This window comes from Gorilla gorilla, chromosome 21 (assembly GCF_029281585.2).
Source record: "Gorilla gorilla gorilla isolate KB3781 chromosome 21, NHGRI_mGorGor1-v2.1_pri, whole genome shotgun sequence".
NCBI lineage: Eukaryota > Metazoa > Chordata > Mammalia > Primates > Hominidae > Gorilla > Gorilla gorilla.
Genome location: NC_073245.2, coordinates 75,686,440 through 75,959,618, shown reverse-complemented (window position 1 = coordinate 75,959,618; position 273,179 = coordinate 75,686,440). Strand labels below are relative to the sequence as shown.

General features: G+C 59.5%; 11 protein-coding genes and 1 long non-coding RNA gene across 41 annotated transcripts in view; 9 read left to right on the top strand and 3 right to left on the bottom strand.

Moving 5' to 3' along the window:
- The window catches only part of RTEL1 (regulator of telomere elongation helicase 1), a 43,905-nt gene extending 43,380 nt beyond the window's left edge, over positions 1–525 (bottom strand). For 11 of the 14 annotated variants that reach the window (XR_010132348.1, XR_010132349.1, XM_055372675.2 and 8 more), the window contains exon 1: positions 1–525. This exon is cut by the window's left edge and continues 210 nt beyond it. The gene's annotated coding sequence lies outside the window, so the exon portion shown is untranslated. The other 3 variants (XR_010132350.1, XM_063702448.1, XM_055372678.2) reach the window with 2 other exon arrangements.
- A 4,218-nt stretch (positions 526–4,743) lies between these two features.
- STMN3 (stathmin 3) lies at positions 4,744–18,556 on the top strand. Its single transcript, XM_004062545.5, has 5 exons — positions 4,744–4,941; positions 14,042–14,137; positions 14,439–14,614; positions 16,074–16,265; positions 16,847–18,556. Exons 1-5 carry the CDS (start codon positions 4,923–4,925, stop codon positions 16,904–16,906), a joined length of 543 nt encoding a protein of 180 aa, XP_004062593.3. The 5' UTR covers positions 4,744–4,922; the 3' UTR covers positions 16,907–18,556.
- An 11,846-nt stretch (positions 18,557–30,402) lies between these two features.
- Positions 30,403–68,652, top strand: GMEB2 (glucocorticoid modulatory element binding protein 2). Of its 2 annotated transcripts, XM_031007438.3 has the most exons (10): positions 30,403–30,545; positions 38,163–38,350; positions 51,334–51,431; positions 53,066–53,193; positions 58,236–58,339; positions 60,327–60,484; positions 63,095–63,166; positions 63,492–63,629; positions 64,102–64,224; positions 65,530–68,652. In XM_031007438.3, the coding sequence occupies exons 2-10, from the start codon at positions 38,220–38,222 to the stop codon at positions 66,168–66,170; spliced, it is 1,593 nt and encodes a 530-aa protein (XP_030863298.3). In that variant the 5' UTR covers positions 30,403–30,545; positions 38,163–38,219; the 3' UTR covers positions 66,171–68,652. The 2 variants fall into 2 exon arrangements, with proteins under 2 accessions (XP_030863298.3, XP_018872298.3); XM_019016753.4 differs by lacking the exon at positions 30,403–30,545 and having other exon boundaries at positions 38,331–38,350; positions 53,071–53,193.
- A 14,280-nt stretch (positions 68,653–82,932) lies between these two features.
- Positions 82,933–98,180, top strand: HELZ2 (helicase with zinc finger 2). Of its 2 annotated transcripts, XM_031007472.3 has the most exons (20): positions 82,933–83,000; positions 83,960–85,071; positions 85,394–85,577; positions 85,651–85,758; positions 86,600–87,117; positions 87,359–88,000; positions 88,730–89,513; positions 89,883–89,958; positions 90,105–93,816; positions 93,954–94,048; positions 94,133–94,264; positions 94,352–94,513; positions 94,591–94,735; positions 94,870–94,986; positions 95,062–95,254; positions 95,407–95,541; positions 95,639–95,857; positions 96,009–96,165; positions 96,241–96,408; positions 96,908–98,180. In XM_031007472.3, the coding sequence occupies exons 2-20, from the start codon at positions 84,794–84,796 to the stop codon at positions 97,030–97,032; spliced, it is 7,950 nt and encodes a 2,649-aa protein (XP_030863332.3). In that variant the 5' UTR covers positions 82,933–83,000; positions 83,960–84,793; the 3' UTR covers positions 97,033–98,180. The 2 variants fall into 2 exon arrangements, with proteins under 2 accessions (XP_030863332.3, XP_063558513.1); XM_063702443.1 differs by lacking the exon at positions 82,933–83,000 and having other exon boundaries at positions 83,963–85,071; positions 93,954–94,264.
- A 1,883-nt stretch (positions 98,181–100,063) lies between these two features.
- Positions 100,064–103,076, bottom strand: FNDC11 (fibronectin type III domain containing 11). 2 transcript variants are annotated; one of them, XM_055372672.2, is made up of 2 exons: positions 102,563–103,076; positions 100,064–101,118 (listed from the first exon to the last, which is right to left on the bottom strand). In XM_055372672.2, exons 1-2 carry the CDS (start codon positions 102,721–102,723, stop codon positions 100,152–100,154), a joined length of 1,128 nt encoding a protein of 375 aa, XP_055228647.1. In that variant the 5' UTR covers positions 102,724–103,076; the 3' UTR covers positions 100,064–100,151. The 2 variants fall into 2 exon arrangements, with proteins under 2 accessions (XP_055228647.1, XP_018872296.3); XM_019016751.4 differs by having other exon boundaries at positions 102,498–102,610.
- Positions 103,077–108,843: 5,767 nt separating this feature from the next.
- Positions 108,844–116,205, top strand: SRMS (src-related kinase lacking C-terminal regulatory tyrosine and N-terminal myristylation sites). Its single transcript, XM_055372671.2, has 8 exons — positions 108,844–109,457; positions 112,670–112,791; positions 113,534–113,700; positions 114,433–114,574; positions 114,693–114,851; positions 115,394–115,575; positions 115,667–115,823; positions 116,012–116,205. Exons 1-8 carry the CDS (start codon positions 109,102–109,104, stop codon positions 116,203–116,205), a joined length of 1,479 nt encoding a protein of 492 aa, XP_055228646.2. The 5' UTR covers positions 108,844–109,101.
- A 3,099-nt stretch (positions 116,206–119,304) lies between these two features.
- PTK6 (protein tyrosine kinase 6) lies at positions 119,305–128,798 on the top strand. Its single transcript, XM_055372669.2, has 8 exons — positions 119,305–120,035; positions 121,741–121,862; positions 122,477–122,640; positions 123,087–123,240; positions 124,097–124,258; positions 125,887–126,068; positions 126,580–126,733; positions 127,088–128,798. The coding sequence occupies exons 1-8, from the start codon at positions 119,806–119,808 to the stop codon at positions 127,273–127,275; spliced, it is 1,356 nt and encodes a 451-aa protein (XP_055228644.1). The 5' UTR covers positions 119,305–119,805; the 3' UTR covers positions 127,276–128,798.
- A 4,866-nt stretch (positions 128,799–133,664) lies between these two features.
- On the bottom strand, positions 133,665–135,109 carry PPDPF (pancreatic progenitor cell differentiation and proliferation factor). The gene is made up of 4 exons (XM_055372670.2): positions 134,936–135,109; positions 134,466–134,545; positions 134,240–134,317; positions 133,665–134,161 (listed from the first exon to the last, which is right to left on the bottom strand). Exons 2-4 carry the CDS (start codon positions 134,518–134,520, stop codon positions 133,950–133,952), a joined length of 345 nt encoding a protein of 114 aa, XP_055228645.1. The 5' UTR covers positions 134,521–134,545; positions 134,936–135,109; the 3' UTR covers positions 133,665–133,949.
- A 736-nt stretch (positions 135,110–135,845) lies between these two features.
- On the top strand, positions 135,846–146,836 carry LOC129529066 (uncharacterized). Its single transcript, XR_010132347.1, has 3 exons — positions 135,846–136,139; positions 136,865–137,355; positions 137,944–146,836. It is a non-coding gene; the product is annotated as an uncharacterized lncRNA (long non-coding RNA).
- Positions 146,837–153,640: 6,804 nt separating this feature from the next.
- Positions 153,641–166,091, top strand: EEF1A2 (eukaryotic translation elongation factor 1 alpha 2). Its single transcript, XM_055372668.2, has 8 exons — positions 153,641–153,847; positions 155,090–155,304; positions 156,889–157,068; positions 157,823–158,119; positions 159,640–159,790; positions 163,351–163,607; positions 164,939–165,173; positions 165,682–166,091. Exons 2-8 carry the CDS (start codon positions 155,161–155,163, stop codon positions 165,807–165,809), a joined length of 1,392 nt encoding a protein of 463 aa, XP_055228643.1. The 5' UTR covers positions 153,641–153,847; positions 155,090–155,160; the 3' UTR covers positions 165,810–166,091.
- A 1,390-nt stretch (positions 166,092–167,481) lies between these two features.
- LOC129529063 (collagen alpha-1(I) chain-like) lies at positions 167,482–179,873 on the top strand. Of its 3 annotated transcripts, none has more exons than XR_008674440.2 (3): positions 167,482–172,897; positions 174,088–177,292; positions 179,430–179,873. XR_008674440.2 is itself a non-coding variant. In XM_055372667.2 (2 exons), exon 2 carries the CDS (start codon positions 174,093–174,095, stop codon positions 175,122–175,124), a length of 1,032 nt encoding a protein of 343 aa, XP_055228642.1. In that variant the 5' UTR covers positions 167,482–172,897; positions 174,088–174,092; the 3' UTR covers positions 175,125–177,355. The 3 variants fall into 3 exon arrangements, 1 of the variants encoding a protein (XP_055228642.1); XR_010132346.1 differs by lacking the exon at positions 179,430–179,873 and having other exon boundaries at positions 174,088–175,730; positions 177,209–177,355; XM_055372667.2 differs by lacking the exon at positions 179,430–179,873 and having other exon boundaries at positions 174,088–177,355.
- A 2,341-nt stretch (positions 179,874–182,214) lies between these two features.
- On the top strand, positions 182,215–257,765 carry KCNQ2 (potassium voltage-gated channel subfamily Q member 2). 12 transcript variants are annotated; one of them, XM_055372652.2, is made up of 18 exons: positions 182,215–182,733; positions 209,493–209,583; positions 210,877–211,003; positions 211,404–211,579; positions 213,557–213,682; positions 217,622–217,732; positions 218,563–218,658; positions 223,393–223,487; positions 225,840–225,869; positions 228,776–228,844; positions 232,988–233,017; positions 237,495–237,548; positions 242,890–243,113; positions 243,825–243,927; positions 244,434–244,565; positions 246,137–246,244; positions 249,443–249,566; positions 250,715–257,765. In XM_055372652.2, exons 1-18 carry the CDS (start codon positions 182,438–182,440, stop codon positions 251,444–251,446), a joined length of 2,724 nt encoding a protein of 907 aa, XP_055228627.1. In that variant the 5' UTR covers positions 182,215–182,437; the 3' UTR covers positions 251,447–257,765. The 12 variants fall into 12 exon arrangements, with proteins under 12 accessions (XP_055228627.1, XP_055228626.1, XP_055228628.1 ...); XM_055372651.2 differs by having other exon boundaries at positions 243,822–243,927; XM_055372662.2 differs by lacking the exon at positions 182,215–182,733 and adding an exon at positions 208,256–208,949 and having other exon boundaries at positions 243,822–243,927.
- Positions 257,766–273,179: the final 15,414 nt, after the last annotated feature.

The window sequence follows — 273,179 nt, the reverse complement described above, 5'->3', positions numbered from 1 at the left end:
AGGGGGTCCGCCTGCTCTTCGGCTCCTCCAAGCCTACGCGGCGTTTTGCGCGTTCTGTGTCCGGCTCCGCTGGCCAGTGAACCTCACTTCCATCGCCCACAGGCAGAAATCTGGGGTCCCGCCCGTCTCCTCCCTTGATGTCATTCCCCCACCAGGGTCTGCGTTCCACTACCGCCTCTCTAGGCCGAGCCACCACCATTGCCCGGAGAGCTGCACGGGCCTCCTCCCCAGAGGCATCTTTTCACTGCTCGAGTGTGAGCCGACCGCTTTCCTGAAAATTTGAAAACGGCTGCGCCTTGCCCAGGACCCGGCTCCTGAGAGCCCTGACCGCCCCCTCTCCTTCCTCTCCTGCGTTCCAGCTTCTGCTCGGCTCACTGTCCCGCAATGGTCCCGGCGGGCCTCCCTGAGTCCCCAGCACCCGGCACTGGCTGGCAGCAGGGCTGACTCCAAGAGCGAGGCCCGCACCGTTCTGTGGCGTCAGCCCAGCGTCACGGATGTTTGTCTCGGGCGGCCGCAGCTCCCATGCCCCAGAAGGCCCCAGGAGGAAGTTGGCGCTGCGTGACCGCGCACGGCCGGCAGGCAGCACTTCTTCGTGGCTTCTTCATGGCTGTGTTTAATGTCCACTGACGGCACATGCGAATGCCATGCGTGCCCATGCTCACGGGTGTGAGATAGTGCTCGGAGAAGCCCCAGCACTCACTGGCACCCAGCCCCATGTGCCTGTTCTGGTGAAGGAACTGCAGGCTGCCTATCTGAGACTCGGCAGGGAGTCGAAGATGAGGAGACCAGCCATACACACTTGTTGAATGAATGGGCACCAAGCACAAGTTTCAGTGCCCCCCATACGTGCTGATATGGTTCGGCTCTGTGTCCCCACCCAAGTCTCACCTCGAATTGTAATCCCCACGTGTGGAGGGAGGGACCTGGAGGGAGGTGGTTGGATCATGGGGTCAGTTTCCTCCAGGCTGTTCTGACAGTGAGTGCTCAGGAGACCCGATGGTTTAAAAGTGGCAGTTTCCCCTTCTCTCTCTCTTTCTCCTGCCGCCATGTGAGACCTGGGAACTGGGACTAACATAGACTTCACCTTCTGCCATGATTCTTTTTTCTTTGAGACAGAGTTTTGGCTCTTTTTGCCCAGGCTGGAGTGCAGTGGCACAATCTTGGCGCACTGCAACCTCCACCTCCTGGGTTCAAGTGATTCTCCTGCCTCAGCCTCTCAAGTAGCTGGGATTACAGGTGTGCACCACTAAGCCCGGCTAATTTTTTATATTTTTAGTAGAGATGGAGTTTGACCGTGTTGGCCAGGCAGGTCTTGAACTCCTGACCTCAGGTGATCCACCCGCCTCGGCCTCCCAAAGTGCTGGGATTACAGGCGTGAGCCACCGCGCCCAGCCAGATAAGTCCTCTCATTGTCCACACTTTCTGGGTGAGAAAGTGAGGCACAGAGCGTTGAGCAGATTGCCCAGAGCCTGCTCAGGAGCCGGGAGTTTACCTTTTGCAGCCACACATCTCATCTCCTGAGAGCAGTGGCCAGAAAAGGCTGTGCTGTGGACTGAGCTGAAGTCTGAGTCATCTGCTCCTTGCCAGCTGCTATAGGAGCATGCTGGCCTGGGGTGGTCAGGAACTCCTGTACCCCTGCCCTCCTCCTCTAATTGCTGACGTAGCCACAGCTCCAGCATACAGCAGGTGCTTGACAGATGTCTGTTGAATGACTGAGTGTCCTGCTGAGATATAGGGCTCCTTCTAGGAGCCAGAGTTAATTTCTTTCTTTCTTTTTTTTTTTTTTTTTTTTTGAGACAGAGTCTTGCTCTGTCGCCCAGGCTGGAATAGAGTGGTGCGATCTCGGCTCCCTGCAACCTCCACCTCCTGGGTTCAAGCGATTCTCCTGCCTCAGCCTCCTGAGTAGCTGGGATTACAGGCGCATGCCACCACGCCCGGCTAATTTTTGTATTTTTAGTAGAGATGGGGTTTCATCATTTTGGTCAGGCTGGTCTTGAACTCCTGACCTCGTGATCTGCCCACCTCAGCCTCCCAAAGTGTTAAGATTACAGGTGTGGGCCACCATGCCCAGCCAAGCCAGAGTTAATTTCAAGAATGCAGAGGTCTGATAAAAGTCACACTTTATGGAAAACATTTTTTTTTTTTGAGGTGGAGTCTCACTATTGTTGCCCAGGCTGGAGTGCAGTGGTGGGATCTCGGCTCACTGCAACCTCTGCCTCCTGGATTCAAGTGATTCTCCTGCTTCAGCCTCCAAAGTAGCTGAGATTACAGGCACCTGCCACCACACCTGGCTAATTTTTGTATTTTTAGGATAGATGGGGTTTTACTATGTTGGCCAGGCTGGTCTCAAACTCCTGACCTCAGGTGATCTGCCCACCTCAGCCCCCGAAAGTGTTGGGATTACAGTTGTGAGCCACTGCACCCAGTCAAAACATTTTTTTAACTAGCACTAGTGTGCATGTGAAAAACATCTTTGAAATGCTCATGCACTTTCTGCATTTGATCTTGGTGAGAAGTCAAAATCTGCTCCAAGTCCTGGCACTATATTGGGGCAAACAGTCAGTACAGCTATTGTGTGCCTGCTAGCATGCTGTCATTACTCCTATTGCGTGTGCCTGCCAGTGCACTGAGAGTCAGTACACCTATGGCATGTGCCTGCTAGTGTGCTGTCAGTACAGCTGTTGTGTATGCCTGCTAGCACGCTGACAGTCAGTATGGCTAACAGTCAGTACCCCATTGCGTGTGCCTGCTAAGGTGCTGACAGTCAGTACCCCTGTTGTGTGTTCCTGCTAGTGCACACTGTGCACATCTACTGTGTTCCTGGCACTATGCCATGGGCTTCCACACACCTGGTCCCTGTGCTCCAGATGAGGACACAGAGGCTCAGAGAGGGCCTGGCCAGAGTCACAATGAGTGTGAGGCATTGCAGTGCTCTGAGCCTGACTGGGTGGGTCCTACCCCACCCACATGAGAAGACTCTGGAGGTCCCAGAGAGGGCTACTTCTCTTGATCCCTAGCACCTGAGCTCCAGCACCTGGGGCTGGAGTCTGCCTGAAGGATGCTGACCATCCCCAACTGCTACTGTGGTGGCCAACAGGGAGGACACAGCTGCTGTGGTGGGCAGCTCTGTGTGCCTCTCTGCCCTTCTTCCTCCTTCCCAGAGCTGGCTTCCTAGGAATGGCCCAGGGGCCAACACCTCTGTGTGTATATTAGTTTGATATGGCTTCATAGCAAATCACCACAAAACCAACAGCTTAAAACAACTCCCATTCATTACCTCCTAATTCTTAGTAACCCAAGGCTGAAACCAAGTGGGCAGCTGGGCTCAGTTCTTGTGTGGAGGCCCTGGGGTCAAACCTGCCTCCAAGCCCATTCTCTTCTTGTTGGCAGAACTCACTTCCTTGCAGTTAAGGCCTTGTTGTCTTGCTGGCTGTTGGCTGGGAGCAGCTCTCAGATCCTTGCCACGTGGCCCCCTCATCTCAACAACAGAAAACCTTCTTTGGTTTGATCCCTCCGATTTCTTCAACCAGGCAAAGGAAAGTGCTTTTAAAGAGCTCCTGTGATGAGGTCACGGCCCGCCTGATGATCCTCCAGTCTTAAGGGTACCTCTGGGCCACACAATGTCACATTCCTGGGCATCACCCCCACCAGACTCACAGTCCCGGGGATGATGCCGGCTTGCACGTCAGGGGTCAGGACTCTCCAGGCCACCCTAGGATGTGACTGGCCTGGGTGCTCCCAACGCACTGCTAGAGCTGAGGCTTGCCCCTGGCTTTTGTGTTGCTGAGCCAGCCTCATGGCTCTGCAAGTCTCCTGAGGTTTTCAGGGTTTTGCTCCTGGCCCTATGACTTAGTTGCTTGTAGGGCAAAGCACTTTCTCCCTGCCTCGGTGGCTTCATCCCTGCAATGGCAAAGACGCTCCGTTTGCCTACCAGGCTTTCCCTTTGGGAGTTATGAGGAGAGGGGGAGGCAGGATAGGTTGCCCCCCACTGACTAAGTGCGCACAACCCTGGCACCCCTCCTCTCCATCGTCTGGGGGCATCATTGTATCATCTTACCCCTGAGAAACAAAGGCCCAGCGAGGTCAGATGCTTGCCTTTGGCCTGGGCCACACAGTGAGTGAAGGTCAGAGCCCAGGCGGGAAACCATCTCTTTCACCGCAAAGCCTTTGTTCTGGCCTCACTCCTCCACTTTCACTCTTCTCTGCTCAGATCCTGCCCATCCCCTGGGCTCACAGGAGATGCCCCTTGGAGGCCTCCAGGCCAGCGCCCACCCCTGTGGCTGTGGCATCCTCTCCGATGGCAGGCACAGACCTGGACCCTGTTGGCGCCAGCCCAGCCTACAGCGGCCTTGGCGGCGAAGAGCTCTGCGGCCCCACCCCATGGGTGGGACCTGCTCCTCCGGCATTGCCCCTGCCCCGCCTGCCCTGGGGAATGGGGGCTCATCTCCACCCCCACCCCACTCTCAGGCCTCACAAAGCCAAGATGGGGAAGCAGCTGTCCCGCTGTGATCGGTTGGAGGGTGGGGGTCTTGTTGCAGTTCGGGTAGCCCCCCTCCTCCGCCCTCTCCCTCTGAGAGCCGCGGCTCCTTCCGCAGCCAGGCGCTTACTCCTCTCTCTCTTCCTCCCTCCCTCCTTCCCCCGCCCCCGCAGTCTCTCTCTCTCTCTCTCTCCTTCCCCCAACCCTCCCTCCCTCCTCCCCCCGCTCCTTCCCCCAACCCTCCCTCCTCCCCCCCTCTCCTTCCCCAGCCCTCTCTCTCTGTCTCCCTCCCTCTCTCTCTCTCCCGCCGCGCCCGCCTCCCGCCCGCCCTCGCTCCCTCCACTCCTCTCCCCTCCCCTCCCCGGCACTGCAGCACTAGCCGTCTGCAGCTCCGGCCGCCACTTGCGCCTCTCCAGCCTCCGCAGGCCCAACCGCCGCCAGCACCATGGCCAGCACCATTTCCGGTAGGCTCCCGGGCCACGGGCTTTCTGGGGCGGCGGGATCTGAGCAGAGGCCTCGTCTGGCCTCGCCTGGGGCAGCGGCCGGCGGCGGACGCCGCTTTCCCTTCTCCTACCCTGCGCATTGCAAGCCTGGGCCCGACCCGCCCGAGGCTGGGGTCTGCGGCGCCGGCGGGGCTGGTGGGGCGCTGGGCTGCGAGGCGCCGCGCCGGGGAGCGCTCGGGACCGGGACGTCGGGCGGGGGCGCCTCGCCCCTGGGGGAGCAGCGTGCCACGCAGGGCGCGACTGCCGCAGGGTGGCTCCCAGACCCGGGCGTGGGCTCGTGACCGGGTGGGCGCGCTCGCGATGTGCGGGCGGAGTCCCTGGGGCGTCCGGCGACCCGAGATCTGGGTCCGCCAGAGCCTTCGTGGGGAGGCGGGGAGAGGGTGGGACCCTCTGCCAAAGCCCCAGCCGGGAACCCGGCGCTCCCCGCGCCAGTGCAGCACAGGGGCTGGAGGGGGCGCTGAAGGAGGGGGGCGGGCCAGATACGGCGGAGCCCGGAGTGAGGGGGACCGCGCCCTCCCCCCACACCGCTGCGGCCTCGGGGACCACCCTTTGCGACGCCCGGGCCACCTGCTCTGGCCAGAGAAGCCACTGCCCTTTGCGCCGCGGGGTCTGGATGGGGGAGGGGCCACTGCGATTCCCAAACCCTCCCGAGACCGGAGGGCTCCGCCCCTCCCGCCCCCTCCACCTCCCGCGGGGCGGACCCACCGCCTTCGAAGGTAGCGCCCACCCCGGCCTCCCGGCCCGTCCCGCGCGGAGCTCAGGCGGAGGGGCGGGCGCAGGCCCGGGCGGGGGGCGGATTCTGGACGCAGGGGAGCTGCCGGGCGACCTCGGGCGCGAGGACGCTGGGCCCGCCCTTCCCGAAACGCTCTGCTCCGCCGCGAGGCCGCAGAACCCGCTTCGTTTTTCGCTCGACGTTCGGGAGGACAGGACGAAGGGCCGCACCTCCTTCCCATCGCCGCCTCCGTCCACGAGCCGCACTCTCTCCCACCTTTTCTTACGCCCCCGGGACGGGTCGCCGCGGTCCCTCTCCCGAGCTGACTGGTTCTATCCCTAGTGCCTGCCTTGGCCCGGGGCGCAGAACTCCGCCCACCCACGCGTGCCCGAACTGACCCCGCCCCTCAGGCCCCACGGCCTTGGAGGCTCCAGGTGACTTCAGCACCTGCCAGGAGGGGACCGTGTGTGTCACCGACCACACCTCCCCACCGTATCTGGGAGTCCTGTCCATCTGCGCTTCCTCCCTCCGCCTCCTCCCGGACACCCCCGGGGATACTGGGGGGGGGGGGCTCTCAGCGGAGGGGACTCCCCTCCTGCCCCTGAGGGCAGCGCCGTCCTCTCCAGGGCCGCCTCCTGCCCATCCTGACAGCCTTTCCCTGACGGTCCCTCCCCATGGGCTCGGTTCCTGGGGCTGAGCTGGGAGGGCGAGGGCGTCTCGGCATCCGGGCACTGGCTCCTCGCACTTTTGTGGCCTCTGCTCACATTCTCCTTCTGCAACCCAGAGTCTGACCTCCTCCAGCTGTGTGGTGTTGTCCGAGCTGCCTAACCTCTCAGGACCTGGGTCTCCTTATCTGGGTAGAGATGACGGTGCTGGCACCTCCCCTGGGGCTTGTTCTGAGGCCTCAATATTTCAGGAAAGGTGCTTGGCCGCTTGCCTGCTAAGAGATGAGTGCTCACCGCACGTCAAGCAGCCTGACTGTGGTGGCCACATTTCTGAGTTTCCTGCCCAGGGAAAGGCAAATCGGCTGGTGGCTCCTGCCATGCTGTGCTCCTGGCACCATGAGAAGCAGCCTGGGTGACAGTGACCTCCATCTGCCCCTGGGGGGAGCCGGCAGCAGCCTCCAGGGCCCTCCAGGGGTCAGAGGCCACTGTGGTCCCCTGGCCTCTCAGTTCTGGACAGATCCCCCACCTCCGCGAGCTCCCAACAGGAGCCTGCAGTCAGGCCCAGGCTCGTGACTGGTCTCTCACCCGGCACGCTGTGTGATGCTGGGTGGAATGCTTGCCCTCTCTGAGCCTTCATTCCTCCTTTGTAGAAGTGAGGCAGATAGGGTGGCTCATGCCTGTAATCCCAGCACTTTGAGAGGCTGAGGCCGGTGGATAAACTGAGGTCAAGAGTTCGAGACTAGCCTGGCCAACATGGTGAAATCCCCCCTCTGCTAAAAGTACAAAATTAGCCAGGTGTGGTGACACACTCCTGTGATCCCAGCTATTTGGGAGACTGAGGCAGGATAATTGCTTGACCCGGGGAGAGGGAGGTTGCAGTGAGCTGAGATTGTGCCATTGCACTCCAGCCTGGGCAGCAAGAGTAGAAACTCTTTCTAAAAAAAAAAAAAAGAAGAAAGAAGAGGAGGAAGACGAAGAAGACGAAAGAGAAGGAGAAGGAGAGCTGATAAGGGCATCCACCCGGGTGGGCAGGAGGGGTGGGTGTGAGGTGTGACCCTGGGAGCGGGCACCATCCACCTGGGTGGGCAGGAGGGGCGGGTGTGAGGTGTGACCCTGGGAGCGGGCACCATCCACCCGGGTGGGCAGGAGGGGTGGGTGTGAGGTGTGACCCTGGGAGCGGGCACCATCCACCCGGGTGGGCAGGAGGGGTGGGTGTGAGGTGTGACCCTGGGAGCGGGCACCATCCACCTGGGCGGCGGGAGGGGCGGGTGTGAGGTGTGACCCTGGGAGCGGGCACCATCCACCTGGGCGGCGGGAGGGGCGGGTGTGAGGTGTGACCCTGGGAGCGGGCACCATCCACCTGGACGGCGGGAGGGGCGGTTGTGAGGTGTGACTCTGGGAGCGGGCACCATCCACCTGGGTGGGCGGGAGGGGCGGGTGTGAGGTGTGACCCTGGGAGCGGGCACCATCCACCCGGGTGGTGGGAGGGGTGGGCGTGAGGTGTGACCCTGGGAGCGGGCACCATCCACCCGGGCAACGGGAGGGGTGGGCATGAGGTGTGACCCTGGGAGCGGGCACCATCCACCTGGGCGACGGGAGGCGCAGGCGTGAGGTGTGACCCTGGGAGCGGGCACCATCCACCTGGGCGACGGGAGGCGCAGGCGTGAGGTGTGACCCTGGGAACGGGCACCATCCACCTGGGCGACGGGAGGGGCGGGTGTGAGGTGTGACCCTGGGAGCGGGCACCATCCACCCGGGTGGGCGGGAGGGGCGGGTGTGAGGTGTGACCCTGGGAGCAGGCACCATCCACCCGGGTGGTGGGAGGGGTGGGCGTGAGGTGTGACCCTGGGAGCGGGCACTACTATACCCTGCTGCTTGAGGCCGACCTCGTGCCTTTTTCTGACTCCTGCTCATGAATCATCCAAAGGCCAATCCGCATTTCCTCGGTATCTAATGTTTAGTACAAAGAGAAGCAGGGAGACAAAACAAGCCCAGCTCACGGCGAGAATTGTTTTTAACTCCCTGAAGTCAGTGAAGGGGAAGGATGGTGGGGAGGGGGCGGTGAGAAAGAAGGGAGTCAAAGAGAGGGAGGGGCCGGGCGCTGGGGCTCACGCCTGTAATCCCAGCACTGCGGGGGGCCGGGCGCGGTGGCTCACACCTGTCATCCCAGCACTTTGGGAGGCTGAGGTGGGCAGATCACCTGAGGTCAGGAGTTCAAGACCAGCCTGGCCAACATGGTGAAACCTCATCTCTACTAAAAATACAGAAAATTAGCTGGGCATGGTGGCATGTGCCTGTAATTCCAGCTACTTGGGAGGCTGAGGCAGGAGAATCACTTGAACTGGGGAGGCAGAGGTTGCAGTGAGCCGACATCGCGCCACTGCACTCCAGCCTGGGTGACAGAGTGAGACCCCGTCTTAAAAAAAAAAAAAAAAAAAAAAGTCCAGGCACGGTGGCTCACAGCTGTAATCCCAGCACTTTGGGAGGCTGAGACGGGTGGATCATAAGGTCAGGAGATCGAGACCATCCTGGCTAACACAGTGAAACCCCGTCTCTACTAAAAATACAAAAAATTAGCTGGGCGTGGTGGCGGGCGCCTGTAGTCCCAGCTATTCGGGAGGCTGAGGCAGGAGAATGGCGTGAATCCGGGAGGCGGAGCTTGCCGTGAGCCGAGATTGCACCACTGCACTCCAGCCTGGGCAACAGAGTGAGACTCGGTCTCAAGAAAAAAAAAAAAGAGAGAGAGAGAGAGGGAGCAATGCCTTGAGGCTCTGGGAGGGGCTTCCCCGGCACCAGCTGTGTCTGTGGAGAGGTGGCCTGGATGGGTCTGGGCCTCGGCATCCTCTCTCTGCAATAAGAGGCAGTAGACACGCTCTTTAAGCCTCACCAGCTCTGAAAATACTGGTCCAATGTCTTGCCTCGCCCCTGACCAGCCCTGCCCCGTGCGCAGACTTCCCCTTGCTTGCTCTCTCCAGAGTTGGCCAATTCCTGACCTGCTGTCCCGCCCCCTCCAATCTGCCCTTCCTCCCTGTAGCCAGACCACAGGGCAGGCCTCACTCCCAGGCTCTGTCCTGTGGGTACCTGGTCCCACTTGCTCCTTGAGGGACAGTCTCTTGGGATAGAAGCTCCTCATGGGCCACCAGCTGGGAGAAGCCAAGCCAGGGGGTCTCTGTGGCCATCAGATGCTGAGCCGCACCTGTGTCTGCAGCTGCAGAACCCAGTTCCTCACCTCTCAGCTGGACACGTGTCTCCTGGGCAGAGCCAAGACCTGTGAGAGGTCTGACCTGCGTCCCCACCGTGCCCCTTCTTTCCTGATGATGCAGGTGCTCACACCTGCCCCCAAATTGCTGCCAGCCGTCTGCTTGCTGAGGTGAAGCAAACTGGAAGAGAGCCTCCCTGGTGTTTGTCCTTCCTCTGTATGAGCCTACAGATCTTTTTTTCAGTGAAAATTTCAGGATTAGGGCAGACAGGGGCTTTGAGCAGCTGTTAATCACATTTTCTGGCCTTTATGGTAAACACATTCCAGTTTTTGTTTTTTGAGACAGAGTCTCGCTGTGTTGCCCAGGCTGGAGCGCAGTGGCGCAATCTCTGCTCACTACAACTTCCGCCTTCCAGGCTCAAGTGATTCTCCTGCCTCAGCCTCCTGAGTAGCTGGGACAACAGGCATGTGCCACCACACCCAGCTAATTTTTATATTTTTAGTAGAGATGGGGTTTCACCATGTTGCCTAGGCTGGTCTCAAACTCTTGTTCTCAAGCGATCCTCCTGCCTCAGCCTCCCAAAGTGCTGGGATTACAGGCGTGAGCCACTGCGCCCGGCCACATTCAGAGTTTTGGATGTGTGATAAGGAAGGATGATCTGAAGGGTAGGGGCCTGGAGTCTGCTGATAGGGAGCTGGTTGCTGGCAGAGTCAGGCCTGGAGGGGCCAAGTCCCTACCTTCTTATCCTCTCAGGACCCAGGTACGTTCTGCCCCAGCCCAAACTCCCTCTTGCTGTCTCCCTCCCCCGTCCCCTCCCCCGGATCACAGGGTTGGCCACCTCTTCAGCTCCTCTAAATGTCCCCAATGTCTCCTGACCTGCTGCTGTGGAACACATGGCTGGCACACCCTCTAACTCCCTCATCACATCCTCTTGTTTAACATCAATTTTTAATAGGCTAGGTACTGTGGCTTACACCTATAATCCTAGTGCTTTGGGAGGCTGAGGTGGGAGGGCCCCTTGAGGCCAGGAGTTCAAGATCAGCCTGGACAAGATAGCAAGACCTATCACTACTCCCTCTCTCTCTCTCTCTCTCTCTCTCTCTATATATATATATATATATATATATTTATTTATTTATTTATTTTGTTTGTTTGTTTGTTTTTGTTTCTGAGACACAGTCTCACTCTGTCATCCAGGCTGGAGTGCAGTGGCGCGATCTCAGCTCACTGCAACCTCTGCCTCCTGGGTTCAAGCGATTCTCCTGTCTCAGTCTCCCGAGTAGCTGGGACTACATGTGCCCGCCACCATGCCTGGCTAATTTTTGTTATTTTTAGTAGAGACAGGGTTTCATCATGTTGGTCAGGCTGGTCTCGAACTCCTGACCTCATGATCTGCCCGCCTTGGCCTCTCAAAGTTCCGGGATTACAGGCGTGAGCCACCGTGCCCGGCCTCCATACCACTACAAATTTTTTTTTTTTTTTTTTGAGACGGGAGTCTTGCTCCCAGGCTGGAGTGCAGTAGCTCGATCTTGGCTCACTTCAACCTCCACCTCGTGGGTTCAAGTGATTCTCCTGCCTCAGCCTCCCAAGTAGCTGGAATTAGAGGAGCCTGCCACCACGCCTGGCTGATTTTTATATTTTTAGTAGAGACAGGGTTTCGCCGTGTTGGCCAGGTTGGTCTTGAACTCCTGACCTCAGGTGATCTGCCTGCCTCAGCCTCCCAAAGTGCTGGGATTACCAGGCATGAGCCACCACGCCCAGCTATTTTTTTCTTTTTTTTAAGCTGGTGTGTAGGCCGGGTGGGCGCGGTGGCTCAAGACCAGCCTGACCAACATAGTGAAACCCCGTCTCTACTAAAAATACAAAAATTAGCCGGGTGTGGTGGCATGTGCGTGTAATCCCTGCTACTTGGGAGGCTGAGGCAGGAGAATCGCTAGAACCCAGGAGGCGGAATTGCAGTGAGCAGAGATAAAAAAAAAAAAAGAAAAGAAAACTGGTGTGCTGGCATGCACCTGTAGTCCCAGCTACTAAGATGGCAGGATCCGTCAAGCCCAGAAGTTCAAGGCTGCAGTGAACTGCACAGCAGCGCCCTACACTCCAGCATGGGCAACAGAGCACAATCCTGTTTCTAAAAAATAAAGTAGGCCAGGCGCAGTGGCTTACACCTGTAATCCCAGCACCTTGGGAGGTTGAGGCGGGCAGATCACGAGGTCAGGAGATCGAGACCATCCTGGCTAATACAGTGAAATCCCATCTCTACTAAAAATACAAAAAATTAGCTGGGTGTGGTGGCGGTGCCTGTGGTCCCAGCTACTCGGGAGGCTGAGGCAGGAGAATGGTGTGAACCCAGAAGGCGGAGCTTGCAGTGAGCCGAGATCACGCTGCTGCGCTCCAGCCTGGGCGACAGAGCTAGACTCCATCTCAAAAAGAAAAAAAGAAAACTTGACAAGTCAGGTCAAAGTCCCCTGTGAGGCTCCCCCACCTGGTCCCCCTCCACCTCCCTCCCTGAAGACAATGACCAAGACAGGTAGCTTTGCCTCTCTTCCCGGCTCAAAGGCTCATTCCTTCCCCCAAAGGCTCTCGCACGGGCCTGCCCACCCTGGGATTCCTTTCTGCTCCTCCTTACACCCTCTTGGGCTCTGTGCTGCTCTGTCCAGAAAAGTGTAGGTCACCAGGAAATTTAAGTCAGGACAGACCATTCTCTGCACTGTCACCGGAAGACCTAGCTCACCGTGAAAGGCTTGATTACTTCTGCCTTGTCTGTCTTCCTTTCCTTTCCTTTCTTCTTTTCCTCCCTCCCTCCCTCCTTCCTTTCTTCCTCTCTCTCTTTTTCTTTCTGTTTTGAGACGGAGTCTCACACTGTCACCCAGGCTGGAGTGCAATGGCGCGACCTCGGCTCACTGCAACCTCCGCCTCCCAGGTTCAAGCGATTCTCCTGCCTCAGCCTCCCAAGTAGCTAGGATTACAGGTGCCTGCCACCACGCCTGGCTAATTTTTATATTTTTAGTAGAGATCGGGTTTCACCATGTTGGTCAGGCTGGTCTCGACCTCCTGACCTCAGATGTTCCACCTGCCTTGGCCTCCCAAAGTGCTGGGATTACAGTTATGAGCCACTGCACCCAGCCAAAAGGATTATCGAGCGCTAGTGAGAAACCAGGCCAGCGTGTCTGCTTAGGAATGAGGTTCGCCCTGAATAGACCAAAAGAGCTACATTATTTTCACTGTGACAGCAGGCGCCTTCCTCTTCCCCTGACAGGGCACAGGGCCACAGGAGCCTGGCTTGCTTCTGGTTTGGGTTGGGCAGCAGGGACACTGGCTGGTGGGCACTTGATTGACCTGAATGGGCAAGAGGGCTGGCTGTGGTGCTGAACGGACAGCTTCCCTCCCTTGGTCCTTGGTGGCATCAGTGGCCCAAGCCCAGCCCTAGATGGACAGAGAGCATGTGCCTGGAGAGGGCCTGGTTTCATCTCAAGGTGACCACACAATCATTGGGAAGGAAAAAGGAGGGTCTGACGGCTTCATCCAGGTTTACAGCCCAAGAAAGTCCTGCCCACAGAGGGTTTGCATCTGTGCTGGTCCCGTCATGAGTAAATCTTGCCTGCTTGAGCTGGCGAGGAGTGGGAAGGAGGAGGGGAGAGAGAAGTAGCGGGACAGAGGGAGGTAAGGGTCAGAAAGACACACAGTGACAAGGAATCACAGAAAGATGCACTCAGGGAGAAAGACAGAGTCAGGGGCTACCCCCGGAGACACAGAAAGATACAATGACAGTGACAGAGTCAGACACACAGAAGGTAAACAGAGACCCAGACAGGCAGGGGTAGCCACTTTGTCAGTCTGGGCGGGTACCTGAGACTGAGTGGTTTATAGACGACAGGAACTTATTTCCCATCGCTCTGGAGGCCAGAAAGTCCAGGATCAAGGTGCCGGCAGAGTCGGTGCCTGGAGAGGTCTCGCCTCCTGGTACATAGATGGGCGGCGTCTTCTGGCTGTGTCCTCACACGATGGAAGGTGAGGGAGTTCTCTGAAGCCCCACTCTGGGGCCACTTAGGAGGGCTCTATCCTCATGGCCTAATTCCCTCCGAATGCCTCACCTCCGCACACCGGCACCTTGGGGTTACGATTTCAACACATGAGTTTTGGGTAATGGAAACATTCAGACCACAGCAGGCAGGAGAAGGATGGAGAAACAAGTCAGTGTGGAAGATGAGACAGACATTAATGCCGAGAGAGAGGAAGAGTGGGGAGAGGCAGAGGGCGAGAGAGACAGAGGGCAGGGGACACACCACGGAGACAGTGCCGGCGTCTGGAAGCGAGAGAGCTGGAGGAGAGACGAAGGGGCCGGCGGTGTGGAGACACACAAGAGAGCGTGCTGGGCAGCTCCGTGTCTCACAGAGACATGCTAGAGGCAGCCATGGGGAGGGAAAACGGGGGCCCAGGTGGGCAGGCCCCAGTGGTGCTTGCTCAGCCCAGCCTTGTGCCCACAGCCTACAAGGAGAAGATGAAGGAGCTGTCGGTGCTGTCGCTCATCTGCTCCTGCTTCTACACACAGCCGCACCCCAACACCGTCTACCAGTACGGGGGTGAGTGCCTGGCTGCCGCCTGCCCTGCCCTGCGGTGCCTGCCCTGCCCTGCGGTGCCTGCCCACCTCACCTTTTCCCCCGGCCTCCGGCAGTCTCTCTGAACTCCCGTCCTGGCTGCCTCTGGAGAGGGAGGTTCTAGGGGGAAGGGGCCCATCCTGGGGGCTGAAGCCTGGGATTCTGGTGGGAGCAGCCACCCCGTCTCGCCCAGCCCTAGGGTTGGATGTGTGCTGGGAGCATCCCGCTCAGCCCACGCCATGCCCTGGCCGGGCCTCTGAAGCTCTACTCTGGTCTTGCCCTGTAGACATGGAGGTGAAGCAGCTGGACAAGCGGGCCTCTGGCCAGAGCTTCGAGGTCATCCTCAAGTCCCCTTCTGACCTGTCCCCAGAGAGCCCTATGCTCTCCTCCCCACCCAAGAAGAAGGACACCTCCCTGGAGGAGCTGCAAAAGCGGCTGGAGGCAGCCGAGGAGCGGAGGAAGGCAAGGAGTCCTCCACCCCCCCCCCCCCAGGAGTTTCAACGGAGGCAGCCCATGGGGACAAGGCCTGCAAGATGCAGGGTGCTGCCGGACAGGCTTGGTCAGTGCCTTGGCCTGGAGCAGGAGGGGCTGTGGCTCCCTGGGCCTCTTTCTGAGAGATAAGAATGGGATGGGGAGAGGCCGGGTGTGGTGGCTCACGCCTGTAATCCCAGAACTTTGGGAGGCTGAGGCAGGCAGATCACTTGAGGTTGGAAGTTCAAGATCAGCCTGGCCAACATGGTGAAACCCCATCTGTACTAAAAATACAAAATTAGCCAGGTGTGGTGGTGCACACCTGTAATCCCACCTACTAGGGAGTCTGAGGCAGGGGAATTGCTTGAACCCAAGAAGTGGAGGATGCAGTGAGCCGAGATTGCGCCACTGCACTCCTCAGCCTGGGCGACAGGGTGAGACTCCATTTCAAAAAACAAACAAAAACAAAAAAAGAAAGGGATGGAGAGGAGGAAGGGTTCCGAGGCGGCGGCCACCTGTAAGGAGCAGGAGCCTCTGGTGAGGGTGGGAGGCACCCTTGTCAGGGCCAGCAGGATGCTAGGGGGTGGTCCCCAGATGGGCCCTGGGGACGTCGGGTGGGGCATCCCTCTCCCAGACAGGGAAGCTGGAGGAAGGGCCGCATGTGTGAAGACCCTGAGGCTTGCTGGAGGGCGGAGGGGCCCTGGGAGAGGTGGGTGTGGGCTCCAGGTCCCCTCCCTGCAGCCTCCCCTCCCACCAGCCCCTCTGAGACTGAAACAGAGATAAAAATGTCCTTTTGGGAGTGCCACCCTGGAGGCCAACGCATTGGGCAGGGGAAGCGGCTCCGTTCCCTTCCCGGTGAGGCCAGAGACCAGGGTTCACAGGGCTGACTAGTAGGGACTGGCATGTGGGTGCGGGTCCTGCTGCCCTGCTCTCCTCCCAGGGGTCACCAGCCGGCCCCTCCCCCAGCATCCCTGGGGACCCTGCGCTCCTGGGCACCTAATTGGGAGCTGGGAACCCAGTGTGTAACAAGCAGCTACTCTGCTCAGTGGGCGGATGTCCGAGGAAGAGAGAAAGCTCAGAGACCGCCCGCAAGTTTAGGGTTTCCTGCTGCTGGTCCTTGGAGGGGCAGACGCGCAGGGCAGGGTGTGCAGTGGCGGCAGGGCTCGGCGGGGGCCCTGGGCGCAGCCAGGACCGCGGGACCCGCGCGCGAGGCAGGGACGGGGGCGGGGGCGGCGGATCGCGACCCCCTGGCCCTGCTCCGACCACAGGCCGGATGGCAGGCGAGGGTTCCCAGGGCAGCGCCCGGGGGTCCCGGCGCCCACCGAGGCCTGGGCAGGTGGAGGTGCCAGGTGAGGCGAGCGGGCGCTGGGCGGGAGGCGGAGAGCAGGGAGGAGTCCGGGCGGGCAGGGCCCGGGGTTGCCGCTCACGCGCGCCCGCCGGCCCCGCACAGACGCAGGAGGCGCAGGTGCTGAAGCAGCTGGCGGAGCGGCGCGAGCACGAGCGCGAGGTGCTGCACAAGGCGCTGGAGGAGAATAACAACTTCAGCCGCCAGGCGGAGGAGAAGCTCAACTACAAGATGGAGCTCAGCAAGGAGATCCGCGAGGCGCACCTGGCCGCACTGCGCGAGCGGCTGCGCGAGAAGGTGCGGGGGCGGGGCCGGGGCGGAGCTCGGAGCGGGCAGGGGCCGGGGCGGGGCCGGGGCGGAGCTCGGAGCGGGCAGAGGGCGGGGAGGGGGCAGGGCTAGCAGCAAACAGGGGGCGGGGCACTGGGCGGGGGCGGGGCTCGGGCGGAGCTCGGAGGGGCGCAGAGCGGGGCCGGGGACCCCGAGGCGCTGAGCTGGGGTGGGGGTCGGGGGCTCCTCCAGTGTTTACTGGGCGTCCCCAGCAGCGCACGAAGCAGGTCCAGAGTCTGGTCCTGGCGGGACAGTAACTAGCCGCAGTAATAGATGGCTAAATTCATTATATTGAAAGTGCTCTGAAGGAAGCTCGGCTCCGGTACGGGCTAGAAGCGGGGCCCAGCCAGCTCCCAGGAAACCCGTCCTTGGTCCCCGGCCCTGCTCTGCGCCTCCCCGGTGCTCCCGCCCCCTCAACTCAGGGTCCTGCCGGAGGCCAGCCCGGATGAGGCCGGGCGGGTGCCAGGGCGCCACGGCCTGCGCGCCTGGGGGTTCCCGGAGTCGCCCCAAGCCACCCCCGCCCTCAGGCCCTCCCGCCCCCTGTCTTGCAGGAGCTGCACGCGGCCGAGGTGCGCAGGAACAAGGAGCAGCGAGAGGAGATGTCGGGCTAAGGGCCCGGGACGGGCGGCGCCCATCCTGCGACAGAACACGTTCGGGTTTTGGTTTTGTTTCGTTCACCTCTGTCTAGATGCAACTTTTGTTCCTCCTCCCCCACCCCCGCCCCCAGCTTCATGCTTCTCTTCCGCACTCAGCCGCCCTGCCCTGTCCTCGTGGTGAGTCGCTGACCACGGCTTCCCCTGCAGGAGCCGCCGGGCGTGAGACGCGGTCCCTCGGTGCAGACACCAGGCCGGGCGCGGCTGGGTCCCCCGGGGGCCCTGTGAGAGAGGTGGTGGTGACCGTGGTAAACCCAGGGCGGTGGCGTGGGATCGCGGGTCCTTACGCTGGGCTGTCTGGTCAGCACGTGCAGGTCAGGGCAGGTCCTCTGAGCCGGCGCCCCTGGCCAGCAGGCGAGGCCCCAGTACCTGCTGTCTTTCCAGGGGGAAGGGGCTCCCCAAGAGGGAGGGGCGACGGGGGAGGGGGGTGATGGTGCCTGGGAGCCTGCGTGTGCAGCCGGTGCTTGTTGAACTGGCAGGCGGGTGGGTGGGGGCTGCAGCTTTCCTTAATGTGGTTGCACAGGGGTCCTCTGAGACCACCTGGCCTGAGGTGGACACCCTGGGCCTTCCTGGAAGCCTGCAGTTGGGGGCCTGCCCTGAGTCTGCTGGGGAGTGGGCATTCTCTGCCAGGGACCCATGAGCAGGCTGCATGGTCTAGAGGTTGTGGGCAGCATGGACAGTCCCCCACTCAGAAGTGCAAGAGTTCCAAAGAGCCTCTGGCCCAGGCGCCTCCGTGGGACAGCCCCGCCGCCCCTCCCCACCAGGGCTTTGCAGATGTCCTTGAAAGACCCACCCTAGAGCCCTTTGGAGTGCTGGCCCCTCCTGTGCCCTCTGCCCTGGTGGAAGCGGCAGCCACAAGTCCTCCTCAGGGAGCCCCAAGGGGGATTTTGTGGGACCGCTGCCCACAGATCCAGGTGTTGGAAGGGCAGCGGGTAAGGTTCCCAAGCCAGCCCCCACACCCTTCCCACTTGGCACCCCGAGGGGGCTGTGGGTAGAGGCCTGACTCCAGGCCTCTCCTGCCCACACCCTCTGGGCTGAGTTCCTTCTTTCCCTTGGACGCCCAGTGCTGGCCTTGGAGGATGGTCAGCTGGAGGACGGCGGTGGGGGAGGCTGTCTTTGTACCACTGCAGCATCCCCCACTTCTCCACGGAAGCCCCATCCCAAAGCTGCTGCCTGGCCCCTTGCTGTAAAATGTGAAGGGGGCGGCTGAGTTCTCTTAGGACCCAGAGCCAGGGCCCTCAACTTCCATCTTGCGGGAGGCCTTGGCCGGGCACTGCCAGTGTCTTCCAGAGCCACACCCAGGGACCACGGGAGGATCCTGACCCCTGCAGGGCTCAGGGGTCAGCAGGGACCCACTGCCCCATCTCCCTCTCCCCACCAAGACAGCCCCAGAAGGAGCAGCCAGCTGGGATGGGAACCCAAGGCTGTCCACATGTGGCTTTTGTGGGACTCAGAAAGGGAAGCAGAACTGAGGGCTGGGATATTCCTCATGGTGGCAGCTCTCATAGCGAAAGCCTACTGTAATATGCACCCATCTCATCCACGTAGTAAAGTGAACTTACAAATTAAATCAAATGAACAATTAAATAAACACCTGTGTGTTTAAGACATAGTTGAACTGTCTGTGTGTGTCCTGCACCTGTGGGGTGGGGGGCAGCTGCGGGCTCCCTGTCTGGGAGTGAAGATCTGCTCTGTGTGTATCTCCAGACTGAAGCTGGTTATAAATCTTATTTTATCATCATGATTATGAATTGTTCTATTGACAACGGTGATTTTAAGATATGAGCATGTAAACTACACACAAGCCCACTTTCCTCTCTGGAATCCGAGGGGTGAGGCATCAGGGTGGGGGGTGGCAGGGCCCGCTGCTGTGGGTGGGGCTGGCAGGGGCTCCCCTGCCCTCCCTCAGGGCGGAGCCCTCCTCAGGGGCTTCCTGTTGTTCAGGACTCTGTGGCCCGCTGCTCAGGAGGAAAGGGCAGGGCCTACATATGTATGCATCTGAGGCTGGAGCCTCTAGGCTGTGGGACTTCCTGACATGGGGGCGGGTGCTTCAAGACCCCTGGGGCTGCACCCCACTGTTCTGTGGACTCACCCCACTCACCCCATTCACCCCTGGACAGCCGGTTGTTCACGGTCACAGGTCTGGACCCAGGATGGGGGACGGAGTAATAAAAAGTAAGAAGACATTCTGGGCTGGGCGTGGTGGCTCAGGCCTGAAATCCCAGCACTTTGGGAAGCCGAGGGAGGTGGATCACCTGAGGTCAGGAGTTCAAGACCAGCCTGACCAACATGGTGAAACCCTGTCTCTACTAAAAATACAAAATTGGCCGGGCGCGGTGGCTCATGCCTGTAATCCCAGCTACTTGGGAGGCTGAGGCAGGAGAATGGCGTGAACCCGGGAGGCGGAGCTTTCAGTGAGCTGAGATCGTGCCACTGCACTCCAGCCTGGGCGACAGAGCCTCGAGACTCCATCTCAAAAAAAAAAAAAAAATTAGCCAGGTGTGGTGGCTCACACCTGTAATCCCAACTACGTGGCAGGCTGAGGCAGGAGAATCGCTTGAACCTGGGAGGCGGAGGTTGTAGGGAGCTGAGATTGTGCCATTGCACTCCAGTGAAACTCTCTCAAAAATAAAAAATAAAGATATTCTGACTGATGGACATGCCTGTCCCTCCAAACAGCCACTTGGGGTGCCCAGGGGCCCCCTGTTAGGAGGGAGATGTGTTTGTAGTGGATGTCTAGACTTTCTGTGCTGAGTCCATGTCCTAGAAGGGTGTCTGGTCCCCACAACCCCAAGAGACCCAGCTTCCTCCTCTCCCAGGGCAGCCCTGGTGGCATTTCTGGGCTTGAAGGAGCTCTTGCTATCACCTCTCCTCCAGTCCAGGGAGCGTGGGCAAGTCAGGACCTCAGACTCAGCTGGGGAAGACGTGGAGACAAAAGAAATCTGCAAGGGAGAAGACGGCAGGAGAGAGAAAAGACAGACATTGAAAGAGTTTGCAGGCTGGGCGCAGTGGCTCACGCCTGTACTCCCAGCACTTTGGGAGGCCGAGGCGGGCGGATCATGAGGTCAGGAGATCGAGACCATCCTGGCTAACACAGTGAAACCCCATCTCTGCTAAAAACACAAAAAATTAGCCGGGCGTGGTGGTGCGTGCCTGTAGTCCCAGCTACTCGGGAGGCTGAGGCAGGAGAATGGCATGAACCCGGGAGGTGGAGCTTGCAGTGAGCTGAGATCGCATCACTGCACTCCAGCCTGGAAGACAGTGAGACTCCATCTCAAAAAAAAAAAAAAAAAAAGAAAGAGTTTGTAGGCCAGGCGCAGTGGCTCATGCCTGTAATCCCAGCACTTTGGGAGGCTGAGGCGGGTGGATCACGAGGTCAGGAGATCAAGACCATCCTGGCTAACATGGTGAAACCCTGTCTCTACTAAAAATACAAAAAATTAGCCGGGCGCCTGTAGTTCCAGCTACTCGGGAGGCTGAGGCAGGAGAATGGCGTGAACCCGGGAGGCGGAGCTTGCAGTGAGCCGAGATAGCACCACTGCAGTCCGGCCTGGGCGAAAGAGCAAGACTCCGTCTCAAAAAAAAAAACAAAAAAACAAAAACAGAAAGAGTTTGTATATGGCATCCCTGTATCCTGGGCACACAGACACACGCGTGCCACATACGACATTGAAAGCATTTGTATATGGCACCCCTGTATCCTGGGCATGCATGGGCACGCAGACACACACACCACACACAAACACGCGTGGGCCTTGGCCTCCCACAAGACCAAGCTGATCGCAGGCCGGGTGCCTGGCAAGGCACTCAGGGCAGATGGAGTTTGTGACAGTCGCCATGTGGAGCCTCTGGCACCAAGTGGGGGCGGACATTCCTTCACAAACTGATCGTACTTGCCCATGAAGGAAAGGAAAGGCAGGCCCCTCCTGGGAGGCCAGACAGAGCTGTTTAGTGATCTATTGTGTGTGACAAGTCACCCCTTAATTAACAACGAACATTATCTGTCAGTTCCCATAAGTCAGGAGTACAAAAGCTGGGGGTTTCTGGCTCGGGGTCTCTCATGATGTTGCAGTCAGGACGCTGGACGAGGTCCTGGCCATCTGAAGGCTGGGCAGGGGGTGGGGCATCCTCTTCTGAGAATGCTCCCTCCCGAGGCTGCAGGCAGGAGGCCTTCATTCCTCACCACATGGACGATCTGGGGGCTGCCTGAGTGTCCTTGAAACATGGCTCTGGGGGACCCAAAGCCAGCGACCTGGGTGGGGGTCGCTGGGTGGGGGGATACTGGGAAGAACCCAATGTCCTCTGGGTGTGGGGAGCCACGTAAGTTCTGCTGTTAGAAGTGAGTCACTGAGAAGACTCATGCTTAGGAGGGAGTTGGGTTCCAGCTTTTGAGGTGAGGAATGTCAAAGGATTTGTGAACATATTTTATTTTCTTATTTTATTTATTTATTTAGAGATGGAGTCTCGCTCTGTCGCCCAGGCTGAAGTGCAGCGGCACAATCTTGGCTCACTGCAACCTCCGCCTCCCAGGTTTAAGCGATTCTCCTGCCTCAGCCTCCTGAGTAGCTGGGATTACAGGCACGCACCACCATGCCTGGCTAATTTTTGTATTTTTAGTAGAGACAGGGTTTCCCCATGTTGGCCAGGCTAGTAGAGACGGGGTTTCATCATGTTGGCCAGGCTGGTCTCGAACTCCTGACCTCGTGATCCAACCGCCTTGGCCTCCTAAAGTGCTGGGATTACAGGTGTGGGCCACCATGCCTAGCCTTTACTTTTCTGAGACGGAGTTTCACTCTTGTTGCCCAAGCTAGAGTGTAGCGGTGTGATCTCAGCTCACTGCAACCTCCACCTCCCAGGTTATAAGCGATTCTCCTGCCTCAGTCTCCCAAGTAGCTGGGATTACAGGCATGAGCCACAGTGCCCGGCCTTGTTAATGTATTTTTTTTATTTTATTTTTTGAGACAGAGTTTCGCTCTTGTTGCTCAGGCTGGAGTGCAATGGCATGATCTCGACTCACTGCAACCTCCACCTCCTGGGTTCAAGCGATTCTCCAGCCTCGGCCTCCCGAGTAGCTGGGATTACAGGCATGCACCACCTGGCTAATTTTGTATTTTTAGTAGAGATGGGGTTTCACCATGTTGGTGAGGCTGGTCTTGAACTCCTGACCTCAGGTGATCCACCCACCTTGGCCTCCCAAACTGTTGGGATTACAGACGTGAGCTACAGTGCCCGGCCAGTCTGTGAACGTATTTTAAAACCACATCAGACACTCTGCCTAGAGTGACTGCTATGATCTGAATGTGTCACCTCCGAAGTTCACGTGTTGGAAACTTAATCCGCAGCGCAGCAGTGTTCTGCTCTATTAAAAGGGCTCCTGGGAGTGGGCTCTCTCTGACCACGTGAGGACACGGTGGTCAAGGTGCCATCGTGGAAGCAGAGACCAGGCCCTGACCTGATGGCCCCTTGCTCTTGGACTTCCCAGCCTCCAAAACTTTGAGGAAATAAATTTCTGTTCTGTAGTATATTACCCAGTCTGTGGCATTCTGTTACAGCAGCACAAAGCAGGCCAAGACAGTGACTGTATGTTTTGGACACAGCTGGTGCTTGCTTGGTGTCTGGGGCAGCAGTGGGTGCCCCCCAAACAGGGGTGTCCAGCAAAGCAGGTGGGGATACAGCACAAGCGGAGGCCTGACTCAACCATTTGCTCCCCCACAGCCCGCTGTGCACTCGTGTCGGGCAAAGGTGCGGCCATGCAGAAGTGAGCACAGGAAAAGCTGGTGCCAACCAGTGAGCACAGGAAAAGCTGATGCCAACCACAAGTGCTTCTCCTTTTGCTGAAGAAAAACAATTTTGATGTTCTGCAGTTGCTCAGTTTCCTGGGACTGCTGTAAGAAGTACCACAAATGAAGTGGCTTAAAACAACAGAAAACTCAGCCGGGTGCAGTGGCTCATACTTGTGATCCCAGCACTTTGGGAGGCCGAGGCAAGAGCATTGCTTGAGCCCAGGAGTTCGGGACCAGTCTGGGCAACATGGTGAAACCCCATCTCTACAAAAAATACAAATATTAGCCAGGCGTGGTGGTGCTCGTTTGCAGTCCCAGCTACTCTGGAGGCTGAGGTGGGAGGATCGCTTAAGCCCAGGAGTTCAAGACTGTGGTGAGCCATGATTGTGCCACCCAGCCTGGGAGACAGAGCAGGGCCCTGTCTCAACAAACAACAAACAATAAACTTGTATTTCTAGTCACCAAAACGTTGTGTGTATAGCATAGTTTATTATTTTCAAAACACTTTCAAATTTTTTTAATCTTCATAATGTCTACTCTGGGAAAAACAGGATAGACATTGTTACACTAACCTTTTTTTCTGGTTGCAAATATAAGACACGGTCATTGCATCACTGCAAAACACAAGGACAAGAGGCCAGGTGCAGCGGCTCATGCCTGTAATCCCAGCAAGGCCTCCCACCTTTGGGAGGCCGAGGTGGGCGGGTCACCTGAGGTCACGAGTTTGAGACCAGTCTGGGCAACATGGTGAAACCCCATCTCTACTAAAAATACAAAAATTATCTGGATGTGGTGGCGCACGCCTGTAGTCCAGCGACTCGGGACGCTGAGGCAGGAGAATCGCTCGAACCTGGGAGGCGGAGGTTGCAGTGAACTGAGATTGAACCACTGCACTCCAGCCTGGGTGACAGAGCAATACCCCATCTCAAAAAAAAAAAAAAAAGTTATTTGTTAATATCACCGTCAAGCTCATCAGAAAGTACTGGGAAGCCTTCGACCTCACAATGGCAAAATTCTTTTTTTTTTCTTGGCCCGGGCACAATGGCAAAATTGTTATTCTTACTTCAAAGATCAAATTTTATCACTGGTAACAAATGCTGTCAGTTGCTTTCCTTAAAGTGTATGGGTTTTTGTTTTTTCTTTCACTCCCCTGACATAAAATATTTGGTATTTTTCTATACCAGCAACCAATTCTCCAAATGCTAACTGGGTGTCCAATATAATACAGGTAAATTCTGACACTGCCTTCCTGGAGTGTGTCAGATCCTACAAATTACAAGGGCTCAATCCTAACCGACTGTCCACACTTCAGACCCTGGGAGCCAGTCCAGAGCCACTTATATTTATGACCACTGGGCTTTCTAAATCAGGGGTTCTCACAACCTGCTCTTCAGGTTAGATGATTTACTAGAATGTCTCACAGAACTCAAGAAAATTTGTATGTTTGTCAGTTCATTATAAAGGAACAGCCAAGTGGAAGAGATATTCAGCCATCCCCGTTAAAGTGGAAGTAGACCTGAGTAAACTTTTATCCAGTATTGGACAATATCCTCTAAGGCGTGAAGCAATGAAAAGAATCAGACCCATAACAAAAGAGTGTATCTGCTTTCGGGATCTAGGAGTGCTACAATTAAATAAAAAACGAGAGTATTTTTAAACAAGATTAATTTTAAAAAGAAAGGAAGGCTGGGCCTGGTGGCTTATGCCTGAAATCCCAACACTTTGGGAGGCCGAGGTGGGTGGATCACCTGAGGTCAGGAGTTCAAGACCAGCCTGACCAACTTGGTGAAACCCTGTCTCTACTAAAAATACAAAAATTAGTCAGGCCTGGTGGCGGGCATGTGTAATCCCAGCTACTCAGAAGGCTGAGACAGGAAAATCACTTGAACCCAGGAGGCGGAGGTTGCAGTGAGCCAAGATCGCGCCATTGCACTCCAGCCTGGGTGAGGAGAGTGAAACTCTGTCTCAAAGAAAAGCAAAAAAAGAGAAAAGGGTATAATGATCTCTTGCACAAGCCCATGTATTATAATACTGCGATCCTTCCCATAAGGAAACCAAATAGGAGGATCTGGCATTTTGTACAAGACCCCAGAGCTGTCGACAACATTGTGATTCCACGACATGGGTGCTACCAAAGCCTCCCACTCTGGCAGCCACGGTCCCTGCGGAAGCGAGGTATTGACTGTGGCTGATATATGCAGTGCTTTCTCCAGTAGACACAGAGTCGGCTCGTTTCCTTTTACATGACAGGACCAGCAGTATACCTCAACCATCATGCCCTAAGGACACACCAAGGGTCCCACCTATGTTTCTGTTTTTGCTTTGAGATGGAGTCTCACTCTGTCACCCAGGCTGGATGGAGTGTGGTGGTGTGACCTCAGCTCATCGCAACCTCCACCTGCCCGGTTGAAGAGATTCTCCTGACTCAGCTTCTCGAATAGCCGAGACTACATGTACACGCCCAGCTAACTTTTGTATTTTTAGTCGAGATGGGGTTTCACCATGTTGGCCAGGCTGTTCTTGCACTCCTGACCTCAGGTGATCCGCCCATCTCGGCCTCCCAAAGTGTTGGGATTACAGGCATGAGCCACTGTGCCCGGCCTGCAGGCAACACTTTTTTCTCTTTTTATTTATTTGTTTATTTTTTGCGACAGAGTCTCCCTCTGTTGCCCAGGCTAGAGTGCAGTGGCACAATTTCAGCTTACTGCAACCTCCTCCTACCAGGTTCAAGCGATCCTCCCACCTAGGCCTCCCAAGTAGCTGGGATTTCAGGTTGCACCACCATGCCCAGCTAATATTTGTATTTTTACTAGAGACGGGGTTTCACCATGTTGGCCAGGCTGGTCTCTAACTCCTGGCCTCAAGTGATCCTTCCACCTTGGCCTCTCAAAAGGCTGAAATTATAGCCACTGTTCCTAGCTCAGCATTTTCCATCTGGTGGATGTCCAAGTTTCTGAAAAATAACTCAAGAACATATGTTAAGCTGTTATATTTTAGTTTCCACAGGGAACCAAAACACCTTGTGACTCTGACTTACTTGGGAGACTATTTTTTTTTTTTTTTTTTTGAGACAGAGTCTCGCTCTGTTGCCCAGGCTGGAGTGCAGTGGCGCGATCTCAGCTCACTGAAAGCTCCACCTCCCGGGTTCACGCCATTCTCCTGCCTCAGCCTCCCGAGTAGCTGGGACTACAGGCGCCTGCCACCACGCCCGGCTAATTTTTTGTATTTTTAGTAGAGACGGGGTTTCACCATGTTAGCCAGGATGGTCTTGATCTCTTGACCTTGTGATCCGCCCGCCTCGGCCTCCCAAAGTGCTCAGATTACAGGCGTGAGCCACTGCCCCCCGCCGGGAGACTATTGTTTAAGCTGTTTCTATCTTCTTCCTCATCAGATTGTTCCTTTGCCTGTCAAGGGTGGCGAGGTGCCTGGAATTTCCCTTAGAGGAACTCAGGACTCAAGATTCTTTTGTTTTGTTTTGAGACAGTCTTGCTCTGTCGCCCAGGCTGAAGTGCAGTGGCATGATCTTGGCTCGCTGCAACCTCAGCCTCCTGGGTTTACATGATTCTCCTGCCTCAGTCTCCCAAGTAGCTGAGATTACAGGCGCCCATCACCATGCCCGGCTAATTTTTTTGTATTTTTAGTAGAGATGGGGTTTCACCATTTAGCCAGGCTCGTTTTGAACTCCTGACCTCAAGGAATCTGCCTGCCTTGGCCTCCCAAAGTACTGAGATTACAGGTGTGAGCCACTGTGCCTGGACCTTTTTTTACCTTTGGAGACAGGCTCTCGCTCTGTTGCCCAGGCTGAGTGCAGTGGCACAATAACAGCTCACTTCAGCCTTGACCTCCTGGGCTCAAGTGATCCTCCCACCTCAGCCTCCTGAGTAGCTGGGACTACAGGCATGTGCCGCCACACCTGGCTAACTTTTTAGCTTTTGCGGAGATGGGGTCTTGCTATATTGTCCAGGCTGGTCTCAAACTCCTGGACTCAAGCGATCCTCTTGCCTTGGACTTCCAAAGTGCTGGGCTTACAGGCATAAGCCACCATGCCCAGCCAACCCAGTTTCTCTACTTTAAAATTACCATCTTTCAGCCAGTTGCAGTGGCTCATGCCTATAATCCCAGCACTTTGGGAGGCCGAGGCGGGCAGATCACAAGGTCAGGAGCTCGAGACCAGCCTCACCAACATGGTGAAACTCCGTTTCTACTAAAAATACAAAAATTAGCTGGGCGTGGTAGTGTGCGCCTGTAATCCCAGCTAGTTGGGAGGCTGAGGCAGGAGAATCGCTTGAACCTGGGAGGCAGAGGTTTCAGTGAGCCAAGATCACGCTATTGTACTCAAGCCTGGGTGACAGAGTGAGACTCCATCTCAAAAAAAAAAAAAAAAAATTATCATCTTTCCCTTTGTAGTTAATAAATATGGCCAGACACGGTGGCTCACGTCTGTAATCCTAGCACTTTGGGAGGCTGAGGCGGGTGGATTACCTGAGATCAGGAGTTTGAGACGAGTCTGACAAACATGGTAAAACCCTGTCTCTACTAAAAATACAAAAAGTAACTGGGCATGATGGCGCGTACCTATAATCCCGCCACTACACTCCAGTCTGGGTGACAAAGTGAGACTCCATCTCAAAAACAAAACAAAACAAACAAAAACAAAAACAGGCCTGGCGCAGTGGCTCACGTCTGCCCGGAGGCAGAGGTTGCAGTGAGCTGAGATTGCACCATTGCACTCCAACCTGGGCGACAGAGCGAGACTCTGTCTCAAAAAAAACCAAACCAAAAAAAATCCCCAAAACAAAAATCATAAATATTTTAGAAGGAAGAATAGCCCCCCCCACAGCCCTGCCCAAGATATTCACATCCTAACCCCTGGGATCTGTGAACCTTGGTTCCAAGCAAAGGGGAATTACAGCGACAGATGCAATGAAGGTCACTGGTCGGCCGACTCGGAGACAGGAGGTGCCCTGGGCCAGCTGGTGGCCCCATGTCATCACGAAGGGCCTTGACAGCAGATGAGGGAGGCAGGAGATCAGTGTCGGGGCCAACAGGGTGAGGACTCGACTGGCTTTGGCTGGCTTTCAGGTGTGGGATAGGCCACGAGACAAGGGGCTCAAGTGCTTCCAGAAACTGGAAAGGCCGGAACAGCTTCTCCCCTGGAGCTCCAAAAGCAATCGGCCCTGCACACACCCTGATTTTGGCGGAGTGAGGCTGGGCTGGACTTCCGACCTACAGAACAGTTAGAGAATACATTTGCAGTTTAATTAATTTATTTTTTGAGACCGAGTCTCGCTCTGTCGCCCAGGCTGGAGTGCAGTGGCGCCATCTCGGCTCACTGCAAGCTCTGCTTCCTGGGTTCACGCCATTCTCCTGCCTCAGCCTCCCGAGTAGCTGGGACTACAGGCGCCCGCCACCACGTCCCGCTAATTTTTTGTATTTTTAGTAGAGAGGGGGTTTCACAGTGTTAGCCAGGATGGTCTCGATCTCCTGACCTCGTGATCTGCCCGCCTCGGCCTCCCAAAGTGCTGGGATTATAGGCGTGAGCCACCACGCCCTGATACATTTGCATTTTTTAAAAATAGAGACAGTTCTGGCCATGTTGGTCTTGAACTCCTGGCCTCAAGCAATCCTTCTGCCTTGGCCTCCCAAAGTGCTAGGATTATGGGCGTGAGCCTCCGCACTCAGCCTAAATTTGCATTTTTAAGGGACTAAGTTTGAGATAATTTGTTATGCCAGCAGTAGAAAGCTAAGTTATCTTGGAGGTGATGTTTCTTTTTTTTTAGATGGAGTTTCTCTCTTGTTGCCCAGTTTCTCTCTTGGAGCCCCAGAGTGAAGGAGGCAGAACAGGCCCCAGGGCTCACCCCAGGCCGACCTCGGTGGGCTGGTGCAACACACAGGCATGATGTGGCCACCCTCCCATCCCCAGGCCCCCCTCAGCACTCCTCTTCGACTTTATTGACATTTATTTCCAAAACGTGACGATAGGCAAACTCAGATAAATGACACACATAGACCGCGTGAACCCTCTCATATTTACCAGATAATAAAATAGTAGCACTGACAAAGGCTCAAATTTTTTGTTATTCTTCCCCAGAGACAGGCTCACTCTGTTGCCCAGGCTGGTCTTGAACTCCTGGCCACAGGTGATCCTCCCACCTTGGTCTCCCAAAGTGTTGAGGTAAAAGGCATGAGCCACCGCACTCGGCCAATCTAATTTTTAAAAACACCTTTTCCTCACTGGCTGGAGCACGTTCTACTTTACTGGGAACTGAATGAATGTGCAACTCTAATTACAGCCCCTCCGAAGTGCAATGGCTTGGGAACCTCCCGTTCCGGGAAGCGGCCTGCAGAGCCCTCCTCCTACAAGTGTGAGCACAGGGTCAGGGTTCCATCCAAGCAAGCACCTGCTTCCTATTTTCCGACTAATTTCGGTCCCCTGATACGGAATCCGGGATCCTGCAGACAGGCAGCGGGTGACAGCAAGCGCAAGGGTGTTCGATGACACCTGGAGAGGTCAGGAGAGCCAGTCCTGCGGTGCAGAGGAAGAAACCCAGCACAGAGGCCAACAAAGCCAGCCCCAGCCTCTGCCAATAAAACATATAAATGAGCCCTGGGGGCTGGAGGAGCGCCACAGGATCCAAGCTGGCTGCCGGATCCGAGTGGGATCGGGGTGCCGACTGTGGGACATGGGTGGGATGGGGTGCCGGCTGCGGGACTCGGGTGGGATCGGGGTGCGGGCTATGGGACTGGGGCGGGATCGGGGTGTCATCTATGGGATCGAGGTGCTGGCTATGGGACTGGGGTGGGATCGGGGTGCTGGCTATGGGACTGGGGTGGGATCGGGGTGAGTGCCGGCTGTGGGATCGGGGTGCCGGCTGCGGGACTGGGGTGGGATCGGGGTGCCGGCTGTGGGACAGCAGTGGGACCGGGGTGTTAGCTATGGGATCGGGGTGGGTGCCAGCTGTTGGGCTGGGGTGGGATCGGGGTGCCAGCTGCGGGACTGGGGTGGGATCGGGGTGCCGGCCGTGGGACAGCGGTGGGACCGGGGTGTTAGCTATGGGATTGGGGTGGGTGCCGGCTGTTGGGCAGGGGTGGGATCGGGGTGTCGGCTGTGGGACTGCGATAGGATCGGGGTGCTGGTTGTGGCACTGGGGTGACAGCTTGAGGGGTGACCGAGCCCTCCCTCCCGGCCGCTCCCGGATGCCCCTCGCCCTCCACGCTGGGAGCGCCGTGGCTGGCTGAGCCTCTGGCATGTTCCGCGTGAGTCCGCGCACCCTACAGCGTCCTCCTCCACAGCCTCGTGTTCAGGCGTCCGCCCCGCAGGGGAGTCCCCTCCGCGCCCATTCACACACAGCAGCGTCCGGGCGAGGAGCGCCCGTACCTGGAGGCCTGAAGGTACCGCCCTGCCGCGCGTGGGCACTGCTCCCTGGCGCCGTCCGTCCACTGACCATCGTCCCTCGGCCCGGCCGCCTGCGCGGGGCAGGCAACGCCCGACCGGGGGCCTCGGGACCAGGAGGAACCTGCGACGTTAGGAATTGACAGTGTCGGTCCGCGCACGCGCCCCGGGGCCCGTCGGGCCTTATTTCACGGCCCCGCCTTCCTCCTCCGCGAGCGCCAAATAAGTGTCCGGCCCGCCCAGCCCCGTGCGTGCGCGGCCCCGCCGCCTGCGTCACTAGGAAGCGCGCGCCCGCGCCGCCGCCGCCGCCGAATCCCCAACAAGGAGCGAAGCCCGCGGCCGCCGCCGCCGCCCGCCGCCGCCGCAGCTCCCGACGCCGTCGCCCCCGCCGGGCGCCCAAGCAGGCCCGGCGCGGCCCCAGGTAAGCGGCGCCGGCGAGCCCGCGGCCCCCCCGCGGCGAGGCCTCTCGCTCCGCTCACGCGCCGCCGTCCAGTCAGGGGTCCCTGCGGAGCGTCAGGACGTTACGGCGGGGGGAGGGGAGGGCCGGGGGAGGGGCGGCCGCGCGGGCGGCGGCGTCAGGCGCAACGGCGGCGTCAGGCGGGCGGCGCGGGCGGTGGCGGGCGCGGGCGGCGGCGCTTCCTGCCTCCATCTTGGCGCCGCGGGCGGGCGCGGGTTCGGCCTCCAGCGGCCTCCTCGGTGGACCCATCCCGGAGGGACCACGCCGCAGGGGTGCGACCCGCAGGGACCACCCCGCAGGCACCCGACCCGCAGGGGCCACCCCACAGGGACGCGACCCACAAGGACCACCCCGCAGGCACCCGACCCGCAGGGGCCACCACGCGACCCGCAGGGGCCACCCCGCAGGCACCCGACCCGCAGGGGCCACCACGCGACCCTCAGGGGCCACCCCACAGGGACGCGACCCCCAGGGACCACCCGCAGGCGTCTGACCTGCAGGGACGCGACCCCCAGGGGCCACCCCGCAGGCACCCGACCCGCAGGGACGCGATCCCCAGGGGCCACCCCTCAGGCACTCGACCCGCAGGGACGCGACCCACAGGGACCACCCCGCAGGCACCCGACCCGCAGGGACGCGACCCCCAGGGGCCACCCCGCAGGCACCCGACCCGCAGGGGCCACCCGGCAGGCACCCGACTCGTAGGGACGCGACCCGCAGGGGCCACCCCACAGGGACGCGACCCACAGGGACCACCCCACAGGGACGAGACCCACAGGGATCACCCCACTGGGACCCACTCTCAGGGACCTGACCGCAGGGACCACCCCACAGGGGCCCGCGTCACTGTAGACTCACAGGCGGGACCTGGGTCTGTGTAGAATCATGGTGGTGTGGACCCTGTTGGTCGGAGCTGATTTGTTGTGGGCCCGTCGTCAGTCATGGCATGTTATGTATCTGGTTACTGTGTAATTCCTGCGTGACTGAAAAGTCGTGACTGACTTTTCTGTTGAACCAGAATTCTCTTTCTTTGCTAACACTTCAAATAAAACAGTTTCAATTACATTAGTGTTGACCGTGCCGGTCAAGAATACTAGTTTAAAAATATTTTCTTGGGCCAGGTGTGATGGCTCACACCTGTAATCCCACCACTTTGGGAGCCCGACGTGGGCGGATCATGAGGTCAGGAGTTTGAGAGCAGCCTGGCTAACACGGTGAAACCCTGTCTCTACTAAAAATACAAAAGTTAGCCGGGCGTGGTGGTGTGCACTTGTAATCCCAGCTACTTGGGAGGCTGAGGCAGGAGAATTGCTTGAACCCAGAAGGCAGAGGTTGCAGTGAGCGGAGATGGTGCCATTGCATTCCAACCTGGGTGACGGAGCAAGATTGCGTCTCAAAAAAGAAAAAGTAAAATAAAATATTTTCTCATATCTGATTTACCTAATAATTTGGAAACTCACTTCACACTAGTGGGGAACCCAAGCCTTGGGATCAAAGCTGGGTGGGTCTTGGCTTCAACACAGAAGGGGCTGTGGAGAGGCCAGGTGTAGTGGCTCACACCTATAATCCCAGCACTATGGGAGGTCAAGGTGGGAGGATCACTGGAGGTCAGGAGTTCGAGACCAGCCTGGCCAACATGGTGAAACCCCGTCTCTACCAAAAATGCAAAAATTAGCCAGGCGTGTTGGGTGCCTGTAGTCCCAGCTACTCGGGAGGCTGAGGCAGGAGAATCACTTCAACCCGGGAGGCGGAGGTTGCAGTGAGCCAAGATTTCGCCGTTGCACTCCAGCCTGGGTGACAGAGCGAGACTCCATCTCAAAAAAACAAAGAAGGAGCTGTGGAGAGAGGAGGGGGTGCTCGCCCTTGGGAAGGCAATGGGGCGAGGTGCTCTGTAGTGCTGCTTCTGTGTCTAAAGAGCATTGTATCAAGGACTTGCACTATTTTCTGTGAGGTAACTTTTGTGCATATTGCTTTGAACCTTTAATATAGTTGCCATTGGAGGCCAGGCTCGGTGGCTCACGCCTGTAATCCCAGCACTTTGGGAGGCAGAGGCGGGCGGATCATGAGGTCAGGAGATCGAGACTGTCCTGGCCAACATGGTGAAACCCCGTCTCTACTAAAAATACAAAAATTAGCTGGGCGTGGTGGTGGGCGCCTGTAATCCCAGCTACTCAGGAGGCTGAGGTAAGAGAATCGCTTGAACCCGGGAGGCAGAGCTTGCATTGAGCCGAGATCGCGCCACTGCAGTCCAACCTGGGCTACAGAGCGAGACTCTGTCTCAAAAAAAGAATATGTGTATGTATGCAGTTGCCATTGGAGAGGCTGGAATTCAGTTTTGTGCGTGTACATTGCGTAATCCTCTGCAAAGCCCTGAAGCTGTGACGAGGACCCCTGCCTGCAGTGAGGCTGTTGCCTCTTTGCGGCTCTCTGCTTAAATGACTTTAGTTGCCCCTGCTGAGCTTACCGTTATGAAAGCAGCGTCTCCTCAGTGAGAGTTAAACCCCGAGAAGTCAGCACGGGAGATCAGTAGTATTTTAAATGAAATTTTTATTTTTTAATTTTAATTTTTTTTTTTTTGAGACAGAGTCTCGCTCTGTTGTCTAGGCTGGAGTGCAGTGACACAATCTTGGCTCGCTGCAGCCTCTGCCTCCGGAGTTCAAGAGATTCTCCTGCCTCAGCCTCCCAAGTAAGTGGGATTACAGGCACCCGCCACCATGCCCGGCCAATTTGTTTTTTTTTTTTTTGTATTTTTAGTAGAGACAGGGTTTCATCATGGTGGCCAGGCTGGTCTTGAATTCCTGACCTCAGGTGATCCGCCCGCCTCGGCCTTCCAAAGTGATGGGATTACAGGCGTGAGCCACCACGCCTGGCCAAATTTTTGAATTTTTTTTTTTTCTGAGACAGGGTCTTGCTCTGTCGCCCAGGCTGAAGTGTAGTGGTGCAGTCTTGGCACACTGCAGCCTCTGCCTCCCGGGTTCAAGCAGTTCTCTCACTTCAGCCTCCTGAGTAGCTGGGATTACATGGGCACACCACCACGCCCAGCTAATTTTTGTGTTTTCAGTAGAGACAAAACAGGCTGGTCTAACTCCTGACCTCAGGTGATCTGCTCGCCTCGGCCTCCCAAAGTGCTAGGATTATGGGCGTGAGCCACCACACCTGGCCTGAGTAAAATTTTAAAGTGGCTTTTTTTTTTTTTTAAGAGAGAGTCTCACTCTGTCACCCAGGCTTGAGTGCAGTGGCATGATCTTGGCTCACTGCAACCTCTGCTGCCCGGGTTCAAGCGATTCTCCTGCCTCAGCCTCCCAAGTAGCTGAGATTACAGGCACCTGCCACCGTGCCCGGCTAATTTTTGTATTTTTAGTAGAGACGGGGTTTCACCGTATTGATCAGGCTGGTCTTGAACTCCTGACCTCATGATCCACCCGCCGCGGCCTCCCAAAGTGCTGGGATTACAAGTGTGAGCCACCGCGCCCGGCCTAAAGTGGCTTTTTATTCATGTTTGTTTAAAGTTCTTTATTTTGAAGCCTAAGTCTACAACAACAAAGTTATGCTAGTGAAAAAGAATTATATTTGAGAAATATGAAGTAAGTCCGCCAGTGTAAACGAATTCATCATTGTACGAAGTAAGTCCACCAGTGTAAACGAATTCATCATTGTAACTTTTCTGGCTAAAAAGCACCTGAAGACAGTGTTCAGAGACCCTGATGCCCTAATGGGAAATTGCCCACCAGCAGCTGGAGGGGTTCGCCTGTGAGCCCCCTTTCCCCTTAGGCGCTCTGTCCTAGATGGCCGCCATTTAAATTGAGTGACAGTAAACGGCTCATCATGTTCCAGGATGTTCTTAATTTGTGAAATTTTTTTTTCCCTCATTTAAACAGTACATTTTCCTTCCATCACTCATTTTCGATACCCTCCTGAAACAGGAAACGGGGAGTAGTTTCTTGTCCCTTGCACTTAGTCCTTAGTGCTTGTGTTTAGATGTGTTCCGTGAATACTTTGAGTAGTGTTCATGTGGAGCCCTCACTGGTGTTCTCTGGGCTCTGGGCGCTGCCTCTTCTTACCCTAAACCTACCACAGCCCTCCCCGCTACTCACCGTCCGCCACACTCACTGCTCTCCCAGGCCAGGCTGGCGTCAGTAACAAGTGCGGGGTCTTTGCTGCGGGTGGTACCCAGCTCCCCACGGTTTCTTTTTGCTTCCTTTTCTTTGAGAATGGCTCTTTCCTTCATGGTGTTTAACCACCATCCCCTCTGTTCAGATCACCTACATTTCTTGGTTCCTTGGATCTCTGGTCAAGGGTTACTTCAGAGACTGGCTGCCTTTTGCGATTGGTGGCCCAGGAAATCGTAGCTTTCTTTTCTCCCCTTTGTCTTGCCTGTGGCCCTTTACCTTTGAGTTGTGTGGAGACCCATGCCCAGATAGGAAGAAGTAGAGCCCCCTAGTCCAGTGCATACCCAGACAAAAGACAGCCTGTGGAATGGAGGGAAAGAAGCTAGGGTGGCCTGAGGACCTTTTGTTCTCTTGCGGACTTCCTGGCTCCCTGAGACATTCAGAAAAATGTTCCCATGCTAGAAAATGTCGGTTGAGTAAGATTTAGCAAGAACCGTGAGACCTGAAGGCACATTTTGTGATCGATTGTTCAGTTTGGGTGAGTTAGTTCTGGCATTGAAGGCATAATTGCAGAGGCCTGGCTGGGCTATGAGTGCCTCCCCTTAGTGAGTGCAGGGCCAGACTCTCCGCAGGGGACCACTGCGTGCCAGGTTGGGGTGGACCCACTCCTGTCCTTAGACACACTTGTTTGTTACAGTCCTAGGGGCAGGTGATGTTATTTTTATATTAACAATGATGATTTTAAAAGTTCTGGAAGATTTTATTTTCTTTTTTTTCTTTTCTTTCTTTCTTTTTTTTGTGACAAGGTCTTGATCTGTTGCCCAGGCTGGAGCGCAGTGGCACAACCATGGCTCACTGCAGCCTTGACCTCCTGGGCTTAGGTGATCCTCCTGCCTCAGCCTCCAGAGTAGCTGCAACTACAGGCGTGCACACCACTATGCCTGGCTATTTTTTATTATTTATTTAGCAGAGATGGGGTGTTGCTGTGTTGCCCAGGCTGGTCTCAAACCCCTGAGCTCAAGCGGTCCTCTTGCCTTGGCCTCCCAAAGTCCTGGGATTACAGGTGTGACACCATGCCTGGCCATGAAAATTTTTCTTTCTTTAAAAAGTTTTTATATTCTGTACTTTCTAGTCTATATCTAATCCTAATGAGTCATTCTATTATAGTAGCATTACAGTGTTTTTATTACGGTAAAATATACATAACATAAAATTTAACCATTTTAAACTTTTTTTTTTTTTTTTTTGAGACGGAGTTTCGTTCTTGTTGCCCAGGCTGGAGTGCAGTAGCACGATCTCGGCTCACTGCAACCTCTGCCTCCTGGGTTCAAGCAGGTCTCCTGCCCCAGCCTCCCAAGTAGCTGGGACTACAGGTGTCTGCCACCACGCCTGGCTAATTTTTAGTATTTTTAGTCAAGACGGGATTTCACTGTGTTGGCCAGGATGGTCTCGAACTCCTGACCTCAAGCGATCCGCCCCCGCTTCAGCCTCCCAAAGTGCTGGGATTACAGGCGTGAGCCACCACGCCCAGCCCATTTTAACTGTTTTTAAATGTGTGGTTCAGCACCATTCAGAACAGCCACAGTGATTGTGCAGCCATCACCGCCGTCCATTTCCAGAGCTTTTCATCATCCCAAACAGAAATTCTGTACTCATTAAAGAACAACTCCCTGTGCTCCCTCCCCCAGCCCCTGGTCACTTCTGTTCTACTTTCTTTCTTTTTCGTTTTTTGAGAGAGTTCTCACTCTGTTGCCCAGACTGGAGTGCGGTGCTGTGATCACAGCTCATTGCAGCCTCAATCTCCTAGGCTCAAACGATCCTCCAGCCCCGCCTTCCGAGTAGCTGAGACTATCCCAGCTTTGTGTATTTTCTTTTGGTTGTCGTTTTTAATTTTCACATTTCTGTTTGGTTATAACTCCTGTTTCTATACCAAGATTTTCTTTCCACTTGGTTGAGAGTGTTTGCTTTCCTCTTGGAGGTGGTCTGATAGCACCTGAAAGTCTCTGGATTCTGCGTTCAAGAGCCAGCTTCTCTTGTGTATTTGTTCCTTTGAGAATCAACCAGACTACCCTTTGCCAGGAAGTTTGATCGTGTTCTGGATGCTTTGACTACTATGCTATGGACTCTGGGTCTTGTTTTAAGTTTCACAGAGAATGTAGACTTTTTTTTTTCATAGCAAGAAATCGACCTGGTTAGGTTCAGGCTGCAAATTTTGCACCCCGTTCCTGTGTCTGTGTTCTTAGGCCAGTTTATTTTAGAGACTTTCCAGTGCACTGTGAATCTGTCCCATATGCGCCATTGGGGCCCATCTGAGACTTGGGCAGTGGCCTATCCTGTAGGTCAGTTTTCTTCCCTTTGCCCTTTAGGGTCAGGACCACGTAGAGACTGTCTTGGGATGACCCAGGCACTCACACACAGCTGTGTGCCATCCTCTCTTCTCCCCTCTCCTCTTGTCGCCTCCCCCACACTCTGACTCCAGGCTCGTTGCCCTCTGGCTGGAAACCAGGGGCTTTTGTGTTCCCTGTGCTAGGTAGGGGATGGAGAGTGAGAGGGCAACAGGGAGCCCCCACACTCTTGGGCCACCATTCGTTTAGTCAGGAGGAAGATTCCCCTGTCTCCAAGCTTTTTGGGCCAGGACAGCCATTATCACCGGGTTTTAGCAGGGGTTGGACTTGCTGAAGGCAAAGCCAGGAAAGACAAAATAATAATAATTTTTAAACCTGGGGCAGGCCAGGCACGGTGCCTCACACCTGCAATCCCAGCACTTTGGGAGGCCGAGGTGAGTGGATCACCTGAGGTCAGGAGTTTGAGACCAGCCTGGGCAACATGGTGAAACCTGTAATCCCAGCAATTGGAGAGGCTGAGGCAGGAGAATCACTTGAACCCAGGAGGTGAAGCTTGCAGTGAGCCTAGATCGTGCCATTGCATTCCAGCCTGGGCGACAGAGCGAGACTCCATCTCAAAAAAAACCCAAAAACCCAAAAAAACCCAGGGCATTTCCCTCCTCTCTTTCTGTCTTGAATGGGTTTCCCTTCCCGTTCCACAGACTAGCGAGGACTTCTTGGAGTGCTTTCTGCACCTGAAACTCAGTTCAGGGATTGGGGCTGGCTTTGAGTTCAGGCCAGGAGAGACGGAAGAACTGGCAAGCCGGGAGCCTGCATCCAGGGAAGTTGCTTGGAATTCCACGCCCCTCCTGTCCTCCTGCTCTGAGCCCCACGTGGAGGGAGTGGCTCTGTGCTTTCTACCCAAGGGTTTCAGCTTATCCAGTGGGAAAAACGGGTGGAGTGCACTTACACCGCCCTTGGAACCAGAGCCTGGAGTAGCCCTTCTGTTGCCGCTCGTTTTTGTCAGGAGGTAGCAGTCTGGGACTCAAGGGTGGGTCTTTGGAGCTGATTAGAGACGCCTTTGTGAGTGCTATGTTGTGTGGATGTGGTGATGACTCCATCCCTGTGCCCTGCCTTTCTTCCTCCAGGACTTGGGACCCTGGAGGACTGACGCTGCTGGCCTGGGCGTCCCCTTCTGCTGAGCCATGGCGACTCCCGACGTGAGTGTGCACATGGAGGAGGTGGTGGTTGTGACAACTCCGGACACTGCAGTGGACGGCAGTGGTGTGGAGGGGGTGAAGACCGTGTTGGTGACGACCAACTTGGCCCCTCACGGGTAAGCTCGGGCCTCGGTGCCATTGGGGCTGATGGGGGCTTGGGTTGGGCTGTCCTTGGCACAGCTGGCATTAACGTAGTAAGGGACAAGTGTCAGGATTTTTCTAGTTCCAGTTCTTCTGAGACTGGACTCAAATGTGTGTGTAAGTAGAGAGCGAAGAAAAGCAGAAATGGCACGGGGACCAGAAGACCCAGCTGCAGCTGCGGGGAGGCCTCCCGTACCTGCACGGCCACGTGGCTCCACGTCCTGAAAGGCCGTGATTTCTCATGTGAGAGGGAGTGGTAGGGATGTCAGAGAGCTGGCCTTTCATAAATGAAGTGAAGAGTCAGTGATTTTCTTGACAGTCTTCGTGAAACTGTGAGTGTTTTCTTCCTCATCTCTGTACCAGATGTCCGATTCAATGTTAGTTGGCAAAAATGCTAACATTTGCCCAAACTGCCAGCTTTGTTTTGCTGCCCGTAGGTGGAACTGCTAGGAGGTGGCAGAGCTGCTTCTGCTGTGAGCCGGTGTCACTCTTGCCTCTGCTGGGGTGAAATAAAGGCAGAGTCAGCCACGGGCAGTCCCAGGCTGCCATCCTTATTCTTCCTCCCCAGAGGGCTCTGGGCTGGGGCAGTCTTCCCGTTGGTCTCATCCTTGCTGTGTCTCATGTGTGGCATCTTCATGCTGACCTAGCATATCACTGAGCATGAGCTTTTGACTTTCTCACCATTTGACAGAGGACGACTCTAGACTGCCAACCCCTGCGCGGTGCAGGTCAGACCTCCCTTGGTGGACAGCGTGCAGGCAGCTGCTGCCTGGGAGGACCTGGCCCTGAGTTCCTTCCTGCCTTTCTTCCCTTGCTGTGGAGCCTGTTGTTGGACCCGAGGCTTTGACCTCCCTCCTGCATGTCAGGGTGGTGGAGGCTGTTGTGCGATCACAGAGCAAGACATGGACCTGTGTGGGTTCGTGGTGTGAGGTACCCTGTCCTCTCCTGTCTCATCCACAGAGCTGGTGGCCATGTCTGGAAATGCAGGAGTCTCTGAGTGGGACCTGCTAGCTGGATGTTCACACCTCCATTCTCCTTTTTCCTTTGTCAGCACCTTGGTGCACAGCTTCCGTGTTTTCCGGGCATGTGTCCATGATGTTTCCAGACATCTCCCACCCCACACCTCACCACTCTTGCCCAGAGAGGCAGTGCCCAAGTCCCTCCCTTGGGGCACCGTGGCCGCGGCTGCTGGGGTGGTGTCCACGTCTCCTCAGCCGAGCCCTGACATGGCCTGCAATGAGTAGTGTGGCAGCAGTGACCCTTGGTCAGAGAAGTCCACGTAGCTTTCTCATGGTGCCCTAGGGCTACTGCGAGGAGCCCAGGGTCATTTCTGACCTGGGGAGAGGCTGCTCTGATCCCAACTGAGCCCAGCTTTCGTGTCACCCACCCAGGCGTCTGGGTGGAAGCAGCCTCGGGGTAGGCCCAGTCCCATATCCAACTCTCCTCACCTGAGCCCTGACACCGTGGCCACGGCTGCCGGGGTGGTGTCCAAGTCACCTCACCCAAGCCCTGACACCGTGGCCGCGGCTGCTGGGGTGGTGTCCAGGTCACCTCACCTGAGCCCTGACACCGTGGCCGCGGCTGCCGGGGTGGTCTGGTCCAGCACCGGGTTGGGACCTTCAGTATCCTGAGCTCTAGGCCTTTCTTCCTGATCTGGTCTGACTCCCCAGACGGCGTGTGTCTTAGTCTGCTCGGGCTGCCATAGACTGTGTGGCCTGAACAGCAGAGAGTTATTTTCTTACAGTTCTGAAGGCTGAAGTCCAAGATCAGGGTCTGCCAGGTTCCGCTTTTGGGAGGACTCGCTTTCTACCTTGCAGATGGCCGACTTCTTGCTGTGTCCTCATGATGGAGAGGGAGGGAGAGAGAAAGATCTTTCTCTTTCACTTCTTAGAAGGTCACGGTCGGCCAGGCGCGGTGGCTCATGCCTGTAATTCCAGCACTGCGGGAGGCCGAGGGAGATCACTTGAGCCCAGTTCAGGACCAGCCTGGGTGACATGGCAAAACCCCATCTCTACAAAAAACACGGCGCACCACCAGCTGGGCGTGGTGGTAAGCACCTGTAGTCCCAGCTACTCAGGAGGCTGAAGCAGGAGGATCACCTGAGCCCAGGAGTTAGAGACAGCAGTGAGCTGTGATCGTGCCACTGTACTCCAACCTGAGTGATAGAGTGAGACCCAGTATCCAAAAAAAAAAACCACCAGACGGTCAAAGTCTTACTGGATGAGGGCCAACTTATATGACCTCATTTAAATTATCTCCTGAAGACCCCATCTTTAAATACAGTCACACTGGGGATGACGCCTTCAACATACGAATTTTACGGGGGACACAGTTCAGGATAACGCCTTCCCCTGACTCTCAGGGTCCTGTAGGCAGGAGCCTGCCTCCACCTCTCAGGGTCTTCTGCCAGGTGGGGCTGAGGATGGCAGGTAGCTGGATGGGTGAGGGTGGGACATCTTTTGGTTGCCCTCCTTTCCCTCATTCCTGCTGGCAGAGGTAGTTGATGTGCCAGGTCTCTAGATTTAGGGATTTCGGGTAGAAACTGAGCATCAGTCATCTCCCCACGGCCAGCCTCCGCCTCTCAGTCTGCGCCTTGCTGCTCTCTGCGTCTGCGCGCACCCTCCTGCTCCTCGCTTCTGGGTTTACGCTTTGGAAGCTCTTCCCTCTGCACTGTTGTGATGACTTCCATGAGGAGCCTATTCACGTGTGTGTTATTTTTATTTTTTTTTGAGATGGAGTCTCGCTCTTGTTGCCTAGGCTGGAGTGCAGTGGCGTGATCTCAGCTCACTACAACCTCTGCCTCCCGGGTTGAAGCAGTTTTCCTGCCTCAGCTTCCCAAGTAGCTGGCACGATAGGTGTGCGCCACCACATCCAGCTCATTTTTGTATTTTTAGTAGAGACGGGGTTTCACCATGTTGGCCAGGCTGGTCTCAAACTCCTGACCTTAGGTGATCTGCCCGCCTCAGCCTCCCAAAGTGCTGGGATTACAGGCGCGAGCCACTGTACCCGGCCCACATGTGTGTGTCTAATTTGCCATTTTATCAGGAAGTTTGTACAGCCTTTAAAAAATTAAATATAACCATTTTTATTACAAAATATATATGGTAGAAAATTATTTCATAGCTAGAATTATTTAGAAAGAAAAAGAAAATTAGAAAATACTGATAAGCAAAAATTCAAAAAGGCCATATTACTACTACCTAGAGATTCCTACTGTCAACACCTTAGAATAGATCTTTCCAGATGTTCTGTTTATATCAAAACATATGAATTTTTCTTTCCTTAAACCTTTTTATTATTAAACTCACGTACATGTTGAAAAGCACCCCAGGTGCTCATGTTCCGCTGAATGAACCCCCACAAAGGGAGCATGGGGCGTCGCCACACCGTGGAGCCCTGCACGTGCCCCTCGCGTTCCCAGCGTGAGACCCCACTGTGCACACGGCTTTCATTCTGGTTTGGCTTTAGTTAATGATCTTTGTCTTTCCATGTTGATGAATTTTCATCTCTTCTAATATTCAATTCAAATTTAAATTTCTTCCTATGTTGGCCAGGCCTGGTGGCTCCTGCCTGTAATCCGAGCACTTTGGGAGGCTGAGGTGGGAGGGTTGCTTGAGCCCAGGAGTTGAGACCAGCCCGAGCAATATAGTGAAACCTCGTCTCTACAAAAAATATAAAAATTATTTGGGTGTGGTGGCATGCACCTATGGTCCCAGCTGCATGGGAGGTTGAGGCGGGAGGATTGCTTGAGCCCGAGAGAGGTTGAGGCTGCAGTGAGCCAAGGTCATGCCACTGCACTCCAGCCTGGGTCACAGGGTGAGATCCTGTGTCAAAAAAAAAGAAAAAAGGAAAAGTTTTTTTCCCCGCAAAGTGGCTTTTACTGTTGGTTTGTCCAAGTCGGAGACCATCCCATTTAGTCCTCATATTGCCCATTAGCGTGTCACTCAGAAAAGTCTCTTTTTCGTGAACTGGCTCAACGAGGAGACTGGGCCAGATGTCCTGCAGGTGCCTTGCTGGGTTTGGAGGATCACAATTCACTACAGCAGCTGAGTTGTGCCTAGGCTCCAGTCTACAAAGCCAGGGTGTAGGGACCAGCCCCACAGGGTTGGTGGGTTTTCTCCTCGTATGCGGAGACGAGAGAGTGTAGAAATAAAGACACAAGACAAAGATAAAAGAAAAAGACAGCTGGGCCCGGGGGACCACTACCACCAAGATGCGGAGACCAGTAGTGGCCCCAAATGCCAGGTTGCACTATTTATTGGATACAAGACAAAGGGGCAGGGTAAGGAGTGTGAGCCATGTCCAGTGATAGGTAAGGTCATGTGGGTCACGTGTCCACTGGACAGGGGGCCCTTCCCTTCCTGGCAGCTGAGGCAGAGAGAGAGGAGAGAGAGAGAGAGACCGCTTACACCATTATTTCTGCTTATCAGAGACTTTCAGTACTTTCACTAATTTGCTGCTGCTATCTAAAAGGCAGAGCCAGGTGTACAGGATGGAACATGAAGGCGGACTAGGAGCGTGACCACTGAAGCACAGCATCACAGGGAGATGGTTAGGCCTCCGGATAACTGTGGGCGGGCCTGACTGATGTCAGGCCCTCCACAAGAGGTGGAGGAGTAGAGTCTTCTCTAAACTCCCTCGGGGAAAGGGAGACTCTCTTTCCCGGTTTGCTAAGTAGCGGGTGTTTTTCCTTGACACTGACGCTACCGCTAGACCACGGTCCACTTGGCAACGGGCGTCTTCCCAGACGCTGGTGTTACCGCTAGACCAAGGAGCCCTCTGGTGGCCTTGTCCAGGCATAACAGAAGGCTCGCACTCTTGTCTTCTGGTCAGTTCTCACCATGTCCCCTCAGCTCCTATCTCTGTATGGCCTAGTTTTTCCTGGGTTATGATTTCCTAGTTTTTCCTAGGTTATGCTTAGGCAAGGATTATTATAATATTGGAATAAAGAGTAATTGCTACAAACTAATGATGAATGATATTCATATATAATCATTTATGATCTAGATCTAGTATAACTATTCTTATTTTATGCATTTTATTACACTGGAACAGCTCGTGCCCTCAGTCTCTTGCCTCGGCACCTGGGTGGCTTGCCGCCCATACCAGGGTCCATCTGATGGAGTGGGTGTTTCCCAGTGTGACAAATGCAGGGCGGCCTTCACATCCTAGGGGGTCCCTTTACCCTGCCCTGCTCTGCACTCTTCCCTCCCCCTCCTGTCCAGACCACCCACATGCTAGACTCTCACACCCAAGATAAGTCTCATGAACATGTCACAGGAGCATCAAGGACACTGGAGTTACCCATTTGAAATGTGGAGAGTTCAACATTAAGTAAATTTTTATTGATAAACAAAAATGGGCCAGGCGCAGTGGCTCACACCTGTAATCCCAGCACTTTGGGAGGCCAGGGTGGGTGGATCACTTGTCAGGAATTTGAGACCAGTCTGGCCAACATGGTGAAACCCCGTCTCTACTAAAAGTACAAAAATTAGCCAGGCATGGTGGCGGGCGCCTGTAATCCAGCTACTTGGGAGGCTGCAGCAGGAGAATTGCTTGAACTGGGGAGATGGAGGTTACAGTGAGCCGAGATTGTGCCACTGCACTCCAGCCTGGGTGACAGAGCGAGACTCAGTCTCAAAAAAAAAAAAAAAAAGAAAACAAAAATGTTGTAGTAATAAAATCCTGCACAGTTGTCTTCGTACACAGTTGTGGCTTAGAGCTCTCTTCTGTGGGTGTCTTGCCGGCTGGTGGCAGTGACGGACCAGGGCAGTCGCAGACACAGGCGCACGGCTGGCGCAGTGCCCTGGAGGCTGGTGTCCCACTTGCTGTCTTGGTTTCCTGTGGTCACTGTGGAAGGTGGCTCCTGTAGGTTAGCTTTGCTTTATGAACACTGAGTAGGAGCTTTTTTTCTAGGATGTTAAAAGAATTTGCTCACATCTTATGCTTGAGTTAACTCTTTGAAGAACAGTGAGAAGTAGAGAGGAAATAATTGCCAAGTTCTCTTGCTTGCTCTGTTTATGATTGTGTCAGTTTTCTTTTGCTGTTTAAGAAAACACCCAATGGCAGGCACCTGTAGTCCCAGCTACTCGGGAGGCTGAGGCAGGGGAATGGCGTGAATCCGGGGGGCAGAGCTTGCAGTGAGCCAAGATTGCGCCACTGCACTCCAGCCTGGGCAACAGAGTGAGACTGCGTCTCCAAAAAAAAAAAAGAAAAAGAAAGAAAGAAAGAAACCACCCAAAACTTAGCGGCTTAAGACAAGACATAGTTATTATTTTTTTTAATTCTGTTGGTTGGTTCGTGGTTCTGCTGGTCTGGGCCGGCCTCACCAACCCCTGTCGTCAGCTGACAGCTTGGCAAGGACCTGCTGGTCTGGGTGGCCTTGGCCACAGGGGTCTCTGGAGGGAGGCAGTCTGAGGCACAGGTAGGCTCGGCTGGGTGGCTCTCCTCTGCTTTGCCAGGTCTGTGATCCTCCACCTGGAGGCCTGGACTTCTTTGCCCGGTAAGCCCACAGTTGCAGAGGAAAGTGGGCCTCCTGCTCACTTCTGTTGCCTTGAATGACGCAAGCGACATCACCAAGCACTGGTTCAAGGGCGGAGCTAAGACTGCCTCTTGGTAGGAAGTTACAAAACGTTGAGATCATTTCTGTGGCCACAGAATGACATTTCCATTCGTCCGCCTCCCGCCTTTTCCTGGGCCTTCCCAGCGCACCCCTTGTGGCCACATCGGGTCTGGGTGTGGCTGGGGCTTCTTGGTTATGGCACGTCTTGATCCAGAGACTGGTGAACTAAAACCTCGCGACTTCCCCTCCCCTACTGAGCGTGCGGTGGCAGACAAGACAGGACGGGCTCCAGGGCAGGTGGCCTGTTCGAAGGCGCCTCACTGATCCAAGATGGGGCAGGGTGGCCCTTTGGCCAGATGCAGCCAGAAAGCTTTCTAAGGTGTGAGGGAAGAGTGACAACCATAGCCCAGGTTGGTCTTTATTCTGAGACCATCTCTTTTTTAAATTTTCTATTTTTTATATTTTTTCCTTTCTTAGATTTCTGTGGGTCAGAACCATTTTTTACCTTGACAGAGTCTTTTGCCAGTGGAGAAAGTGGAGACATGAAATGATTTTTTGTTTTTCGAAACAGAGTCTCGTTCTGTTGCACAGACTGGAGTGCAGTGACACAGTCACGGCTCATGGCAGCTGTGACCTCCTGGGTTCAAGGAATCCTCCTGCCTCAGCCTCCTGAGTAGCTGGGACTCTACAGGCATGTGCCACCATGCCCGGCCCCGTGTAGATTTTTAGTACAGTGCTGGGACTGCAGGCATGTGCCACCACGCCTGGCTAATGGGCTCTCACTGTGTTGCCCAAGCTAGTCTTGAACTCCTGGACTCAAGCAGTCCTCCCACCTCAGCCTCCCGAAGCACTGGGGTTACAGGCTTGAGCCACCATGTCTGGCTGATGCAAAACAATTTGATCCCCTGGGGATTCCTTGTTTGGAGAAGAACCTTCTAGCTCCACTGTGTCTGGAATGTTCCTTGCGAGATCACACTAGTCAGATGTGCTTCCTTTTTTTTTTTGAGACCAAGTCTCACTCTGTCACACAGGCTGGAGTGCAGTGGCATGATCTCAGCTCACTGCAGCAGCCTCCACCTCCCGTGTTCAAGTAAATCTCTTGCCTCAGCCTCTTGAATAGCAGGGATTACAGGCACCCGCCACCACGCCTGCCTAAATTTTGTATTTTTCGTAGAGAAAGGGTTTCACCATATTGGCCAGGCTGGTCTTGAACTCCTGACCTCAAGTGATCCACCACCTTGGGCTCCCAAAGTGCTGGGATTATAGGCATGAGCCACCACGCCCAGCCTGTTTCTTCTCTTTTAAATTGCTGTGGCGTAAGGTCCTGCCAAGGTTTCCTCTGCCTCGTGGCACAGTGGCGGCTTCCACACACAAGAGCCGGGTCTGGGATGGCATTTATGCCCTTAGCCTGTGCCCTCTCCCCACGCAGAGGCAGCGCTGTGTGTCCCAGGCTGGGGACAGCAGTGCTTGTTTCCGGCAGTTTCTGAATTAGCCATGCTTGCAGCCTAACAAACCACCGCAGAGCTTGGTGGCTTAAAACAGCAGACACTGGTCATTTCTTAAGGTTTTCGGGCCTGGGCGGGTGCTGCTGGGTCTCGCCGGGGGGTCCAGGCTGGGCTCACTTGCATATCCGGGCATTGGTGGGCTGGCCGAGGCTCTGCATGTGGTCCTCATCTGCCAGGACACCTGCCTGGGTGTGCTTAGCAGGAGGAGAGCCAGAGTCCTCGTAGGGCCTCGTCACAGCCTCTTGGTCAAAGCTCTTCAAAGCTTGGCCCAAAGTCAAGTGGAGGGGGTGGGAAATAGCCCCCAGTCTTGATGGAGGGAGCCATGAAGGACCAGAGGGCATTTTTCAGTCTGCAGTTGCTTTACCAGGACGCCAAGGCTCTGCCCTCGCGGGACAGTCGCTTATGGAGCAGTGGAGAGTCTGCATGCACCTTCTTCTCTGAGAAGAGAACCCCACGTGGCAGCTGAGGCAGGGCTGTCTTGAAGGACTTAAAGATCCTCTTCTTTTTTGTGGGGAATTAAATCTGTTATTCTACCATCTGGAAATTGAGACTTCCTCTTGCTACATGTTTTTTTTGTTTTGTTTTCTTTTTTTGAGACAGAGTCTCACTCTGTCGCCCAGACTGGAGTGCAATGGCACGATCTCGGCTCACTGTAACCTCCACCTCCCGGGTTCACGCCATTCTCTTGCCTCAGCCTCCCGAGTAGCTGGGCCTACAGGTGCCCACCACCACGCCCGGCTAATTTTTTGTATTTTTAGTAGAGACGGGGTTTCACCGTGTTAGCCAGGATGGCCTCGATCTCCTGACCTTGTGATCCGCCCGCCTCGGCCTCCCAAAGTGCTGGGATTACAGGCGTGAGCCAACGCGCCCGGCTGGTGTGCGTGTGTTTTTAAGCAAACTTCTGGAAGTTTAGAAGTGCACACATCATACAGTTGGCTGTTATGAGGTGCACAGCTGGGAACCCCACCCAGACCTCTCCCAGCTTGTCCACATCATCTCCGCAGAGGCAGCTGCCCGCACAGCTTCCACAAACTGGAGACTTGTTCCCTGTTTCAGACAACCCTCATGCCAGTGTGGGAACACCGTGTCTGCAGGATTAATTTCTAGAAATGGAGGTGGAGTCAGAGGGGCATGTTTCTAGAAATGGAGGTGGGGTCAGAGGGACATGTTTCTAGAAATGGAGGTGGGGTCAGAGGGGCATGTTTCTAGAAATGGAGGTGGGGTCAGAGGGACATGTTTCTAGAAATGGAGGTGGGTCAGACGGGCATGTTTCTAGAAATGGAGGTGGGTCAGAGGGGCATGTTTCTAGAAATGGAGGTGGAGTCAGAGGGGCATGTTTCTAGAAATGGAGGTGGGGTCAGAGGGGCATGTTTCTAGAAATGGAGGTGGGGTCAGAAGGACATGTTTCTAGAAATGGAGGTGGGTCAGACGGGCATGTTTCTAGAAATGGAGGTGGGTTAGAGGGGCATGTTTCTAGAAATGGAGGTGGGGTCAGAGGGACATGTTTCTGGAAATGGAGGTGGGTCAGAGGGGCATGTTTCTAGAAATGGAGGTGGGTCAGAGGGGCATGTTTCTAGAAATGGAGGTGGAGTCAGAGGGGCATGTTTCTAGAAATGGAGGTGGGGTCAGAGGGGCATGTTTCTAGAAATGGAGGTGGGGTCAGAAGGACATGTTTCTAGAAATGGAGGTGGGTCAGACGGGCATGTTTCTAGAAATGGAGGTGGGTTAGAGGGGCATGTTTCTAGAAATGGAGGTGGGGTCAGAGGGGCATGTTTCTAGAAATGGAGGTGGGGTCAGAGGGACATGTTTCTGGAAATGGAGGTGGGGTCAGAGGGGCATGTTTCTGGAAATGGAGGTGGGGTCAGAGGGGCATGTTTCTAGAAATGGAGGTGGGGTCAGAGGGACATGTTTCTAGAAATGGAGGTGGGGTCAGAGGGGCATGTTTCTAGAAATGGAGGTGGGGTCAGAAGGACATGTTTCTAGAAATGGAGGTGGGTCAGACGGGCATGTTTCTAGAAATGGAGGTGGGTTAGAGGGGCATGTTTCTAGAAATGGAGGTGGGGTCAGAGGGGCATGTTTCTAGAAATGGAGGTGGGGTCAGAGGGACATGTTTCTGGAAATGGAGGTGGGGTCAGAGGGACATGTTTCTAGAAATGGAGGTGGGTTAGAGGGGCATGTTTCTAGAAATGGAGGTGGGTCAGAGGGGCATGTTTCTAGAAATGGAGGTGGGGTCAGAGGGACATGTTTCTAGAAATGGAGGTGGGTCAGAGGGGCATGTTTCTAGAAATGGAGGTGGGTCAGAGGGGCATGTTTCTAGAAATGGAGGTGGAGTCAGAGGGGCATGTTTCTGGAAATGGAGGTGGGGTCAGAGGGACATGTTTCTAGAAATGGAGGTGGGGTCAGAGGGACATGTTTCTAGAAATGGAGGTGGGTCAGAGGGGCATGTTTCTAGAAATGGAGGTGGGTCAGACGGGCATGTTTCTAGAAATGGAGGTGGAGTCAGAGGGGCATGTTTCTAGAAATGGAGGTGGGGTCAGAGGGACATGTTTCTAGAAATGGAGGTGGGGTCAGAGGGACATGTTTCTAGAAATGGAGGTGGGTCAGAGGGGCATGTTTCTAGAAATGGAGGTGGGTCAGACGGGCATGTTTCTAGAAATGGAGGTGGGTTAGAGGGGCATGTTTCTAGAAATGGAGGTGGGTCAGAGGGGCATGTTTCTAGGCTGCAGGCGGAGTGCCTTCCTCATAGCTCTCACCAACGACGCTGTTGGAGTCCTGCGTCCTGGGCCGGCACCACCACCCCAAGACTCTCCCGTATGCGTGGTAACGCTGGTTCCTTCCTGTGGGCTCTCTAGGGGAAAGTGGCCTCATGTACTGGTTTCTGCTTGCGTTTCTCATGAGTGTCTTTCCAGGGTTTCTCCAGAGCCCCTGCTTGCGGCCTTTGCATTTCCCTGTTGTGCTGTGACATTGGTCTGGAGTGCAATCGTGGGACCTCTTTATGTCATATCAGGAAATAAGTGGTTTGTTGTCCTTATGTTTTAAGCATTTTGCCACCACGTTCTTTCTTTTCTTAAAAAATTGTTTGTGGTGGCTGGGCGTGGTGGCTCATGCCTGTAATCCCAGCACTTTGGGAGGCCGAGGCAGGAGGATCACGAGGTCAGGAGATCGAGACCATCCTGGTTAACACAGTGAAACCCTGTCTCTAGCAAAAATACAAAAAATTAGCCAGGCATGGTGGCGGGCGCCTGTAGTCCCAGCTACTCAGGAGGCTGAGGCAGGAGAATGGTGTGAACCCGGAAGGCAGAGCTTGCAGTGGGCGGGGATTGCGCCACTGCACTCCAGCCTGAGCGACAGAGCGAGACTCCATCTCAAAAAAAAAAAAAAGTTGTTTGTGGTGTTTTTTTTCCTGGCATTGAAAGTTTTTATTTTTATTTTTTAAGGCAAAGTTATCTTTTTTTATTTCTTGGTTTTGTATTGTATGAGAAAACCCTTTGTCACTTTGAAACAAGTAAAAAAAACTTATTTTTTTCCTTCTATTACTTTTATGGTTTCATCTTTTACCCTTTTGTCTACAATTTAGTTTTTTATGAGGTTGGGCCATAGTGACTTTTCTTCTAAAATTTTGTATTTTCTGATAGTTTCTATAGCCATATGAAGTAATTATTGTGGAAATAAAACACTTTATTAAAGACAGAAATGGAAGCATAGAATCCTTGCTGGGGCACTCGCTGCCTCCATGCATCCTGCTGTTTTCACCTGCTGGGTTTTTTTTTTCCCGCTGAGACAGAGTCTTGCTCTGTCACCCAGGCTGGAATGCAGTGGTACAATCTCGGCTCACTGCAACCTCTGTTTCCGGGGTTCAGGCGATTCTCATGTCTTGGCCTCCCAAGTAGCTGGGATTACAGGTGTGTACCACCACACCTGGCTAATTTTTAAATTTTGGTTAGAGATGAGGTTTCACCATGTTGGCCAGGCTGTTCTCGAACTCCTGACCTCAAGTGATCTGCCCGCCTCAGCCTCCCAAAGTACTGGGATTACAGGCGTGAGCCACTGCACCCAGCCTCACCTGCTGGCTTTACCTGCTGGGTGCCATTCTGGGTGCTCGCCACCATGAACCAAACAGAAAATGTGTGATCTCGAGACCAGCTTGTCCCCATCAGTGCTCAGACCTGCGCAGCCTCTGCCGTTTCTTTTTGTTGTTGTTGTTTAATTTTGACGGCGTCTTGCTCTGTCACCCAGGCTGGAGTGCAGTGACACAATCCCCACTCACGCCTCTCGGGTTCAAGTGATTCTCTGGTGTCAGCCTCCTGGGTAGCTGGGATTACGGGCTCAAGCCACCACACCCAGCTAATTTTTGTATTTTTGGTAAAGACGAGGTTTTACCATGTTGGCCAGGCTGATCTCAAACTTCTGACCTCAGGTGATTCACCTGCCTCAGCCTCCCAAAGTGCTGGGATTATAGGCATGAGCCACCGCACCTGGCCTTTTTGTTTTTTGAGACAGAGTCTCGCTCTCTCACCCAGGCTGGAGTGCAGTGGTGTGATCTTGGCTCACTGCAACCTCTGCCTCCCAGGTTCAAGCGGTTCTCCTACCCCAACTTCTACAGGCATGTACCACCATGTCCAGGTAATTTTTGTATTTTTTTTAGTAGAGATGGGGTTTCACCGTGTTGGCCAGGCTGGTCTCGAACTCCTGACCTCAAGTGACCCTCCCACCTCAGCCTCCCAAAGTGCTGGGATTACAGGCTTGAGCCACCACATCCGGCCCCTCTGCCATTTCTGAATTCAGTTAGAAAAGTGTAACAGGTCAGCAAAGCGCTGTCAGGAAAATAGTGCCCTGCAGGTTGTGCCCTCCGGGATCCTGATTCTATTCTCTCCTCCCTTCACTTCACCAGGGGCGACCTGACAGAAGATAACATGGAGACAGAAAATGCAGCGGCGGCAGCTGCTGCGGCCTTCACAGCCTCCTCCCAGCTCAAGGAAGCCGTGTTAGGTAGGAAGCCGTCCTAGGTGGGAAGTCTGCCTTCTTGCCGCAGCAGGGACAGGACAGTCCTGCACTCCAAATGAGGAACAGCCAGAGTTATACAAGGTCTTTGTTCGGGCTGATTCCCAAGCTGTGTGCCCTTAGGAGTGAGAGGCCAGGCCCCAGGTCCCCCAGGTGGAGCCTGCCATGTGTCTGTAATGACAGCCCTTTCTCTGCCCATGACTAATAGGAGAGCAAAGTCACCTGGCCCCAAGTTTGCAGCTCTCTCCTCTTTTGGATTTTGTTTTCTTCTCACTGTTTCAGTACTCTTGTTTTGCCTGTGTCTGTTTATTATAACGATCAGTGAATGGTAGTAAAAAAAGGTTTTATTTTTTGAGACAGGGTCTTGTTCTGTTGCCCAGGCTAGAGTGCAGTGGCACGATCACCGTTCACCATAGCCTTAACCTCCCAGGCTCAGATGATCCTCCTACCTCAGCCTCCTGAGTAGCTGGGACTACAGGCATGTGCCACCACACCCAGCTAATTAAAAAACTTTTTTTTTTTTTTTTCAAGAAATAGGGTCCCACTGTTGCCCAGGCTGGTCTCGAACTCCTGGCCTCATGTGATCCTTCAGCCTCAGCCTCCCAAAATGTTGGGATTACAGGTGTGAGCCACTGAGCCTGGCCAGTAAAAATTCTGTTTTTTTTTTTTTTTTTGAGACGGAGTCTCACTCTGTCGCCCAGGCTAGAGTGTGATGGCATGATCTCAGCTCACTGCAACCTCTGCCCCGCAGGTTCAAGCACTTCTCCTGCCTCAGCCTCCCGAGTAGCTGAGATTACAAGCGCATGCCACCATGCCCAGCTAATTTTTGTATTTTTAGTAGAGATGGGGTTTTGCCATGTTGGGCCAGGCTGGTGTCAAACTCCTGACCTCAGGTGATCCACCCACCTGGGCCTCCCAAAGTGCTGGGATTACAGGTGTGAGCCACCTCGCCTGGCCCAGTAAAAATTCTTTTTTTTTCTTTTTTTGAGAGGGAGTCTTGCTCTGTCACCCAGGCTGGAGTGCGGTGGCGCGATCTCGACTCACTGCAACCTCCACCTCCCGGGTTCACGCCATTCTCCTGCCTCAGCCTCCCCAGTAGCTGGGACTACAGGTCCCCGCCACCACGCCTGGCTAATTTTTGTATTTTTAGTAGAGACGGGGTTTCACCATGTTGGCCAGGATGGTCTCGATCTCTTGACTTCGTGATCCGCCTGCCTTGGCCTCCCAAAGTGCTGGGATTACAAAAATTCTTTATAACACTCTTAATATTTTTCTTTTGCCTGAGATTAAAGGCCCTAGAACCTTTAAAACCTTAGGTTTCCCTAGAATTGTTTCCATTAAAGTTTGATTTTATTTTCCTAAGTGGCTCTTCAGTTGAACCATAGTTTAGTGGAATTCTGTTAATGTAACGATATTTAAATCTGTTTAGTGAGTTTAACCCTGAAACTCTAACGGCACTGATGGGCATGCCCTGCCCACCTTGGCTCTATCTCAGGCCTTCCTGGATTTTAATTTTTGGTTTCCATGTTGGTAGCTATTTTCTGCATTTTCAGGAAATGCTTTGAAGAGGTTGTAACTGATGTTCTGCTTTTACCCTTCCCTGTCAATGTGCCTGTGAGAAGTGAAGATGGCTGAAGAGGGGGAGAACCTGGAGGCTGAGATTGTGTACCCCATCACCTGTGGGGACAGCAGAGCCAACCTCATCTGGAGGAAGTTTGTGTGTCCCGGCATCAATGTGAAATGTGTTCAGGTGAGCACAGGCTGCATTCAGGGCCCAGGAGAGAGGCCTCATGGCGTCTGTGACTGCTTTGGGGGTGCAGCTGTGCCGAGTGCATCCTGAGGCAGGGTCTCCAGGGCTGGGGAGAGTGAAGGAGGTGCGGGAAGAACCTTCAGGAAGAGGAATTCGCTGTGGCCACAGTGCACTGTGGCAGGGAGGCTGGGAGGCCCTCCTGCCGTGTGGAGGAGGCTGCCCCTCCTAGACAAGGAGCTTTACCCAGCAGATCCAGTGAGAGCTGCTCCAAAAAGGCTGCCTCTTTGGTAAGGATTAGGATGAGTGGGAAAGGTCTTCTCTTTCTGACAATACTGATAGGTCAGGTGCCCAGGCTCACCTGTGCTGGAACAGCTGAAAATGCCAGTGAAGACATTTCCATAAAGCATCTTACAGATGCTGCCTCACACGGGCTAAGAAAGAGGAAGTGCTGAGGCCTGGGGACCTAATGGTGACAGAATTGAGAGGCAGATGGGGTGCCAAGCCCAGCTTTTGCCCTGAGAGCCTTGGCCTGAGCTTGGCTTTCCCAGCCTTGCAGGGCTGGAGATCAGAAGACAAAGCCCAGGGCTTCCTCGAGGTGTGTGTGCTGGGTGGTGACTGTCCCCTCCAAAGCTGGCACCTCCAAGGGTGAATCCACCACGTACTCCCATACCTCTTGTCCCTGGCACAGGGAAGGAGACACCCCCTTGAGGATTCATAGGTGGCCTGGATGGTCTGAAAGCCTCAAGCTGAGAGTGTCGTTATCAGTGGCTCCCAGCTGGCAGTTCCCCCAGGAATCTGACAGAAACAAACAAAAAGTACTTTTTGGAAGAATTCACCTTTATCTCAGGTTTCAAGTAATTTCCACAGAACCCTGGACACACAAGAAGTAGTGCTCCTGGAGCAGAAGCCACAGAAGTCACAGGCCCCACAGAAGCCACAGGCTCCACAGAAGCCACAGGCCGCACAGAAGTCACAGGCCCCACAGAAGCCACAGGCACCACAGAAGCCACAGGCCCCACAGAAGCCACAGGCCCCACAGAAGCCACAGGCCGCACAGAAGCCACAGGCCCCACAGAAGCCACAGGCCGCACAGAAGCCACAGGCACCACAGAAGCCACAGGCCCCACAGAAGCCACAGGCACCACAGAAGCCACAGGCTGCAGAGTCGGCCCTGCAGCAGCCTCGGCTGTTGGGGTTTTAAGGCTTAGAAGATAAAATCGTTATATTTAATAATTTATTTTAAGAAATAAAAGAGGCCGGGCGTCATGGCTTAACACCTGCAATTCTGTCACTTTGGGAGGCCGAGGCAGGAGAATTGCTTGAGCCCAGGAGTTCAAGAGCAGCGTGGGTAACATACTGAGACCCCAGTTTCTTCTTAAAAAAAAAAAAGAGCATGAGTAAAGCATAAGTAGATTCTGCAGAAACACGACTAGAGATAGGATTGAAGTCCAACACTTAGTGGATAGGTCTTCAGCAGGTTAGCCACAGCTGAAGAGAGAAGTAGGACTGGTAAATAGAAATAAAGCGATTTATTCAGGAAGCACGAGAGTCGAACACATCTATTTGAGTTCTGGAAGGAGGAGAGAGAGTCTGAGAACTTTCATAACTGAGAAAGAGTGGTCCACAGTGCGAGGGCCCTGACTGACCCCAGCCTGGATGAAGACCCCACTGCCTGCATGTAGGGTGGCTTTTAGCATCCAAATAAATAGTGATAGTCATGGGTCATCACTCGAGTAAAATAAAATCTATGAGTCTATATACCTATCTCCATATATTTCATGTTATTTATGTTAAATAAATGCATAGAGAGAAGTAAAGTGTGGGAGGAATGATGGGGTCAGAGTCATGAGCAGGTGCTCAGACTAGTTTCAGAGCATCCCTGTAAACCACGCAGCCATTGCAGACGTAAGTCGTAGCTGTGGTGGGAAAGCTGGCAGGTGCCTCCTTAACCCAGCGATCCATCTTCACATCATCAGGCTCGGGACAGACCTCCCCCTTGAGCCTCCTGATGCAGTGAGCAGGAGTTCTGTGGTGTTCTTCCAACAGTTCATAGCCTGACTCTACTCATGAGAAAACAGCAGAGACATATGGAGAGACAGCCTACGTAATACCTGACCCACAAGCTCCAAAAATTTTAAGGCGAAGAAAAACACAGACAGGCTGAGAAGCTGCTCCGTCTTTTTTTTTTTTTTTTTTTTTTTTTGAGATGGAGTCTTCCTCTGTTGCCCAGACTGGAGTGCAATGGCGCGATCTCGGCTCGCCGCAACCTCTGCTTCCTGGGTTCAAGTGATTCTCTTGCCTCAGCCTCCTGAGTAGCTGGGACTACGGGCACCCACCACCATGCCCGGCTAGTTTTTGTATTTTTAGTAGAGAGGGGGTTTTGCCATGTTGGCCAGGCTGAGCCCGAACTCCTGACCTCAGGTGACCTGCCTGCCTCGGCCTCCCAAAGTGCTGGGATTACAGGCGTGAGCCACCGCGCCCGGCCTGCTGCAGTCTTAATGGGGACAAAAGCCGAAGAGCAAGGCAGCTGCATGCTCCACAGTCTTGGGCTGGATCCTGCATCAGAAAAAAATGTAGGCTGGGCATGGTGACTCACGCCTGTAATCCCAGCACTTTGGGAGGCCGAGGCGGATGAATCACCTGAGGTCAGGAGTTCGAGACCAGCGCAGCCAACATGGTGAAACCCCATCTCTGCGACAAATACAAAAAAATTGGCCAGGCATGGTGGCATGTGCCTGTACTCCCAGCTACTCGGGAGGCTGAGGCAAGAGAATCTCTTGAACCCGGGAGGCGGAGGTTGCAGTGAGCCCAAGATTGCACCAGTGCACTCCAGCTTGGGCAACAGAGTGAGACTCCATCTCAAAAAAAAAAAATTTTTTTTTTTGCAATAAAGGCTATCATTGGAACAATTCATGAATTTGACTATGGACAATGGATTAGAGAATAATGTATGAATGATAATTTCCTGATGCGAGTTGTTCTGTGGCTGCGTAAGAGAAGCTTGTTCTTAGGAAATATACACAAGTGTTGAGGGCCCAGGGGCCCGACGTCTCTGCTTCACTCTCAGTAGCTGCACGCGCACAGGTCTAGGCGGGGGCAAGGGGGCAGACGGGAGCAGGCAGTGAGTCCGGAACGCACGTGTGAGAGCTCCCTGGACTATCCTGGCAATTATCCTGGGAGTTTGAAATTGTATTAGAATTAGAAGTTGGAAACACGAAAGAAATGTACCATAGGTGACATCATAATGAAATTCCAGAAGGACGGGGACAGAGAAGATCCTCAGTCTAGCCAGGAGGAGAGACGGATCGCTCAGGAGCAAGAATCCCGCTGGCCGCGAGCTCCCGAAAGCAGTGCAGGAGCAGAGGTAGCAGCGCCAGAGCCTCACTGTGTGGCGAGTGACGACACCGTGAGGTCGTCTTTAAAATTATGCTGGAAGAAAGACGTTTCCAGAAAAAGACACGAGTTTGCCACCAGCAGATCATGACTGAAGGATGTTCTGAATATGCACTGCAGGCGGAGATAGGAGGCCTCCAGATGGAAGCGCTGTGCTGTGAGGAGGTGTGAAGAGTCGGGGAAACGTGGGTCACCCGACCAGTCCTGTCTATTCAGCATCGAGAGAGACGCCCTGGAGGGCCTCAGAGATGAGAGCAGGGCCACGTGGCTGTGGTCTGGAGGGTCAGGAGTGGGCCGCGTTAGCTCCGGGGGGTCAGGAGCGGCTGTGTTAGCGCTGGAGGGTCAGGAGCGGCTGCGTTAGCTCTGGGGGGTCAGGAGTGGCCGCGTTAGCTCTGGGCTCTGGCAGCTCTGGTAAGCGTGACATGCTCAAGCTCCTGGAGCCACTCAGGAGAGTACAGCATGTAGCTTCCTAGCTGGGAGAGGAAAACCTGGGGTGAGAAGAGTAACAAAGGTGAAAGCAAGAAAGGAAAGAGGCAGGCCTAGGAGGGGCAGGGAGGTGAGGCTGGCTGAGCCCAGAGCCCTAGGTAGGATCAGGCCCTTTGGGTGCAGTTGAGTTTCCTAGGTGTGAGCCATGTTGGGTAGAAGTGATGGCCGGAAGCAGCCTCAGTCACAGCCAGTGCAGCCTTCCTGCCAGGCTCTGACAGTGGCCAGAGACTCTTCTGGATTCCACCTTCTGGACTTCTATTGGATCTCCCTGATCAGCCGCATGAGGGAGAGCCAGAGACTGGCTGGGCTCAGTGTTCCCGTCTGTGGCACAGGGGTCATGAGAGGGTGGGCTCAGGGATTGGGAACATCACTTCCTTCAGCAAGCTAGACTTGGGCACGGCCTGGGGGTGGAGGCGTCCCCCGTACTCGGGCCTCCTGGGTCCAGCTGCAGCGACCTCGTGACTCCTCCATCCCCAGCCTGCTTGTTTTCTAAGTAAATGCAGTTTTATTCCAGTTTTTGGTTTCAGTAACTGCTTGTGTAACAAGATTGAACAGGATATTTTATCTTCTCAGTTTCTCTGAGCTCCCACATGGGTGAAATTAGCAAGCAGGAAGGTTCCCCTGGCTTAGAAACAGACGAGTGTGTGTGTGTGTGTGTGTGTGTGTGTGTGTGTGTGTGTCAGAGTGAGAGCAGGTGCTGGCGTTTGCTGCACGGGGCAAGGTGGTGTCAGGAGGGACCTGAGGAAGGTGGTGTTCACAGCTCCACCTATGTGCTGGCATCTGTTGCCATCTGCGATGTAACGTATGCAATAACGTGTATTTATAAAATACATTGCACAGAAGCAGTTTGCTTAGTCTGCCTGGAGGAAGAGAAGGCCACACACCTTCTACCTGGTGTGGTCAGCCCAGCCCTGTCTAGCCCCAGGCACACAGCAGCTCGGCCCCCTCAGGGCTGGAGGAGACGCCACTCCCCACTGCAGCCACCGTGCCTGTGGGTCATGTCCTTGTTTTACCTGAATGCTCTGTAGGAGACCTGCACTGGTCAGAGCCGTGCCGTGGCGCTCTTCCTGCCTTGCGCCCCTGACTCAGGGTCAGGTAGGAGATGGGGGCACCCTATGTGGTGTCCCGGCCAAGCTTGACCCACGTGACTGTGTCCCCCACAGTACGACGAGCATGTAATCAGCCCGAAGGAATTCGTGCACCTGGCCGGGAAGTCCACCCTGAAGGACTGGAAGAGAGCCATCCGCATGAACGGCATCATGCTCAGGTGGGCGCTGGCGCAGGGTCAGCCTCCCTGCTGGAAGGGGCCCTGGCAGCTCTTGCTTTCTTGTGGGGTTTTGGGATTTTGAAGATGAGGCGTATTTTAGATGTGGTGAGTGCTGACAACCTCCCGGGTGGCTGCTGCACCTGCTCACACCCAAAACTGTAAACCCGTCTCCCACACTCCTGCCAACAGGGACACTATCAGATTTTTAGAATTGTTTTGTCAGTCATTTTAATTTCCACCAATTCTTTACCTGAAGGCACTTGTGGCTGTTTCACCGTTGTAAAATAAAGGGTTGGCTGGGCACGTGGCTCACACCTGTAATCCCAACACTTTAGGAGGCTGAGGCAGGAGGATCACTTGACGCCAAGAGTTTGAGACCAGCCTGGGCAAAATAATGAGACCTCATCTCTATTAAAAATTAAAAAAAATTATCTGGATTTGGTGGCATATGCCTGTGGTCCCAGCTGCTCGAGAGGCTAAGGTGGAAGGATCACTGGAGCCTGGAAGTCAAGGCTGCAGTGAGCTGTGATTGTGCCACTGCAATACAGCTTGGGTTACAGAGTGAGACTCTGTCTCAAAAAAAAAAAAACAAGAATAAAAGGGAAAAGAAAAGGGTCTGTTCCAATTATGCATTCTGAAAATAAAAAATAAAAGAAAGGTATAATCTGGTATTTGTGCATCAGATTTTGGCCTTTTATGTTACTCTTTATTTCTGTCCTTTCTTTCACTTTTTTTTTTGAGAGGGAGTCTTGCTCTGTTGCCCAGGCTGGAGTGCAGTGGCATGATCTTGGCTCACTGCGAACTCTGCCTCCTGGGTTCAAGCGATTCTCTTCCTCACCCTCCCCAGTAGCTGGGTTTACAGGTGCTCGCCACCACACCCAGCTAATTTTTGTATTTTTAGTAGAGACGGGATTTCGCCATATTGTCCAGGCTGGTCTCGAACACTTGACCTCAGGTGATTGACCTGCCTCAGCCTCCCAAAGTGCTGGGATTCCAGGCACAAGCCACGGTGCCCGGCCTTCACTTATCTGTGAATCATAAGCCTCAGTCTCGGTCTTTGTGGGCCTGGCCTCTACCTTGCTTCCCAAGGAGGGCCCCTGCTTTGTGCTGGAGTCAGAGTTTGAGACCTCACGAGTGACTAGCCCTGGGTCCTTTCCCATGGCTCAGGTCCTTTCCCTGTCCAGCTGAACTGGCCTCTGATTTTCTGCAACGTGGCTGGTGGCACAGCTGTGGGGACCACCGGCCAGGTAGGCAAGTCCTGAGCTGACCACAGAAGCATTAGCCTGTGTGTGCCTGAGGTCAGTGCTGCCCAAAGATTGAATGAGGCTGGAGCCTCTGACCCTCGTTTCATGGGTTGAGGCAGGCTCGTTGAGGCACACAGGACTGAGACCCTGGACCTCCGGAGAGGCAGAAGAGAGGGCCCTGGGAGGGCGGCTCTCAGCAGTTTGGGCCGTACGAAGCCTTCCTGGTAAAGATGAGGATGAGCGGCAGCCATGGCCGTTGGTGCTGTCCTGCGCCCTCATCACTCTTCTTTGCTGTCTCTGTGCCTTTAGAAGGAGGAAGGTTCTCCTGGAAGTGATTTCCCACCTTCCTCTGCTTCAGAATGAGTCACGCATGATGCAGGTGGACTGGGCCCACCTTTGTTAGCTGTGGGTCACTCCCTTGGGGCTGGGGTAGTGGGACATCCCAGAAAGGCCCAGCCCCACAGACTCTGACGGGCACCTCCAGGACACCCACTGGCCAGTGCTCGCCCCCTTCCTGGGGACAGTGCCGTGGCGTGGGCCTGGGCCGGCTGTTGCTTCAGCAGCAGGGTCCTGCACGCCGAGCTCGTGCTAAGAGGGAAGCAGAGCCCACCCTGCCCTGTGGAGCTGCCAGCGCCTCTGCTAGGACTGCCCCACACAGGTGGATGGCCCAGGTCAGGGTGGGCGGGCCAGGTGCCTTCGGCTCTGGGGCCGACCTGGACGCTCCATGCCACCGTCTGTCACAGGAAGATCATGGACTCCGGGGAACTGGACTTCTACCAGCACGATAAGGTCTGCTCCAACACCTGCCGCAGCACAAAGATTGACCTCTCAGGAGCTCGTGTGTCCCTGAGCAGCCCCACGTCGGCCGAGTACATTCCCCTCACGCCCGCCACAGCTGACGGTAGGTGCACAGGGCTGCTCGTCCTGACCCAGCCCCACCCTGGCCATGGCCACAGAGGGTGACATGCCCCTGGGTGGCCTCCCTGGTCCCAGGCGTTTGCTCACGCCAGGACTGCCGGTCTCCTGCCTGGGGCCCTGAGTTGTCTGGGATCAGCCTCCTCCTTCCTCACAGGGGAGATCTGGCAGAATTGCTGCTTTCATTGACAAGGAAGATTGAAGCACTTTTCTTTTTAAGCCATTTTCGTTGTAATATAACTCACGTGTGGGGAAGGGTATAGCAAGTAACAGAGAGTGCCTGGGCGCCCACCCGGCCCCCTCCCTCCCACCCCCACGGCCCAGCCCCAAATCTGGACCCGCTTCCCTCCTGACCTGGCGGTTTACGGAACTGCGCGCCTGTGCTCCCGCCTTCCGTGCTGGGTGCCTTGCTGCAGGTATTCCTGCCACTTGGGATTTTGGGTGACGGTTTAGATACTGTTCCACGTTGGCCTTGGGATTTCGGGTGACGGTTTAGATACTGTTCCACGTTGGCCTTGGGATTTCGGGTGACGGTTTAGATACTGTTCCACGTTGGCGTCTCTAGCTCCAAATTGTGGAAAGGTTGTTCCCTAGAATTCTTTCCAGCTTTATGAATAGAGAAATTTTTCTTAAAACTAAAGTGAGGCTGGGTGCGGTGGCTCACACCTGTAACCCCAGCACTTTGGGAGGCCGAGGCGGGTGGATCACTTGAGGCCAGCCTGGCCAACAGGATGAAACCCTGTCTCTATTAAAAGTACAGAAGTTAGCCGGGTGTGGTGGCGCATGCCTGTAATCCCAGCTACTCAGGAGGCTGAGGCAGGAGAATCGCTTGAACCCAGGAGGCGGAGGTTGCAGTGAGCTGAGATCGCTCCACTGCCTTCCAGCCTGGGCGACAGTGAGAGATTCCATCTCAAAACAAAAAAACTGAAGTTAAAGTGAAGTTAGGTCCTGGGCTCCCTGGTCACATCTCTGGGTGGTCTTTGGTGATGTGTTTCCAGCAATGCCACGTGCATTGTCCCTAAGCTGCCACTCCGCATTGCTGGCCAGATTGTGTTCCTGTGTGCCCAGGGACGTCCTTGTTGTTGGCCCAGGTGGGACCCAGTTGAGTCCTGTCCTGTCCCGCTGGGTAGGAGAGTGAGGCCAGGGCACTAGGGAGGCCTCACCCTTCTCCTGGGCCCTCTTCCACGTCCTACTGGGGCAGCCTGGCAGGTTCAGTGCTGAGTCCTGAGAAGCCCAGGACACTTGGGCTGCTGTGGTCAGAGGGGCCGGGTAGAGCCCAGCCTCCTGTCTGTCCTCCCCAGGGCCTCCCCAGCGGCTCCACCGCGTTAGTGTTGGCCCTGCCTGACCGCCTGCCAGGGAAGGAACTGGGCCTTCCACGCCCTGTAGTCAGTGCCTCACAGCTAGGCTGAGGCTCAGCTCTTCTGAAGATGATTTGGGTTCTTTAACCTGAAATCTCTGAGAACCATTGACTTGGCTACTGTGCAGTTAGTAAAAGATGGTGTGCCAGCCCCAACTCGGAAAAACGACTCATTCACGCCCCAAATAATTCCAGATGTATAATATGAGTAATACTCACCACTGCCATGTCTTTGATGAATGTGGAAAAGGCCAGTATTCCCAAAACATTCAACTGCTTCCAGGTCGTTGGTGGTGTTGTTGGAGACGGAGTCCTGCTCTGTCGCCCAGGCTGGAGTGCAGGGGCCTGATCTCGGCTCACTGCAACCTCTGCCTTCCGGGTTCTAGCGATTCTCCTGCCTCAGCCTCCCGAGTAGCTGGGATTACAGGCGCACGCCGCCACACCCGGTTGACTTTGTATTTTAGTAGAGACGGGGTTTTGCCGTGTTGCCCAGGCTGTTCTCGAACTCCTGACCTTAGGTGATCCACCCGCCTCAGCCTCCCAAAGTGCCTGGATTACAGGTGTGAGCCACCACATCCGGCCCCGGGTTTGTTTTTTAAGCCAGATCTGTGTATAAAGTCTCTATCAGCAACACCCAAAATGGCCACATATGAACGACACGCCCAGTCGTGTTCTGCAGGCGCGAGAGAGGGACCCACAGGAAGAGCCAGGACGGTTTCTGTCTCTCAAAGCCCCACTTGTTCTGGTGTAGAAAAATGGAAACATGATAGATACTGAGATTTACGATGACTTCAATGAAGCATCACTTGAAGAGGCGAGGTGAGGGCAAGCCCCACGGGCGACAGACGCAGCCGCAGAGCTCTCGGTGGGAAAACAAGTCAAAAAGAAGGATCACCTTGTCTCGCTCCTGACGGTCCAGTCGAAAGTGCTTGTTGAGTACAATCGTAAATGGACAAGAGGAGGAAAGTGTTGAGGATTTGCTGAAATTGGGTGACGGGTTCAAGGGATTTGTTTCTGCGTTGTTTCTCCTTTGTATGTTTGACAACGTCTGTGATTAAAAATAGCCATAAAATATAAGGCAGGTACACTTTGGCTGTACTAGTGTGTATCCTGTGTGTGTCAGTTTTGTGAAGACAGATGGAAAGGTTCAGAAGGTGGTGTGAGGAGGGCGGACAGGGTATGTGGGGTGTGGGACTGTGGTCCAAACAGCACTCACCCGAGGTTCCCTTTCGGCTGCAGTGAATGGGTCTCCTGCGACCATCACCATAGAGACCTGTGAAGACCCTGGCGACTGGACCGCGGCCATCGGAGGTACGAGGTTCCTCCTTGTGGGCTTCTCACAAGCCCTGGCGGGGTGGTGGAGTCTCTGCCCACCTCGGGCCACACAGGGGCTCCAGGAATCCAGGTGGGGCCGGCGGGGTCTTTGTGGAGAAAGGCCCGGCTCCAGCAGCATTGTCTTGGGCGCTCTGAGGCTGACCTGCTAGATTTCGGCACTGTGGATGTGTCTGGGCACACGCCAGGCGCTGCCGGCTCTGGCGTGGTGTCCTCGTGGCTGTGGTGATGTCCTTGTGGCTGTGGTGGCTGCCCCGTGTAGCAGCTCTTTCCCTGCCCACTGAACCCACTCCTTCCCTCACAGATGACACATTTACCTTCTGGCGGGGGCTGAAGGACGCCGGCCTGCTGGACGAGGTCATCCAGGAGTTCCACCAGGAGCTGGTGGAGACCATGAGAGGCCTGCAGCAGCGGGTCCAGGACCCTCCCCTGCAGCTTCGAGGTGAGAAGCTGCATCTTCCCTCTTGCTGGCTCCTCAGCCCAGGAGTGTCTGCAGGAGGTGAGGCCACTGGCTCTCCTGCCCCTAGGCCCTTCTGTGCTGCTGGGTTGGAGGCTGAATCTAGGCTTGGGACTCCTGCTGTGCTGAGGCTGAACTTGGTGGGAGGATCGCCTTGGTGTATCTCAGTCTTCTCCCTCTGAACTGAGCTCCTGGCTGGCTGGGTTCCTGAGGAGCAGCCTCAGTGGTGGTGTTCTCACTCTCTAGGAAGGGCCCAGGCTCTCACCGAGCGTCCGCGTGGCTCTCTAGGAAGGGCCCAGGCTCTCACCGAGCGTCCGCGTGGCTCTCTAGGAAGGGCCCGGGCTCTCGCCGAGCGTCCGCGTGGCTCTCTAGGAAGGGCCCGGGCTCTCGCCGAGTGTCCGCGTGGCTCTCTAGGAAGGGCTTGGGCTCTCACTGAGTGTTCGCGTTACCCTTTAAGATGCTGTACTCCTCAACAACATCGTGCAGAACTTTGGCATGCTGGACCTAGTGAAGAAGGTGCTGGCCAGCCACAAGTGCCAGATGGACCGCTCGCGGGAGCAGTACGCCCGGGACCTGGCAGGTACGCTGAGACCACCCCCGCCCCGTCCCCTGGGCGGTAGGCTGAGGACCTGGAGCCCACGGGCTCACCCCATGGCTGTGCATCCACCTGCACTTCCTGGAGTCACCGCCACCACGGCGAGCTTCTCCGCACTGCTGTTGTGCGAGGAAAACAACCTGAAGCTTAAAGGAGGTAGTCAGACGTCTCCATTGCACTAAGCTTACATTTACCACCATTTCTGTGATGAACCAAGTAGTTATTTAAGAGAAAATGACAGAGGCCAGGCGCGGTGGCTCACGCCTGTTATCCCAGCGCTTTGGGAGGCCGAGGCGGGCAGATCACTTCAGGCTAGGAGTTTGAGACCAGCCTGGCCAACGTGGTGAAACCCCATCTCTGCTGAAAAAAACAAAACAAAACTGGGCATGGTGGTGCGCGCCTGTAATCCCAGCTACTCGGGAGGCTGGCAGGCAATTGCTTGAGCCCAGGAGGTGGAAGTTGCAGGGAGCCGAGATCACACCACTGCACTCCAGTCTGGGTGACAGAGCGAGACACTGTCTCAAAAAAAAAACAATGACAGAGAATGGGAAGGGCTGGTCCTGATCCCGCTCAGAGCTCAAGCCCCTGATATTGGTGTGTTTCCTCCACGCTCCTGTTGGGGTCTGTGCTTACTGTGTGTTCACTGTGTGTGTGTTCAGTGTGTGTGTGTTCACTGCGTGTTCACTGTTCATTGTGTGTGTATTCAGTGTGTGTGCACTGTGTGTTCAGTGTGTGTTCACTGTATTCACTGTGTGTGTGTTCACTGTGTGTGTTCACTGTATGTTCAGTGTGTTCACTGTGTGTTCATTGTGTGTGTGTTCACTGTTCACTCTGTTCACTCTGTGTTCACTGTGTGTTCACTGAGTGTGTGTTCACTGTGTGTGTTGTGTGTGTGCACTCTGCGTGTGTGTGTGCATGTTTATGTTTAAGCACATGTGCCACACATGCTGCTTTTCCTCCTCTCGATCTTAATATGTCACAAGAGCAACTTTCCACGCTGGGTGTGTGAAAGCTCATGTGGGGATCTGAGACGGCATTTCCGTGCTTGCACGCAGGCCCTGGGTCAGTGCAGGCTGGTGTCTACCCCGAGGGCCATCTTGGGCCCCGTCTCCCACAGACCTCACCTTTGGTGGCCATGTGGTCATCTGGGTTTGTGGCATCAGGTGAGCAGACCTGGGTTGCCTCTGACCCAGGGGCCACCCAGATGGTGTGGCGTGTCTGCCCCCATCCCCTGCATGCCGCCATCCATGCCCCCGTCGCCTGTGTGATGCCATCTGTCCCTCCCTGCAGCCTTGGAGCAGCAGTGTGATGAGCATCGTCGCCGAGCCAAGGAGCTGAAGCACAAGTCCCAGCACCTCAGCAACGTGCTCATGACGCTGACGCCGGTCTCCCTGCCACCGCCTGTGAAGCGGCCCCGGCTTGCACGTGCCACATCAGGACCGGCCGCCATGGCCTCGCAGGTGCTCACCCAGTCTGCCCAGCTGGCGCTTGGCCCGGGCGTGCCCGTCCCCCAGCTGACCAGCGTGCCCCTTGGTAAAGTGGTGTCCACCCTGCCGTCCACCGTCCTGGGCAAGGGTTCCCTTCAGGCGCCCCCTGCCAGCTCCCCGGCCTCCCCGCTGCTCGGGGGATACACAGTCTTGGCCTCCTCCGGCTCTACCTACCCCAGCACAGTGGAGATCCACCCGGACGCGTCCAGCCTCACGGTCCTGAGCACGGCCGCCGTGCAGGACGGTAGCACAGTGTTCAAGGTGGTCAGCCCGCTGCAGCTGCTCACGTTGCCTGGCCTGGGCCCCACCCTGCAGAATGTGGCCCAGGCCTCGCCCGGCTCCAGCACAATTGTGACAGTGCCCGCAGGGGCTGCCCCCGGGCCTGAGGAGCACACGGCCACCATTGAGGTGGCTGCCATGGCAGAGGACCACGAGCGGAAGTAGCCGACGGGAGGGCGAGGCCCCTGGGACGGACAGGGCTGGCTGTCTCTCAGCCGCGGCAGCAGGGAGCGGGCAGAGGCCGCAGGGCTGGCTCGGGCAGGTGGGTCACATGGGCTGCAGAACCAAAGAGAGGAATCGCCAAAACAAATCACGAGAAGAGAGAAGGGGACAGAACAGCGAGAGCAACCTGGAAAATCGGTCTTCAGGTCCCACGTTTCCTCCCCCTTTTTTCTTGGGAAATATATTTTTCCATCTGTTGCTTATTAATACTGTTTACACATTGGGCCTTGATCAGGAGCCAGGTGGGCGGGGGCTAGGGGGAGCCTGGGTGCAGCAGAGACAGAGGAAGCAGAGCCAGGTGCCGAGCGTGACCCTGCAGGTGCTGGACGCGGTGCAGCAGGTCACGAGGCCCCCGTGTCTGCACCCAGCCAGGTCCCTGGGGACATTACTAACTCATGACTTGGGAGCTGAGCCCAAGTGTGAAACCTCTGGATCCTATGGATTTGGTTTCTTCCCACAGTTTTCTGTAGGTTTAGTGTGGCTGGCGCCCCGTTCTCCTCCTGTTGGGAACATGCACCCGGAGCTTGGGGTGCAGATCCTAATGGGTGCCTGCCTCCCCCGCCCCCAGCCGGTGCTCAGGTGGCCCAGGGGCCGCACAGACGAGGCGTGGTCCAGGCATTGTTGCACATGTACTGAGGGTGTTTTTAAGTGAATTGCTTAGTAGGCTTCTAGGAAGAGTCAGATTTATAGCATTTTCAACCAAAATAATGGTGAGTGCCTAGGCTTCCCAAGTTAGCTCTTTGGGTGGCCCCTGAGCCCCTGTGAGTGCACTTGACCGGGTGCGGAGGTCCTGGGCAGCCTGTCCCTGAGCCGGCCCCTCCCAGGGGTCTGAGATCCGTGAGGTGTGTCCCTAGGGCTTCAGTCCTGGGGCAGAGGCATAAACAACCAGTCACTATGGAGGTCGAGGATTCCCGTGTGGGCCCTTCAGCTTGGGCTGCTTGGCCACGGAACAGCCCTTGGCTCCCTGGCCCCCCGCCCCCATGCAGCCCCTGGGCTGGCCCTTGGTGGTCTCTGTCCAAGGGAGAGCCCCTGGGTGTTCAGGAGGCTGCCCAGGGTGGGCTGCTCAGGGCAGCTGCTGAAGGTGGAGCCCAGAGCCTGTCTGGAAGGGCTATCCGTGGCTGTCCTGAGACCTGGCCTTGGACTCACAAGGAAGACCAGGCTGAGGCCCCTCCAGGCCAGGGCCCTGGGGCAGGCATCTCAGGGAGCAGCCAGCCCAGGCCTCCTGCCATCTCCAACAGGGCATGTCCCGGGAGGACCCTGAGTGCCAGATTCCCCTGGACGCTCCTGCTGATTCTGTCGGCAGTTGAAGGCCCGTCTGAGGCCCCGCAATGCGAGGGTCCCATGTCCCACTTCACTGCTCCGAAGGGAACTGGCTGGCTGTCCGTCCAGTGAGCGGCCCAGACCCCACCTCTGCGCCATTGTCAACAGGGCCCTGTCCTGGCTGCCCTCACCCATGTCAAGCTACTGAGGCTGTGTCTTGTTTGTTTTCTCTGTTACATTTTTGTTTGCTGTTGTCACAGTCAGCTGGTTTCGGCGTGATGTTGACCTTTTGATGTACATACTCCGTTTTAAACTCATTTCCACTCTAGTTGAGTTCTGCAGCATGCAGCGGTATGACCCTATGGGGGTCAGGAGGGCCCTGTAGCCCCCACCCACCAGCTCAGAACCTGTCACTAATACAGCTGCCTGTGACCCTGGGACCCGCAACCTTCCAGCTGCTTCCCTTTGTCAAAGTCACGAGTGCGTCTGCCTTGACAGCCCTCGTCAACAGAACTTCCAGTGGGTTGTGGGTTCATTTCCTTTCTTTTTAAGAACAGGGTTGGGACCTTTTCTGCCCCTGCCCCTTAGCTATTGAGGCATTGGGAGAGGAAGTTAATTTCAGAGCCATACAAAAATAAGCCACAACCAGCTTCAGAATTAATTCCCAATCCCCCATTCCACCAGGGCTGGGAGCCCATTCCCAGTGCTTCCCAAGGCCCTCGGGGACGTCTACCGCCAACCCAGCTGCTTCTGGCAGGGGCTCCAAGCCCCAGCGTGGGGAAGGGCCCTGGAGAAGCCCTCATCCACATGCGAACCACACTGCAGTGGGTGGGGAAGGTTGTCGTCAGCACCGCCCCCGGCTCCTCCAGGTCCTGCTGGCTCCTCAGGGCCAGGGTTCCCTGGACCTCCCAGTTCTGCGCCTCGGGGCCAGCCAGTACTCAGAGAGGAGGACCTTCTCAACCACGTACAGAACACGGGTTTTCATGGCTGCCTTTGGTTTGGTTTTCTGAGAAGATAGGATTGGATTGGATTTTGCAGAGGGTGAGAACTTCTCTGTGCCTGCTCAGAGGCGCCCTAGGGAAGGGCCATGTTTGAGTTTTGCTTTGTATGTTGTTTTGCAAGTATCTGCCTGGTACTTTGATTTAAAATAAAAACAATTTTCATAGTTTGAGTGTCTATCTTTTGGAATGAAGTGTGGAGAGAAATCAAGTCTATAAACAGGCCCAACGCAAACAGCGCTGGCTGCCACCCCCACCCCGGACCACTCACACCCACATGCTTCGTTCTTCCAAGTGTGGCCTGGGGGCTTCAGGACCCTTCCAGGGTGTCCCGAGGTCAAAGCTGTTTTCATCACAGCAGGTGCCCTGTGCCCTTGTCCTTCTCTCCCCAGCACACATCGGAGTTTTCAAGAGGCCTGGTGGGAGGATCATGGCCGTTTTAGTCGTTAGTGCTGCTGTAACAAAATACCGCAGGCTGGGGGGCTTGCAAGCAACAGAGGTTCATTTATGCAGTTCTGCACGCTGGCAAGTCGGAGATCAAGAGCATCACCCCATTCGGTGCCTGGTGAGGGTTTTGAATCAGCCAATTCGTTGCCTGGTGAGGGTTTTGAATCAGCTGATTCGGTAACCGGTGAGGGTTTTGAAGGTGTCCTGCAAATCGCTGGAGGACAATAGTAAGAACAGCCTGGGCCCCACCTTGACCCGAGGCTGGCGTCGGAGGCACCGCCGCTCACAGGTAAGGAGACCTCTCAGTGGCACAGGGGCCTGCGCCCGCCAGTCAGGAGCTCAACAGACTCACACCCAGGGGGGCCTCTTCCTCCCCTCTCCCAGGTTCAGTCCCAGAGCCTTCTCGTCACCAACGCTGTTCCCCTCCCTGCTGCCACGGTCCACCCAAGGCCATAGGAGCCTGCACACCAGCCACAGGCTGGCCTCCCAGACTCACGGCCCAGCAAGAGGCAGACATAGAAGTCCACGCTGTGTGGTCACTGGGTGCGGTGGCTCCCGCCTGTCATCCCAGCACTTTGGGAGGCTGAGGCGGGTGGATCACCTGAGGTCAGGAGCTTGAGACCAGCCTGGCCAACATGGCGAAACCCCATCTCTACTAAAAATACAAAATTAGCTGGGCGTGGTGGCAGGTGCCTGTAATCCCAGCTACTCGGGAGACTGAGGCAGGAGAATCGCTTGAACCCGGGAGGCAGAGGTTGCAGTGAGCCGAGATTGCACCACTGCACTTCAGCCTGGGCGACCAGAGCGAAATTCTGTCTCAAAAAAAAAAAAAAAGTCCATGCCGCGTGGTTCCACTTAGGAAAGTTGGACACGTCCCTCAAGGCAGAATGGCGTCGAAAGCCGGGTCACTGGGTGCCCTCCGGGACGGTGGCTGGAGGGGCACAGGGCGCTGGTTCCAAGAGTCCACTCTGAAACCTGCCCTTCTGCCATGGCTGCTCTTCCACGCTTGTGCCCTGCTGCAGCCCAGAGCTGATAAACGCACAGGCATGTCCTTCCAGCACACATTGGCACGGCACCACCCTCCCCACAGGTCATCTGCCAGCTCCTCAGATTCCATGTGTACGAGACAGAGCTCCTGCTTCCTATTCCCTCCCATGCTCTGTCCCCATCGTGCCCCGTCGGGGAGGGGAGCACCAACAGCTGCCCACAGGCTCAGCCCACCTTCCTGCAACCTCACATCCACGATGCATCCCCTTCTTGTGAGGCCAGGCCCCCTCCATCTCTCTCAGGTCGATGTAACTACCCGGTTCCCACCTCTGGCCCTTCCTACCCTCCTGCTACCCCTTCTCTACGCTGTGACCCTTCCCATTTGCTGACACGTCCTGAGCACCCCCATCATTCCCTCTGCCCCTGGAGGGGGCTGCACCCCTCAGTATCCCACCATGATATCTCCTCCTCCTGATACTTCATGGGGTTTCAGAGGCCACAAGATACAAACCTACAAGGGGTCATGTCTTGTACCCACTGAGTGTCCCCAGGGGCCGGTGTAGCACTGGCCACTCCTCAGCTGAGGACACAGGAATGGGGAGTGGGCTGTGGCCTGTCCAGCCCTGTCCAGCCCAGAGCACTCCAGAAGGCAGAGTCCCCACAGAGGGTGGAGTGCTTTGTGACATGCCACTGTTTGGATGGGCCACAGTATACCATTCAGCGACTGAGGGACATCTTGGTTTCTTCCAAGGTTTGGCAATTATGAGTAAAGCTGCTGTTAAAAACCCTCGTGCAAGTTTTTGTGTGGACCTAAGCTTTCAACTCATCTGGGTAAATACCAAGGGGTGAAACTGCTAGATTGTGTGGTAAGAATGTATTTCATTTTGTAAGAAACTACTGAAGTGTCTTCCGCCAGTGGCAGCACCATCTCGCATTCCCACCCGCAATGACTGAGATTCCTGTTGCTCCACGTCCTCACCAGCAATGACTGAGGTTCCTGTTCCACGTCCTCACCAGCATTTCGCGTTGTCAGCGTTTTGGGTTTGGGACATTCTTTATTTTTATTTTTATTTTTTTCAAGATGGAGTCTCACTCTGCCACCCAGGCTAGAGTGCAGTGGCACCATCTCCGCTCACTGCAACTTCCAGTCCCCGGGTTCAAGTGATTCTCCTGCCTCATCCTCCCAAGTAGCTGGGATTACGGTCGCATGCCACCACGCATGGCTAATTTTTGTATTTTTAGTAGAGACTGGATTTCGCCATGTGGCCAGGCTGGTCTTGAACTTCTGACCACAGGTGGTCCACCTGCCTCGGCCTCCCAAAGTGCTGGGATTACAGATGTGAGCCACCACGCCTGGCCCGGCTAATTTTTTAAAAAAGTGTTCATGGAGGCCGGTTGTGGTGGCTCACGCCTGTAATCCCAGCACTTTAGGAGGCTGAGGCGGGCGGATCACGAGGTCAGATCGAGACCATCCTGGCTAACACGGTGAAACCCCATCTCTACTAAAAATACAAAAAATTAGCCAGGCGTGGTTGCGGGCGCCTGTGGTCCCAGCTGCTCAGGAGGCTGAGGCAGGAGAATGGTGTGAAACCGGGGAGGCAGAGATTGCAGTGAGCCAAGATTACGCCACCGCACTCCAGCCTGGGCGACAGAGCGAGACTCCTTCTAAAAAAAAAAAAAATTTCGTGGAGACAGGGTCTCACTCTGTTGCCCAGGCTGGTCTCGAACTCCTGGACTCAACGCAATCCTCCAGCCTCGGCCTCCCAAAGCATTGGGATTACAGGCGTGAGCCACTGCGCCTGGCCCTGGCACATTCTCACAGGTGTATGATGGTAACTCACTGTTTGGGTTTGCAGATTTCCTAATGATGTGTGATGGGAAGCATCCTTTCACAAGCTGCTGCTTTGCCTTCTCTCTGTCTCTGGTGAGGTGACTCTTCAGATCTTTTGTCTGTTTAAAAAATCGGGTTGTTCATTATTGTTGAGTTTTAAGAGTTCTTTTCATATTTTGGATAATGATCCCTTATTAGACATGTTTGTTTCTGTTTTTGAGACAGAGTCTTGCTCTTGTCACCCAGGCTGGAGTACAGTGGTGCGATCTCTGCTCAGTACAACCTCTGTTTCCCAGGTTCAAGCGATTCTCCTTCCTCAGTCCCCTGAGTAGCTGGGATTAAAGGCTTGAGCCACCATGCCTGGCTAAGTTTTTGTATTTTTAGTAGAGATGGGGTTTTGCCATGTTGCCCAGGCTGGCCTTGAACTCCTGAGCTCAGGCAATCTGCCTGTCTTGGCCTCCCAAAGTGCTGGGATTACAGGCATGAGCCACCATGCCCGGCCTATTTTATTTATTTATTTTTGAGACGGAGTCTTGCTCTGTCATCCAGGCTGGAGTGCAGTGGCGCGATCTCAGCTCACTGCAACCTCTGCCTCCTGGGTTCAAGCAATTCTCCTGCCTCAACCTCCCGAGTAGAGTAGCTGGGACTACAGGCACGCACCACCATGTCTGGCTAATTTTTGTATTTTTAGTAGAGATGGGGTTTCACCATGTTGGCCAGGCTGGTCTTGAACTCCTGCCCTCAAGTGATCCGCCCACCTCAGCCTCTCAAAGTGCTGGGATGACAGGCCACTGCGCCCAGCCTTGGATGAGTTTTAAGCAATACAGACACATGTACCTGCTGCCTGCACCAGGCAGAGGACACTCCCCTTGTTCCCTTCTCTAGTTGGGCCTGTCCTCACAATCACTGACCTGGTTTTTAGAATTCGTCTGTTCCTGAGCTTCATAGAAACGGAACCGCACATTTAATACTCGTCTGTGTTTGGCCTCTTTCACTGAACTATGTTTCTGAGATTCCTCCATGCTTCTGTGTGGGTCGGACGTGTTCCGTTTTGGTTTCGTCTGAGTAGTGTTGTGTCGTACAGACGTTCCACGGTTTGTTTACTCAGCCACCTGGTGATATGCATTGGAGCTGTTTTCAGTCTGGGGCTGCTGGGAATGGGGCTGCTGTGAACCGGCGGGTGTCTCTGTGTGGGCGTCAGCACGCTGACCCCAGCAGGAGGGGCTCCCTGGCCCAGGCGTTGTGAAGAATGAAGATCCTTTTTTCATTTCTCTTGGGTAGATTTGCAGGAGTCGAATTGCTGTATCCTGAGACAGATGTTCATTTAACTTTATCGGAAATGACCGAGCTGTTTTCCAAGGTGGCTGTGCCGTCTTGTATCCCCACCAGCACCAACGGGAGCGGTGGCTGCTCCGCACCCTCCGCAGCACGAGCCATCCTCGCTCTGGACGCAGTCGGTCTGCCCGTGTGAGGTGGTTTCTCACTGGGTCCCATTTGCGTGTCCCCAGTGACTGGATGGTAAGCACCTTCTCATGTGCTTTTGGTCATGTGTATATGTTCTTGTGTGGAGTGTCTGTTCAAATATTTTGTTTGTTTTTAAAAACTGGACTTTTGAGTTTTGAGATTAAAAAAAATCTGCCTTCTAGGAGTGGTGGCTCACCCCTGTAGTCCCAACACTTTGGGAGGCCGAGGCAGGAGGATCATTTGAGGCCAGGAGTTCAAGATCAGCCTGGGCAACATAGTGAGACCCCATCTCTACAAAAAATGTTAAAATTAGCTGAGGGTGTTGGTGCATGCCTGGAGTCCCAGCTACTTGGGACGCTGAGGTCGGAGGATTGTCTGAGCCCAGAGTTCAAGGCTGCAGTGAGCTGTAATCACACCTCTGTGCTCCAGCCTGGGCAATAGAGCAAGACCGTCTCAAAGCATAATAATAATAACAAAGATAAAAACATTTTCAGTTTGCATATAGTTCATCAGATATGTGTATTTTGAATATTTTTGTCTCAACTAATAGCTTGACTTTTCATTTTTCTCACTGGTACAGACATTTTTGACTTATATAACCTTGTTTATCAATTTTTTTCTCTTATATTTCTACCTTTTATGTCCTTTTAAAGAAATATATGCCGGCTGGGCGCGGTGGCTCACGCCTGTAGTCCCAGCACTTTGGGAGGCCGAGGCGGGTGGATCACGAGGTCAGGGTCAGGAGATCGAGACCATCCTGGCTAACACGGTCTCTACTAAACCCGTTTAGTAGAAACCCCGTCTCTACTAAAAATACAAAAAATCAGCTGGGCATGGTGGTGGGCGCCTGTAGTCCCAGCTACTCGGGAGGCTGAGGCAGGAGAATGGCATCAACCCAGGAGGCGGAGCTTGCAGTGAGCCAAGATCGCGCCACTGCACTCCAGCCTGGGCGACAGAGCAAGACTGTCTCAAAAAAAAAAAAGAAAAGAAAAGAAAAAAAAATATGCCTATCCCAAGGTTGTGAAGATTTCTCCTGTTTTCTTCTAGAAGCGTTACAGTTTAGCTTTGATGCTTAGATAATCCATCTTGAATTAAATTTTGTGTGCAATGCGAGGTGGGGCTGAGCTTCGTTTTTCCCAAAACTTTACTCCGTGTTCCAGCTGCCACTTGTTGAAGACTGTCCTTTCCCCACCTCAGGCCCTTCGGGGACCAACAGACTGCAGACCTGGGTCTGACCCAGGCTCCCTTCTGTCCTGTCTTGTCTCTCCCGACATCTGCAGTAACGTTCTGGACTTGAACTTCTGGGCGTCAGGAGCAAGCCACGTTCCTGTATGTCCAGGGAGAAGCGGGGAGACCGGAAGGCTGGGTGGAAAGGCCCAGGTTTTGGCTCCCTCCTCCAGGGCAGCCGGGCTGGGCACAGCTGCCCCACGGGGCGCACAGGCACCTGGCTCTGTGTCAACCAGGTGCCCAGAGCAGCCCCAGGGCAGGCCCACACCCACTCCAGACCCCAACATCTCCAGCCCCAGCAGGAGCGTGGCCCCTCCCCCTGTCATCCCGGAGAGGCGGCCACATGGCAGAGGGACACTGGGGGCCAGTGGGGACTAGGAAGGTCCCTGCCAGGAGACCTCAGGGATATCTGATCAAGCCTCAAGCTTCGGGGGTGCTGTGGGGGCAAGCAGAGAAAGGCACAGCCCCTGGCCAGGCTCTCCGTTGCCCCTGGGAGGCCCTTCAGATCCTGCAACACCCACCCCATGCCTCCTGCTCAGGGCCTGGCCTGAGGGCTCCAGCAGGCTTCAGTTTGGGGGAGAGGTGAGCAGGGGGTGAGAAGGTGGCTCATCACCTCTAATGATGTCAGAAAACTAGGCTGTTTCTCCTGCACTCTCACAGCACAGCTCACTGCTGACACCAGGTGGGGGTTCTGTTCCAACAACAGATTAGTCAGTTTTGCAGCCGACGCCGGCTGGGCGTGCTCCAGTTTAATTCCGATACCATCTACCTGAAGACACCATCTACCTAGAGACGTCTACTTGGAGCCATTGTCTGCTGCCCTGTGCCGTCCGCTATCACCCGAACCCTGCGGGAAAACCCACACACCCTCCCCAGCATCACAGTGCAGGTGGAGGTCCCCAGGGCTTAGGGCCAGGCCTCAGTTTACCTGTGACTGTGGGCCATGGGCTCTCGGGCAGGAACTGATGGCCTCTGGGTATAACTCACTTAAGCAGGTCTTTAACACCCAGTTCCCATCTTTCCAGAGACCCTCCCGGGCACCCTCCCACCAGCCAAAAGCTCACACCTTGAGTGGAGGAGGTGATAGGGTCTGCAGTGGGAGGGATTCCAGATCAACCTGGAGACACTGTCCACCCATAGACACCATCATCTACCTGGAGACATTGTTGTCAACCTGGAGACACCATCAATTCATAGACATTGTTGTCAACCTGGAGATGTTGTTAACCTGGAGACACCATCAATTCATAGACATTGTTGTCTACCTGGAGACATTGTTGTTAACCTGGAGACACCGTCTATTCATAGACATTGTTGTCAACCTGGAGACACCATCAATTCATAGACATTGTTGTCAACCTGGAGACACCATCAATTCATAGACATTGTTGTCAACCTGGAGACATTGTTGTCAACCTGGAGACACCATCAATTCATAGACATTGTTGTCTACCTGGAGACATTATTGTTAACCTGGAGACACCATCAATTCATAGACATTGTTGTCAACCTGGAGACATTGTTGTCAACCTGGAGACACCATCAATTCATAGACATTGTTGTTAACCTGGAGACGTTGTTGTCAACCTGGAGACACCATCAATTCATAGACATTGTTGTCAACCTGGAGACATTGTTGTCAATCTGGAGACACCATCAATTCATAGACATTGTTGTTAACCTGGAGACGTTGTTGTCAACCTGGAGACACCATCAATTCATAGACATTGTTGTCTACCTGGAGACATTATTGTTAACCTGGAGACACCATCTATTCATAGACATTGTTGTTAACCTGGAGACATTGTTGTCAACCTGGAGACACCATCAATTCATAGACATTGTTGTCTACCTGGAGACACCGTCTTTTCATAGACATTGTTGTTAACCTGGAGACGTTGTTAACCTGGAGACATTGTTGTCTACCTGGAGACACTGTTGTCAACCTGGAGACACCATCAATTCATAGACATTGTTGTCTACCTGGACATGTTGTTAACCTGGAGACATTGTTGTTAACCTGGAGACATTGTTGTTAACCTGGAGACATTGTTGTTAACCTGGAGACATTGTTGTTAACCTGGAGACACCATCAATTCATAGACGTTGTTGTTAACCTGGAGACACCATCAATTCATAGACGTTGTTGTCTACCTGGAGACACCATCTAGCTGGAGACGCTGTCTGTCCTTAGACATCCTCATCTACCTGGAGATGCCCACACAAGGCTGCTGCCCACTCCCCATGCCAATCTCAAGCCCCAGGTGCTTCAGACCAATTGGCTATAAATTGGGGTTCCTAACCCCCATATTTGGGTCAGATTAATTTCCTAGAGCAGCTCACAGAACTCAGGGAAACATGTTTACCCATTTATTATAAAGGACGTTACAAAGGACGCAGATGAAGAGATGCGTAAGGGGAGGGGCACAGAGCTTTCACCCCACAAGGGCACCCCGTCCAGGAACCTCCACGGCTCTCTGAGCCCCGTCCTTTTGCGACTTCATGGAGGCTTCATTACCCAGGCATGATTGATTACGTCACTGGCCACTGGTGAGGACCGTCTTCAGCTGCCTCTCCCCTCCCCTGCCTGGAGGTTGGGGCAAGGCTGCAAGTACCACCCTCTACTCCTGCTGAGGCCTTTCTGAGGACCAGCCCCATCCTGAGGCTGCCTCCAGGCTGCCAGCCTTCGGTCAATATCAGCACAAAAAGGCACTTGCCACTTTGGCTACTCCAGGGATTTTAGGGGTTTGTGCCAGGAAACGGGACGAGACCAAATATGTAAATGTATATTTCACAATGTCACACACACATGGCAGTGTGTGCAGAGGCCAGGCAGGGAGAGAGGAGAGAGCAGCTGGGAGGCCCCGGGGGGCGTAGACCCATCCTGGGACTAAACCCCCATCAGATCCTTCTGGCACCCCTGCAAGGAGAAGGTGTGGTCCCCCTGACTTTCTCCCCAGGGGCTCATCTCGAAGGAGGCCTCCCGGCTGCACGGCTCCCACAAGGCCAAGAGGAGGAGATCTGAAATCGGCTCCACTCCCTCCCACTGCAGACCCTATCACCTCCTCCACTAGGGGTGTGAGCTTTTGGCTGGTGGGAGGGCGCCCAGGAGGGTCTCTGGAAAGATGGGAACCGGGTGTTAAAGACCTGCTTAAGCGAGTTATACCCAGAGGCCGTCAGTTCCTGCCCGAGAGCCCATGGCCCACAGTCACAGGTAAACTGAGGCCTGGCCCTAAACCCTGGGGACCTCCCCCTGCTTTGTGACGCTGGGGACAGTGTGTACGTTTTCCTGCACGGTTCAGGTGATGGCAGACGGCAGAGGGCAGCAGACGGCAGGGTGGCACTGGGGGGCCATGGAACCCACTGGCAGGGACGCTGGGTGAGGAGGACCTAGGGACCGGGATGAGACAAGCTGAGAGTGTTGGGCAGACATTTCTTACTTTGTATTTTGATATAGTAATTTAAACAAACGTACACAAATGTTGCAAAAATAGAACAAAGGACTCCCTGTGCTCTACGCAGACTCACCAGTCGCTTTGTTCTGGCCCATTTGCCGGTTCTGTAGAAGCCTGCAGTTACGGGCAATTGAGACTAAGACACGATACCCCTTCACCTTTCAGATACGATACCCCTTCACCCTTCACCCTTTACCCCATCACTTCAAGGTGTGTTTCCTCAGAACGTGGAAGCTGTCCGTTACAAAATCAGGAAGCTGACGTGGATACAATAATATTACTAATATTCAGCCCATGTGAGCGTGTTGGCCGTGTGCTGTGTGTACGTGGAACTCTGTCCCGTGGTCTCACACTCAGCCCGTGTGAGCGTGTTGGCCGTGTGCTGTGTGTACGTGGAACTTTCTCCTGTGGTCTCACACTCAGCCCGTGTGAGTGTGTTGTTGGCCGTGTGCTGTGTGTACGTGGAACTCTCTCCCGTGGTCTCACACTCAGCCCGTGTGAGCGTGTTGTTGGCCGTGTGCTGTGTGTACGTGGAACTCTGTCCTGTGGTCTCACACTCAGCCCGTGTGAGCGTGTTGGCCGTGTGCTGTGTGTATGTGGAACTCTGTCCTGTGGTCTCACACTCAGCCCATGTGAGCGTGTTGGCCATGTGCTGTGTGTACGTGGAACTTTCTCCTGTGGTCTCACACTCAGCCCGTGTGAGCGTGTTGTTAGCCGTGTGCTGTGTGTACGTGGAACTTTCTCCCGTGGTCTCACACTTAGCCTGTGTGAGCATGTTGTTAGCCCTGTGCTATGTGTATGTGGAACTCTGTCCCGTGGTCTCACACTCAGCCCGTGTGGGCGTGTTGGCCATGTGCTGTGTGTATGTGGAACTTTCTCCTGTGGTCTCACACTCAGCCTGTGTGAGCGTGTTGTTGGCCGTGTGCTGTGTGTACGTGGAACTCTGTCCCGTGGTCTCACACTCAGCCCATGTGAGCGTGTTGTTGGCCGTGTGCTGTGTGTACGTGGAACTCTCTCCCGTGGTCTCACACTCAGCCCGTGTGAGCGTGTTGGCCGTGTGCTGTGTGTATGTGGAACTCTCTCCCGTGGTCTCACACACAGCCCGTGTTAGGGGTCACTGTGGCCTAAGCACAGCTGGACGGGAGCCAGAGAGCTGTCCACGGCAACCTGCAGGTTTTCAATGCTCTGTGGACTCGAGGTGGCACTTTTTGTTTTTGTTTTGAGTTAAGAAGACGTGCACAGATATGAAAGGTGGGCGGAAACAGGACGTCTCCCTCCTGTGCTGGCCGCACAGTCCTGATCTGTCTCCCAGGCTGGGGTGCACTGGCACCATCACAGCTTACTGAGGTCTTGAACTCCTGGGCTCAAGTGATCCTCCCGCCTCAGCCTACCAAATTGCTGGGATCACAGGTGTGAGCCACCGTGCCTGGCCAACCTCCTTATTTTTAATGGCCTTAGAGTCTTCCATGGCACAGGGTGGAGACTGCCCATTACATAGACCCTGAGCGAGGGGCCCTGGGCATTCCCGGTCCATTGGGTGTAGAAGGAGCTGCCGGGAGCCGTTGGTGGGCACAGATGTCCCTCTGTGCGGGAGCCTCTGCGAAGCCACGTGGAAGGCGCGTGTCCTGTGCTCCCGGGCCTGGCTGGTTTCCAGAGCGGTGCTGCCAGTTTAGATTCTGGCCGAGTGCCTGCAATGTCAGAGGGGTGGACGGGTTGTCTGGGGCTGGTTTGCGTTTCCCTTACGCCGAGTGCCCGCAATGTCAGAGAGGTGGACGGGTTGTCTGGGGCTGGTTTGCGTTTCCCTTACGCCGAGTGCCCGCAATGTCAGAGAGGTGGACGGGTTGTCTGGGGCTGGTTTGTGTTTCCCTTATGCCGAGGCTGAACATTTCACTCCATTTACAGCAATTTCACTTTCCACATTTTGTGAAGTATTGATTTGCATCCTTTGCCTTTTTTTTCTTTTAAATTATACATCTTTTTATTAATTTATAAGATCTTTAAAATATTAGAGAGATCAGGGCCAGGCGCGGTGGCTCACGCCTGTAATCTCAGCACTTTGGGAGGCCGAGGTGGGTGGATCATGAGGTCAGGAGATCGAGACCATCCTGGCTAACACGGTGAAACCCCGTCTCTACTAAAAATGCAAAAAATTAGCCAGGTGCGGTGGTGGGCGCCTGTAGTCCCAGCTACTTGGGAGGCTGAGGCAGGAGAATGGCGTGAACCCGGGAGATGGAGCTTGCCGAGATCGTGCCACCGCACTCCAGCCTGGGCGACAGAGTGAGACTCCGTCTCAAGAAAAAAAAAAATATATCAGAGCGATCAGACTTTTCACTGTGATATAAGCTGCAATTTTGTTTTCTGTTCATGTTTGGTTTTTGACTCCTTTGATGGTGGTGTTTTTTTCCATGTGAAATTGTTTTGTGTCATTGAATATATCACTGTTGTGCTGGTAGATGTTTAATTCGTTCTCTAAGAAGAAAAAACCAGTGCTTCAGGAGACAGGTTTTGTGGATTTCTGAGGTGTATGCTTGCCCCTCACGGCATGTGTGAAGCCACCAGCCCTGTCTTTGAGCCTGGCTGGGGGCTAGTGGCGCAGGGCTGGATTTCACCTAGAAAGGCCTTTCCCATCCCAAGAGTCCTGAGAATCAGACACTTTCAGCCCTGGTTTCTCCTAGTGCCTCTGTGGTTGGCTTTTCCTTCCGTGTGAGTCTTTGATTATTTCATATGGTGTAAGATGCTGCGTAGAGACCGTCCCTCCCATTTTTGTTTCCAGATGCTGCTAATCAGTTGTTCTAATAATTTGTGGAATGCATCAATGAATTGTTTTTCCCGAGGTGTGACAGCCAAGCTTTCTTTTCTTTTCTTTCTTTTTTTTTTTTTTTTTGAGACAGAGTCTCGTTCCGTCTCCCAGGCTGGAGTGCAATGGTGTGATCTCAGCTTACTGCAACCTCCACCTCGCCCCCCTGACCCCAGGTTCAAGGGATTCTCCTGCCTCAGCCTCCTGAGTAGCTGGGACTACAGGCACCTGCCACCACGCCCAGCTATTTTTTTTTTTTTTTGTATTTTTAGAAGAGATGGGGTTTCACTATGTTGGCCAGGCTGGTCTCGAACTCCTGACCTCAGGTGATCTGCCCACCTCGGCCTCCCAAAGTGCTGGGATTACAGGCGTGAGCCAGTGCGCCTGGCCGAGAGCCAATCTTTCATCCCACCCCAGACTCCTGAGTGTGACTCTATTTCTGGACTCTCTGTTCTGCCTTGGACCTGTGTGTCCACACCGGGTTCAGTGGCTTTGCAGTGTGTTGTGTGTTTAGTAAGTCATGCCAGCACCCGCTGTGAATCCTTTTTAGTCATCATCCTGGGCTGGGTGTTGGGATTCAAGCCTGTAATCTAATCCCGGCACTCAAGGAGACCAAGGTGGGGGGTTTGCTTGAGCCCAGGAGTTCAAGAGCAGCCTGGGCAACATTGAGAAACCCCATCTCTGAAAAACATAGAAAAAACTCCAAAATAGCTAACTGTGGTGGTGTGCACCTGTACTGTGGTGGTGTGTGCCTGTAGTCCCAGCGACTCAGGAGGCTGAGGGGGGAAGACTGTCTGAGCCAGAGGTCGAGGCTGCAGTGAACTGTGATTGCATCACTGCACTCCCGCCGGGGCAATGGAAGGAGACTCAGTCTCAAAAAAAAAAAAAGCCCTGCCCAGCCTTTCTTGGTGCTGTGATGCTTTTCCAAATGGACTTGAAAGTCAGTGTGTCCACCATGCGACTGCAGGTTAGTTTAGGAGGAACTCACGTCTTTGTGTGGTGTTGAGCCTCTCCATCCAGGAACACAGCATTCCACACAAATTCTCGCAGCGTACCCCGCTCAGCGCCCGGCCCCTGGGGCTGCTGTTGTCGAGGGCCCGCCCTCTCCAAGGAGCTCCAACGTGATTGGTCTGCGGAGAGGCTCCCTGGTGGTTGACGGCGCACCCAGCCGACCTCCCGAGGTAGCTGTGAGCCCCCAGCCCGGCCCTCCCCACGAGGTGCTGGCCTTGGGTGGCAGCCTTGCTTCCTTGTTTCAGGGGCAGCATCACTGTCCGTTATCTACTGCTGCAGAACAGATCGCCCCAAAGCTCAGGGGCTTAAAACAACACAGATGTTTATTTTATTTATTTATTTGTTTTGAGACGGAGTGTTGCTCTGTTGCCCAGGCTGGAGTGCAGTGGCGCAATCTTGGCGCACTGCAACCTCCACTTCCTTGGTTCAAGCAATGCTTCTGCCTCAGCCTCCCGAGTAGCTGGGACTACAGGCGCCCGCCCCCACCCCTGGCTAATGGGACGTTTATTTTAAACAACATAGACATCTAACAGCTGGGCGTGGTCTATGTGGGAGGGTTAGGCCTGGGGTCTCCTTGAGATGGCAGTAAGGCTGGGGCTGGGACTCAAGCTGCATGTGGGCTGGAGGCCTCAGCTCCTCTATGGGGCCTCCCCACAGGGCTGCTGAGGGCCCAGAGCCAGTCCAGAGAGCCAAGAGCCAGGCGTGCTGACTCTGGGACCCGGCGGCCACTTAGCCATTCCTGCCATATCCTGGTTGGTGACAGAAGGGACTTGGGGTCCCAGCAGCACCAGGGCCACGGGCAGGTCCTGCCTGTCAGAGGGGACTCGGGGTCTGAGCAGCACCAGGGCCACAGGCAGGTCCTGCCGGTCAGGGAACCCAGGCTTCCAGGTCAGCTGTGCCTGGATTTCTCCAGGGGCTGATGGTGGAGTCACCAGGCCATCCTGCCGTCCAGGGCCAGGCAAGGTCTCACCCCTTCCGCCTGGCACATCTTCGGGGCGTCTCTGGTGTGTGAAGGGCTGGACGGGGCGTGGGGCCCTGGAGGGGTGCGGGAAAGGACCCCCACCCCCAGCCGCCTCCGCCTCCGACGGCGCTGGCCCTTCAGGGAGGGGCGTCCTCCGCTCGCTGGCGCTTCCCGAGGTTCCCTCGCAGCGGGGGCCGAGCTGTCGCTGGAGGCGGGGCAGGGCGGGGCGGGGCGGGGGGCGGTGAGGTAATTTCCGCGATCAGCGTCAGTGCCCGGGCCAGAATCGAAACTGAGAGCTCCTGGGCAGGCTCGGCAGGGCAGGCAGCTCCAGGAGGGTGAGCGCGGGGGTCCCAGGGCGGAGGGGCGGGGGCGCGGGGGTCCAGGGGCGGCTCCAGGAGGGTAAGCGCGGGGGTCCCAGGGTGGCGGGGCCGGGGGCGGAGGCGGGGGTCCGGGAGGGTGAGTGCAGCCGGGGGAGCGGAGTCCCGGGAGCCACAGACCCAGCCCGGGGCAGTGCAGCCCGTCCAGGACCAGCACCCTCTGCAGCAAGCCCCAGTCCTGTGGTCTCTGCACCCACTGCAGCGCAGGATTTTGGGGTCTCGGCTCCCGTCCTTTCTGGATGGCAGACTGGGATGTTTTCTCAGAGGGGTCCGCGGGGAGTGCCGGGTTCTCATACTGAAGTCTGCCTCCAGTCTGTTGCTTTTAAACTTACTCTTCTTGTAGCATGCCAGCTGCGGTGGGGACCCGGGGACCCATCTCTTCCTGGCACCCTGCGCTCTGGTGGGCACTGTACCCTCCTCTCCGTGAGGCCCCTCCCCAGGTGCAGATGTGGAGTCCTCTTTTCCTGGGGGCCAGTGGTCATTCAATAGAAAAGGAGGTGCTGTGTCCTTAGAAGAGTCAGGAGCCTGAGGCCCTGGGGTGCACAGGACCCCCGGCTGGGGCAGAGGGGTGCGGCCTCCTGGGGGCGGCACTGTGCCGAGGGCTCTGCCCCCTCCAGGGCTCCACAAGCGGTCACCTTGGCTCCTTCTAGGTGGGGCCTGAGACCCTTCAGGAGGGAGGGTCTGGCTGTGTCCGGGTGTGAGCCCTGACTCCCTGACAGGACACAGCTACTGCCAAGGCCTCCACTTGGGCGTCAGGGTGGGGAGAGTCCCAACTCCTTGCTTGGTGGAGAGGCCTCTGCTTGGGCATCAGGGGAGGCAGATCCCCAGCTCCTTGCCTGGTGGAGAGGCCGTGCTTCTGAGCTGGGCCTGGACCAGATGTCCTCTGGCCTCAGTCTCACCTGCTCCTTCTGTCGCAGGCTTCGAACCGTGGCCAACAGTTCCAGCGGACCGCGTGGACCCGTGAGCTCAGGAGCCTCAGACGCCTCCGGAGAGCCAAGCTGGTGTCCGAGGTGGCGCCTCCAGGGTCCACCCTGCTGCCCAACAGCCCCGCGGCCACCAGAGGGCCGTCCCTGGCCCGGCTGTGTGCCCTGGTGGACCTGTGTCTGGGCTGCTCCCGCTGCACCCAGCGGCTCAATGAAAGCACCTACGTCCTCCGTAGGGTGGAGCATGACTGCTCCCGCGAGATCCTGCTGGCCCGCTTTAAGCAGGCCGCCAAGAGCAAGGTCTGGCGTGTGGTGGGCTGCCGGCCCACCTTCCCAAGGCCCCTGTGCTACCAAGTCTGCCACTACTACAGCCCTGGGCTCGGCTGCCGGCGCCACCGAAACCGGTGCACCTTTGCCCGCAGTCGCGAGGAGGCCCTGGTCTGGACCTTCGAGCGTCAGCACAACCTCCAGCGCCTATGGCTGAAGGCGGAGGTGCAGGGCAACGGGGCCCAGGGAGGGGTAGGCCGGGCGGCCGACGCCATCCTTACGGAGTTTGGCGGCCGCTTCGAGCTGCTTTGCTCCCTCTGCTTCAGGCGCTGTCCCCCACGCATCTGTCGCGTGGACCCCCAGGGGCAGTGCCCTGAGCATGGAACCTGCCCCTCCCTCCTGGCCCACGTGAGCGCCGAGGGCCGCCGCAAGCAACAGTTTGTGGCGGTGAGGCCGCAGCCCCGGGCTGGCCAGCCTCCTGCCTACTGCAGGTTTGTGGGGCGTGGGCAGCCGTGCTGGCGTGGGGAGTCCCGCTGCCAGTTCGCACACAGCGCCGTGGAGATGGCTGTGTGGGAGGCCGAGCAGCTGGGTGGCCTCCAGCGGGGGGACCTGCTCACACCCCCTGCCCCTGATGGCGACGGGCGCACGGCCCCCCTTGGCCAGCCCCCTGGGGCCCAGCTGTACTGCCCGGCCTGCTTGGTCACCTGCCACTCTCAGGAGGCCTTCGAGAACCACTGCGCATCCTCGGAGCACGCACAGATGGTGGCCTTCGACCAGGCCCTGCCCTGGGAGCACCGTTCCCCACCCCCGGGACTCTCCAAGTTCGAGCTCTGCCCAAAGTAAGGATACTCGAGGCAGGAGCTTGGAGTAGGGCAGGAGCCCACCGTAGGCAGAGCCAGAGGCTCCCAGGTTCAGTGGACGGGGGCCTCCCTGCCACCTGCTGAGGGCTAAAGCCATGTGGCCTCTGAGGACCTGGATAAGGGAGGTTCATGTTTGGGAACTGCTTGAGCCAGGCCTTGTCCTGGGAGCACAGGAGTGGGCGGGACGAATAAAGCCCCTGCTCCCTACAGAGGCCAGTATTGGGCTGAGGGGGTCCCAGCCTTTGAACTCAGCACGGCGGCTGTGCCTCCGTGTAGCCCTGCCGACCTCCCTGTCCCCCAGGCCTGACCTCTGTGAGTATGGGGACGCCTGCACCAAGGCACACTCAGCACGGGAGCTGCAGGAGTGGGTCTGGCGCACGCAGGCTGTGGAGCTGCGGGGGCAGGCGGCCTGGCAGGACGGGCTGGTGCCCTACCAGGAGCGGCTGCTGGCTGAGTACCAGCGCAGCAGCAGTGAGGTCCTTGTGGTAAGTGGGCCCTGGGAGTGGGTGGGGTGGGGTGGGGTCCAGGCCTCTTGCTGAAGGCTAGACTTCCACGCAGCTGGCAGAGACCCTTGATGGAGTGCGTGTCACCTGCAACCAGCCCCTGATGTACCAGGCCCAGGAGAGGAAGACCCAGTACAGCTGGACGTTTGCCGTCCACTCTGAGGTGAGCGGAGAGCAGCTCCGACTGGGCGGAGGGAGCCCTGGGGAAGTGGTGACTTCAGCCCGGGCAGACGTCGACAGCCTGGGTCATGGAGCTAATACCGAGGCACTGCCGCTCAGCACCCGCGTGACCTGCGGCAGGTCTCTTAGCCTCTCTGCCTCAGTCTCCTCACCTAGAGACAGGGGGCCAGGACAGTCCCGCTTTGGCAGGGTTATTCTATGGAGTGTATGGGTTAAAACAAGGATTTGGCCAGGTGCGGTGGTTCACACCTGTAATCCCAGCACTTTGGGAGACCGAGGCAGGTGGATCACCTGAGGTCGGGAGTTCGAGATCAGCCTGGCCAATAGGGCGAAACTCCATCTGTACTAAAAAAAAAAAAAAAAAAAAAAAAAAATTAGCCAGGCATGGTGGTGGGTGCCTGTGATCCCATCTACTCGGGAGGCTGAGGCAGGAAAATCACTTGAACCCAGGAGGCGGAGGTTGTAGTGAGTTGAGATCGCGCCATTGCACTCCAGCCTGGCGACAAGAGTGAAACGCTGTCTCAAAAACAAAAACAAAAACAAGGATTCACCAGGGTCTGGCACCTGGAGAGTGGGTGGTGAGGCCTCAAGCTGCCCACACTGCCCCACGGGACATCCACAGGGGCCCCAGGAGGGTTCAGCCACCCCCATGTAGCACAGGAAGAAACTCAGGATGGCAGAGGCCGGGTGGCCTGCTTGCGTTCTATCCAGGAAGTGGCAGGGCTGGGACCTGAACCCTGCACTTGGGCTACGCTGGCCAGGCTGCCTCTCGGGAGGGTTGGGGGGAGCCCTGGGCCCCCCTCACCGTCTGGCCTCCTCTCCAGGAGCCCCTGCTACATGTGGCCCTGCTGAAGCAGGAGCCAGGAGCCGACTTCTCTCTGGTGGCTCCCGGCCTCCCGCCAGGCCGGCTCTACGCACGGGGTGAGCGCTTCCGTATGCCCAGCTCCGCTGCCGACTTCCAGGTGGGAGTGCGTGTGCAGGCCGCCTCGTTCGGCACCTTTGAGCAATGGGTGGTCTTCGACTTTGGCCGCCGGCCGGTGCTGCTACAAAAGCTGGGGCTGCAGCTGGGCCAGGGGCGTCGCCCAGGACCCTGCAGGAATCTGGCGCTCGGCCACCCTGAGGAGATGGAGCGCTGGCACACTGGCAACCGCCACGTGGTGCCTGGCGTGGAGCGGACGGCCGAGCAGACGGCCCTGATGGCCAAGTACAAGGGCCCTGCCCTGGCCCTGGAGTTCAACCGCAGCGGCCTGGCCTCGGGCCCCATCTCGCCAACCAACTATCGGCAGAGGATGCACCAGTTTCTCTATGAGGAGGAGGCGGCTCAGCAGCAGCTGGTGGCCAAGTGAGCTGGGGGCAACAGGAGTGGCTGGGGGTAGCGGGAGCGGCTGGGGTAGCGGGAGCGGCTGGGGTAGCGGGAGCGGCTGGGGGTAGCGGGAGCGGCTGGGGGTAGCGGGAGCAGCTGGGGTAGCAGGAGCAGGTGGGGCAATGGGAGCGGCTGGGGCAACGGGAGCGAATGGGGGCGTGGACTTGGCAGCGGGGCTGGCAGCTGTGGCCCCATGAGCTGACCCAGGCCATCCTGCCAGGCTGACCCTGCGGGGCCAGGTGTTCCTGAAGACGGCATTGCAGACGCCAGCGCTGAACATGCTCTTCGCGCCTCCGGGAGCGCTGTACGCAGAGGTCCCCGTCCCCTCCTCCCTGATGCCAGACACAGACCAGGGCTTCCTGCTGGGCCGGGCGGTCAGCACGGCCCTGGTGGCCCCTGTACCCGCACCCGACAATACGGTGTTCGAGGTGCGGCTGGAGAGGCGGGCCAGCTCGGAGCAGGCGCTGTGGCTGCTGCTTCCGGCCCGCTGCTGCTTGGCCCTGGGGCTGCAGCCTGAGGCCCGCCTGGTCCTGGAGGTGCAGTTCCAGATTGACCCGATGACCTTCCGCCTCTGGCACCAGGCAGTGGACACACTGCCTGAGGAGCAGCTGGTGGTGCCTGACTTGCCCACCTGCGCCCTGCCCAGACCTTGGTCTGTCCCACCCTTGCGGCGTGGCAACCGCAAGCAGGAGCTGGCCATGGCGCTCATTGCGGGCTGGGGCCCTGGGGATGGGAGGCGTGTCCCCCCGCTACTCATCTATGGCCCCTTTGGCACCGGCAAGACCTACACGCTGGCCATGGCCTCCCTGGAGGTCATCCGGAGGCCTGAAACCAAGGTGCTCATCTGCACACACACCAACAGGTAAGCCCAAGCCTGGCCTGCCCCCCACCTCACCTGACGCCCGGCCCAAGTCTACACTGGGCAGGCGGTCACCCCCTGGATGTGCTCCAGTCCTGATTCTGCACTCCCTGTAGCCGACCAGCTTTGGGCTTTGGCTTTATCAGGCCCATCTCAGGGCACTGAGGGTGGCCGGGTCTGCTGTCAGGTGAGGAGCTGGGTGCCTCTGCTGGGGCCCTGGCCCAAGGAGAGTGTCACGGGGAAGGCTGCAGCATGGCCCACCCAGCACTTCTGGGGATGAGTCTTGTTTTTGGTTTTTATAGAAACACAGATCTTTGTCCTAACCACAAGGTTCCCCTTTGGTTTATGTGGTTTCCTCTGGTTCCTGCCACCACCACCTCCCCAGGCCGGGGCCTTCCCATCCCTGCCCAGTGGGGAGTGGGAGGAAGAGCCTGGGACAGTGGTCATACGTCCCGGGCTGATTTCTGGATTGGGGGTTCTGGGGGCCGGGGAGGTGCAGGTGTCTGCAGTGTCAGAGGAGCCGCTGGGCTCGCCCAGGTGTTGCCTGAAGCCCTCCGTGGCCTCTTGCCCCTTGGACTCCTGACAGCAGGGGCACCAGTGTTTGCTGCTCACCTCTGACAGCCAGACAAGGGCTGTGCTCAGGGGCAGCTCGGCTGGGCACACAGTAGGTGCTTTAGCGGACAGCACTGAGGCCCCCAGCAAGAAGCCCATGAGCTCCTCCCCCTCCCGCAGCGCTGCCGACATCTACATCCGGGAGTATTTCCACAGCCACGTCAGCGGCGGCCACCCCGAGGCCACTCCTCTCCGTGTGATGTACACGGACCGGCCACTGAGCCAGACGGACCCGGTCACGCTGCAGTACTGTTGCCTGACCGACGACCGCCAGGCTTTCCGCCCGCCCACACGGGCAGAGCTGGCACGGCACCGCGTGGTGGTCACCACCACCTCCCAGGCCCGTGAGCTCAGGGTGCCGGTCGGCTTCTTCTCCCACATTCTCATCGACGAGGCGGCCCAGATGCTGGAGTGCGAGGCCCTCACCCCGCTGGCCTACGCCTCGCACGGCACCCGCCTCGTGCTGGCGGGCGACCACATGCAGGTCACACCCCGGCTGTTCAGTGTGGCCAGGGCCCGGGCGGCCGAGCACACGCTGCTGCACCGCCTCTTCCTGTGCTACCAGCAGGAGACGCACGAGGTGGCGCAGCAGAGCCGCCTGGTCTTCCACGAGAACTACCGCTGCACGGACGCCATCGTCAGCTTCATCTCGCGGCACTTCTACGTGGCCAAGGGCAACCCCATCCATGCCAGGGGCAAGGTTCCGCCCCACCCCCGGCACTACCCGCTCATGTTCTGCCACGTGGCAGGCAACCCAGACCGGGACATGTCCATGGCGTCCTGGCTGAATCTGGCTGAGATTGCGCAGGCCGTCGAGAAGGTGCAGGAGGCCTACAACACCTGGCCCGGCTGCTGGGGCAGCCGCGAGCAGAGGTGCATCTGCGTCGTTTCCCATGGTGCCCAGGTGAGCCTGGCCAGCCTGGGACAGCCCCCGACCGCACCCCTGCTGGGGGAGGGGGAGCTCTCCGGCTGATGGACGAACCCCCGCCTCAGTTTCCCCATCTGTAAGAGGGGGCTGCAGTATTTGCCTCCCAGGGCTGAGGTGGGGCTCAGCCCCTGAGGTGTCTGGAGCTTGCGGGGGTGGCCGAGTCCTCACTGCGTCCTGCGCTCATCCCCGAGCTTGGTGGGGGTGCCCTCTCCTTGTCAGGGGTGGCCGAGTCCTCACTGCGTCCTGCGCTCATCCCCGAGCTTGGTGGGGGTGCCCTCTCCTTTTCGGGGGTGGCCGAGTCCTCACTGCGTCCAGCACTCATCCCCGGCCCCGCTGCGTCTTCAGGTCAGTGCGCTAAGGCAGGAGCTGAGGAGGCGGGACCTAGGCCAGGTGTCTGTCGGCAGTTTTGAGATCCTGCCAGGTGGGTGACCAGCGGGGCCAGGTGCTGCCAGCTGCCCCAGGATACCCCGGGTGGCTCGGCCCACTCCTCAGCCTGGCATCGGCAGGGGTGGGGCTGGTCCCACCGTCCTGCGCACCCAGCCTGACCTGACCGCGTGCCCCCTGCAGGGCGGCAGTTCCGGGTCGTGGTGCTCAGCACCGTGCACACCTGCCAGAGCCTGCTCAGCCCTGGGGCACTGGCCCCTGAGTTCTTCACCGACGCCCGCGTGCTCAACACCGTCCTGACCCGTGCCCAGTCCCAGCTGGTGGTAGTGGGGGACGCCGTGGCCCTCTGCTCCTTCGGGGCCTGCGGCAAGCTCTGGGAGAGCTTCATCCGTGAGTGCGTGGAGCGGCACAGCGTCTGCCCCGAGGGCCTGTCCATGGAGCAGGTCGAGCAGGCTGTGGCGCAGAGACGGCGCTGGCCCCCCCGAGGCACACAGGCTGGGGCAGCGGGGAACTGGGAGGCTGCCCCAGAGCCAGCAGGGGACCTGGCCGAGGAGCCGGCGGCTGTGGTGACGGCCACGGTGAAGGCAGAGCCGGGAGATGAGGCTCTGAGCCCAGCATCCCGTGACATCACGGCAACCACAGCGCAGACGGAGGCTGCGGCAGCACCAGCAGGAGACGCAGTGAAGGAGGACGTGGTGCCCAGGGCCTGTGCGGCAGGAGCAGCTGCTGCAGTGGGCGTGGAGTCCACGGAGGCTGAGGATGCAGAGGCTGACTTCTGGCCGTGGGACGGGGAGCTCAACGCTGACGACGCCATCCTACGGGAGCTTCTGGACGAGAGCCAGAAGGTGATGGTGACCGTCGGGGAGGACGGGCTGCTGGACACCGTCGCCAGGCCCGAGTCCCTGCAGCAGGCCCGGCTGTACGAGAACCTGCCCCCAGCTGCGCTACGGAAGCTGCTGCGCGCGGAGCCTGAGCGGTACCGCCACTGCACTTTCGTGCCAGAGACCTTCGAGCGGGCGTCAGCCATCCCGCTGGACGATGCCTCCTCGGGCCCCATCCAGGTCAGGGGCCGCCTGGACTGTGGGATGGCCTTCGCCGGGGATGAGGTGCTGGTGCAGCTCCTTTCGGGAGACAAGGCGCCCGAGGGGCGGCTTCGGGGCCGCGTGCTGGGCGTGCTGAAGAGGAAGAGGCACGAGCTGGCATTTGTGTGCCGCAGGGACACGTGGGACCCGCGCATCATGGTCCCCATCAATGGCTCCGTGACCAAGATCTTTGTGGCTGAGCTGAAGGACCCATCGCAGGTCCCCGTCTACAGCCTCCGGAAGGGCCGGCTGCAGCGTGTGGGGCTTGAGAGGCTCACGGCCGAGGCCCGGCACAGCCGGCTCTTCTGGGTCCAAATCGTCCTGTGGCGGCAAGGCTTCTACTACCCGCTGGGCATCGTCCGGGAGGTGCTGCCTGAGGCCAGCACCTGGGAGCAGGGCCTCCGCATCCTCGGCCTGGAGTACAGCTTGAGGGTGCCCCCGTCGGACCAGGCCACCATCACCAAGGTGCTGCAGAAATACCACACGGAGCTTGGCCGGGTTGCCGGCCGCCGAGAGGACTGCCGCGCCTTCTTGACCTTCACTGTGGACCCCCAGGGCGCCTGCAACCTCGATGATGCCCTCAGTGTCCGAGACCTGGGTCCCAGGTGTGAGGTGGCTGTGCACATCACTGATGTGGCCAGCTTCGTGCCCAGGGACGGGGTGCTGGACGTGGAGGCGCGAAGGCAGGGCGCTGCGTTCTATGCCCCCGGCAGGGAGCCAGTGCCCATGCTGCCGGCCAGCCTCTGCCAGGACGTCCTCAGCCTCCTGCCTGGCCGGGACCGCCTGGCCATCTCCCTGTTCCTCACCATGGAGAAGGCCAGTGGCCAGCTGAAGAGCCTGCGCTTTGCACCCTCCGTGGTCCAGTCTGACCGCCAGCTGTCCTACGAGGAGGCGGAGGAGGTGATCAGGCAGCACCCGGGTGCCGGCCGTGAGCTGCCGGCCCGCCTGGACTCCGTGGACGCCTGCGTCGTGGCCGCGTGCTACTTCTCTCGGCTGCTGCGCCGGCACCGCCTGCGGTCCGACTGCTTCTATGAGCAGCCGGACGAGGACAGCACCCTGGGCTTCCGCGCGGCCCACATCATGGTGAAGGAGTACATGATTCAGTTTAACAGGCTCGTGGCTGAGTTCCTGGTGGGCAGCGAGTGCACGCGGACGGTCACGCCTCTGCGGTGGCAGCCAGCACCCCGCAGCCAGCAGCTCAAGGCCCTGTGTGAGAAGCATGGGGACCGGGTGCCCCTGTCACTGCACCTCGGCCACCACCTGCACGGCGGCGGGGGCAGTCCCCCTGACACCCGGCTGCACCTCCTGGCCTCCCTCTGGAAGCAGGTCCAGTTTGCTGCCTGCACCCAGGACTATGAACAGATGGTGGACTTGGTCACCACGGACGACATGCACCCATTCCTGGCTCCTGCAGGCCGCGACCTCCGCAAGGCCCTGGAGCGCTCGGCGTTCGGCCGCTGCACCCGGGGCCACCAGCAGCAGGGCGGCCACTACTCGCTGCAGGTGGACTGGTACACGTGGGCCACCTCGCCCATCCGCAGGTACCTGGACGTGGTGTTGCAGCGGCAGATCCTGCTGGCGCTGGGCCATGGGGGCTCCGCCTACTCTGCCAGGGACATCGATGGGCTCTGCCAGGCCTTCAGCCTCCAGCACGCACTTGCCCAGAGCTATCAGCGGCGGGCGCGCAGCCTGCACCTGGCCGTGCAGCTCAAGGCCCAGCCTCTGGACAAGCTGGGCTTCGTGGTGGACGTGGAGGCAGGCTCCCGCTGCTTCCGGCTGCTCTTCCCCAGCAACCGGGAGACGCTGCCTGACCCCTGCCCTGTCCCCTACGGCTCCCTGCAGCTGGCCGAGCACCCCCACGCCCTGGCAGGCCGGCCGGGCCTGCAGCTCCTGTGGCGGCGCCGTGTCTACTCAGTGCAGGGATCCAGCCCGCCCCTGCCACTGCCTGGCACTGTGCCGGACCCACACACCTGGGCCGTGGAGACGGCCCTGTGGAAGCAGCTGCTGGAGCTGGTGGAGCTGCAGCGCTGGCCGGAGGCGGCTGCTCTCATCCAGGAGAAGGGTGAGGCGTCCCAGCGGCGGGAGCTGGTGCAGGTGCAGCGGAGCCGCTGTGGCCATTTCCTGGAGGTGGCCCGGGAGCTGGGCAGCGGGGACACCCTGCAGGTGCAGCTCGGCGCCAGCCTGCAGCACGGCTTCCTGGTACCGAGCCCTCAGCTCTGGACGGTGGCACCGGGCTTCAGCCTCTGCCTGGAGCACGTGGAGCGGCCTGGAGACTGCTTCTCGGGCCGTGTGTACCGGGCCCCGCGGGACCGGTACCGCGACGTGGATGAGTATGCTTGCGTGTGGGAACCATTCTGCGCCCTGGAGTCGGCCACCGGCGCGGTTGCCGAGAATGACTCTGTCACACTTCAGCACCTGAGTGTCTCCTGGGAGGCGTCACGGACGCCGCAGGGGCAGCTGCAGGGCGCCTTCCGCCTGGAGGCCGCCTTCCTTGAGGAGAACTGTGCCGACATCAACTTCAGCTGCTGCTACCTCTGCATCCGGCTCGAGGGGCTGCCGGCTCCCACGGCCAGCCCACGCCCTGGGCCCAGCAGCCTCGACCCTGGCCTGAATGTTGACCCCGGCACATATACCTGGGTGGCCCACGGGCAGACGGAGGACTGGGACCAGGAGCGCCGGGCAGACCGGCAGGAGGCTCCCAGACGGGTGCACCTCTTCGTCCACCACATGGGCATGGAGAAGGTTCCGGAAGAGGTGCTGAGGCCGGGCACCCTGTTCACCGTTGAGCTGCTGCCCAAGCAGCTTCCTGATCTGTGAGTGGCTTCCACCAGCAGAGGCTGGGCTGGGGGACCGCCCTGGGCCCCTCACTTGCAGGAGGGGGGAGCTCGTGGGGCAGCAGCCCCTTTCCTGGGAGTCCTGTTGGTTTTCCAGTGTCTGCCTTCACCCCCAGCCGCAAGGAGGAAGCCGTGCGTGGACTAGAGGAGGCGTCCCCGCTGGTCACCAGCATCGCACTGGGCCGGCCTGTCCCGCAGCCCCTCTGCAGAGGTAGGTCTGCCCCACCCCTCCAGCTTCCCCTCTGGCCCCCAGCCCCACCCTGCATGAGTGCTCAGGGAGGCCGCCCCCTCTCAGTGATCCCCAGCAGGTTCCTGGAGCGGCAGACCTACGACATCCCCGGAGGCCGCCACAAGCTGAACCCCAGCCAGAATGTGGCGGTCAGGGAGGCTCTGGAGAAGCCTTTCACGGTCATTCAGGGCCCACCAGGTAGGGCCCACGCCGGGGGAGCCACAGGCTGCCTTGGGCCACAGGGACCCACACGGTGGCCTACAATCTCCTATTCTCTGGCTGCAGGTACAGGGAAGACGATCGTGGGCCTCCACATCGTATTCTGGTTTCATAAATCAAACCAGGAGCAGGTGCAGCCCGGAGGCCCCCCCCGTGGGGAGAAGCGGCTGGGGGGTCCCTGCATCTTGTACTGCGGCCCCTCCAACAAGTCGGTGGATGTCCTGGCAGGTGCGCCGGGGTCAGCGGTGGGGCCCTTTGGGGAGCTGGTACGCGGGGCAGGACTCACGTCCCCCAACTACCCTCAGGACTGCTCCTGAGAAGGATGGAGCTGAAGCCCCTCCGTGTGTACAGCGAGCAGGCTGAGGCCAGCGAGTTCCCAGTGCCGCGTGTGGGCAGCAGGAAGCTGCTCAGGAAGAGCCCCCGGGAGGGGAGGCCGAACCAGAGCCTCAGGTGTGCCCGCTGTCTTTGGGGCTTGGGCGGAGTGGGGCCGAGCTGTCCAGACAGTCCTGTGTAGGTGGGTCTCACTGAGCTCTGCCCCCGGGATGGCCCTGCGTGGACAGGGCTCACTGTGCCCTGTCCCCCAGGAGCATCACCCTGCACCACCGGATCCGGCAGGCCCCCAACCCGTACTCGTCGGAAATCAAGGCCTTTGACACCCGGCTGCAGAGAGGGGAGCTCTTCTCCAGGGAGGACCTGGTCTCGTAAGTGGCAGGGGCCAGGGGGTGGAGCTGCCTGCAGCATGGGGGCCCTGGGGTGACAAGCAGTGTCCCCGGCAGGTACAAGAAGGTCTTGTGGGAGGCTCGGAAGTTCGAGCTGGACCGGCATGAGGTCATCCTCTGCACCTGCTCCTGCGCAGCCTCTGCCAGCCTCAAAATCCTGGACGTGAGGCAGATCCTTGTTGACGAGGCAGGCATGGCCACGGAACCTGAAACCCTCATCCCCCTGGTGCAGTTCCCACAGGCCGAGAAGGTTGGTCGGCGGGGGGTGTGGGCAGCATGAGCAGGCGTCCCTGCCACAGTCTCCCACCTGGGGTGCCCTGTGTGTGCAGACGCGGGTGTCGTGTGGGGCTGGGGTCCCTCTGGGTCTAGGGGTGTCAGGGCCAGGCCTGCCCATTCCTCCAGGTGGTTCTTCTCGGAGACCACAAGCAGCTGCGGCCTGTGGTCAAGAATGAGCGGCTGCAAAACCTGGGTCTGGACCGGTCTCTGTTCGAGCGGTACCACGAGGACGCACATATGCTGGACACTCAGTACCGCATGGTGAGCCCGCCCCACTCAGCCCCCAGCCCACCTGCAGCCCCTGGGGGGCCACAACCCCGCGTGGCAGCCTCTGACCAGCGCACATCCTTGCCTGCAGCACGAGGGCATCTGTGCCTTCCCCTCTGTGGCGTTCTACAAGAGCAGGCTGAAGACGTGGCAGGGCCTGAGGAGGCCGCCCAGTGTCCTGGGCCACGCTGGCAAGGAGAGCTGCCCTGTCATCTTTGGCCACATGCAGGGCCATGAGCGGAGCCTGCTGGTGTCCACGGACGAAGGGAATGAGAACTCCAAGGCCAACCTGGAGGAGGTGGCTGAGGTGGTGAGTGTCTGGTGCCTGTGAGTCAGGGAGGGCTTTCTGGAGGAGGTGGCTGAGGTGGTGAGTGTCTGGTGCTTGTGAGTCAGGGAGGGCTTCCTGGAGGAGGGCAGGAGAGACACCAGGGTCCGCTCCACCTGCCCCCTCGGCCCTTCAGGTCCGTATCACCAAGCAGCTGACCCTGGGGAGGACCGTAGAGCCCCAGGACATCGCCGTCCTCACGCCCTACAACGCGCAGGCCTCTGAGATCAGCAAGGCCCTTCGGCGAGAGGGCATCGCCGGGGTGGCCGTGTCCTCCATCACCAAGAGCCAGGGTGAGGCTGGGGGCTCGTGGGTGGGGCCGGGAGGGTGGGCGCAGTGGCCGCAGGGCCTCACCTCCCATCCCGCAGGGAGCGAGTGGCGCTATGTGCTGGTGAGCACTGTCCGCACCTGTGCCAAGAGCGACCTGGACCAGCGGCCCACCAAGAGCTGGCTCAAGAAGTTTCTGGGCTTCGTTGTGGACCCCAACCAAGTGAACGTGGCTGTCACGCGGGCCCAGGAGGGGCTCTGCCTGATCGGTGAGGGCGGGGCTGGGCTCTTCCAGGGTGGCAACACAGGTGAGGCCAGGGCTGGGCTAGGGAGCTGCCGACTCCTGCCTGACCCTGACTGACTCCACCTGACCCTGACTGACTCCCACCTGACCCTGACTCCTCCCACCTGACCCTGACCCCTCCCACCTGACCCTGACCCCTCCCACCTGACCCTGACTCCTCCCACCTGACCCTGACTCCTCCCACCTGACCCTGACTGACTCCCACCTGACCCTGACTCCTCCCACCTGACCCTGACTCCTCCCACCTGACCCTGACCCCTCCCACCTGACCCTGACCCCTCCCACCTGATCCTGACTCCTCCCACCTGACCCTGACCCCTCCCACCTGACCCTGACCCCTCCCACCTGACCCTGACCCCTCCCCCTGACCCTGACCCCTCCCACCTAACCCTGACTCCTCCCACCTGACCCTGGCTCCTCCCACCTGACCCTGACTGACTCCCATCTGACTCCCACCCTCACAGGAGACCACCTCCTTCTGCGCTGCTGCCCGCTCTGGCGTAGCCTCCTGGACTTCTGTGAGGCTCAGCAGACCCTCGTGCCTGCCGGCCAGGTGCGCGTCTGCAGGAGGCCAACTATGCCTTCCTGAAGAGCCCTCTCCACCTGCAAGGTGCCAGGACTGGGAGGGAAAGTCCAGGGCCCCCCCACCCTCCCCACCACCCTCTGCCATCAGCCTGCCTGGGCCAGCCTGCCTCCTGGCCTCAGGATCTCCCTGGGGCAGGAAGTGGGTGGACTTGGAGAAGGAACGGCAAGGGCCGGTCCCCACACTCTTGCTTCCCCTGGGCATCTGGGGACAGGAACACCTCTCAGGGTGGCCAAGAGGGGCTTCCTTGGGACCAGTGCAAGGAAGTTCTGCTGTCCCTGGGAAGTCTCAGAACCAGGAAGGAAACCCTGTGGAGGCTGCCCTTTGACCTTTGGATGCCACCTGTAATCACTCTGGATGGCGTCTGTGGAGTTCAGGTTTATTTTCTATTTAAATGAACTAAAAGCCAGCATCCTGCCGGGCGCGGTGGCTCACGCCCATAATCCAGCACTTTGGGAAGCTGAGGCGGGCAGATCACCTGAGGTCAGGAGTTCGAGACCATCCTGGCCAACATGGTGAAACCCCGTCTCCACTAAAAATACAAAATTAGCTGGGCGTGGTGGCGGGCGCCTGTAATCCCAGCTACTTGGGAGGCTGAGGCAGGGTATCACTTGACTCCAGGAGACGCAGACTGCAGTGAGCTCTGATGGTATCACTGCACTCCAGCCTGGGTGACAGAGCGAGACCCTGTCTTAAAAAAAAAAAAAAAAAAACCAGCATCTGTTACTGGAACAGAGACCTCAGCCCTAGCTCAGGACAAGGAGGCCTCCCTGGGAGAGGGGGCCTTTCTCCCACCATCACCGCCTGTGTCCTTCAGGGGCTGCTGGAGGGCAGCCCAAAGCCAGGGGCCTACCCCGCCCCACCCCACCCTCTGAAATGTGAAAAGCCTGCACTCTTCCCGTGGGCTGCGCAGTGGGCTCGGGGGTTGGGGGGTGCCGGGGCGATGCTTCCACCCTGGACTGAGTGTTCCGGGGCAGCCCGCTCGGCTGTATGTTTCTCGCGTGCTTACCCGCTTCAGTGCGGCTCTGTCCCTGCTGCCTCCTCCAGTCCTGAGGGAGGGGCTTGCCCCACCTTCTACATTCCAATTTTTATACCTTTGAATTATGTGATTAGATATTAATTTAATGATAAAACCACTCTGAAAGCTCTTCTCACTTCTGGGTGTTTGAGGTCTGGCTGGGAGGTAAAAGTAGATGGTCACTGTGCTTGGGACGCAGCCGTGGAGGCCGCCAAGGGCCCACTGCAGAGCGCTGGGCGCAGGGGCGTGGGGAGGGCGGTTTTGGGACGCAGCCGTGGAGGCCGCCAAGGGCCCACTGCAGAGCGCTGGGCGCAGGGGCGTGGGGAGGGCGGTTTTGGGACGCAGCCGTGGAGGCCGCCAAGGGCCCACTGCAGAGCGCTGGGCGCAGGGGCGTGGGGAGGGCGGTTTTGGGACGCAGCCGTGGAGGCCGCCAAGGGCCCACTGCAGAGCGCTGGGCGCAGGGGCGTGGGGAGGGCGGTTTTGGGACGCAGCCGTGGAGGCCGCCAAGGGCCCACTGCAGAGCGCTGGGCGCAGGGGCGTGGGGAGGGCGGTTTTGGGACGCAGCCGTGGAGGCCGTCAAGGGCCCACTGCAGAGCGCTGGGCGCAGGGGCGTGGGGAGGGCGGTTTTGGGACGCAGCCGTGGAGGCCGCCAAGGGCCCACTGCAGAGCGCTGGGCGCAGGGGCGTGGGGAGGGCGGTTTTGGGACGCAGCCGTGGAGGCCGCCAAGGGCCCACTGCAGAGCGCTGGGCGCAGGGGCGTGGGGAGGGCGGTTTTGGGACGCAGCCGTGGAGGCCGTCAAGGGCTCACTGCAGAGCGCTGGGCGCAGGGGCGTGGGGAGGGCGGTTTTGGGACGCAGCCGTGGAGGCCGTCAAGGGCCCACTGCAGAGCGCTGGGCGCAGGGGCGTGGGGAGGGCAGCGACCCCCCCTGCAGGGCTGGTGTCTCCGGCTGCCTGTGTGGGGAGGGGAGAGCCGTGCCTGGTGTGGTGGGGACAGGCCACAGCTCCAGAGCTGCTCCGGTGTCACCAGGCTGGCCAGGTCCAAAGTCCCTGAGGCCACCAGGCTTGACTGTCCTGCTGGTCCCACTTTTAAAGCTGCTCCCCAGGACCCCCTGGCCGCTGTGGACTGGGGTCCCTCCGCACCTGGCCTATTTGTGGCTGCGTCCACAGGGGCTCCTATGGCCTCCCAGAGCCAGCTCGGGGGTCAGATGGTCACGGGTGCTATGGTCACTGTGGGAAAAGAGGTTCTGGGCGTCTGTGGAGGGAGGGGCGGAGCATGGAGTCTCCAGGACTGTGGCCCCCTTGGTGTGCTGCACGGGCCCTGCCCTGAAGACCATGTCTATTCTTGGGCCATCATAAGAGTAGTTCTGCAATAGCTTGAGAAGCGCCTGCAGAGAGGATGAGAAGGCGCCTCTAGGAAGGGGGACTTGGGGACCTCACCAGCCTGCAGCCAGGGAAGGCTTCTGGGAGGAAGGGGCAGCTGCGGCCCTGAAGGTGAGCGGTGAGGGGACGCAGGGGCTGGACGCCTAGCAAAAGCAGCTGATCCTGGAGGAGAGAGGGAGCTCAGGGCCGGGAAGGCCCTTGAGGAACAAAAGGTGGGGCGGGGCACGGAGGGGCACGGCTGAGCTGCTCACAGCCAGGGATCCCCGGTGGTGCTGCTGCCTCCTCGGGCGGGCGTGCTGATGAGCACTAGAGGCTGGGCAGGGGATGGTGGGAGACATCACGGCCTAGGAGTGTCATTCCCTGAGGGAGCCCCCCAAGCCAGGGAGGTGGGTAAGGAAGGCCGGAGCCCGGTCACGGTGATGGGGGTGGCGAGGAGGGGCGGGGGCTAGGACCGCAGAGGCCCTGTGGAGCAGCTTTCGTCGTCGTCATTGGACCCGTAGGTGTCAGGGGCTGGTACTTCTTGCTCCAGGCTCAGCTGTCTTGGGAGGTCCGGCCTGTGGCTCCCCCTGGGAAAGAGCAGGAGCAGAAGGCCTGGGGCTTGGCATGTTTTGAGCCAGGAAAAACACCGGTGGCTGCTGCCTTTAAAACATAAGTAGGTTTGCTTCTTTAATTCTGTATGTGCATTTACACTCTTCTTTATTAGTGGATAAATATTAGAAAATCATCTCTCAGACAGAGTGGCTGAGGGCGGGCCCCTCCAGGGGCTCCGGCTTGGTGTGCAGTGTGAGGCTGTCCCTCCAGGGCTCGTACACCAGCGTGGAGGTCTCGGCCCTCTTGATGGTGAACTTATAGGATCGGTTGGGCAGCAGGTTTCGGACGTCGAAGGTGCAGGCAGCCACGGGGATGACGCCACACTGGGCGCACTCCTGCTGTGTCCGTGGGTCCAGCAGCCTGAAGCGCAACTCATACTGCTCCGACGTGGCCGGCTGGATGGTGACGAACCAGCGCAGCCGGGCCCAGTCCTGGTGAGCCGCCGACGCCTTTCGGTCAAACACGACAGGCATCTTGGTGCTCAGCATGAGCCAGATGTGCGGGATCTTGGTGGCACTGACATCAGACACCAGGCGGTGCTTGACGTGCAGCCGCCCCGGCACCATCATGGTCAGGAAGCTGTCCATGACGGCCGACACATCCGCCAGCCGCCGCTCCACCAGCGCCCAGTCGGCCAGGAAGGGCCGTGGGTCCGGCGACCGGAGCAGGGCGTCCAGCTCAGCACGGCCATGATCGAGCTGTTCCAACAGGTCCCCGAGCAGCAGGAGCTGGATCTTGGTCTGAGCTGTGCCCACCTTCTTCATGCGCTGGAACTTCCAGGGGTCGATGAGCTGGAACAAGGCGCTAGGCAGCACCAGCGGGTTCTGGTCGCCCAGGGCCAGGTGCTTGGGCAGGACCTCGATGTAGTAGGAGCACCTACGCAGCAGCTGCATGCGGGCGTGGTGGCGCTTAAGCAGGTGCGGGCTCAGGTCCGAGGTCAGGAACTCACGCAGGGCATCGCGGCGCTTGGTGTAGGTCCTCCACGCCTCTGCCTCCAGCAGCTGCTGGTCATCTGCCTCCTCCTGGTCCAGGAAGGACTGGGGATTGCCCAGCTTCATCTTGTCCAGGCCCAGGCCTGCCACATGGGCGCTCATGATCCGGGAGCTGGGGGGAGGGCTGGGTGTCAGCTGCCAGGCAGGCTGGCCTCCCCTGGGCTGTGGCATGTTCGGGGGATGGATTCAGCCCACTGACCCCATGCTGGGCCTCTGTCCTTCCTCCGGGGCACAACTCGCTGGGAAGAGGCTGCCTGGAGGGCTGGATGGGCAGCCTACAGATCTGGACACAGTTTATACTGAGGGGCAAAAACCTCTACTGACAACCAGTGGCCTGTGGGACAGGACAGGGAAGAACTAGGACTGCGGACTTCTGGCCAGAACCGCCAGGGCAGAAACCCCAGCCCTGACCTGTGGCCTTGCAAGGGCCCCAGTTCCTAACCCTGCTGCTGAAAGGGGTTGCTGGCACCCCTCGGGGCCGTGGAGAGGGGACGGCGTGGTCCTAAGCAGCACAGGACCCCCCTCGGGGACATTCGCGGGCCATCCTCCCGCTCCGGTTCTCCCTGGGGACGCTCCACGCCTCACCGCAGTTGTAGAGCACAGAGACAGGCCTCACCAAAGACTAGGCCAGCTGGCCGGTCAGCATGGGAGGAGGGCGGCCAGGCCTGGGCCCGGAGGAGCAGCCCTCCTCCCACGCTGTGGGCCCTCGCTGTGGACCCAGGATCCTGTCCCTGGTGAGCTCATGGACTCCACAAGTAACACTCCATTTCCCAGATGGAGGCTGAGGCTAAGAAGCTTGGTTCTTGTTCTCATCCAGGGCTTGAGCCCAGTGCTGAGCCGAGTCTGACCCTCTGTCCATGGGTGCACCGGCTGAGTGCAGCTGTGGCCCCAGGCTCTGCCGCAGCTCCCTGGAGAGCAAGCCGCACCCCTGGTTGCTGCCCCGGCTCCCAGCAACCCTGGAGATCTCAGGTTGTCACAGCCACTTGGGCCTTGGACGACCCACAAATGAGAGCTAAGCAGTTGCTGAGTTCCCCAAGGCCACACAGGTACGTGGTGAAGTCATATCTGCCTCACGCCCAAAAGGGCAACCCTTGACCTTCCCGGGGCATCGGGGCGAGAACAGGCCCCTGGGGGCAGCAGGAAGTGTGTCTGGGGTGAGGTGCCAACTGAGAGCAGGACCCCAGGACCCCAGGCCTAAGCCCTGCTCTTGCTGGAGGCTGGGGCGGATTTCACCGCTGGAGGGAAACCGTGCCTCTGTGACGCGTGAGGGATGTTTTCTAGTCTCCAGCATCTGCCCAGGTGGAACACCCAGAGAGGCTGGTCGTGAACCCGGAAAGGTGGTTCTGAGCCCCTCGCCGCTTCCTACACGCCCCTGGTCCCAGGCCCGCTTCCCTGAGACCACCAGGTGCCCGCACTCTACCCCCTCCACCACACTCCCCTTGGCTCCCCTGGCCCGGGCCCACCTCCCCGGCCGCTCTGCCTGCCCCTTACCTTCTCGAGACCCCCAGCCCTCCTCTCCCGGCCCCCGCCGCCGCCCCAGGACCGCGCCCACTTGCCCTGCCTCTGAAGCGGAGCCGCGCGCGGACTTCCCAGAGCCCAGCCTCCCTCCGCACTCCGCGGGTTGCCCTGGGGACCAGCGGCCTTTGTGACGCTGCGGCCCGGGGGCGGGGCGGGGCGGGGGTGGGGACCCAGGACCCCGAGCCGAGTAATCTTCCATCCGCTTCGCTTCCTGGAGAGCCCCAGACTTCTGGGGGCCCGCGTCCCCGACTTAGGGGCCACCGCGGGTGGCTGGTCCAAGAGCCAGGCTCCAAGTGGGGTTCCCGTCCCGGAGCCCTTCCGCGGGCGCACCACTCCCCACGCACCCCCGGCTTCGGGCGGGGCGCAGGAGCCTCGGGTGACTGGGAGGGAGTTCCTGCTCAACCCCCCAGTCCGAGCGCACTCCTCGGGAATCCCTGGGAGGAATTTGGGAGAGAGGCAGTGACCGGTGACCTGGGGGATGGACCACCCAGTGCCTGGACAGAGGAGAGGGGCGGCTCCCCCCGCCGCGGTCTCTGCCCAGCAAGGCCCCGCCCATTACAGGTTCCTCCCACCACGGGCTCCCCCCACCGCAGGCTCCTCAACCACAGGCTCCTCCCACCATGGGCTCCCCCCCCCGCAACGGCCCCTCCCATCACAGGCTCCTCCCACCGCAGGCTCCTCCCAGAGCAGGCTCCTCCCACCACGGGCTCCTTCCACCTGGGGCTGCCCAAGCTCAGGCACCGACCTGACTCTGGATAAATGGGGTCTCCATAGCTCCAGGGAGCCCCGCAGGGGAGCTCTGAGGCCATCTGGTCCCGTCTGTATCTGTTCAGTTGGGCTCAGGGCCTCTGGGATCCCCCCCCTTCCCCCACAGCACACCGCAGCTAGCTGGGGGTCTCCTGGGGTCACAATCTTAGACACCCCAAGGTGCCCCTCCTTCACCTTCAGGAAGATGCTGGAGGAAGACACCCTTTCCATCCTCCTCATCTCCACCCCCACGGAGGTCAGTGCTGGGGCCTCTTCCAGGATGGGCGTCTCTGAGCCCCTACCAGGCTGTTCTGTAACTTGAGCCTCCCCCCTCCTCCCGGTGACCCCACCCTGGAAGAGCTTTCCCTTGGTGCATGGAGGCCCCAGGGGTTAGGCCTGGCAGGACGTGGGTGGGTGTGGGTGGTTTTTTTTTTGAGATAGCGTCTTGCTCTGTCACCCATGCGGCAGTCTTCACCCCCGGGGCTCAAGTGATCCTCCCACCTGGGTCTTTCCGATCCTTCCGGATTACAGGTGTGAGCCTTGCACCCAGTCCTGTTGGGTGCTGTTTCTGCCCTGCCCTCCCTGCCTGGGCTGGAACTCAATAAATGCCAGCTATTGTTATTGTTATTTAGGGCTCCAGGGGACAAAGCCGGGGTTGTTTGGAGAAGGGGGTGCTGTCTGACGTGGAGGGTTGGGAAGCAGTAGGAGTTAGACCCCTTACCCCCGGCCCTGCAGCCCACTGACGGAGAAGCGGGGTGGGGGCAGAGCAGCCTCCCCTTCTCTTTTGGGGCCAGGCAGGTCCTGGATGTCTCTCCTCTCCTGGGCTCCACCCTACCCCCTTTCTTTCAATTTCTGATTTCTAATCTAATTTTTTAAAGTTAAACTTTTGGCCAGGCTCGGTGGCGCAGGCCCATAACCTCAGCACTTTGAGAGGCCAAGGTGAGAGGATCCCTTGAGGCCAGAAGTTTGAGACCAGCCTGGGCAACACAGGGAGACCCCTGTCTCTACAAATAATTTGAAAAATTAGCTGGGTGTGGTGGTGTGCACCTGTGGTCTCAGCTACTTGGAAAGCTGAGGCTGGAGGATCACCTGAGCCTGGGAGGATGAGGCTGCAGTGAGCCAAGATGGTGCCACTGCACTCCAGCCTGGGTGACAGAGGGAGACCCTGTGTCTCTAAAAAGAATAATAATGGCTGGGCGCAGTGGCTCACGCCTATAATCCCAGCACTTTGGGAGGCTGAGGCAAGCAGATCACCTGAGGTCAGGAGTTCGAGACCAGCCTGGCCAACAGTGAGACCCAGTCTCTACTAACAATACAAAAATTAGCTGGACGTGATCGAGACCATGGTGAAACCCCGTCTCTACTAAAAATACAAAACACTAGCTGGGCGTGGTGGCGGGCGCCTGTAGTCCCAACTACTCGGGAGACTGAGGCAGGAGAATGGCGTGAACCTGGAAGGTGGAGCTTGCAGTGAGCCGAGATCACGCCACTGCACTCCAGCCTGGGCGACAGAGCGAGACTCTGTCTCAAAAAAAAAAAAAAAAAGAAAAATTAGCTGGACGTGGTGGTGGGCGCCTGTAGTCCCAGCTACTCAGGAGGCTGAGGCAGGAGAATCGCTTGAACCCAGGAGGTGGAGGTTGCAGTGAGCCGAGATTGTGCCACTGCACTCCAGCCTGGGTGCAATAAGACAGAGGCCTGTCTCGAAAATAATAATAATAATAATAATAAAGTTAAACTTTTAAGATAAGTATAGATTCATCTGCAGTTGTAAGAAGTAACACAGAGGTCCTGTTACCCTCTACCCAGCATCCCCAGTGGTAGCATCTTGCAGGACTGCAGTGCAGAATCACGCCAGGACCTTGACGTCGATACAGACGCAAGGCAGTGCCACCCCCATGGGACCCTGCCATGTTCTTTACGGCCACGCTGCTCCCTCCCACCCCTCCCTAGCCCTGCAACCACTCATCTCTCCGGCTCTGTCTGGTCATTTCAAGAATGTCCTATCAGTGCAGGCTTTCAGTATGCAGCCTTGGGACTGGCTTCTTGCGCTCAGCATAGTCCCCTCTGTGCAGGGTCAACAGTCACTCCTGTTCACTGCTGGGCACCAGGGGCCAGTTTGTGCTCAGTCTTGCTCAACCCTGTTTGTGGCCACCAGGGCACAGGCAGTGAACACTTTGGATCTGATGTCCCTGGTGGACAGAGCTTCCCTGGGCCCTGAGGATGGTGAAGCCTGGGGGTAGTGGGGCCAGTCTTGGGGGAGAGAATGCACGCTGACCACTGAGACCCTCAGAGCTGTGCCCTCCAGACACATAAACCTGGATGGGGGGGTGGCCTGATGTGGCAGAGCTCCTGCCACCAGCCTCCATCTGAACACCAGGAAGGGCCCTGCACCCCATCCCCGTGGTCTGTGTCCTCACTGCCATTGTAAGATCAGTGCTCTTACAGATGGGGAAACTGAGGCACAGGGAGGTTCAGCACTGTATGCCCAAGGTCATGTGGACAGTGAGTCTGAGAGCAGGATTCCAGCCCTGGTCATTTTTACTTTTTTGAGATGGAGTCTTGCTCAGCCGCCCAGGCTGGAGTACGGTGGCGCGACGATCTCAGCTCACTGCAACCACTGTCTCCCAGATTCAAGTGATTCTCCCGTCTCAGCCTCCTGAGTAGCTGGGATTACAGGTGCCCGCCATCATGCCTGACTAACTTTTGTATTTTAGTGGAGACGGGGTTTCACCGTGTTGCCCAGGCTGGTCTTGAACTCCTGACCTCAGGTGATGCACCCGCCTTGGCCTCCCAAAGTGCTGGGATTACTGGTGTCAGCCACTGTGCCTAGCCTTTTCTTTTTTTAAAAAAATAGAGATGGGGGTCTATGTTGCCCAGGCTGGTCTTGAACCCTTGGGCTTAAGCGATCCTCCTGCTTGGCCTCCCCAGATGCTGGTATTACAGGAGTGAGCCGCCTCACCCGGCCAAGCCCCAGACTCCTGACCCCGTCCAGATTGATCCTGTACCCAGGCCCCTTTCCTCACTCCCCTCTGTGCCACCTACCCGGTTAGGGCTGAGGGAGGAGGTGAGGTCATGGGGGAGGGCACAGCAGGCAGGGAAGGGGCTGCTGACACGGACACCTGGCAGGGGCCCTACGCTGGGCTGTGTTGCGCCTGGTGGGTGAGGTGAGGAAGGGGTGGACGGGCGGGCACAACTTGGAGGGCAGCGGGACAGGGCGGCTGGGCATGTGGGGCCGGGGATTCTGAGGACCACTGGGGAGGAGCTGGATAAAGCCGGCCTCGGCTGCCTGCCAACCACACTCTCCCTGGCATGTGTGCGGTGCAAGGGCAGCAGGTGCAAGGAGGGGGAAGATGGGGCAGACGTGGGGAGCTGATCTGTGGGCAGGTGGGGCGGTGGGGGTGAGACACGCCGGGGCAGAGGCCCTAACCCTGATGGCCAGGCCTGCCTGTGGTTCCAGCTGGGCATGGAATGTGCTGAGTCCTGTGCCACGATCCTGTGGCTCTAAGGGGCAGGGAGTGTCTGGGAGGAATCTGCATTCAGTGCCCTGAACACCTGACCCTGGTGTGGTGGGCACAGGAGCTTTCCATGGCCTGAGGAGGCCTCCCTGGGGCTCTGCGGCCTTGGCGTTCTAGGAGGGAAGAGTCACGTCCTAGGGAGGATTTAGGAGAGCTGGTAGCCACACCTGTAGTCCCAGCACTTTGGGAGGCAGGAGGATCGCTTGAGGCCAAGAGTTCAAAACCAGCCTGGGCAACATAGTGAGAGCCCATCTCTACAAATAATAAAAAATTTATCTGGGCATGGTGGCGCACACCTGTAGTCCGGCAGGAGGACGGCTTGAGCCCAGGAGATCGAGGCTGCCACTGCACTCCAGCCTGGGCGACAGAGTGAGACCCTGTTTCCAAAAAAAAAGTAAAGAAAAGAAATGGTGGGCAAAAGCGGTGGTGTGGGGAGGAGACGGCGGCGGGGGTGGGAGGAGACGGCGGTGGAGGGGGAGGAGACGGCGGCGGGTGGCGGGGGCGGGAGGAGACGGCGGTGGAGGGGGAGGAGACGGCGGCGGGGGTGGGAGGAGACGGCGGCGGGGGTGGGAGGAGACGGCGGCGGGTGGCGGGGGCGGGAGGAGACGGCGGCGCGGGGGAAGCGCGGGAGGAGAAGGCGCTGGGGCCCCTCGAAGGCCACCCCCAATGTAGTATTTACAATTCTCCACATTTCTCAACACCCCCCACCACCCCCAGCGGGACACCTCTCTGGTGCAGAGCCTGCCCTGAGCCTGGCGACGTCCAGTCTCCCAGGGCCCCTGCTGCCTCCAGGCTTTAAGCCCGGACACAGCTTGGCTGCTGGGGTGCCCTGAGAGCCAGGCCACGGGTGTCACTGCCACCCCACAATGCACACACCAGTCCCCAGACGTGAGGTTTCTGAGAAGCCCGTCTGTGACTCCAGGGCAGGCAGGTGCGAGAGGGGCTTGTCATTGGCTGGACACTGGTCATGCCTATTGGAGGGATGCATTCAGCCACACGCATGAAGTGGGGGCATGGATGCGTGTGAGATGTGGGAAAGGGGCGTGAGGCTCCCTGAAGGCCACCCAGGTGCAGAAGGGGCTGCTGGGGGAGGCCGGCAGGAGGAGGGAGAGACTGCAGATGGCCTCACCCCACCACCCTGCCTCAGGACCCAGAAGGGAGGCGGGAGGAGTGAGAGACTGCAGATGGCCCCCACCCCACCCCACTCAGGACCCGGAGGGGATGTCGGAGGAGAGAGAGACTGCAGATGGCCACCACCTCCTGCCTCAGGACCCTGTACCGTGCTGCTGGGGTTTGCTGGGATTTGCTCCCCCAGTCCTGCCCCGATCTGGGGACCTACCTGAGCGGGCAGAGTTTGCTTCAGCATGCGGGGGCTTGGCGCTGTCCAGGGAGAGGGTGGGAGGTCCCCAGCCAGGGACTCACCCGCCGCCCCTTCTCCGTGTGCTCATCCCCCTGAACTGGGGCCAGGCGTCCACAGCCTCCACTTCCCCTCAGTGGCCTTTGGGTATGGCCTGGGCATTGACTGACTCAGAAGCTGGTCATCGGGCAGCGTGGGGCATCTGGGTGCCTGGCCTGCGGCCGAGCTCCCTGCAATCAGCATCTCGTTTTACTGCATGAAAGCCGGGGTGCTGAGAGCCCCCTCACTCACCTGTCCTCAGAATTTGCTGCAGAGGCCGGAGGCTCGGCACCTGGAGCAGGGTTAATGATGTTAAAATATCTGGCCAACATTTAAATAAGCAGGCAATTTTCCATCTGAGTGCAGCTCAGGCTTGGCAACCACTGCAGGTGCTGAACAGCAGCGCTTCTCCGTGGACCCCCCACTTCTCCGTGGGCACGGGCGGCTGTTGGACTGTGGTGCCCTTGGGCATGGGCCGGGTCTGACTGGGCAGAGCCATTCCGCCTGCCTGGGCCTTGCAGAGGGCGGGAGAGAGGCTGGCCCTGCCCACCCCGCCCTCCTCGGGCCCCTCCTGGAGCCCGCCCCCGCCCCAGCCCAAGCTGCCCTCTGCCATCGGGTTGGGGAGGGGATGGTGCACTCCAGACGCCAAGGAGGTCGAGGACAGGAGGTGCTGTCGGTGTGCCTGAGGCAGGGGGTCCGCCCTGCGCCCCACCCAGCCCGAACGCCAGCCCGGACACCGGTGGGAACCGTGTGCCTCCTGGATCAAGGGGACCTCTGAGTGACCGCAGGGCCGGGGTCCCCTGTCACCCCACGGCCAGGGCAGGGAGCGCTGGACACCGGGTCCCACCGGCCCTGCCAGTTCCTCTTCCGGGCTCGCGGGCTCCCATGGCCCTCGGGCCCAGCGCAGTGACCCCGGGGGATGGAGCCGTTCCTCAGGAGGCGGCTGGCCTTCCTGTCCTTCTTCTGGGACAAGATCTGGCCGGCGGGCAGCGAGCCGGACCATGGCACCCCCCAGTCACTGGACCCCAACACTGACCCAGTGCCCACGCTCCCCGCCGAGCCTTGCAGCCCCTTCCCTCAGCTCTTCCTTGCGCTCTATGACTTCACGGCGCGGTGTGGCGGGGAGCTGAGTGTCCGCCGCGGGGACAGGCTCTGTGCCCTCGAAGAGGGGGGCGGCTACATCTTCGCACGCAGGCTTTCGGGCCAGCCCAGCGCCGGGCTCGTGCCCATCACCCACGTGGCCAAGGCTTCTCCTGAGACGCTCTCAGACCAACCGTGAGTACCTCGGCCTCGGAGTCAGAGCCTGCCTCGCCCCCAGCTGGGGAGTCCGGAAAAACGGCAGGATTTTGAGTTGGAAATCGCACGTCCGTGGCTATCTGTTCATTCATTCGTTCATCCATGCATTCATTCAGGGACAGCTGATGGGCCCCGGGCCGGCAGGTGTGGTAGGAAAACAGCAGTGTCCGCTGTGGGCTGCCGAGAGGGAGAGGAGGCTCCGGCAGGCGTGGTCAGGTGCTGGGGGTGGGGGGGACATCAGCTGCACCAGCTGGGCACCCAGCAGGCGGTTCCTCCAGGACCCTGCCTGGCTGGCCAGGCCCTCCCGCCCTCACACAGGGAGTCCAGTGTTCATGGAGCGGTCACTGCTTGGAGGGCAGGGGCTGGGGGCTGGGAGGCACCAGATGACAGGAGCTCCAGGAGCTCTGGGTGACGGCAGGTGAGCAGGGGCTGGGGGCTGGGGGCTGAGACAGGGGCCCATGCTCCAGGAACTCTGGGTGAAGGCACATGAGCAGGGGCTGGGGGCTGAGACAGGGGCCCACGCTCCAGGAACTCTGGGTGAGGGCAGGTGAGCAGGGGCTGGGGGCTGAGACGGGCCCACACTCCAGGAGCTCTGGGTGACGGCAGGTGAGCAGGGGCTGGGATTGGGGGCTGAGACAGGGGCCCACGCTCCAGGAGCTCTGGGTGACGGCAGGTGAGCAGGGGCTGGGGGCTGGGGGCTGAGACAGGGGCCCATGCTCCAGGAACTCTGGGTGAAGGCAGGTGAGCAGGGGCTGGGGGCTGAGACGGGCCCATGCTCCAGGGGCTCTGGGTGAAGGCAGGTGAGCAGGGGCTGGGATTGGGGGCTGAGACAGGGGCCCACGCTCCAGGAGCTCTGGGTGACGGCAGGTGAGCAGGGGCTGGGATTGGGGGCTGAGACAGGGGCCCACGCTCCAGGGGCTCTGGGTGAAGGCAGGTGAGCAGGGGCTGGGGGCTGAGACGGGCCCACGCTCCAGGGGCTCTGGGTGAAGGCAGGTGAGCAGGGGCTGGGATTGGGGGCTGAGACAGGGGCCCACACTCCAGGGGCTCTGGGTGAGGGCAGGTGAGCAGGGGTTGCAGAGGTGCCTAGTCCAGATGCCCAGTGCGGCTGCTCTGAGCGGCTGCCTTGGTCCGGCATCCAGCTGGGCAAGGCCTGAGCCCTGGAGACCTTCGGGGTCAGCCTTGCTCAGGGCCACTTCCAGCCTCCTGGGGGCCCTTTGGCACTCACACATCATCCTGGGGGTTGCATGGGGCGGGTGAAGCCGGAGTCACAGGAAGGTGCCTTCTGAGGGGCCCCAGGCCCTCACCCCACACCTGCCCCGCTTGTCCTGAGCAGTGGTTGGGGGGCAAGCAGCCTTTGTGATGGGAAGGGGCTCACAGTCACCCCAGGTGTGGAGGACAGACCCCTTCAGCGGTTCCTGGAGGGCAGGGCTCGTGGTGGAGCAGGGCGGTCCATAGGCAAAGCTAATGACTATTTGCCTAGTCTGGAGATTAAAAGACTAACCACACTCAGGTGTCATTAGCTCCAGACACCTGGCCCCACGCCCCAGGGAGAGACCTCAGACACATCCCCTGCATCTCAGGATCCCACAGGAGCTCACCTCTGACCCCCAAGCCCTGATGTGGGCTTCAGAGGAGGCTGGCGATGTTTTGGGAAAACACCTGTGTCTCATCCCCACATCCCGCGGTGCTGGGAGGGACCTGAGTCCCTTTACACGTGAGAGGGTTGCGTCTCCCTGCCAGCAGACCCCAGAAGGCAGGGGCCCTGGCTGCAGGAGGAGCTCCATGGACAGAGCGTCCATGGAGTCAGTGCCTCAGGCCGCCGCCTCTCTGTCCCTGGTCCCACACCTCTTCCTGTCTCCATCTTCATTCCCTTCAACTTCAGCCCAGCCCCACGGCCCTGGCCATGTCGGTTTCTATTCCTGCTGCCCCCATTGCCCCCCAGGTCCCCGGGGCAGGGGTGCCAGACTGTGTCCTCCATCTTGCCCAGTCCCAGTCTGCCCAGGATGGCATGGCCGTGCCCCAGCCCCGAATCTTGTGTTGACTCTGAGGCCCACCTCGGGTCCTCTCCTAGTCCCGCTTCCCAGGTGGTTTCAGCCCCACCCTGACACCCGGCTCACTCTGCTTCCTCCTTCTGGTGCTTACGGGGTGTGCCCTGGGGCAGGGGAGTGGCAGGCATCCCTCTCCGGGTCCAGGAAGCTCCAGGAAGTGGGAGGCTCCAGGGTGGGAAGCTGAGTCAGGTGTGGAGTCCCCGCCTTGGACTTCAGAAGCAGAGTTGTGCAGACGGGGTGGGGCTGGGAGCATTTCTGTCTTCCTTCCAAGGATGCCTCCAGCTCCCAGGAATGAGTAGACGTGACCTGGTGGGTGGCCCACCTGGACAGGGGAGCCCCAGCCGGCCCCTCTCCCGACACCCGGTGTGGGCTCCTCCTGTGTGGGCATCTGGGAAGTGGGCACCTGGGAGCTCCCTGCCACCGTGCCACCGTGTTCAGAGAGGTCTCACCTGCACCTGGCTTTTCGGAGGGGGTGTCTGTGTGAACAGACGCCAGTGGGCTTAGGGCCGTCCTGTACTGGGCACAACTCTCCAGCATGAGATGCAGGATGCTTTGAATGTTCGCACAGTAACCCCCCTGCAGCCGCCCACTGGCTGCCCCTCCTGACCTCCTGCACAGCCTGGCTTAGGCTGCCTCCTCAGGACACAGCTTGCATGGGCCCCCTCCACTAACCAACTGCCTGAGACAGGTGGGCCATGCCCAGCCAGGTGACGCCCGTGGCCCTGTACGGCCACGACAGCCCAGCAGTGCTTCCGGGCAGCTCACCAGGCCGTCAGCTCCATGTCTGCGCAGGGGCTCAGCGAAGCCGAGTTTGGAGGCCTATGGCCCATGGCCAGGGCTGACTGTTAACCTGTGGCTGGGGCTGGCGGTCACTATGAACAGGGAACTGGAGGTCACGCCCAGCAGGGCTAACGGAGAGCCCATGGCCAAGGTGAGGATGCTTAGGGCTGAGCAGGAGGATGAGGCCAGCACTGGGGGCTGAGGCAGTGCAGACCTTAAGGTGGGACTCAAGGTCCACGGGGTGGACCTTCTCCCTGAGGCGGTGGGACAGCCGGGCTCAGCCCTGCCGCCAGCACGGAGGAGAGCATGTGGGGCCACTGGCTGAGGGGCCTGCAAGGTGACTGCCGCACCTGCTGTTTGCAGCTGGTACTTTAGCGGGGTCAGCCGGACCCAGGCACAGCAGCTGCTCCTCTCCCCACCCAACGAACCAGGGGCCTTCCTCATCCGGCCCAGCGAGAGCAGCCTCGGGGGCTACTCACTGTCAGGTACCTGGGGCGGCCCCTCCTGCCTCTGTCCCCCACCAGGTCAGTGGCCCTTGACCTTGGGGTGGTTGGTCTCTAGGCAGTGCTGGCTCCTGATTCACACCCGGCGCCACTGAGGGCCCAACAGCAGATATGCTGGTCACCTCCTGCACTTGCTAACTCACCCATTTATTCATTCATTCAGTCATTCACCCACTCATTCATTCAGTCACTCATTCACTTGTTCATTCATTCCTCATTCACTAATTCACTCATTCATTCATCCATTCATCTACTCATTCACTCGTTCATTCCTCACTCACTAATTCACTCATTCATTCATCCATTCATCCACTCATTCACTCGTTCATTCCTCACTCACTAATTCATTTATTCACTGATTTGTTCACTAGCTTATTTCACTCATTTGCTTATTCGTTCATTCATTCATTCACTTTTCCTTCTTTCCTTCCTTATTCCTTCATTCATTCACTGACTCATGGACTCATTCATTCTACAAGTATTTATTAAGTGCCTACTCTGTGCACACTGTCAGCAGAAAAGCTCCAACCTGGGCCCCTCTCGCTGCCCTGCCCCAGCCTGTGGCTGCCCACACTCCCTCCTCCACACAGCTCTGACCATCTCAGGGTCCCCAGCTAGGTCTGAGCCAGACCCCTTAGTGGGTTGTGGCCAACATCCTCTGGGGTGGGAGGGTCGGGGCAGCTGGCAGCCAAGGCAGGGGTCTCCATCTCTGAACCCTTCCTAGTCCGGGCCCAGGCCAAGGTCTGCCACTACCGGGTCTCCATGGCAGCTGATGGCAGCCTCTACCTGCAGAAGGGACGGCTCTTTCCCGGCCTGGAGGAGCTGCTCACCTACTACAAGGCCAACTGGAAGCTGATCCAGAACCCCCTGCTGCAGCCCTGCATGCCCCAGGTGGGCCTGTGCCTGCCAAGCTGCCCCATGCTGGGCCTGAGGCATGGCCCTGTTCTAGGTGCTCCTCCCCACCCCGTCACAAAACCCCTGGGGCTGTCAGAGGCGCGGCTCCAGGGCCCTGCCCAGGCCTGGGCGCATCGGAGCATCCCAGCGGCTCCGGCACATTCTGCTCTCTGCGGGTGCCTCTGAGGGTTGTTGGGATTCCTGGGGTCCTGGGGGGCTGGGAGTGGGGAAAGGAGACCTGTAGCAGTGCCTAGCTCTGCAGGGGAGCAGCCAGGAGGGTGGGGCCAGTTTGGGGAAGGCACTCAAGGCTGCCCCAGGCCCCAAGGGCGGAAGGTGTGGGAGGAGAGGCAGATCACAAGATGCTGCACCTGGGCTGGAGACGCTGGATCCCGGGGACTGTCCCCGATGTGAGCCACCCTGCCGAGGGCCAGGGCAGCAGTCTGGTTTCTCTGGTCTCATAATGACAGCGCGGCCAGGGGCAGTAATGAGCATGTGTAGACGGATATCCGGCTGGGGCAAAGGTGCCACTTAGGCCCCCAGAGCAATGAGCTCCCACAGGGCTGGGCCGGGCCTCCAAGCCTGGCACCCACTCCCCTTTGTCCCAGCCAGGGTGGGGTGAGTGTGTGCTGGGGACAGGGGTGCCTGCCAGAGGCCTGGTGTGGGGGGCTGTGCCTGGGACAGAGCACAGGGGCCCACGCTGACCAGCCTCCCTGCCCGCCCTCCCTGCAGAAGGCCCCGCGGCAGGACGTGTGGGAGCGGCCACACTCCGAATTCGCCCTTGGGAGGAAGCTGGGTGAAGGCTACTTTGGGGAGGTGTGGGAAGGCCTGTGGCTGGGCTCCCTGCCCGTGGCAATCAAGGTCATCAAGTCAGGTGAGGCCCCAAGATCCTGCGCCACGGCCGGGCCCCGCACCTGCTGTCCAACCCTCAAGCCCCAGGGCAGTGATGTTCGTGGCGTGGGCCGGTCCTGGAGCCACACCCTCTCTCGCAGCCAACATGAAGCTCACTGACCTCGCCAAGGAGATCCAGACGCTGAAGGGCCTGCGGCACGAGCGGCTCATCCGGCTGCACGCAGTGTGCTCGGGCGGGGAGCCTGTGTACATCGTCACGGAACTCATGCGAAAGGGGAACCTGCAGGCCTTCCTGGGCAGTGAGTCCCCTCCCTGCTGCCACGTGGCCCTGACGCGCCTGCGACCGCCCCTTCCCTCCTGGCGCAGAGCTGAACCTGCGGGGTTTCTGAGGTGAACCGGGCCTCTCTACCGGGAGCAGGTGGCCCCGGCTGCAGATCCCATCCCTGTCTGGTCTCCAGCCAACAGGGGGCTGGGGTCAGGTCTGGGCCAGGCCAGAGCCTTGTGGCTCCGGGGCTGGAGCTGGAGTTCGGGGGCGGTGGGGGGCGCGGTTCCATCTGGGTCACCAGCCTTGGTCTAATGTGACATAGACCCAGCCCAGCCTCTGGCTCTTCTCTGCCCCGGTCTTTGTTGGGGGCCTGGGCCGGCTGCCGGGTCACTGTGGTGAGTACAGGACCCTCGCCCTGTCTCACTTGGGGCTTCCCGTGGCCTTAGCCGGCCATGCCATCCTCGCCACGTCTTAGAGATGAGGAGGCTGAGGCATGGGGGAAGGTGACGTGGGTGGACGCCGGCCTCACCGGCCGTTGGCCCCGCGCCCTGAAAGGCCCTGCGCTGTCTCCTGCAGGCCCCGAGGGCCGGGCCCTGCGTCTGCCGCCACTCCTGGGCTTTGCCTGCCAGGTGGCTGAGGGCATGAGCTACCTGGAGGAGCAGCGCGTTGTGCACCGGGACTTGGCCGCCAGGAACGTGCTCGTGGACGACGGCCTGGCCTGCAAGGTGGCTGACTTTGGCCTGGCCCGGCTGCTCAAGGTCAGCGGAGGCTCTGGGCCCCTGAGCCAGAGGGGGTGGGTGAGGGGACCCCGGTCCACCTGCCCTACCAGGGGCCTTCCCTCGCCCCCAGGACAACATCTACTCCCCGAGCAGCAGCTCCGAGATCCCGGTCAAGTGGACAGCGCCTGAGGCGGCCAATTATCATGTCTTCTCCCAGAAGTCAGACGTCTGGTCCTTCGGCGTCCTGCTGTACGAGGTTTTCACCTATGGCCAGTGTCCCTACGAAGGTGGGTCCCCAGGCAGCCGGAGGGAGGATGCAGGCTCTGCCCAGGAGTCACTGGCCCCGGGCCTGGACGCTGTCGGCAGGGGGTTGGAGGGTCTGGCCAAGGGCAGGCAGGTGACACGGGGGGCTACAGGAGGCCTCCATAGGGACCCCCAGGCAGAATCGAGGCAGCTCTTGCCCCGCGCCTCCCAGGGATGACCAACCACGAGACGCTGCAGCAGATCATGCGAGGGTACCGGCTGCCGCGCCCGGCTGCCTGCCCGGCGGAGGTCTACGTGCTCATGCTGGAGTGCTGGAGGAGCAGCCCCGAGGAACGGCCCTCCTTCGCCACGCTGCGGGAGAAGCTGCACGCCATCCACAGATGCCACCCCCGAGTCCTCACGTGACCCAACGCTCCGCGCTCCAGCCAGGCCAGCCCCTCCTCCCTGCAGAGCGCCAACTCGAAAGGATGCGGTCGGCCGGACCGAGGAGCCTCTGGCTGTGGGCCTCAGGCCCTGGCGTGCACACGTGTTTGTGCACCAGGCAGACGTGCAGACGGGGGGCTGGGGCTGACGTTCCCCGTGCAGTGTGACTCGTGCAGACGGAGGGCTGGGGCTGACGTTCCCTGTGCAGTGTGACTCGTGCAGACGGAGAGCTGACGTTCCCCGTGCAGTGTGACTCGTGCAGACAGAGGGCTGGGGCTGACGTTCCCCGTGCAGTGTGACTCGTGCAGACGGAGGGCTGGGGCTGACGTTCCCCGTGCAGTGTGACTCGTGCAGACGGAGGGCTGGGGCTGACGTTCCCCGTGCAGTGTGGCTCGTGTCCCTGGCATCTCAAGAGAGACAACAGCACAGGAGGGTGGGTAGAAGCCTCGGAGGCTCTGGGTGGGGAACCCTGAGCCCTGTGTGTGTCCTGCCTGGGTCCCCTGGACTCCCTCGCAGGGTGAAGAGCCAAAGGCCCAGTTCTCTCCCTAGTCCCAGCTTGGGTTTGTGGAAGTGACCAGTGCTGGCTCCCAGGCAGACGGCGGTGTCCACCCCACTGGGTGTGTGGTATGTAGGCACGGGGTGGCACCGGCACCTGCCCCTCACAGACACGCTGGCGGCCTGTGCACAAACCCACTCACGCACACGGCACTCAGTAAGCCGGGACTGACCCACTCAGACACGCACACAGGCGCACATCACACACAGGCTCAGCCCCCCAAACCCCCACCCAGGAGCTGGAGCGTAGCGGTCCACGTGGCTAGAAAATGCAGGTTGGAGCGGCCCCCATGCCGCCCAGACCTCCAGCCCAGGACATCATGGTGCCCAGACAGCGTGAGCCCCAAGGGCATTGGCAGGAGCTGCCGATTCCATCTCCCTGGGCGGGTTCCAGGTGGCACAGGAAGGGTGGGCCGGGAGGCTTGGTGACCTGGGAGCTGCCCTTGGAGGCTATTTCCAGGGGCCTCAGGGTGGCCGTGGGGGATTTGGAGTCTTCTGCCTGTGCAGGGTCAGGTAGGGTCGGTTGGGGGCTCGGAGGTAGATGCCGTGGTATGCTGGGCAGCAAGTGGCTCAGGAAGCCTCTGGGTGTGAGTCCTCGGGGGTCACCAAGGCAGGAGGGGGCAGGGATGTGCAGGGTCGGCCTTCGTCTCCCCATGTCTGGCTCAGGGAAGCTTCTGCTCAGGTCTTCGTGAAACACGTCAAAAAGCAAGGGGGCCGGCGGGGTCTGTTTGTGGCCCCCGGAGACCCTGCCCCCCACCCTCCTGGGAGCCCAGGTTGGCAGCTGTGCCCAGAAGGCTTTCGGGGACGGAAAGTTTGGAGACAAGTTCAGGCCTGACTGAGTCCTTGTACCCTAGAGTTGGGGTCAGCTCTGTACCTGCTGAGCCTAAGTGCTGATGGCCGCCATCCACAGGCCCCGGCCAAAGGCTGGCTCAGGAGGGAGCTAAGAGATGAGACTCCCGTGTGCAGAGACAGGTGGCCCCAGGGAGGGACGAGGCCACTCGGAGGCTCCGAGAACGGAGGCAGCGCAGGGGCTTCCTGGGGCCTGTGCAAAGGAGGAACAAAGCCAAGCGGAGGGAAGCAGCAGGAACCAGGACCCCTGCAGATGGTGGAGGCAAGAGGCTTTATCTGAGCCTTTGGGACCCTGGCCACCTGCCCAGCTCCATCTGCATGGGAGAACCTAGGGGAGGGGCTGGCTCTGGTACCTGGGCCCACTGAGGCCTTGAGCTGAGCTTCCGGTTCTGGCAGGTCCGCAGCACAGCAGCCTGGGGGCTCCTCTGGCACAGAAGGCCTCGCCCTCTGTGCTTTCTGCAGCCGCCACTGGGATTAAGGGGACCAGGTGTGTCTGTGGCACCTGTGCCCTCCCAGGCATCTCGCCAGCCACCAGCTGAACAGGTTTGGTGCTCCTGGGTATCTGGGAGGGGCCGGGGATGTTCCTGCCTCCTGGTGTGGCTTAGACTGAACGTCCTGCACGTCCGAACTCAGGGATACTCGAGGCTTCCTGGACATAGACTCATGGGCCCAGAGTCCCAGGCTTGAGTACACCGGCGGTGTCAGAGCTGGTGGGCTCTGAGGGACGCTGCCCGGCCAGATGCCCCAGCACCCTCCTTCCGCATTCCCCACCCCCACCCCTCCCCCTGCATCCTCCCCGACCGACCCCAGACAGAGCTGGGAGGGCCTGAGGGACACTGCCCAGCCTGGCACCCCGCTGCCCCTCCCCACCTTGGTCAGCGCTGAGCTGGGCTGCCCAGAAATCTATGAACCTGTTAAATAATACAGATTATTGTTCTTAATCTCAAAACAATGAGTGGAAGGTGCCATTATTTCTCTTTGCAATAAAAATAAAAGTTCAAATACGCAGTTTAGGGACTTTCCCTACCACTCCTTGCAGACTTTGAATTTCCCTTCCCACCCCTTCCTGCCCCCTTGTGGCTGTCAGTCCAGGTCCCAAGGTTGGAACTCCCGGGTGGACACAGTAGGGTCAGCGGGAGGGTGGGGCGGGGAGGGGCCTCCAGGGAGGGGGTGTCTCGAGTCTCAGGGGCTGGGGGGCGGGCGGCCGTCGGGTGCAGGTGGGGGTCATGGCAGGGCTCACTCAGGCATGAGTCGGGAGAAGGGAGGCCAGCTGGAAGGGGGCAGGGGTCCTGCGGGCTGGGCAGGAGGAGGCAGAGGCTGGAGGCGGTAGGGGCTGCCTGGGAGGGACCTGTGGCCTTGGGCCCCAACGCCGTGGGCGCTTCCAGGCCGCACTCACGGTCCTTGCCTGCCCCCTGGCGTCCGTGTGGAGGAAGGCAGTGCCCGTTTCTTCAGCCGCGGGTGCCCCTGGCTGTGCCTCCCCGGGGATCCCCCAAAACCCTCGGGCCCTCCTCTTCCGGGAAGTCCTCCGGGCCGACCCACACAGCTGTCGCTGCCCTGATTCCACTCCCTTTTCCCTGCTTGGCCCTTACCCGAGGGCGGGCCTGCCCATGAGGCCGCTCTCAGGACGCCTGCCCACAGCAGCTCCTGACATTGGGCCCTGAGCTCAGGGGTGGAGTCTGGGGCTGGGTGAGGGCACCGACGGGTGGAGGGGAAGCTTCCGGAAGTGGGGAGAGAGGCGGCCCCCACCTGTGCCCCCACAGCTCTGAGGGTTGGGAAGGCAGTGCCTGCAGCCCTCATCTTCCTGCCCTCAGGCTGCGAGGCTTGTTCCCAGGGGGCCGTTGGGTTCCCTGAGTGTCTGAGTGTCCATGAGTTGGACCCCCAAGAAGCCCCAACCGGGGGGTCCTCCTCCCCCTCTCCTGTGCTCAGGCCGGCCCTGGGGATGCTTGCCCAGTGGGTTCCCGTAGTGGGGGTGCTAAGTGCTCAGATGGGCCCCAGTGGGCCTGAGGACTTGTGGGGCCGGCTGGGCCCTCAGGAGGAGCCGGGGTGCTCTCGAGCGCCTGTGGGTGCCGGGTGTGGCTGCTTCCCGGCCTGTCATGAGGAAGTGGGACGGCCCGCCTGCCACGCCCAGCTCTGGGTGCTCCAGCTGGGCCACAGCCTGGTCCTGCCGCCGTGCCTGCCATGGTGTCCCGGGACCAGACTCACCTGTGCCCCAAGTATGTGGGCCTCTGGGACTTCAAGTCCCGGACGGATGAGGAGCTGAGCTTCCGCGCGGGGGATGTCTTCCACGTGGCCAGGAAGGAGGAGCAGTGGTGGTGGGCCACGCTGCTGGACGAGGCGGGTGGGGCCGTGGCCCAGGGCTATGTGCCCCACAACTACCTGGCCGAGAGGGAGACGGTGGAGTCGGAACCGTGCGTGTCCTAGGCTGCTGGGAGCTTTGGCACAGGCCACCCTCTAGGCACAGGGGAGGGACAGGGCTCTGGGCTGCTCAGGGAGGCCCAGGAAGGTGGGGACCCCGGTTGCATCTTCCTGCACCCCAAAGTCCAGGCTGGGCATCCCGCTTGGTCCTCGCTGCAGGCCCCACGCGCTGGCGCCCAGGAGTGCCCAGGACTGTCCCTGCAGGAGTTGGAGCACGGGGCTCAGAGGGCACGGCCCCTGCCTTGGGCTCATCCTTGTCACAGCTCGGGGGTGGACACTGCATTGCCGGGACCCAGGGAGGACAGAGGGTCCAGGGTGGACTTCTGGGGGTCCGGTAGCCAGTGACAAGGTCTGTCGGAGCGTTCCAGGGCCTTTGGGGGAAACGAAGCTTGCCCAGTTTCCAAACTGCCGGAACCAGACACACGACCTAGTTAGGGGAGCGGGCCGGCTGCCGGGCAAACTTCCTGCCTGCCGTGCCCTGCGGGGAACCAGACAGCAGCTGGTGTGGCCTGGCCCTGGCTTCCACGGCTGCCCGGAGCTCAGGCTGAGGAGGGTCGCGCTCCTGAGATCCCGCTTTTCTCATCATTGATTGGGCACCTACTGTGTGCGTGTGTGAGTCACAGGCTGTGTAGGGTTAGCTCCCGGGGGACCCAAGCAACAAGCAGGGGAGGCTGTAAAGATGCCGTCAGGCAGGGGCCCATGGTGGAGACCCCTCTATTACGTGCAGACCCACGACCTCATTAGCAGGGTCACGCGCAGACCCACGACCTCGTTAGTGAGCAGGGGTGCAGGGGTGGGGTCTGGCCAGAGGCTGGTCAGCTCCCAGGTGCAAAGACCCTGAGGCCTGAGAACTCACCCAGGTGAGGAGTGGGGAGGAGGCCAGGTGGGGGGGGGCGGGAGGCCAGGTGATGGGGGGGCGGGAGGCCAGGTGAGGAGGGGGCGGGAGGCCAGGTGAGGAGGGGGCGGGAGGCCAGGTGAGGGAGAGGCGGGAGGCCAGGTGGTTGGAGGGGCAGGTGGGGCAGTGCTTCCAGGTGTGCAGAAGTGGAAGGGGTGGACCCCAGGGGCTCCACGCTGGGCCGTGGTCTTCTGTGTGGGGTCCGTGTTCCTGTGACCTGAGGGAGTCAGACACACAAAGGGCGCAGGTCACCTGGAGCTTCTGCAAGCTCCACCTGGAAGTCCACAGTCCGGGGCTGGCCCACACCCCGCAGCCGAGAGTTAGTGCGCGCGCGTGGCTGTGTGTGCGTGCATGTGAGCGTGTGGGCAAGTGAGCACACATGCGCGTGTGTTCAGGTGTGCGGGTGAACTGTGCGCATGTGTGGGGGTATGCAGCTGTGTGAGTGCGTGTGTGAGCGTGCGTCATACATGGGTGTGTGCAGGCAGCTCTGGGCAGCCCTCCTGCTCAGGCGCCCTCCCCAGCTCCACCCTAGGCTCTGGCCCCTAGACTCGGGCCACTCAGGGCAGGGTGTGGTAGCGCCTGCCCCTCCCCCCGCCAGGTCCTCAGGGGCCTGTCCTGGCCTTTCGGTACATTCAGGGCGTCTGGGTCAGCGACAGCTCCTGAGAGCAGCTGTGGTCAGGGCTGGGAGCTTGAGGTGGCAGGCGAGGGCGGCTGGGGTTCCAGGCGGGCAGGCTGGGGTCAGCGTGGGATCCGCGTGGGGTGGGCCCAGGTCCGCGTGTTCTCAGACTCCTCCTCCCCTGCAGGTGGTTCTTTGGCTGCATCTCCCGCTCGGAAGCTGTGCGTCAGCTGCAGGCCGAGGGCAACGCCGCGGGCGCCTTCCTGATCAGGGTCAGCGAGAAGCCGAGTGCCGACTACGTCCTGTCGGGTGCGGCCCCGGCCTCCGAGCCTGTGCTTGCCTGCGGGGGCTCCTGGCTCTAAGCCCTCCCATCCACGTGGTGAACCCGGTTCCCTCTGGCTGTGAGACAGGGGACACGGGCTCCTCTCCAGGGAGCTCCCATCCCCTCCGCCCACCTGGCCCGCTCCTCCCTGGGGCCTGGGTCACTGGCTGCTAGGGTAGTCGTGGGGCAGGGCCCCTCCCTGGGAGGGCAGGGGCTTCTCCAGCCAGCCCTGCCCGAGGCACTCGTGGGAGGTCCTCAGCACCCATGGGAACCTCGCCCAGCATGAGACCTGAGCCTGGGGTGTGCGAGGCGCAGAGAAACCCCATCCCTGCCCCTGAAGATCTCAGCATGGCTGGGATTTTAGGCAGCTGCCATCCAGGCGGAGGCCACTGGCTGCCTGGCACGGGGGCAGGAGGGGCCAGAGAGCTTGGCCAGAGCGTGCAGGGCAGGAGGGAGCCGTTCTGAGGGAGGGGAGGCAGGGGTGGTACTGAGGAAGCAGTGGGGACCCAGAAACTCTGCGCAGGTGTGGCCAGAGCAGGGCTGGGGATGCAGGGAGGCGTCGGAGTTGGGGTGGCCACACAGCTCACACTCTCCCTCCCAGTGCGGGACACGCAGGCTGTGCGGCACTACAAGATCTGGCGGCGTGCCGGGGGCCGGCTGCACCTGAACGAGGCGGTGTCCTTCCTCAGCCTGCCCGAGCTTGTGAACTACCACAGGGCCCAGAGCCTGTCCCACGGCCTGCGGCTGGCCGCGCCCTGTCGGAAGGTAGCCGCTCCGCCCTGACTTGGTCGCACGGGGCAGGCTGGGGGGTCACAGGCTGGGGTTTCCTACTGGGAGAGGTTGGCCGGGCAGCATGGGAGGGGTCCTGACTCACTGACCTGGGGCCCACTGGAGGGAAGCCCATGGTTCTGTGGAGCACAGGTGTTTGCCTGAGTTGAGGGTGGGGCCAGGAGACCATCCCCGGGCCTGGCCACTCTCGGACAGGCCAGAGGCACTCTGCAGGGTCCTGGCTCCAGTCTGTCTGGGTGTTTCATGCTGGGCTGGGGGCAGCCCCCAGGAGAGTCCAGCCTTGTGTCAGACACTCAGAAACCCCCAACCCAGGCTGATCGTGGCCGTAAATCTGAGGCTAAATCCAGGCTCCCTGTGCTGGCTTCAGACTGGCACTTCCTGAAGGATGAGCCCCTGCCCTGTGTCCCCGACTCTCCCTCCAGCACGAGCCTGAGCCCCTGCCCCATTGGGATGACTGGGAGAGGCCAAGGGAGGAGTTCACGCTCTGCAGAAAGCTGGGGTCCGGCTACTTTGGGGAGGTCTTCGAGGGGCTCTGGAAAGACCGGGTCCAGGTGGCCATTAAGGTGATTTCTCGAGGTGAGTGGGCCCCGGTCAGGGCTCTGTGTGGCCCCGTGCCTGCCCTGGGCCACCCTCCCACCCCGCCAACAGGGACCTCTGGCCTCGAGCCCCACGCAGCACCTACAGCGTCCGTGGGAGAGTGGTTCCCTTTCAATTGAACCTATGTTTTTACCTAAATACATTTATTATAAAAGAAAATTTTAGGCCGGGCACGGTGGCTCACATCTGTAATCCCCACACTTTGGGAGGCCGAGGTGGGCGGATCACGAGGTCAGGAGTTTGAGACCAGCCTGGCCAACATGGGGAAACCGCGTCTCTATTAAAAATACAAAAATTAGCCGAGTGTGGAGGTATGTGCCTGTAGTCCCAGCTACTCGGGAGGCTGAGGCAGGAGAATCGCTTGAACCCAGGAGGCGGAGATTGCAGTGAGCTGAGATCGCACTGCACTCCAGACTGGGCGACAGAGCAAGACCCCATCTTGGAAAAAAAAAAAAAGAAAGAAAGAAAATTTAAAATCCTTGACGTAATGGAAAGCCATTAAAATAGATCACTGGAAATGGGTAAAACTTCCCTGGAACCCGTCTGGGCCCCAGCAGAGGTCTGGCCTCTACGTCAGAGGTCTGGGCCGGGCACAGGAAGAAATCGGGTGGCCACCACGGCCCCGTGGGTACGCCAGGCTGGGGCCCTGTGGGGCCGGCTGCGTCTGCCATTTCGTGGCCTCGGGAGCCAGGTGCCCTGTCGGGGGCAGGAGGTCTGTGTGTCCTGCACAGCTGCTGGGTGTGAGGGCTGCTGTGTGTGGGGGCAGGGCCTTGGCCTCTTCCTTGGGGCCTGGGGGGTCAGGGGCTGCATCCACTGAGTCCACCCGTCCCCGCAGACAACCTCCTGCACCAGCAGATGCTGCAGTCGGAGATCCAGGCCATGAAGAAGCTGCGGCACAAACACATCCTGGCGCTGTACGCCGTGGTGTCCGTGGGGGACCCCGTGTACATCATCACGGAGCTCATGGCCAAGGGCAGCCTGCTGGAGCTGCTCCGTGGTGAGTGGCATGGGCCGGGGCTCTTGCTGGAGGCAGCGGGGGCGCATGAGGAAATAAAGTGCACACCCCCCCACCACGTCTACACGCACACACACGTAGACACACAGACACACACATGCACACACACAGACACAGACACACAGAGACACACACGCACACAGACACACATGCACACACAGACACACACACATGCACACAGACATACACATGCACACACAGAGACACACATGCACACACAGACACACACACAAGACACACACATCACACGACACACACAGACATACACATAGACACAGACACACACAGAGACACACAAAACAGATCACATGGACACAGACACACACACAGATCACACGGACACACACAGACACACACAGACACACAGACACACACACACAGACACACACTGACCCAGACACACACACAGACACACACAGATCACATTCGCTCAAAGACTTCATCCTCTCTAAGTTCCATTATTTCCTTTCTCACCAAAACCAAAGACAATCGCTGCCAGGGAATGGAGATGCCCGTGCGTGAAGGCGCAGTTTGGATTCCGATGTTAGAACGGGAGGGAACGTTGTGGTGTCGGAAAATGCCGTGTGTGTCTGAGGAGAGCTACACTGAGGCACCACGCACGTTTGAGCTCTGAGTGAAAGGCTCCGTACCCCTCGCCCTCACACAAAGGGCTTGATCATCTCAGACGGTCCCCACGCCCTTCAGGGTCCTCCGGGAGGGAATGTGGGGTAAAACAGGCACCACCAGGCCGCAAGCCGCTGACACTCAGCCATTCTCCTGTTCGAGTTCCCACTGCCTACATCACGCAGTCATGAGCTTCTTCGCTGGTCCTTCTGCGTCCAGCTCCTCCCGCGTCATCACAAACTTCCAGAAGGGAAATCGCTGGGCTAGACCACTAGGAACTGCTCCTTGGTTCCTTTTTTTTTTTTTTGAGACGGAGTCTCGCTCTTGTCGCCCAGGCTGGAGTGCAATGGCGCGGTCTCGGCTCACTGTAACCTCCGCCTCCTGGGTTCAAATGATTCTCCTGCCTCAGCCACCTGAGTAGCTGAGATTACAGGCACCTGTCACCATGCCCAGCTAATTATATATATATATATATATTTTTTTTTTTTTTTTTTTGAGACGGAGTCTCGCTCTGTCACCCAGGCTGGAGTGCAGTGGCGTGATCTCGGCTCACTGCAAGCTCCGCCTCCCGGGTTCATGCCATTCTCCTGCCTCAGCCTCCTGAGTAGCTGGGACTACAGGCGCCCGCCACCACGCCCAGCTAATTTTTTGTATTTTTAGTAGAGATGGGGTTTCACCGTGTTAGCCAGGAGGGTCTCGATCTCCTGAACTCGTGATCCACCCGCCTCAGCCTCTCAAAGTGCTGGGATTACAGGTGTGAGCCACCGCGCCCAGCTTGCTCCTTGGTTCGTGATAAACAGTTGCCTTCCAGAAGGGCGGTAGCTGGCCTGCAGTTCCAATTTTCAATCAGGCCAGCTGCCCTTTGCCCCAGTCCCTCCTCTGAGCCCGCAGAGCTTTGAGGCAGATGAGACATGGCCCAGCCTCCACCCCTTCCCCACCTCAGCTGGCTCAGCTGACCCCAGGCTCTGCTCCATCCCCCTCTGCAGACTCTGATGAGAAAGTCCTGCCCGTTTCGGAGCTGCTGGATATCGCCTGGCAGGTGGCTGAGGGCATGTGTTACCTGGAGTCACAGAATTACATCCACCGGGACCTGGCCGCCAGGAACATCCTCGTCGGGGAAAACACCCTCTGCAAAGTTGGGGACTTCGGGTTAGCCAGGCTTATCAAGGTAGGGCCCTCAGAGGGCGTGGCTGGGGTCATGGCCGGGGCGTGGCCGGAGGGCTGGGGGCTTCCTGTGTGTGGAGCTGGGGACTCCGCTGGGAGCAGGATGCGGCCCCTGCCCTCGGGAGCCCAGGCTGAGCAGGGAGGTGGGAAACCGTGAGTCCAGTGGGGCCCCCATTCCGAATGGCACACACAGCAGGGCCCACCATGCAGCCGCTGCCTTGTTCACGTGCCTTGTTCACTGGCCCAGCCCTGGGCCCCTCTGACGGCCTGGGAGCCTCCCAGTTCCCTGTCCCCCCGGCCCTCCGGTCCCCACACACCTGCAATCCCAGGGGAAGTTGGGCTCCTGAAGGTGGTCAGGCCCCAGTGTGGCCTTAGCTGCAGCGGCCGTGCGTGGGTCAGACAGTGGGGTCATCACCGTCCCACTGCTGGGGCAGTGTGGCCGCTGTGCCCGTCCATGCTTCGGGGGCAGGGCACAGGCAGCCCCCGTGGCCCACTCAGCGCCAGCCTGATTGCAGGAGGACGTGTACCTCTCCCATGACCACAATATCCCCTACAAGTGGACGGCCCCTGAAGCGCTCTCCCGAGGCCATTACTCCACCAAATCCGACGTCTGGTCCTTTGGGATTCTCCTGCATGAGATGTTCAGCAGGGGTCAGGTGCCCTACCCAGGTACTGTCCCCAGTGTCCCTGACTGGGCATGAGAGGCAGAGTGGGGGAGGTCCTGGGTAGCCGGCAGGGACGGTGGGGGGTGCCTCCCCCACGGGCTTCAGGGCCCTCCGCGGGCCATCACCTGAACTCCACACCTGCACCATTCTCTGAGCACCCAGGCTGGTGCCTGGAGCTGCCTGTTGGAGCCCTGTCCAGAGGGAGGTGTTAGCAGTGGACAGTGTGCTGGGTGGCGCCAAGGTATGGCAGCTGAGGCTGCGGGGAAGGCCCCAGGAAGGGGCAGTGGATGGCTGGTGTGGCTTCTTGGGGGAGGGTAGGCAGGTGGGCCCCAGCTCTTCTCATCCCTGTCGGCCGCAGGCATGTCCAACCATGAGGCCTTCCTGAGGGTGGACGCCGGCTACCGCATGCCCTGCCCTCTGGAGTGCCCGCCCAGCGTGCACAAGCTGATGCTGACATGCTGGTGCAGGGACCCCGAGCAGAGACCCTGCTTCAAGGCCCTGCGGGAGAGGCTCTCCAGCTTCACCAGCTACGAGAACCCGACCTGAGCTGCTGTGAAGCGGGCACGGCTGGGCCCTGCTGAGGAGGGGCCTGGGCAGAGGGCCTGGACCTGGGATCAAGGCCCACGCGCTTCCCTGGGGTTTACTGAGGTGATGGGTGCAGGAAAGGTTCACAAATGTGGAGTGTCTGCGTCCAATACACGCGTGTGCTCCTCTCCTTACTCCATCATGTGTGCCTTGGGTCTCAGCTGCTGACACGCAGCCTGCTCTGGAGCCTGCAGATGACATCCGGGAGACTGACACGAAGCCAGCAGAGGTCAGAGGGGACTCTGACCACAGCCCGCTCTCTGTCTGTCTGTCTGTCTGCAGTGCCCGGCTGAGGGTGGGAGGCAAACACGTCTTGTTCCTGCTCTTCCCAGTACAGCTTGGCGGGAGAAAGTCATTCGCGTGGCTCGCGACTCTCATGGAAATTTGGTTTTGGTGCCCAAGGGTTCTTTCCTCCCAGGGGCAGGTGTTTCTTTCCTGTTTGTCTTGTGTCTTGAGAGCTTGGCCTTATGACCGGTGAGAACTCTCTCCCTGGTCTCTGCCAGCCTGAGCATCACTGCCCGAGGCGCCAGCTCAGTTTCACCGTCCACATCCACGAGGGGCTTTTCCCGTCTCCACCTTTGTCGCTGGGTCAGTGCTGGAAAGCGCCCCTCACTCCTGCGCTGACAAGGGCCCTTCTCTACTGTCTGTGGGGTGGTTCCGGGCTGGGGGGGCTGCCTCCTTTGCACCTGATTTTGAAGGTGTCTCTTTCATCCATGGTTAAGTCATAAAAAGCTTATTGGTTTTGGTTTTGACTCACCTGAAAGTCTTTTTGGTTTAAAAGAAGAACAGGCTGGGCACGGTGGCTCATGCCTGTAATCCCAGCACTTTGGGAGGCCGAGGCAGGTGGATTACGAGGTCAGGAGATCGACACCATCCTGGCTAACACAGTGAAACCCCGTCTCTACTAAAAAATACAAAAAATTAGCTGGGTGTGGTGGTGGGGGTGGGCGCCTGTAGTCCCAGCTACGTGGGAGGCTGAGGCAGGAGATTGGTGTGAACGCGGGAGGTGGAGCTTGCAGTGAGCTGAGATCGCGCCACTGCACTCCAGCCTGGGCGACAGAGCGAGACTCCATCTCAGAAAAAAAGAAAGAAAAATAATTTTGGGAGTTTCTGGAAAGGTACTAGGATTTCTCAAAAGGATTTGTCTTCTGCCTTGTGAAAGACAGATGTCAAACTAATCAGGCTTATCCGATGTGCTACATTAGATGGAAAGCATGTGAAATAGTAAGTCACACTAAGTCTTCTGGAGGTTCTATTTACGGGTTTGGTTTTGATATGATGTTGCAAAAACTCTATAAAATTCCTAGAAATCTGATACGTTATCGTATGATATATATCCTATCTCACATGCTATTCCTAGAAATCTGGTACAATGTTATCAGTCATAATTTTGGTTATTACATTAAAATGCTGTATGCCACAGAAATAACCAAATTTCCTTGCCAACCGTGTCACGAATATAATAAACTCTCATCAGATCCTGAGCCATGGCTATCCTAAGTCTTCGGTCATTCACAGTTATTATCTTACTTTGATTTTTTCTGAAAGCTTTGCAATCAGCTAGTCCCAAATTGTTTATTCTTCAAAGAGATTCCTGGGAAGGATTCTGACAGGTGCTCTGGAGCACAGGTTTCTGGTTCAGATCATACCCTTGGATTAGGTGCGAATTTCCAGAACTCGAAGGAGGGACCTGGCAGGTCCATGAAAGTTCTGTCCCAGGATCAACCAGAACAAGAATGAATGACATGGGAATGAATGAACTGACGAGAATGTTTACTGTTTAATAACTTTTGTCTGAAGCATTACGGTTCTTTAATATTTTGTTTTCCAGATGTAAGAAAACGTTTTTTGTTTCTGTTTTTGTTTTTGAAGACAGGGTCTTGCTCTGTCACCCAGGCTGGAGGGCAGTGGCGTGACCACAGCTCATTGCAGCCTTGAATTCCCAGGCTCAAGTGATCCTCCCGCCTCAGCCTCCTGAATAGTTGGGACTACAGGAATGCACCACCACACCTGGCTAATTTTAAATTTTTTTTTTTTTTAGGAGATTCAGGGTCTTGCTATGTTGCCCAGGCTGGTCTCGAACTCCTGGGCTCTAGCAATCCTCCTGCCTCGGGACTACAGGCATGAGCTGCTGCGCCCAGCCTGGGCACCACAGCCGTCTGTACGAGAGTTGCTGGGGAAATTTCTCTGAAGTCTGTATCAAGTGGGGCAGCTTCAGCTTACAGGGCTTCAGGAAAAGAGCAGTTTTAATTTTCAGTGACTTCATGAGGAATGGTGGAAGAAAACATTGGAAAGAGTGGTTTGGTGAGCTGTAGGCAAATATCGGAGGAAACTGAAGTTCAGGACCCGGTCCGGACCACAGGTGGGCGACAAAACCTCCAGACAGCAAACCGGGCTAGAGTCTAATAGTGGGGGCACGAGTTTTATTTTGAAATGTAATTTTTCTCTCTACAGTCAACAAATTTCTTTTTCTTTTTTTTTTTTTTGAGATAGAGTTTCGCTCTTATTGCCCAGGCTGGAGTGCAATGGCTTGATCTCGGCTCACGGCAACCTCTGCCTCCCGGGTTCAAGTGATTCTCCTGCCTCAGCCTCCCGAGTAGCTGGGATTACAGGCATGCGCCACCACGCCCAGCTAATTTTTGTACTTTCAGTAGAGATGGGGTTTCTTCATGTTGGTCAGGTTGGTCTCGAACTCCCGACCTCAGGTGATCCACCCACCTCGGCCTCCCAAAGTGCTGGGATTACAGGTGTGAGCCACTGTGCCTGGCCTACTGGAACTTTTTATAAGGAATCTGAGATTGGGCTTTTAAAAGCCTCTTGAGGCTAGGAAGCCATCGCAAAGACTTGCCATCAGACTTTGCCTGCAGTAAGTACAGATTTAGGGGAATTCCTCTCTTCTTGAGGTCCCTAAGGTATCTTAAGATTCTGGGACCTGCCAGGAATTGACGTTCCTTACTCATCTGTAAGAGAACCACGTATGGGACGTACCAGGCCAGCTTTTTCCCAAGGGGCTTTATTGGACCATGCAGTCAACCCTAGCTCCTTTAGTCGTATCTGAAAATAGGACATTCCAGTCAAAGCCTTGGTAATATAACCAAAGTTTTCAATTGTGCCCTATTACAAGAACAGATTCTTATTGAACTTATGCAAACCCACTAACAGTTTCTGAATTCTGGGATTAGGGAGGAAGAAAAAGATAAATATTTCACCGTTGAGGCCATTCTAACCCCCCTGCCCTTCTTCCCTGAAGCAGGCCATAAAACCCAGGAAGGCCACTCCCAGACCCTCTCCCTGCAGACCCTCACGTGTCCCGCCCCCTAACCAGAGGAAAGGGATGTCAGAGTCAAGTCGGGCCTTGATCACACCCTTCCGTCCTTCGCTCACTCCTGCTTCGCTGTGGAATAGACCATTTCTTTGGTCTTTGTTTTGAAGGGGTCCACATCACATGGAACTCGCATTAAATGTTTGTATGCTTTTTTTTCTTTTTTTTTTAAGACAGAGTCTTGCTCTCTGACGCCCAGGCTGGAGTGCAGTAGCGCAATCTTGGCTCACTGCAGCCTCCGCCTCCCGGGCTCAGGGGATCTTCCCATCTCAGCCTCCCCAGTAGCTGGGACTACAGGCATGCACCACCACGTCTGGCTAATTTTTTTGTTTTTGATAGAAACAGGGTTTTGCCGTGTTGGTTGCCATGTTGACCAAGCTGGTCTTGAAGTCCCGGCTTCTAGTGATCCACCTGCCTCAGCCTCCCAAAGTGTTGGGAATATAGGCGTGAGCCACTGCACCCAGTTTAATCTGTCTTTTGTTCAAGGGTCTGTTGGATACAGTGAGTTCTAGATTTCTCTTAGAGGAATCAGCATGTATATTCAGTTCTTTGTTCTCCATTTAACTTGTACATAGTTTCAGTAAACAACCTTTTCCACCAGTTTTAATCAATAGTTTACTAGTTTACATCTGTTCCCCTGGTCACCTGCTCCGTCCTGACTCATCCTGGTCACCTGTTTTTTTTTTTTTTTTTTTTGAGATGGAGTCTCGCTCTGTTGCCCAGGCTGGAGGGCAGTGGTGCGATGTCCGCTCACTGCAAGCTCTGCCCCCCGGGTTCCCGCCATTCTCCTGCCTCAGCCTCCCGAGTAGCTGGGACTACAGGCGCCCGCCACCACGCCTGGCTAATTTTTTTTGTATTTTTAGTAGAGACGGGGTTTCACCACGTTTGCCAAGATGGTCTCGATCTCCTGACCTCATGATCCACCCGCCTCGGCCTCCCAAAGAGTTGGGACTACAGTTGCCCGCCACCACGCCTGGCTAATTTTTTTTGTATTTTTAGTAGAGACGGGGTTTCACCACGTTTGCCAAGATGGTCTCGATCTCCTGACCTCATGATCCACCCACCTCGGCCTCCCAAAGTGCTGGGATTACAGACGTGAGCCATCGCACCCGGCCCCTGGTCGCCTGCTCTGACCTAAGTCATCTTTAGCTACCTGTTCCTAACTGTCCTTCCTGCCAAACTACTCACCCTACCACTCTGGGTCACACCCCTGCTCTTTAAAATAGTCAATCAGAATTACCTTAGAGTGTGCAGTCCAACCCCACCCAACAGGGGAATGACACAGCAGTAGAGGCTACCCGCGTCAGGAATAAGAACCCCTTCCCCTCCCTTGTCCAGGTGTGCTCTCACCATTGCTCCATCCGCGAGTCGCACCCTTCTATAGAAGTAAAAATTGCCTTGCTGAGAATGTTCGAGTGCTATTTCTTTGTGGCACCGAGGAAGCATTTTGTTTCTAACAGGTCTTAGCCATGAAGCTTGTGATGGGTGAGGAAAAGATATGACTTCTCCCCCTACAGAGAATCTGATGAGGGTGTAGCTCCCAGGAACAGGCCATGGACACCCCCAGGGTTGTGAGGTCCTCCAGTCAAGGGGCCCCCTGACCCGAGGCAGGGGACGATGCCGTGGGCAGCCTGTGGCTTGGCTGCTCCCTACTCCCAGCTGCCCCTTCCAACAAGACACCAGCTCCTGGGCAGTGCCCCTCCCCCGCTGACTCCAAAAGCCAGGACAGCTTCTTTCCAAGCAGGGTGGACCCACCCTTGGTCCTGACCCCAAGCCCTCCAGCTCAGCCAAGGGCAGAGCCCCCCCCAGGCCATGTGTGGTGGGGACCTGAGCGTGGCTGGGCTCTCCCTTCAACACCAACTCCTGCTACCCTCACAGCTGTGTGTGCATGGAGGAGGGTCTCTGTGGGCTTCATCTGGACACTGCAAAAGGCTGCAGGGGGCTCAACTGCCATCAGGAGCAGCCTCCCACTCCTGGGTCCATTGGAGGCTCCCCCACCCAGCCTCAGCACTGACCACCGGCTTGGATGGCTGGGTGAGGCTGCCTCTACCCTGTGGACAGGACAAAGGCACAGCCATCAGAGGCCACAAACCAGATGCCTTCCCACCAGCTTCCCACCAACTAGTACAGCTATTTATAGTGCAGTGGAACAGGGTACCAGGCAGGGAGCACCCACTGATCCCCACCCCTCCCCAGAGTCCCTCCCCCACCACTGAACCCCACCCTTTCCCACCCCACGGAGGCTCCTCCTCTCACCATGTCCCTGGCCACACATCAAGTCTCCAGCTATCTCACTGACTCCCACCTGCTCACTAAGCTGCCTCTCAACAGAACTGAGTCAATCCCTGTAGGCTCCTGGCAGAGGTGTGGGGACACCACCCACCTTGGTTATGAAGGAGTCTACTGAGCTCACAGCCCATGCACTCCTGTGTGTGGACCCCCACCCCTGCCGGCCTGCAGCACTCCCGGACTCCAACACTCCATGCCTATACCAGGCCAGAATGATGCAGCCACCCTCACTTTAAGTTGGGCTGCCTGTGGCAGGAAGACCCCTCCACGGTGCCTGCAGCCCCTACCCCTCAGCCTGTCTTGGGGCAACACCCCTATGGGAGGCCCTTGGGAGACACCTACCAGCAGGAACCAGGTCCCTCCAGAGTGAGGGCTTCCCAGCTCACAGCCAGAGGCTACTCCCCCCGCAGGCCCTTGGGTAAGGGGCCCAAATCCCTCAGAGGACCAGCCCTCCCTGCTCCCTTTCCCCCCGCTGAAGGTGGCACAGGGGCCCACCTCAGTGGCTGCCCTGGGTCCTGCTTGTCCAGCTCCAGGACTGCCTGCTGTCCAAGGCTCTCCAGAAGCAGCAGTGAACCCCACCCTTCTCAGCCCCAGCAACAGCCTCACAGCGTGAGGAGGCCCAGAAAGGCCTGGGAGCAGGGCCAGCCCCCATAAGGCAGTGAGGTCGGGAGGGATTCAGCCATTTCTCACACTCAAATGGAACCTCGGGCCACACAGCTCAGGCACACACCATCGGGGCTACTGGCTGCTTGGAGTTTATTTTCCGTTTGGTGCCAGGTGCACAGTTCCAGGTGTCAGGAAAGCTAGCGAGTGCTGGGGCCGGGCGGTAGAGAGCGGGGCTCTCACTCGTTTTTGGTGTCTGCTGTGTTGATGCGAAGGTCTGCTTGCTGCAGCCGCCTAGTTTACAGGGTGGGGGGTGGGAGGTGGGGAGGGGGGCGAGGGATGGGGAGTGGGGAGAGGGGCGGGGAGGGGCTCTGGTGGACTAGCGCCTCCGCAGGCCTGGGACTGGTGGTAACCGCTCAGGTCAGGACGGGGGCCCAGCGCTGGCTGTGCTGGACTGACCGCCGGGCTGCTTCCTCGGGGCGTCCCGAGCCAGGCCACAGGTGGTCATGCTGCTGGAGGCCTGGGGAGGTTCCGAGTGCTCTGCGGACTCCAACACCGTGGCCATGAACGGGAGGGTGGACTTCCCGAAAAAGAAGCTGGCCCACCAATGACCCGGGTCAGCCTTGGGGAGACCTGAGAGAAGCGAAGTGGGGTCTTGATGCTGCCAGCTCCTGGAGGAGCGGGGGGAGAAAGGGGCGATCCTGCACTCACCTGGGGGGTGGGGAATGGCTTCCCCGGGGCACTCGGTACTGCTGCAGGAGCTGTTGCTGGAAGTGGAACCCAGGCGGCCTGGAGAGGAGAGGTCCCGTCAGCAACGCGGGGCGCGGAGCCCCCCAGCCCACCGGCCTTCAGGCCGAGCGCTGGTTCCGCAGCCTGCACGGGGACGGCACTGGCGCCAGCAGAGCATCTGCGTGGATGGGGGGCAGGGGCTACTCACGCCGGTAGTAGTCGTGGGTGGCCACGAGCGAGCCGCTGGAGGGGATGGCCGCCATGCTTTAGCTTGCTGGCTGGTGGGATCTGCGCATGGGGGTCGAGGAGCCCCTCGGGTCAGCGGCCTTCCGTCATGAAGGGCGCTCCCCAGCGGGTGGAGCCGCCGCGCTGGGTTATTTACCGAGGCGGGGCTCCCCAGCTCCCGGGACCGCCTTCGCCGCGCGGGGCGCGGGCGGCTCCAACCAGCCCAAACCGGCCGAGCGGGTGGAACAAAGGCGCTTTGTGCGCGGGGCCCCGGCCCAGACATCGGGAACCTGGTGGGCGCCGTCCCAACCCGCCCGACCCGAGAGGAGCCCGCCGGGGACCCCGAGCCCAGCGCTCGCCAGGCGGAGAGGAGAGGAGCCCCCGGCCCAGCCCCGCCCCTCGCCCCCCGCCCCTCGGGGCCTGCTCGTCCCACCCGCGCGCGGCGCCCCTCACCTGGGCGGCGACCCCTCGCGGGCCTCGGCGCACGATCACGGGTGGCGGGGACGGGGGCGCTAGGCCACTGAGCCCATTTGCAGAGGAGACCGCGGGAATCCGCGCCACGACACAGACGCGCGCGCGGTGTGCGCACGCGCGGACGCGCCCACTTATATGCGCCGGGGCCGCGGCGCGTCACGGAGGGCGGGGCGCACAGGCTCCTCCCCGGGCCCCACCCGGCCCCGCCCCCTTCCTGGCCCCGGCGAGGCCGCGCCCCCAGCTTCCACCTCGGTCCGACTCTCGCCGTCTGGCTTGGGCTGAGCGCAGCCCTGCGGCGTTCGTCTTGGGGCGGCCCGGCCGGTCCTGGGTCTGCAGGGGTTAAAAGACTCCGCGCCCGGGTCCGGGAGCCCAGCCCCCGCCCCTCTCCCGGGCCCAGGCCCCCGTCTCGGACGCGTCTCGGAGCCCCGCCTGGTCCAGCCCGCCCGTCCTCTTCAGCCCTTGTGGAGGCGCCGGGGGCGCCGGGCGGGCCAAAAAGTGCTACGTGCGCGGAGCCCTCCGGCCCGGCCTCCAGGGACTTCGCAGCCAGAGGAACCTGGATCTCTCCCGAGTCCCCCTCACAGCTCTGGCAGCTCCGGAACCTGCACCCCGGTTCCCCAGCCCCAGGACGCGCCTGCTGCCCGCAGGGGGCGGTGAAAGGGGGGGCGGATGGAGGGGCAGTGGGAGGCGGGGCCCAGACGGAGAGGGGGGCGGATTTGGGTGGGTGAGGTGAGTCTCCAGTCGCTGGAGGCAGAGGCTGGGCCCCACTGCTCAGAGACCCCATGTTTGGGGAGCCCAGAGCGTTCCCGGCAGGGCCCTGGGGCCCTGGGGACGGTCCGCCATGCCAATCAGGAGGGGGCGCGTTTTTCCTTCCCAGGTAGAAAGGCGTCCTCCCTCTCCTCCTGCCCCCGACCCGCTGAATCTCCCCACACCTCCCTCGGCCCCGCAGGGGAAATCGGCCTGCCCCTACGGAAATCCCGTTTCTTTATACACCCGGTCTTGGCTGGGCGGTGTCTTCCCCGTGGAAGAGAGGGTCCGGGAGGTCCGTGGGGCGGCGCAGTCCGAGGGCTTCGGGAGTCAGCCCGGGTGGATTTGTTTCGTGGCTCTCGTTGCTGGCTGGGACGGCCGTGTGCCCGTGTTGTTCCGGAGATCGAGGCCAACGGATGCCGTCCTCGCCGGGTGCTCAGTGAGTACCCAGAGCTGGGCAGGGACCCTGGGAGGCCCCTGAGCAAGACGTGGAGGGACGCCCTTGTGCCCCTTGAGCACGTGGGGAAGGCGCTGTCTTGGGCCTTGCACCGCTCTGTGTGTTCATTGCACGCGTGTGTTACGCAGCTACTATGTGCACATGGCCGAGCCAAGCGCAGGGAACGGTAAACCAAGGGAGAACGACCTTCCCGTGGGGAGCAGTGCAGAGGCTGGCGGGGTGGTGGTGGTGGGGAGGGCTCAGGTTTCAGCTGAGGTCTAAGGACGGAGGGCAGGGAACCGCCTGAGCCCCACCTGGGAGGCGGAGCTCGGTGCCGGAGAGCAGTGCCAGGACCTGCGATGGGAGAGGTGTGCAGCCCCGAGGGGTCACTTATGAGGCAGACGAGTCAGTTGGGTTGACACTCAGAGGGTCCTCAGGGGCAGACGCTGAGACGGGGTTTGGGGTTTGGGGTGCAGAGTGAGTACTGGTGATCAGCACCTGGGAAGGGGTGGGGGGAGGGTGCAGGGCCGGGCAGGGACTGTAGGGGCGGCCTGCTTTGGGCTTGGCTGGCACAGCCTTTGTGGCTTGCTTGGACCCATATGCAGCCGCCCAGGGACGGGAGACCCTGGTGAGGTGTCTGTGGCCCAAGCCCACCCTGAAGGAGCCGTGGGGCCGACTGCCGACCACGCCTGACAGCACGGCCTTTCAGGTCACCCGCTTCCCTCTAGGCCGGCCTGACCCAGCTCACCTCATTCTCAACCTCACCAATCAACACCAGTCAACATCAATCACAGAGCGTCTGAAAGGAGGAATTTTCATTTTCTTTTAAAGTGAAAAGGTAAAAACTGCATTTACTAAACCAGGCCGGTGGGGGCTCTGTGAGCCCCTCTGCACAGGAAGCCTCAGAGACGCTGCATGGTGTTCCCGGGGCATCCTGGCCAAGGTGGGAGAACGCAGCCTCCGTGAGGACCCGCGGGATGCCCTCAGGGGCCGCCTCCTGGTTCTCGTCTCCTCTGAAGTGCAGACGACGCTGGCCCACATCCTTGTCGGGCAGAGGGGCTGCCAACTGGCCCCTGGCCGTGGCTGTTGCTGGGAGCCGTGTGGCCTGGGCTTGGACCCACATCCACCTCTTGCTGGCTGCCTGCTCTTGCCAGTGGCTGAGCCTGGCTTCTCCCATGACAGTGGCCGCAGACACAGGGGACCCGTGCCACCAGGCAAGGTGAGCTCAGGGAACGCTAGCTCTCGGCTCTCCCCTGGCTCTGAGGGGTTCGGCGGTGCCCTTGGTGTGTCTGGGGGCTTTTGGGAAGTCCCAGGTCTGGGCTCTGGGTCAGGAAGCAGGAGCAAGGAGAGACACTGCACCCGAGCCTCCCCGGCTGTAGGAAATGGGGACAGAAAAGCTAAGCGGACGGAAGATGCATTGTGTGCAAGCTGCAGGAGGCCGGTCCAGGCCCAGTTGCTGCTGGGATGTGATCATTGGCAGGGATGAGATTGATGGGGACGGTCAGCTGGAGAGGACAGGGCACAGCTGGACGAAGGTGGGGACGGCCACAGGCTTCCCACAGGGCGGGAGGGAAAGGCTTCCAGTCCCACTGGTAAGGGCTGCCTGCCACCCTGTAGCCACTGTCTCTTCCCTTGTGGACGGGACGATGGTGACACCTTGTTATGGTTGGGTTAACATATACATGTTAACAATGTGTTGACCCCAGTGTGTGGGGAGGACTAGATGGGAGAGGCCCCTAGTGCGGAGGCTCACAGCCTTGCTCGGCCCCTGGGAGCCGTCGCCACCTGCACTGTGCTCCTCCCACAGGTGTCTGGGGACGAGGTGAGAGTTCTGCCAAAGCCGGAGCCAGGGTTGGACCCCCGGAGCTCCTTGGTCGGCCCCTGGAGGGAGAGTGGTGTGTTCACACCACGGCCCTGGTGGCCCCGCTCTGCCCATCTTCATCCCAGGTGGCAGCTGCTGCCCAGCTCTCTGGCCAGTGCCTCTTAGATGGTGTCACCACCTGCAGAAGAAAACAGAAGTGCTGACTAATACTTGATGAAGGCCTGCTATGCCGGCGGCACCTGATGCGGCAGGTGAAGTCCGGGGGGCAGCAGCCAAGGCTGCCTGTTCCTCAGTGTCCCTGCCCGTGAGACGGGCATAGCTAACTCCTGTGGCCACCTTGAGGGTAAGATGCTTCCTGCAGGTGCTTGGACCAGTATCTGGCACGGGGCAGATGCTCAGTGAAAGTTCCTTGTTAACCCCTGTACCTTTCACTGTTGGAAGTAACTCAGGACATTGGCTTGGTGGTTACACAAGCACTGTGGGAGAAGGTGGTGTGTCTGTTCACCCTGGGTCCCAGCGGCTGAGGCAGAGCCAGCCATGCAGGAGGCAGGCGTCCAATATGTATATTGGATGGAAGATTGAATTGCATAATAAAATATACTAAACATTTCCAGAGTGGAGGGGTGAGGAGGTCAACAAACCCTCTCCCCAAAATGTACCTGTAAATCTAAACAAAAGTCAGAAACAACCATGTCGGTGCTTTGGAATTTAACCAAAGGCAAACAGCAAACCAAGGAGTGTTTATTCATCAAAGAGCCACGTGCTGTGGTCCCAGCCACTCGGGAAGCTGAGGCAGGAGGGTCACTGGAGCCCAGGAGCTGGAAGCTGCAGTGAATTACGATGGCATCTGCTCTCCAGCCTGGGTGACAGAGAGAGACCCCATCTCTAAAAAGAATAAAACCCTGGACTTCAGGATAAAATCCAAAATTACTTGGCATAACTGAACTAGGAAAATCTCAACTTAAACGGAAAACGAGGCCGGGCACGGTGGCTCACGCCTGTAGTCCCAGCACTTTGAGAGGCCGAGGTGGGCGGATCACGAGGTCAGGAGATCGAGACCATCCTGGCTAACATGGTGAAAACCCATCTCCACTAAAAAAATACAAAAAAATTAGCCAGGCGTGGTGGCGGGCACCTGTAGTCCCAGCTACCGGGGAGGCTGAGGCAGGAGAATGATGTGAACCCAGGAGGTGGAGCTTGCAGTGAGCCAAGATCGCGCCACTGCACTCCAGCCTGGGTGACAGAGCGAGACTCTATCTCAAAGATAATAATGATATAGAGAAATTATGCTACCTCAATAATTTTTGTTGAGGTAAAATTCCCATATCATAAAATTAAGCATTTTAAAATATGCAATTCAGTAGCATCATGGAACACTCACAATGCAGTTCACCCATCACCTCTGACTACTTCCAAAACATTTCATCTCCCCAAAAGGAAACCACACCCATTAAACAGTCTCTTCCCCTGTCCCCGTCCCCAGCCCCTGGCAACCACTAATATGTTTTCTGTGTCTCTGAATTTACCTATTCTGAACACATCATACAAATGGAATCATGCGAGTTGTGCCTTTTGTTTCTGGTTTCTTCACCCAGTTTTCTAGATTCATTTTTTGTGGCTGAATAGCATTCCTTTGTATGGATAGACCACATTTCTCTCTCCATTCATCCATTTATGGAAGTCAGTTGTTTCCACCTTTTGGATATTATAAATAGTGCTGTTGCAAACATTCCATGTACAAGTTTTTGTTTGAATACCTGTTTTCAACTCTTTTGGGTCTGTACTTAGGAGTGGAATTGCTGGCTCACACATTGCTGTCTATGTTTAACTTACTGAGGAACTGCCAGACTGTTTTCTGCAGTGGCTGGAACATTTTATGTTGCTACCAGCAATGGAAGAGGCTTCCCATTTTTCCACATTTTTGCCAACTTTGATATTTTTCATATTTCTGATTATAGCCACCTCAGAGAGTGTGAAGTGGTGTCTTACTGTGGTTTTGATTTGCATTTTCCTAATGACTAATGATATTGAGTGTCTTTGTATCTGCTTATCGACTATTTGGGCATCTTCTTTGGATAAATGTTTATTCGGACCCTTTGCCCATTTTACATTGGGTTTTTGTCTTTGTATTGTTGAGTTGTAAGAGTCCTTTGTATATTCGGAATGCTGGACCCTTATCTGCTGTGTTTCGCAAATATTTTCCCCCATTCTGTAGATTCTCTTTTCATTCTCTTGACAGTGTCCTTTGATGCTCAAAAGTTTTTAATTTTGGCAAAGTCCAGTTACCTACCTTTTCTTGCTTTGCTTGTGGTTTTAGTGTCTTATCTAAGAAGGTCATGAACAATTTACCTATTTTTCTTTTTTTTTTTCGAGACACAGTCTTCCTCTGTTGCCCAGGCTGGAGGGCAATGGCACATTCTCGGCTCACTGCAGCCTTGACCTCCAACGCTCAAGGGATCCTTCCATCTCAGCCTCCCTGGTAGCTGGGACTACAGGGGCACACAACCACTCTCAGCTAATTTCTTACTTTTTTGTAGAGATGTGGTCTTTCTGTGTTGCCCAAGCTGGTCTTGAACTCCTGGGCTCAAGTGATCCTCCCATCTTAGCCTCCCAAACAGCTGGGGGATTATAGGCATGAGCCGCTGTGTCCAGCCTACACCTGTGGTTTCTTCAAATAGTATTATATTTTTATTAGATCACATATTGATATATAGGTGAGGGAAGAGCCCGGCTTCATTATATTGATTGACAGGTGAGGGAAGAGCAGGCTTCATCGTATTGATAGACAGGTGAGGGAAGAGCCGGCTTCATCGTATTGATAGACAGGTGAGGGAAGAGGTGGTTTCATGATATTGATTGACAGGTGAGGGAAGAGGTGGTTTCATGATATTGATTGACAGGTGAGGGAAGACCGGGTTTCATTATATTGCAGGTGGATATGCAGATTTCCTAATGTCATTTGTTGAAAAGACTATTCTTTCCATATACGACCTCATTTTATTTTATTTTACTTTTTATTTTATTTTATATTTTTGAGATGGAGTCTCACTCTGTTGCCCAGGCTGGAGTGCGGTGGTGCGATCTTGGCTCACTGCATCCTCCTGGGTTCAAGCGATTCTCGTGCCTCAGCCTCCCGAGTAGTTGGGATTACAGGGATGTACCACCACGCCCCGCTAATTTTTGTAGTTTTAGTAGAGACGGGGTTTCACCATGTTGGCCAGGCTGGTCTCGAACTCCTGGGCTCAGGGATCTGCCCGCCTCAGGCTCCCAAAGTGCTGGGATTAATGGCGTGAGCCACTGCACCCGGCCATGATCTTATTTTAGAAATTGCTACAAAATCGCAATATTGAACACAGTGTGCGATAACAAGATGTCTTAGAAAAACAAAAATAACAGAATAAAACAAAACAAGACAGTGAGGGCCGGGTGTGGTGGCTCACACCTGTAATCCCAGCACTTTGGGAGGCCGAGGCAGGTGGATCACGAGGTCAGGAGATCGAGACCATCCTGCCCAACATGGTGAAACCCCGTCTCTACTAAAAATACAAAAATTAGCTGGGCATGGTGGCGTGTGCCTGTAATCCCAGCTACTTGGGAGGCTGAGGCGGGAGGAATCGCTTGAACCCAGGAGGCGGAGGTTGCAGTGAGCTGAGATCGTGCCACTGCACTCCAGCCTGGTGACATAGTGAGACTCTGTCTCAAAAAAAAAAAAACAAAAAAACAAGACAGTGAGGTCTTGGTGAGGAGACAGATACAGACATCAGTGTAACAGGATGGAGTCCAGAGACAGCCTCACACAAATGTGACGAAATGTTCTCTGAGAAAGGCACTACAGTGATTTGACAGAGCAAGTATCATCTTTTCTGCCGGGCACAGTGGCTCACTCCTGCAATCCCAGCGCTTTGGGAGACTGAGGCGGGCGGATCACTTGAGCCCAGGGGTTAGAGACCAGCAGGGGCAACATGGTGAGAACTTGTCTCTACAAAAAATAGCTGGGCTTCATGGCACGTGCCTACAGTCTCGGCTACTCAGGAAGCTGTGGTGGGAGGATCGCTTGAGCCTGAGAGGCAGAGGTTGCGGTGAGCTGAGATCATGCCACTGCACTCCACCCTGGGCAACAGAGTGAGTCCTTGTTTCAAAAAAAAAAGAGTATAATCTTTTCAACAAATGGTGCTGGAAGAATTTGACATTCACATGCAAAAACAAACAAACAAACAAAAAAAAACAACCAAAAAAACCAACCAAACAAACAAAAACCTTGACCTAAATCTCACATATTATACAAATATTAACTATACAAATGGATAATGTATCTAAATATAAAATGTAAACTATAAAACATCTAGAAGAAAGTACAAGAGATAATCTTTGTGACCTGAGCAGCCAATATTAAAAGCATGATCCCTTTAAGAAAAATATGGATAAACTGGGCTTCACTGAAATAAAAAACTTGTATTGTGAATGATCCTGTTAAAAGATTAGAAAGACAAGCCACAGACTTGGAGAAAATATGTGCAAATCATAGAACTGACAAAGGACTTGTATCCACAATACATAGAAAACTCTCAAGACTCAACACCAAAAAATAAAAATAAACAATTCAATTGAAAACTTGGCCAAGGGGCTGGGCGCCGTGGCTCACGCCTGTAATCCCAGCACTTTGGGAGGCCTAGGCGGGCAGATCACGAGGTCAGGAATTCGAAACCAGCCTGACCAACATGGCGAAACCCCGTCTCTACAAAAAATACAAAATTTAGCTGGGCATGATGGTGCGTGCCTGTAGTCCGAGCTACTCGGGGGGCTGAGGCAGGAGAATCACTTGAACCTGGGAGGCAGAGGTTGCAGTGAGCCGAGATTGCACCACTGCACTCCAGCCTGGACAACAGAGTGAGACTCCGTCTCAAAAAAAAAAAAAAAGTGAAGGATTTGAATAGACATTTCTGCAAAAAAGACATGCAAATGGCTAAAAGGTACACGAAAAGATCCATAGGGTTAGTCATTAGGGAAATGATGCAAATCCAAACCCCAATGAGACAACACTTCACACCCAGCAGAGCTCTGATAAAAAGACACACAATAATAAAAGCAGAGGAATGGAAACCCTGCTACACAGCTGCTGGGAATGTGAAATGGTGTAACCACTTTGGAAAACATTTTGGCAGTTCCTCAAAAGGTTAAATATAGTCACAGGATTTTGCTCTTCAATATCTACCCGGGATAAATGAAAACATGTGTCCACACACAAAAAACTTGTACCACCATAGGGCATTATTCATGTTAGCTAAAAAGTGGAAACAGGCTGGGCGCGGTGGCTCATGCCTGTAATCCCAGCACTTTGGGAGGCCGAGGTGGGCGGATCACCTGAGGTCAGGAGTTCGAGACCAGCCTGGCTAACATGGCGAAACCCTGTCTCTACTAAAAATACAAAAATTAGTCGAGTGTGGTAGCAGGTGCCTGTAATCCCAGCTACTTGGGAGGCTGAGGCAGGAGAATCACTTGAACCCGGGAGGCAGAGGTTGCAGTGAGCCGAGATTGCACCACTGCACTCTAGCCTGGACCACAGAGCAAGACTCTGTCTCAAAAAAAGTGGAAACAACCCAAATGTCCATCAACTGATGAATGATGAACAAAATGTGGCCCGTCCCTACAGCAGAGGATTGTTTGGCAATAAGAAAGAAGAAAGCACTGACGCAGGTTGCGACACAGAGAAACCAAACCCAGAAGCAGCCAGTCAGCAGAGACCACACACTGCGCACGGTTCCATTCATACAAAACGCCCAGAACAGGCAAATGCATGGAGCCGGAAGGCAGATGAGTGGTTGCCCAGGGCTTGGTTAGAGGTGGAGGAGGAATGGGGACTGATTACTAAATGGTACAAGGTTTCTTTTCGGGGTGATGAAATGTTCTAAAATTAGATTATGGTGATGGTTGCTCGGCTTTGTAAATATGCTGAGAGCCATTGCATCATGCACTTTAAATGGGCAAATATTATGGCATGTAAATGATATCTCAATAAAGCTGTTTTTAAAAAAGGATAAAAGGATGGGTGCAGTGGTTCACACCTATAACCCCAGCACTTTGGGAGGCCCAGGCAGGCGGATCACCTGAGGTCAGGAGTTCGAGACCAGCCTGGCCAACATGGAGAAACCCTGTCTCTATTTAAAAAAAAAAAAAAAAAAAATTAGCCAGGGTGGTGGTGCACGCCTGTAATCCCAGCTACTCAGGAGGCTGAGGCAGGAGAATCGCTTCAACCTGGGAGGCGGAGGTTACAGTGAGCCGAGATCGCACCACTGCACTCCAGCCTGGGCGACAAGAGCAAAACTCCATCTCAAAAAAAAAAAAAAAAAAAGGATAAAAGACTTAATGGGAGCTTCACCAAAGACCGTGTACTAACTAGCCCATGAAATGTTCTTCAACAACATTAGGGAAATGCAAATTAAAAGCACCATGAGAGGCCACCTATGAGAGCAGCTAAAAAAAAAAAAAAAAAAAAAAATTCCAAACACCAAGGACGCCAAGTGCTGCAGTGGCCGTGAGGCTCCGGGAACTCCCTGGGGGTGCAGACGGCGCGGGTTTCCCTCCCGAAGCCAGGTCGGCAGCTTCTGGTGAAGGGAAACCTGCGCCTGGGGTATGACCCAGCAATTCAGCTTCTGAGCATTTATCCAAGACAAATTCAAACAGGTTTACATTAAAGGACGGTACACAGATGTTTATGGGAGCTCTATTCATAGCTGCCCAACCTGGAAACATTGCAGGTGTTCTTCTGCGGGTGAACAGAGACTGTGGTGTGTCGTGTATGAGATACTGCTGAGTGATAGAAGGAACGAGCCGTCGATCCGTGAAACCCCCTGGGTGGGTGTCCACAGCGCTGTGCCAAGTCAGAAAAGCCAGACCTCAACACAACCCGGTGCGTCTATGTCGTGGGCCTCATCCAACATTCTTAGAACAAATGGGATTTCCAGGGGGAAGAGGAGGGGTGACCGTAAACGGTGCGTCTGGGGAGATTTCCGAGTCGTGGGATGTCCTGCTTCCTGAGTGCGGCGGTGGCGATACGTGTGTGTGAATATTCACAGAGTCGTACATCTTCCAAAAAAGTCAACTTACTGTGTGATAATTCAAAAAAATAATGACAGATAAAACAATGATTTAAGACGCACAGCCATCGTAGTAAACACTGATCCATGAATCATCCACGAATGCTAAGTCCAGAGATGGATTCTGATGAGGGACAGGACATTTACCTAACCCAAAATGAGACAGGACTACGACAGGGTGGCCGCAGGAGAACAGATGATTCCAGGCAGCAGTTTCATGGCTATCAAAAGAGAGCTGTTGAAAAAGCTGCAGAGGCCAGGGGGTGACCAGACACTGAAGACCAGGACATGGGCCAAGCTGGCCGAGATGACTGGACTCACTGGGCCGAGCTGGGCCAAGAGGACTGGACCCACTGGGCTACGCTGAGCCGAGACGACTGGACCCACTGGGCCAAGCTGGGCCAAGAGGACTGGACCCACTGGGCCATGCTGGCCGAGACGACTGGACCCACTGGGCCGAGCTGGGCCGAGACTACTGGACCCACTGGGCCAAGCTGGACAAGATGACTGGACCCACTGGGCCACACTGGCCGAGACAACTGGACCCACATGGCAGTGGACTTGACCTGGGTTTCACCGGTGACCTAATTATATGCTCATCAACATACAAATCACACTCGGCAGTGTCATGACAGTTCCAGGAACACACATATTTGGTGTAAAAAAGGGTGGCACCACAGTTCCTAGAAATCTTCACCTTTTTCCAGAAATCTTTATGAATAGTCCACTCCTTGATTAAAGAAACCCATTAAAGGTAGGGGCCCCAAACCCTGCCTCACGACTCACTCTCTTCAGAACACCCATACTCCCCTTTCTTCTTTGACTTTTTTTTCTATTGTTTATTTTTATGAGGCAGAGTCTCACTGCGTTGCCCAGGCTGATCTCGAACTCCTGCCTCAGCCTCCCAATGTGTTAGGATTACAGGCGTGAGCCTTCACACCCAGCCACACTCTGCTTTCTGGAGGGTGTACTTTTTGCTTTGCAATAAATCTTTACTTTCATTATTTTTTAACTCATCCTTGAATTCATTTTGTGATGGTGTTAAGAGGCTGGACACTGGCCTGGGTCAAGGTCCCATTTGCATTTGGGGACCTCCCCTGGCCACCGGTATCAAAAGTACTTCCTTGTTAATTTTCAGGGTTTTTTTTGAGATGGATTCTCACTCACTCTGTCACCCAGGCTGGAGTGCAGTGGCATGATCTTGGCTACTGCAACCTCTGCCTCCCGGGATCCAGCGATTCTCGTGACTCAGCCTCCTGAGTAGCTGGGAATACCGGCATGTGCTACCACACCTGGCTAATTTTTGAATTTTTAGTAGAGATGGGGTTTCACCATTTTGGCCGGGCTGGTCTTGAACTCCTGGGCTCAAGTGATCCACCCGCCTTGGCCTCCCAAAGTGCTGGGATTACAGGTGTCAGCCACCGTGCCCGGCTTACTTATCAGTTACAAAGGGCAAAGTGGTAACTTTACTGTGAGAAGCTTGTGGATGCCAGTTTAACCAGAGGATCAAAGGTACCGTTGCCGCTGGTGGGCAGCCAGCGTCCCGAGCGCTGGGAAGGATGCCTGGCTCTTGGTGCCAATCTGTTCATGCAGAAATGTCAGGAACGCTCAACGCGGGGATGATCTACAAAACAACCGCTTTGCATTCTTCAAAAGTTTCAGTGTCATAAAAGATTTTTTAAAAGACAGGCCCAATGTATATACCGTGAAAATAGTAAAACAATAAAATATAAAAATAAAAAGACTGAACTAACCTTGTCTTTGTATTGATGTGGAGTCAACCGCTGCTTCCAGTTGTGGGGGAGTAGCTGCTGCCAGGTACGTCTCCCTCCAGAAACGACTCTGAGACCAGACAAAATTCGTGCGCTGCTCTCTTCAGGCAGTGGGGTGAGGACAGCACAAGACCGAGAGGGTGCTTGGAGGCGCCCACACTCCCGGCGCTCCTTGGCCATAACCCCACAAGCAGGGCTCCAGGCAGAGCACGGCGGTCCCCCTGGGATGAGAGGCAGAGACTGGAGTGAGGGGCTTAGGTGTGCATGTTGCTGGTGGGGAGTGCTTGGGACCTCTGCAAGCCTGTGGCTGAGGGTGAAGAGGTGCCGGAGGCTCACCAGAGAGCAGTGACTATAGGCCCTGTGCTGTTATCCGTCACTGCATAACCAATCAACACCGATTTAGTAGCTTTAAAAAACATGCATTTATTCTCAGTTTTGGGGGATCAGGAGCCCACACACAATTCCGCTGGGTGGCTCGGGGTTTCAAGAGTGCCACCAAGGTGTTGGTATTTCTTTCTGAAGCTTGAGGTCCTCTTTGAAGGGCACGTGGTTGTTGGCAGAATTCAGTTCCCTGTGGCTGTAGGACTGAGGTCCCTGCTTTCTTGTTGGCTGGCAGCCTGGGGCCACTCACTGGTTCCCTGATACGAGGCCCCTCCCAGGCCTTCCAACAGCCATATCTTCACAGACAGCAGGGGTGTCTTGCTGCTCCGTCCCCCAGGACAGAGCCTGGAATGATGCAGCCGATCACAGAGTGACTTATCACCTTTCCGTGTTCTGTGGGCTGGACACAAACCATAGTGTTTCTCGGAGGAAAGTACTCAAGGCTGCGACTCACCAGGGATCACCTGAGGTTGTGTCCACCCAGGTTAGAGCAGAACAAAGATGGTAGAGGACAAGCCGTGTCGGGCAGTATTTTGGCATTTGGCATTTGGACCTGGCCAGAGTGGAGAGACTTGGGCGGCATTGGCATTTGGCATTTGGACCTGGCTAGAGTGGAGAGACCTTACTTTTTTTTTTTTTTTTTTTTGAGGGGAAAGGACTACAATGTACAATAATGCCTACTCCACACTCATCTAACGAAAGTTCAGACCAAGCCCCACAGAGATCTGCAGGGGAGACGGAGATTGAGGGTTGAGTCTTACCAAGGTAGCAGGACTTGGGAAACACTTTGGGCTTTCGACATCGACACTGACAAAGCATGAGAACAAGTCCACAGGGCCCAGCAGTGAACCAACCTGCAAAGCAAACACCGACAGCTTCAGAGGAGGAAGCAGAGTAGACTCTCCACACGATCGATGTTCAGTATTCAGTCAAAAATCACTAGACACACGAAGAAACAGGACAATGCAACCCACGGTCAAGGGGTAAAAGCCAATTATCAATTGATTTATTTCCAGCTACAAATTCACCCTTTATTGCCGTCCTCAAAAAAGTGAATCTCAGCTGGGTGCAGTGGTTTGCGTCTGTAATCCCAGGGCTTTGGGAGATGAAGGCGGGTGGATCACTTGAACCCATGAGTTGGAGACCAGCCTAGGCAACATGGCAAGACCCTATCTCTATAAAAAATACAAAAATTAGCTGGGCGTGGTGGTGTGTACCTGTAGTCCCAAATACTTGGGAGGCTGAGGTGGGAGGATCGCTTGAGCCTGGGAGGCTGAAGCTGCGGTGAACCATGATTGTGCCACTACTCTACAGCCTGGGGGACAGAGTGAGACCCTGTCTCAGAAAAAAAGAAAAGAAAAAAAATGAATCTGCTCAGTGTAAAGGAGAAATGCTTAAAGTAATTCCGTCCGCTGCTGTGGAGCAGGTATTGAAGGTTAAATTTCGAGCCAAGAGACAATAAACTAGTCGTTGGCATAATGCACCTATCATGTGGCTGAAACATCCTGGGGTGTGTACTAAGCAGGTACACCCACACAAGAGACACGCACACAAGTGTTCGTAGCAGCTTTATTTGTAGTCGTTCAGAACTGGAAGTGGAATGCAGTACAGTGATGAAAATGAACAAATGCCTGCTGCACGGGACGGCATGGAGGCATCTCACAGACACGGTTGTGTGTGAAAGAAGCCACACAAAAGGATACACACTGTGCATTGTGTTCCCTTTATATAAAGTTTAAAAACAGGCAAACGTGATCTGTGCTGCCCCTTTACCGAGGGGCAGGAGGGAATGTTGTTTCTTGGTCTGGGTGTGTTCTCCTGGTGGTAACTCATCAGGCACATTTGCAGTGTGTCACTTTTCTCTATGTATGCTCAAAGTCACGTCTTTAAAAAGGCAGATGTCCCCTCTGTGTTCTCCCTGCCCTTCCTCCTGCCCTGGCCCAGCTGCTCGGTTCCTGGCGGTGTGGGGAGGTCCCTCCAGGGGTGGGGAGGCTCTGAATCTCTGTGGGAGGCGATGGCGGGCGGCGGCCCCTGGGAGGCTCATCCCCAGGGTGCAGGCAGGGTCCTGTTATTCCCTTCATAAGATTCCCAGCTGCCTAATTGAGGGAAGGGCTATTCAAAGAGGTGAAAACAGGGCCTCCAGAGCTGCTAATGAACTTCAGGTTCCCCAGGGCAATTTCCCATCTTGAGAGATCCCCCTTGAATCTGGTGCTGGCTACAGAGGAGAGGAGATGGGACCTTGGGTGGGGCCCAGGAAGGGAGCTCTGCTTTAGTGGGCCCTTAAGGGGGCCCTTACCACAGACACTGGACCCCCCCATTCTCTCCAGACCTGACCACAGACGTTGGACCCCCCATTCTCTCTGGACCAGCTGCAGAATGAGACACAATTGATGGCCCCCTCTTCCTCCGGGGCCCAGAGGAGGCAGCTGTAGGGTCAATGGTCTGCAGACCCTACCCAGGCTCTCCCCTCTGCCTCTGGGCACTGGAGGGCACAGCGCCCCTGTGCCGGCACCAGGGGCTGCCCTTCTTGGGTCCAAGAGGTGACCCCACCCTGGTTGGTGACCCCGGCCTCCTGTTTAGCCTCCCAGCCTGCAATGGGCTGTAATGGCCAGGGGCCGGGAGGGGCTAGCGGGGACTGCAGCTGGAAGCCCAGAAGCCCAGAAAGTGCTGCTTGCGGCAGGAGCACGTGCTGTCTGCTCCCCACCAGGGTGGGTGCTGGGCTCCCAGGCAGCAGGGCCTGGAGGGAGGGCATCCTGCTGCTGCTGCCTCTCACCATGGCAACGCTCCCTGCTGGGGCCTGCAGGTGGGGGTGGCAGGCCAGGCAGCCCTTCCCCTTGGCTGACGGACTGCATCCCTCCTGGGCCTCCCTGGTAGACTCAGGTCTGCCTCAGGCACACCCAGACACCGGGTTGGAGGGTGGGCTGTCGGGGCCGTGGCTGGCCCTGGTCTGTGGCCTGACCTGCAGGCATGTTTGCCCGCTGCCAGCCCAGCCCCAGCTTCTCTGATCTGGGGGGACATGAGCTGCTCCTCTAAGGGAGGCTCCAGAGGCAGGAGCTCCTCTGCTGCCATGGAGACTGTTTAATTCGCTGCCTCAAGGGCATGCTCAGTCCCCTGGGAGCCAGCCCCAAGGCATGGCCACGGGGGAGGGCCTTGTCCTGGTGGCCGTCCAGGGGGCCCAGGTGGGCCAGCAGATGAGATGCTCCGTGACCGGAAACTGAATCCACACCTGCTCTGGGGCCAGGCCAGGGCTGAGGTCATCCTGCGACACTGGGGGCCAGAGAGCCGCCTTGGCCTTGCTCCCCACCCTGCCTCCAAGCCCCTGTCTGCCTCTGGGCTGCCAGCCTCCACCTGCCTGCGGCGGTGGCCCCGGGGTGATGGCCTGGCTGTGCCCCATGCACAGGTGGTTAGTTAGGCACTCGGCGGCTATTATTAACCCGGCAGTGACGTCACCGGCAGCCAATGGGAGGCAGGTTTATTTCCGGGGCTGACAGCTTGATAGCGGTTAATTTTAGCTGCATCTTCTTTCCCGAGGCTCGTGAAACCCTAGCCAGCCAAAGAAGGGGTTGCCTGTGTCTCCCCAAACAGCTCAGGGATGGGTCCTGGGGGCTCTGGGAGGCGGCAAGGAGGGGCGGGGCCTGGGGGCTCTGGGAGGGGTCGAGGAGGGGCGGGGCCTGCCCCCAGGGGAGCCCTGATTGGCTGGTGCCCTCTTGACTCGCCATTTCCCCCTCCCCCCACCCCCCCACCCCCCCTCCGTTGTTGGTGAGGAGGGCACTGTGACCAGGGACTCAGATGCAAGAAGAGGGGCCCAAGTCCTGGCCTGGGGGAGGGCAGGGAAAGCACAGGCCACAGGCTCCCCTACTTGCTGTGTGTCCTTGGACAGGAATCTTGGCCTTTCTGTGCCCAGTTGCCTCACAGGTTCTCAAGGTCCTCCAGCCAGCCTTGTGGGGCCTACCTTGTAGCCTCTGTCCCCGCAGCCCCCATCCCCGCACACTGTGCACGTGCACGGCCCCCTGTCCCCCGTCCCCCACACTGTGAACTCACACAGCTGGGCGTCTTGGCTGTGACTAATTAGGATGCTTGGTACTTGAAGTCATTTGGTGCTACCCGGCCATTGACAAGTGTTTTGCCTGCTTGTTGTGCTATGACAGAATACCTGAGACTGGGTAATTATACATTACTTAAATTTAAAAATTTATAAAGTTTGCTTTATAAATTTATAAATTATTATAAGTAAACAGAAGTTTATTTCTCAGTCTGGAGGCCAGGAAGTCCAGGATCAAGGTGCTGGCATCTTGGATCAAGGGCCTTCTTGCTGTGTCCTCACATGGGAGAAGGTGGAAGAGCAAGAGAGAACCCACTGCCATGAGTCCTGTTTATAGGGCACAAATCCATTCGGAAGGGCAAACCCTTTATGACCCAGACTCCTTCCCGAAAGCCCCAGCCCCCAACACTGTTGCATTGGGGATTAAGTTACAACTCATGCACTTTGGGGACGTGGTCAGGCCGCTGCCGTTATTCAGCAGTTAGCATTCCGTAGTTAGTAGTCATTCAGTCCTGTTCAGTCTCTGCGGTGGCTCGGAACCATCAGTGTGTTAGTGTTTAGCCTTGTGACCGCAGCCCCGTTAGCTGTGTGTTCCAAGTGTCTCCGGAACTGAGTCAGTGGCTCCCAGGACCCCGAGGGGCCACACCGTGGACCAAACGTGTCCTGGCGCCTGGGAGACCCTTTGGAGCAGCCACCGACACCCTTGCCCAGAGTCAGCACACAGGTGCTTTGGGGAGGATGCCACATTCCACTCTCAGGGGCCACTCCTGTGGGTGGCAAGGCCCCTCGGCACATGTGAGCCCCTGGCACTGCTATGGGTGAGCCGGGAGCCGAGGGGGAAGGGGTGTCTGGAAAAGGTAGCCCAGAGTCCTGGTGATCCCTTGGGGGAGTGGGGTGGGCATCCCCGGGACCCCGGCCTGGGCCACTCGAGCACCTGCAGCAAGCCCACTTCCCAAATCCCTGCCTAACCTTCAGGCTGCAGGGGAGGCGTTAAATATAGAGACCAGCTGGGTGGGGTGGGGCGGGCCTTGCTTTCTCGCCAGGCGGTTATTTTTATTCCTGGCTCCTGTTTGACGGCATCAGCAGCACTCGGAAGTGCCGGGGCACCTAGCAGGCCCTCCCTGCCTCCTCTCCTGCCTGTGGCCCAGGAGCCCAAGTCCCTGGACTCCTATGGGGCAGACGCAGCCACAGACCAGGGTCCTCCTGAGAGTCCCTCTCCACAGGCTGGGGAGAACTGTTTGGCCCCGACCCTGGGCCCCCACCTTTCCTTCCTCCTAACACCTGCCAGCGGGCCAGGTAGGGGTCCAGTCGCTGGGGATCCCCATGGATTTGCCCAGTGGCAGGTGCCGGGCCCGACCCGGGGCCTCCATGTCAACACCCAGTGGGCACTCAGGGCTGAGAGGACAGGTGCTAGGGCTCTGCCCCCACTCAGCACACACCTCCCGAGACCCCGCTGGCAGGAAGATCCGAGTGCGTGGTGGGGGGCAGCGTGGGAGGGAAGACCTGAATACCTGGGTGAGACGACAGGATCTTGGGGTCTGGGAGAAAGCCCCTGACCTTGGTCTTCACACAACACATGGCTGCCACATCCCCTTCCTCACAACCCACGTTGGTCATTACCCGCGTGTGCCCAGGACCTCAGGGACTCCCCACTTCCTACAGAGCGTGGCCCGGTCTTTGGCTTGGCATCCTGACCCCATATGAGCATCAGCCGCAAGGCGCTGAGGTGCAGCGGGGTGGGGCGCTGGGCGGGGGGGCCTGGGTCTGTCTGGATCTGACTCGCCCTTGGCTGGCGCTGTTTCCTAGCAGCAGCCGGAGGTAGGCGCACCCGGAGGGGAGGGTCCCTGGAAGATGTCAGTGGGTCTGGGAGCAGGCTTCCGGCGTTCCCTGCACCGTGGGAGACCAGCCTCTCAGGGGGAGGGTGGTTCTGCGCTGGATCCTCGGGGCCTGTCATGGTGCGCCCAGGAGGGCAGGCACGTGAGGACAGGGACTGGAAACCAGCAGATTCCGGGGTTCCACCCTGAGGCCTGCACCCCCGGGCCTCATTAGGGAGAGCCCCTCAGAGCCGGGCTTCGTTGGTTCTTGGGCGTCCCCCATGAGCAGGGCCGGGGAGGGGCCGGTAGCCCCAGGCTCGTCACCCAGGCTGCAGCCCACCTGCTCCCCTCCCCCGCCTGCCGGCTCCGGTCCTCGGCGTCTGCCCTGTCCCAGGGGACCGCTTTTCGCGGCTCAAGCGTGTTCCTGCCCTGAGCCGGCTCTCGCCCCGTCTCCCGGGCCTGCCGCGCTCTCCCCGCGCCGTCTCCATCCCCGTCCCTCCCTCCCGCCGCCTCCCTGCCCTGCCCCCCGCCCCGCCCCCGCCCGCTGCGCGTTTCTCTCCCGCCTCCCGCGTCCGTCTTTGCAGCCCGCGCCTCCCGCATCCCCTCGCGTCCCCGTGGCGCCCGCCCGCGCGCGTCCGCGCCCCGCCCCCTCCCGCGCGGTTCCGCATTGGCGTGCTGCAGGGCGCGGTGCACTGCGCCGCCACCGTCAATAGGTGGACCCCCTCCCGGAGATAAAACCGCCGGCGCCGGCGCCGCCAGTCCCTCTGGCTGAGACCTCGGCTCCGGGTAAGGACGCTCGGCCCCCGGGCCTCCGCCCCCGCCCCCGTCTTCCGGAGAGGGACCCCCGGGGCCGGTCCTAGGGGGCAGAGGGTGGCCGGGCCCCGCACCCGCCCCCGCGCGCGCCCGGATTCCGGCTTCCGGGGGTCCCCGCGTCGGCCGGGCTGGGCCCGGGGTTGGGGGCGGCGCGGGGCGGCGGGGCCGGGTCCTGGGCGGCGATCGCCCCGTAGCCGTGACCTTGGGGCCGCGGGGACCCTGCGGGCTGGGGGCAGGGTCTTCAGTGCCGGGGGCTGATGGGGGTCGGGCTTCGGGGCGCTGGGCCAGAGGACGCTGAGGGAGGTGGTGAGATCTGGGGGCCCTGGCCTCCCCACCCCCACCCGTGTTCCCACCCTAGGGTGGCTTCTGTCCTCTTTCCCTCCCCCAGCCACCTGTCCCCGAGGAGCAGCGTGGGTTTCTCCACTGACCTCTGTGATGGGACAGGGCTGTGACCCAGGGCCCTGACCAGAGGGGAGGGGGAGGGAGGGTGCCCCTTATACCCCCACGGGGCTGAGAGCATCTCCACCTGGCACTTGCTGGGCTCGGCAGGGCTGGGTCCTCCTTCCTCAGGCTGGAACAGGGACCCCCACCTCCCGGCCGCTGTCTGTCCCTGTGAGAGTCCGGGAGGGGGGTGCCTAGAGCTATTCTGGGTCCCTAATCTGGGCAGTGCATCTCCGTCGGGGCTCTGGCCCAGCCTGCCGGGCAGGGATGAGGGGAAGATGGCGCCGTCCCTGCCTGAGGAGGGGAGTGGGGAGCAGTGGCCATCTCTCCCCGGTGGCAGCGGGTGGGGGTGGGGCGCCGTGTCCCTGGCCCTGCCGCCGGGGAGGGGAGCGCGTGTGCAGGACAGGGCCCTGGAGCGCTGGGCAGGTGACTCATCACCCGGCTCTGCTGGTCACGGACGTACCCAGCCTGGCACTGCGTGGTCTCTCCAAATGGTGGCTAACCCCTTCCCAAGGAGCAGCCCGCGGGCTCCAATGCCCAGTTATTTACAGCAGATGGGGCTGTTTGGGCTCAAGTGTGGGGTGGGGGCAGTGCACAGCCTCTGCTTGCCCTGGCCAGGCCCAGCTGTGGGTGGGGGCCCTTCCCTCCCCACCAAACATGGGGGCTTGGTTTGTGGGCAGGGATGCGTGCCCAGCCTGTGCCAGGACAGTCTCTGCTGGTGTCTCCCCCTGGGGCTCCCCATCACCGGTCTCCCCACCACCACTGGCCCCACAGAATCACTGCAGCCCCCCTCGCCCTGAGCCAGAGCACCCCGGGTCCCGCCAGCCCCTCACACTCCCAGCAAAATGGGCAAGGAGAAGACCCACATCAACATCGTGGTCATCGGCCACGTGGACTCCGGAAAGTCCACCACCACGGGCCACCTCATCTACAAATGCGGAGGTATTGACAAAAGGACCATTGAGAAGTTCGAGAAGGAGGCGGCTGAGGTGAGCTCCCCAGGCTATGGTCTTGACCCCCTGAGAAGGAACCCCCAACTCCCGTGGTGGCCAGGCTTGGCATCTCCCAGCCCCAGGGCATGGGGCTCAGGTGACCTCCTCCAGGGCAGGAGGGACCCCCGCTGTGGGGCACTCAGGCCTCAGAGGGTCTGGTGGGGCAGCCTCTCTCTTAGGGGGAGCTTGGTGGGGGAGGGGTGGCCATCGAGCTGCCGGACTTGCCCTGTGGTGAGGGAGGTGACCTGGGAGGGTCTGCAGAAGGCTCTGGAACTCTGCCATGTTGAGCTGGGGCTGGAGGGCTCTGGAGCCTTGCCCCCTTTCCCCCAGGGCCAAGGCTGGGGCTGGAGATGGTACTGCCCTCACTTGTCCTAGGGCCCTGCCAGGGCGCACGCTACTATTAATAGCTGATTGATGGGCAGCCGGCCCGTCTGCTCCATTTTCTTGTGCTGGGCTGTGGAGGGCTGCTGTCCAGGGCAGCCCTGGGGTGGGGGTCCTGGATGAGGTGACCCCCTAGCTGACCTTTTGAATCGATTCCTCTTTGGTGGCTGAGACGGTGGTGGGGAGCGGTCATGAGACGGGGTCTGCTCTCTGGTCCCCATCCCCCACCCAGGACTCTGGGGAGAAGCCCACTCCTGGGAGGGCCTGTGGGAGCTCTCAGCTGGATGATGAGGGCGGAGGCCAGGGCCCGAGGTGGGGGCACTCACTGTCCTGGGCTGAGCCTCTGCCCTGGCGGGGTTGGGGGGTGCTCTGAGCTGCACCCCTGAGTTTGGGCTGCGTCACCCTTTACCTGGCCTTGTCAGGAGGAGGCGGAGGTTTCAGAGGGCCGCTGTTTCAGGCCCCAGCTGGGTCCCATCTGGGTCTGCTCCAGACTGGGCAGCCTCCTGGAGGGCAGAGTCCTGTCTGTGCGAGGCCCTGGCGAGGAGTTCTGCCCAGCTGGGTAGTGACCGCCGCTGCTGCCCTGACTGCAGCCCATCCCCTTCTGTGGGGGTCTCACTGGCCGAGGCCCCCCAGCTTCCCGTGTCCGGCAGAGCGAGGAAGGGGAGGAGAAGCCTCAGAGGGTTGGGGAGGCTGGAGCAGCGGGAAGGAGCTGCCTCGCCAGGCCCTCCTCCTGACCTCATTCCGTTTTCCTTTCTCCTTACCTTAAAAAAAACACACACACAGAGGGTTATTTATCCGACAGCCCCAAACACGGTGGTATTATTGGCTTCTGGTTGAGGAAGGGATCTGGGGGCGTCCGCAGCTTCAGATAAAGGGGAGCCCTCGCCCGGGAGGGGTTTATCCCATCTGGTGGCTTCGCTCGTAGAGCGAGCGACTCCCAGGCCCTTGCGCCACCTGCTGGTGGACGTGCATAGCCGCGCCCATTTCGGAGCAGGTGCGGAGGCCGGCCCTGGGGGGCGGGGTCTGGGTGTGGGGTCCCGACGGAGGGGGCCGGCGTCCCAGGACCCCGGCGGGGAGCAAGGGGGTGCTGGAGCCCATCTCCCGCCTCTCGCGGCCACTCTGCTGTAACAAGCAGCTCGCACCACCAGGGACTCCTGGGTCCCGGGTCCTGCCCTCAGCCGTGACCATCACCCGCTCCAGATGGGGAAGGGATCCTTCAAGTATGCCTGGGTGCTGGACAAGCTGAAGGCGGAGCGTGAGCGCGGCATCACCATCGACATCTCCCTCTGGAAGTTCGAGACCACCAAGTACTACATCACCATCATTGATGCCCCCGGCCACCGGGACTTCATCAAGAACATGATCACGGGTACATCCCAGGTGAGCAGGGCACAGCAGGTGGGGCTGGGGGAGAGGCCGCTGCACCCTTCAAGGGACACTGGGGGCCCCTGGGGTCACTGGGATGGTGGGGTCTCCAGTGCTTCCTGTGAGGGCAGGGGACCCCTCACCTGGGCCACCCTCACCCAGTCTGGCTCAGAGCCCCCCTAAGGATGAATCCAGTGCTCTGGCATCTGAACCAGTGCCTGTGAAGACACCCAGCCAGTATCAGAGTCCCCAGATAGACGGGGGCAGATGGGAACATGGACACACCTTCATACATGGAGGGGTTGGAGGCCAGGATGGGGACAGTGAGCAGTGGGCAGAGGTGCCACCGGCCAGGTGTAGACTGTATGACATTTCAGGGCACTCACAGACATGCATGGACACCCCAGACACAGCACCCTGCAGACAGCAGGACACATGCCACCACCTCCAAACTGCTTTGATAACTGTGACTTCAATCTGTCCTCAAGTGAGGAACAGGAGCAGACAGGCTGAGTGACTTGTCCAGGGACACACAGCCCACTGGTGGTGGAGCCAGGGCTGAACCTCGGTCCCCTGACCCAGGGCCTGGCGATGAGCCCCCATGCTGCCCTTGAAGTGGGGACCCCCATGCCTCCCTCCCCAAGGCCCCAGTGGGCTGCTCAGGCCCCAGCCCACTGCCTGGAGAGGCCTGGAAGTGAGGTGGGGCCAGGCTCGCTCTGTCTCCTGCCGGGCAGGCGGGGCAGGGCTCACTGTGTCCCCTGCCGGGCAGGCGGACTGCGCAGTGCTGATCGTGGCGGCGGGCGTGGGCGAGTTCGAGGCGGGCATCTCCAAGAACGGGCAGACGCGGGAGCATGCCCTGCTGGCCTACACGCTGGGTGTGAAGCAGCTCATCGTGGGCGTGAACAAAATGGACTCCACGGAGCCGGCCTACAGCGAGAAGCGCTACGACGAGATCGTCAAGGAAGTCAGCGCCTACATCAAGAAGATCGGCTACAACCCGGCCACCGTGCCCTTTGTGCCCATCTCCGGCTGGCACGGCGACAACATGCTGGAGCCCTCCCCCAACGTGAGTGGCAGCTAGAGCGGGGCGGGCCACGGGAGCTGGCTGGACCCCCTGGCCCAGAGCGAGGCACCGGCAGGTGGCAGGGGGAGGTCGAGGGCCTGTCCCCGGGAAATGCAGGTTCCCCTCGAAACCTGCTGGGTTTCCCTAACTGGCTCAGGGCCCGGCGGGGAGCCCCATCCCCCTCAGCACCGGGCTTTGCTCCTACACTCAGCCTCCCACGCGGCTGGCCGGGGCCAGGGCCCATCCATGATGTCAACACAGCAGGGGCAGCGGCCTCCAGCACCAGGCCCATGTGCTTGGTCTCCAGAGCCCTGCCATGGGGGCGGTCAGTTTCATCTCTGCCAGGCCATTGTCCTGGTCCTGGACACCATGCAGGGGCTTTGGGCTGGGCCATGGGGGCCTCCCTGGCTGCCTCCCCTGGGATTTTGGAGCAGGGTTGGGCTTTGGGAAGTGTGCATGCTTCTGGGCTTGCTGGGATGGCCAAGGGTTGGCTCTTGGCTGGTCACCTGGGAGCTCAACGTGCGAACAGTCTGTAGCCCAGGGACTCTGCCTTGGCTGGAGGTGACGCGTGGAGACACTTGCAGAACCTGAGACTGTTCCCAGGGTTCTCCAAGCCAGAGGAGACCCCAGAATGGCCGCCACTAGGCTCTGCCAGCACTGTCGCTGCCCACAGTGAGGGTGCAGGTGTGGAGTCTAGAGACAGCAGGGAGACAGACCAGCAGCACTGAGCCTGGAGCTGAGGTCTGGGGACAGAACTGAGAGGGACTCCCCCAGCTCCGCCTCCATCTCACGAGGCTGGGTGTTGTTTACCTGTGATGGCATTTTCCTCACGGGGTATCATGTGGCGAACGCCATTCTCCCCTCCCCAGGGAGGCCTCCAGCCATCAGGGACCCTGCACTCCCCTCTGGCCTGAGCTGCTAGGTGGCCCGTGCTTACACAGGCCCTGGGGGGCTGGGGCACTGTGCTGCCGGCCCCCTCCCCTGCTCCCTGTTTGTGGCAGGTGGCCCAGAGGGAGGCTTCATGGGATGGGAGTGGGGGCCACACTAGGAGAAGCTCCAGACAAGGCTGGGCCAAGCTCGGAGGCAGCATAGTGTCCAGAAGCTAGGGTGGGGCGAGGCTCCTCCTCCAGCTCTGTCCCTGGCCTGGCCCTTGGCCAGACTCAGCATCCTCCTAGTCAAGTCATCTGCCCTGCCTGGAGCTGATGGTCAGGGGCCCGGGGTTTCGGGGACTTGGGGCTGGACTGGGGGTTTGTTCACAGTGTCAGCAACTCCTGAGCAGCCTGGGCTGGGAAGGGTGCTTTCCCTCTTTGTCCTCCTCCTTTTAAGAGGGATCTCCTTCCCAGAGTCCCTGTGATGCTGGGGCTATGGGCTGGGGAGGAGCAGGGTGGGGAAATTCCTCATCTCAAAGGGCATGAGGCAAGTTTAGCCTGAACAGCAGTACTCCTGGAAGCACCCTGGGGAGGCCTGAGGGTGGGGAGGCCACCAATGTCTCTTAACGGATTGATTTTCTCCCTTTGGTCCAGATGCCGTGGTTCAAGGGCTGGAAGGTGGAGCGTAAGGAGGGCAACGCAAGCGGCGTGTCCCTGCTGGAGGCCCTGGACACCATCCTGCCCCCCACGCGCCCCACGGACAAGCCCCTGCGCCTGCCACTGCAGGACGTGTACAAGATCGGCGGTGAGCAAGGGTGCCGTGCTGGAGCTCCTGCCTGGCCAGCTCTGCCTGCCCTAGACCAGGGGCCCCTACAAGGCATCTCAAGACTGGGCTGTCTCCAATCTCTCCCCTTACCACACACTTTCTGGGGGACAGTCCATCCCACATCCATCCATCCATCCACCCACCTCCCCACCCATCCATCCTCTGTCCATCCATCCATCCATCCATTCTATCCACCTCTCCATCCATCTATCTATCCATCCATGCATCCATCGATCCATCCATCTCCCCACCCATCCATCCTTCACTCCATCCATCCATCCATCCATCCATTGTCCCATCCATCCATCCTTCTCTCTATCCAACCATCCCTCCATCTCTCCATCCATCCATCCACCTCCCCACCCATCCATCCTTCTGTCCATCCATCCATCCATCCACCTCTCCATCCATCCATCCATCTCCCCACCCATCCATCCTTCTCTCTATCCATCCATCCATCCATCCATTGCTTGTCCCACCCATCCATCCTTCTCTCTATCCCTCCATCCATCCATCCATGCATCCATCCATCCATTGTCCCACCCATCCATCCTTCTCTCTATCCATCCATCCATCCTTCCATCCATCCATCCACCTCCCCACCCATCTATCCTTCTGTCCATCCATCCATTGTCTCAACCATCCATCCTTCTCTCTATCCATCCATCCATCCATCCACCTCTCCATCCATCCATCCATCTCCCCACCCATCCATCCTTCTGTCCATCCATCCATCCATCCACCTCTCCATCCATCCATCCATCTCCCCACCCATCCATCCTTCTCTCTATCCATCCATCTATTCCCACCCATCCATCCTTCTATCCATCCATCCATCTCCCCATCCATCCATCCATCCCCCCATCCATCCATCCATCCATTCATCCACTCACCCACCTCCCCACCCATCCATCCTTCTGTACATCCATCCATCCATCCATCCATCCACCCACCTCCCTATCCATCCATCCTTCCATCCATCCATGTCCCCATCTATCCATCCATCCATCCATCTATCCACCCACCTCCCCACCCATACATTCTTCTGTCCATCCATCCATCCATCCATCCATCCATCCATCCATCCATCTATCCATCTATCCATCCATCTATCCACCCACCTCCCCACCCATACATTCTTCTGTCCATCCATCCATCCATCCATCCATCCATCCATCCATCTATCCATCTATCCATCTCCCCACCCGTCCATCCTTCTATCCATCCATCCATCCATTGTCCCACCCATCCATCCTTCTCTCTATCCATCCATCCATCTCCCCATCCATCCATCTATCCATCCACTCACCTACCTCCCCACCCACCCATCCTTCTGTCCATCCACCCACCTCCCCATCCATCCATCCATCCACCCACCTCCCCCCATCCATCCTTGTATCCATCCTTCTATCCATCCATCCATCCATCCATCCACCCACCTCCCCATCTAACCATCCATCCATCCACCTCCCCATCCATCCATCCACCACCCACCCACCCACCCACCTCCCCACCCATCCATCCTTCTGTCCATCCACCCATCTACCCACCTCCCAATCCATCCATCCATCCACCCACCTCCCCACCCATCCATCCTTCATCCATCCATCCATCCATCCCCCTCCCCACTCATCCATCCACCCACTCACTCACCTCCCCACCCATCCATCCTTCTGTCCATCCACCCATCCACCCACCTCTCCATCCATCCATCCATGCATCCATCTATCCATCCATCCACCCACCCACCTCCCCACTCATCCATCCTTCCACCCACCCACCTCCCCACCCATCCATCCTTCTCTCCATCCATCCACCCACCTCTGCATCCATCCATCCATCCACCCGCCCACCTCTCCACCCATCCATCCATCCACCCATCCACCCACCCACCCACCCACCTCCCCACCCATCTATCCTTCTCTCCATCCATCCATCCATCCATCTATCCATCTATCCATCTCTCCATCCGTCCACCCACCCACCCACCTCCCCACCCATCCATCCTTCTATCCATCCACCCATCCACCCATCCATCCATCCATCCCTCCCCATCCATCCATCCATCTCCCTACCCATTCATCCTTCTGTCCATCCACCCATCCACCTATCCATCCATCCACCTCCCCATCCATCCACTTCCCCATCCATCCATCCATCCATCCATCCATCCATCCATCCATCTCCCCATCCACCCATTCACCTCTCTATCCATCCATCTGCCCACCCAGCCATCCTTCCCTCCATCATCCATCCATCCATCTCATCCATCCATTCATCTCCTCATCCATCCATCCATCCATCCATCCATCCATCCATCCATCCACCTCCCCGTCCGTCCGTCCATCCATCCATCCATCCATCCATCTATCCCCCCATCCATCCATCTATCCATCCATCCATCCATCCATCCATCCATCCACCTCCCCATCCATCCATTCATCCACCCACCTTCCTACCCATCCATCCTTCTGTCCGTCCACTCATCTACCTCCTCATCCATCCATCCATCCACCAATCCATCCATCCATCTCCCTACTCATCCATCTCCCCACCCATCCTTCTTTCCATCCACCTCCCCATCCATCTACCACCCCACTCATACATCCATCCATCCATCCACCCACCTCCCCATCCATCCATCCATCCATCCATCCCACCAAGAAGAGAAACCATAAACAAATCTGAGACCCCAGAGAAGGGCACTGATAGGAGACCCCCAGCCAGTGGGCTGCAGCCAAAGATGTTGCAGGCATCTCTGTGTGTAGCGTGGGGGCATCATGCTCACCCCAGCACAGAGCACAGCCACCGGCCTCAGTGAAGTCGGCTGGAGGCTACAACGGGCCTCCCTCACAGCCCTGGGAGGTGAGGGTGGAGACCCAGTAGCCTGGGGGGGACAAGACCCCCATGTGGCAGCTGCACAATTGGTATAAGCAGATCCATGAGAAATGCCAGGGACACTCAGGTGCCGCTGTGCCTGTGCTGCATGTGGCTGAGAGGCCCCTTTAATGATAGAGACCTGCAGCATCCAAGTGGGGCCCAGAGAGCCTGCAGGGAGCAGGGAGCAGGGCCGGCAGGGAGCAGGGAGCAGGGCCACCAGGCCCCAGGCAGAAGCAGTCAGTCGCCCCGCCCACACTCACAGGGAGGAGTCCTCAGACAAAGGAGGGGTCCCATAGTGCCTCCTGTGAGGGAAAGTGCTCTCTGGGGGCAAGGATGGGACCCCAGGTTCAGACAGCCCCTCTCTGCCCATCCTCCCCCTTCTCTGTCCCTGTGGCTTTTCCTTGGCTTCCTGGGAGCTCTGCTGCTCAGCCTCTTATTTCCCCAGCTGGGTGGGAGAGTCCCCACTTCCCTTAGAATCTCTGTGTCTGCCTTGTCCCTGGCCTCCCTTCCCCTGCACTCCGCCCATGTGGCCCCAACCCCCAGGCCTGCTGGGGGGATCCAGTCCCAGGCTTTGTTGGTTTCCAGGCTCTGTCCCCGAATATCCTGCCCCAGCATCCCCTCGGGCCCCACCTTCCCCTCACACCCCCTCCCCTCTGCAGGCATTGGCACCGTGCCCGTGGGCCGGGTGGAGACCGGCATCCTGCGGCCGGGCATGGTGGTGACCTTTGCGCCAGTGAACATCACCACTGAGGTGAAGTCAGTGGAGATGCACCACGAGGCTCTGAGCGAAGCTCTGCCCGGCGACAACGTCGGCTTCAATGTGAAGAACGTGTCGGTGAAGGACATCCGGCGGGGCAACGTGTGCGGGGACAGCAAGTCTGACCCGCCGCAGGAGGCTGCTCAGTTCACCTCCCAGGTGGGGGGCTGCGCCGGGTCCAGGGGGCTGGCGCCTGCTGGACAGCAGCAGGACTGTCCTGGGTGAGGCTGCTGTCGGCAGGTGGCCTGGCGTGGGGAGAAAACCGGACCCTCAGGCTGGGCGCAGTGGCTCACGCCTGTAATCCCAGCACTTTGAGAGGCCGAGGCAGGCGGATCACGAGGTCGAGAGATCAAGACCATCCTGGTCAACATGGTGAAACCCTGTCTCTACTAAAAATACAAAAATTAGCCAGGCGTGGTGGCACGTGCCTGTAGTCCCAGCTATCAGGAAGCTGAGGCAGGAGAATCGCTTGAACCTGGGAGGTGGAGGTTGCAGTGAGCTGAGATTGCACCACTGCACTCCAGCCTGCGTGACAGAGCGAGACTTTGTCTCAAAAGAAAAAAAAAAAAAAAGAAAAGGGACCCGCATTCCACCGAGGGGGCCACCGAGCACTCAACGAGGGGATCAATCAGTTCTGGGAGGGGTGGAGGCCCTGTGGCTCCCAGCCTATGTGCAATCCCGGGTCTGTCTTCCACGCTGCACTGCTGGGATGCCCAGCCTTTGAGGTCCTACATTCGTCCTGGAAAACTGCTTTTGTTAACTTACTGCCTGAGACATCTCTGTCATACTTTTATTCTCTACAGTCTTCATTGCCCCCTCTTTGCTGGCCTCTTCATATGATTTATTTATTTTTTTTTTTTGAGACGGAGTCTCGCTCTGTTGCCCAGGCTGGAGGGCAGTGGCGCGATCTCGGCTCACTGCAACCTCCGCCTCCCGGGTTCAAGTGATTCTGCTGCCTCAGCCTCCCAAGTAGCTAAGATTACAGGCATGCGCCACCACGCCTGGCTGATTTTTGTATTATTAGTAGATACGGGGTTTCGCCATGTTGGCCAGGCTGGTCTCGAACTCCTGACCTCAAGTGATCCACGTGCGTCAGCCTCCCAAAGTACTGGGATTACAGGCGTGAGCCACCATGCCCGGCCTCTTCATATGATTTTTAAAAGTGGCTTTATTGAGATACAACTGAAACACAGGAATTGAGGTCCAGTTTTGTCACCCCCCCACCTTAGTTCCAGCTGGGGTTGGCCGTGTAAGTGCTGCCCCTGCCCCTTCGAAACAATGAATCTCAGTTGTTTATCTTTTGCTTAATGAGGATGTTGAGGTTCAGGTCTGGGGGCTGGGTCCTCAGAGCCTGAGCCTCCTCCAGTCAGCACTCCGGGCCCAGGAGCCTGTGCAGGGGGGCCGGTGACTGGGCCTCCCAGCCCCGCTCTGGCGCCCTCCCGGTGCCCACCGCCGATGTGCCTGATGGCCGCCTGTGGCTCGGCTCACAGGTCATCATCCTGAACCACCCGGGGCAGATTAGCGCCGGCTACTCCCCGGTCATCGACTGCCACACAGCCCACATCGCCTGCAAGTTTGCGGAGCTGAAGGAGAAGATTGACCGGCGCTCTGGCAAGAAGCTGGAGGACAACCCCAAGTCCCTGAAGTCTGGAGACGCGGCCATCGTGGAGATGGTGCCGGGAAAGCCCATGTGTGTGGAGAGCTTCTCCCAGTACCCGCCTCTCGGTGAGCCGGGGTGGTCCGGGGAGGTGCAGCCCCCAGGCTGCGGCTGATCCAGGCTGAGGGCAGAGGACTGCGGGGATGGGGCGCTGGGGACAGCAGTGGGCCCCCTTTCCTGCGGAGCTTGGCCCAGAGCATGGCAGGAGACCCACGGCCTCCGTGTCACTGAGTGCAGGTGACCCTGCCCAGACGACCTGGGGTAGGTCCTGTGTGCAGACGAGGCCCCGAAAGTGAGGGAGGCCCCGCGAGTGAGGAAGGCCCGCAGTCATCCAGTGGCAGCGTTAGGGCTGCCCCCGCCCCGTGGCCGCCCTGCAGACCGTGGAGCAGCCGCCCAGGCAGGACTCCGGCGAGGCCGGCCAGTCTTCACAAGGGCGCGCTCTGCTCTAAGCGTGTTCCGAGGACGTTCCCGACCCGGCTTCGTTCCCGCGGTTGCGCCCCCGCCCGGCGAGAGCCCTGGGGTTGTGGGGGGGACAAGTCCTCCGGCCCCGCTCACACGCCGCCCCCCGCCCCCCAGGCCGCTTCGCCGTGCGCGACATGAGGCAGACGGTGGCCGTGGGCGTCATCAAGAACGTGGAGAAGAAGAGCGGCGGCGCCGGCAAGGTCACCAAGTCGGCGCAGAAGGCGCAGAAGGCGGGCAAGTGAAGCGCGGGCGCCCGCGGCGCGACCCTCCCCGGCGGCGCCGCGCTCCGAACCCCGGCCCGGCCCCCGCCCCGCCCCCGCCCCGCGCGCCGCTCCGGCGCCCCGCACCCCCGCCAGGCGCATGTCTGCACCTCCGCTTGCCAGAGGCCCTCGGTCAGCGACTGGATGCTCGCCATCAAGGTCCAGTGGAAGTTCTTCAAGAGGAAAGGCGCCCCCGCCCCAGGCTTCCGCGCCCAGCGCTCGCCACGCTCAGTGCCCGTTTTACCAATAAACTGAGCGACCCCAGAGCCGTGTGCGCCTGCTGCTGGGGGGTGGGCCCCGCACCCCCCGCCCCCGCCCCCGCCCACGCTCCCCGGACCCCCTCCCTGCCCAAGTGGCCGGCCCAGCATCCTTCACTCCCTGCCCGGGGACCCCAGGGTGGGCGGTGGGCCTGCAAGAGTGGTCCTCTGCGCTGCACAGGGTGAGCGCTGAGCGCTCGGTGAGGAGTGCCTGGTGTCCCCCAGGCCGTGGCCCAGCAGCAAGACCCCATCCGAAGACCAGGTGGCCTGGGTGGCTGTGAGGGGCTTCTCCATGGCTACTCAGGGCAGAGAATGGTGCCTTCAGATCCACAGAACCAGGCTGCGGGTTTTGGGATCTCTCCGGGCCGCATGAGAGCTGAGGGCTCCTCCACCGGGAGTGACTGTCACACACACACTCATTCTTCCCCTGGCCCCGCACGCCTGGTCTCACTCTCCTGCTAAGCCGGTCACCTGTGGCTGCAGCCTGTACCTATCCATCCTGCTCCCAGGTCCAGGCCCTCTGTACATGGTTGTAGGAACTCCAGCCCCCGAACCCGGGAGGCTGGTGACTTCAGTCAGTGGGATGGGGGCTTTGGGTCTTCCCTGGTCTCTCTGGGCTAGAACCTGCCCCGACCTTGGCTGGGAAGACTGGAGGGGTGGGGAGAGGGGAGGACAGCTCCTTTCCACCCTTCCCTGCTCTGGGAAAGTGGCCCCGGCCCACAGCCAGTCATGCTGCAGCAGGTGAAGGTCGGGGTGGAGGGTGAGCAGGTTCCCTGAGGATGCAGAGGAGGGTCAGGGTGGAGGGTGGGCAGGTTCCATGAGGATGCAGGGAGGGTGGGGTGGAGGGTGGGCAGGTTCCCTGAGGATGAAGAGGAGGGTGGGGTGGAGGGTGGGCAGGTTCCCTGAGGATGCAGGGAGGGTGGGGTGGAGGGTGGGCAGGTTCCCTGAGGTTGAAGAGGAGGGTCGGGTGGAGGGTGGGCAGGTTCCCTGAGGATGCAGGGAGGGTGGGGTGGAGGGTGGGCAGGTTCCCTGAGGTTGAAGAGGAGGGTCGGGTGGAGGGTGGGCAGGTTCCCTGAGGATGCAGGGAGGGTGGGGTGGAGGGTGAGCAGGTTCCCTGAGGATGCAGAGGAGGGTGGGGTGGAGGGTGGGCAGGTTCCCTGAGGATGCAGAGGAGGGTGGGGTGGAGGGTGGGCAGGTTCCCTGAGGATGAAGAGGAGGGTGGGGTGGAGGATGGGCAGGTTCCCTGAGGATGCGGAGGAGGGTCGGGTGGAGGGTGGGCAGGTTCCCTGAGGATGCAGGTGAGGTCAGGGTGGAGGATGGGCAGGTTCCCTGAGGATGCAGGGAGGGTGGGGTGGAGGATGGGCAGGTTCCCTGAGGATGCAGGGAGGGTGGGGTGGAGGGTGGGCAGGTTCCCTGAGGATGCAGGTGAGGTCAGGGTGGAGGATGGGCAGGTTCCCTGAGGATGCAGGGAGGGTGGGGTGGAGGGTGGGCAGGTTCCCTGACCCTGTACACAGTACTGAGGCAGGCCTCTCTGTCACCCAGCCCCCAGCTCCCAGCCTGCAGCCGGGTACCTGACTCGGAGGGTTCCGCAGAGCAGGCAGGCTGACCGCAAGGCCTCATAGTGCGTTAGTCTCTTAGGGATGCTGCTACCAATGACGGCAAATGGCGAGGCCTCCTGGGGTCAGGCCAAAACCAGCCTCCCTGCCGAAATCAAAGTGTCGATGGGGCTCTGCTCCTCTGGAGGCCCCAGGAGAATCGGTTCCCTGCTTCACCCCTTGCCGTGGCCGCCGACACCCCTTGGCTTGTGGCTGCGTCACTCCAGTCTCTGCCTCTGTCGCCACACTGCTCTCTCCTCCTCTGTGTCAAATCCCCTTCTCATGAGGATGCAAGTGACTGCATTTAGGGCCCACCTGGGATAATCTGGGATTACCCCCATCTCAACATCCTCAACCAAATCTTCAAGATCCTTTCCTGCCACATTGAGTCAGCCACAGATTCCAGGGTTGAGGTCCTGATACCTTTGGGGCATGTTGGACCCACTGTGCTAGGTGAGGATGGAAACGAGGCAGCCCAGGTGACAGGCAGTGGTGATGGGGGCACTGTCTGGGGGCACCCTTGGAGGGCCTGCTCGTGTCTCCCTCCATTCCCAAAGTGGGGTCCCTCAAACCCACACAAAAGGGAGGTAGAATGGGAGGAAGAGTGGAGCAACCAGGGAGCTTGGGCCCCTAGGTGGTGCTGGCAGCCCACGGCCCCAGATGGGGAGGATTTGAACCCACGAACATCAGAGCCACGAGGCCTCCAAGGAGGGGATACAGGACACAGTCACGTCGGGACTTTGGACATATATCAAATAATTGTTTAGTGTAAAATATTTGGGGCATATTTACACAAAAGTGGTACTCCTTATTTATCTAAAATTCTGATCTGACTGGGTGTCCTGTGTTTTACCTGGTGGCCCTGCCCAAGGACACAGGTGTTCCTGATGGACCCCGGCCCATCCTGGGCCTCTGTGGGGCCACATAGATGGGAGGGGCCTAGTGGGACCTGCAGGGCCTGTCTGGAAGGAAGTTGTCCTTTCACACGTGATCTGGCTAGAACTGGGGCCAAATGGGAGAAATTTGCCAGCCTGAGATGGGACAAAAGTGAAAAACAGCCCCCAGCTGGAGTTGCAGGAATCCCCCTTGGGTGGTCCCTGAGGTGCTCAGGGGTCCCCTCACCCCCATGTCCCAGTTGCAGTTGCTAACTCTGGATGACTCTGGCAGCCTTGGTCACCCAGGCACTGCTGGTGGGGGGCAAGCCCAGCCTGACTGCCATGGTCTGTGCTGGGGCCACAGTGCCCCCTCCAGGTGGGTGTGTTTCTGGGGTGGGGAGGAGCACAGGGAGGGCAGAGAGATGGGAGCACTCCCTGTTCCCACTGGGGTCCCCAGCAGATGAGAGTCCTGGCAGTGTTAGCCTGGAGGGTGGGTCTCCAGGGAGGGTCTGTGACCTCGGCTCCCCTTCTGGGGTAATGAAGTCAGGCCCAAGTCCTTGGGTCTGATGCCTGGCAGGGCTCCGGGCCTTGCTGCGCCCCTTGTGCTCAGGTAGGGGGCTGTGGGGTGGGGACCGGCAGTGGCTGGAGGAGGCCAGGATCTGGGACTGGGCTCCTGGTGTCCATCGTGGGTGGGGGCAGCACACACAGGGTGCCAGGATTGCCCTGCTGGATGCCGGACAAGGGATACCCTGTGTCCAGCCCACTGTCAGCTCTGGGGAGGGCAGGGGCTTGGCCAAAGCTGCCCTGGGGTCCCCAGCCGTCGGTCTCTGGGGAGTTCTGGTGCCACCCACACCGAGGGCAGAGGAGCTTCTGGCAGGTGAGAGACCCACCGAGGGCAGGAGGAGCTTCTGGCGGGTGAGAGACCCACCGAGGGCAGGAGGAGCTACTGGCGGGTGAGAGACCCAGGGAAGCAAGCTATGCTCGTTAATCAGGAAGGGGGGCTGGGGGGACACCGGGCAGAGCTCTGCGTTGCCTCCAGGACAGTAATGCTCAGAGCTTTCGTGTTAGGACCCTTGCACAGTGTTAAATGTCAGGGAGGTTGCATCTGCCACTGTTTGGTGTGCTAGAAACTAAACGTGTGAATATTTAAGACACGAGAAAGCAGGGGAGTGTCACACCTCTTATGGCCTCTGAGAACTCCACTGTCCAAGCGAGGACGGGAGCGAGAAGCCTCGGCATTATTGTGAAAACGGGTTTTGACCTTGGGGCTTTCTCGAAGGTTCTCGGGAGCCCCGGGGGCCTGGACCGTGCTTTGTGAACCGAGGCTTTAGGCGGCAGAGCAGCGGGGAAGGCGAGGGGTGGGGTCCCAGCTCTGGCACCTGAGGCCGGGCAATGGGGCCAGAGATGCCGCGGTGCCCCTTCTCCATCGGCGAAAGGGGGTTGTGTGGCACCTGCCCTGAGGGTCGGGCCAGGATGAAAGGAAACCACGGCCTCACGCGGCCTCTGCGGCTGCCTCTCCAGCTCCCTGAACAGGGGCTGCAGTGGAGGTGTGAGCTCTAGCTGCTCCCTGGGGCCCAGAGGAGGGTGGGTTTTTCCCCATAGCAGGTGGGGGTAGGGGGGTGGGGAGGGGCAGAGCTCACTGGGGTTGGGATCAGGACAGAACGCTCCGTGGGTGTCGGCTTGGGGAGCCTGAGGACAGCTGGAGGGCGGTGGCCGGGGTGAGGGCAGGGGACCACAGCCAGACAGTGCCCTGGAGCCCTGCAAGGCTGGGACCGTGCAGCCTCAGGGCCCCAGCGGGGTGTTGATGGATGCTTGCAGCTGGCTGGACACCTGGGCTGCTGTCTGGCTGAAGGGGGCTCCAAGGCCCAGAGAGTGGCTCTGACTGGCGGCCACTGGGACTCAGGGTCAGTCCTGGGGCCGCTGAGACCCCAGAGCAGGTCCTGAAGTCAGGGAGGGCATGGGTGGCGGAAGGAGCTCCACCCTACTTGGGTTGGTGAATAATTTTTTTTTTTTTTTTTGAGTCTCGCTCTGTCGCCCAGGCTGGAGTGCAGTGGTGCGATCTCTGCTCACTGCAAGCTCCGTCTCCTGGGTTCACGCCATTCTCCTGCCTCAGCCTCCCGAGTAGCTGGGACTACAGGCGCCCGCCACTATGCCCGGCTAAGTTTTGTATCTTTGGTAGAGATGAAGTTTCACTGTGTTAGCCAGGATGGTCTTGATCTCCTGATCTCGTGATCCGCCCACCTCGGCCTCCCAAGTGCTGGGATTACAGACGTGGGCCCCCGCGCCCGGCCGGGTTGGTGAATAATTTAAAACAGGATCCACCAAGACACCCTATTGGCGGCTTCGGTCTGCACTTTGCACATCACTGAAAAATTCCTGAGGCCTCGAGAGGCTGTGGGGCCCTGCTGAGTGGCCGAATGCCATCTGTCCCTTGCCCTTGTCTCTCCTGGGCTCCCGGTGCCCTCCTGTAACCCAGGCAGGAAGGACCTTCCCACCCCACTGCAGGTTCCCAGCGTGGCTGGAAGGGCCTGGGTGCCCCTGGCAGTCCTGGGTTTGAGCAGCGGCTTCTGGGCTCCCTGCCAAGGGGCTGGGCTTTGCGGCAGCCGGTCAGGCCTCCACAATGGGACCCCGGGGATTTCCCATGTGCTGTGACTGTGGGAATGACTGTCCTTGTGGGTGACTTAGTGTGTCCCGGAGTGGGGCTGCAGGCACAGGGTTACATCCATACCCTGGTGCGTGTGTGTGACCTGGGTGAACTGTGCATACCTGTAGGTGGCTGTGTGGGGTGCAGGGGAGAACTTGGCGGGGTGTCCTGGAGCCCCTGGAAACGGTCAGGATGTATGTGCTCGTGCGTCTGTTCATTTGTGCCTGCATGTCTGTGTGTCGGGCATCTGGCTGTACCTGTGCTGCCGGCTGGCCACCTGGAGTCAGGGCTGAGTCTCTGGGGGTGCCCACCAGGTGGCTGGACTCAGGAAGCACTGGGCAACGGTCCCTGTCCGGAAGCCAGGGAGGGAGAAGGCAGCCCGGGGGACAGGCTGGACTGGCAGGTGCATGGGCCTTGAGGCAGCTCCTGGCTCTGCTGAGGGGAGAGAAGCCCCGTCCCCATGAGAGGGTCAACCAGGAGCGTCAGGGGTCTTTGGAGGAGCTGTGAGGTCTGGCTTATCTCCTGGCTTCATGCCGCTCTGGCATCTTCCTTTGGGGGTCGGCTGGGGGAGGTGGGGAAGACCCTGGGGAGGATGTGTGAGGCTGAGAACAGCTCCAGGATGGAGAGCAGATGCAGGTGGGGTCAGCGGCCCCAAATCAGGGCCCTGGCTTGGTCTGTGGGGGCTCCGAGGCAGGGGCAGGAGGCACCAACACCCAGAGGAGGGGAGAGAGGGTCCGGGCCCTGGATGGTGTGGGGTGGGAGCAGGAAGGAAGCCGTTGCCCCTGGATCCCCTGCCCAGACGTGGGGCCTGGTTGCAGGCCTCCTGCTGCAGGACAACAGTTCCTAAGAGCCTGTGGGCCTCCTGCAGGGACAGGACTGGAGCCGTAGGTGTGGCAGGAGGCAGAGCTCCCAGGCAGGACCAGCCTGGAGGGGTTGGAGGGGCAGGAACCCATGCCCCCTGCCCTGCCCACTCCCTGAACATGTAGGGGGAAGGAGCCCCAGGCTCTGCCACACAGCCTGTCATGGGGAGGGGCTGGCAGTTCTGCCCCAGGCTCTGGCTATGAGGATCCTGCCAGCCACTGTCTGAAGCCAGGTCAGGCCAAGCCAGCTGCCAGCTGTGGGGTTCCAGGGCTCAGCTGCCTGGGGGGAGGGGGTGATGCTGAACTGGGCAGTTGGAGGGAATGGGCGAGGGGGAAGGAGAAATCCACTGAGTCCCACGGTGGGAGGCTGTAAGATCTCCTCTCTCCATTTCCTAGTCTCTGTAAACCTTTTACCCTTCAGGGTGTGGGGAGGAACCTTTAAGTATAAAAGGTTCCCTGTGGCCCCGCCCTCCCCGGAGGCTGTGGCTGCCTCCAGGGGTGGGGGTTTCTGGCACCTTAGGGGCCTTAACCGCCTCCCACTGCCCTGTCTTTACTCTGCATCTCCCGACACCCAGGCCTTCATCTTGGGTGTGAGGCGGGTGGCACACAGCGGGGTGCGGTACCCATGGGGCAGCCAGGAGCTGACTCAGCATCTTCACCTTCCCGCTCACGTGACGCCTCCTCCTGCCACCGCTGGAGACTCTTTACAAACCTCGTGCCCTTCCTCCATCACCACGATCGATCGTCTGTCTACGGTCAGCACCCCCACATCCCAGGTAAAGAGGCGGAGGTGCGGAGAGAGCCTGCAGCTGCCCAGAGCCACACAAACTAAGCTCACGGTGAGTGAAACACAGCAATGGCTCCAGTGTCCTGCGATGATGTAAAAGCAGCATTTTTCCATCAGGCTAGGAAGCAGCAATGCAGAACGCCCAGGGTTCCTTTGCTGAACTCCACTGCTGCCCCGACCCAACCTCACTCCTTGGGTGCTCCCCCACCCAGTGCCCGGACTCCTGGCTCCTTTCTCATGAAGATCCTCGGCCCTTGGCTTACGTATTCAGGAACTCTTGGGAGGAAGTCCATTTATTTATGCTGTTTCATGCTAAAATGTGAATGGCTAACATACCAGAACTATTTGCTTTTTTTTTTTTTATTTTTATTTTTTTGAGACGGAGTCTCGCTCTTGTCGCCAGGCTGGAGTGCAATGGCGCGATCTCAGCTCACTGCAATCTCCGCTCCCAGGGTTCAAGCCATCCTCCTGCCTCGGCCTCCCGAGTAGCTGGAATAATAGGTGCCCACCACCACGCCCGGCTAATTTTTGTATTTTTAGTAGAGACAGGTTTTTGCCGTGTTGGCCAGGCTGGTCTCCAACTCCTGACCTCAGGTGATCCACCCACCTTGACCTCCCGAAGTGCTGGGATTACAGGTGTGAGCTACCTCACCCGTCCTATTTGCATTTTAAGAAAGGACATTGTTAACTTACACCATGTTTTCTTTTTTTTTTGAGACGGAGTCTTGCACCGTCGCCCTGGCTGTGCAGTGGCGTGATCTTGGCTCACTGCAACTTCCGCCTTCTGGGTTCAAGCGATTCTTCTGCCTCAGTCTCCTGAGTAGCTGGGATTACAGGCACCCACCACCATGCCCAGCTAATTTATTGTATTTTTAGTAGAGACGGGGTTTCATTATGTTGGCCAGGCTGGTCTCGAACTCCTGACCTTGTGATTCGCCCACCTCAGCCTCCCAAAGTGCTGGGATTACAGGTGTGAGCCACCGTGACTGGCCTTACACCATGTTTTCTTAATGTCAGCATGACTGGCATTTGGGCTGGATGACACTGTGCTCTGTGGGGGCTGCCCTGTGCCCTGCAGGGTGCCTGGTGCCCCCCCACCCCCCTGGCCTCCACCCACTGGGTGCCATACCATCTGCCCCTCTGCTGTGACAACCAAAACTGTCTCCAGACTCGCTAGATGCTCCCTTGGGAACAAAACCCCTGGGTGAGAGCAACTGACCTAAGTGGATTTCATCTGTGTAGGTGGGATGCCAGGAAGTGGGATTAAGCAAAAGGCTGGTCTCCAGGATGGGGCCAGCTCATCCCAGCCGCAGGGATGGACACATCATGCTGTCTTCAATTCAACCAGTGGGAGGATCTGTGAGAGACCAGGGAAGAGGGGCGTGTCCGAGCCTGGAACTGGACTCACCTGGGCACCTTCCCGCGCGAGACCAGGGAAGAGGGGCGTGTCCCAGCCGGGAACTGGACTCACCTGGGCACCTTCCCGCGAGAGACCAGGGAAGAGGGGCGTGTCCGAGCCGGGAACTGGACTCACCTGGGCACCTTCCCGCATGAGACCAGGGAAGAGGGGCATGTCCCAGCCGGGAACTGGACTCACCTGGGCACCTTCCCGCGAGAGACCAGGGAAGAGGGGCGTGTCCGAGCCTGGAACTGGACTCACCTGGGCACCTTCCCGCGAGAGACCAGGGAAGAGGGGCGTGTCCCAGCCGGGAACTGGACTCACCTGGGCACCTTCCCGAGAGAGACCAGGGAAGAGGGGCGTGTCCCAGCCGGGAACTGGACTCACCTGGGCACCTTCCCGAGAGAGACCAGGGAAGAGGGGCGTGTCCCAGCCGGGAACTGGACTCACCTGGGCACCTTCCCGCGCGAGACCAGGGAAGAGGGGCGTGTCCGAGCCGGGAACTGGACTCACCTGGGCACCTTCCCGAGAGAGACCAGGGAAGAGGGGCGTGTCCCAGCCGGGAACTGGACTCACCTGGGCACCTTCCCGAGAGAGACCAGGGAAGAGGGGCGTGTCCGAGCCGGGAACCGGACTCACCTGGGCACCTTCCCGCGAGAGACCAGGGAAGAGGGGCGTGTCGAGCCGGGAAGTGGACTCACCTGGGCACCTTCCCGCAAGAGACCAGGGAAGAGGGGCGTGTCCCAGCCGGGAACTGGACTCACCTGGGCACCTTCCTGCCCTCCTCCCGACGCCCTCTCAGAATGAGGCTCTCACTGTCTCGCTCCTATCCCCACCCTCCTGTGGGGTGGGGGCCAACTCTCTCCACTTGTCTGAGTAGCAATAGGTTCTGTCTCACTTGGGCAACTACAACAGAGTAACTGACTTGGGGCCTTAAACAACAGAAATTTATTTCTCACAGTTCTGGAAACCAGAGGTCAAGATCAAGGAGCGGGCAGACTTGGTTCTGTGAGGGCCGGCTTCCTGGCTTGCAGACGATGCCTTCCCATGTCCCCACATGGCACGAAGCAGAGAAAGGGACCCAGTGCTGGTCCTCTTCCAAGGGCTCCACCCTCCTGACCCAGTTGCCCCCAAAGGCCCCCTCTCCTAACACCATCACACTGGAGTGAGGGTTTCAGCATGTGGATTCTGGGGACACATCCAGTCCACGCAGGCCTGAGTGGCCGCCTGGTCTGCTGAAAGCCACTCAGCTCGGGCAGGCCCATGGCGGCTGCCTGCGGGCCATACTCTCTACAGCCCACACCAGCGCCGCCCTCTGCAGGGGCTGAGGCAGATCCTGCTGGGTGCCGAGGGTGGCGCCCTCGTGTTTGCCGGAGGGTGTGGGGCAGCGGGCCGCCCTGGGAGCCTTGGGACTGGCCGGACTTCAGCTCTGTGCAGCCCCTGGTGTGCAGCTTGGAGAACCCAGCCTTTCTGAACCATCCACCTGGTATGGCGCTAGATGACCTTGTCCTGGATGTGGGGTGGGGAGGGCCGTGACAGCCCATGGGCCTTGCCAAGGCTGGATGGCCCCGCCCAAAGCCTACTGGACATCTGGCCAAGCAAGGCCCTGGTGAGCGTGGGCAGGACGTCGGTGGGCGGGCAGCCAGGGCACAGATGCAGCCTGCATGGGCAGGACGTCTGGCCGCTCCGCTAGTCCTGAGCTCCAGCTGCCCATGTCCTCTTGGGGTCTCCCCGGCAGCCCTTAGCCACACAAGCCCCAGGCCTGTGACTGAGGCCACATCTGGCTGGAGGCTCCAGCGACGTCCAGCCCCAGGTCAAAGTGGCCATCTGTCATCTGACAGGTTGACATGCACCTTCCTTGGGCTAGGTAGGGCTGTGAGTGTCTGTGCCCACCCCTCCCCCCACACCTTGTGCGCTCAGTGTGCAGTGGGGCAGCAGCGCCAGGCAAAACAGTTTCCCATCGGGATGAGGACCAGCTCCAGAGAAGGTGGGGAGGGGTCCCGGCGTCAGGGCCTCCCTGAGAAGACGCAGTGTCTGCCATCCTGGTGAGCAGAGGAGACAGCAAATGCAAGAGCTCCTTGCCTGCTCAGGGATGTGGGGGTGGCCGTGTGCCCAGGAAGGGAGGACGGGGGCAGAGGGATCGGTGGTCTTGGAGCATGTGGCAGGGCCAGGTCTCAGGAGCGAGGAGGCCTTGATGAGGAAAGCATTTGGGTAGCGTCGAGGTGCCAGGGAGTCTGGATGTGTAGATCCACGGTGGGGCCTGGTCTCTCCCACGAGTGAGCATGGCGCCTGCGTTCCTCACGATATATCTGCCACAGAACGGGGACGATTGCCACAGCTTCTCCATTTGCCTGAAGGCGTAGGAGGGGGCGTGTGGGAGGCCACCTGTGACACCTGTGGACCAGAGATGACAACATATGGGGTTTGGGGATGCCACGGCACAGCATCAAGCAGAGAGTTCCCTCGAGGGCCCAGAGCTACAGGTGGATTTCTGCCCTTTCCGGATGCCTCCGGAGCCACCGTAGCTCCCCAGCCGTCACAGCTGACCACGGGCTCCTCAATTGACGGTATTATTGGTGGCTGGGAAGTACAAGTCAACTCCCTCATGCAATTAGCCGGCTTGCCAGGGGCTAGGGAAGCTTACTGAGAGCCTTGGTCCTTTAGAAAAAACTGTAAATTAAATTTTTATTGACTTTAGTGTAAGATGTTAAAACAAATCAATACTTTCATATCTTAAATCTTTTCCTCACTCCCCTGCTCCCCCACAAGCGGATAAATACAGCCCTTCCTCCTCCTAATAATGTAAAATTCCTTTGCGGGGGCTGGGCCTCCCTGTCTGGGGAGGCACCTCCTGTCGCCCAAATTACAGAATTAAACCCGTAGCAGCTCTGGCCCAGGTGAGATGACTGAGAACCTGTCTTTCCTCATCTCATTTCCCCAAATTAAATGTTGTTCCTCCTCCAGGCCTCTGTGGGGTCGTCTGTTTTTCTGAAGATGCAGTGACGGGGAAGCAGCTCCCTCCGTTTCCACCGGGAGGCACGGGCCCAGGTGAGATGACTGAGAACCTGTCTCTCCTCATCTCCTCATTTCCCCAGATTAAATCTTGTTCCTCCAGGCCTCTGTGGGGTCGTCTGTTTTTCTGAAGGCACAGTGACGGGGAAGCAGCTCCCTCCATTTCCACTGGGAGGCACGGGGTGGTGGCCTGGGAGGCCCTGCTTTCCAGCGTCCGCAGGGGCTATTGTCACTGGTGCCGAGGCCCTCAGAACGCAGGCGAAGCTGAGCACCCGGGCACAGATCCCACCCATGACAGCACAGCGTCAAAAGAGCATAAAATCTGGCCTGTTCTAGCAGGGGCCACAACCCGCCGGGGCCACCAGCACCATGTAGCCGTCCTGCACAAACTCACTGTGGCAGCCCCCGCCTCCCCGATCCCGCTGCTGACAGCCCCACACAGGAGGGCAGCCAGAGGAAGCTCATATGTCTCTCAAGTCACTACCCATGCTTGGTTTCCTGGGGTTTTTGTTCGTTTGTTTGTTTTGTTTTGTTGTTGTTGTTTTTTGTTGTTAAGATGGAGTCTCGCACCATTGCCCGGGCTGGAGTGCAATGATGCAATCTCGGTTCACTGTAACCTCCACCTCCCAGGTTCAAGTGAGTCTCCTGTCCCAGCCTCCCGAGTAGCTGGGATTACAGGCGAGCGCCACCATGCCCGGCTAATTTTGTATTTTTAGTAGAGACGGGGTTTCTCCATGTTGGTCAGGCTGGTCCCGAACTCTCGACCTCAGGTGATCCACCTGCCTCGGCCTCCCAAAGTTCTGGGATTACAGGCATGAGCCACTGTACCCAGCCTGTTTTGTTTTTTTTTGAGATGGAGTCTTGCTCTTGCCGCCCAGGCTGGAGTGCAGTGGCATGATTTCGGCTCACTGCAGCCTCCACCTCCTGGGTTCGAGTGATTCTCCTGCCTCAGCCTTCCGAGTAGCTGGGATTACAAGTGCCTGCCACCACGCCTGGCTAATTTTTGTGTTTTTAGTAGAGACGGGGTTTTACCATGTTGGCCAGGCTGGTCTCGAACTCCTGACCTCAGATGATCCACCCACCTCGGACTCCCAAAGTGTTGGGATTACAGGCATGAGCCACTGCTCCTGGCCCTCATTTTTGTTTTTAATTAATTAATTTTTTCTTTCTTTCTTCTTTTCTTTTCTTTTTCTTTCCTTTTTTTTTTTTTTTTTTGAGACAGGGTCTTGCTGTGTTGCCCAGGCTGGAGTGCAGTGGTGTAATCACAGCTCACTGTAGCCTCCAACTCCTGGGCTCAAGTGAGCCTCCTGCCTCAGCCTCCTGAGTAGCTGAGACAACAGGTATGCACTAGCAAGCCCAGCTAATTTTTAATTTTTTTTTCTTTTTGAGACAGGGTCTCTCTCTGTTACCAAAGGTGGAGTGCAGTGGTGCCATCATGGCTCACTGCAGCCGGGACCTCCTGGATTCAAGCGGTCCTCCCACCTCAGCCTCCCGGGCAGCTAGGATCACAGGCAGGCCACCAAGCCTGGATAATTTTTGAAGTTTTGTAGAGAGAGGGTTTCTATGTTGCCCAGGCTGGTCTCGAACTCCTGGGCTCAAGCAGTCTGCCCACCTCAGCCTCCCAAAACTCTGGGCTTACAGGCATGAGCCGCCTGGCTTGGCCTCGGTTTTTCACTTTTGGTCCCACCATTCCAGTGCCGAGCCTGTGAGACTGGAGTCATGACCCAGCAGGACTGCACCTGCACCTGAGGGAGAGCACAGGCATGGGTTCTGGAGGGCACCGAGTCTGCTCTGTGACCTGCACCATATGGGCAGGGTTACCCTGTGGGTTCTCCCTGGCAGTGACCCAGATGTGCTTCAGTTTGTCCTCCAACTACCATTGACTCTGGGCCCCTCTCTGCGCCAGGCTCCAGGGAGAAGGACAGTTCGGGAAGCCCGGGGGAGCCCGGGCAGTAGGCGGTCACAGCCCCTGTGGTTCGCTTTCTGCTGGGGAGGGAGCCCACCAGAGGACTTTGGGGACAGATGAGCTGGCCTTGATCGGCAGGAGCAGCCAGTTCTGGCAGTACAATCTTCATGTTCTCTGGTCGCTTAGTGCAGCCCAGTGACGTGGGACACTGGGGAGGCCTTGAGGTTACTTGCCTGGAGGAGACCAGAGAAGGGGCTGGGCTTGCAGGTTCCGGGGAGAGGATGGTGCTGGAGGTGCTGAAGGGACAGCGCCCACGTGGAATCCGCTGCCGCCCTGGCCGCCTGGGCAAAGACCGACTGTCTCCTCCGCTGGAGCTGGGCACCACGTACGTCTGAATTCTGCTCATCCTCTCTGGAGTCCTGTCGATGCGGTCTTGGCAAAGATTGCTTGAGCCTGAACGCTTTTCCCATCTATTTTTACATAAATGGAATTCCTCCTGCTTGGATGAAATTTACCCCAACTGGGCATTTTCACGACCCACTTTGCCTGGGCACAGAGGAGGGGACAGGGGGCAGGCATGCGGGTAACCAGATTGCTGACAATGTAGCCCGTGGGTGTGCAAGACACAAAATTAAAAACATAAATGATTAATGAGCTAGCTCTTTGAAAGGACATCCTAAACAAAGGAGGAAGCAAAGATTTTCAAGCCTTCATGCAGGATTCGCTTTCCAGAACCTTCCAAGGTGTGGCAAAGCTGCTGGAGCCAACACCATTTGTAGACGGGAGAACCGCGAGCTGCAGGGTGCAAAGCTCCACCTGCATCCCGAGCCGGCCCCTCCAGCCTGGCATCCCCGCGGGGGATGCCACTCTTGGCCACCCCCAGGAGGCTGTGAAGCCAGCCGATGGCTCCCCAAGACCTCAGCAGGGTGTTCCCCTTTTTTTTCTGAAAAATAAGATGAACAGGTTTGTCTCTCCCAATGTCCTGGACACCAGAGCACCTTAATCCTTACTCCCATCTCAGCTCTGGTGCATCTGCTAAAATGGGAACTGGGGTCACTTTTCCTTCATCCTCTGTGGATCAGCCCTGACCTTGGGTCCCACTGGGCTCTGACATCAAACCTGAGATGATGCCTCCCCAGGAGAGGTCACGTGCAGCCCGAGCACTGCCGAGGGGCACCGGATAGTCTGGGGCTTCCCCCCACAGGATGAGGGGCCCCAGCCCTGCAGGGTTTACATTTCGAGCTACGGCTGCTCCCTCGGGTCTTCTGGTGAGTGGGAAAGACCAGCGGCACCAGCCAGCGTGTGCAGGGAGATGCCGCGGTGCTCTCTTCCTTCTGCATACTTAAGTCCTCTCCTTCCCCTGAACGCACCAGGCTGGTGCCTCCTCCCTTAACAATGGAGAGAAACCGCAGCCGCTTGGGGCAAGCCCACTTCATGCTGGTAATCACAGCCAACGCGTGGGCACAGAGGCGGGGAGGTGGGGATCCAGAACGTGCCCCCGGATATGCACAAGCTTGTGTAAGTTGCCGTCTATCCCCAACGTCCTGGATAATGTACAGGTTAGCATTCTGCCTGCACCGACCCTTCTGTATTCAGCCTAGTTAAAAACAAAACAACAACAACAACAAAAACAGGCCCCGTGGCCACTAGCTCTGGAAACCAAAGGGCAAACACAACTCAAGAGCTCACCCTGCACCAGGGTTAGGGCTGTTTTATGAGCAGGTCACCTGCGAGGACGGCGCCAGCGATTCAGCAGAGCGCCTTTCTCTGGGTAGAACCCATGGTGCCAGGCGAACGCGCAAACAGGCTGGATGTAGTCAGAGACGCACTCGAAGATGACACCCCTCCTGGATGTGCAGAGGAAGGCCCAGTGGCGGGGCACCTCACGGGGCGGGCAGCACTGAGCCGCAGGGGTCCCTTGGTCTCCCAGCAGCAGCTCCAGAGGGACCCCTCCCAGGACACATGGCTGCCGGCAGGGGGGAGGCCACCTCTGCGCACTTGCCCCCAAGGAAACACCGTCCCATCTGTGTCCAGGAGACGCAGATCTGCCTCCTTTGTCCCGAGGTGTGGCACTGGGCTTCCTGCTGGCCTGTCTGCTGCCCTGGGGCCACCCTCCAGTCCCTGCCCCTGCCACAGGCCCCTTCTGGGGTCCGCATAACTAAGTCCAGGCCCCTTGGGGGGCTTCAAGGCCTTCTAGGAGTGACTCTCTCCCATCCCCCACCCCATGGCCCTTGCTCCTCTTCTTGCCTCCGGGCCTCTGTGGCCACCCCCTTTCCCCTGGGCTGCTTTCCTTGCAGGGCGCCTCCAGCCTCCACAGACCCTCCCTGCACACACCCTGGGGTCTAGGGGGTCCTACTGCCTGGGCAACCCTGACACCGAGAGCATGAGGTTACCATGGGCTGAGCCCCAACAGAGTCTTGGGGAGAGCCCCTACCCCCATCCCTTCCCGGAGGCGTCCACTCCCAGGGACCAGCTGAGAAGACTCTAGTCCTGCTCAGGCGGCTGGGCACCGCTCTGGTACCCCAGGAGCGCTGGGGCCACCAGGCAGGTCCACTTGGTTAGTACTACCGGACTCAAAGGTGACCGCAGGGTCAGTGTGCACATGGCCGGGGGGATTGGGCAGGCTCAGCCCAGAGCTCTGGTCCCGCGGGCCTTGGTCCCTTCCGCCTCCCCCTCCTCTCCCCCTCCCCTCCTGTCTCCCCTCTCCCCCGCCCTCCCCTCCCCCTCCCCCACTTCCCCTCCTCTCCCCTCTCCACTCCTCCTCCCCTCCTGTCTCCCCTCTCCCCCTGCCCTCCCCTCCCCCACCTCTCCCCCCTCCCCTCCCCCTCCACTCCTGTCTCCCCTCTCCCCGTCCCCTCTCCCTCCCCTCCCCTCTCCCTCCCCTCCCCTCTTCTCTCCTCCCCTCTCCTCTCCTTCCCCCCTCCCCTCTCCTCCCCGTCCCTCCCTCTCCCCTCCCCTCCCCGTCCCTCTCCCTCCCCTCCCCTCCCCTCCCTCTCTTCTCCTCCCCTCTCCTTCGACTGGCGTCGCGGGGGTTAACGCGGGGCGGGGCGAGGCGGCGGGCGGAGCCGGCGCGGCCGCGGGCCAGGCGCCGAGGTGCGCGCGGAGCGAGGTGGCCGCAGCGTCTCCGCGCGCGGCCCAAGCCGGGCAGGAGTGCGGAACCGCCGCCTCGGCCATGCGGCTCCCGGCCGGGGGTCCTGGGCTGGGGCCCGCGCCGCCCCCCGCGCTCCGCCCCCGCTGAGCCTGAGCCCGACCCGGGGCGCCTCCCGCCCGGCACCATGGTGCAGAAGTCGCGCAACGGCGGCGTATACCCCGGCCCGAGCGGGGAGAAGAAGCTGAAGGTGGGCTTCGTGGGGCTGGACCCCGGGGCGCCCGACTCCACCCGGGACGGGGCGCTGCTGATCGCCGGCTCCGAGGCCCCCAAGCGCGGCAGCATCCTCAGCAAACCTCGCGCGGGCGGCGCGGGCGCCGGGAAGCCCCCCAAGCGCAACGCCTTCTACCGCAAGCTGCAGAATTTCCTCTACAACGTGCTGGAGCGGCCGCGCGGCTGGGCGTTCATCTACCACGCCTACGTGTGAGTGGCCGGCGGGGCCCCCGTGGCGACCCCCATGGCGACCCCCATCGGCGACCCCATCGGCGACCCCGGCCAGGCTGGCTGCGGCGGGTTTGGCTCCCTGCCCCTGGGTCTGGGTCTGGGTCCGGGGCCGGCGCTCCCCGGCGGGAGTGCTGGGCCGAGACCGGAGAGCGATTGTGCAGCGCGCGGGCAGGAAGGATTCCGGGGTCGGGGCCGCTCAGGTCGGGGTGGGGGCTCCAGGCCCGCAGGACAGAGACGTGCGGCCGCCCCAGCCCCCTCCTCAGCCTGGGAGGCCCCTCCCCGCGGCCTCTGCGCCGAACAAAGGGCCGGCCGGGGAGGGAGGGCGGCAGCGCTGGGTCTGGACTCTCCGGGACTCTCGGGGACCCGCGGGGCTGGGGCCGCCCGACCAAGCGGGGGCGGCGGGGAAGGGTCTGGCCTGTCCTCCGCCATCCTCCCGAGCCGCTCTCCCTCACACTAGGGTGAGCTTTTGGGTTCCTGAGATGGGGGAGGGGCCCTCCCATCACCCCCCCCCACCCCAGCCCGGGCTGAGCGCAGCTGTCTGTCCTGCCCCCTCGGCGCCGACGCCCCTCCCTGGCCCCGCGAACCCCCCTCAGCTCCTGCGCTCAGCTCCTGCGCTGTCCCATCTCTGCAGCCGCCGGCCGCCCCCGTGCACATCCCGGACTCAGGACCCCTCCTTGGCAGAGCGAGGCCCGGGGGAGGGGCTGCGGCAGACCTGGGACCCCCAGCCCTGGGCCTGGAAGGAGCTGTCCCCTCTTCCCGGGCGAGGCTCAAGGCACGGCTGCCTCCTGGGGCAGGGCTGGCGGGGGGCGGCCGAAGCCTGCGTCCGTGTGCACCTGGGTGTTCGCGTGTGGAATTGCACGGCCCGCTGCGTGTGCGGCCTGTACGGCCGGTGTGCACAGCCTCCCCGCGCCAGGGCGCTTGCTCTCCCATCCCAGCTGAACAAGGGACCCGCTGAGCTCCGGGACCGGCCATTTTGTGTGAGAGGCATTTTGGGATGGGAGTGAGGGGGCAGACTGGTCACAAGCTGGTCGGGCGCCCACCTGGGCCGAGAGGGGTGTGTGCCCCACGAGTGTGCCCCAGCCTGCGTGTGGCCTTGAGTGTGCCCTCAGCAGACCCTCCGTGGACTGTGATATGGGAGGGTTCTGGGGTAGGGAGAAGATCCCAGAGGGAAATGCCAGGCCGCTTACAGGGAGGGTGTCTCCGTGGAGGGCCCCTGGGCACCCAGCCTGGGACTCCCCAAGCAGAAGCTTCTCCGACCTCCTGGGTCCTGGAAGCTCTGTGGCCCCCAGGAGGTGAGTCTGGCTTTTCCAGTCCAGGGTTCATTCCCGAATCCCCAGATGAGCCTCTGTGTTCTCAGGAATGGCCTCCCCTGATGGCCCCCACCTGGCTGGGGGCCAGAGGGGCTCTTGGTGGGTCGGTACTGCTCAGCCAGGTCCCTGCCCAAGGTGACTCCCCGGAGAAGGGCAGGATAGAACCCACCCCCACAGCCCTCCTGCCCTGACAGCCTGGCTGGCGCCCCGCTTTGCGTCTGACCCAGGGTTTGTTCTGCTGTGAGTCCATGATCCAAGGGCCCAGCGTGGCTGTTCCTGAGGTTTCCCGTTGGGTCAGCAGCTCTCCGCATGGCCGCCCCCTGCCTGGGCCTGCGTGGGTCAGCCCCTCTGTCTCTCCTTCCTGTCTCTGCCTCCTGAGAGCAGCAGTCCAGAACTGGGGCAAAGCATGGGGACGCTTGCACATGTGGGGTCTGAGCCGTCTCTTCCTGACCACCCCCAGTCCGGACGGGCCCCCTCTAAGATAGAGCAGCAGCATGCGGGGGCTTCAGGCGAGACCTTCAACGTCTGAACAGCCCCGCCTTCCAGCCTGCACTAGGCCTCTCCTCAGCTCCTTTGCTGTGGGCATGGAGCTCCCTGAACCTCCCTGAGCCCCCAGCTCCCAGGCTCTCCTCAGCTCCTTTGCTGTGGGCAGGGGTGGCTTGGACTCAGGGAGGCGGCCCCTTTGGGAGGGGGATTTTTTTCTAAGGGGCAGGGCTGGAGAGCAGGGTTTCTGGTCCTGCCTCGGGTTGGACACGGGGGGCTGGTCTCAGAGCCTCTGCAAACCTCAGTTTTCCGTCGGTAACGTCGGCACAGCTGCTCTTCGACCCAGGGCTTTGTGAACACCACTGCTGGGGGGCATCACACTCTTCCAGGCCGGCCCAGTGCCCTCTGTGAAAGGGGACGTGGCTCAGCACTGCTGGTGCAGCTCACCGCCCGGCCCCTAGACCCCTGGTGTGGTGTTTGCTGCTGTCCCCATGGCCCAGCCCATCCTTGGAGTGCAGCCCCCACCTCCACTTGGGAGGCCTGGTGGCCCCGTGTCCTCTGGCCCGGCATGGACTGCCCGTGTTGCGCGTTAGGCAGCATTTGGTCTATTTGTTCATCAGCTAAACGGAGATGGAGCTCAGCTGGGCCTGGGGCAGCCGGGAGTGGGGGGAAGGCCAGGGCTCCTTGTGCTGCCGCACCCAGCTGTGGCTGAATACAGGTCCCCAGGCCCACCTGCCTTTTGCCTATTGCCACCAGTGTCTGGCTTCGGAGAGGTCAAGTTGTGAGAACCTCTCTGGGCATCCCTGTTGGACCCGGGGTGGCCACTGTCTGGGGTAGAGAGGGCGGTGGCTGCTGCCCCATGGCCCCAGGGCTTGGTGGGCGTCAGGCCAGGCCCCTGCTGCCCCCGCTCTGGGGAGGTGGGGACGTCCAGCACTGAGTTAGAGAGGGACTTCCTCCACTGTTGCTCCTCTGTGGGATCCGTGGCCTCTGCTCGCACTGCCTGGGTGCTTTCCCAGAGGCTCTGGAGACAGGGCCTTCTCTGAGTCAGAAGGGCGTCAGACCTGCTCTCTGCCTGGTCGGGGCGGGGTGCTGGGCCACCTCTCCCAGACCTCCCAAAGGGAGTGTGAGCTGCAGAAATGGCCCGAACTAGCAGATGATGTGCCCCTGGGGCTGCCGCAGGGGACTCTGGGCCAGAGCACCATGGGGGGCCCTTCGGAGCCTGAATCCGGAGCTCCAGCCTCTCTCCTTTTGCCCATCTGCGCATAGGACTGGAGCCGGGCACTGCTCCACCACGGAGTTGAACCTCCTCATCCAGGATCCCCGCGTGGGTTGCTGGGTGTGGGAAAGGGAGCTCCGCTCTGTTCCCGCTGGGTGCGGACCTCAGTTACCGCTCAGTTACAGCCTGCCAGAGGGTCATGCAGCCTGGTTCCTGTGGATGGGGAAACTGAGGCAGAGGAAGGTTGAGTGAGCTCCAGAGTTGTCCTGCTTAACTGAAAGGGGGGGTCCCAGCCTGAGATGAGAGCTTGGGGGTGCAGATTGCTTGATCTTGCCAGCAGCCCAGCCACGTGGAGTGGCCAGAGTGAAGCTGTGTTTAAAATAGGCCAGATGGGAAATCTGGCACCGGGGAGGGCCTGTCCCTGGGGCTCGCTGTGCCATCTTGGCTTTTGGGCCAGGCCTCAGCTGGGGTCCAGGGTTTCAGGGGCCTCTGGCCCTGGGCTGCTTGACCAGGTGCTGTGTCCCATTTCACTGCAGGGAAGGGCCCGGGATGGAGGGCCTATGTTCAAGTCCCCCGGTGCCGGGGCCCAGGCGCTTCCCCTCACAGTCCTGGAGAACTCGGGTGGTGCTGAGCACAGGCCGCTGGGCCTCTTTCCCACCCCTTCATTCAGCTCTGAGGCTGGTGTGAGCCCTCGCAGGGCTGGCTGGGGTGGGTAGGCGCCCGGCACAGTGGTGGGGTTCAGACACTCTCTTCTTGGTCAGGCTGCTTTGAGGGGTGAGTGCAGGCCTGGGCTTTACCCAGCACAGAGCGGGGCCCTGGCAGGACCAGGGTCCAGTCTCTGCTGACGGAGCATTGTGTGCCGAGAAAGAGACTCGAGTGCTTGAATGGCCACATTCCCCTTCTTCCCACAGCCTCCTGTGTAGGAAATCTTATGGAAATTTCCCAAAAGGTGAAGAAGCCTCGGAGAGTTGTGGTTTCTGGGGAAACCTGGATTTCTCTGGTTCCTGGGCCCCTCGGGAGGTCTCGGGCTTCCTCGCAGGATTTCTGCCCCTCACCAAATAATTTAAAGTGAAATTACTCTGGAGTGATAAGACATTGTACGTGATGCTGCTCAGTTACACGGTGGAGTCAATCTCTGTGCACATTCTGTGTCTGGGAGAGGATAGGAGCTACAGGATAAGCAGGAACTCTCCTCCTGACCATTCCACAGTGAGAGCAGAGAAAATCTGTTTTATTAGAAATCACTGCAAGCCAATCTCTGCAGAGACGCGGTCTCTCCAGAGGTGCCGGCGCCCTGGATGTGGGCACTGCTGGGCACTAAGGATTCTCGGCCCCCAGGATGCTGACCACGTGGGAGTCCTGTCTCCAGTTTTGAAAATGCTTAAATCCTGGAGTGTTTCAGAACTGTGGTCACTTCTCACGGCACAGGCTGAGTCCAGTGGTGGAGAGTGGCTTAACATAGTGATTTTCCCAGTTTGTTTTAGTCAATAAACGAATGAATCTATGGATCTCCGTTAGTCCCTGTGCTCCTGACACGTCCATGGCCCCTGTGTGCACACTCAGCAAGTCTGTCTGGCAGCTGCTCGCAAGAGCACGGGGCTAGCCTCTGCCCTGTAGGAGTGACATTCCATAGCCTCACAGGAGCTGGGCTAGCCTCAGCCCTGTAGGAATGACGTTCCGTAGCCGTAGAGGAGCTGGGCTAGCCTCAGCCCTGTAGGAGTGACGTTCCGCAGCCGTAGAGGAGCTGGGCTAGCCTCCGCCTGAAGCTGCTTCCAGTGTGGGGAGATGAATCTGCTACACAGAGTGGGTTCCCTCCTAGGAAAATGGGCAAGTCTGGAGGACCAAGGGGGACCTGTGGGGGCCTTGAATATGGGGAGAAGGGATATGGGATGGCCGAGCTGCCTTGCCCAGAGGCTGGGGAGGGGCAGCCTGTGCCCTGGGCCCTCCGAATGTCCACTTGAGGTTTGACGGGAGGCTGGGGCCAGCGGCCAGGCCGTGTCCTGTTAAAGGCTCAGGCGGGAGCAATGTGCCTGTTTTGGGAGGATGGGGGGCAAGGATGGTGGGGTGATGCCTGCGATGTCCTCCGGGAGAGACCTTGGCCTTGTGTCCGACATCTTGTCATCACAGACAGAGCCCAAGCGTGTTACCTCACGTGGGGCTGTCTTAACTATTTTCCAGTGTGCATGCCGGGCAGCTCTGAGACGGGAAACTGCTCGTGTGTGCGCGGTCCGTGGACGTAGCCCCGCTCCCCTCTGTGCTTCCGCCCATGTGAGACGTGCTCCTGTGTGGCCGTGACCTGTGAAGACCCTGAGTGACCTGTGGGGCGTGAGGCTCGGGGAGGGCAGGGCTGGGGCTCTGGCCGGGGGCGTCGTCCTGAGACTGGCCAGCGTCGGGCTCCTAGACCCGAGTTTCCTGGTCTGCGTGGTGGGGGTAACCGTTCTGCATCTGTGTCACGTGATTGCCGCCGGGATTCAACGTGTGAGTCACTCCACACGATGCCTGATGCGTGCGATGTTCCCCAAGCTCGTAGCTGTCATCACCGTGACCATGAGGCTCGTTCAGCAGAGTGGAAGGCCTCACCCCGGACGGAGCGTGGAGGCCAGGAGGGAGGATGGCTGGCCGGTCGGGGACGGCGTCGCTCTGCCCCTCCGGCCGATTCTCAGTCCCGTTGGTCAGTGGCTGGGCCGCGACGGAGAGGCCTGTGCTGCTGTTGAGGGCCAGGGCGTGGGTTGAAGCGCGGGGCCGGGCTCAAGCGTCGGAAGCTTGCCTGTTTGTCGTGTGGGACCGGCCGCGGAGATGCCGGCTGTTTACTTGGAACGAAGGTGCCTGCCCTGTGTGTGCCGGGTGTTTGGGGGATTGTCTTCCTGTTTGCGGCTTCCGGCATGTTCCCAGCATCCTGAGGGTTGAGGCTTGGAGGACAGGAATGATCTTCGGCTTGAGAAACTACAGTGGGCAGGTTTTACCAGGGAACCCCTTAAGCTGTGAAAGAGCTGCAGTGCAGGCTTCTAGTTTCCACGCGGACCGCGCCAGAGAACCCGCCGGGACGCCTCGGGACCGCAGCAGAGGACCCGCCGGGAGGCCTCGGGACCGCAGCAGAGGACCCGCCGGGAGGCCTCGGGACCGCAGCAGAGGACCCGCCGGGCGGCCTCGGGACCGCAGCAGAGGACTCGCCGGGACGCCTCAGCACCGACACTTGCTCAGCCATGAGGCCGCCTTTAGCACGGAGCGTCGAGCGGAAACGGCGGTGCCCGGAACGCGGATGCCCTTTGCAGGGCTGGAGCTCGGCTCTGCCTTCCGACAACACTTGGCTGACAGCTCCGGGAGTCTCAAAACGGTGCCTTTGTGGAGGGGAGGGCCCTGGACATGCTCAGAGGAGGAAGCGCGTCCTGGGTAGGGTGGGCAGCACCTGTTCAACACGCCTAACAGATGCAAGTTCGAAGGAGGAGGGGCCTGCAGATCTGAGCTTGTCCCCGAGGAACTCTCTGGAAATGGCTCCCGCTGGCCTCTGCGTGCGACCCCTACGCTCACCAGCCCGTGTGCCGAGCTTTCTCTGTTGATTTCGGAGTGAGTTCTGGTTCCTGCCTCCCTGGTGGGCTCTGAGTGGCAGGGCCCTGCCGACCGCTGGCCTCAGCAGCGGGTGATGGAGTGTGGGCCCTGCAGGAGGAGGCTCTGTCCTTGATGGCTCCTGGGTGAGGGGGTGTGAGGGAGGCGGCCAGCGCAAGGCGGGTGGGCCCTGAGAAGCCCGTCTGTTTCCCCTTTAGCCTGAGAAAGCTGTACCCACAGAGCTGGAGGAGGGAGTGGCTCAGGACGCTGCTTAGCAAATAGGTTGGTCTGGAGTCTGGGAAATGGAGGGTTAGACTTTTTGTTGTCTGAAGCTGGGATGGGTCGTGCTTTTAATTCGTCCAGGAGAACATGGGGCTGAAGAGCTCTCTGCTCTTGTGGCCCCTGATGGGAGTGCTCTGAGGTCTGGCAGGCCACAGAGCTGCTGGGACGGCCTCAGCCCCAAACCCGTGCCTGTCGCTTCCCGGGGCCAGGCCACAGGTTTCCCAGTGAGAGCTTTGGGGTCGACATTTCCAGGAGGAGAAGGCACTTCTGAAATAACGTGCCCTTGGTGAGCTTGTGTGGCTTTTCTTTCTCTGTAACCTGCTCTGAGTTGTCCCATTGAGTGTTCTGGGGTTGTGGGCATCTGGAGCCCGTGGAGAGGACGGGACTGGGGGTGTGTGGGGGAGACGCCCCTGCCAAGGGCAGGGGAGACCCCCTCAGTCCCACCTGGGAGAGTCTGTGCGTGGGGCTGTGGTTGATTGGCTGGCAAGTTTGAATGCGGATCAATGTGCCACTTGTTTCTAAGTCAGCAGGGCCCCTGCCCCCACACACTGAGTGGCTGGATTCTGGGAGCCTTTTCCTGTGGAGAGTGGAGCCAGAGTGTGGGGCGCAGGGCCATGGCCCTGTTCCAGTGTCGGGGAGCCAGTGTGTAGGTGCTTTCTCCTGTTATCAGTGGGCTTGTGCTGTGCTCCCTGTGGGGTTAGGCGGCCCCGGTGGGAGCTTCAGTCTTGAAAGGGGCTCATAGCCCTGGGGTATAGGCTGCTGTGCGTGGGGGGCATCACACGCAGGTCCCCAGGATGATGTGTGGTGGAGGACGGGGCGACGTGAGCTCTCCACAGAGCTTCATGTCCCTTCTGTTGTCTAAACCACAGACCCCGTGCCAGGTGAGGGGCTGGGGTGGGTGAGGCTAAGGTACCTGCCCCGAGGCCTCAGGGCACTTGGCGGCCCCTCCACCCCCACAGGAGACATCGGCTTGAGTGGAGAGGCCAGCCTCTGAGAAGGCTTCTCTCTGGCCACCAGCTGCCCAGAGCTCCCAGCCCAGGGCCAGCAGCTTGTGCTGGCCCCAGACAGGGGATGCTGCATGGGCGGCCTCTCGCAGAGGGAGTGGTGGTTTTCGGACAGTGGCTGCCTCGCTTTGGGGATGAGGATGTTTTCCAGACGTGCTCTGGAACTGACATTAGGCTCTGCTGCCTACCCAGCTTGAACAAAATTAGGTCTTTCATTTTTTTGGGTTGCTGGGAATGGCTTTGTGGATGCACGGGAGAGCATGGTTGCTCCAGGAAGTCCGGCGGTGAGTGGGTTGAACACTCGGAGTCTCCCATCCCTGAATCATCTCAGTGGGGGCGGACGGGCAGCTCCTGGGGGTGTGGCAGGGGCTGGGCTCCAGGCTGCCCAGCCTGCAGGGAGCCTCCTTCTAGATTCTTCCTCTGTATCTGTGGCGTGGAGGCATCTGCTGCCTCTGTCTGCCCCCGCCTCATCCTCCAGGTCTTCTCTAGTTCTGTTCCTCCCCATGGAGCCCTTACCCGTGACCTAAGCTGAATACCTGAGAACTTTCCAGCTTGCTTTTCTGTTTAGGTTTGGAAAAAACATGGGAAGGGTGAGTGGGAGCAAAAGGCCAGTTTCTGCCTGGCTCCCCGTCCTGGGAGGAGGTGGGGAGAAGCCTCGGGCAGGGATGAGAGGTTGGGATGTCTGCCCTGAGGGGCTGTGGGCGGGAGGCCAGAGGCGCCTGGTTAATGTGTTTCTGCCCCTGTGTGCGGGTGCAGGGTTCTAAGCTGGGTCTCAGGGTGCAGAGGGCACGTGTGTGGGACTTTCAAGTTTGTCTGTCATGGAGGCTGAGCCCAGGGGAAGGGCAGCAGCACTCGGCCGGCTGGGCTTCCTTCTCCTGGAGGAGGGCGGTCAGGGAGGCAGGGATATCGGGGGGCGCCACCCCAGGACGGAGCAGGAGGCAGCCTGGAGTCCCCTTTGTAGACCAGATAGGGCCAGGCAGGGCCTGATGTCCGTATTCTATTATTTATTTATTTTAAGTGTGGGGGTCTCGCTCTGTGGCCCAGGCTGAGTGCAGTGGTGTGATTGTAGCTCACTGCAGCCCAGAACTCCTGGGCCTGAGCGATCCTCCTGCCTTGACCTCCTGAGTAGCTGGGAGATGACCCCCTTCTTACTCGTTCTTCCAGAATAGGTCAAATTCACATGACATGTGCACACACACACACACACAGAAAAGACACCCACGGAAACGCTGGAATATATAAAATGATGTCCAGCCAGTATGATTTGCCCCCTCTGCGCTGCCCCATCTCTGTACCAGGTCAGCCATGGCCCCTCTCCTGGAGCCGTTCTCTGCATGCGTCCCACGGTACAGCATGTGTGTGTCTGTGTGTGTTTACTCACTTCTTTTCACGTGTGTGGAGTCACTCTGTGTCCTGCCTTGTGCGTGTGGCCACCTCTCCCTGCATGTCCCCCTCTAGGCTCCATCGGGCGCTCACTACTTTTCTGACCGGTTTGCAGTGATGGACCTTGAAGCAGGTGCTAGGACTTTGCCGCTGCAAATGGTGCTGCGTGGGGCTCCATGCACATCTTCACGCAAGGTGCAGGTCTGCAGGATGAATTCCTAGAAGCTGCCTGGTGGCTGTAAAAATGTTCTCATCCCAAAGGACCAAATATGCAGAGAAGTTTAACACTCACTTTTCCTGTCATTGAAAAGTTACATTTTTGTGGAAACCCGTCCAGGCTGGAGACAGAAGGTGTGTGCAGGGAGAGGAGGCTGTGGGGCACCACTCTAGGCTGCCTGCTGCTCAGGTGGTTGATGTGGGGGCAGATGCCCTGTTCCTTGGGGTAGGTGCCACCCCCTCCCTGCTGCCTGGGGTAGGTGCAGCCTCCTCCCTGCTCCCTGGGGTAGGTGCTGCCTCCTCCCTGCTGCCTGGGGTAGATGCAGTCTCCTCCCTGCTCCCTGGGGTAGGTGCAGCCTCCTCCCTGCTGCCCGGGGTAGGTACAGCCTCCTCCTCCCTGCTGCCTGGGGTAGATGCAGCCTCCTCTCTGCTCCCTGGGGTAGATGCAGCCTCCTCCCTGCTGCCCTGGGGTAGATGCAGCCTCTTCCCTGCTCCATGGGGTAGGTGCAGCCTCCTCCCTGCTCCCTGGGGTAGATGCAGCCTCCTCCCTGCTGCCTGGGGTAGGTGCCACCTCCTCCCTGCTCCCTGGGGTAGGTGCAGCCTCCTCTCTGCTGCCTGGGGTAGGTGCAGCCTCCTCCCTGCTGCCCGGGGTAGGTACAGCCTCCTCCTCCCTGCTGCCCGGGGTAGGTGCAGCCTCCTCCTCCCTGCTGCCTGGGGTAGGTGATATTTCTGCCCTCCTACCTGGTTAGGCGCTGGGGCCACTCTTGGGGATGGGAGAGGAGGGCCGGCCCCCGGGGTGCTGGCCATGGTCCTGACCAGGAGCTGCAGTTGCGGCTCCTCGTGGGCCAGAGGATCCCCTTGTGTGATTCTTGTTTGGCATCCGCCCAGGCCATAGAGTCAGGGGCTTGGCTCACCTCTGGGCAGCTATGGGGAAGGGGCTGGTGTTTGGGAGGTGCCCGAGGAATGATCGGTGGGGGGTGGCTGCTGGGGCAAGGTACACGACCGGCTTCTCTCCTTTACAATTAGCACTGAGCCAGCTTATCTGAGACCATCCCTTCCCACGGGGGCCATTTAATTAGCCAAGAGCTGAGTTAAGATCACGTGAAGAAAGTGGGGGGGGAGGCCTTGGCCTGAGCGGCGGGTGGACAGGGCTGCGTCTGTCAGGGTGAGGGGGTCTGGCGGCCCCTGCCGCCCTCGTTTCTTAAATAAACGTTTGGTCGTGGCTTATTTTCTTCTGACTGCAAAGTAAGCACATCCACTGCAGGAAACTGGGAAAGCGTGGAAAACAGGGAAGGACGTTTGCTCTTCCTGGTTTCTTTCCAGGTGTCTGCGCCTGCCTGTGCGTTTCTAAACAGAATAGGATTCAGGCGGTCCCGTCCCGCTGTGGTGTTAACGGCATACTGTCCGCACTTCTCATGGGCAAGATGAGTCTCGCGTGCCAGTTGGCCTGTCTCTGACCTGGGGCTGCCGCAGCACCTGTCCAGCCACCTGTGGACACGGATGACGGCAGAGTCCCTGTGTTGTGTGGTGTCCCTGCATGGATGTGGACACCACAGCTGTCCTGGGGACGTGTCCACATGAGGCTTGGGGAATCCACATGTGTCCCATCCAGGGCCGTCCTGCAGGCCCCAGGTCTGCCTGAATGTGATTAGGTGATGAGGCCACCCTGGCCAGGAAGGCTGTTGAGGGGAGAGGGAGGACGCAGGCTGGCCCAGGAGGGGCTTATGTTGGAACGAGGTTCTTTCTGTGGGGTGAGCCCTCCGTCGCCGGAGGTGTGCAAGTGGAGGCCGAGAGAGAGCACTCACTAGGACGTTTGTAGGGGGCCAGGGACTGGAGCTGTGAGCCGTGGACCAGCTGAGGGCACTGGCCTGCTTGGGAGGGGGTTAGGCGTGGCTGTCTCGGGGGGCTGTGGGGGGGAAGGCCTGCTGGGAGCCTCGGTCAGGAGCGCCACTGTTGGGGTGCCCTCAGCACCTGAATGGGTTTCGGGTGGGGCTGACAGGCAGCTTGAGCCCATGAAGGGAATGTGGGATGTCTCAGGAGGAGCCCCCTTGTTGAGGGTGGGGGGAGCCCCTCTCCACCCCAGCTCCCCTGGGACCTCATGAAGCCTTTGCTCCCCAAAGCTGCCAAGGGCTTGGGTAAGGCCAGGGAGGGACCTGCAGGGTCAGGAGCCCAGGCCAGGCCAAGCAGGGGTCCCCAAAGGTGCTGGGGATGGGGGTGTGCATGACAGGGAAGCTCTGGGGCTCGGGTTTGGGGAGGAGTAGGCTGGGCTGGGAGGGGGACACTGGCCAGGGCCAGAGCCAAGCTTCAGCCACAGAAGAAGGGGTGATTCCACAGCTCACAAGGTCCCTGGGTGCCGTCTGCTCCCTGTAGTGTAAACGCACCTGTCCACATTCCAGCCTTCCTACCGAGATGACAGCACCATGGACTGGAGGAGTCTGGAGGGGACAAGGTGTGGTGAGTGTTAACTCTCCCCACCCAAAGCTATCCTGTTCAGAGAGAAACTGAGGCACAGGTGGGTGGACACCCTGGGCACAGAGCCACTGATGGGCAGGCAGGTTACCTGTGTGCGCTTGCTGTCCCAGACCTTGACAACACGGTTTATTTTGTTTTTTAAAAATAGAGGTTAAATTATCCTAACATGCAGATAGCATTTTAAAGTGAGTAATTCAGAGGCATTTAGAGTGGAGAATTTAGTGATGATCTGCCGCCACCAGCCCTATTTGAAAACTTGTCACCCCATGTGGACACTCTTGCCCTCTGCCATCGTGTGCCCCACCCTGTCCCTGGAAGTTGCCGGTCTCCTTCCTGTCTCTGTGACGTGCCTGTTATTTTATTTTATTTTATTTATTTATTTTTGAGGCAGGGTCTCTTTTCACCCAGGCTGGAGTGCAGTGTCTCAATCACAGCTCACTGCAGCCTTGACCTCCTGGACTCGAGCCATCCTCCAGCCTCCATCTCCCGAGTCACTGGGACTGCAGGTGCCCCACCACATCTGGCTAACTTAAATCATTTGTAGAGATGGGGTCTCACTGTGTTACCCAGGCTGGTCTCGAACTCCTAGGCCCAAGCTGTCCTCCTGCCTCGGCCTCGCCAAGCTCTGGGAGTACAGGCGTGGCCGCCGGGCCCGGCCTGTTTGCTTCGGACGTTTCGTGTAAGTGGAGTTGTCATCGTGGTGCCGTTTTGTGCCTGGCTTTCCTTGCCGAGCCTGCCCTCAGGTTCCTTCGTGTTTAGGGTACTCCTTCATCCTCCCCGTGTCTGGGGGCCGCTGCCTCGTCCTTCCCGTGGCCGCACGGACGGACCTCAGTTTATCTACCCACCCACCAACTGGATGTTGGGTTGCGTCTGCCGTGAGGCTGCTGTGGACACGCGGTGAGTGTCTCTGGACATTTCGTCATTCCTCTTGGGACGAAGCCTGCGTCACATGTGGCCAGGTGCCCTGGGTGGGCTGTGCCCTCCTCATCTCAGCCCCCCAGACCCACACAGGCCCCCTCCCGGAGCCCTCGCCTTGCTCTTCCCGCTGTGCGGAAGGCGGTGCAGTGACGCCTGAGTGTGGGCCCCAGGCCTAGCTGCCAGCCTGGGCTCTCGAGCAGGTTCAACTTGGCCAGGGTAGGGTCTTGGCTGCCACCTGACTGGATGTGGGGAGACCCCTCTATGCAGGTTCTGGGCTGGGCACTTGGGGCCACTGTCTGAGCAGAGGATGTGGGGTCCTGCCTCCGGGAGGGCGAGCAGACCCCTGCTCTGGGGGGACAGTGCTCGGTCAGGCTCAGGGTCCTGGAGAGAATACACCAGGGAGACTTGGGGGCTGCCCGGGGAAGGGATGGTCGGGCAGCCTTTCAGAGAAAGTGACCTGAGATTGAAGCCTGGGGGATGAGGGGGCGGCTCTGGGACCTGCGGGTAGGAGAGGATTCCAGGCAGCAGGAAGTGCACGTGCAAAGGCCCTGGGGCAGGGACAGCGTTTGCCGAGGGCAGGAGGGGAGCAGGGTGGATGGGTCGCGTGGGGTCCACCATGAGGCACTGCAGCGGCCTCGAGGGCCAGGCCAGGGTGGGGTCTATCTTCAGGGCCTGGGGCTTGCCTATGCTGGCTGCCATTCCCACCCAGCTTCTCCACATGCTTCTGGGATCGAAGTGGCTGGTACAGGGGTGCTTCTCTGCGGGCTCAGTGGGTTGGGATGGGGCAGTGGAGAGTGGGTAGCCGGGGCATGCTGGGAGGAAGAGTAAAGTCCAGGGGACCCCAGGCCAGGGGCTGCGAGCCCAGGGAGGTTGCGGGGTTGGGGAGGGCGGGCCAGGACCTCTGCGTGGGGCTGGGCTGGGCATTTTGGCCAGCCCTGCTTGGTGCACCTGCTGGGTCTCTGTCCAGCACCTGTGGTCTGGGTGGGACAGGTGACTAATGGAGAACAAATGAGCCCTGCGGAGCTTCCGTCTCCAGGGACCATGAGCAGGCGCTGCTAAGTCACGAGGCAGTGCCCGGGGAGCTGATTTCACCGCGTGCTGAGCCAGCGGGTTTCCTGCCAGGGCCTGGGAGTCCGCCCACAGCTGCAGCTCCCAGAGCCCCTGGGGTGCATGGCGGACGTCCCCTCTTTCTGGGCCGGGGCGAAGGCCCTGGAAGGACCTGTGGTTGCTGCAGCAATGCAGGGGGCTGGGGGTCCCTGTGAGCCTTGGGCATCTGCTGCGGGAGTGGTTAGGGAGCAACGTGCAGGTGGGCAGGACCCCCGCCTCCAGCTCCTCCACTCTTGTTCCCGAGGGAGCCACAGCTGGCTGAAGGAAGTGGCCATCGTGGGGCCATGGTCAGTGTGGGGCATCAAGAGCCCCCTGAGAGCGCCTCCCTGCCCAGGATGTTGGAAGGAGGGCTGTAGGTGCCAGGTGGGCACAGGTGGGCATAGGCAGGCCCAGGCTGTTTGGAGGCCGTGAGCATCAGGCTAGCAGCTGGGCCTTCTGAGGACCTGAGACTTCCTGACCTGTGTCCTGTCAGGGTCCAGTTGAGCACCCAGTGTTTGGGAGGCTCGGTCCCACCTGGGCCACCTCCCATCCCTGCCCCATGGCCTTAGGCTCAGGTGGGTGCTGCCGGAAGCTCCGAATGAGGGTGGACCCCGGCCTGGCAGGTACAAGCCACGCAGTGCTCAGCATGAGGCGGCTCCATGCGAGAGGTCTCTCTGTGCAGCTCTCCAGGAGCGTGACCCGTGTCCCCTCCAGCCCCGGCGGTCTGCAGTGATCCATCACGCTTGGTTCATGCCCGGTTCACGCCTGGACTCTGTCAGCGGCGCCCGCGCCCGTCACTTCTGAGGTGGGAGGTGGCGTGTGTCCTGGAAACAGAGCAGTTCATTAGATGGTGAAATTAGATTCCAGGTTGCAGCGTGGCGGCCGCCTAATGGACGAGGCGAGCGGGGCCCCCAGGGAGGCTCCAGCAGTCCTGGACCTGGTGCCCACTCCGGCCTCACGCTGGCTTCCTGCTCACCCCCGGGGCCCTGCTGGGCTCCCAGGTCCCCAGCCCCGGGGAGGTGCAGCCTCATCAGCATGGACATTGTTCTGGACAGGGAATTTCTGCCTAAGGAGGCTGCGTGGGACCCCCCAGGACCCCCTGCGGTGGGAGAGGGGTGCATGGTGGGGGCCGTGCAGCCAGCCAGCTCTGGCCAATCCACGCGTGGGTCTCTGAGAGTCTCCGGAGCCTCTGTTTTCCCGACTGTGAAAATGGGCACGTGACTGTAGGGCTGCTTCCCTCCTGGCAGGTCGTGGGTGTGCTGAGAAGCTTAGCCCGTGGAGTGGGAGTGGGGTCTTGATGTCAGGGGCCCCTCCTGACCCAACCCTGGCTCTGTCTGAGGCAGGGGCTGAGGGTGGCGGTGAGGTGGCGACGCCTTCCCTCCTGCCCGCCCATCCTTCACGTGTTCCGTTTTCATTTCTCAAGATGAGATGAACAGCCCTGGCCAACTCGGAGTCAGCCTCTGGGGAAGGGGCCTGACTGGAGGATCCAGAGTCACAGAGTGAGGGGGCTGGCTGTGGGACTGACTCGGGGGGCCCAGACCCCTCCTGCGCCGAGTCCTCTTCCCCAAGTGCATGAAGCGAGTGAGGAGCGGGGTGGCGGTGTCTGTGTCATGCTTTCCCAGAAAAGAAATATCCCCTTCAACCAGAATGGGGAAGGAAGGCGGGGGAGACCTGGAAGCACAGGAGTCTCCCGGAGGTGGGGGGCCGGTGAACAGAGGGGTCTCCCGGAGGCGGGGGGGCGGTGAGCAGAGGGGTCTCCCGGAGGTGGGGGGCCGGTGAGCAGAGGGGTCTCCCGGAGGTGGGGGGCCGGTGAGCAGAGGAGTTTCTGCATCTCAAGGCCTGAGGGTGCCAGCGTGGGGGCCCCAGGACTGTGGTCCGGCCTTAACTGGGCACCCCTCTGGCCTGGTGACCCTTTGGTCCCTCCCGCGGGCCCCTCCCTGCCCCAACTTCTCCTCTTTGCACTTGGGTCCCAGTTCCCAGGAGGAGACCCCCCGCTGCTCCACACTCAGGCTGTGGCTGCATTCGGGGTGCCTGATCCCCGCCATGGCCTCTCTTGTGATCTGGGGCTGTCTGATGGGCACGGGGCTGGGCTGTGCGTCAGGGACGTGCGGTGAGCCCCAGCCGACGCCTGCGGTCCAGGTGTCCCCCTGCCCCTCTGCTCAGTGGTGGGTGGATCCTCCCCGCCCCCACCTTGACTCTTTGCCTGAATCTGGGGCTGGGGACCAGCTACTTGCCTTGTCTCCTTGGCAACGGCTGCCAGGGAAGCTCCTGAAGTTCAACCCATTATCATAATTAGTTTTGAAACCCTTTGTGTTGTAATTCTGGGCTGCAGAGAAGCTGCTCGGTCCTCCCATCGTCTTCCCATCGTCCTCCCGCCGTCCTCCCCTCATCCTCCCCCATTCTCCTGTAGGAAGTCTCTTCTTTCTTTTCCTGCAGACTTGGCCGCTGCCTGGGCAGGAGGGGGCGGGCAGCCCTTGCCGAGCCAGCGAGACCTCAGCTGAGTGCCCCGCGGTGGGCTGTGTTCCCCTGCTTAGTGCAGGAGGGGCTGTACCCACACTGTGGGCCTGGGTCTGAGGTGGTGATGGCCCCGTCCCGGGAGGCCTCTGGCAGCTGGCCCTCAGGGAGTGTCCCACATTTGGACGCTCGTCGTGCCTGGGACCCTGAGGCCACACGGGCAGGGAGTGTGTCCCAGTGTTCCCGGGGAGCCTCCTCTCCCGAGGCCTGGGGGATGCCATCAGGGGTCTCCTGCCGCCCTCTCCCTCCCCTGGTTCAGAGGCAGAGGCCCTCACCTGCCTCAGTGAGCCTCAGTTTCCCCTTCTCTAAGATGGGCATGAGTGTGGATGTCTTGGGGACACCACGGTTTGTGGGTGGAGGCCTGGAAGCCCCTGTGTCTTCCCCACGGTTCGGCCGACCGGATGGCTGGCCAGTGCGTTTGGGAACTATCCGCAGTTTGGAGGTTTCTTCCCTGGTCTGTCCTGGGGCCTGGAGCCACGGCCGAGGCACCGGGATCTTTGCGTCCCCCAGACGGGCCCAGACGCACCCCGTGCCGCCTCCTCCCTCCTCCAAGTCTCTTCTCGCACGTCCGTCTCTCTGCCTCCCCTGCACCGGCCGCCCCCGGCAGCGCCATCTGTGCCATCTGTTCCAAAAACTTAAAAAACAAAAGTCGGAGCTGTTGCCTGCACTTTCCGGGTGGGGCTGTGGCGGGAGGGGCAGCGGCGGGAGGGGCAGCTGCTTCCTTCATGCAGGGTCTGGGGGCCGGCGAGGCGGGGGGGCAGATGGGCGGAAGCTGAGCTGGAAGGAGCCGAGTCTTCTGAGGGCCTGGCTGCGAGATTCATCTCCCTGAATTCTGGCTTTATTCCTCCTGGTCCATGCCTGCTGGGAGGAGCCACAGATCTCGGCCGCATCCGGCTGCATTCTGTCTCCAGGGTTTCTGGAATGCTCTGAGATGCCTGGTCGGAGCCACCTTAGGAAGCAGGTTGAGTCGTGAACATTCGGGACCTGGGCCTCATTTTTTTTTAGTTTAGAGGAAGGTTCCCTGCAGCCCGAGGAGCTGCCTTCCTGGATGTGGCACCAAGGACTCAGAATTCAAGTCTGTGGGGCTGTTGTTGTCCCCACCCTGCCCTGTTCTCAAGTCTGGTCAGCCTCATCCTCGGTGGGACGCAGATACGCCTGCCCTTCTCTCTCCAGGCCTCCCCACCGGCTCCTCCCTCTGCTGGGAATGCCCTTCCCCTTCTCCCCTTGTGGCCAACTCCTCTGTACCCTGTAGCCCCCCCGCCCCTGTACACGCCTCCTCCGGGAAGCCCACAGGATTATGTGCGTGGCTCTGCTGGGCTGAGCTGGGTCCCTGAGCCCCTCCTGTGATGTGTGATGCCCTCTGTGTCCCCACTGCGCCCCTCCTGCCTCCCAAGCCTCTGGGCTCCTGACTGGGAAGCCAGGGACCCCCGCGTCCTCCCCTGCTCCCACCCCGCTGAGAGTTCAGAGAAAACCCCGTTAGGCAGACAGAGGATCGCCCGCAGAAGGCGCACGAGATGTCTGCGCATTTTTCCCAGGGCTCAGTTAATTGAAGAACTTGGCCAACGAGCACAGGAAATTAATCGCGGCTTGGAAATGGGACGTCCCTTGCGTGTGGTTTGTCTGCCTGGGCCTCGGCACCGCTGCCAGCGCCCCTGCCTGGAGCCGGGAGCTTCGGGGTCCTGGCGGAGGCCTCTGGGTCGCACACGTGGGCGGGACCGAGTGCCCCCTGGCGACGGTGCCTCAGGGCCAGTGCCTTCGAGCTGGAAGCCATGGGCCTGTGGCGGCGGGCGGAGGACTGGTGTCTCCTGGGGTGCCCGACACAGGGCCTTCCTGGTGCTGCTGTGCCGATGTCCACCGCGGGGCGGCAGCTGGATAGGGCAGGACCCGGCTGTGGCTTGTGGTCTTGGGGGTGGCGGGGAGGGGTGCAGCGTGGGGCAGGCTCTGGCTCTTGGACCCACCCGGCCTCCACACGCGGTGCTGCGCTTCGAGCTTCTCATGAGGCCCTGGGCCCTCCCCTCAGCCTGCAGGGACTATTCTTCCTGGAAGCCCCCGCCCCAACCCCTGCCCCTGCAGCTGGAGCTCCGGCTGGCGCGTCGTCCCGGGCTGAGGCATTCTGGCTGGCCTGTGTGGAGGCTCCCAGTTCCCACGAGGAGGGTCCTGGTGGGGCCTCTCTCTGTGGCTGCAGGCCAGCTGGTGGGGTCCTGGGCGGGTGTGTGGCCTGGACCTGCCCTGGAGCCGAGCTGCTGGCGAGAGACCTGGCTCTCCCCACCACTGTCCTTCAACATCAGTCAGGGTGTTCTGTGCCTGCACCGCTGAATCAGCCCGTTCCTGCTGCAGTCCCAGGCCTCTGGCCGAGGCCCCTGTGTCCTCTCCCAGCCCGTGATGCCCACTGTATGCATCCACTCAGCTGCGCCATGGTGCCCGGCTGGTGGCCACGCACCTGCCTCGACGCTGCTGTGCAGGTGTTTTTCGGCATGAACACTTAGCGGACTTGAAGTGAAGCTAGTGACCCTCTGCCATGGGGGTGGGCCTCGTCCCGGCAGCTGAGGCCTTGAGAGCAAAGACTGAGGTTTCCGGAAGAAAAAGGATTTTCCTCAAGACCGCAACGTGGAAGTCGTGCTGAGTTTCCAGCCTGCTGCCCTCAGCTCAGAGGCAGGCACTGGATTACAGCTTCTCAATGGCATGGGGCTGGGACGTCCTCGGGGTGTGTGTGGGTAGAATCTGAACTTGGGCTCACGCTAGAGATGCTGACAGTTTTCACATGAGATGCTTTAAAATGTGGCTTTGGCCCCTGCGCCTTCATCTTTGGTTTGGGTGCTCGGCCAGAGCCTTCACAGGCATAGTTTCTGCCGCCGCTGCCTGTGGCTGAGCAGTGCCAGGCCTCATTGGCTCTGGTGCTGGGATGGGCAGTTGGTGGGGCTGACCTTGGCTGGGCCGCCTGTGCCCGAAGCCTCCACCTCTGCTTCAGACCGCATGGTCCCGGGTGCTTCTGAAGCACGGCCATGGTCTTTCCCGGGGCAGATCTTGGGAGGACCACCCTGTGCCCCGCCTTCCCTGCCCTGGCCGCCCTGGGCCGTGCAGCAGAGGCCGCTGCTGGGGAGTCGGAAGGTGGAGCTATGGGGACTGCGCCTGCCCGGGCCGGAGGACTCAGGCTGCCTGGACTTGGGGGTCTCCAGCGAGTGGGAGGGGGGCTGCAGGGGGCCATGCTGGCCTCCCCACATCCAGAGGGTGTTCATTGGGGAGATGACTGGGTCCGGGCAGAGGGAAGCCATGGGGGTGTCCGTCGTGAATCGAGCCTGGAACAGCACGGCCACCCTCTTGTTCTTGGCTGAAGGGAGCTTGCCCGAGTCCCCAGGTCCTGGAGGCACTTTGCACACAGGACGGGCTTGACACGAGGTCCACACGGGTTTGTGTCTTTCCACAGGGTCAGGCTCTTATTGATGCTGTTTCAATCACAAAAGCCACGAGCTACGTGGAGTTCCCAAGCAGGCAGGTTCTCCCTAGAGCTTCTGGGTCATGCTGCGGTCACGGCCACTCCACGTTGGTCAGTGTTGCAGACCGTACATTGCCGTGTGCTCATCTGGTCAAGTTCCACTTTCCACCCAAAGCCAGGTTTAACATCACGAGGAAAAAGACACAAGACAGAGGGTTAATACCAGCCCAGAGGCCTGGCCTGGGCTGCTGCAGGTGACTGTGAGACAGCGGCGGTGAAGACAGAGGCCTCCAGGGAGAACTGAGCACGGAGGACTGGTTTGTGTGTGTCCTTATCTGGTTGGACTTGGTCTTCATTTTTTTATTTGTTTGTTTGTTTCTTTTTTTTTTTTTTTGGGACAGAGTCTTGCTCTATCGCCTAGTCTGGAGTGCAGTGGCATGGTCTCGGCTCACTGCAGCCTCCGCCTCCTGGGTTCAAGCGATTCTTCTGCCTCAGCCTTCCAAGTAGCTGGGATTACAGACCTGCGCCACCATGCCTGGCTAATTTTTGTATTTTTAGTAGAGACAGAGTTTCACCATATTGGCCAGGCTGGTTTCGAACTCCTGACCTCAAGTGATCTGCCCGCCTTGGCCTCCTCCCGAAGTGCTGATGCGTGAGCTGCCATGCATGGCCAGGTTTTCTTCTTTTTTGTTTTTTGGTTTTTAAACAGACATCTTATCCTTCTTGGTAGAGTGCCCTGTGAAACAAAATGGAGTCTTTTCCTAAGATGGAGTTAGTTATGCCAAGGGCTCTCTGCACAGGTCTGCCCTCCCCTGCTTCCGAGCCCCCGCAGCCTCAGCTCCACAGACGCTGCTCTGCCAGCCCTCACCTGGGCGCCTGCCACTCTTGTTCAACCTTGACCCCACCTGACCCTGACCCCACCTTGACCCTGTGTGACCTCTGCGCTAGGGATCTCCTGGCTTCCCCCACCCCCAGCAGGTCTTCCCCTACCCCACAGCAGTCTTCCCCCACCCCCCAGCACGTCTTCCCCCACCCCCCAGCACGTCTTCCCCCACCCCCCCAGCAGTCTTCCCCCACCCCCCCAGCAATCTTCCCCCACCCCCCAGCAGGTCTTCCCCCACCCCCCAGCACGTCTTCCCTCCACCCCCCAGCAATCTTCCCCCACCCCCCAGCAGGTCTTCCCCCACCCCCCAGCACGTCTTCCCCCACCCCCCAGCAGGTCTTCCCCCACCCCCCAGCAGTCTTCCCCCACCCCCTAGCAGTCTTCCCCCACCCCCCCAGCAATCTTCCCCCACCCCCCAGCAGGTCTTCCCTCCACCCCCCAGCAGGTCTTCCCCCACCCCCCAGCAGGTCTTCCCCCACCCCCCAGCAGGTCTTCCCCCATCCCACAGCAATCTTCCCCCACCCCCCCAGCAATCTTCCCCCACCCCCCCAGCAATCTTCCCCCACCCCCCAGCAGGTCTTCCCCCACCCCCCAGCAGTCTTCCCCCACCCCCCAGCAATCTTCCCCCACCCCCCAGCAATCTTCCCCCACCCCCCAGCAGGTCTTCCCCCACCCCCCCAGCAATCTTCCCCCACCCCCCAGCAATCTTCCCCCACCCCCAGCAGGTCTTCCCTCCACCCCCCAGCAATCTTCCCCCACCCCCCAGCAGGTCTTCCCCCACCCCCCAGCAGTCTTCCCCCACCCCCCAGCAGGTCTTCCCCCACCCCCCCAGCAATCTTCCCCCACCCCCAGCAGTCTTCCCCCACCCCCCAGCAGGTCTTCCCCCACCCCCCCAGCAATCTTCCCCCACCCCCAGCAATCTTCCCCCACCCCCCAGCAGGTCTTCCCCCACCCCCCAGCAGGTCTTCCCCCACCCCCCAGCAATCTTCCCCCACCCCCAGAAATCTTCCCCCACCCCCAGCAGTCTTCCCCCACCCCCAGCAATCTTCCCCCACCCCCCAGCAATCTTCCCCCACCCCCAGCAATGTTCCCCCACCCCCCAGCAATCTTCCCCCCACCCCCCAGCAGGTCTTCCCCCACCCCCCAGCAATCTTCCCCCACCCCCAGAAATCTTCCCCCACCCCCAGCAGTCTTCCCCCACCCCCAGCAGTCTTCCCCCACCCCCAGCAATCTTCCCCCACCCCCCAGCAGTCTTCCCCCACCCCCAGCAGTCTTCCCCCACCCCCAGCAATCTTCCCCCACCCCCCAGCAATCTTCCCCCACCCCCAGCAATCTTCCCCCACCCCCCAGCAATCTTCCCCCACCCCCAGCAATGTTCCCCCACCCCCCCAGCAGTCTTCCCCCACCCCCAGCAATCTTCCCCCACCCCCCAGCAATCTTCCCCCACCCCCCCAGCAGTCTTCCCCCACCCCCCAGCAGGTCTTCCCCCACCCCCCAGCAGGTCTTCCCCCACCCCCCAGCAATCTTCCCCCACCCCCCAGCAATCTTCCCCCACCCCCCCAGCAGTCTTCCCCCACCCCCCAGCAGGTCTTCCCCCACCCCCCAGCAGGTCTTCCCCCACCCCCCCAGCAATCTTCCCCCACCCCCAGCAATCTTCCCCCACCCCCAGCAGGTCTTCCCCCACCCCCCAGCAGGTCTTCCCCCACCCCCCAGCAGTCTTCCCCCACCCCCAGCAGTCTTCCCCCACCCCCCAGCAATCTTCCCCCACCCCCCCAGCAGTCTTCCCCCACCCCCCAGCAGGTCTTCCCCCACCCCCCAGCAGGTCTCCCCCCACCCCCCAGCAGGTCTCCCCCCACCCCCCAGCAGGTCTCCCCCCACCCTCCAGCAGGTCTCCCCCCACCCCCCCAGCACGTCTTCCCCCCACCCCCCCAGCAGTCTTCCCCCACCCCCCAGCACGTCTTCCCCCCACCCCCCCAGCAGTCTTCCCCCACACCCCAGCACGTCTTCCCCCCACCCCCCCAGCAGTCTACCCCCACCCCCCAGCAGGTCTTCCCCCACCCCCCAGCAGGTCTTCCCCCACCCACCAGCAGGTCTTCCCCCACCCCCCAGCAGGTCTTCCCCCACCCCACAGCAGGTCTTCCCCCATCCCACAGCAGGTCTTCCCCGACCCCACAGCAGGTCTTCCCCCCACCCCCCAGCAGTCTTCCCCCACCCCCCAGCAGGTCTTCTGGGGCTCTGCCCCCAGGGGTGACTGCAGCGCCCAGTGCTGCCTCCGGGAGTCCCGGCCGTTGCCTGGGGCAGCCATAGCATCCCACACCTGGGGCAGCCTCAGGGCCCTGGGAGCGGGGGGCAGGCATCAGTGCTGCCTTATTCCTGGAAGCCTATAGCCACTTGGGGAGGGAGATCCAGCCCTGACCCCATGTGTGGTGGCCTTGCTGGGCCTCTGCGGCCGCCCTCGTCCGGCACGTGTGCTGGGCCGTGACCTCTGGAAGAGCAGCCAGGGTTTCGTCTAGGTCCCTCCGGAGCAGTGGGAAGAGGGTTTGGGGCACTTCGTCCCTTTGGGTGAGGGAGGGGTGGGGGAGGAGTGGTGGTGGAGGTACGGGGCCTGTAAGTGAGGGAGGGGTGGTGAGGCGGGGTGAGGGGCCTGTAGGGGCAGAGGCAGCGAGCTCATGTGGTGGCGGGCGGGTTCCAGGCGCACAGGCAATGCAGGGTTGTGTGCTGGGTGTGGGTGCTGGTGATGGCACTGATGGTGCGGGACGGGGTCTGCTCTGAGCGCTGTGTGTCAGATGTGGGCCCAAGTATGTGCTCCAATTGCTGCCACCACCCAGTGGGCTGGTCCTGGTTTGGGGGCTCAGAGCCTGAGCCTGGGGTGATGGGGGCCCCGGGTTTGTGCCCAGATGGCCTGGCCCTGTCCTTCTGCCTCTGCGGCCAAAAGTCTGAGAAGTCTCCCTGCAGGCCGCAGACACTGGGGCTTCCCTCTTCCCTCTTCTCCCAGGAGCTCAGACGCTGGGGCTTTTCCCTCTTCTCCCGGGCTGTGGAGCTCGGCCTTTGGTGAGTCCCTCCTCTCTCTGCGGTGCTCCCCAGGGGCTCTCCCACAAGACAGTGAAGCCGTGAGCGGAGTGGGGTCCTCTTCCCACCAGGCACCACAGCCAATGCGGACCTCTGCTTCCCAAACCCTCCAGACCCTCCAGGCACTGCGGCCAACGCTGACCTCTGCTCCCCAAACCCTCCAGACCCTCCAGGCACTGCGGCCAACGCTGACCTCTGCTCCCCAAACCCTCCAGACCCTCCAGGCACTGCGGCCAACGCTGACCTGTGCTCACTAAATAGCTCCGCACACCGAGGAATTGTTTTTTCCTTTTTGATCCGTGGCAGCTTGTGTCACAGCCGCGTGGCTTGTCTGCCCAGGGAGGAGCTGTGGGTCAGAGTAGCATGTGGCCACAGCATGGTGGAGTCAGGCGTGGGCTCGGAGCAGGGACACACCCATGTCCGTCAGCTGCTCATAGCGTGAAAGTTCAGGGTCTTTTATTTGCAAGGGGCAGAAAACAAATCCAAAGGGTTGTAAGGAATGGGCTTACATAACCTGGAAGTCCAAGGGGCTTCAGGCACAGCTGGATCCAGGTGCTCACATTATGTGTCTTAAGGCCTCTTCTCCCATCCCTCTGTGCTGCTTTCCTTGTTGTGACCTCATCTTCAGGCAGGTTTTCCTGTGCCCACCCGTCCTCCTGCCAGTGCCCCAGGCCTGCCTCCTCCTAGTTGACAACCTTCATGGGAAGGGGGTGTCTTATTCCTGGTAGTTCCAGCAGAGGTTCTGGGGCCACTACTCGCTGGCCGTGGTTGGCCAGCCTCGATCCCATGAGCACCCCTGCACCCCCAGACTGGAAAGGAAATTGCAAGGCTGAGACAGGAGGGGTGGGTCTAGACAGGTGCTGTGATGCTCCGAAGCTCCAATGATGAGGGGGCGTGACCAGTCTGGAGAGACTCCCCCCCAGGATGCCTATGCCTGTGGCCAGCGCCCCGGCCCAGCAGGTCGGGGGTGGGCGTATCCGGGCTGGAGGGACTTCCCCCAGGATGCCCGTGCCTGTGCCCAGTCTCGGCCCTGCAGGTCGGGGCGTCCAGGGAATATTTCCTCTGTGGGAGTGGGGAGAGGGGAGTGGGGACAGTGCCCGGAACCCAGGCTGGACTGCGGCACTGCTTCGGGGACAGAGGGAAGGAGATCCTGAGTGTGGGGAATCTCCCTCCCTTGACACCCACCCGGATGTGGGCGCCGGGGAAGGGCTCGGGTTTGAGACACAGGAGGGTCTCACAGGCTCCGTGGCGGTCGTGTGGTGCCGCCGGGTGTGCAAGGTGATGGCGAGTGTGAAGACAGTACAGGGGCGCGGACACGGGGAAGCGGCTGCTCTGTGGCTCCGTCCCCACCGGCTCCTGGTTCTGAGCACGGTTGGAACGAGAGGCAGCAACACGGTCAAGGTGAAGGCGTCTCTCACATTGCCTGGAATGAGGGCGTGTCCCACGCATGGCCTCCTTTATGGCTGTGACGAAGGACCTGGACGTTGGACACGTCCCCTTCACATCCCAGAACACCTGCGAAAAGTGTAAATGAGACAAAGCATTTGCTTCCTGCGAAGTGGGTTTCTCTCTGGTGTGCATTCAGTGACTTCAGCACGCGGGAGTTGGCTTTCCTGCCAAAGCGGCAGCTTGAGGCTCTGGGTTGCACAGCTTTGCTCCCAGGAAGAGCTGGGAGATCTTCTATGTCTCTTCTATGTGGGTGGCCTTGTTGCAGCCACAAGCCGGGTTCCCACAGCAGGGTCTTCGGGGGCTAGTGGGCTCCTCCTGTCTGCAGCTTTCTGGGGTGGGCAAGGGAGCAAGTGTAGCAGAGTCGCTTGTATCAGAGGAGGATGCAGGGCTGAGAAAAAGTCATGCATTTGGGCCGAGCATGGTGGCTCACGACTGTAATCCCAGCCCTTTGGGGGGCCGAGGCGGGAGCATCACTTGAGCCCAGGTGTTCGAGACCAGCCTGGCCAATATGATGAAACCCCATCTCCACTAAAAAAATACAAAAATTAGCCTGGTGTGGTGCACATGCCTATAATCCCAGCAACTCTGGAAGCTGAGGCAGGAGAATTGCTTGAACCCAGGAGGCGGAGGTTGCAGCGAGCCAAGATCACGCCATTGCACTCCAGCCTGCGCAACAAGTGAAACTCTATCTCAAAACAAAACAAAACAAACAAACAAAAACAAAAAAACCCACATGCATTTGGGGGAATTTTGGTGGGGCGTGAACTTGAGCATCTGAGGGGAAATTGAAGAAGGATCAGTGAGTGAGGTAATCGCGTGGGACGTGAATGGGAAGAGCAATCATGGTGGAAGTCACTGGCGGGAGGAGGTGCCTGCAACCCGGGAGGAAGGAGAAACGGAGCCTCCTGGCAGCCAGGACGAGGCTGAAAAGAAGGTGATCCAAGGAGCTCTTGTTGCTTGGCTCCGGGTTTAACTGGCAGAGAGAAGCCCTCTGTGTTGGGGTCTGGAGGAGGTGGCCGAGAGTGAGGAGAGGGGAAGGCTGATCGGTGCCTTCTGCCCCAGGGGTTTTGCTTGTTCCTGTGTTTGTAGCAGTTGATGGGCGGGCCTTGCTGTTCCCATTTGACTCAGAGTTTTGGAGACGTTGCCAAAGGATGAGGCTGCCAGGCTGAAACCAGACAGAGGGGGCAGGGGCCAGAGTGGAGAGGGGGACGCGTCCTGGAGGGGGCAGCTGCGCACAGTGCCACTGTGGAGTTCAGGGTCCCGGGAGGTGGCTGTGGGGGTGCCCTCTGGCCCGAGCGGGCTCTGGTGGGGAGCGGGCTCTGGTGGGGTGGGTGGGGAGTGGGGTCCTGAGTTCTGGAGACGCGGCCATGCTGCTGCCCTGCTGCGGCCTGGTGGGGAGTGGGGTCCTGAGTTCTGGAGACACAGCCATGCTGCTGCCCTGCTGCGGCCTGTCTGAGCGCGCGTTCCCTGCCCCCAGGTTCCTCCTGGTTTTCTCCTGCCTCGTGCTGTCTGTGTTTTCCACCATCAAGGAGTATGAGAAGAGCTCGGAGGGGGCCCTCTACATCCTGGTGAGCCCCGAGGGAGGGCGGGGGCTGGAAGGGCCCAGGAAGGAGCTGGAGCTGCCTGGGCGTCTGTCCTCCGTTCCTGTTACTACAGGGCCTCTGACGCCCCCAGCCCCAGCTCTGGCCATGTCTTTGTGTCCTGTCAGTTCCCACCTGCCCCCAGCCCCACAGCCCGGGCTATGCCCCAGCCCCACCCTGGCTGTAACTCAGCCCTCACCTCACCCCTCCTGGTGACCTCACAGTGGCTGACAGCCCCGCCTCCATCGCCCCCACCCTGGGTGGCCCACCCTCCCTTTCCCATCCCCACTTTATCTCTGGAGCCGGAGCTGTGGGGCGTTCCCAGCAGACGGCAGACGTGGGCGTCGGGGTGGGGGCTGTGACGCTTGCAGCAACCCTGTGCCAGGGCAGGGTGGGCACCATGGCAACAGGAGTGCAGTTCCTGTGTTGCTGTTGGTAACAGGGTGGGGGGCCCTCAAGGAGACTGGTCCCCATCCAAATGCACCTCCCTCTACTGCCCGCCCTGCTCCTCTGTTCTGGGGCTTCCCAAGGTCTGGGTGGAGACTGTGGCCCCCTTTGCAGTTACCTGGGGCCTTCCCTCAGCTCAGCCCTGCTGTGCACCCCCCAACTCAAGGCAGGTCCTCCACTGGCTCAGACAGGGTCCCCCAGCTCAGACAGGGGCCCCCAACTCAGAGTCCCCCAGCTCGGACAGGGCGGCTCCCCAACCAGCTCAGACAGGCTCCCCACAGCTCAGACAGGGTCCCCCAGCTCAGACAGGGCCTCCCAGCTCAGACAGAGTCCCCCAGCTCAGACAGGGCCTCCCAGCTCAGACAGGGCCTCCCAGCTCAGACAGGGTCCCCCAGCTCAGACAGGGTCCCCCAGCTCAGACAGGGTCTCCCAGCTCAGACAGGGTCCCCCAGCTCAGACAGGGCCTCCCAGCTCAGACAGGGTCTCCCAGCTCAGACAGGGCCTCCCAGCTCAGACAGGGCAGCCCTCCCAGCTCAGACAGGGTCCCCTAGCCCGGATAGAGTCCCCAGCTCAGACAGGGAGGTGGGGAGGGTGGCCCCATGGTGTTCATGCTCAGCTGTGTTCCGGGATTCAGGGTCTCCAGAGGGCCCAACCCTTCCTGCCCAGAAGCTGGAGAGGGGTGGGGTCCCTTTGGGGGTCAGCTTGCAGTTTCCTTTGGGGGCTTCCTGCCCTGTGGCTTGGTCCCTGGGCCAGAACTGCTCCTGTGGGTGTCCAGGCTGGGCCCCCAGGCCCTCCCCCAGGCCTCGAGGTGGCCTCAGCTTTCCTCCCCTGCAGGAAATCGTGACTATCGTGGTGTTTGGCGTGGAGTACTTCGTGCGGATCTGGGCCGCAGGCTGCTGCTGCCGGTACCGTGGCTGGAGGGGGCGGCTCAAGTTTGCCCGGAAGCCGTTCTGTGTGATTGGTGAGGCCTGGTGGGGGTGGTATTGCTAGAATCAGGGCCAGGCACCCAGGGACAGACTCAGCCCTGGGGGGAGCTGGGGCGTCTGCATGGGCCAGAGAGGCTGGGCAGGACTGACTCCTGGAAGTTTATTTTCACCTGCTGACTTGGAGTCAGAGGCTGTGGTTAACTCTGCCTAAATGTCAGGAAGAGGGATGTGGCGCTGGGCTGCTCATCCTGGGCCCCACAGGCAGGGTGGACGATAGTAATGTCCTTCCTGGGGCCTGACAGAGCCCACACCAGGCGCTGGGCATACACCTTCCCGCCCCTCTGCACATCCTCCTGGAACCCAGGGTGGGGGGTTTTCTCCAAGGGGGTGCAGGGGGCGGCCCACCAGCTCACCAGCTCCACGCCCGCTTTGTAGACATCATGGTGCTGATCGCCTCCATTGCGGTGCTGGCCGCCGGCTCCCAGGGCAACGTCTTTGCCACATCTGCGCTCCGGAGCCTGCGCTTCCTGCAGATTCTGCGGATGATCCGCATGGACCGGCGGGGAGGCACCTGGAAGCTGCTGGGCTCTGTGGTCTATGCCCACAGCAAGGTGAGTCACGGCCCCAAGGCTGGCGGTGGGCGCCCCCAGCCAGCGAGAGTCCTGGCCCAGACCGGGCCCCACCACTGCCTGGGGTTTGCTTCAAGAGCCCCGGGTGGAGGGGTGGAGTCAGTGGTGGCTCTGGCTGGAGCCCATCAGGTGTGAACGAGCCTCCCTCCCCTTTCTTCTCGGTGCTTCTTCCCGTGACTTGGGCCATCTTTGTCGTCTGTCTCCAGAAAGCTGCTTTTTCGAAAGGCCAGGCCAGGCCATTTCGGCCACTGCCACCCCCACCTTACTGCGGCGAACCCTTGGCTCTGTGGTTGGGTGTCTTCTTTCCTGGGTTTTTAGTGCCTGGATCAATACATCGTGCTAGTCACCTGCCTGGTGATTGTTTAAGCTGCGGCTTGTGGCGGCCGCTGTCCGGGGGACCCAGTGGGTGGCTGTGGCCACACATGCTGAGTTCCAGGGGCCCCAGGCCCCCCAGTGACCGAGACCCCATCCTGCTAGACTGTGCTGTCCCTCCACCTTGCTCACGGGTGGGCTCATTTGCTCAAACGGCCCCCTCCCTATTTTCTTCCCTCTTGAGCCCTGGCAGGGTGGTGGCTTTGTCTGCAGAACGGGCAGGGGTCAGCCCCCGGTGGCCCCTCTCCCTCCCTGGACGCTGTGGGGGTTGAGTGTTGACTGCAGTGGGCACCCTTTTCACATCTGTGCCCGGAGGCTCAGGGAGGTTGGGGGAGGGTCTCAACAGTCCCAAGATTCTCCAGTCCTGCTGGCTGCCAGAATAGACACTACTGACCCTGGAGGGCACGGTGGGCTGGCCATGCGAGCCACTGTTGCCCAGGCCAGGAGGCTCAGGAGAATGGGCTGCTGTAGCTAAGATGGTGAAGCCAGCGGCGCCTCCTGGTTCCCCTGTGCCAGCCCTGCCACCGACCCTGGCGTGGAGCCTCTGCTGGCCTCAGGAGAGGGGTCCATCCAGCCCCCATATCCCTGGAGACAGAGCCCAAAGTGGGCTGACTGGCGAGGCTGCAGTGCTCCTGGAGGCAGGTGGCAGGTGGTGAGGGTGATGGTGATGATAGTAGTGATGGTGGTGGTGGTGGTGATGGTGATGGTGGTGATCGTGGTGGTGGTGATGATGGTGATGATGATGGTGATGGTGGTGGTGATGGTGGTGGTGATGGTGGTGGTGATGGTGGTGATGGTGGTGATGGTGATGGTGGTGGTGGTGATGGTGGTGGTGGTGATAATGGTGATGGTGGTGGTGGTGGTGGTGATGGTGGTGATGGTGGTGGTGGTGGTCGTGGTGGTGGTGGTGGTGGTGATGGTGATGGTTGTGGTGATGGTGATGGTGGTGATAATGGTGATGGTGATGGTGGTGATGATGGTGATGGTGGTGGTGGTGGTGGTGATGGTGGTGGTGGTGGTGATGGTGGTGGTGGTGATGGTGGTTGTGGTGATGGTGATGGTGGTGGTGATAATGGTGATGGTGATGATGGTGATGGTGGTGGTGGTGGTGGTGATGATGGTGATGGTGGTGGTGATGGTGATGGTGATGGTGGTCATGGTGTTGATGGTGATGATGTGATGGTGGTGGTGTTTGGTGGTGGTGGTGGTGACGGTGATGCTTATGGTGATGGTGGTGATGGTGGTGATGGTGGTGGTGGTGGTGGTGGTGGTGGTGATGGTTTTGGTGGTGGTGATGGTGGTGATGGTGATGGTGGTCATGGTGTTGATGGTGATGATGTGATGGTGGTGGTGTTTGGTGGTGGTGGTGGTGACGGTGATGCTGGTGGTGATGGTGGTGGTGGTGGTGATGGTGGTGGTGGTGGTGATGGTTTTGGTGGTGGTGATGGTGGTGATGGTGATGGTGGTCATGGTGTTGATGGTGATGATGTGATGGTGGTGGTGGTGGTGGTGGTGATGGTGGTGATGGTGATGCTTATGGTGATGGTGGTGATGGTGGTCATGATGGTGGTGCCGTCTGCCTCTCAGGAGCTGGTCACTGCCTGGTACATCGGCTTCCTTTGTCTCATCCTGGCCTCGTTCCTGGTGTACTTGGCAGAGAAGGGGGAGAACGACCACTTTGACACCTACGCGGATGCACTCTGGTGGGGCCTGGTGAGTTGTGGTCATTGGGGTTTTCCCTTTCCCTGCTGATACACCCCTGTGTCTGTGCTGGGACCAGGCTCTCACTGGCTGAGCCTGCTCCGTACATCTCTTTGGGGCCACCTGCTGGCTGCCCGTGGTCATGATGGCTTGTGGTCGAGGCGGGGTGGTGGTTGCCAAGCTGGCAGGGGAGTGGGTGGAGAGGGCTGGGCCCCAGAGAGCGTGAGCTCAGCCGTGGTGGGCATCTTCCTTCCTCCCAAGTGACCCTGCACCTGCTCCGTGTCCCGATTATTGGGGGAAAGGGGTGAAGAGTTATCCCTAGGAGATCTGTCCTGGGCAACCCTGAGTTTTTGGAGACTAGGTGGCTCTGCAGGCCCCACTCTGATCAGGTCTGAACAGATCTGGCCCCTGGGCTCCTCCTCACCTGGGGCCACAGACACCCTCAGGCTGATGGTGCGCAGGGGCAGGGTCTGTGCTCTCCTGGGAGGCTGAGACCAGACCCCGGGCCTAGCCCCGCACATGCCGGCTGAGTGGGCTCAGCCCTGCGGGGAAGGCATGGGCAGCTCTACCTGGTGCCTAAGCCGGATGCAGCTGATCCGAAGTTATTTTATTAATTTCATGAGACCTGGACACTGTCTTCCCAGTCGGGGCTTGGGTGGGGGTTGAGAGCTGAGCGTGCCCCAGGGCCCAGGCTGTGGACCAGGCAGATGACCTGGACTCACTGAGCCATCATATGTGGTTCAGGCCCCGCCATAGGGTCAGTGTGGGGCCTGGGGCATCCTGAGCTGTGACTGCTGGGCCCTAGGACTTTCGATGGGGACAAGCCCATCCCCCAGGTCTTTTGTGGGCAACAGCCTTCTTATCTTTACGATTGGGTGTTTTTTCAGAGTAATGCTTGTGTATATTTTTAAATGTCAGACAGTTCCTAAGCCTTATGGTGAGAATAGAGCCCCACTCTGCGGCCGCGGTGCCCTCCCCTCTGGGTCCCTCTGCAGCGGATGCGGCTGTTTCTGTGTTTTTCTTTGGGGTTTACCTGATTAGTCTTAAATAGCAAATAGGGATGGTGGTATGTCCTGATTCAAACACGCTGACTGTGTACCTCCTACTGGGATGAGATCTACCCCCAGTTTCCCTTTCTTGCAGCCTTTGGGGGTTCTCAGCAGTGTGGGGGGACCCTGCCCTCACCTCCCCCGCAGGCCAGGCCCCATCTGCCAGGCCTCCGGCTTCCTTTTCCTTGAGTTGGCCTCCACTTTGAAGGAGCAGGTCGGATGGCTAGCTGAGAACATTTCAGGGGCAGAAATTTTTGGAGAGCTGTGTGTGAAAGTGTCCTATCCATCTGACGCCCCTGGGGAGGGGTGCAGGGCCTGGCCCCCTTCCACAGACTTGGCCCTCAGTGGGACCCGGGCTCAGAAGCTGCTCCGGGATTCTCTGGCTTCTTTCGACTCCCCTGTCCCCTACAACATTCTGGCCAGGGTCCATGTCTCACTGCCCCGCCCGTCTCTTTGCCATCTCTGTCTCTCTGTCACTCTCTCTCTCTCTTTTTTTTTTTTTTTTTGAGGCAGGATCTTGCTCTATCATCCAGGCTGGAGTGCAGTGGTGCAGTCAAAGCTCACTGTGACTCAACCTCCCGGGCTCAAGTGATCCTCCTGCCCCAGCCTCCTGAGTAGCTGGGATTACAGGCATGCACCACCACACCTGGCTAATTTTTGTATTTTTAGTAGAGACAGGGTTTCACCATGTTGGCCAGGCTGGTCTTGAACTCCTGGGCTCAAGCGATCCACCAGCCTTGGCCTCCCAAAGTGCTGGGATTACAGGCATGAGCCACCGTGCCAGGTCCATATCTCTCTGTCTGTATCTCTCTGTCTCTCTGTCTCTGTGTATCTCTCTGTCTCTGTCTTTATCTCTGTTTCTGTTTCTCTATCTCTTTGCATATCTGTCTCTGTCTCTTTCTCTGTCTCTATCTCTTTTTGTCTCTCTCTGTCTCTGTGTATCTGTCTCTTTCTGTCCCTGTGTATCTCTGTCTCTGTCTCTCTGTGTCTCTCTATCTCTGTGTCTGTCTCTCTCAGTATCTATCTTTCTGTCTCTATCTCTGTCTCTATTTCTCTCTATCGCTCTGTTTTTGTCTCTCAGTCTCTGTCTTTATTTCTATCTCTCTGTCTCTCTCTCTGTCTCTATCTGTCTCTGTTTTTCTATCTCTCTGTCTCTTTATCTCTCTGTCTCTATCTCTGCCTTTGTCTCTGTCTATCTCCATCTCTCTGCCTCTGTCTCTCTATCTCTCTGTCTCTATCTCTGTCTCAGTCCCCATCCTCTCCCTCCTGGTTTTCCGCCTTCCCCCTCAACCCTTGCTGTCCTGTGGTTGAGTTGAGAATGGCAATAGTCTTCAAAAACATGCCTCCTGGCTGGGCACAGTGGCTCACACCTATAATCCCAGCACTTTGGGAGGCCGAGGCAGGTGGATCACGAGGTCAGGAGATCGAGACCATCCTGGCTAACACGGTGAAACCTGTTTCTACTAAAAATACAAAAAATTAGCCAGGCGTGGTGGCGGGCGCCTGTAGTCCCAGCTACTCGGGAGGCTGAGGCAGGAGAATGGCGTGAACCAGGGAGGCGGAGCTTGCAGTGAGCCGAGATCGCGACACTGCACTCCAGCCTGGGGGACAGAGCGAGACTCTGTCTCAAAAAACAAACAAACAAAAAAAAAAACACGCCTCCTTTGGTAACGAAATTGTGTAGAGGGCTGAGGCCCTGGCTTAGTCTCCCCAGGAGAGGTTTCTTGGTCAGGCCTCCCCCAGCCTCCCGCCCACTCTGTGTGGCAGCCTCCTTCCCAGAGCCTCCTGTGCCCTCCGCGTGGTGGTGGCAGCCAAGGCCCCCAGGTGCTGGCACTGCTTTGCACCAGGCCACAGCTTCCTGTCGGTGTGGAGCAGGCGTGGCCCAGCCGGCCCACCCTGTCCTCAGACCACACAGCAGCGTCCTTGGAACCCAGGGTAAACTCCCCAACGTGGGGCTGCGGGTCCTGGTGAGAGGTCTCCCCTTCCCGGCCCTGCTGTCTGCGCTCAGGCCTTGACCCCTCCGTCTGTTTATCTAAGACTCTGCCCTCACGGGGCCTGTCCCGGACCCACCTTCTGGTCCCAGCCAGAGTGGCCTCCGTGCGGCTGTCCTGAGCCCCTGGCTTGTGGTGCATGAGGTTCTGGCAGGCGGGGGTGGGCTGCGGCCCCAACATGTCCAGCACTGAGTGCAGGGTGCCTGCCCCTGCCTTCCTCGGCCCCGGCACAGGCGTCTCTTGTCGGAGCTGCTTGGAGACGTGTCCGTCCTTCGCTTCCCCTCACCCAGGCCCCGAGTCGGGTGCTCCTGGGCTCACCGGGACCCCTGGGGAGGTCCAACCTGGCCCGACCTCCCCCTTGCCCACCACCCCTAGAGAAACTAAACACAACCCCTGGGGTCCCTGCTCCAGGAGCAGCCCACCCTGCCATGGCTCGGTGGAGACCACTCCCCCGCCTCTTGTGGTGGCCTCCTCCCGCCCACCCCTCTCCTCTGGCTTCAGCTCAGCTCAGGCTCAGCGAGCCCCCTGCACGCCTGCCCGTTCCTCTGGGTCCCTCTGGGCACTCCCTTCTCCCCAGCTGCGCTCGTCACCTGGCGGGGATGCAGTCGGGGCTGCTGTCCTAGCCGAGCCTCGTGGGAGTCACGTCGCTGGGCCTCTGGTTCTCGATGTGAGATGGGGACACAGCCTTTGGCTGGACCCCGCTTCTGGCCTGTAGGGGAAGAGGAGAGAGGGCTCAGGGGATGAGGGGCGGCCGACACCGACCCTGGCCTCACTGGGCCCCTGTGTGGGTGGTGACACGGGGGTGTCCCCGCATCTGTCCCATCCCAAGCCCCGAGTCGCCAGCGGGCATCCAGCCTGCCCTCAGGGGTGTGAGCAGATCCTTCGTGTGACTAGAGCCTGCGGTCCCACAGATCACGCTGACCACCATTGGCTACGGGGACAAGTACCCCCAGACCTGGAACGGCAGGCTCCTTGCGGCGACCTTCACCCTCATCGGTGTCTCCTTCTTCGCGCTGCCTGCAGTAAGTCCGGCTGCCCCTGCCTGCCTTGGAGGGGGACGAGGTCTTGTAGGCTCCCGAGGCGACCACAGGCCCCTGGGCACAGTTCCCTAGGTGGGACCTGGGGCAGGAGCGGCTCTCAGCAGGTCCACAGCCCCCAGGAGCTGGAGGTGGCAGCTCAGGGTCAGAGGCCTTGTTCCCCAAGGACTGGAGTGGGGGTTCCCCAGCCCCGGCAGGAGCATGCCCAAGGCTGCGGCTGTAGCTTCGGGGGGCTCTGTTAGTCACTGGTGGCCCCTCTTAGTCTGAGTGGGGCTGAGCAGGAGGTCCTTGTGACCAGGAGCAGGGCGGCTGGTGACACAGGTCCCTCGTGGGTCTCCAGGCAGTGAGGCCCACCCAGCTCAGAGGGAGGTGGAGGGGCCCTGTCAACCCTTGTTGCCCCAGGGCAGGGCAGGGCAGCTGGTGCACGGTGAGAGGCTGGCCCCGGTGTCCCCTTCACTGTGTGCCCTTCAAGATGGGCGTGCAGACCCTTCCGTGTGGAAGGGAAAGAGAGGCCACTCTGAGTTCAGTGTGGGTCCTGCCATGTCTCCTGCAAGCCAGAGGGTTCCTTCCTCTTGATGCTGACAAATTGTGGGGATGTGGGTTCCTGGATGTAGTCTGACCTTGATGAAGGTGGGGGAGGCATGGATCGGTGGAGACGGGTCTGACCCTGATGAACTGGGGGGTGTGTGAGTCCCTGGGGCGTGGTCTGACCCTGATGAATTGGGGTGTGTGTGGGGCCCCAGAGTGTGGTCTGACCCTGATGAATTGGGGTGTGGGGGGTCCCTGGGGTGTGACCTGACCCTGATGAATTGCAGGGCATCTTGGGGTCTGGCTTTGCCCTGAAGGTTCAGGAGCAGCACAGGCAGAAGCACTTTGAGAAAAGGCGGAACCCAGCAGCAGGCCTGATCCAGGTGAGTCCAGGTGTCCCCCGGGGACCAGCACAGCCCTTGTCCTGGTCCCACCTTGTTGAGGACTGGAGGCCGCCGGGGCCTTGGCATTGCCCTGTCTGTGGATGGGGCCACAGCCCTCACCCTCTGCAGGAATCTGTGGAAGGAGCGAGGATGTGAAGTGTGTGTGTTGAGAAATGGCTCCGACCCCTGAGGCTGCACAGGGGTGGCTCGTGTGAGGACGCTGGGGTGGCCCTTGCCTTGTGTGGGTGCTGGGGCCCGGCCATCAGGTCCTCTCCACCGCACCCTGGGAGGCGAGCACACCCGTTCTGCAGCTGCAGGGCCAAGGCTCCTAGAGCCCACACACTGCAGCGAGTCAGTGCCTGACCTCGTCTGACCCCTGATGCTGGCTGTGGGCCCCCATGATGCCCGCCCGGACCCCATCCAGTGCCGTCCCACCATTTGGGGGTGGGTAGGGTGCAGTGACCACTGTGGCATCCACAAGTAATTCCTGAGCCACCTTGAAAATACGGACAGACAATGGCCGGGCACAGTGGCTCACGCCTGCAATCCCAGCACTTTGGGAGGCCGAGGTGGGAGGATCACGAGGTCGGGAAATCAAGACCAGCCTGGCCAACATGGTGAAACCCTGTCTCTCCTAAAAATACAAAAATTAGCTGGGCATGGTGGCGTGCGTCTGTAATCCCAGCTACTCGGGAGGCTGAAGCAGGAGAATCGCTTGAACCAGGGAGGCGGAGGTTGCAGTGAGCCGAGATCATGCCACAGCACTCCAGTCTGGGTGACAGAGCGAGACTCCATCTCAAAAAAAAAAAAGAAAATATGGACAGACAGCAGGACCCCCTTGGGACCAGCCATTCTTGCAGCTCCCCCCCAAAGTCTTCCATCCACTGGACCCGCAGAGCTGACCAGGATCCCTGCCAGCGGAATGTGGCTATAGGCTCTCTCCTGTCTTAGACAGCAAATCTTGAGATGGAGATAATCCTGGGTTACCCCAGGTGGGCCCTAAATGCAATCACATGCATCCTTATAAGAAGGAGATTTGACACAGAGGAGGGGAAAGCAGTGTGACCACAAAGGCAGAGACTGGAGACGTGGCCACAAGCCGCGGAGTGTCAGTGGCCACTGCAGGGGATGTGCCTCTTGTGGTCTTGGCTCTGGGTCCAGCCTACCTTAAGGTGTGTATTTATCTTTCACTATAAAAACTACAAACAGCTATTTATTTCCATGCAAGAGTATAAAGAAGAACAAAAATGCCCCCAAATCTCACTCCACTATTGACGGTTTAAAAAGTGACCACGTACGTGGGGTGAAAAGGTTAAAATAGTGCCAGAAAAAGCAGTGTCTGAGCACCCAGGGTCCCATGCGCCCTGCTTCCCTCGAAGGTCACTCTTAACAGCAGGTGGTGCACATTTCCAGAGCACAGCTGGGCCTCTCCACGGGCGCACCTCAGAGGACCTGCAGCCGTGGTTCCAGACCACTACAGTAGAGATACGGCAATAAAGCGAGTCACACAAATTTCGTGGTTTCCCAGTGCATATGGAAGTTACGTTTACAGGCTGGGCACCGTGGCTCCCACCTGTAATCCCAGCACTTTAGGAGGCTGAGGCAGGCAGATCTCTTGAGGTCAGGAGTTCGAGACCAGCTTAGCCAACATGGTGAAACCCCATCTCTACTAAAAATACAAAAAAATTAGCTGGGCATGGTGGCACACGCCTGTAATCCCAGCTACTCAGGAGGCTGAGGCAGGAGAATCACTTGAACCCGGGAGACGGAGGTTGCAGTGAGCCGAGATTGCGCCACTGCATTCCAGCCTGGGCAACAGCCTGAGACTCCGTCTCAAAAAAAAAAAAAAAAAAAAAGTTATGTTTATACCATGCCATAGCTTACTAAGTGTGCAGTAGCATTATGTCTAAAAAACAGTAAAACACTGCACGTACTTTCACTTACAAATACTTAATTGCTAAAAAAAATTAACAATCACCTGAGCCTTCTGCGAGTTGCAATCTTTGTGCTGGTAGGGGGTCTCACCTCGATGCTGGTGGCCACTGCTGATGAGGTGGGGCTGCTGAAGGCTGGGGCTGTGGCGATTTTTTTTTTTTTTTTTTTTTGAGACGGAGTCTCGCTCTGTTGCCCAGGCTGGAGTGCAGTGGTGCAATCTCAGCTCACTGCAAGCTCCACCTCCCTGGTTCCTGCCATTCTCCTGCCTCAGCCTCCCGGGTAGCTGGGACTACAGGCACCCACCACCACGCCTGGCTAATTTTTTGTATTTTTAGTAGAGACGGGGTTTCACCGTGTTAGCCAGGATGGTCTTGATCTCCTGACTTCGTGATCCTCCCGCCTTGGCCTCCCAAAGTGCTGGGATTACAGGCGTGAGCCACTGCGCCCGGCTGTGGTGATTTCTTAAAATAAGGCAAGAATGAGGTTTGCCGCATCGATTCACTCTTCCTTTCACGAAAGATTTCTCTGCAGCATGCGATTCCGTTGGATAGCGTTTTATCCACAGTGGACCTCCTTTCAGCATCGCAGTCAGTCCTCTCAAATGCTGCCACTGCTGTATCAACTAAGTTTATGTAATGTTCTCAATCCTTGTCATTTCAACACAGTTCACAACATCTTTGCCTGGAGTAGATTCTGTTGACCAAAAACAAACAAACAAACAAAAAAACACAAACATGTCGAATGTATTTGGGAATTAGAAGAAAGGATTATAACCAGAGATGAACCACCGTGGCCAGAGGGTGGGGGACTCTCATCGAGAGATGAGCCAGTGTGGCGAGCCACCCGTGTGCCAGAGAGGGAGGGGCAGGGAAGCTCTCCCTGGCTGAGAAGTTCACATAAGCTGCTTGGAAACAGAGTTCACTGGCTCTGAGGCTGAAAACCAGAGTTGGCAGCCGTTCACTGGTTGAGATGCCGCTGCTGGGCCAGTGTTCTTCCTAGAGCATCTTGTCTGAATTGCTGCATTCCTGACAAGGAATTCCTTGTGGGGTTATTTTAGAATGTCTTTGACACGGTCCTCATCTGAGCCGTGCAGGCGTGAGCCCTCCCGCCGTGTACTCTCTGGCCTCGGTTGGTTTGGACCTGACAGAAGTGACCTTACCCTGCTGTCTGCAGTGTTCACCGTCCATCCCAAGAAACCACTTACTTTGCTCATCCATAAATGCTGCTCCTCACCTGTTAGAGTTTTATCCTGAGATGGCAGCAGTTCAGTCCCGTCTTCAGGCTCCACGTTAGGATGGCCAAATTTTTTTTTTTTTTGAGATAGGGACTTGCTCTCTTGCCCAGGCTGGAGTGCAGTTGTGTGATCTTGGCTCACTGCAGCCTCGACCTCCCAGGTTCAAGCGATCCTCCCACCTTAGCCTCCTGAGTAACTGGGACTACAGGTGTGCACCACCATATCTGGCTAATTTTTTGTTTTAAGTAAAGGCAGGGTTTTGCCATGTTTCCCAGGCTGGGCTTGAACTCCTGGGCTCAGGCGATCCACCTGCTTCAGCCTCCAAGGTGTTGCGAGCCTCTGCGCCAGGCCAGGGTGGCTAACGTGCTAGCAAATGGAAAATCAGCGTAGTGAGGATGTGTGGACATCGGGGCCCCTGCTGGTAGGAATGTAGCGATGCAGTCACCCTGGAAAGCAGTTCGGTTGTTTCTCAGAAAGTTCGTAAACGTGGAGTTTATCACGTGACCCAGCCATTCTACCTCTAGGTATAGACGGACACAAAAGAATTGAAAACAGACCTTCAACCAAAGACGCGCACACAAATTTCACAGCAGCACCACTCATAGGAACCAAAAAGTGGAAACAGCTGAAATGTCTATTAATGGATGAACGGAATGTGATTTATCCATACGATCCTCCTATTAGGAGGAGCGGGCGCTGCCCCTTGCTACGACGCGGATGGGCCGCGGGGACGTCACGCTCAGTGGAGGGAGACAGACAGGGAAGGCCGTGCAGCTTGCGATGCCCTTGGCAGGAAATGCCCGGGGCGGGGAAGTCCGTGGAGCCCCGTACACCCTGGCGGTGGCCAGGGCCTGGGGGACCAGGAACCGGGAGTGCCTGCTGAACGTCGGGGGTAGGAGGGGGTTTATTTGGGGGCGACGAAGAGGTGTGGAGTTAGGGGCAGTGGTCGCACAGCACTGTGTGTGCAGGCGCTACTGAAGTGCACGCTTTAACATGGCTAACATGGTGAACTTCAGGATATGTCTATTTCAGCACCGCAAAACAAAACAAAGGCATAGAGAACGGAAATCCAGCCAGGAGAGGTTCAGTCTGACGCACAGGCTCATGCCCCGAGCCGGGCTGAGTCCCCGCCCTGGGAGGATGGAGGCTGGGGTCCCTGGCCCTACCCATACTCCCAGTGCCTCAGGTTGCCCAGGGCCCAACCAGGAGGGCAGGAAGGTAACCCCCAGGACAGGTGATACCCGCCAGGGGCCAGATAAGAGTCATGAAAAGGAAAGAACACAGCCTCCCTGGTGAGCTCGCTCAGGGCCCCGAGTCAAGCCCCAACCGCTCGCCTCCTTCAGGCCCCACCGTCTGACAAGCGGGCTTGCCTGTCTGTCCTACAGAGGGTAAACTGAGGCTGTGGGGCTGATGCAGCACTGGGGCCTGGCCTGCTGGTCCAGAGTCTTGAGTGCCTGGCCCACAGCATGGGGGTCCCCTCTGCCCCGTTCCCTCCACGCCCGGCCCTCCTGGGCGCGCCCCTCGCCGCCTGCCCCTCGCCAACTGCCTTGTCTTTCCCTCCGCAGTCGGCCTGGAGATTCTACGCCACCAACCTCTCGCGCACAGACCTGCACTCCACGTGGCAGTACTACGAGCGAACGGTCACCGTGCCCATGTACAGGTACTGCCGCCGGGCACCTGCCACCAAGCATCTGTTTCATTTTTTATTTTCCATTTGTTCTTAAACCCCACTTTTTGTTGTTCATTATTTTGATTGATTCTTTTTCTTTAAAATGTATTTTTCACAAAGGAGTTCTGTGTGTGGTTTATTTCGAGGCGTTGATTCTGCCCTTTGTGTTAGAGCTGCGGCTTTCTCTTCACTTTCATTTCCTCACCCCTTTGCTTTATCGTCCTGGCCGTGGGTCGTGCTGTGTTTTGTGCGTTGCAAGGACGCTCCCCAGGGAGCTCAAGGTAAATGCCCCCCGCCCCGGGCTGCTCTGGACCAACAGCTGCTCCCCAGGCTGCTCTGGACCGGCAGCTCGAGGTGCCCAAGCTTCAAGAGTGGAACCAGTACCATGACCCCGTCCCCCATCAAGGACCTAGGGCTCCGGCGTGGGGGGCAGGAAAGTAACCCCGGATCACAGTGAGACTTTCGGACCAGGAGACTCAAATTATCCTGGGGGTCCCAGGTGTCCCCCAACAGGACAGAGCACACAGACAACCTTGGAGCCCCTCGGGCAGCAGAGAAGGGGGCCTAGAAAGTGCCTGTCGAGGCAGTGCCAGCAGGTCCTGTGAGCTTGTGTGGTCGGAGGGCGGCTTTCCCGTGTTTTTTTTTTGTTTTACAAAAGGGCAGGTGGCAGCCAGCTGGGATTTTCGTTGCCTGGCTCTTGCTTAAATTAAGGTCTGAGATGAGGGGTTCTGAGGGCCTTTCTCCTGGTCCACGCGGGCCTGACCCCTCGAGTCCGTCTGTGTGGGCACCACCTTGCCCTCCCGCCCTCTGCTCTGAGGTGGGGAACTGAGCCCCGGGACTTCCCAGCTCCCACGCCCCCCGTCACCTGCTCCTAGGGGGTTTCTGTCCCCTGGAGCCTTCCCTGTGGGTGGGGCCTTCCCTGAGGGTGGGGCCTTCCCTGTGGGTGGGGCCTTCCCTGAGGTTGGGGCCTTCCCTGTGGGTGGGGCCTTCCCTGAGGGTGGGGCCTTCCCTGAGGGTGGGGCCTTCCCTGTGGGTGGATCCTTCCCTGAGGGTGGGGCCTTCCCTGAGGGTGGGGCCTTCCCTGAGGGTGGAGCCTTCCCTGTGGGTGGAGCCTTTCCTGAGGGTGGATCCTTCCCAGACGGTGGAGCCTTCCCTGTGGGTGGAGCCTTCCCTGAGGGTGGGGCCTTCCCAGACGGTGGAGCCTCCCCTGAGGGTGGGGCCTTCCCGGAGGGTGGGGCCTTCTCTGTGGGTGGATCCTTCCCTGAGGGTGGGGCCTTCCCAGAGGGTGGAGCCTTCCCAGAGGGTGGAGCCTTCCCTGTGGGTGGGGCCTTCCCTGAGGGTGGGGCCTTCCAAGAGGGTGGGGCCTTCCCTGAGGGTGGGGCCTTCCCTGAGGGTGGGGCCTTCTCTGTGGGTGGATCCTTCCCTGAGGGTGGGGCCTTCCCAGAGGGTGGAGCCTTCCCTGTGGGTGGAGCCTTCCCTGAGGGTGGAGCCTTCCCTGAGGGTGGGGCCTTCCCAGAGGGTGGAGCCTTCCCTGTGGGTGGATCCTTCCCTGAGGGTGGAGCCTTCCCTGTGGGTGGAGCCTTCCCAGAGGGTGGGGCCTTCCCTGAGGGTGGGGCCTTCCCTGTGGGTGGATCCTTCCCTGAGGGTGGGGCCTTCCCTGAGGGTGGGGCCTTCCCTGTGGGTGGGGCCTTCCCTGAGGGTGGGGCCTTCCCTGTGGGTGGGGCCTTCCCTGTGGGTGGAGCCTTCGCTGTGGGTGGATCCTTCCCTGAGAGTGGGGCCTTCCCTGTGGGTGGGGCCTTCCCTGAGGGTGGGGCCTTCCCTGTGGGCGGGGCCTTCCCTGAGTGTGGGGCCTTCCCTGAGGGTGGGGCAGGTGCACAGTGTGGCTGGGAATTCTAGGCTGGGGTGGGGCCCAGGATTCTTCTTGAGGATCCTGAGTTGGCCAGGGTGGACAGACCCACGGCAGTCCTCAGTTGCTACCTGCCTTTTCAGGGTGTCACTTGGGAGGAGGATGCCAGAGCCCTTGGCGGTCCTCGATGTTTGCAGTCGCCCTCTGGGGTCTGCCCCAACCCCTCCCTCAGCACCATCCCCCCTGCACCTCCTGGAAGCCCGACCTTAGGAGCCTGGCCCTGCTTGTCTTTCCTGGGAATGTCGGCCATGCCCTTGTTTCTGCAAAGTGACCTCTCTCAGCCCAGGGCGGGGACAGAACCGGCCCTTGTGCTAATTTTCTTTGTTCTGTTGTTTCCCCTACTTTCCTCAACTATTTGTTTCATTTTCTTTTTCTTATCCCGTTCTTTTTGAAATTTTCTGTTCTTTTCCCTTTGTGTGTGTGGAAACACTTGAAAGTTCGCAAACTCAAACCTACGGGGCCTCCAGGTAGGAAATGCATGGACAGAAGCCCTGTGTGTGTGTGTGGTTCTAGTTCTGTGTCTGGAACTGTGACCGGGCAAGCCCCTGGAGCCCCGTGGCCCACCCGGTCTGCAGAGTGACCACTGTCCCTGCCCACCGAGCATCCCTACGCCCCCTGCCCTGCGTGGCCCCATGCTGGGCGGCCCGATCACCCTGGGCCCTCCCCTGCCTGGAGCCCACGTGCCAACCCTGCCCTCCCAGGGCCCATCCACCCTTCTCATCCCGCCTCCCCCCAGCCGCTGCTTCCTGTTGCCAGCCCGCCTGTGTCCCCCGTGGTCTCGTTCTGTCCTGCTTCTGGCCTGGCTCCCCTCGTGCCTCCATCCCCACCCCACAGGCCCCATCTGTGAGCAGAGCAGGAATGATGGATGGGGGGCTTCCCCTGCCCTGGCGCTGGGCACCCATCTGGGGCCAAGGGTGCTCCCAGGCCAGGACCCCCAGACTAGCCACAGTCCTTGTCCCACCGTGGCTCACAGGGCGGCCTCTGCGGGACAGCTAGCCTCAGGGATCTGCCTCAGGGTCTCCTGCCCTGGACTCAAGTTTCTCCTGAGTCTTGCCCTGGCATCACAGGGGAACCCCAAGGCTCCAGGCCGTCCCACCCCTGTCCCCACTGCTGAGAGCAGGAAACAAGGCTGTTTGTTCAGACTGGAGGGCGCTGAGCTGCTATGGGAAGCCTCACCCCCATAAAGCACAAAGGGCCTTTCCCTGTCGGGTGGGCAGGCTTGTGCTCTGTGATGACACTGCCCTGCAGAGCCTGGGGCCAGCCACTCCCCACATAGACCAGAAGGGCTTCCTGCACAGAAGCCCTTGATGACTCCTCCAGGGGCCAGTCACCTGTCCTGGAGGAGAGACCTGGCTGCCCTTCCTGGGAACTGTTAGAATGTTGACTCTCCATTCCCAGAAAGGAAGTGGGTGCAGTGCTGGGCAGTGGTGGGTCCAGGGCTCCTCTGCTCCCGACATGCTCAGCCATAAGACATCTCCAACGTCTGCAGAGGCCCTGCCGCCCCTGGGGCCAGGTGGCTGGCGCTGAAGCCGGCTGCCTCCTCCCCAGCCTCTGCTCTCTCCCAGGGCCGCGCCCTCCCCTTGTTGCACCCTCGTCCCACAGCCCCGTCCTGCCCTGGCCCTGCCGCCCGCCTGTCTGCCCTGGTGCTGCTGCTCTGTGTGTTTGAGGCATGGCCTCCTATGTGGCTCTGAGGGCTGACGTGTGTGTCTCTCACCTGGGCCTGCGTGCGTGTGGGTCCCATCAAGGAGGGGTGGGGAGCCACCTGTGGCCCCCAGACAGACTCCGGCCAGGCTGGGCTCTGCTGCGCCCACAACACCAGCTCACCAGCTGCCTGGGTTCCTGCTCCGTCCTGACTTGGACAGCGGACTGTCCTCTGCAGGGAGGGGGCTCACAGGAGCCCCACTCCTGCCAGCATTTTGGGGGCACCTCTGGGGCTGCAGAGGGAACAAAGAGGGGCCAGGCACAGCTTTACCAGCTCACACCTGCCTAGCATGTGGGGGGGCACCAGAGGCTGGTGGGGTGCAGGGAGGGGCTTCTGGACAGCTCTGGAGGGAGGAGTGTGGCTGGATGAAGTGGGAGTCGGCAGGAGGGTGATCACCAGGCCCTGAGGGACAATGGAGTCAGCCATCCTTTTGTTTTGGAGGCAGTGGGGAGCCATTGAGTGTTTGGTCAGGAGAGTGGCAAGGATGCCCACCTGGAGGACCAAGTAAGCCTGGGTGGGCAGAGGCAGCACAGGTGAAGAGTCTGGGGGATGTGGGCTACAGCCCAGCCTGAGGCAGAGGGAGGACACGGGCAGGGGCATCTCCAGGGGGCGGCCGTGGCCATAGCCGCATAGGGAGTCAGCTGGGTGAGGGCTGGGCTGGGAGGTGGCCGTCCTGCCTCCAACGCAGAAGAGAGACCAGGACGCGGCCCCAGTGGGGAGTGCTCCACAGGTGGGTGTGGGGAGAGGTGGAGGCCGTGGATGGGATGGCAGGGCCTGGGAGCAGAGGCTGAGGAGGCGGAGTGGAGGGGGTTCAGGTGGGTCAGGGAGCCGGGTGGGGGGAGGCCCCGGAGGAGGGTGCCTCTTCCTGAAGCGAGCTGGAATGCTGTGAGGGCATGGGTGGTGAGGAGGAGTGGGCGGAGTGAGGTGGGTGGGAGTGGGGAGGGGTGAAGAGGGGGACGTCCCACCCAGACGTGAGGAGGCGCCTGCACACCCGCCTGGGGGGCTTCGGCGGGCCCGGACTTGGTCCTGCTGGTGGCTGTGGGCGGCAGGGCAGGAAGATGGGGGTGGGTATGACCAGGACTGGGAAGGGGGCTCGGAGCAGAGCTGGGCCACCTGCGGAGGGTTCCCAAGGCATCTGGGCCTGATGAGGCTGGGCTCATCCTATAGACTCCAGAATGAGCTGCTCTTTGCCAAGCAGAATCCTTTTCTGTATCCCCACCTCCCAACTCCTCCAGCTTTGGCAGAGAAAGTGGCTGTGTAGAGAGGGGCCGGGGCCCTAAATATATTTGCGTGCTGTCCCTCTGGGATGTTCAGGGATTAGAAGGGGGAGTAGCGCCTCCCCCTACCTGCGTGCCCTCCTCCACCTGCTCCAGGCTGCAGGGTCGGGGCTGCATGGGTGGCCAGGTGCCCTCCTCCCTCCTCCCTGTTGTCCTTGCTGTTTGACAAGGCCCCAGGCACAGCCAGAGAACGAAGATGGCTCCCAGGCCTGCCCAAGAGAGGTGGGCCTAAGCCCAGGGCCCAGTGGGCAGCTGCCTGAAAGGCTGGCCACGTCACACGCCGCCGGGTGTCTGACACTGCAGGCACCTGCCCATGGAGCTGTGCAAGCAGAGGGAGGTGTCCCAGGACTCGGGAGGGTGAGACGCTCACTCCCCTCTCCTTCTCTTGCCCCAGACTTATCCCCCCGCTGAACCAGCTGGAGCTGCTGAGGAACCTCAAGAGTAAATCTGGACTCGCTTTCAGGTCAGCTGGGGAGCTCCAGGTAGGGCGGGTGGGCGTCTCAGTCCTCCTGGGGGCCCCAGCTGCCCACAGAAGACACGCCAGGACAGTGCCCCAGGGACTCCAGGGAGCTGGGACGCGCGGGGACGCTGGACTTGGTGATGGTGGTGCTTTCTCTTTTCGCGTCTGCTGACCTGGTCTGGGCTCCCACCCCCAGAGGGGCAGCTGGTTTGGGGGACGGGCAGAGAGGGAGGGGCGAAGGTTGATGTGGGGCTGGGGGCTCTGCATGGCTCCTAATGGGACCCAGTCGTGTGGGTCGTACGACAAAGTGTCCCAGCCCGTCGTCCTCTCGAGTGCCTGGTGGTAACTCAGGTGCTGATGGCACCTGCTGCTTCTCCTTCAGGCCCAAAGCCCACGGCTGTCAGAGTGCCGGCTGTCGAGGTAGGTTGCAGAAGGGCCTGCTGAGCAGGAGAGGTGGACGGCGAATGCACCTGCCAGGCCTGCCCAGGCCCAGGGCTGTCCCCAAGCAGTTCCATGTCTGAAAGCCCTTGTTGGGGCAGGGGCTTCCAGTGGGTTGGATGCTGGTTTCTGCCTCCTAGAGACACTCTTCTGCTCTGGAACCTATCAGGACAATCTCAGATCATCCTGGATTTTCCGGGCGGGCCCTGAGTCCAACAATGAGTGTCCTTACAAGGAGAGGGAGATTTGGAAGCACACAGAGGTGACAGCCAGCTAGGATGGAGAGAGAGACTGAAGCGATGCGGCCACAAGCCAAGGGCTGCCTGGAGCCACAGAAGCTGGAAGAGGCAGAAAGGACCCTTCCCTGGAGCTTTCGGAGGGAGCAGGCCCCGCCTGCACCTTGATTTTGGACTCTGGCCTCTAGGACTGTGAAAGAACAAACATCTGTTGTTATACACTCCAGCGGCACTTAGTTACAGGAGCCGTTGCACATGAATCCAGACTTTAATACCGGGAGCCGCGTGCGGCTGTGCCAAATGCCTACAAGCGTGGGCGTGACATCAGCACCGGATGAGCCAGGGGCTCGTTTCCTAGAATCACAGGTCTGTGCGTGGAGGACTCCAGCCCCAGGCCGATGCACACCCACAGTCACACACACCTGATTTAAATGATTCTGATGACTTTATTATTTTATTTATTATTATTATTTTGAGATGGAGTCTTGCTCTTTCACCCAGGCTGGAATGCAGTGGTGCGATCTTGGCTCACTGCAACCTCCGCTTCCCGGGTACAAGTGATTCTCCTGCCTCAGCCTCCTGAGTAGCTGGGATTACAGACACCTGCTACTACGCCCGGCTAAGTTTTGTTATTTTTGGTAGAGATGGGGTTTCACCATGTTGGCCAGGCTGGTCTCAAGCTCCTGACCTCAAGGGCTCTGCCCGTCTCGGCCTCCCAAAGTGCTGGGATTACAGGCGTGAGCTACTGTGCCCGGCCTCTGATGACTTTAGATGATGAAATTTGGGACTTTTTGAACTGACGGGATTTGGATGAGATTTTGGACGTGAGTATTTTGAGGTGCAGGCTGGAAGAAACTGAGGTGTCCTGAAGAGATGGTGGGTGGGGACACGGATGTTGAAGGTGCTTCTGGTGCGGGCTCAGGAGGAAGTGAGGATGCAGGTGTTGGAAGCTGGAGGGAAGGCTGTCCTTGTGTTGGTGGCAGAGACTCCGCTGGGCTGTGCGCTACTGTTGGGCAGAGGCAGAATTTTTAAGTGATGAACTGGGATATTTAGCCAAGAAGATTTCCAAGCAAAGTGTGGAAGGTGCAGCCTAATTTATTTCTGCTGCTCATAGTAAAGTATGAGAGGAAACAGGGAGATTCAGAACAGCACCTGGCCGATCCGCCAAAAGACTATTAAAAAAAAAAAAAGGCATTCAGGACAGAACTGCTGTAAGAAACCAGAACTTGAAGGTTTGGGAGGTGCTCAGCCTGTCCAGCTTGCAAAGGGTCTTAAATTAGGAGATTCACTGTTGGCAAAGCCTGCTTTGGAGAGAAGCCCACAGGTGTGGCCAGACAGCCTCATGCTGAAGGCACCAGGTGTGCGGCTGCAGCCTCCACCATCTCCACAGAGGCCTGAAGACGGAGCTATCGGGAAGGATGTGCAGAGGGGCCTCTTGTCTAATGGCGTTGCAGCCTGTGGCATATTCAGGAGGCCCTAGAGGTTTTGGGGAGTTTCATACCAGCAGAAACTAGATTGGCAGAGACAGCGTTGGACGAAGGTAAGAGGGCGTCGAACTTCGGGAGTCTGCAGGCAGGAAACAGGCCGGTGGCGCTCCTCAGCTGTGAACACGAGCTGCCCTTTAGGAAACGGGGAACGATCCCGAGGCTCCCGCAGAGGCCAGCGGGGCTGAGAGCCCCCGAGGAGCGTCCCCAGAGCTGTGCCACGTGGAGTTTGCCCCGCTGGATTGGAAACGTGGTGGCCGGCGGCCCCTCTGTCATTCTCCCTTTTTGAGTGGGAAGAGCTGTCCTGCTGTTGATACTTTAAGCAGATGGCTTGTTTTCTAGATTCACAAGCCCATGCATGGGGGACTTCAGCCCCAGGTTGGCGCACACCCACGGTCTCACACATACCTGATTTAAGTGATTGTCATGACTTTAGAGGATGGGATTTGGGACGTTTTGAATGGATGGGATTTCTTTTTTTTTCTCTGAGACGGAGTCTCCCTGCGTCACTCAGGCTGGAGTGCAGTGGCGCAATCACAGCTTACTGCAACCTCTGCCTCCTGGGTTCAAGTGATTCTCCTCCCTCAACCTCCCGAGTACCTGGGATTACAGGCACCTGCCACCACACCCAGCTAATTTTTGTATTTTTAGTAGAGACGGGGTTTCACCATGTTGGTCAGGCTGGTCTTGAACTCCTGACCTCAGGTGATCCACCCGCCTCGGCCTCCCAAAGTGCTGGGATTACAGGCGTGAGCCACTGTGCCTGGCCAACGGATGGGATTTCGATGAGGTTTTGGACACACAGTCCATGCTGCAGAGGGCGGAGATTTTGGGGGATCTTGGCAGGGGTGAGTGTATTCTCGATGTAAGACGGACATGAATTTTGGGGGGTCGGGGGAATGCAGTGGTTGAATGCTGGTCTCCAAAATGTCCCAGAATTTGCAAATGTGACCTGATTTGGAGAAAGGGTCCTTGCAGCTGTAACTGAGCTTGGGATCTTGAGATGAGGTCATCCTGGAACATCCCGATGAGCCTGGTGACAGCTTGAGCCCTAGCCCGGTGACAGCTGTCCTTACAGAGGTAGAGGAGGAGAAGACACAGAGAATGTCATGGAGAGACGGAGGCAGAGACGGGGCGGTGCAGCCACAAGCCAAGGACACCTGGGCCACCGGGAGCTGCAGGAGGTGATGAGGGACCCTCCCCGAGAGCATGGACCATGTTCCACGGCAACACGGTCCCTGTCACATGAAGTATTTGGAAGTGCACCAAAGAGCCTGCTTGTAACACGGCGTACCAGCCGGGGCACCAGCCCAGGTGTTCGAATGAGATCGCTGGGGCCTCCCCATGGATGAGCCAAATCACGATCCACCAATCTCTCACTCAATCCATAACACCTTTACCCGCAGAAACAGCCCCAGATGAGACGGCGGAAGGCCCAGACAGCTTTGCCTGCAGGACGAGGCCAGGACAGTTGGTCAGCGGTGCAAACCCTGGGCTCACTGACTGTGGCGCAGTGGAGCCACCCCTGGAAAGTCACACGGAAGAGAATCATTCCATTAGGATGAGCGTGGGAAAAAGAGTCGGAGCAGCTCAGTCTGTCTCGAAAATTGATTGTAAATTAAACTCCCTTCCAGAGCTTTCTTCAGCAAACACGTCCTTTTTGGAACTTTATTAATATTGGTGTGGTTCTGATTAAAATGAGTGTCTGTAAATGTGGAGGGGTAGTGACCCCCAGGTCAGAAGAGCAGAGGCCCCCCCATGGAGTCCCTCTTCCCTCTCGGAGCTGCCTCCATGGGCCCTGGGCTGCCCGTTCCTGGGGCCGTGGGCTCTCTGGGGTGGGTGCGCCAGCTCCACCCCTGCCCAGCCTTTTCTTAGACCCCTCTCCCCTGCAGCCCCTGGCCCATGGGACTGTGGGGGGCTGGACTGGTTGGGGACCCTCATGGGTGCTGAGTGGGTGGCCACTAACTCTCTGTTGCTTCTGTTTGAAGGAAGGACCCCCCGCCGGAGCCGTCTCCAAGGTCAGTGCCCCCTGCTGCTACCCTGGTGTCTGCCGTGTGCACGGCTGTCTGGTCTCTCTCCCACACGTGTGTGCAACCTGTCATGGAGATGTGAGGGCCTTGTGTGTGCTTCCGTGTGTGACTGTGTGACTGCGGGTCCAGACCCCCGCCTGGCGGTGATGTGGGCCCTTAAATCACTCTTCCTGCTCACCCCCTCCCCAGTGATTCGGTTTTACTTTGCAGCACTGTGGATCCCGGCAGCTGGGCGGCTTCTCGGGGGTGGGGGATCCCCCACCCCGCCCACAAGTCTGGCCCCAGGGGTCTCGGAGGCAGGGGGTCTCTGTTAGTGCACTCCCTCCAGCTGCAGGCACATAGCCCGAGCTCACAGCTGGCCTGAGTCGACGCCGGCTGGGGTGAAAGCTCCAAGTGGGCCTCTGGCCTTCCCGCTGCTCTGGGTGCAGAGTATCTGGAGCATGTGGCACAGACCAGGGCCCCTCGTCCTCCGAGGAGGGTGGGACATCCTCTCTGTCTCGCGCCCCTGGGTGGAGATTCTGGCCGGCCTCCTCTCCCGGTTTGCCAAGGTCAAAGTGGGCCAAGGGTGCAGGTGCTTAGCCTGGTTCCCTCTCCCGGGCCCCGAGGTTCTGTGGGTCGGGCAGATTGGAGACAGGACTCGTGTAAGGGCTCTGCTGGGGTGAAGGATGGAGACAGAGAAAATCAAGATCCTTTCACAAGTTAATTCTATGTCTGCTGAGCCCCAGCCCCCGATGCATCACCCTGAGGAGGTGCCAGGCTTCTCTGGGCCCCCTGTGCCCCATCCACATGTTGCAGAGTAAATCTGGCCCCTTGGACCTGGGGTCCGAGATGGACGCCTGGCTGCCCTTCCTGGACTGCAGGTGACAGCTGGCGAGACACTGCGGGGCTTGGGTGCGGGGAGACGGAGTGGGGCTGAGCTGCGTTTTTCCAGCCACCCCACATCCCACAGAAGGGAAGTCATGGTCAGTGCCTTGAGCTGGAAAGACGGGCAATGCTTCTGGCCCACACCAACCAAGAAAACCACCAGGGGCTCATTCATCCTCTCAAAGAGGCTAAGAAAACGGACGAGGGCCCAGAAAGAGTTGGGTCAGCAGCATAGCCTCTGCTGGTGCCAGCCGCCAGTGCTGCCACTGCCTCCCCCGCCCCTGCTGCTGGCCCTGAGGCTGGGAGTGGCTGTGGGGATGAGCACTGTGCCCCCCACAATGGGCACCCTTGGCTGTGATTTGGGCGGAACCTCGGTGCTGTCCCAGGTGGACGCGAGGCTTCCCGACGGCTTCCGCGTGGCAGGGCCCCACGCCCTTGCTGGGAGCGACGCCGGAACCCGCCCCGTGCCTCACGGCCCCTCGTGCTCGCTGCCCCAGCCCGGCCCTCTCCACGTTCTCGTCTCAGCCTCTCTCTTTCTCTCTCTCCCTCCCACCCTCCACCCCACCCATCTGGACACCCGCTGCCCCCAAGTGCTTTAATCCCTGTTACTGCCCTTCTCGGGCCCCTCTCTCGTCTGCCCTCTCTTTGGGGATGAGGTGCTGGCCCTGAAGGCGAACTCCAGGTGAGGACACGCGGGAGCCTCCGGGCTCTCCGGTAAGCTCTGTGGCTCCCCACCCCTCCCCCGTCTCTTCCCCATGTGTCCGGGGGGTCCTTGCCTGTGCCTCCCACGCCCTCCCCCACGGGTGAGCACCCACCCGCCCCAGCCCTCCTCCTGGGACGCCTGTGGTGAGGGACGTGGGGCTGCTGGGTCTGGGGCTTCTGGAAGGTGCCTGGGGTGCGGTGGGAGTGAGGAGCAGTCTCTGCCCTTGAAGACCCTCCCCGCCCATCCTGGGGTGCTCACCTGGCAGGTCATGGGGTGGCATCTCTGTTCCCTGGCCTGGGGCAGCCGCAGCCTGTCCAGTGTAGGGTTGTGCTTAGGAAGTTGTTCCGCAATCATTGCCTGCCACGTCCCTGGGCTGCTGGGTGAGGGGCCTGCTCTGCGAAGCTTGATGGGGAGCTCGGCTCCTGGCGCCCCTCTGCTGCCTGACCTGGGCTCTGTGAGTCTGGTGGGACCCGTGCCTCTGCCTGCCCTTTGGAGGTGGAGCCCGCACCCCGCATGGCAGGACCCCGCTGGTGTCAGCTGGTCTTGGCAGGTGGATGGTGTGGACACAGGGACCCTCACTCACTGCTGAGACCCCCACCCCCATCCTGGCTCAGAACACAGGCACGTGGTGGCAGGCGACCCGGCTGGCGGGGGCTCGGTTCCCGTAGGGACCACTGGGGCTGTGCTGGAGTCAGAGGAAGCGTCTACGTTGGGGTCGGGTGGGGAGCCAGGCAGGCTGCGGGGCTCAGGCTGTGCTGCCCCAGGGGGTCCCGGGGGGTCTCTGTGGCCACGGCGGTTCTGACTTGTGCTGTCTTGTCCCACACGCCATCTCACTGCCTCCTGCCCCCGTGCTGGAGGAGCCCCCAACACCGGCTGCCCCCTCATGCCTGTGCGGGCTCCTCCTCCTCTTCTCAGGCACACGTGTCCGCGTGTTTTTGGTGCATGTCTGTCCTGTCGGGTCTTGGTCAGTGTCTGCGGGTCTCGAGCTCGCTGTGGGCCTGCCTGCCTGTCCGACCTCAGGTCACAGGGCCTTCTCACGCAGTGTGGAGCTCCCTGTGGCTGACGGGGCAGGAAGGAAGCCCAGTGCCAGCTGCAGACCCCAGGGGGAGGTGCAGCTGCACGGGTCCCCCACAAAGCTTTGGGGGTCTTGGGGGGCTGTGGCTGCAGTGCCTCCCTGCCAGCTCTCCCCGGCTCTCAGACCACGTTGCCCCGTACAGGAGCTGCCAGCCACGTGTGGCTGTTAAAATAACATGCATTATAATAGGCACGGTTAGAGATTCACTCTCGAGTCTCAGGTGCCTGGTGGCGACAGCCGGAGCTTCAGTGTGGCTACAGGACGATCCCATTGCAGAATCGGGCGGCAGGGCCGGCCCGGGAGGGGCCTCTTGGTCAAGGCGATCATGCTGGGGTCAAAACAGGAGACCTTGGGAGGTTTGGGGAAGCGGGACCGTGCCTCCTTCATGCTCCTTCCCTGGGGTGGGGAAGGTCTCCTGGGGCCCTCCAGGCAGGGGCTCTGTGCTTGGGCCTGGGTGGTGCTGGTGGGAGTCAGGTCTTTGCCTGCCAGGAAGGCCTGGGTGTCATCGTGGCTGGGGTGGTCACAGCGGGAGAGACTCTGAGCAGCCAGAACCTCAAGCCAGGCGCAGGGAGCCGGCTCCCTCCCGCCCCGTTCCGCCGTCGCGTTCGTGGTTAACCCGCAAACAGAGTCCAGCCTTTGCGCTGCATCCCTTCGTGCCTGGGGACCCCAAAGTCGCTTGTGTACTAAAAAGCCGGACCGGCACGGGGGCTGGGGTGGAAGCCGGCCACCCGCCCTTGGAGTCTTGCAGCCCAGTGGGGCTTGGGGAAGGGTCCAGAGCCCTCAGCCTACCTGGGCGGCTGAGTGCTGCCGTGACCGGAGCTAGCCGTGTCTGTGACGCCGCTCGGAGAGCTGCCTGCGGGTGCATGCAGGGACGTCGGTGTCTAAACACACGTGTGTGCAGGAAGACGGGTGGCTGGGTGTTTTCTTCCTAGAGCCTGTGTGTGCTGAGTGGATGCCGTCGCCACGCTGGGGTTCCTGGGGCACTGAGTTTGAGAAGTGCTGTCTCAGGAAGCAGTGGCAAAGTGGTTGGGGGTGGCTGGGGTGGGGAAAAGGAAGGGTTCTTGAGTTCTTGGTGATTGGTTTCATTTTTTGCTTAATCATTTGCACATTGCGATGCAGAGCTAAATCGCCAGGGTTTTTGGGGAGATTCTTGGGAAAACGTTCCGCGTTTTCTGAGCCTTTTCTAAGGAACGCCCCGGCGGGGAGCTGCGCTCGTGAAGGGCTTCAAATGAGGGGATCCACTGAGCCCCAATGTGACTGTCCTCAGGGGAGCCCTTGAACCCCCAGATAGCCATGCCTGCAGTGGCAGCCATGCCTCCTGGGTAAACCAAGACCCACCTCCAACTGGGGGACTGGCTGGCGTGGCCAAACGTCGCCGATTGGTTTGCAAAGCAGGACAACTGCACGTTTTCCTCTCTAAAATGTGCGTGCTTCACACCCACGCCCTTTCCCGGGGTCACGTCCTTCCCAAGCAGGGCTTCTGCGGCGTCTGAGGCCACATGTATTATTGTTTTGTCGGCATGAATACTGCAAAAAATAATACATCTTTTAAGACATGAACCCAAACTGTGGCTTTGGAAGGAAAAGATATTTTTGGAGGAAAAAAAAAACAGGGATTTTTTTCCTTCAGAAATAGGGAAGTGTTTTTTTCTCCGGACGGTGGAGACGATGGTGCACCTTCCTCGCTGGCCTTGCTTGGGCGCAAGCTCTGCCGCTGGGGACTGCACACAACACCCTGGGTGGTTGCAGTGCCTCAGTTTCCCTGCTCCCGGCCGTGTGCTGTTGCCGGCGCCCAGGACTAACTGTGCTCTCCTCATTTCCAGTAAAGGCAGCCCGTGCAGAGGGCCCCTGTGTGGATGCTGCCCCGGACGCTCTAGGTACCGCGGAACACGCCGCACGGACTGACGGCTGCTGCACGGCTCCTCTGCCCCTCCCTGCTTACTAGAGGTTCTGGAGGAGCCAGGGGGAGGCTGGCGCCCCAACCCCAATTCTGACCCACCGCCCTGGCGGTGCGGGCTCAGCTCCCTCTATTCTAGCCGACAGCTGCGTGCAGGGCGGAGCTGGGGAAAGGTGCTTCTTCTTGCTCCCCACGCCAGGCGATGTCCTGCGCACAGCCAGAGGGGCCAGCCAGGGGCTCTGAACCCAGCAAGGCGTCCGCGCCTCCTGGGGTCCCCGACTGCTCTTCAGGGAGCGTTTCCCCTGGGGCTGTCACTCTAGCACCTCTGCTGCGCACCTGAGGATGACTGAGCCTTCCTGGCTGCCTCGCCCGCGGGAGGCAGCTCCGTCTGTGTGTGCCGGGCTCCTCAGGGTCCTGATGCATCAGAAGCCCCAGAAAGCCAGAGGCCCGTGGCTCCCTCTCCCAACAACAGGCCTGGTTTAGGGCAGGTGGAAATAGGACGGGGGAGGAGCCGCCCCCTTTGCACCGTGGGCTCCTGGCCTGCACTGTGACCCGCACCTCCCCTGTCCCCGCGTCCCCTGTCTGCTGTTGGGTGTGTGCAGGCCTGCGCTGGGGGCCCCTCCCTCCTGGCCAGCACAGCCCAGCAAGGTGGAGGCGGCTGTGTCATGCTCCCGTGGGGCTCTCCTTGGCACGTGCATGCCGCCGGTGGTGCTGGCCTTGGAGGGCTGGTGGGGCTGCATGCTGCCTATCTGCATCCGTGCATGCTTCGGACCCGGCTCCATGGGGGGCCCGCAACTCCATGCCACCCTCTCCCTGTGACTTTGCTGCTTGTGTGCTTCTGGGGGGGTTGGTGCTTGCGGGGAGACTGTTGGCAGCTCCAGAGAGGGAGACGGGCGTGTGGGCTGCCCGGGGCACGGCCTGCTGGGGCGCTAGCAGGCTGTCCTGCATGTCCAGAGCATCTATTCAGGGTGCTTCTGGCCGAAGGCTGGTCCCTCAGGGCAGGGGCTGAGGTCAGGCTGCTTGGGGACCAGAGGGGTTTGCAAGTGGGGGTGGGAGCCCAGGCCAGAGAACAACCCATGGCAGGCCCTGTCCTGCTGCAAGCAGCCCCCACGGGAGGCCCCTTCATCCTCACGCTTCCTGGGCGTCGTTGGTCCGGACACCAGCCGGGCAGGGCTCTGGATGCTCCTCAGCCTCCTGTTTCCTGCAGGCACCGCACATCTGAATTTCACAATTGGGAGGGTGGCAGGCCGGGTGGGGGTGGCGCTCTCTCAGGTGCTTCTTGAGCCTGCCCCGGCCCCGTAAGCGCCAAGCGTAGGTGCCACAGACGCTCCTCGCACACAGAGGGCAGCTCTGGCCGAGGGCTCCTCCCAGGGGGGTGGCGGCAGCTTTTCGCGTGCGCTTGTTCTTGGCTTGTGGCCGAGGGAGGGCCTGCGAGACCACGCGTGCTCCTGGCCGCCGAGGCAGGCTGGCGGGGTCGGGTGTCTGCAGCATGGAGCCTCACCAGCTGTGCTTGGAGGGTGCAGAGTTTGGGTCATGGTGGAGGTCCAGGGGAGGGAAGGACATGTCCAGGCCCCACCACCCTCCTCTTCCTGGCAGAGCCTCCCTCGCAGATCTGAGGTGGGAGCGGAGCCCGAGACCCGGGACAGCAGGGCCGCGCCGAGGCCAGGGCAGGCTCCTTCCCGCCAGCTCTGTCTGGGGCAGTGCACGTGGGCTGCGTCCCGGTGGCCCCTGGGGCTGTGCTGGGCATCGGGTCCAGCAGGGTGCATCTGCCGCTGGTGGGGCTGTGGCTCCTTGTCGTGGTCGGCGGGGGGTCCCCCCTGAAAAATGGGAAGCAGACGTCGGGGCTGGGTCTTCTCTCCTGGGGCCTGTGGAATCCACGCCACTCCCTTCCTGCAACTCCCTGCGGACTGTGGGGCCTGACCCTTCCTGGCCCGCACGTCTGTGTGGCCGCCTGGGTATTTGACCCCTTCCCCTCCGGGGCTGCAGGTGGGAATCTGATGCCCATTCCTCAAGCTGTGCCTTTCCCACTGCAAGCCCTCAGCACCGGGCTCTGCCCAGAGACCAGCCAAGGGCAGCCTCGAAGCTGCAGTTGGGCCGACCGGCTCTGTCCTCCACCCGGTGCTTTGCCAGCTACTGTGAGAAAGGAGGTGGCTGCTTCTCTCTCTGGTGACTGGACCTGCCTCGGGTGGAAACGCAGAGAGAGGAATTGAGTCTTCCAGTGACTCCCACTTGCCCTGAGGCCTGCCTGAGCGGGGCCAGGAGGGGCCTATTCTTGCCTTTGAAATAGCTCGTGCAGTGGAGAAAGAGAGAACATTCCAGGAGTCCCGCTGAGCCTGTGCCCATGTGCTCCCCTGGCCCCCGTCTGGTTCTCCCCGACCACCTGTGCTTTTGTTGTTGGGATGGGGACCAGAGGCCGTTGGGACAGAGGCCCCCACAGCACCAGGACTCTGAGCACCCCTGGCCCCCACGGCACCAGGACTCTGAGCACCCCTGGCCCCCATGGGCACGGTGTGTTGGCCTCAGGCAGTGCAAGGGTGTGGACTCAGGGCTGGGGTCCTGAGCAAGCCTGTGCCATCGGCTCCTGACGTCCCCAAGCACGCGATGCCTCGGGACTCGGGGGATCTCGGCCACTCCGTCTCTGCTTCCCCGAGCGGGCACCACACCCAGGGGCTTCTTTCTTTCAGAGACGCCTGAGTGGGTACAGATGGTCTGCTGAGTGGGCACAGATGGTCTGGGCGGTCACCTGCTGCCTGGGGGATGGGGTGGGGAGGGGCAGCCAAGCGATCTGCGTGTCCAGGCCGGGCAGACGGGCGCGGTGGGCTCTCCTGTCTGTGGCTGGTTATTTCTGTGCCGTCTGGTGGGCGTGTCTCTCTGGCTGTGGGTCCGGAGTGGGGGCTGATGGTGGCTGCTGACCGGGGCCTCAGTCCCTCGCTGTTGGCTGGGGAGCCGCCGTGGGATCAGGGAGCCTGTGAGGCACTGGGCTTCCTCTCTGAAGTGCATCAGGGATCTGCGGGGCCTCCCCCGCCGAAGGCTTGTCTCAGGCTCCAGGAACGGTGCTCTGGGCCCTGCCCAGAACCACCCTGAGAAGTTCCGTGGCTGCTAAGCATGGCTGGGCATGAGTGGGTCCCCAGTTCACGAGAGCCCCACTGTCCTCAAGGGAGCCAGGGGGTTCTGATGCTTTCCAGACCTCAGGAGGCCACATCTGCCTGGCGCCTCCCAACCACCAACCACAGTGAACCCTCCCCTCCCCTCACTGTCGCCCAGCGGCCGCTGGAGTTGAAGAACTCGGGTGCAAACCCGTCTCCACGGTCACCAAAAAACTCGGGGGCAAGGCAGGCCCAAGGACCCCCCGAGAGTATGGAGCTGGAGACCCAGCCAGACACAGCTGCAAATCCTGCTTCATGCCTCGCAGGCCGAGGGGGCCGGGCCACAGCGCTGTGGCTTCGGAGGCTGCCTCCCCCTGCCCTGGGGCAGGACTTGGATAGTGAGGCCCAGCTGGCGGAGGAGCCCCGTTATCCATTCCTTCCTTCCAGAAGCCAGAAGGAGCAGTTCTCTGACACGGACCTGGTGGGAGGGGAGCCTGACAGGGGAGGCCTGAGCCCTCCTGAAGCCCATCCCACCAGGCAGCCCCCCGGGGTGGGTGGAAAGGCCAGAGTGTGGCTGAACAAGGGTCCGCCGCAGACTTGGCCCCCAATGTCCTTGTTGTCCCCTGGCCCCTCGACTCTGGGGCAGAAGGAGAGGGACAGGCCGTGGGAGGGGAGGAGGGAGGCTGCTTCCTGGGAGCAGTTACAGATGTGAAAAGGCCACAGGGCAAACCACGGGCGGGGCCGGGGCAGACAGAGGTGCCCGAGGAAGAGCCGCAGCCCCGGTGTTTGGGATGCCCGTTGCCCTGAGTGTCACTGGGTGAGGGGCTGGCAGGACAGTGTGAGGAAGGCTCCGGCACCTCGTGGTGGTAGTGGAAAGTGATTTAAGAGTCCACAGACATCAACCCCCCCACATGGCCAACCTCTGGCCACGCCTGAGCCAGCCGGGGGAGCTTGCCACCCACCCGGCCTCCCCTCCCTCCCTCCCACCGGGTGCTCGGTCCCCGTGGCCTCCCCTCCGTCCCTCTGGCCAGGTGCTCAGTCCCATGGCCTCCCCTCCCTCCCTCCCGCTGGGTGCTTGGTCCCCGTGGCCTCCCCTCCCTCCCTCCCACCGGGTGCTTGGTCCTCGTGGCCTCCCCTCCGTCCCTCCGGCCAGGTGCTCAGTCCCTGTGGCCTCCCCTCCCTCCCTCCTGCCGGGTGCTCGGTGTCTGTGGCCTCCCCTCCCTCCCACCGGGTGCTCGGTCCCCATGGCCTCCCCTCCCTCCCTCCCGCCGGGTGCTCGGTCCCCATGGCCTCCCCTCCCTCCCTCCCGCCGGGTGCTCGGTCCCCATGGCCTCCCCTCCCTCCCTCCCGCCGGGTGCTCGGTCCCCATGGCCTCCCCTCCCTCCCTCCCGCCGGGTGCTCGGTCCCCATGGCCTCCCCTCCCTCCCTCCCACCGGGTGCTCGGTCCCCGTGACCTCCCCTCCCTCCCTCCCGCAGGGTGCTTGGTCCCCATGGCCTCCCCTCCGTCCCTCTGGCCAGGTGCTCAGTCCCTGTGGCCTCCCCTCCCTCCCTCCCACCGGGTGCTTGGTCCTCGTGGCCTCCCCTCCGTCCCTCTGGCCAGGTGCTCAGTCCCTGTGGCCTCCCCTCCCTCCCTCCTGCCGGGTGCTCGGTGTCTGTGGCCTCCCCTCCCTCCCTCCTGCCGGGTGCTCGGTGTCTGTGGCCTCCCCTCCCTCCCTCCCACCGGGTGCTCGGTCCCCATGGCCTCCCCTCCCTCCCTCCCACCGGGTGCTCGGTCCCCATGGCCTCCCCTCCCTCCCTCCCGCCGGGTGCTTGGTCCTCGTGGCCTCCCCTCCGTCCCTCTGGCCAGGTGCTCAGTCCCTGTGGCCTCCCCTCCCTCCCTCCCGCCGGGTGCCCGGTCCCCGTGGCCTCCCCTCCCTCCCTCCCGCCGGGTGCCCGGTCCCCGTGGCCTCCCCTCCCTCCCTCCCGCCGGGTGCCCGGTCCCCGTGGCCTCCCCTCCCTCCCTCCCGCCGGGTGCCCGGTCCCCGTGGCCTCCCCTCCCTCCCTCCCGCCGGGGGCTCGGTCCCCGTGGCACCTGCTCTGAGCCACCCGTGTGGCTGGCTGTTCTTCAGACCTATGTCTCCCTCCGGCGCATGGGCGGCGTTGGCCATGAGCAGACACGGCCTGTGTTCTTTGCAGAGTGACTTCTCTCGCTGTTTTTCTGTCTGTCTGTCTGTCTGTCGGTTCCCGTGGGAGCAGCCAGAAGGTCAGTTTGAAAGATCGTGTCTTCTCCAGCCCCCGAGGCGTGGCTGCCAAGGGGAAGGGGTCCCCGCAGGCCCAGACTGTGCGGCGGTCACCCAGCGCCGACCAGAGCCTCGAGGACAGCCCCAGCAAGGTGCCCAAGAGCTGGAGCTTCGGGGACCGCAGCCGGGCACGCCAGGCTTTCCGCATCAAGGGCGCCGCGTCACGGCAGAACTCAGAAGGTGGGTGTGGCCACATCCTCTCCTGGTCCATCCTCTCCGGGGATGGACGTGGTGGCCGAGCTACTGGGGCCACCCTGTGGCATTGCAGCTGCTTTTGCTTGCTCTTGGAGTGGGAACCCCCATCCTTTCTAAAATTGAGGTGAGACTCATGCAACCTAAAATTAACTATTTAAAAGTGTAGGAATTCAGTGGCATGTAGCACGCTCACGGTGGAGTTGTCACCACCACCTCAGCCTAGTTCCAGAACATTCTCATCACCACAGAAGGAAACCATGACCCCATCAGTAGTCACCCCATTCCCCGCCTCAGCCCCAGCACTCGCTGCTCTCGGGCCGTACGTGTCTGCGGCTCCCACGTGGGGCCGTTGGTTCTGGCTTCCTTCACTGAGCCTCAGGTGTCAGGCCTGCACCTTCCGCTGTTAACATCTGTGCGTGGATGCGCCATGTTCTGTTCATCCATTGGCCGGAATGTCCTTTGACGCCCCACATCGGCCACTCCCTGTGGCCAAAGCCTGCCGGGGAAGGTCCTGACTCAAGAGCGGCTGGATGCAGATGGGTGGGTTTCCAGAAAAGCAGGTGCACCCGAGGGGCACCACAGGGAGCCTCGAGGGGCTCCCTGGCGCTCTCTCTAGCCGGTGTGCCCTGCAGGACCCCGGGAACAGGTCTCCTGGCCCCCTCGGCCCCTCACGGCCTGTCTCCTTCCCCCCAGAAGCAAGCCTCCCCGGAGAGGACATTGTGGATGACAAGAGCTGCCCCTGCGAGTTTGTGACCGAGGACCTGACCCCGGGCCTCAAAGTCAGCATCAGAGCCGTGTGGTGAGGCCCCTGCCCAGCCGGGAGCCTGGGGGAGTGAGGAGGGGCCTCCTGCTCGGTGGTCCTGCCTGCTGCGGGTGCTCATGGTGCTGGACAGAGCCGCCCAGAGACAGAGTCTACTGGGAAAAGAAAGGGCTAAGACATGGGTGGACCTGGCTGAATGTCCTGGAGTCCACTCCTGTGGGACTCAGGTGGGTTTCGGGTGGGATTCCGGTTCAGCAAGAGGCCTGAGGCCGGGCTCCACCTGGCTTAGGAAGCAACTCAGCCATCTTGTGCCTGCTGTGGCATGGAGTCCAAGGGGGCATGGCCAGGCCTGCAAGCCCCACCTGTCCCGGGCATAGCAGGGCCACATACAGGCCCTTCTGTGTGTGGAGCTGGTGGGCGGCAGACAAGAGGGGCAAGTCCAGCCATCTCCAGGCGCCGAGGTCTCAGAGGTGCTAGGAAGGTCCTGGTGCATGTGGCCGGGGGTCTCTGGCCCAGGGCTCACAGCCCCACCCACCCCCCTGCAGTGTCATGCGGTTCCTGGTGTCCAAGCGGAAGTTCAAGGAGAGCCTGCGGCCCTACGACGTGATGGACGTCATCGAGCAGTACTCAGCCGGCCACCTGGACATGCTGTCCCGAATTAAGAGCCTGCAGTCCAGGCAAGAGCCCCGCCTGCCTGTCCAGCAGGGGACGAGAACGGGGTGGGCTTCTGGGACAAAGCCCACTGTGGCCCACGGTGGGAGTGCAGGGGGTGTATGGGCAGGGCCTCCTCCCCACCCACGTCGGCCTCTGTCAGCTTCTGTTGTGTCTTCACAAAGTCTGTTTTAATATTTCTGCTGTCTCTCCCATCTCTCCCCCATCCACACTGCGGTGGGCAAGTGCGTGCACCTGTGTGTGTGGGTCCCTGAAAACGTGTGTGTGCATGTGTGTGGGTATAAGTCACGCATGCACACATGTGTGCTTCTGCACAGGTGTATGTGTGTGGTTGTATGCACGTGTGGCTCTGCTCTGCCATGTATGCACGTGTGTGGGGGTGCATACATGTGTGTACACATGTGTGCATGTGTGTTGGGGATGGAGTAATTCTGTTGAGACATGAAGCTGCAGGGTTCCCGTGGGCCCCACCAGGCATCAGTTATGCTACTTGGCACCTTTTCTTCTTCTACCTGCCCTCCTTGGCATAGGTGTCCCCTAAGTCCACACACGTGTCCACACATGTACAGCCTCAGGCACATACAAACAAGGATATACACAAGAGTGGGTGTTTATGTTGCCTGTAATGGGGACACACGGCTGTTGAGAGTCTCTCCTGCAGTAGGGGACATGCTCCTGCCTATCAGGGTCCCCTCCCTCTCCCAGGCCCCCCAACCAAGGCTGTACCAGTTTCTCAGCCCTGGAAGCGAGGCTGGGCCCCCGTTACAGGGAGAAGGCTGGGAAGGTCAGGGACAGCCTGGGGGTCACAGCCCAACTCCGGGCCCTCCAATGGGAGTGAAGCTCTCATCTGAGGAAGTCGAGAGCCCCACGCTGGGGCTCCTGCCCAGTCCTGCTTCAGGGGGCCAGGGAAGGGGTGCCTCCAGGCCTTAGCCCACTCCTGCTGTGCAGGGGCCGCTGAGCCATCCCCTTCACCCCGCTGGGCTCCAGCTGTGAGGCCTCTTTCCCAGTGTCCTCTCTGGAGCAGCGGCCAACCCTGGCTGCGTGTGCGTGTGCGTGCGTGTGCGGAAAGCCCTCCTGTCTTGACTTCTGTGCTTTGTCTCCACGTCTCTCTCACTTCAGCTGTTTTTGTTCACCAGGATCTCTTGTCCTAAATTTTCCCTTTCCTTCCCTTTCTCTCTGGAAAAACAAACAAAACAAAGCAAACACCCCAAGGACCCCAGGAGTCCTCGGCTGGCTCCTGACAATGCGTTTCCCGTTGCCCCGCAGCGGCCTGTCTGGTACCGGCTCCTGCTGCGGGCACCTCCCCTGCACTCCACGCTCTGGGACGCGGCACCCGGGTCTCCGCAGTGGGGCCGCCCGCCACCCGCTCCCGAGTCAAAAGCTTTGCTTGAAACACGGGAAGGACTTGGCAAATCCAAGGTCCAGCGAGGCGGCGTCCACACCCTCTGTGGGAGAGCACCTGTTTCGACGGAGCCTCACTGTTGCTTCCGTTTCTGCCAGTTCCTGGCCAGCTCCTCCTTTCCTGTGGCTTTACGATGCATTTTGCCGGTGTCTCTTTTCTTGTTTACTCTGCCAGGATAGATATGATTGTGGGTCCCCCACCCCCTTCAACTCCCCGGCACAAGAAGTACCCCACCAAAGGACCCACGGCCCCTCCGAGAGAGTCACCCCAGTACTCACCTAGGTTAGGATGCCAGCGCCTCTCCGACGTGTCTGTGGAATGGCCGGCCCCTTCGCTCCAGGCCACATGACGGCAGCACCTTGTACCACCCTTTCCCCGGGACAGAGGGGACACTCGGGTTTTCTCTGTTCCTGAAAAAGCCACAAGAGGGAGAAGGCCCTTCCTCCGCCAGGGCCCCAGGCAGGCTGTGCCCCTATCAGGACTGCCAGGGGCCTCACTGCTCCTCTCGACAAGTGCCCTGGGGAAGCCAGGGGCTCTGTGGATGCTCTGTGAGACTTCCCTCTGGGGTTGGGAGGCTCCCGGGCAGCACCTCCAGGATCAGATGCCATCAGACCTGCACAGACGTCCCTCTGGCCCTGCCCCTGCCCCCTGGACAGGCCCCTCCTGGCTGAGGGCTCTCCAGCCTCCCCAGGCACTGACCTGCCCCTCAGCACCTGCCCACTGCGGGGGTGGGCCTGGCCACGTGCACGGCCAGACCTGGGCCCTGGGTGGCTCCGAGCAGGTGGAGCTGCATCTCTGTGGCTCTTCCCTCTCGTGGAAGATACAGACAGTCACAGCATCTACCCCTTAAGCCACCGGGAAGAAGCGTGGGAAGAGGCCTGCCAGGTGCCCGGCACAGGCATGCGCTCCAGCAGCTCCGGTGCTGGCTTTCAAGCTGCCAGCGTCCTAATTAGTGTTTTTGATAAGGGAGCTGGCGAGAGCCCCGGCTGATGGGCAGAACAGAGGTGCGGCCCAGCTCCACGTGAGCTGGCAGAAGCCAATTCTTTAGTGATTAACTCAGACTTTCCAAGGCCTTCTTGCCTCCCAGGGACTATTCAGATGACGGTGGTTCCCTGTCTTCTGGCAAGTCTGATTGGCTGAGGGAGGGTAGAGCCCCTGGGGCGGAGGCCTGGAGGCTGAGCATAGACCCCTGGCCTTCCCTGACAGCTCAGGGCAGACAGTTTCTGGGCACAGCCAATGCCAGTGTCTGGGCAAATGAAGCCCAGGCCTGAGCTGGTGGGGACAGCGTCTGGGGTGAGTCTGACCCCTCCTCCCTCTGTGGTGGGGTTTCTGCCTGTGAGGCCGAGGGTCTGTGCACTGGACATGTCAGCCCCGTGCTCCTCCCATGAGAACGGAGTTTCTGGGAGCAGGCAGGGCCGTGTCCGTTACTGCCCAACCCAGGGTAGCCCCGGACGGAGTTTGCCGGGTTCCCTGCTCTGTGGTGTCCCCCAGGCCCAAGGGTGCTGTGCCCTGGGGCTGGTCCTCCGTCCTCCTGTGCCTTGCCGCAAGGGACAGCAGCTGGGCATCCATAGCTGTGAGCTCGGACGGTCTTGTGGCTAGGAGACGTGCAGGTTCACACAGGGGGCCAGGGAGACAGTTGGAGTGCTTGCCCCACCTCACGGGGCACTGAGCACTCAGGGATCAAGTCTCCTCCAGCCAGGGGCCCAGGGCAGGAGGGGCACAGGGTCCTCGGAGGAGCCCCCAGCAGCAGCTCCAGGCTGAGCCCGTGGCTAGGGCTCCTATTGGGACTGAGCAGGCGGGCGGCCCGTCATGTGGCAGGGGCGAAGGTGCTGAGCATCTGCCTGGACTGTGTGGATGCCCCGAACACCAGGGACTCCCATCTCCTCCATCGCCACTGGCGTCTGCTCGGAGCCAGAGGGTCCCCTCCCGCCGTCCCCTCCCGCCCTCCTGGCCCTATTGCATGAGTCCAGCATGAAGCCCCGCTGGAGCATGAGGAGCTGCACTGTGGCCGACGCGAGCCTGAAACCCCCTCTGTTTCTCGCAACAGAAAGAAGATAACACCTCTGGCCCGCCCTCCCCCCTCCCATCAGAGGCAGGTAGGGCAGCCCAGTGGCAGGAAGTCCCTCCCCCGCCATCAGAGGCAGGTAGGGCAGCCCAGTGGCAGGAAGTCCCGCCCCCCATCAGAGGCAGGTAGGGCAGCCCAGTGGCAGGAAGTCCCGCCCTCCATCAGAGGCAGGTAGGGCAGCCCAGTGGCAGGAAGTCCCTCCCCCGCCATCAGAGGCAGGTAGGGCAGCCCAGTGGCAGGAAGTGAGGACTTGGCCCCGTTGGCTGGTGTGGGGCACTCTTCATGTACCAGGCCCCAGTCCAGGGGAGACTTGGGAGCTTGTGGCCTCTCCTGGGTGGGTCCTGCTCAGCCACACCCCGTCTTGAGCTGCCCTTGTCCAGCTGGGCTTTTGTAGACTGACTGCAGGGTCTTTGTTTCCAAGTGAGTTACCACGTAGCTGCAGGCCTCAGCGCACACCCACCATGGTGGCCCCTGCCAGCCCAGCAGCGGCCGTGACTCTGTGGATACCAGACTGGTCAGAAGCCCCCGTCCCTGAGGGCAAAGGAGTCTCCCTCCCTTCTTATTCTCATGAGTGACCTATGGCCTCATTGGAGATCAGCTCAGCTGAATTCTGCATCCTACACACACACATGCACACACGCAAATGTGCACACTCTTGCACACATGAACACATGCACACGCGTGCACACAGAAACTTGTGCAATGCACATGAGGGCACACATATGCACATCTGAGTGCACACACACGTGCACACACAGACCCTCGCAGCTTTGTCTCCCCTCCTCTGGTTTGTGCGTTGGTTCCTGTGCTGCTCTGTGCCTTCTCTCCTTGTCCTGGTGCATGGAGCCGCAGCTCTCACGCCTTTTCTGCTTCTGTTGTCCCCGCCGCAGACATTTAACTCTGTCCCCATCAGACCCGGTGGGGCCGACGGCTTCAGTGGCACATTACGTAGGAGTAAAGCTCCGGGGTGGGCACGGGTAGGGGAGGGGCATCCTCTGGAGTGGGCTCCAGGCCCTGCAGTGGGAGACCCTCCGTGGGCTGTGGGGCCAATGGGCCTTGGGCAGGGAAGAGGGTGAGCAGGTGGGGCTGGCTGGAGGGGGCGGTGTGGAGCCGGGAGCCCACGGAGAGGAGCCGGGCGACTCGGCCCTGGTGGGAGCTTCCTTACTTTACTCCTCGCTAATGTGCCAGGCCCCTCGGGGACAGAGCGGGCAGGAGCAGAACCTCGTGGTGCCAGAAGACGGGCTGAGAACGGGGCGTACCCCGTCCATCTGTCCTGGCACCCGCTGCCCCCTGGTCGGCTCTGGGCTGGGCCTGCAGCCTAGACCCAGGAGCACTGTGGCCTGGCCCAGGAGGAGAGGGCAGGGGCCCTGCTGCACCCACCCGAACTCATGCTTTGGGGTCTCTGTTCCCGGTAGAGTGGACCAGATCGTGGGGCGGGGCCCAGCGATCACGGACAAGGACCGCACCAAGGGCCCGGCTGAGGCGGAGCTGCCCGAGGACCCCAGCATGATGGGACGGCTCGGGAAGGTGGAGAAGCAGGTGCGAGAGGCTGGGCGGGAGGGGTGCGGGGCTGCAGGGCTGTGGTGCCTGCTGTCAACCTGTGGCAGTGTAGGCTTCAGGGGCTGGGTGCCACGGAGGGCTCCTCAAGTCTAGGCTTTACATGGCCCTGTCACCACTGACAGCTGCTATGTGCAGACCCCTCACACCCCACCGTGAGCCTCCCACCCCCGGCCTGGGTGCCTTCCCTCCTGACAGTACCCAAGGGCCAAAGTCCCCAGGAGTCCTGGGTGGGGGCTGCTGAGAGGTGGGTCCCTCAGGGGTTCCCTGTGGAACGTGCCGGAAGTTGTACCTTCCTGGCCTTCCTCCTCTCTGTCCTCCTTGCCTGACACCCCAGCCGCTCTCTTCTGGGGGTGCATTCTCAGAAACCACCGCAGAGGACCCTTGTTTTGGGGTCTGCTTCTGAGAGCCGGGCCTGAGCAGTGAGTGAGGAACTGCCAGGTCCTGCCCTGTGGGGCTTTCCTGAAGGGGGTTCCACGGTGGGCAGCAGGAGGGCCTGGCTCTGAACACACGCCCCAACCGTGGAGCTGGAGGCTGAGCCCCTAGGGGTCTCGGAAGGAGGAAGAGCTGCTCCTGGGCCTCCTCTTCCTGCTCCTCCAGCTTCCAGGGAGCAGGGGTCCCCCCTCCCTGTACCTCTCCAGGGAGCAACCCAGGTCCCCCCACGTCCTGGGACCAGCCCAAGTCGACCGACTTCCTGGGAGTGGTCCAGGTCCCCCCATCTCCTAGGACCAGCCTGGGTCCCCCCATTTCCTGGGACTAGCCTGGGTCCCCCGTTTCCTGGGACTAGCCTGGGTCTCTCCTGTTTCCTGGAACCAGCCTGGGCCCCCCCATTTCCTGGGAGCAGCCTGGGTCCCCACATCTCCTGGGACTAGCCTGGGTCCCCCGTTTCCTGGGACTAGCCTGGGTCTCTCCTGTTTCCTGGAACCAGCCTGGGCCCCCCCATTTCCTGGGAGCAGCCCGGGTCCCCACATCTCCTGGGACTAGCCTGGGTCCCCCGTTTCCTGGGACTAGCCTGGGTCTCTCCTGTTTCCTGGAACCAGCCTGGGCCCCCCCATTTCCTGGGAGCAACCCGGGTCCCCACATCTCCTGGGACGGGCCCTCGCACCCCAGCCCAGCAGCCCCTTTTGCAGGTCTTGTCCATGGAGAAGAAGCTGGACTTCCTGGTGAATATCTACATGCAGCGGATGGGCATCCCCCCGACAGAGACCGAGGCCTACTTTGGGGCCAAAGAGCCGGAGCCGGCGCCGCCGTACCACAGCCCGGAAGACAGCCGGGAGCATGTCGACAGGCACGGCTGCATTGTCAAGATCGTGCGCTCCAGCAGCTCCACGGGCCAGAAGAACTTCTCGGCGCCCCCGGCCGCGCCCCCTGTCCAGTGTCCGCCCTCCACCTCCTGGCAGCCACAGAGCCACCCGCGCCAGGGCCACGGCACCTCCCCCGTGGGGGACCACGGCTCCCTGGTGCGCATCCCGCCGCCGCCTGCCCACGAGCGGTCACTGTCTGCCTACGGCGGGGGCAACCGCGCCAGCATGGAGTTCCTGCGGCAGGAGGACACCCCGGGCTGCAGGCCCCCCGAGGGGACCCTGCGGGACAGCGACACATCCATCTCCATCCCGTCCGTGGACCACGAGGAGCTGGAGCGTTCCTTCAGCGGCTTCAGCATCTCCCAGTCCAAGGAGAACCTGGATGCTCTCAACAGCTGCTACGCGGCCGTGGCGCCCTGTGCCAAAGTCAGGCCCTACATTGCGGAGGGAGAGTCAGACACCGACTCCGACCTCTGTACCCCGTGCGGGCCCCCGCCACGCTCGGCCACTGGCGAGGGTCCCTTTGGTGACGTGGGCTGGGCCGGGCCCAGGAAGTGAGGCAGCACTGGGCCAGTGGACCCGCCCGCGGGCCTCCTCAGCACGGTGCCTCCAAGGTTTTGAGGCGGGAACCCTCTGGGGCTCTTTTCTTACAGTAACTGAGTGTGGCGGGAAGGGTGGGCCCTGGAGGGGCCCATGTGGGCTGAAGGATGGGGGCTCCTGGCAGTGACCTTTTACAAAAGTTATTTTCCAACAGGGGCTGGAGGGCCGGGCAGGGCCCTGTGGCTCCAGGAGCAGCGTGCAGGAGCAAGGCTGCCCTGTCCACTCTGCTCAGGGCCGCGGCTGACATCAGCCCGGTGTGAGGAGGGGCGGGAGTGATGACGGGGTGTTGCCGGCGTGGCGACGGGCGGGGGGTTGTCTCAGCCGAGCCCAGGGGAGGCACAAAGGGCAGGCCTGTTCCCTGAGGACCTGCGCAAAGGGCGGGCCTGTTCGGTGAGGACCTGCGGCCTTGGGTCCTGGTGGGGTTTCCGGGCAGCTACAGGCGGGTGTGGCCGGCCGCTGTGCGTGGCCTCTGCCCTCACACCTGACCTGCCCGGCGGGCTTTCCTGTTCCCCACCTCAGGGGTGCCCAAATACAGAGCTATTGGTTGGCGTCTTCTCCCTGTACCTTCTAGGATCTGAGGGCTCTTTCCATGGGATCCAGCCCCGAGGTGGAGACCTTCGCCTGCAGCCGAGGAGCGGGTGGGGCCTGGGAACCAAACTGGAGCCCAGAGTGGACGTCCAGCCCTCTGGTCTTGGCCTCCAGGGGGAGGGCCTGGCTCACGGTGGGGCCAGGGAGCCGGTTCCGAAGGGTCTTCAAAAAGGGTGTCCTTGGGGGCTCCAGCTGCCTCGCCCTGGCCTTTCCGTGGGTGCGTGAGAGCCAGCAGCACCCCAGCCTTGGAGACCGGGGGGGCAGGACCCCAGGTCCTCCCCTCTCTCCTGACTGCCCTGGCCGGGTGCCGGCACTGCGAGATCCACCTGGTGAGCAGGCCTCACAGTTCTTAGCCAGGGCCCCACCTCGCCTGTGTCCCACCAGTGCCCCGACAGACCTGGGGCAGGGCTGGGCCATGATGCAGCGGGCCAGGATAGCCTCCACCGTCAGCACAGGGCCGCCCTCCCCGCCTTTCCGGAGGAAACCACTCCCACCTCAGCCCAGCTGTGCGCCCTCCCTAGCTCTCCTGCCCCCTGGAGCTGATGGCCCCTTCTCCACTGACCGATTCCTTAGCTGGGCCTCTTGGGGTCTCGGGCCTCAGGGGTGCACCGTCCCATGCCCGTCCTGTTGTGGGCACCGTGGCCCTTGGGGCAGGCGGCTCTGATGGGGGAGCGAGTCCCTAGCTCCAGACTTAAGCACCAGACCCCGGGAGCATCTGGCATTTGGCGTGACGGCGTCGCAGGCGGGCCTGGGCTCCCTGGAGAGTGGCCTCCCTGAGAGTGAGCAGGGCTGGGGTCGTGGGCGCAAATACTCCTGCAGAGCAAGTGCAGGGGAGTCCTGGGCCCGTTTCTCCTCCACCTGCGTTTTCAGTGCTCTTGGCTTGGCTGGGAGGTCCTGAGGCCCTGAGGCCAGCAGGGGAACCAGTCCTGAGGGAGAGGACTTTGAAAGCAGCATTTGAGGGTCGTACGCCCCTGGCTGGTGGGGGTCCTGGCACTCAGGGTGTGTGGGGAGCCATGTCTGGCGTCCATTGTGGGGAGCTGCTGCCCTGGCCTCTCTGCCTACCCCCAGACCGGCCAGGGCACTCCCAGGCCCTGTCGCCATTGAGGTGCCTCTGCTGGGCTGTCTCCTCACCCCTCCCTGTGCTGGAGCCTGTCCCAAAAAGGTGCCAACTGGGAGGCCTCAGAAGCCACTGTCCAGGCTCCCACTGCCTGTCTGCTCTGTTCCCAAAGGCAGCGTGTGTGGCCTCGGGCCCTGCGGTGGCGTGAAGCATCCCTTCTGGTGTGGGCGTGGCTACGTGTTTTGGAGGCAGCGTTTCACGGCGGTGCCCTTGCTGTCTCCCTTGGGCTGGCTCGAGCCCGGGGTCCATGTCCCTTCGCCTTCCCGTCATGGGACAGGGAATCCATAGCGGGGCCCACAGGCAGGGGTATGAGTGCGTCCCACCCAACGCAGCACCAGCCCCGGCCATCGCTCCCTGTGTCCCCAGTTCCGTCTCAGCTACCTGGACTCCAGGACCCTGGAGAAGGGAGACCTGGCAGTGGAGGGAGGCTGTGCTGTGTGTCCCCCCCAAGGTGTGACCCCCGCCTGCTCTTTCCTCTCCCGCCAGGTGTGGCCCCGCCTGCTCTTTCCTCCCCCCCCCCAGGTGTGGCCCCACCTGTTCTTTCCTCCCCCCGCAGGTGTGGCCCCACCTGCTCTTTCCTCCCCCCACCCCCAGTATGGCCCCACCTGCTCTTTCCTCCCCCGAGGTGAGGCCCCGCCTGCTCTTTCCTCCCATGGGGCCTCTGAGGCATGAGCACCTGGGCACAGGTTGGGGCTCTACAGGATGAGGAAGACAGGCCAATCCCTTCCCTCCCAGAAGCTGGCCACCCAGCAGGAGGGACTGAGGCCAGACTCATGTCCAGCAAGGAACGTGTGGTGTGTCCCCTGGGAAGTCTCTGGGCCCTGGGAAGAGGGAAGGTGCACGTCCTGGGATGGTTGGGGGGCCCTGTTTTGGGAGACAAAGGGGTAGAGGGTCTGTCTTGGGACCCCCCAGACTCTAGCCTGAGCAGTGCAGCCACCTACTGCCCCACCTCAGAGAAGTGCAGCGGGAAGGAGGCTGGAGGTGGTGTGGCGCTGCCCTGGGTGTCTGCGTGAATGAGCGTGGCCAAGGACCAGTGCCACCTCATGGCAAAGAGCTCCCGCAGTGTTTGTTAGAGTGCACATCCCTACGTGCCCACTGGCACACACACGTGCTCACATACATGTCCGCATAAGGCATACACATGCACGCTTGCACACATGCACACACATGCACAGACCACATAACACACACGTGCACTGACCACATCTGTATAGACCATGCACAGTACACATACGTGCATACACATGCCTGCATACAGGTATACACATGCACACTTACATGCGCACGTGCACAGATCACACACGTGCACACACATGTGTAGCTCACACACAGTATACACATACACAAGTGCACAGACCACACACAGCACTAACACATGCACACACAAAGTGCATAGGCCACACACAGCACATGCACACAAGTGCACAGACCACACAGCACACACAAGTGCACAGACCACACTGCACACATGCACACACACACGCGTGCGTGCACACTCCTCGCACTTCCAGCCTTGGAGCCCTTCTGTCTCTGGTCTTTCTGTTTGACCCTGCTGGGTGTAAGCTGCCTGGGGAGGGGCTACAAGGAGTAATTGTGGCTTTAGGGGTCGTGGTGATGCTGGAATGTCAAGCGCTGTCGTGGGGTATCCCACTGTCCGGGCTCCTGGTCCGCAGTGGCAGAGCGCCAGGCAGAGCCCAATCAGGGTCTCGTGCTGCCCTTCCCCCTCACAGCCTGGCAGCCATCCAGAGGAGGGGCTCTACCAGATGCCAAGGTGCCCCGGTGTCTGTATGGGTGTCCGGATGGGCCCTGTGTTTGGTCTGCCCTGGAGGTGCTGGGCCCTCCTGGGATGGGTGGCTCAGCCTCGAATCCCAGGCCCCAGCCCAGGCAGGTGCTGCTGCCTGTTGTGGTTTCCTGGCCCAGCTTCTCCTTCTCCCTCTGCATAAAATCACAGTCCGTGAGTCTTCCAGCTGCCACCACAGCTGGGACACGCTGGGGGAGGGCTCCTCCCATGCCTCCTGCACACAGCCGTCTGAGCAGGGCAGGTGCCCAACACCCTCCCCGGAGGACACGCTGCCCCTCAGTGATGCCCCTACCTTTTGGGGGGCCTCATCTCAAGCCCCCACTTGGAGGCTGAAATCACCCCAGGCACTGTGAGGGCTTCTCCAGGGGGCACCCTTTGAGCTGTGGGTCTGATCACCCCAAGTCCCGCCTGGAGGAGAGGCACAGCCAGGGTGTGTGGTTTAATGTTTGCCCCCTTCGGGGCTGGAGGTCTCAGTGTTTCTAGATTCCAGACCCTGCTGCCGGAGAGACCTGCTGCCGGAGAGAAGGGGAGGAGGACTCCAGCTGGGCTCGGTCCCCCACAGTCAGGGACCCCCATAAAGGACACCCCCTTCTCTCTAGAAAGAGCTGGGCTCTGAGCTAGTTCTAGTCGCTTCCCAGAAGCCGAGGAGCAGAAGGAGCTGTGAGAGCTTTGCAGAAACGCCCTTGTCCCCGCCGCCCTGAGCTATGAATGCCGTACAGAGCAGAGGCCGGGGCATTGGTAAGATCACAGGTTGACGCTGCACAGCCCCATTGACACAAACCCTCAAAGCAGACGCGAGAGGGACGGTTCACAAAGCTTGGACCTGCCGTGGAGGGTGCCCGGCAGATGTGGTGGGAGAAAGATGGCTCATGAGGCTTGGACCTGCCGTGGAGGGTGCCCGGCAGATGTGGTGGGAGAAAGATGGCTCACGAGGCTTGGACCTGCCGTGGAGGGTGCCCAGCAGATGTGGCGTGAGAGGGACGGCTCACGAGGCTTGGACCTGGTGGAGGGTGCCCAGCAGACGTGGTGTGAGAGGGATGGCTCACGAGGCTTGGACCTGCCACGGAGGGTGCCCGGCAGACGTGGTGTGAGAGGGACGGTTCACAAGGCTTGGACCTGCCATGGAGGGTGCCCAGCAGGGGGCTGAGCTCTGAGGGGTGGATGCTCAGTGCACGGGTGCCCCCAGTGTCCTCTGGCCCTGTCCGGTGCCTCCCCCAACCCCCACCCATGCAAAACTCCCAGGTCACATGTATATATGTCCAGGGCATGGGGGTAGGGTGAAGAGGCCTGGTCAGGGCCTTTAGGGGCTGCAGGACGGAATGGCCACCTGGGGGTCCTGTGTGGCTGTGCCGGGCCAGCCATCCTGCATTCCCACCCAGCGGGCAGTCTCCACCTCGGCCCCAGCAAAGCGCTAAGGAGCCGGAGAGACAGCCAGGGCGGCTTCCTGAAGGATGTGGGATGGTGGACTCCGGGGTCGAGGGAATCCCCAGGTTCCTGTCCCTCTGGGAGACCTAGAGAAGCTGCACACCCAGGAGCTTTCCATGACCCGGGAGCATGAGTGAATGGGGGTTCCAGTTGGCTGAACTTTGCTGTCTTGTAAGGGTGGGGGCTGACGGCCGACCCTGGGAGGAGGTGACATCGCAGGGGGAGGTTGTGGGCAACGGTGGAGGAGGAGAGACGGGAGGGGACCATTTGGGATGGAGGGGCCTCTTCAAAGTTTTAAAAGGCATTTGTGGGGTGGAGTTGAGTGTGCTCTGGGCTTGGACACTTGCCGTGGTACCCCTGGCTGGCCGAGGAGACTGGCTCTGGCCACGGGCCCTGTCCGGAGAGGTCCTCAGCGTCTGACTCTCGGCCAGGCACCAGCAAGGAGGGGCCGGTCCCCGGGGCTACCAGGCAGGCACGTGCACATCGCCATACGCCACACGCCAACTCTGCCTGGGTTTTACAAAGTCGTTGCCTTAATGCATGTGGACAGGAACTCCCTGAGGTCACCCCATGCCCCCTGGCTGTGCCAGGTACGGACGCCCTGGACCCTGCGTCCAGGTGGGGCGGGCGAGGGGCCCAAGGGACGGGCTCCAGAGACACGCGCAGGGCAGGAGGAGTCTCACGGAGGGGTCTCGCACTGAGGCGCCCAGAGCTGGCGGTCCTGCTGGACGCCATCCCTCTGCCTGGGATCCACACGGCCCACGCGTGCCCGCCATGCCCGCGCCCCACGCCATTGCAGTCTGCCATCCTCTGGCCGTGACGGTGGCCCATGCGCGCCCGCCATGCCCACGCCCCACGCCATTGCAGTCTGCCATCCTCTGGCCGTGACGGTGGCTGCAGCTTCCCCATTTGCGCCGTTGCCTCTGGCTGTCTGCACTTTTGTTCATGCTCCAAAGAATATTTCATAATGCCTTCAGTACCGACGTACACTTCTGACCATTTTGTATGTGTCCTTGTGCCGTAGTGACCAGGCCTTTTTTTTGGTGGATGTGTTACCCCGCACACTTCAATCTCAACTTTGTGCACCGTCCGTTTTCTAGGGATAGACGCCCAGGGAATGAACTCTAGTTTTCTAACAGATTAGCTGAGATATTAACTTACTCACACGGACAGGTTGATGCCAGAGCCGTAAGAATGCGCCAGTGCGGGTTTGCGGGGGACTTCGGGTGTGGGGTCCTGCGGCCGGGATGGCCGTGGAAGGTTCTGGGGATCCCTGCTGCCACGGGGATGAGTTCGGACGCCAGGTGGACCTGTGCACTCAGTAAAACGCAGTGATTCAACCTGGACGGTGTGTGGCCTCCTCACTCCCACTGTCTCTGGGCGGCCGGTCTGAGGGCCGGGGACTTCTGCCGATGCTGGGGCTGAGTCGGGTGCGGTGCTGTGGACCGGGTGTGGGGACGGATGGTCCCTCTCCTCAGGGCACGAACGAGCTGGGGTGTTGTGGAACAGTGGGGCTGGGGGCCACAGTGGGTGAGGAGCAGGGGCGGCTGGGTCCTAGGGCTCTGGCCAGAGGAGGGGCCGCTGTGGGGCCGCTGTGGTCCCTGGGCTCTCTCTGGGGGCGCCGAGCTCTCCCTCCCCTCTGAGGCCTGCAGCCACCCAGAAAGATGCTGGGGCCTGGGCCTGCCGCTGGGGCACCTGTGGTCCATCAGCTCGCCCGGGCAGGATCGCCGGTCACCGTGTGTCCACTTGGGTACCTCCTGTTGTTGGCCTGGCCCCCCGTCTGCTTGTCTGTCTCCCTGCCCCCACTCCCTGCCCAAATCTTCCTCTGCTCATCTCTGGCCTCTGGACAAGCCCTCCTGTCCCCCACGCTCGCTGAGGCCCTCAGCTGGGGGGCTCCGTGGCGATCTCCACATCCTACCTGGCTGGCCAGGTGACGAGCGCCCTGTAGGGTGATTTATACGCCCACACAGGGTGCAGGTGTCCATCCACGTTGCCCCCTTCCTGCCGTGATCCTGAGTTCCACGGGGGCCGCTGGGCGCTTCCCCACACCTGCGGGTTCTCTCACAAAGGGGCATTTGCAGGAGCCCCCGAATGCTCCAGTCTGAAGGGGACACGGGGACAGAGGCACGTGTGAGGGTCTGAGAAGGGCTAGAGGGGGCCATGGTCAACGTGGTGATGGGAAGCATGGTGGGGGGCCCATCTGCCCAAACGGTCTCCAGGGGAACTCAAGGGTCCACTGTCCAGGGCCAGCCAGAGAGTGAGTGTGGAGCCCCACCATGAGCTGGGCCTGCAGGGGTCTTACTGGGGATGGACCCCACGCTCCCCTCTCGGGACGGACCCCACAGCACCCTCCAGGGACAGACCCCACGGCCCCCTCCAAGGATGGACCCCACACCCCTCCAGGGATGGACCCCACAGCCCCCTCCAAGGATGGACTCCACACCCCTCCAGGGATGGACCCCACGGCCCCCTCCAGGGACAGACCCCACACCCCCCAGCTGGTGGCCAAGCCTAGGAAGCCTGCCTGGTTGCAGGGCTCACCCAGAGGAGAACCCCATGGGCACCCGCTCCTCCCCGTGGGCACCCGCTCCTCCCCGTGGGCACCCGCTCCTCCCCATGGGCACCCGCTCCTCCCTGTGGGCACCCACTCCACCTGGCAGCCGAGGCCCTGAAAGGCCCACCCGACCTGCACCCTGGGCAGGAACTGCTCGGCTAAAGCCACAGCTGAGTTGAGACAACCTGGCTTTGCCCCACAGGGAGGCCACGGCCACAGCTCTGGGCGCACCACGGAGGCGCAGGCGTCAGTTTCCGTCCCTCTGTGTGTGCCCTTCCGTCAGCAAGGCGGGTGAAGCTGGACAGGCACACAGATCCCAGGCTCCCTAGGCCTGGCTCCTGGCTCCTGGGTGGGGGCTCCTGTGGGGCCAAACCGGGAGGGGCCATTCCATGGCTTCAGTCGGCTGTAGCCTGGACTCTGTCCTGGCCTGGTGGCCTCGGGCTGTCCAGTCCCCCTGGCCCGCTCCTTGCCTGCCCTCTGCTGAGGCCACAGCAGCCACCTGGACGCCAGCGCCCCTGGTATGCAGGGGTCGGCCAGCACCTGGAGGCCCAAGGACACGTGGGATTAGAATTGTGACCTAAATTCTCAGAATTGGCTCTGCCCCCGATTATGACAGGCCTGAAAACAGGCCCAGAGGCATTGCAGCAGGTGGCTGCATGAATTCACTCATTCACTCATTCACTCATTCATTCACTCACTCATTCATCATTCACCAAACAGGCGCTCACCCCAAGACCTCCCACAGACTGAGTCCAACAGGAGCCTGGGCTCACGGAGCCGGAAGCCCAGACCCAGTGCAGGAATTACAGAATTCAACAGGTCATCGCCTGCTGCTCCGGAGAGGGACAGGCGAACAGAAACGCCTGCTCAAGACTCAGGGCACTTGTGCTGGGAGGAGGGCGCTAGGGACGTGCGGGGCTCCCCAGGACAGCTGCCCCGGGCCATTGCTGGGCTGTGCACGGACGGTGACTGGGGGAAGGGTACAGTGGGTCAGAGCTTCACGCCGCTGTCCCTAGGGGCATCCGTCGCCAACGAGGACAGGGCCAGGGCGGGTCATCTCTCCATCAGCCCGAGGTGGCGGGTGGGTGCCCAGCTGTCTCCCTCCAGCCAGCGTCCCTCCAGCCTGGCACTGCTCAGCAGGGCGCTCTGGAAGACCTCTCTTGACCATCCTGGCTAGCTTTGGGGCCCACTCCTGACGGAGGAGCAGAGGGCAGCTGGTGTGGGCCCCTCAGAACTAGAGCTGTGGGAGGACCCAGAGCTCGCCATGCACACCCAGCATCCCACGGTGACCCAGTTTTGGCTCTGGGTCTGAGTGGGCTTCCCAGGGCATGTTAACTTGGACTGGGAGGGCAAACTGGCTTCCGGGAGGTTCCAATGCCTGGGAGGAGACTGTGGCTGGAGCTGGGGGCCTGCCGCCAGACGGGGTGGGGGGCAGGATGAGCACTTGAGGGAGGGTGCTCTGGGTGCAGGGCTGAGTCCTACTTAACAAACACACCTGGCCATGGGACAGCTGTGGAAAGAAAGGCAGGAACAAGCGTGGTGAGCGCGTGCAGACGCGGGAGCCCAGCGCTGCTGATGGGGAGGTGACATGGCGCAGCCGCTGCAGAGAACACACAGGCAGCGGCTCCTCCAAACATTCCACATAAAATTACCACACGACCCAGCAATCCCACGTCGGGGCACAGACCCCCAAACACCTGAACGCGGGGTCTGGCCGAGACGTGCACACCCAGGTAGGCAGCAGCGTCATTCACGAGAGGCAGAGGAAGCCCAGGAGGATGAGCCAGCGTGGTCCATCTGTGCCATGGAATTTACTCAGCCTCAGGAGGAGAGAAATCCTGACACAGGCCACAACACTGACAACCTTGAGGACATTTTACAAAGTGAAATAAGCTGGTCGCAAAAGGGCAAACACTGTACGATTCTACCTGTAGGATGTATTAGAGTAGCCGGATTCAGATTCAGAGAGACGGATGGTAGGACGATTCTACCTCTAGGAGGTGTTAGAGTAGCCAGGTTCAGAGATGGATGGTAGGAGGTGGGTGCCAGGGGCTGGGCAGGAGAAATGGGGGTGAGTGTTCAATGGGGGCAGAGTCTCAGTTTGGGAAGATGAAAGTCCTGGAGATGGATGGTGGCAAAGTTCACACAACAGTGGGAATGTGCTGTACTTAGACCACTGAACTGCATGCTTTAAATGGTGATGATGGTACATTTTATGCTGTGTATTTTACAATTTAAACAAACGACAAGGGCAGAGCCCTCTTTCTCCTGGGCTGGGTCTTGGCCAGCAGAGGGGACCTCGACAAGCCCATGGTCATCTCCTTGGGGCCCAAAACTGGGCTTAGCAGCTACAAGAACTTTGTCAGTTTTGAGCAGACTGAGGTCTGGGCGCTGGGCCGGGGATTCCAGGGCTCCCTCATCCTTCATGGCCTGGAGGTCTTGGAATCACCTTCTGGCACTTCCCAGATGGCCTCATCCTGTGTCCAGTGTGGACATGCCAGCACAGCCCCGCTCCAGCCCCTGTCCCGGTCAGCTCCTGCTCCTCACTCTCTGCCCCCTCCATCACCTTCCACACCCGGGAGCTGACCCCACACAGCCCTGCGCCTGGTCCACACCCTCCTCGCCTCCTTCCCCTGGCTCTGGGGCAGTACCACTGTGCTGTAGGAAGGGCCCACAGCATCAACCTGCTGGTTTGAAGAATTGGAAACTGAGGCCCAAAAAGTAGAACAAGGGGGCCCAGGGAAATAGCCAGTCTGTGGGCAGAACCCGGAGTCTGGCCGCCCGCGGTCCCCACTGCTGGCAGGACTCAGAACCACAAGGTCACCAGGGGTCCCTGAGGGGCAGACAACAGGCACCTCTCACCTTCCAGCACCCACCTGCCCCAACCGCCAACCTCAGCTGTCCACGCCACTGAGAGACCCAGGAGCTCTCAAAGGCGGAACAGGAGTTCACTGAGGAGGAGCCCCTAAGACACACACCAGTTGTAAGCACGTGGATCTTCTCACACCAACCCACAAGCTGCCGGTTTAAGGATTCTAACCGGAAGCTTCTTCCGTGTGTACAGAGCTGGGCTTCCGTACTTGCTCCTGTGAGCTTGTCTGTCCGGGACCTCCTGCAGCCCCTCCACCCGGACGGGCCCGCACCTCCTCCTGCAGCCCCTCCCCTCCACTGGGTCCGCACCTCCTGCTGCAGCCCCTCCCCTTCACTGGGCCCGCACCTCCTGCTGCAGCCCCTCCACCCGGCCGGGCCCGCACCTCCTCCAGCAGCCCCTCCATCCGGCCAGGCCCGCACCTCCTCCTGGAGCCCCTCCCCTCCACTGGGCCCGCACCTCCTCCTGGAGCCCCTCCCCTCCACTGGGCCCGCATCTCTTCCTGCAGCCCCTCCCCTCCACTGGGCCCGCACCTCCTCCTGCAGCCCCTTCCCCTCCACTGGGTCCGCACCTCCTGCTGCAGCCCCTTCCCCTCCACTGGGCCCGCACCTCCTCCTGCAGCCCCTCCCCTCCACTGGGCCCGCACCTCCTCCTGCAGCCCCGGCCGCCTCCTCCCTCATGGCTGCTGCCCGCGGACCCCCCAACTGTGGTGCTCCTTGCCCTGAAGTCTGCATGGCCCACGGGGAAAATCCCAGCAGCACTGGGACCCTCCGAGGGCGGCTCTCTATGCCATCCCCATACCTGCCTTCTTCTCTCTCTACTCTCTTCTAGAACCTTCCTGAACTTCCTGGCCCCTCCCAGTCCACCTCCAGCCCTGCCTCCTCCTTGGAGCCCCCCAGCTGCCCTGAACCAGTGCCCCCTACACGGCCCCCCCGTCCCCTGCCTGGAGCTGCGTCCTGCGGGTGTTGGTTCTGTTTCCATCCGCCCCCACCCCCGCCTTCCCTCCAGCCGGGGCCATGTCCCCAGGCTTGGGGATTCGTTGACAGTGACCACCGGAAAGTCCTAGCACCCGAGCTTGGCTGAGTCCTTGGGAGCCCTACCCGGCTCCAGCCGTGTCTGATTTAATAAAATGCAAAACACTTCATTTCTTTTTCAATTTAAAAGGACAATGGTTCATCTCAAGAGTTCATCTCAGGAGACAGGGACTGTGCCGAGTGTCGCCTCCTGCCTGGAGTGACCCTGGGCGGGGACCCCTGGGTCTGCCATCAGCCAGCAGAGAGAGGGAGCTGCACCAGCCTCTCACATGAGCAGGAGCACCTATGGAGCACCTGCTGCATGCAGTGGGGGCAGGGAAAGAGGTGAGGCCGCACCTGCTGGAGGGGGACTGAAGGGCGAGCAGGGTCTGGGGGTGGCTCTGAGGGTGGAGAGCACACGGCGCCCGGTCTCTCCTCAATGCCGTCCTGCGTGGCCCTGGATGTGCTCCCTGCCTCGGATGTCTCCTTGTGCCTCTCTGCGTGCCGGGTTGGTCCCTGCAGCTTGGCCTCGGTTTGGCCTGCACTGTCCTCTGGCCTCACGTGGCCTTGTCTTCACACCCAGCGTGGTCATGTCTTGGGAGCCCGTCACCCACGCACGCCTCAGGGTGGAGCCCCCGCCTGGACTCAGGACCCCGGGCACCACACCCAGGCGGTGGCCCCAGACCCTCCCCTGTCCAAACAGGAGATCTCTCGTAATGCAGCCAGGTGGTGTCCGGGGGACTGAGGCCCACCAGCGCCTCCGCCTTTTCCCAGCCTGTTGGCGAATTTCGGTGCTGCTTCCTCAGCCTTGGCTCAGATGCCATCCTGCCGCTGCAGGATTTGCCTTCTGCTCTGCATCCTGGCTCTGTCATCAGCAGCCCTGGTCTCAAGGGGAGGCCACCTGGGCGCACCGGCTCCTGCGTGTCTCAGAGGCTATGCAGACAGGAGTCCCTGGACTGGGCTGTGTTTGCTGGGGCTCCTTGCCTCCAGCGACGAGTCCCCAGATCGTCTCCCTGGTGTGCCTCAGTTCTCAAAGGTCCTGGCAGCCCCTCTGTGCCAGGCAGTGGCCCCACGCCAGCAGCCTCCTCCCACAGCCCAGGAGCTGGAGGAAACAGCTCAGCCAAGCCACGCCGCCAGCTAGAGCCGGGACTCCCTCCTTGACATTCAGAGCTGCTAAGTTTTCCTGCACACGGTTGGTTTGACATTTGCATTGGAATGGATTTATGTTAACTTCCTCCCTGCTGCTGGCTGGAGACCAAATCCTCCTGGTTGCTCAGGCAGTGATCCCCGGATGGGCCACCTGCCTCATTGCCTGCCCTGCCAGAGGGAGGCTTTGGGACCTGAGACCACCCAGGCGCAGACTTGGTGCTGTGTAGCTCATGGAGCGCCCCCGCCTCTGCTCCCACCGAGCCCTCCAGCCCCCTTGTCTTGGAAGGACGTAGCTCCCCTTCCTGGCCCTCCCCCAACCCCAAGTCCTCGCCCAAGCACTGCTTCCTCTATGAAGCTTCCCTGAGCGGCCCTCTTGGAGGGTCACTGTTCCCTGGCGAATTCTGACCACACCTGGCTCCTCCATCATTTCATGGACGCAGCCCTGGTCAGCTCCACTTGGGTCGGGGCTGATGCGGCTCATTCCCTTGCACCCCAGCACAGCGCAGGACAGGCTATCCAGCTGGTGTCCAGTCCGCCTGTGCCGTATGCTCCCTGCAGCTGGGAGCGGCCACCATGCATCCATCCACCCTTCCGTCCTCCCTGAGGGCCGGCACTGCCTCCCGGATCCTGCCGCGTACACAGCAGGTGCAGAATGGGTGCTCGCTAACTCCATGGGACGACGGGGTGTCAAACCTGCAGCCACCAGCTTCTGACGGGAGATTTGCTGAGAGCCTGCAAGTCCCACGGGCCTACTGGGGGGCTGTGCACAGAGAGCCTAGGGGGCCATGGCCCAGCCCTGGCACTCCCCGCCCACAGCAATCATTGCCCCAGGAGCCAGGCCCAGCCTGCACCTCCACACCGGCCCTGCTCCTACCTCCTCTAGGCCCAGGCCCCAGGAGCCAGGCCCAGCCTGTGCCCCCACACCGGCCCTGCTCCTTCCTCCTCTGGGCCCAGGCCCCAGGAGCCGGGCCCAGGCCCCAGGAGCCAGGCCCAGCCTGCGCCCCCACACCGGCCCTGCTCCTTCCTCCTCTGGGCCCAGGCCCCAGGAGCCGGGCCCAGGCCCCAGGAGCCAGGCCCAGCCTGCGCCCCCACACTGGCCCTGCTCCTTCCTCCTCTAGGCCCAGGCGCCTGCCTGACACATGTCCACCATGTTCACCTTGCCTGTGTCACACATGAGAAGACTGAGACTCAGTGAGGGCCCAGCAGAGCGGGTGGAGCTGGTCAGCCCGGCTGTGCCCTGACATGTGGGGGTGGGGGGTGTGGAATCCTAATGAGGGAAAAGGAGTCGGGCTGGCAGGACCGAGGGAAGGCAAAAAGAAGAAGCAAAGAAGCTTTAAGTCTGCCCTTCTTCACTGTCCAGGACAGGCAGCCCTCCTGAAGAAATAACTCACAGTCTTCCTGCGCCCGGCTATCACCAGACCCTTGGCTGATAGGAGAATGGATGTTGGCTGACTGCAACCTTGGCATTATCAGCACTGCCTGTGGCCCTCTCCAGCACACAGCACAGGCACCGTCCTATAACATCCCCAGCAAGCCCTCATCTCTTTGCAGTGGCTCCTCTCTTGCTGACCTGCCGGTTGCTTCGGCTCCTCCCTTGCTGACCTGCCCATTGCTTCGGCTCCTCCCTTGCTGACCTGCCCCTTGCTTCGGCTCCTCCCTTGCTGACCGGCCCCTTGCTTCGGCTCCTCCCTTGCTGACCGGCCCCTTGCTTCGGCTCCTCCCTTGCTGACCTGCCCCTTGCTTCGGCTCCTCCCTTGCTGACCTGCCCCTTGCTTCGGCTCCTCCCTTGCTGACCTGCCCCTTGCTTCGGCTCCTCCCTTGCTGACCTGCCCGTTGTTTCTGTGCTATGCACGTTTCCTACTTTCTCTAATAAATCTGCCTTTCTTTACCTACAACTGTTTTGGTAAGTTCTTTTTATGGCCCACACAACACCAGCCCCAGATGGTCACTACCCAAGATGGGGTCACTTCCTGCCATAGGTGAATGGGTGAGGTCCCGGGATCCAGCACAGGCCAGCGTGGCTGGAGAGTGTGTGTGTGGAGGCAGGTGCTTCCGCAACCCTGTGCCTTCTCAGGGGCGGCGGGCTTTGCCTGGGCTGCCCCGAGGGGCGCTGAATCTGAGGATGGCAGAGTGAGGGGAGCATGGAGGAGCCCCTGTGGGGGTTTGGGAGGAGCCACAGGCCCCAGTGCCCCCCAGCCCCTGCTCAGCCCTCAAGATGTAGCCAGGAGGTGGAGGTCTATGGGCCACACCTGTGTTCTTCCTTCTGTGCTTGTGAGACCCCTGCCCTCCACAGTGCAGACTAGGCCAGAGGGAACCTGAGGAGCCTCTTTAAGTGGCAGGCCAGGTGCTGTGGCCTCCGTGGGGATGTGGGCGCTGCTCAGAGGGCTGCTTGTCTGCCCGGGGACCAACCTGGACCTTCCCCTCAGACGGGCCCTGCCAGGACTCTGAGGCCAGGCAACCTGGTCTGCATATACTGTGGGGGCCCCTGGTGTAGTGAAAATGGACAAACAGCACCCAGGAGTTAGAAGGAGAGATGCAGGCAAATGTTCACGTAGAAGAAACGGGTGTGGCAAACGTCTCCAGCGGCAGCCGCATGGGTGTATCCCATGTGCTCCCCCAACAGTGGGACCTTGCCTTCCCTCCACTGGGAGGTGGGGTCTCCATTTCCTCCCCTTGGGCTCGGAGCAGCTCCCTTCTCTCCCTCTCTACCAGGCACCTTGGCTTCCTCAGACTCCCAGGTCGGTCCCGTCAACCCAGGACTGCACCAGGAAGAAGCTGCAGCAGCTGGAGCGCTCGTCCTCTTGGGGGCTGTGGGGCTCTGCTGCCGACGTCCCAGGCCTCTGACACTGTGGCTCCAGATATTCCGTCTGTTGTTGTTCAGGCAGGAGGTGACCCTGGCCCTGTTACTGCATGTCGGCCCCAAAGCCTTTCTGAATCACGGTGACATCCTTGTCCCGCACATGGCCGCCTCTATCTCCCTGCCCCGGGCCTTCGCTCATCCAAGTTCAGCCCCAGAATGCCCACCCCACCCACCTCTCAGAATTCCACCTGTTACGGGGTATCCCTGAGACCCAGTGGGTTTGTTCTTGATGTGGCTGCCACTGAGCCACCGAGAGTGTAGGGATGGGTGGTGGGGGGTGGAGGTGACGAGAGGAGTGGGGGTGAGGTTGGGGTTGGGGTTGGGGTTGGGGGGGGTGGCGGTAGAGGGTTCCCTGGAAACAGGCCTCCGTTCCATGGTGGTGCCTACGATGTAGCATCTGTGAGTTTTGGGGGGTTTGGCCACTGGGGGAGGACGGTGCGTGGAGTGGGGTCAGGGTTGCAGCCTCGGTGGCACTGGCTTGCTCTTCTCTGCACCTCTCGGCTGTGGGCCCTGCCTGTAGTGGTCCGTGAGGATGAAGGCCCAGTGAGCTTTCCTGGGCTATTGTCTTCCTGCTCCCAAAAAGTCCTGACCATCCTGGGGAGCCAGGCTCCCCAGCTCCCAGCCGCCAGGAGGCCGACTCAGGCCCAGCACTGCAAGGACGCTGAGGCTCGGACGGGTGCCCGGGTGGTTGGTGGGGCCCAGTGACTCCTAGGCCCTATCCCCGAGCTCTCTCCGCATCCCAGTCCCCTGAGTGATCCTGGCTGCCGGAGTCGGTGGGAGCACCTTTCCCACCTCCAACCCCAGCAGGTGGTGCGAGGGGAGGTGTGAGACAGAGACTTTCTCATTCTAATTCTGTGCATAACTCTTTATTTGACATGGTTACAGGCATCATGCATTCGTTTTGCAATTAAAAAAACCCAGACAAGTAAGTCAATGATTTTACTGCTAAGGAAACAAAACACAATAAAAAGAAGCGAGGCAGAGCTGGCTGGTGATAAACTGGCCCATGTGGTGGAACCGAAGCCCCCAGGCCAGGCAGCAGCCTTGAAAATAAAGTTCCCGTGGTTTGTGATCGGACGCCCCCCCTCCGCCCTCCAGCCACGCAGCCTGGGAAACTGCTGCGGGCGGGGCTGGCCATGACCTCAGCAGGTGGATCTGAAGGGGCCATTTGGCTGCTGAGGATGTGAAAGTGAATTTTATTTTCTTCAGGTTCCGGAGGCAGGAAATGGCCTGGTAAATATTTTTTGTGCCTTAAAAAAAAATATTCAGGCTGGGCGTGGTGGCTCACACCTGTCATCCCAGCACTTTGGGAGACCGAGGCGGGCGGATCACTTGAGGTCAGGAGTTTCAGACCAGCCTGGCCAACATGGTGAAACCCTGTCTTGACTAAAAATGCAAAAAATTAGCCAGGCGCGGTGGCGGGCGCCTGCAGTCCCAGCTACTTGGGAGGCTGAGGCAGGAGAATCACTTGAACCTGGGAGATGGAGGCTGCAGTGAGCTGAGATTGCACCACTGCATTCCATCCTGGGCTACAGAGTGAACTTGATCTCAAAAAAAAAAAAAAAAAAAAAAAAAAATCAGCCGAGAGAAGGCTTTCCAAGTCAGATGCCCTGTGTGGACGGACAGGTAGCGCTGTGGAAACCCGCTGGCCAGTCAGGTGGGGAGAGCCCCGGGCTGAGTCCTGCCTCTCGCCTGCTTGCTGCCAGCGCCAGGAGGAAGGGTTCCCAGCGCTATTCTGGGCAGCTGAGGACCAGGGCTGCCATTGGCCAGGAGAAACCCAATGGGGTACAGCCCCAGCCCTAAGGGAAGGAGGGGGACTGGGCCAGGGAGGGTGAGACCTGCTTGTGGGAGGGGTGGGGCTGGTGACAGTCCACACAGGGATGGTGGGGCGGGGGCTGGGGTCCAGCTGGCACCAGGTGCAGAAGGGTTTACCCACACGTGGGTCTAGGGGGCCTTGGAACCCCTCATGGACATGGGTTGGGGAGATTACCAAGCCCATCAGCGCGTTGGCCAAGACCTCCCTGGGGGTAAAATGGGTGGGGAGATTCCTGGTCCTGCCGAGGCCCTCTGCCCTGATGCCACCCGAAGGAGTTCACCCTACTCCAGAGGCTGTAGGGCCAGGACCACTGGGGATTTGAGCCAGCCATGAAAGAGTGTAGGTCCCCAGATGGACCACCCCCATCTTGATAAGGACAGAAAGTCTCCCCTTTTCTGGTTTATCATCCTCTCTTTTCACCTCCCCACCCCCAGCTCTCTGCATCGACACCGTCCCCAGCATGGACCTAGATGGGGTCCTTACACCTGGGGGTGCTGGTGACCCCATTTTGCAGATGACGAGACTATGGTCAGGACCAAATGGCAGAGTCAGGGTTCATAACCTGATGCGTGACCCCGGGGTCCTCCCCGCCCAGCTGCAGCCCCCCAGCCCCCGCTGGTGCCGCAACACTTCCAGCACTGCCCAGCAGGTGGTGCTGCAGGGACAGCTTCTGGGGCCCGGCTCTCCGGCTCTGCACTGGGGGCTTGGAGCTGGGGTCAGGGTCTCCCTCCAGCCTGCGGTTAACGGCGACTGCAGCTGCGGTATCGGAGCGTCTTGGCAGAGGGAAGGCCGAGCATCCAGAGGCCAGTGGAAAAACCATCTTGCCAAGGAGTCTGTTTCCTCCTGAACTGGAAACGGATTTCAGGTAAACGGTGTTGAGTCCGGGCCCAGCAGAGCAGTCACTGCACCTCCTGGGTCTCGGGTTCCCAGTTCCCTCCCCTGGAGCCGCCGTCTTCGTCTTCCCTGGTCCCTCTGGACAGGTCAAGCGCCCTGTAGGGAAAGCAGTCAGCCCCACACTCCTGAAGCCCCCTCCACGCTCCCCTCTGCCTGGGAAGGCTCCGTCTCCGCCCTGACTCAAGAGGAGGCAGGAGTGGCCTCGGAGACAAACAGCCCCTTTGCCAACTCCCCAGCCAAAAATATACAGAGGCAGGAGCACGGTTACCGCCGGCAGTACCAGCACAGCCTGAGAGCAGGAGGAAGGGCCTGCAGGCCACAAGGGCCCCCGAGCCACACAGGAGGTGAGGGACGGTGCCTGTCATACCCTTCTGTTTCTCCAAGCCAAAGCGGCCCTCTGCGTGAGGGCAGTGGCAGACCTTGGATCCTGAGTTCACATCTGTGCCTCCCTACTTTTCTTTCTCCTCTGATGGAAGTCGGGACGCCAGGGGAATGAGGGGGACCCCCGGACTCACATGATGTTGCCCCTAGCTCTGGGGAGCCCGTGAGAATGGCATTTCACACCCAAGCGGCCAGCAGGCTTCGGTTCCCATGAGCTCCTATTTTAACCTCCTTCTCCCAGAAGGCAGAGGTCTTCAGCACAGGCAGAGCTACCTCTGGTGCAGGGCTGGGCACACCGCAGAGGCCAGGTGCCTGTGAGGCTGGGGAGCCGGCCCTGGAGTTGGAATGAGCAGGTTCTGGAGGCTGAGGGGGCTGGTGTAGGAGGCTAAGAAAGCTCATCTTGGCAGTTGAATGATCTCGTCTTGGGAGAAGGCAACATCATAGGGGCTTTTAGGGTGCCACAGGGGGCAGCACCCAGGCCTCGGCCTTTGGGTGGGAGGGTGGCATCCCTCCACCTTTGGGCGCCTCCCTCCCGCCTCTGCTGGAAGGCTTCTCCCTTTGTCACGGGACCCTTGGGCTGTTGCTTTTCCTGCTGGAAGCCTCTGTGGCCGGTGGCACCTTCGCCAAGGTTTGCTGGGGCCCTCTGGGCTCATTCCGCCCACTCGGCCCAGGAGGTTGGGCTTGGCTCATGCTACCCGCCTGGACCCCACACCTGCCGAGGGCGAGCCAGGCGCAGAGCGGTGTGTGAGCGAGTGAGCGTGGGGTCCAGGCACGCCGGCTGCGGCAGGGAGGACAGCTCCACACACCGGCTCCCTGTGAGGCTGGGGCTGGACCAGGCAGACCACAAGTGGCTTCCACAGCTGGCACCGGGGAACGCGGTGGTGCCTGGAAGCTTGGAGGTACCAGGAACTGCAGAGCCCCAAAGATGGCGTCACAGCCCTGGCTCGAGGAGCTCCTTGGTCTGGGCTCCCCGAAGGGCCGCAGCTCTTCTCTCCTCCTCTCTTCTCTCCCTCTCATCACCCACAGTGTGGCGAGCAAGGGGGGGTGTCTCAACCCTGTCTGTCATGGCTCTTTCAGTCCTGCCATTTGGGCCCCACGTTCTTGTTCCACACCAGGAAGAATGAGGTACGTGGACACGTGGGGGGTGACTGGGTGAAGGGGAGCTTCACTGAACAGCTCAGAGGTGACCCGCAGTGGGTCACTCCTCTCAGCAAGTGGGTGACCCATCGTCATCTGGAGTCTGGCTGAGTCTGGGTTTTTATGGGCTTCAGAGGGGAGGAAGTGCATGCTGATTGGTCCGTGGGTGGTCATGCATGCTGATTGGTCCATGGGTGGTCATGCATGCTGATTGGTCCGTGGGTGGTCATGCATACTGATTGGTCCGTGGGTGGTCATGCATGCTGATTGGTCCGTGGGTGGTCATGGGTGGGCCCAGAAAAAGTACCACAAGTTCTCACTGTGGTCCACAGAACTGGCAGCCCTGGCCTGAAGATGAGGCTTCACTGGGACCCCCTGCTTTCCACCCAGGAGCCCATCTGCCCCCTGCCACCATTAACCTGCTCTCCACGGTGCCCACGGTGCCCAGACTGTTTGTGCTGAAGGCTGCCTGCAGGCCCACACTGACCTGCCCTTAGTGTCTCTCAGCCTCCCTCCCATGCTTGTCAGCGCCCAAAGTCTGAAGGGGGGCCAGGGCAGCAGAGGCTGGTGTGTCAGTGCTGCCCCAAGGGTGAGTACACCCAGGCGGGCTGTGACAGTGCCTGGGCTCAGCCTCAACTTTGCCCTGAAATCAGAGCAGGCACTGGGAGCAGGGAGAGGCCAGGCAGCGGGGGCAGGGGCTTCCTGGACCCCCGAGAGTGCAGAGATGCCTGGGTCTGCAGCCACAGCTGGGCCCCCACCCTGTCAACTCAGAAGTGGGTGGAGCTTCCACCTGTTCCCAGCTCCCACCAGCTCCACAGAGCTCACAGCCCCGGCTACACCTCCCCGACGGCAGCCAGCATCATGGTAGCCCACTCCAGACAGGCCGCTGCTGCTATCACCTTCACCGTTGGGTGATCCAGTCTGGTTACATGCTGGCCTCTCCCTCCCCCTGCCTTCAACACAATCAAGGGAACAGATCATGGAAAAAATGCAGAAGGAGCCTGAGGGGACACTGGACGTGTGGGTTTGAGTCTAATTTTTGAGCAGATGAAGAAAGGCCCCTCCTTTTCTTTGAAAATTGAAGCTGGAATAACACAGGATATCCACCAGCAGATCCGTATGGAGGGCCAGCTGTGAGCAAATTGCAGTGTGGACACAGCACAGTGCAGGCACAGCCCTAAAGGAGGGTACCACGCAGCGGGGGTGAATGGGGGGCCCCAGAGCACAAGGGGGAGGGTGGTTTTGGGAGGCTGGAGTTGCTGTTTTGTGTGCACGCACCCCCTTCCCCCACGCCCTGTGTCTTCCACCTCAGACTGTCCCCCACTCCCTTCCCTGGGTGACCCTCAGAGCTGCTCATCCTGGGGAGCAGGTAAAGTCAGCACCTTGGATAGCTCTGTCACACAGGGGAGGCCAGACCTTGAGCAAGGCCCCCTGGCTTCAGCTCCTAACAGCTTCCACTCCTACAAGCGTGCAGCTTCGGGTCAGAGCCCTGCGACCCCACAGCCCACCCAGAAGACGTCCTCGTGGCACGGCTGTCCCATTGCACTTTGCCAAGTGTTGGCTGGAAGGTGGTGGGAGAGGAGTGACAGTTTGATGAAGAATGAATGAATTAATTAATTAAGGCACAGGGTAATAGAGGCTGGCCAGGCCCGGTCCCCGTTCCTTATTTCCTAATGCAGATAAATTCCAGTAATTTCTGTGGGGTGAGAAATGGGCATCAGAAATAATGGTTTTACTATCAAAAATTGAAACATAGCGCCTGTGTGTATCTGAAACAATACTCGTTGTTCAGATGTCTCTGGGGCAAGAACAGCTCGATGCCGAGGGAGGAGGCTTTTTTGATTCCCGCACTGCAAGGTACTCAGCAGCGATGGAAGCCCCCGGGGCTGGGCCACAGCTGTGCCATCACACCCCCGGCCCCCGGGCTGACCCTTTGCTGACGTCAGCTCACCAGTGCCAGCTCAGCTTCCCTGCAATGCCCTTGATATTTACAAGGTAGACGCTAGAAGCCCGGGATGCCTTGCTGTTGGGAGGGAAACGCCTGCCAGACGGAGTAAACCAGCTGCTCCGGAATTCTCACCAGCACT

Excerpts from the sequence above, each read along its gene's own strand:
- STMN3 (XM_004062545.5), top strand. Across the intron at positions 14,138-14,438 it reads CACCGTCTACCAGTACGGGG|ACATGGAGGTGAAGCAGCTG; the intron begins GTGAGTGCCTGG and ends CTTGCCCTGTAG. Across the intron at positions 14,615-16,073 it reads CAGCCGAGGAGCGGAGGAAG|ACGCAGGAGGCGCAGGTGCT; the intron begins GCAAGGAGTCCT and ends GGCCCCGCACAG.
- GMEB2 (XM_031007438.3), top strand. The coding sequence starts at position 38,220 with ATGGCGACTCCCGACGTGAGTGTGCACATGGAGGAGGTGGTGGTTGTG. Across the intron at positions 60,485-63,094 it reads CACGCCCGCCACAGCTGACG|TGAATGGGTCTCCTGCGACC; the intron begins GTAGGTGCACAG and ends TTTCGGCTGCAG. Across the intron at positions 63,630-64,101 it reads CCCTCCCCTGCAGCTTCGAG|ATGCTGTACTCCTCAACAAC; the intron begins GTGAGAAGCTGC and ends TTACCCTTTAAG.
- HELZ2 (XM_063702443.1), top strand. The coding sequence starts at position 84,794 with ATGGCTGTGTGGGAGGCCGAGCAGCTGGGTGGCCTCCAGCGGGGGGAC. Across the intron at positions 89,959-90,104 it reads CAGTTTTGAGATCCTGCCAG|GGCGGCAGTTCCGGGTCGTG; the intron begins GTGGGTGACCAG and ends TGCCCCCTGCAG. Across the intron at positions 95,542-95,638 it reads TGGACACTCAGTACCGCATG|CACGAGGGCATCTGTGCCTT; the intron begins GTGAGCCCGCCC and ends CCTTGCCTGCAG.
- FNDC11 (XM_055372672.2), bottom strand. The coding sequence starts at position 102,723 with ATGGAAGATTACTCGGCTCGGGGTCCTGGGTCCCCACCCCCGCCCCGC. Across the intron at positions 101,119-102,562 it reads GGCTCCGCTTCAGAGGCAGG|CTCCCGGATCATGAGCGCCC; the intron begins GCAAGTGGGCGC and ends CCCTCCCCCCAG.
- SRMS (XM_055372671.2), top strand. The coding sequence starts at position 109,102 with ATGGAGCCGTTCCTCAGGAGGCGGCTGGCCTTCCTGTCCTTCTTCTGG. Across the intron at positions 113,701-114,432 it reads TGCAGCCCTGCATGCCCCAG|AAGGCCCCGCGGCAGGACGT; the intron begins GTGGGCCTGTGC and ends CCCTCCCTGCAG. Across the intron at positions 115,576-115,666 it reads GCCTGGCCCGGCTGCTCAAG|GACAACATCTACTCCCCGAG; the intron begins GTCAGCGGAGGC and ends CCTCGCCCCCAG.
- PTK6 (XM_055372669.2), top strand. The coding sequence starts at position 119,806 with ATGGTGTCCCGGGACCAGACTCACCTGTGCCCCAAGTATGTGGGCCTC. Across the intron at positions 121,863-122,476 it reads TGCCGACTACGTCCTGTCGG|TGCGGGACACGCAGGCTGTG; the intron begins GTGCGGCCCCGG and ends TCTCCCTCCCAG. Across the intron at positions 126,069-126,579 it reads GGTTAGCCAGGCTTATCAAG|GAGGACGTGTACCTCTCCCA; the intron begins GTAGGGCCCTCA and ends GCCTGATTGCAG.
- PPDPF (XM_055372670.2), bottom strand. The coding sequence starts at position 134,520 with ATGGCGGCCATCCCCTCCAGCGGCTCGCTCGTGGCCACCCACGACTAC. Across the intron at positions 134,318-134,465 it reads CACCCACGACTACTACCGGC|GCCGCCTGGGTTCCACTTCC; the intron begins GTGAGTAGCCCC and ends TCTCCTCTCCAG. Across the intron at positions 134,162-134,239 it reads AGCCATTCCCCACCCCCCAG|GTCTCCCCAAGGCTGACCCG; the intron begins GTGAGTGCAGGA and ends CGCTTCTCTCAG.
- EEF1A2 (XM_055372668.2), top strand. The coding sequence starts at position 155,161 with ATGGGCAAGGAGAAGACCCACATCAACATCGTGGTCATCGGCCACGTG. Across the intron at positions 157,069-157,822 it reads TGATCACGGGTACATCCCAG|GCGGACTGCGCAGTGCTGAT; the intron begins GTGAGCAGGGCA and ends CCTGCCGGGCAG. Across the intron at positions 159,791-163,350 it reads GGACGTGTACAAGATCGGCG|GCATTGGCACCGTGCCCGTG; the intron begins GTGAGCAAGGGT and ends TCCCCTCTGCAG.
- LOC129529063 (XM_055372667.2), top strand. The coding sequence starts at position 174,093 with ATGCCAGGAAGTGGGATTAAGCAAAAGGCTGGTCTCCAGGATGGGGCC.
- KCNQ2 (XM_055372651.2), top strand. The coding sequence starts at position 182,438 with ATGGTGCAGAAGTCGCGCAACGGCGGCGTATACCCCGGCCCGAGCGGG. Across the intron at positions 182,734-209,492 it reads TTCATCTACCACGCCTACGT|GTTCCTCCTGGTTTTCTCCT; the intron begins GTGAGTGGCCGG and ends CCCTGCCCCCAG. Across the intron at positions 243,928-244,433 it reads GTCAGCATCAGAGCCGTGTG|TGTCATGCGGTTCCTGGTGT; the intron begins GTGAGGCCCCTG and ends ACCCCCCTGCAG.